We start from the raw sequence: 288358 nt of genomic DNA on the forward strand, positions 1-288358 counted from the left end.
AGCAAAGAGTCAAACAAATCCAAAGAGTGCTTGGACAAAATTTTGAATTACTTTTGATTTTTATTAAATTTGACTCAGTTTTTTTCCCATCACCTCTTCTGAACATTTTTTCTTTATTTCATTTGTATTTCCCAACTAAGGTGTATTTTGCATGTGTACATACCTTTTATTCAAACTATTTCTTCAACTTGAGGGCCTTTTTGTCATTTCTGTTGTTACACAGTGACTGTTTTTTCCTTTCATACCTGTTTTCCTCTCACAATCACTTTTGTGTCATTAGGGGCATATAAAATCTTAGTAATATGCCTATTGTAGCACATATTTGGGGGGGGGATATTACATTATATATGCATGTGTTTGCCTTTCTTAGCTTTAGTTTATGATCCCCAAACTCAAACAAGTGTCCAGTTGTCAAGTTGTGAATAAAAAAATAAATAAATGTTCTCTAGTTCTTAATCCACAAGAATAATATGTCCAGTTACAAGAAATAACTTTATATTGAGAAAGTAATATTTACTTTTGAATGTTCAATAAAGTTTGACTCATTTCCCATCTGTAAATCCATCTTGGATCTTTTCTATAGAAGACAAGACACTTATTCAGCAACACTTTATGGGGTACACATTGGAAAAAAGAGAGAGAGAAAGACTTCTCAAAGAAGTTTAATGTTAAAAAAAAAAATGGTGCCAGTATGTTGTCTACATGCATGAGTATCTCAAGATTTTAATTTCTTTTCACTTCAAGGAAACTTGTGATGTATAAACATTTTACAAATCTGGTCTCAAAAAACAATGATTTGAATAATCTGTGTTTTAATGCAAAAATGAATCATCAATTTGCTTAGTTTCTCATATAACATGTTTATTAAACATCTCAGTGTCGAGTTTCTTAAGATTTTAACATTTAACCTTGAGATAGAGCTAATACTCTTTTTGGTCTTGGGAATATATTTTGGACTTTCTCATCAACTTTGAGTAAAATGGATGACACTGTCCGTAAATTGTGCTTGGAGCAAAGACAAAGAAGCATCAGCTCATTTTTTCCAACTAATAAAAAATTTAATGGTGCAGTGTTTATTATAACATCATTTTAATGCTATCATCATAATGTTAAATATTCTTACTTTGTCTCTGTATGGTACTGAAGCTCAATATTATCATTCTTAAACTTCTGCAATTTTCACTTGCTGTGAATATAGATACTGAATTTTTAACTTGGATTTTGGAAAAAAATTCTATTAAAGATCAATATTTATCATCCTTTCCCTGTCCCTCAAGCATAAATTTTCAATCTATAAAATTTTCATAAATTTTCAAGTAAGACAACTTGTCCTGGGATATACTGGGAAGTATGATATTGGGAAGTCTCATATTATTAAGTATAGCTTTTCAAGATCACTTTTTAGAAATAAAAAAACTACCTCTGCATCAAAGAGAGAATTAAAAATCATTGAAGTTCTGAAGGAGTATGTGCTTTGATTATTGTTCCCACCTCTTTCTTGTTTAAAATATAAAGTGGCAATTTGTACTATTATTAGAAATATACATTTATATATAAAGTTTTGCATTCAAATCTCTTTATTTTTGATTAACTATGACTAAAGACCACAAATCAAATAAAAACTTTATATAATATATCCTCATTTCAGCATTTGTATATATACACATATCTATTTGTCAAACAATCCACTGTTTTAAAGGTGATTCTGACTTAAAAAATGCTATTTACAATTTTATGACAGAGAAATAACCTCAGCCTTAATGGTATTAAAATGAGCAGGGAATTTTTATATTTGACTGGGTCTCATCTTTGCAGATGAAACTAAGCAACATCATGAAAAACTTTCTCAAGAGCAAGGCCTTGTAGAGTAAGCCAACAGGGTGGAAGAATAGATATGCTATTTCTGGGTCTATGTTTAAAAAAAAAAAGATTGATGATGTCGCCAGTCTTCTTCACCAAGAAACCAGTAGTCCCAAACTATAATCTCCAAACTTTTCAATGAATAACAATCAATTCATTCTTTATCCTTTACTCTTGTCTTAATACTCTCATCTCCCCATAATGGCACCCCAAGATCGCCAATTTAGAAACAATACCTAGTTATTGAGTTGTCATTTTCTTAAAAAGAAGAGTTCTTCTAAAGAAGTTTTATAGATTGATATGAAGCCTATAAATAATCACATTACAGAGGCTGGGGTTGTGGCTCAGTGGTAGAGCGTTCACCTAGCATGTGTGAGGCACTGGGTTCGATCCTCAGCACCATATAAATAAGTAAATAAAGGTATTGTGTCCATCTACAACTAAAAATATATATTTTAAAAAATGAATCACATTACATTACATTGATGTCTCTTTATTGTGCCAATCCATAATGGCTTAAAAATGTTCTATGACTTTCATATGTATAATCAAAACCAAAATTATTACTATGATGAAGAATAGGATGGCTTGGGGGTCTTCCAGTTTTCTGGAGCACAAAAATCTTAAAACTACCAAATGGAACTTCAGAATGACTTATTTCTATACTTTGAACTTAATTTTAAAATCAAGTTACATATATTAATCAGAAAGATGTTTTGCAGGACTCTCAAAAGTTTTGTTTTCATTCTCAAGTCTATTGATTTTGAAACATATTACAGTAAGAATTTACAGTAACCATGTCTTAATTTATATCTTACATACACAATTTCAAAGCTTTACTAAAAGCCATACTTTTCCTGGGAATCTCCCAGGGCATTTTTCTAAAAACTTTTTCCACTTGAAGGAGAAGATAGATGAGTTAAAGACCCCAAAATTAGAACAATGAAAAGTCAAAGTAATTAATAATTATTATTTGGAATAAAACGGAAAAACAAAGTATTAAAACGGACTCATTTTTGAAAGAAAAAGACAATTATAGTTTTATATTTCATAATAATTTCAAAACTTAGTGAATAATGACTGCAATAGGTTTTAATGTATTGTCAAAAAAGCAGCAGTCAAGTAAACCTTTACCCTGAGCTCTGAACCACCATTTTTCTCAGGTTTATTCTGTAAAAGAAATGAGTTGAAAATAAGAAAAACTAATTTCTAGAGCATTTCATTGCAGTGAACATGTGCTTAATATGATATGGAGGAAATACAATACTCAGATTGGGTGGTTGGAACTCTGCTTCTTAACTGGTCTCAGGAAAGAGACAGATGTGGGTCTGCATGACAAATAATGGGTAGTCACTGTAAGCAGAGAAAGGAATGTTGTTGGAGATTCCTATTTCTGTCATAATTTTCATAATTAACTGGATTAAATATATTGTCATGAAATCACCAGTGTAAGTAATTGTGAATTCTGTCCTTTGTTTTACTTGTGAAACCATTGCATGTGTTACTGATGAGACCATGTGCGTTACTACAGAAGCTCCGGCCGTTTCATGCTAAAAGAGCTTGTGAACCATTTCATTGAAGCCTCTTTTTTATTTTTTCAAAGAAAATAAAGCTTTGTGCTTGGGATTTGTTTGGTCCTGGAAGTGACAGGGGTCTTGTATTGAACCAAGAGTGACAAAGAAGATATACCAGGATTTGCATTTTTTTTTAAACAGGGTATTCTTTTCCTAGAAGAGTGACATATCATTTTTTTCTAAAAAATTAAATGCACTTATTTGTTACTTTCCAGATATTTTGATTAAACAAATATCCTTTGAAAATGTGTATTCAAAATCCTTGCCTAGTTGCATAATGTTTATTCTTTCCAATTGATTAGGCAAATTCCTCCTTTTTTTTTTTTTCTGGTAACTTCCTGATAACATAAATAGGATACTTGGTGAAGGACAAGAACCACTATTGAAGAATAATGATCATGTGGAGTGAGGGAAACTACATTGACCTTGAAAGAATACAGCAATCAATGGCAAGGTTGGAAGTGAGGACCTAGAGCTGCAAAGTGTATATATTTTAGGGAGTCATATTTGGAACAAGACATGCTGGACAGTAGAGATATAGGAGAAGTTACATGCTAAGTCTTCTCATTAATAATATCCATAAATCTGCATACATTTTTAAACATTCTGTTTTGTTTTATTTTGTTGAAATTTGGATGTCTCTACATCATTTCTGATTTGTAGGGCTAAGTAGAACTATTTATTCCAATGCAATTGTACAACTTTCATTTCTTGGCTAATATTTTTGTCTAATACTTTAATTTTCCTATTGTGTGTTTGCTTGCTCTTACACTGAGTTCTTTTTCATTCCTTTAAGCCACTCCCAGTTCAGTCCCTTGGAGCCATAGCTGATAATTCCATAACTGTTTCTCCATGTCACCTGAAAATTCAGTGTACAAATAGTACCCACTGTCTTCTAAGCTACAGATTTATTGTCAACTGGACTTATAAATGAGGATATATATCAACAAACAGTCCACCAGGTTCATAAGACGGTAAGCTAGGAATTCACAGCCTTGCCTCCCATTTTCTCATACAGTTTGGAAAATGCTATATACATAAAACTTCAACAAGGTACAAAGGGGAAATACATTGACCCATTTCTTGAACTTATTTCTTTATGTGAAACCCATCTCTCTTTCCTGCTGCAAGATATGGTACAAAACTCTCTAAGACAACTAGACATGTACCTCTACTCTCCAAGGTGTCCAAAATGCAAAAAAAAAAATAAAAAATAAAAAATAAGAACAAATGTAAGAGTATTAGGACAAGAATGTTTTCTAAATGACTAAAAAATAAAATAATATCTTGTATTAATACCTTTAATAAAAATATATTCTCTTAGGAGAATTTGAAACTCTTATTTATAAAGGAATTTATAAGTCAACTAATACCATTAGATTCAATACAAGACTAATCTTTTGCCAAAAAAAAAAACCAATATTAATAGGTTTAAGAGTAATTTTTTGAAGTTTTCCTTGATGTTGAGTGTTCCTGGCTATACACCTTACAGGCATTAGAAAAGTATAATTCACATGTTCAATTTCATGGCTAAAAAAAAAAAAATAGTAGAGAAAGTATGTAATTGTGTGTCAATTCTAGATGTCTAAAACAAGCAAACAAACAAAAAACCCCAACATTAAACAAAACACATATCACAGCATTATCAAAAGTTTAAGCCATTTAGAATCTAACATCAGTTCGTGAGTTCAAGTCTCAAAAACCCTTTCCTTCTAGGTAACTTCTTTTCATCTTTATTGTAGTTATTTATGAAGTAGCCCTCTATTAATAACAACACAGTTTGATGTTTGTGGAGTCCTGATTTATTTTTCCTTTGCTTTTATGTAGGCTAATCTTTGTGCATGTGAATTTTCTACCACATTGCAACAGGCAAGCTTTGGTTCACTTTTCTCGTTTTACACAAAGGAAGATTTTGAGTGCAGAATCTTAGCTACTAGGTCCTGCATTGCCATTTTATTTTTTCTCTCCTTGGGTGGATTATTGGAAGGACATGGGGAAAGGGAAGGAAAGAGTTAGGGAAGGGATAAGAGAGGGAAGAAGGGAAGAGTTCTCAGCTATGTTGAATCTTGATTCACGACTTTGCCTCCATTCATGGTTGGTGTTCCAGAACTTTTCCTCGAACGTCCTTGTTTTTCTCCAATTTCGTGTAGTGATGGTTCCCTGTACATACACACTGGAAAGCAAAATGACAATAATTACTTATGATAATGAACATCAATTTTGCTTCAATAATCACTGACGTTCCTCCCCATTGTGAAAGGGTTTTAGTTTGAGGTGTAGTGGCTATCCCTGGTTCTCTTCCAGTTCTATCAGTCATAACCTTTTAAACCTTCTTCTATTGTAGTATGTAGGTTCTTTCAGTTTTCTGATGGATAAGGTTGGAGTCTTTACAGCCTCCTAACCTATATAATAGGATTTCTATCCAGAGTTAGGGGAGAAATTGGAGGTAGAGCATTTGAAGTTAGAAGTAGCATTTTGCTTTTTTGGTCCATTTTCTGCAATTTAGTTTGGGAAGGGAAAAATATTTACTGACATGCTCCTAACCTTGACCTAACCACTGTAAGAATCATGACATTGTTGTGTGAAACTGAACTTTTAGTTCCAAATTTAAGGACATCCTATAAGAAATGATAATGGAGAGGAGAGAGAAGAGGAAAGAACATGAATCAATTACTCTGATTACCCCAGATTTTCTTTGCCTAAATTAAGGGACACAGCCCATGATTTTTTAGTTATTCATCAATAGGGAATGTGATTATGCAACCATGAGATTTCATTTTGCATCTATTTAATGGTCCTTTTCTCCTCTCTGCTTTGTCTAACTCTAAAGCCCAGTCTGCAAACTAGCATGGCTGTTGTGAGATTATTGCAACAGAACAATGTTTTCCAATTTATAGTTATTCTCCTAAGATAGGATCAATCAGCATATTGAATCCATTTTTGCTTCATTAGACTGTTGCGAGTTAGACAAAACTGACTGTATAAGATATATTTCACTGACATATCAGGAATTATTATTTCATCCTTCATTTTGGAAAAACAGCTAAGCATCTACATTTATTCAAGCATCATTCGATGACTTAATAATTGGATGCTATTTCCCACATAACATAGTTTCCTCCCTTAGGCTTGAAAGGTTAAGAGTACAAGTTTGGAAGTCATACTACCTGGATCCCCATCTTTTATTAAGCCACCTTCTTGCTCCCTGCTCAATAAATCAAATAGGTATTTGAATTGCTTTATTCTTCCTTAGGAAAAAAATTGGATGCTTAGATAAAGCAAACTAAGGTCATTCTAGGAATTGTATGCAAATACAAAAAAAAAAAAAAAAAAAGAAAAGGACAAAAGGACAGAAAGAGAACAAGATCTTTATCAAACTTACAGATTAAATTTAATTTTTTATGCTTCAACTTTCATTCTTATTTACAGCTCTGGAATTCAATAATATATGTAAGTTAAGAAGGGGTGTAAACCTCAATAAAATTTTAGAACTAAAACATAATCAAAATAGCATAATTCATTTAGAATGCAAAAAAGAAAGGAAAAAGCATTTTTTTGTGTAATACAACTGCCTTTGATAGCTGTATAAATTCTGAATTGCACAAAATAAATGCCAAACAACATACAAGAGAAAAACGATGCATAAGTGTTCGATAAAGTTCACTGTAAGTCCAAACTGTCAACCAAAACCTCTGTAATGAAAATAACAACCACGATGATGATCCCTTGAAAGATCCATCATTTTGAAGTATTCAAAGACATTTAAAATTGATTAAGTCATTTGATAATAGACCTATAAATACTGTAGGTAAGAAATTATCATCTTTATTTTTTCAAACATAAAAGAGCCTAAATGTCTTCCCTAAGGCTAGATTGGGAACAGGCAGAGACAGGATAAGAATGCAGGGTTTCAAAGATCAGTAAGCCAGTGAAGCTGTAATTCATCAAATAAAGTACAAATGACTGCCTTATATTAGTTTAAAAGTTTTCAACCTCATATTAATCAGTATGTGAGCTGGCCTTACCTTTACTAAATATTTTAATGTCATCAAGCAATGATAACAATAAAAACTAGTACAGCATGGCTTTTATCAAAGAAAGAAAGAAAGAGTGAGCAAGTATGTGGAGAAATTAAAATCCATGTGGATTGCCTATGTGGCATCTTTACTTGGACTTCTTAATACGTTCTTTTGTCACACTATTACAGACAGTGAAATCTACTTTTCTACTCTTCCCCATTTTAATATATAGCACCCGGTTGTTCTTGCCCAAAACTTAAGTGTCATCACTGTCTTCTCTCTTTACCTAACAACCTACACTCTATCCATTAGTATGCTCCCTCTGCTCTGACTTCTAAATAAATCCAAAGTCATTCTTTCTACCTGCGGCTATAAAGCCCTAAGGAGAAGCTACCATCATCTTGTCTAAGATCCTGGCCAATTTCCTTACAATCTTGCTCCAAATCTGTAATGACTTCCAAACACATTAGCCACAATATCCAAAGTCCTCAAGGAGGCTACCAGGTCTTATTTTATCTGGTTCCTGCCTCTACATATTCTGCCCTTCCCCATTTAATCAATCCATTCCAGTCACATGACCCTTCTTGCTCACAAGTGACAAGTTTGGATTACATCAGGGTCTTTGGAAACAATTTTGCCTGGAAACTTCTCTCACATCTTTTCATGGTTTACTTATTAAATTTCATTGAGATTCCATTCAAATGTAATTAATCCGTGTCATATTTCCTGAGAGGTTTACCTTGACCTCCCTATGTAAAACTGCCACACTTTTCCCCTTTAAATCTAATATCTAATGGTGTGTTTAAATATTTGCTCCTCTATTTATTGTTCATTTATGTGTTTATCGATTTATGCCTTTCTAGATATAAATGCCATGAAATAAACCCACAAATAAAAAACCTTTCTCTTAAGTACCACAGCATCCCTGTTAGTTAGAACTGTGAAGGATGCTCAGTGAGTGTTCTGTGATTATTTTGCAAAGGAATACCCTTATCTACTATCTTCGGTGGCTCACTACAGAAGATGATAGCTGGAGTAAAGCTTAACTTTCTTTCACTTTTAATGTCAGTGAATCTTTACTTTCTCTAAAGTTCTAAACTTGGGCTGACTGCCCTAAACTGTACCAGTACACAGGTAGAACAGATGATTTTGAAAGAATACAGCAATGAACATCATGTGATAATTTACATTTATCTAGCTTCTCTAGTTTATTGATATCTGGATAAACAAGTAATATGTCTCATCTTCATAGAAATAAAAAAAATCAATGGCAAATAAAATAAAACAGGAAAATTAACAACATCCCTTTCTTTCCCCCATATGACCTATGGTAAATTGTAGCCTAGAAAACAAAGGAGAGTCTGAGAAGCATAGCATCTAATGATTCCATAACTCAGTGTTTCTCAAAGTGTGTCCACTGACCTGCCAGCAGCAAGAGCAGTACCTACAACTTTAAGAACTTTAAATTACTGGACCAGCCCGGATATATAGAATTAAAAACTCAGAGGATGAAGTCCAGAAATTTATGCTTAAACAAGCCCTGCATGTGATTCTGGTTCACATTCAACTTGTAGAGCTGCTCTCTTTAATGCTTATATGAAAATCACTTATTGCTCTCTAAAAAACTACATATTTGTCCATATGTCTTGCCTCTGCAGATCCTAATTTACAACAAAAACACACACAACAACTGATAAAGAAGCACAATGAATAACTCTATATAATGACAAAGCCTATTCTCTTACACACACACACACACACACACACACACACACACACCCTTACATTCTTGTTAGAAAAAAGCAGGAGGTCTAAAGTTAAAAGGCAACAGTTCTGGCCATAGCTTTTGCCTCCTTCTAGCCCTAAGGACTTCAGTGAGTTATTTAACCTCTCTTAAGTTTAGATTCCTTATGTTTAAAATAGGAACAATAGGGCTGGGGATGTGGCACAGAGTGTGTGCCTCACGTGCACAAGGTCCTGGGTTCAATCTCTAGCACCATAAAAAATAAGTAAAATAAAAATAGGAACAATAAATATTAATCTGCATATTTTAATGGTTTTGGCGACTCTCAAGTGACAATCCGATTAGGGGAACAGGTTGAAAATAACAATGTGCTATGTGAATGGAATTTAAAGTAGTAGAGCTGCTACTAATTATTACTTCTATGTGGCTGCTGAATTCTTGACAGAGTATTTTAAAGCAAAGTCCCAGGTAGAACTAGGTATAAATCTTTGTAAGTCCATGTTTCTCTGTAGAGAGAGTTGGACCACCTGTGGGCTGGGCCATTGCCATTGTTGCTGTCAGGTTCTGTTTTCTAATGGAATCAATATAATTTCTGTCTTGAATGAAACTTAGAAATTATGCACTCGAAGAACCCTCATCCTCTATCAGTGTCCATGAAAAAAATGAAATATGATTAATTTTTTATTACTACCAATTTAATCAAATTTTCCTTGGCCCTCTGTAATTTCTCAGAAATGGAAAGGTTAGATTGCTCTGTTAGTTAATGCACCATTAAAGATATTTAATTGTCTTAATAGCAGATCATAGAAGGAATTAACATGAAGCAATTTCACGCCTTAATTAATGTCACAAGGAATCCCTTTGGAACTGTAGGAGAATTTTAGTGCTGCTTTGGAAGCAATACACCATAAGAATGTACCCAGTATGGCATAAATATTTATTACAAAGAGTTAACAGACATTGTAAACAAAAAGATCCCTATCTTCATTTAGAAAGAGAGCAGAAACAATATTTGGTGTAGAAGAGGGAGAGGAAGAAGAGTTTTATTAAAGACTAAATTTAGAAATCAGCAAAAGTTGCTTTGAACGAGTTGAAATGATGTGCAGGAAGAAGGTATCATAGGCCAGCAGAGATCCAGAATTAAAAGATGGAGAGAGCTAAAGCTAATGTTTTCTCTGTCACTAAAGGGATCAGCATTATTTGAGGTCCTGCTTTGTAATTTCTGTTTTTCTTTTTTAGAATAGCTGGTTCCAAAAGAAAATTTGGAGACAATCTACTGAGTTCTCATCCTAGATAATTAAAATAAAAATATCAAAATAAAATTGCCATTATTGTCTTCCCAATTGGGGCTTTACAACATAATGACTCCTGATTTGTTCTGTTCTTTTTACCTTATTACATAGTTGTTGAAGGGATTATTGTTTTCCCTCCAGATCCAATTTTCTTTCCCTTTAATACTTCAATGACAAGCCTCACAGCATTTCTAAAATACATAAGACAGGAAGACAAAGACCATTTTTTTCCCGGGAAAAAAATGGAAATAGACAACTTGCATTTGATCTGACAAAATTTTTCTGAGAAATTGAGCTGTCTTTCAATGTTTAATTTTCATTTTATTTCTATGAAATGGATGGAATTTATAATTGACTTCACCTTCAGAGATGAATGAGGATGGAAAGATAAATCATTTCCTCAAAATGACTTAGTAAATCATTTCCAAAAGTTTGATCAGAAAAATCAGAATTTCTTTATTCTTGGTTATTTGATGTCTATTAGGTTACTCTTTCTCAGTGATCAATTTAGGAAATAATTGGAATTATCTCTACTAAACTTCATATAGTAATTTAATCCAGAACTTAAAACATACCTATCTTAATAATTACTAGAAACTTTAAACTGTAATATTTTAATATATTTAATTCCATGGTATCAGAGAGAGATTTTATGAAGTTTAATCCAATACGTTGATTACAATTATTTGAATAAATTTAAATTGCCTATGACTAGATTTGATCAAAAGAAGCCCCAAAGTGCCAAATTCAGTTCAGAACACATTCTCAAATATGGTTGGCATCAGAATCTCTCAGACAATTTTTTTCAACCTGTAGACTTCTAGGTCATACCTAAACTCGATAAATTAGCTCACAAAAGTTTGATCCTTCTGTAGAGATGACTCTCAGTTAATAGATACTGATCTTAATTTGGAAATATCTTTCTTTCTCCAGGACTCAGTCCTGTAAGCTTAAGTCTTTGGAAAGTGCACAAATTCTTTTCAGGGAGAAGGAACTTGATTCTGAATACTCAACCACCTGCAGAAGCTGTGTAATGAGCGTCTGGAAGGAAGAGGGAGGAGAAAAGGAGGAGATGGTACTGTGTTCTTTTTAAAAGTGTATTTGGCTGCTGTATCTGATGATAGAGAGGAGGTCACCAGCAAGACAACTTAAATCTGGGGGAGTTATTTCTTTCTGGTGTGAACAATGCTCTGAAAGGGCAGAACTGAGAATCACCAAGCCTGAGCTGTTGTCTTGAATTCCTAGGGAGGGAATCTGTGTAAGTAGCGGTTGATGTGCAGTGTTCATGGTAATGGGCTTAAATATCAAGTCTATCCATCCTTTGAACAGATGCCCCTGCAACCCCTAATTAACACCTCCTGTGTTCTAAACACCAGATGAGGAATGAAAGAGTGAAATGGGCTGGTGGATAATTATCACTTTATCTCTAGGACTTAAAGAGCCTCAAACTGGTAAAGGTTAATTTTGGGAATTTGACATTCAAAATGAAACACCAGTAGAACTGGGATAAAATCAGAGATGTTTGGGGGGGAAGACATAAGTGAAAAAACAAAAACAAAATAACACCTTTAACTTTTTCTCTACCAAGGGACTATTTCCCTTCAGAAAGGAGTAGCTCACTTACTATGAAGTATTGGACTCTACTAGGGTGTTGACAGTTTAGTAGTGGGATTAGGGGTTTACACCAATTCCTTTAAAAAAAAATGAAAATAAAATAATCAACAACGTTTTGGTTAAATAACAATATAAATAAGCTTTTATGGAGCTATTATTTTATATTTCTTGTATAAAGCATCTTCAAGTTATGTGTTTTATAATTTGCTTGAGGAAAGAAAATTATCTAAAACCTTCTTTAAAGACATGAGTTATGGGGAGAATGCCTTTCATCCTGATTTTTATCAGAAAGAAAGAAAATAAGAAAGAAAGAAAACAAAAAGAAAGAGTGAGTCAAATCACACTTTTTTTGGAATATCTCATCAAATTGTACTTTTTTGTTCAATAATTTAATAAAGGAAATTTTTTGACTATTTTTTTGTGTAAATTCATGATTTCACACTAAAGACTGACACACAATGTCACTAAATTTTAGAAATAATCTAGTCTAAATTCTGGAAAAGGAAAACTGATAGAATTCATCAGGAATAAAAGCAAAGTCTTCCTAGTTCTTTTTTAAAATTGATTCATTTATTTATTTTAATTAGGTGTATGTGACAGCAGAATGCATTTTGATTTATTGTATGCAATTGCAGAACAACTTTGCATTTCTCTGGTTGTACATGATGTACTGTTTCAGCATATGTGCAGTCATACATGTACCTAGGGTAATAATGTCCATCTCATTCCACCATATTTCCTGAACCCTCTTTTCTTATTCTTTCTTGTCCACATGGCTTTCCATGAACTTTCCTATCTGATCATCCACCAATATACATTTTCCTAATCACGTTGGATGTACCTGTCTCAATTCTGAGTGGTTTAGATCTAGCTTATATCAAGGTACAGCATTTCTGCTTTGCTTTCTGACTTTCCTGAGTATCTGCATATTCATAGGCTTATTTCAGATGCAAGGAGAGTATAGTGTTGGGGTTAGGTGCATATGCCTAGGTATTGGACTTTCAGATTGACAAACTCAATTTTGTACTTTTCTAGCCCTGTGATCTTGGACAAGTTACTTAATTACTTTAAATATTAGTCTCCTCACCTGTAAAATAAGAATAATGACAAAGGGCTGTTGTCAAGTTGTACAGAGATAGAGTACACAGCCTTCCTAGAAAAAATGTTAGATTGATAAATTATAAATAGAAGGGTTAAGACTAAGAGGAATGGTAATAATAGCAGTGGTGAGAATAGTTTTAGTATCCCTTCAGGGAGATACTAAACAGCATATTGCCTAACAGAAATTCAAACATATTTCATAATATTGGAAATTCAATTATATCAAATAAAACTGCATAGAATATCATTAGGTCATTGTTCATATTTTTTGTATGATGATGATGATATCAAAGCACATATAAGGTATAAAAGAACTAACCAATTTTATGTATATCAAGTAAATTATAAGAGCATGAGGTCTCCATTAATCTCTGGGGACTCTTACTTCTAAGGGGAAGGTATATTTCAGATCAAAATAAAGAGAAGCAATTAGTAGACATTTATATTTCCTAGGTCCCATGATACTAAATTTAAGTTAATCCCAGAACCTTTCTCAGGCTGCAGCCCTTCTCCTTGGTCTTCATGGAGGTAAAGCACTTCATTCTAAGGTCCGAATGCTTTGGCTTGAATTCTGGCTCTACCTAGCTGCATGATTTAGGAAAAATTGCTTAATGTCTCTGTGCTTTATTTTCAACTTTTGTAAGTGGACACAATAGTTGAAGCTAATTTGTGGAAATGGAATGAAAATTGAGACAATAATTGAAGCATATTTAGAGGAGTACTTCTGAAAATTAAGCATTTACATAACTGGTAACTAATATTGTTCACAAAATTGAACCTTGTTCTCCAAGATAAATGGCAGAGATATTTATAGAGAATTAAAAGATCTTTGGTCTTACAGAGACCCTGCATACAATAGAGGAAAAAGTAGGCCCAAATCTTCATCATGTCAGATTAGGCCCTGACTTCCTTAACAAGACTCCTACAGAGAAAGAAATAAAATCAAGAATCAATAAATGGGATGGATTCAAACTTAAAACCTTCTTCTAAGCAAAATAAACAATCAATAAGGTGAAGAGAGCCTAGATTTTGAGAGCAATTTTTGCCAATTGTGTATCAGATAGAGCACTAATCTCTAGGATATATAAAGAACTCAAAAAACTTAACACCCCCCAAAATAAACAATCCAATCAATAAATGGGGTAAGGAGCTGAACAGACACTTCTTAGAAGATTTAAAATTGATCAACAAATATATGAAAAAATGTTCAATATCTCTAGTAATTAGAGAAATGCAAATCAAAACTACTCTTAAGATTTCATCTCACACCAGTCAGAATGGCAGTTATCGAAAATACAAACAACATTAAGTGTCAGCAAGGATGTGGAGGGAAAGGCACACTCATACATTGCTGATGGGACTACGAATCAGTGCAACCAGTCTGGAATGCAGTATGGAGAATACTTAGAAAACTTGGGATAGAACCACCATTTGACCCAGCTATACCACTCCTCAGTCTATACCCAAAGGACTTAAAAGTAGCATACTATAATGATGCAGCCATATCAATGTTTATAGCAGCTCAATTCACAATAGCTAAATGGTGGAATCAATCTAGATAGTCCTTCAATAAATGAATGGATAAAGAAACTGTGGTATATTTACACAATGAAATATTACTCAACATTAAAACAGAATAAACATTATGGCATTTTCAAGTAAATGGATGGAGTTGGAGAATATCATGCTAAGTGTAGTAAACCAATCCCATACAACCAAAGGCCGAATGTTCTGATAATTGAATGCTGATCCATAATGAGAAGCGGGGCATGAGAAGAAGGGACTTTGATTGGACAAAGGGAAGGGAAGGGAGGGAGAGGCCATGGGGGCAGGAAAGATGGTGGAATGAGATAGATATCATTACCCTAGGTATATGTATGACTGCACATATGGTGCAACACTACATCAAGTACAACCAGAAAAATGACAGGTTGTGCTGTAATTGCATACAATGAATTAAAATGCATTCTGCTGTTGTATATATCTAATTAGAATTAATCAGTAAATTAATTAATTTTTAAAAAAGATATTTGGTCTAAATCAATTGAGCTTTTTATCTTCAAAAGTGATTCTTCTCATCACATTCTTTATACTTCACACCTAAGTTTTCATTGCCACAAATGAAAAAAAAAAAAAAGGACCTTGGAAGTAAATCCAGGTATTAGTGAATCTAATTTAGAATGAACTTAATTTTTTCCCAGAACAAGATGAAAATCATTATAAAGCATTGGTAAATAAGAAAAAATTAAAACAATCAACTAAAAGATGTAAATAAGCACATTAGGAAATCAGAGATATTCTGATGCTTCATCAAATGATGCAAGACTAAAAGCAGAAGTTGTTACCCAATTCCACCATTGTTCTAAAATAACTGAATACATATTTGGTATGTAGCCATCAAGAACCGAGGCTACATGCTTAGCTTCCCTCTGCTTGAATCTGACTGCCTGTCTAGGTTGTGGACTGTGTGTATATCATATGGCAGATACTGGAGATCATTTTTTAAAAGAAAACAGGCACAGACTTTTGATTCTGTCTTCTTTCATTCTTCCTCCACTTTCTGATTATGATAAAGATGGGGACAAGGGCACGCCCAGGACCAGTGTGCCTGCTTGTGGCAATAGTGCAGCACACAGTTCTACACAACATATTAGGAAGACAGGCACTAAAACCTGGATGCAGCCATGCTTCCTAACAATTGGGAAGCCTCATACCATCCCTGGACAGCTGGTCTTTAGATTTGGCTTATAAGAGAAATTGTATGATTATTGATGTAAGCTGTGTGTTGTGCAAAGCACTTAATTCTCATGGTTAGGAATATCGGGTTGTCTCTTTCCACATCTGTATCAAAATGTAGTCATAAACAGAATTAAAGCAGTTCTGGAACTAGAAACATAATCATCATAATTTTTTTTGCATATGTACACATGGTCACCCAGGACCAAATTGTTATAATCATGAGCATTGGTTACAGGTTTTTTTCCTTTGGCTGGGGTTGGTGGGAGGGGTTCAGTATAAAATGTATTATCCATATAAGGAATAAATAAAACATGAATCTTTGTCGTCACGCTTCCTTGAATTTTCCAAAGATTGTTAATGACCATGTACTACTTTCATAAGTACAAAAATATCAGCTTAAATGCAAAAAAAAAAAAGATGCAAGAGTTGAAAGCATAATTTGTCAAAAATGATTCTTAAGAATCAGTACATTTTCCCATGGGAACATGATCAACTCCTTAAGTACCTTCTGCCTGACCTTACAAGGCAGGCACTTCCTGCCTCTTCTCACTGCTCCTGGAGTGTTTCTCTCTGAGTGTTCCTCTCCTCTCATCTCAAATTCTGTGAACCTGGCCTAGTGCTAAAGATATCCTTGAATATCATTTTCTCATTAATATCTTCCTTTTAGTGGAAGCCATAGTTCTTTCTCTAAATCCCAGTATCAATTCCCACAGCATGAAATAAATTTTTTTCCACTCTACCATTGTGAACATATTTCATATCTCCATGAATATTATAACATTCTCTGGAGCATGTAGTTCTTTCTACTTTGTCTTTATATTTATCTACTTGTTCATTTGTTCATTCACATGTTCACTTATCCAGTTCTCAACTCCTGACTGAATATCTCTTTATGACACGACAGATATTTTATAAGACACAGGGGTATAAGAAAAAAATAAAATAGGTTTTGTTCATTCAGAGAATGAGCTAACCATGAACAAGAGGCAACAGAGGGGCAATGAGTAAATTTTATACAAAAGAATCATTTCTAAGGGAGAGAAATATATACAATGATTGGAAGGCAGAAGGCTTAATTCTTGAAGAAAGCCAGGGAGACTGCCACAGAAGTAGAGATTCTTGAATTAATTTGTACAAGGGTTGATTGACATTTTTCTGGCAGATGAGATGAGTGGGTTGACACTGGAACAGGGCATGGACAGTATGAATTCCATAATAGTGATGATCCATTGCAAGAAAAAGGAAAGTTTAGTTTTGTAGGCCTAAAGATACAAGATGCAAGGAGAGATCTGAGAGGGACTAGGAGCTATAATGTCACATTCCACCCAGTACTTTGAACAGAATATTGACTTAACAGATATTTGTTGACTGTTGCAGTCATATCTACTATATATTCTGCAGCAAGCCTTGTGGATTCTGCTCCACTGACTGAGCCTTATGAGATATTTTATGGTTTAGCAAATCAGACTGAGAGTTGCAACACACCTAATTATGGAACTTTTAAGGAAAATCATAGTTGACCAAATTGGGTTTATTACACTCCTCACTTTGAAAAGTGGATACTATATCAAAGGATCAAGGAAAGAAGTGATAGGCTCCACTGGGAAAGATACAATTTAATGGTGATCACAGAAAATATTGCACTGTTTTCTTTCCTTAAAAACCAAAGAAAAATTAAGACCCTATGTTATTATATTTGCTTATAGAAATGTAGAAATTAGTACATAAATGTATCTCTAAAAACCTTTTGCAAATTTTAAAGCACTGTAATAATATTATTGATTTTTTTCAAGGGTATAGTCCGAAAAATTAAAATACTATGTTCAACATATTTTTTTTCCTAAGTACCAAAGGAGTGTGGTAGGTTTCTTTTTTCCTTCTTCTTCTTCTTTTTGGTTCTAAAGATTGAACCCAGGTATGCTTAACCATGGAGCAATATCCTTAGCCCTTTTTAAATTTTTAATATTTTATTTAAGACATGGTCTCAAATAGTTGCTTAGGGCCTCACTAAACTGCTGAGACTGACCTAGCGTTGAACTTTCAATCCTCCTGCCTCAGCTTCCTGAGTCACTAGGATCATAGGCGCACACTACTATGCCCAGATTGATAGGATTCTTTATTCTTTTTTTCTTTCTTTCTTTATTGATGGGAAAAGGTACTCATGTGTACTCTGATATTTTGTTCTCATCTGTTGCTTTATAGACAGACAGACAGACCCTAGAGAATTAGCAAAGAGTGGAATTGTTTTCAACACACATATCAGGGTCCAAAAAATTAAAGTAGTTAGTTTCATACCTTCAATAGGTTTTGGTACAAAATGTGAAGAGGGCTTGGTTTTCTTCACTCTGTTTCCCTTCATAATTTGACCTTCTTTATTGAGTCCCAGAAACCATGCTCGGCCTGATTCTTGCTGGCGATACAGTGTGGAAGAATAAATCACATAGTAGTTTTCAAACACAGATTCCTTAAATTTGCATTCTGGGGTAAAAACATCCTGCAGGGAAGGAAAAAAAAGAAATGTAAAAAAGAGAAAGGTTGAAAAATGAATCAGCAAATGCGAAATAAACTCCACTCCACTTGGAATACAGGTTCTCTGTAAAGAACTGGAGAGAGGTGACTGCACATAATTTCAGGAGCATTAGTATAAATCTTTATTGTACAAAACCAAGAAACAAGATTTCCTTTCTAACCAATTTTCACTTCAGAGAAAACAACTGCTGAGCTGTGAGTCCCACATTGGGCCAGAATCACTAAAGACTGCAGCCAAGTCCAAATTCTGATAATAATGTTTTTTGCAAATTGAAGCACTTAGCCATTTCTAATTTTAGTGACCCTTAGCATGTGGATAAAGTAGACTTTATCCCTGGAAGTCAAAATCAAATGCAACCACAGCAAACACAGGTACATGAAATGTTTTGAAGGGGACCACTATGCCTGTACAAGAATCTGGTATACAGCCAAAGATTGTTCCATGAACTTAACAAGATGCTACCACTTTGCCCAATACAAATAATTTTCCCTGTAGCTTATTAATCAAAACCTCAGATACAAAAACCTCGGGAATAAGCAGTAGAAAAAAGTACTACTATGTAATCGTATATTTAACCCTGTGAAGAACTTTCCACAGCTGTATGATTTTATGTTTTCACTAGCAAGATGTATCAAGAGTTTCTCTACATTCTCACCAGAACTTTTTAGTAGTCATTTTTGTAAAGATGCAGTTAATGCATGATTTGATAATCCTACTTTTAGGTATAAGCCTAAGAGAAATAAAACATGTCCACACAAAAAAATAAATATATTTTCATAGCATCATTATTCATACTGTGCAAACGACCCAATTAGCTCTTAACTGATGAATAGATAAAGAACACACGGTCTGGTCATACAATTTAATTTTATCCATCCACAAAAAGGAATGAATTATTGACTCATGACAATATGGAGAAACCTAGGAACATATGCTAAGTGGAAGAAGACAGACACAAGGGCCACACATTGTTTGACTGCATTTAATATGAAATGTTCAGAATACAAAATCCAGAGATGAAAAGAAATGGATGTCAAGGGCAAGGGGTGGCTGTGCAGATAAATGGGTAGTGACTGTTTTCTGGAGAGATGAAATTTTTCTGGGATTAGACAGTGGTGATGTTTTCAAAAATTTGTGAATATACTAAAAAACACTGAAGTATATACTTTTATATGTGGATTTTCATGATATATGAATCATGTCTCAGTAAAAAAGAAGAATTGGAGAAACAAGAGACTAGAGAAGGTGAGGGAAAACAATGACAACATTGCACAGTTCTTATCTGGTAGCAGCACAGGACTTAACAATGAACCTGGGTGTTGGAAAATAGGCTCTTCTATGGCCTTGTCTGCATTGCTAGAACAGAGTTTAATCACTGCCAAATATAGGGATTGAAGTGATAAAGATTCAATTTACAAAATGTCCTACATTGTTTTGCATTACTGTAATGAAATACCTGAGATATGCTCATTTTAAAAGAAAAGTTTTGGAGACTAGAAGTTTAAATAGTGTAGCTATTGGATCTACTGACAGCCCCATGGCAGATAGAGGGAATGAGAACAGCAGTGTGAGAAAGATTTCACCCCTCAAAACTCACAACCAGGGACAGACAGGGGTTCCAGCCCATTCCGGGGGCATGCTCCCAGTTGACCTCAGGAGCTCCCCCTATGCTGCACCTCTTAAAGGTCCCAGTTTTTCCCAACATTGCTGCCCTGGGGATCAGATCTTCAACACATGAACTTTTGGGGGATACGCTTAGAACAACCCAAAGATAAGATATAAGGTATCCTATAAGTCTCAATTTTTCTTCTAAGACTAGGTTAAAAGATACAAAAAAAAAAAAATTAAAATTTGGTGCAGATTTTACTAGTTTTCTTTAAAAAACAAATTGATCAAAATAATCCCAAACCTTTTATTTCTAAGTCTAGCCTTATACTAATAAACACTATATTATCCTTAGATGCTAAGAGACCTGGAACATTCAAAGAATAAGTTCTATGTATAAGATTTCAAACCTCACAATAGGAGGTGGGAAAATATATGAGGCAAAGAATTTTGTATAAATGTATATATTGTCATATAGGTAGGAGTGATATGACCTACTTCTAACATACATCACAGAAATACGAAATTTGTAAATTTAGAGACAGATGTTAAAGCTGCTTAGAGATGATTCAATGTGCTGCTTTTATTTAACAAGGTAACTGAAGCCTGTGATAATGAAATAATTGTCCTAAGGATCACACAAAGTTAGAAGTAGATCAGGACACTTAGCCAGAACAATGGTCTCCTGGCTGCTGGCTCAGTAAACTTCCCACAGAACTATGCATTGTTTCCTAATGCAAAGCCAAGCCTGTCCTTGATGTGGGACTGTTAATGGGGCAAACCTTACTCATTATCATAGGAAACTTTGTCAGCCATGTATAATTACTCTGTTGTCATTTACATATGAGAAAAATAACACTTTCATTTAATAAATAATGAACTCCTAGTTTTCTATTCCACTTTGTAATTGTTTAACACTCCCTCCAGAAAACAGCAAAAGTCCAGGATATTGTAAAAGAACTGAAGTCCTGGGGTCTGAGCCAGGAAAAGAATTATAGAAAATGGGAAATCATATACAAAATATTCAGAGCCTATGAACAGACACTTCTCAGAAGACGATAAATAATCAATCAACAAATATATGAAAAAATGCTCATCATCTCTAGCAATTAGAGAAATGCAAATCAAAACCACTCTAAGATTTCATCTTACTCCAGGCAGAATGGCAGCTATTATGAATACAAGCAACAATATGTGTTGGCGAGGATGCAGGGGAAAAAGGTATACTCATACACTGCTGGTGGGACTGCAAATTGGTGCAGCCAATATGGAAAGCAGTTTGGAGATTCCTTGAAAAACTTGGAATAGAACCACCATTTGACCCAACTATCCCTCTCCTCAGTCTATACCTAAAGGACTTAAAAACAGCACATTACAAGGGCACAGCCACATCAATGTTAATAGCAGCACAATTCACAATAGCTAAACTGTGGAACCAACCTAGATGCCCTTCAATATATTAAAGGATTAAAAAATGTTGCATATATACACAATGGAGTATTAATTCAGCAGTAAAAGAGAAAAAAATCATGGCATTTGCAGGTAAATGGATGGAGTTAGAGAAGATAATGCTAAGTGAATCAAATGCCAAATGTTTTCTCTGGTATAAGGAGACTGATTCATAGTGGGATAGGGAGGGGGAGTGTGGGGAGGAATAAATGAACTCTAGATAGGACAGAGTGGTGGAAAGGCAAGGGAGGGGGAATAGGGTTAGAAATGATGGTGGAATGAGATGGACATCATTATCCAAAGTACATGTATAATGATTCGAATTGGTGTGAATATATTTTGTATACAACCAGAGATATGAACAATTGTGCTCTATATGTATAATAAGAATGGTAATGCATTCTGCTGTCATATGTAAATAAAAATAAATAAATAAAATCAACAAAGGAAAAAAATTCAGATCCTAATTAGAAATGAAAATTTAAGTGGAATATTCCAATTAATGTTATTCCAAAGGAGGTATATGAAGAATTAGGATTTAGGAATAAGGCAAATATTAACACCTGACCAGGGCAGGACATGCAGGAAAATATGGCAGGAGATTAGTGCAAGCACTTCTGTGGGCACAGGCAGCATCCTTGAAAACGAGCAGGCAAATCTTAAGGGTACAGAGCTACCTGTGAGAGTGATTCTTAGTGCAACCATTACCATTTATTTGCAATTTCAATTTCAGTATGAAGCTGGACATCAAAGAATTTACACTGTTTGTTATTATCACATTTTTGTATAATGAGTTCTGAGCCCTAGAGTTGGAGCAAGAAAATCAGTCAAGGTTTGCTTCTGACACCATACACATCAGTTGTGGGGTTTAAGTAAGTGACTGAAACTCTAATTTTCACATTTTTCAACTGTAAAATGAGTGATTTTAAAGAAAAAAGAGTTGATCCGTATAGAAGCAGTTCATAAATTTTTAGGTTTTACAAAATTCCTAAATTATTATTGCTGTTCAGTTTTCTTCTTAGAGTAAAAAACACAATCATGTAAAAAGACTATTATTTCTATGCCTTTGTTACACTTGCTACTATCTGCTCCAGAACCAGAAACTTCCCCCTTAACTGTCGTTAAAACAAGTGCACATATAAGCATGTTTTTTAATGAGTTATCTAAAGCTTTAGGCAAAGACATGGGTCGTCACATACATTCAGAAGGTGTTCCATGGGTTGAGTGTTTAGAATGGCAACAAATCTAATGCATAATGGAGATAGGCAGGAGTGGAGTCACAGGTGGTTAAATCCTAGGCCACCTTTACCGGGTGCATACGATAAAAACAGAGTAAAGAGAACAGTATACTAAGGAGGAATTTTTTCCTTTTGAAAAGTCACCCTGAAACTCACGAGTTTTGTTTATCTTTATCACCCTGGACTCCCAATTCAATGCAGGCATCATACCAAGGTTTATAGAAATACTTGATGAAACAGAATCAAGCCCACATGTATATTATTTAAGTACACGTGGTGAAAGCTAGGCTTATTTTTCCCAAAAATTAATTTTGATCTTCCCATTGTTCAAACTTAAGCAGACCTTAAATCCAGGGAAATATGAATGTTTTAGAAGTGTTCTGAATTTTTGAATACTTATACTTTTCTTTGTGCAATCTTTACACAACTGGGGTTTTGGTGCAGCATTTTACAAACCATTATATGAATGGTCCTTTTCACATTCTGAACACCTTTCCACTCCAGCCATGCACTCTAAAGTAAAGAACTTCTGCCTAACTCAATCCAGATGATGAAGAAATGCTGTAGCACTAAGCCCCAAGTGGTCACTCTGGACACCTTCCATTGTATCCCCATCTGTCGTTTCCAAAGCACTATTAAAGTCTCCTTGACCCACAACGTTGATCCACACTCCACTTTGACCCTCGCCCACACTGAATCTTTTCCTGACTCTCCTCTCTACAGAAGGACAACAGAGATCCTACATAGCTTCTGATTTCTCAAAGTCTCTAGTAGCCTAGTCCCTTACTACTAGGACAGACCAACTGTGCTGGTACTGCCCTTCCAGCACCCATTTATATGGAGTACTCATTAATATATAAACACCATGAAGAACAAAGAGACAGAAATTTAGAGATATTAATGAATATGGATTAAATGTTGTGTTTTTCAGGATTAACTACACTGCCAAGATTATTTACATCACATGACAACTACCTGCTAAGGCTCTAGTTCCTAACCAACCCCCAATTCAACTGCACTCTCAATGTTCTCCTTACATCTCTACCAAATAGGAATGAGACAAATGTTCTTCCCAGTCACTTCAGAATTTAGTGAGCCCTCCTTCCTTCAATTTCTCCTAATATTTGGTATTTCTGTCTTGTATCTTGATGGGAATTTTTTTCTCCCACCATAGACAAAGTGAATTTTGGTTCACAGGAAAATATTCTTCATCCACACTTTTTATGAAGCTTGGCACCTTCAGCACTCATTTTATACTTGTTGAAACAAACAATGAGAATGTTAGAAGTCACAGAAACAGCAAAGATTATGTGATAAGACAGAAGTGATTGACAGGACTGACTTAGTTTCTTTGGCTGTATAATCTTGAACATGTCATTTAATAGTGATAAAAATCTTTGATTTCTTATCTAGAAAGTAGGGACAATAATTCTAATATTAAAAATGTGGTAAAGATTAAGTAAAATGCCAAGTCTTACTTCCCAAAATGTTTGTCCTTCTTTCAAAATCAAGTTTTTCCTACATAATTCACTAAGAGATTTGAAGTATGAGAATTTTAATACCAATAACCATAATCACTTCATAGGTTCTAAGTGGGTTAAGTTTTTTAAGATGAAAATATAACACTTGTAAATGATATCATTTATTCATGAAAGATATGTTTTCCATTCCCTCACCAACTTATACATTCTATTTATCTTTTTATATTCTAGAGCATTATTCAAGGTCCAAGAGTAATTGTTTTATTTACTAATAGTGCATGCAAAACTAACCATTTTCGTGCTTCTATAATAATATTTATATCAAGACTTTATTTATATCTGGAAAAACCATTCAGACACTCTAAATTTCTGGCTTGGTATTCACAGACAATTTTCTGAATCTTGGCAAATCAGTTAACTTTTTGAATCTTCAATTCCTTAGATGTACTCTGAAAGTATGATTACTACAGACTCAGGGTAAAGATCAAATTACATAACACCTGTGAAAGCTCTTTAATGGCTACAAAGAATATGCAATCGTTGGAGATTTATTTATTTTACATGGAATACTTAAACATTATGACTTTAACAGATGACATTTGCATGGAGTAAAATATTTGAAAGGTAAAGAATGCCTTGTGGTTCAGTTACAACTACTTTTGCTCCCCTAGTTTCACTTGTAAAACGTACACTTTCCAACTTGGGTAGGGCTACAGGATTTGAATAGCCCTGGAGAGTGAGTAGAGTTAAAACCTAGCTGCATCCTGGTCTTTGCAGATCCCCATTTTCTCCTCCCTGCTCTGGCTGTGATGATCCCTGGGATGAATGTGCAATGAAAGAATGAGCACACCAACAAGCACTGATCCCTTTGTTGTAGTTCAAACATAACAAACACATTTCATTTCAAACCCTTTAGAATTGATATCCCTTGTTCTTGGAAACCTCTGTCATTTATTTCATCCAGTCACTGCCTAAGTGTGAACTACCTCAGAGAGGCCTCCCGTCTTGTCCACCTTTCATAAGCAAGCATTTTTTTGCTTTGTTTTGTTTTGCTGGGGATTGAACCCAGGACCTTGTGCATGCTAGGCTGACACCCTACTAACTGAGCTACATCCCCAACCAATCAGCAGGCATTTTCTCCAGTCACTTTCTAAACTTTTACCTTTATCCCCCCCCTTCATAATTCAATATTTCCTGACATTTTAGGACAGAGAAACATGTTTAAGCTTCATAAAGGCAGAATCCATGATCATAATATTTCATTCTTATTCTCAGATCTTGGAATAAAAAAATTGTGAAGAGAACATCTTGAGGCCTGGAAGCCTGGAATCATACTCTGTGCATCTCTTAAGTTGTGTTCAAATCTGGAAAGACACTTTTCTTCTTAGGTTTTCGGTTTCTCCAAAATGTAAGATAGCCTTCTGTGGAATTAAGCAATCTCCAATATACCTTTTGTCTTAAATCTCCTCTAGATCTGCCATTCATGTTAAATAATTAAAGAAGTTGTTGAGATTAAGGATTCCATATTAAATATTGTTATTTCAAAAACTATTGTACAATCGAAATGGAAGTAATATATTATTGAAAAAGCAAAAAAAGAAAAATGTAATCAGAAAAAAACAGACATTACTATCAACTGAGTAATTATGGCTAATGATTCTATGGTAAAAATTGCTGATGTTTTCGGGTACAAATAGATCTCTGATTTTGATTTATTTTCTTTTTCTGATTAAAACCCCAAATATACACTCATCTGTTGTTTTCTGTTTTGTTATTGTTTTTGTTTGTTGAGACCTGGTCTTTCTATTTATCAGGCCAATGTTGAATTCATAGGCTTATGTGATTCTCCCTACTCCGCCTACCAATAGCTGGGACTAAGGACATGATTGCCACCATGCCCAGCTATTCACTGTTTTTATTGCATAACCATCTTCCCTGTTTTCTGTGCAATCTTGTTTACTGACTGGGTTATGTTAAGGAAGAAAAAATAAATAAACACTTGCTGATTCTTGCAAAACCACTTACATTCAGTAACTCCAAAGTAGAGATTTCCTTTGGTTTTATTTAACCTTTGAATATTTGGCTGTGAAGTTTCTGGTTTACTAACTTCATTAATGGCCTTTAGATGCACAGAACTTGAAAATCCTAGGTATATTAACAGCAGCTTTGATAACTGTGTTGTCAGACATGATGATACTAAATCAAGTGAGAGAACTATTGTTTTCCGTCCTGACAAGAGGCAAAGAAAATGCTAAATTACATTATCTCAAATGAATGATTTTTTAAAAAACTGTGGTTGTTTGGCTAGAACAAGTCTAATTTTGTAACTCAAAAAAAAAATCTCTGCAGATATGGAAACCTTTGTCTAAACACTTTAGAGATAATTTTTACTGGAAAATTACTGAGAGCTAATTCCTCTAAAAATAAAGGTTCTTTGTTAACACATTCTTTGCAGTATCTGACAAGGCAGCAAGGTAAATTTATATTATCAAAAAATAATGCAACCTGTGGTTCCTGGAAATTAATTTCGGAGGCTTTTTGACCTTGGGCAAGTTACTCAGCTTCTATAAAACTCAGCTTAATCCTCTGTAGGTTAAAGCTACTCATGCCTTCACTGTAAGGTTGTGATTATTAAACGAGACAAGGATGGTATATTAGGTATATTATTTAATTTATTCTTGGTTACAATCTTTAGGCAATAACTGATATAACAAATGAGAATGGGTTAGCCTCAGTAGGAGGCTGAGAAACAGCACTTTACTTGTGTCCTGAGCAAGTCTTACTTGTTGAAAAGCTAATCAGGGTCACCTTGCTTCCGTCTCAATTTGGCCATCTATTTATATACCACACAGAGAAATCTGATCATTCCTCTTTTTCTGGAATCATGTTGTTGCCATCAAACAGAGATGAAGGATGTGATTGTCAGGTTCTTATCACATGTTAAAAAAGCATTATATGGATGCTTGATTTAGCCTCTAGCAAGAAGCCTGCCAGTATGTAAGGTGGGGTGGGAAATAGGAGAATGCATATGGATAAAGGGAGATGTCCTTACCACTCACTGTTATCATCAAAATTATTTCCATGAGGCTGCAGTCACAGCTCAGTGGTGGAGTGCTTGCCTAGCACGGGTGAGGCACTGGATTAGATCCAGAGCATGACATAAAAATAAATAAATAAAATAAAGGTACTGTGTCCATCTACAACTAAAAAATATTTTTAAAAATTATTTCCAGAATTTTCCATGTTTTAGAAGCAATGTATCCACAGCAGAGATTGGCGGAACCATGAAATTCTCCATGGAAAATACCATTAGTTCTTATGAAAGGAGCATGTTCACAACACGTAACCAGGGTGCCACTAATTAAATATGAATACCAGGGCAAGTAGGTTGAATGTTCCCAACACATTCATGAAAGCAGGTGAGTGCTCTGGGGCCTCAGCCTGTGATTTTTTTCTTTTTTTCCTAGAAGAAGGACGAAGTAAGAACATTGTCTAATTCCCACACTTCAGTTTAAACATTACTCTGTACTTTGGAAAGTTATTTTGATACCCTAAAGAATCCCCAAAGTATCAACTAAGACAAAAACAGTTTTTACATGAAATATCCCAATTTTTAAAACTCTAATGGTGAATCTTCATGAAATCAGGAAATCTGATACCTAACATACCTAACATGATTTCCTGACCTAAAAATATAAAACCGGGCAAAATAAGTAAGGCAGTAGTTTTCAGGCACATGTTGACTGAAATTGTAGGTATTGATGTTTGAGAGAGAAAAAAAAAATACATGAACATAATACTATTTTAACCCTAGGTCTGTACAAGGGACACTTTCCAACTCTGCAACATATGAAAAGATGAAATGGAAATATAACATTGTGGTTTTGTTAGATATGGGAATTTGGAATCAGAGTTTGGGATTTTAATTTGCCAAGTAAGGTGTGAGAGATATGGTAGATTGGGGGGCAAGAGACTGGGAATTTCCTGAAGATTATGGGCTTTGGATGGATGGCCTATCCTCAGGATTAGATTCCTCAAGGCCTACCAGAAACCAGTTGCATTCTGCTGGACTGAGAGTTGGAGGGAAATAGATATCTGAAGTTATGCAGGACTGGAAGAAAGAAGAAAACCTGGGAAACACTTTGTACATGCTTCAGAAAGGCCACAGTTTAGGACTGATGACCACCTACCAAGTGAGCCTGCCCTCATCCAGAAAAGACAGAACCCAAATAGTTAAGTCCTAAACACACACATACACATGCACACAGACACAGACACAACACACAGTGTGACAAGATCTTGAGAATTTGTTTGTTATTTATCAAAATTCAAGAACGAACCAGACACCCTTTATCAGCAAATAATGCAATGTGCTATACAATATACAAAGCAAATGTATTCCTAATGTACAATAAAAAATCATAAAACAAGGTGCAAGCAGGATGATGGGATCCATAATCAGTCAATTTTTCTGGTGTGGTAGTGCTTGCCTGTATTACCAGATACTCTGAAGGCTGAGATGGGAAGATCAGATGAGCCCAGGACTTTGAGACCAAGTTGGTTAGGGTGTAGATATGAGGTGTCCCCAAAACTCAGGTGTGGGACAATGCAAGAGGGATGAAAAGTGAAATGATTGGGTTATGACAATATTAAACTAATCAGTGCATTAATCCACTGATAGCAATTAACTGGGTAGTAACTGTAGGCAGGTAGGGTGTGGCTAGAGGAGGTGGATCACTCAGGCTGAGCCTGTGGGGTATAAATATTGTCCCCCATGAGCTGAGCGTACTATCTTCCACTGCTTCTTGGTGACCATGTTCTGAGTTGCTTTCCTCCTTCATGCCCTTCTGCCATGATGTCCTGGCTCACCTACACCCTGAATAACAGAGTTGGCTGTCTATGGACTAGGATCTCTGAAATTGTTGGCACTAAAAAATCTTTATTCCTCTATGTTGTTCTCAGTAGGTCTTTTGGTCACAGCAGTGAAAAATCTGACTACAATACCCCATCCTAAAACAAAACAAACAAAACACATAATAAGTCATTTAGGCAGTCAATAGAAAAGACTATAAGATGGCCCAGATGAAAAAAAATTAGCAGGCAAGAAATTTCAAATAGCTACTATGAATATGTCCTTAGAGGTACTTAATGGCAGACTGTAGACTCTCAAATGACAGCAAGCACTGATGAACTTGAAGACAAAATAAGAGAAATTACCTCGGCTGGTTTTTTAAAAAAGATCAAAACCAAATAAAGATTAGTAGTCAACAATATTAAATATTCTACATAAATAACAAAGAACAAAAGTAGGAAAACATGTTAATAAATAAAAGTTAAAACTTACCAATATGTTGACAAAAATTTCTACAGATTCAGACCAAAGAAACCTAGCCAACTCCAAGCAGGATGAGTATCCCCAAATTACACAAAGCCATACTATAACCATAGATAAAGGGGAAAAAATGCAAAAACATAGATAAGAAAAAATGATAATAAAACAGAGAAGGAGAAAAAATTATTTAGCAAACACAGGTAATCATGGGGACTAGAAGATAAAGGAATGAGTCATTAAAATCCAAAAGAAAAAGCAAAACAATTCACAGTTCTATAGTCAGTGAATACATCCTTCAAATTGGTATAATAAAGTGAAAATATTTTCAGATACACAAAATGAGTGAATTATCTTCTAGCAGTCTTACACTATATGAAGGATTTCATTAATGCCGAAGGAAAATTATACTAGGTGGAAAGGAATGAATAGCATTGGAAATTATAAATATGTTAATAAATATATGAGATTTTTCCTTTAGTTTTAAAGCCAAAATAATAACATTGCGTTGAGAGGGTTATAATGCAAAAACATATAATATGTATGACATTGCAGGAACAAAAATTAGAACAAAAATTATTAATATGATACAAAATAGTCAATGTAGGAATTAAAATGGAAGACTCAAAAGTATTTGCTAAACAAAAAGAAGTAAGAAGGGAAATGGAAGAATAAAGATCAATAAGAAAAATGGAAAACAAATAGCAAGATGGTACATACAAACCATATGAGGCATGACATTCAGTACAAATACTGTGAATATTCTAATTAAAAAGCAGAGCCTGTCAGAGTGAGTAAAAATGCCGAACTCAGTAATTTCCTGTTGTTAAGTAATATTCTTAAGTCTCATATAGGTCGAAATAAAAGTCTGAATAATATATACTCATATAAACAGTAAGTATTAGAGTGGAGAGATGACTATGACTATACTCATGTCAGACAAAACATACTTTAAGACAGAGTATTACCAGAGATACAAGGGAACAATGGTCATGTGCTAACCCATCAGGACCTAGATATCCCAATCCCACATACAAATGTGCCAAATGATAGTACTTCAAAGTACATGAAGCAAAAAGTGACAGAACTAAGATAAGAAACATGGCTAATGATTTTAATATTCCTTTCTCAGTTGTTCCTTGAACACATAGCAAAAATCAGTAAGGATAGAGAAAATCTAAACACTATGAAAAACTTGACTTAATTAATGCCACAGAGCACTGTACCAAACACATGCAGAATAAACGTCCTTTTTCAGTGTATATGGAACATTCACCAAGATATATTCTGGCCCATATAAAAACCCAGAAGACTGAATTCTTTACACAGTATGTTTTCTCACAACAAAAATCTTTGGCTATTTGAAAATTAAACAATAGATTTAGAGCCCGTTGGTCAAGAAATAAATCATGAGAAATGTTTAAAATAGAACTTAATAATAACAAAAAACAGAATACTAAAATTTCTGGGGTGTCACTAAAGTACTGCTAGTAGAAAGCAGGAGTAAATTCTCACATTACCAGTTCATACACTTTGACTCACTGCTAGGAATTTGACCTATAGCTATAGTAGCACATGTACAGAATAGAGTATGTTCAAGATTATATTTGTGGTATTGATGCTTACAAAACCAAAATACTGAAAACAATCCGAGTATTCTTCAATATGGGACTGATTAAAGAAATCCCAGTGTTTCCACATATAGAATATTACATAGCTCTGAAAGACAATAAAACAACTTTTTCTGTATTGCTCTTGAAAGACCCCAAGACATATTATAGAAAGCTCTCCAATGCAAAAATTTGGAAATATTTCTACATTCCGTTGTTTTATTGAATGCACACATGCATACAATGCCATACAATGCAAGCATGTATATATTGTACATACTACCATTTTTGTTAAATATAACATGTATACACAAATGCATAAAACGTGTTTGTATTATATCTGGAAAAATCTCTTGAAGGATACAAAAGAAACAGGTAATAGTATTTGCCTCCTAGGAAGCAATCTGGCTGATTGAAGAAAAGAGTTATAAGAAATAGACTCCTTTTCTTCTATGCATCTATATTACCACTTCAAACAACAAACTAAGGGGGGAAAACTGTGGATCCAGCATGATTTATGCTTTAGCTAAATATGGCCTTCAGACCTCTAGTATGGAGTATGATTACTAAAATAGGTTTAGTAAATACAAAATGTAGACTCTGAAGGTGAAATTTGCTTGCCCAGGCTCACACAACAAGCAGAGAAACCACATATGACTACAAGGATATTCCATAAGGTCACCTGATTCCATGTAAAGAAATGGCACATTCTTGTGAAAAATTACTGAAGGCAGATCAATGAAGATCTTAAGTAAGCAACCCCTCAAAAGATGAATGAAGGAAGGAATGAGGCTAAACCTGTTTTCTCTCCCTGTCCTTTATATCCTGATGGTTAGATTGGGAATAAATTTACACCACAGTATGATAAACATATATTAAAAATCCTAGCCAGGCACAGTGGCACATGCCTATAATCCCAGTGGCTCAAGAAGCTGAGGCAGGAGGATTGTGAGTTCAAAGCCAGTCTCAGCAAAAGCGGGGCGCTAAGCAACTCAGTGAGACACTGTCTCTAAATAAAATACAAAATTGTGCTGGGGATTTGGCTCAGTAGTTGAATGCCTCTGAGTTCAATCTCTAGTACCAAAAAAAAGAAAGAAAGAAAGAACCAACCAAATCAAAACATCATGAGTTTTATGCGCTTCATTGTTTAAATTTTCCATGACTTGGATCAATCTCAGTACCCAGTGAACCCCAAAATTTCTCCTCTAGTGCTACCTGAATTTATAACAAAAGTTGGAGTGAACATTGTAAGCTTCCCAAGACAGTGACAATTCACTTATGCAAATCTAATGAAGTTTATTTTTGGGGGGGGGTGATATGGCATTTTGGGCTTGGCATGTAACTATGTCCACTAAATAGGAAAGACTCCAGAATTTGGTTGTGTTACTTGCTTTGCTCGTTAGGTTTAAATTACACTTCCATTTAAACATAGTCTTCCTGGAAGTGACTGCAATGCTCAGTGACTGAAACAGCTCTCAGTGAGGGACTGCTATAATGGTCAATGGATGAGAAATGTGGGCTGGGATGCACTAGGACTGCAGAGCACCTGTGATGCAGGATGGCTGTGATGTTGCCATGAGGCGTAGTAGACACCACAAATCCTTTTTATTAATCTGGAGGGAAGGTAAGATATTTTTTAAAAATAGCAAAGCAAAGGAATCCGGGAAAAGTGCAGGAAACCAGCAGGTGAGAAGAGACCAAGTTCTGACATTATATCCCTAGGAGTGCAATAAACCCACATCTCACAGGTGTGTCCTACTCAGGCTCAATCAAGCCTGCGTGCACTGTCACACCAGCCACTTCATTTCAACAGCCTAAAGAGTAATCTGCCAGACAAACAGTTCTGATGGAACTGAAAAGCTAGAGCTGTTTTATTTTGTTTTTGTTTTATCTTTGCTGCAATGCTTCTTGCTGAGATGATGAGTCCTCTATCAGGAATTCAAAATAAACATGTTCACCATGAAAGAGGAATGGAAGAGAGAGGGGCTTGATTTGCTTTATGCTTTTTCTCTGGAGTCCTGGATTATGGAATATCATTTACCTCTGTTGTGTTTGGACATGCTGTTGTTCAGAGACAGCAATCACAAGCACACTTGTTTAATTTCATAAAATGTACTAAAACGTCTAGAGGTGCTTAAGTTCTGTCCTTCAAGTGACTATCGTATCCATAAAATTTAGGTCTGCAAGTAATGTCTGAGCCTCCATTTCACAGATGATGAAAGCAAGGCTAAGCAGTGGGGATACAGGACCCAGTCATGATCGGGGAGCTAGGTAATAGCACAGTCAGGATTCAAATGCAGTCCCAAGTCCAGGGAATTTTTTTCCGTATTATTCCATCATGGAAGCTTTGGTTATGATTTAGACCCTTTCACAGATTAAGAAAAACTGTCCAAAATAGGCTTGTACTTACAATTCTGCATATTTTCCATTAATTGAATAACTGACCATATACTTCAATTAATATAATTGCTGTTGTCAGTTTTTTTATTAGTGAACACACTTTAAGTCATTTTGGTTATAGGAAGTGAGTAATTTGCTCTTATGATTCCATAAATTAATCATTAGTAATGTAACTAGAAACACAAGGAAAAAAGGGATAATTCTTTTTTTTACATAAACAAGGTAAAAACAGAGTAAGCTTGATGGATGGTCTTAATTGCAGATGATGAATGGAGAAGACACTGAATTCTTCAAAATGGAACTGGCATTTGTGAACAGAGGAAATACTGAATGAAAGAACAGGGCCAGACCCATCCAACTGTGAAATTTAGTCATACTACAACCCAATGTCTATTAATACACATGATGAATTTGATTTACTTGTGACTCAGGACTTGTGACTTGATCCTAGAGTAACTTTCTCTAGAAAATTTTAAGTTGGCAAGTCTCTTACTTAAAGCCTGTACAGGGTCCTTCTCAGACCCTATAAAAATGGTATATGGATGAAATGATTCTCCAACAATGAACATTTTATCTACCTATTTTCGCTTTCATATAGATTTTGGTTACAAATATATAAAACATTCAGACCTGTATGGATAATTCACATTCTGTTTCTCTTCTTCAGGTTGCAAAATCACCTCCTATATATGCATCCATATTAAAAGGTTATCTGATATGCACCTTCAGCCTCTCACAGGTGATTATAAGTTAGATATGTGTTTTGTTCATTGTTGCTGCTGCTGGGCTTTTAAAGGTGCACAGACCTGTACTGCAAATACAAATCTCACTTATTCTGAAACACCTACTTCAAATTCCACTCCCTCTATTCAGTCTTCTCTGATCCTGTCATGTGAAGATCATCTCTTCTTCTTCTGATCTCCACAACAACCCTACTGAAAAAAGATCACTTTATATTATATACTGTGTGTGTGTATACATATATATATATATATATTTGTAATTGTGACCTTATTAAGTAAAACTTATGTGAGGTCAGGGTCTTTCTGTTATTTCTCCTTGAATCCTGCATAGCAAGACTGAGTAAATGGGCGAATTGGGCCTGCTGCAATGGCTGTCATAGCCTTGGTAACAGCTCATCAGCTGATACGAATAACTCTCAGAGTTACGCTTCTTTTGAATCAATGCAGCAAACAAAGTTTAGAATTTAGCCTATCTGCATTTTCTTTATTCTTCAAGTTTTTTAAAATTGAAACTTAAAAGTTATAGCTTTTAGGTATAAATAGTTTATAGTCTAAAAAGAAATAATCTTTTTTTTTGTTTAAAAAACATTTACTCATTGGTGAAAGAGAAATTAAAAAAAATAGAAACAGAAGTGTATTTTTTCTACAGCCTTACAGTATCAGAAAAACAAGTGTGAGTCAACATCCTCTTCACATTCCATGTCAGCTTACAGAAGATAATAACTTCATATTGGGTGTCTAGAAGAGATACTATTTCTTCTTGAATTGAGGACAATTATGTAGAAATTCAAATATATTTTAAGTTGATAAAGTCATTAACATGTGATATATTAGCATAAAAATGGTATTCTGGGCCTTAAAGAATACAGGGAGAATACTAATGCTTCCTTTCTGATATGAACACTTGGAGAATTAACATGTGAATCATTTAATGCTAACACCATTGTTTTGATATGCCAAAATGTCAGGTTTGTGTCTGCATATCCCATCTCATTGCATAAAGAGGTATCTAAGTGCTATTTGATAAATATTCACTGAAATGAACTTGACTTGTTAATGTTTATGATTCTGAACATAGTAAGAAAGCTAATTATTTCATTCTTAAAAAATTCATTCCAATAAAGCCTTTTTTTGAGAAACAAAAAATGAAGAAACAATTCCTCTTAAGATCATTGACTACAAAAACTATCAATTCAGTTTACTTTAAATTTCGTTTTGTTTAATTCTATTTTATGAAAGGGAAATTATCTGGGTTTATTTCCTGTTTTAATTTTCATTCCCTCTATTAAAAATATGAAATATAATAAAATATTGTATTAGCAGTTTCAAAAACAATATGAATGGTGTCTCCTCTTCTGTTAATCTTAAGTTCTTTTATCTGCCTATGACTCCATTTTCAGAGTTTGGTGTTCATTCATTGGTAAACAACTAGGATTTAATTTTGATACCCCTGAAATGTGACAACCTACACAAAGATAGGCTTTGTTCTTTTCAGATGTTTTGTAGCTTGGGATTTTAAAACGTATTTTTTCCTTAGTATTTTCTGGATCAGTAGCAATGGTACCAAAAAGAATCATGGAATTTTTCTAAACTGGACTCCATCATGTTATAGAAGGGAAAACTAACCACCATACTGATTCTGTTCTCTTAATTTGAAACCAAGTGGCAAAGTGTCACCGTATCTTACCAATTTAGCTTGTGTTCAGTATGAATAGACTCTGACCATTTTCCCTAATAGAATCAGCATGCAAATTTCTAGCATTCAACTTTTGAAAAGCTGTATTTAAAACTACTGTGTGGGAGAGAAGAACAATATGTGAAGGAGATATTATGCTAGACTCTGCAAGTTTTAGTTTCTGACACATATACTCAGATATTTTGAGCAAATCAAAAGCTTATATAGTATGTCTTGTAATTTCTCATAAATAGATCAATGAAGCTGCAAACAAGCATATGTACATATGCCTGTATTCTACATTTCCATATATTTTTATATGGAAGTTGGCAATAGATAGGCCAGCCACTCTAAGAATAGAAAGTTCACAAAATAGTATATTTGGCATTTAATTGGTAGTCACTGAAATAATTATATAATTCAGGTAGATGTCTGACATGTAAATTCTTCCCATGTTCTATTTGTTTAATGGTATAGAAATTCATAAACAGTCTTTGAGTTTGAGGAATTTACACAATTATGAGACATAAGATGGAGTGGTAAAGTTTCCTTCTTGATTTGGAACCAGGATCAAAAAGGGGCTATATTCGATCCTTAAAGAATGTGTAAAATCTTAGCAGGTAGAAAGGAGAGAGAAAAAAAGAGGGAAAGAACAGAGAAAAGGAAAAAGGAAGATTGGCTAGTATCATCAGCATTAAGGATGTCTCTGTGGTTATGTCGTCAAGGAAATGAAGAGCATCAGAGGCCTGAAAAGGGGGTTGGAAATGGGAAGGCCAGTGGGGCTTGGAAAGCATAGAGACATTTCTATTCGAGTTTGGGAGGCATTCCTACGAGGCTGAGAGCCAGGGAAGTTTCCTGAGGGCATTGATTTATCCATATAATAGATTATTATCCAGTAATAAACATTTTAATAAGTGAATAACCATGTGATTCTAAAGTTCAGAGTCACTAGTGAGGTAGCCTGGCCTACAAGGTGGTCCAATGACAGGAATTCTGAGCACAGGGCTTTCATGCTCTGGGATCCATGTTACCCAGAACATTTAAGAGAACATTATTCTGAACTTTCTAAAGGTTGGTGTGAGACTATTGTCGGAAATATGCACATGTTCCTGTCTTTCAAATTTAAGTTGTTTTTCCAAGGTGACACTTAACCTCCCAAGAGAGATGCTGCCACTAGATGGAGTGGTAGTGACTTGGTTTCTAAGGGCTTCAGTTGATATCACCAAGAAAGGGAGAGTTATGGGCCCATAATTTCTGTTTCTATTTCATTTTTGTTTTTTCTTTCTGCAATGTAGTGCCCATTTAGGAATTGAGCTTCAAAAATAAGCCCTTGGAAATAATTGCATGATATGTGATACTTGGATTAAAATACATTTTCTGGGGAGTAGAAAAAAAACAGGAAAACTCAAGGCTTTGATATCAAGTACTGGGTTTTACTTTTACCTTTGCTATTTGTTAGTTAGGTGAAAACCGGTTAAGTTTCTTCATTCCTCTGTTCCATCACATTTAAAACACGAATCATCATGCTTACTTCACATATTGCCAGACAATAAATACATCCATGTGGTATAATGCGCTTTGAAAAGAACATTGCTAACCATCCATCTAGAACCCACTAATATGATTAATTTAACCCCAACAGTTTCTTCAAGTTCATAACATTTCACAAAGAAATATCACCTACAAATTCTCATTAAAAATTTGAAGTTCGGATAATATTGTATATTCATTCCACCTCAATCAGCAGGAACTTTATTACCTACGCTTCCCTACCAGCACTTGGACTTACAACCAGGATTTAGGAGAGATTCACCTAGGACTTTGCTGCATTAATATCCAAGAAGCCCCTGGAAGATTTTTTACTCAAACTAACAGCCTGCAGGTTTTCTGAGTCTTGATGTCATGAAATCTCCTGCCCTGTTACAGCTGTCTAAAAACTGCTTTTTGATTCTCCTTGATTTCTCTGTTTGACTTTCTACTTCACTTCCCACACTTTGAGGGATCAATAGAGAAAGAAAACATGTATTAGATAATCTCTATAGGAGCTAACCTTCTCTTCTATCACAATAGGCATATTTTTCAGTTCCAGAGTGAGAGAGAAATTTGACCTATCAAAAGAGGAATGATCAAACCATTGAATTCATTCATTTGTCTATGAGTTGGATTTAAAAGTGTAAATTTAACCAGCCTCTCTCCTCTCTCTGCCCTCTGAATTATGGGCTGAATTGTGTCCCCACTCCCAATCAAAAAAAAATTATGTTTGAAACCTAACCCTTAACACCTGAGAATGTGACTATATTTGGAAATAGGGCCTATGAGTAAATTAAAATGAGGCTGTTAGAGTAATCCAATCTGACTGATGTCCTTAGAAGAAAAGGAAATGTGGACATGCTGAAGCATGGGGGTGCTCATGTATGGAGGCAGGACCCTCTGAAGAGGCAGCCAGAGGGTGGCCTTCTGCAAGCCAAGGGGAGAGAACTCGGAGAAAGCCAGCCCTGCTAGTACCTTAATTTGGACTTCCAGGATCTCCAGAACTGTTGGAAAGTAAATTCCTGCTGTTTAAACCAGTTGGTCTGTAGTCCTTTGTGAAGGCAGCAAGTAGGGTTATGTGGAGGTCTTTTGTGTTTGAAAGTCATGAGTAAGTGGGGAGCAGGGGAAGACTACAAAATACAGGTCAAGGACAACCTTCCCTCTTTTCTTTTGAATATGAACAAGGACAAGTTGAATAAAAGCATGGAAATACTTGGGGTATGTACATCCTTTATGAGAGTTAAGGAAAAGGGTTACTTTATTTATATATATTTTGTATTTATATTTATGTATAATATACACATTGTATACATATATACTTTAGTTGTATGCAGAAGGATATATCTTTTTTTTTTAATTTTTATGTAGTGCTGAGGATAGAACCCAGTGCCTCACATGTGCAAGGCAAATGTTCTACTGCTGAGCCACAACCCCAGCCCTTGAAGTACCTACATTTTAGAAGAAAATTTAACTATTTAACAGAACTATAATACTCTTTTCACACAAATCAACTTTATACTGATGACTAGAACCTGACAAACTCTAACCCCAACTCTCAATTTAAAATAATCTTCATAAATTCTAGGAGCTCTAGTATCTCCATATGAAAATCATTAGAATACAAATACAATAATGTTAGCAAAAGTGCAAAATTGTAAAGTACCATTCTTTCTGCAAAGGATTATCATTTATATGCCTTTGAATAAAAAAAAATGATGACCTCTTCTAAGGAAAATTAATTTCTGCACATCTCTTTAGGCTATTATAAGAGGGAACCCAAAGAGAAAGTGATAATATGCCTTATGTAACTAGACAGGATGTAGTAATGACACTCAGGTAATTTTTTTTTTCCTGGAGGAACATCTTTTCCATCAATAGTTGCAGTACTGATGACATAATGTAGACAAATATTTTCATAAGTAAAACAAAGACATTCTATGGAAACAGTACAAAATCAGTGGTGGCCTGGAGCTAGGGGGAGGGTCGGATGAACAGGCAGAGAACAGGGTGTTTAGGGCAGTGGAAATATTGTGTATGATTCTATAATGGTGGAAGAATGTCATGATATATTTACCCATACCCAAAATATGTACAATAGCAGGAGTGAATCCTAAAGTAAGCTGTGGATTTGGGGTAATAAATATGTGTTAGATATGTAGAGACATCAATTATAGCTGATGTACCATGGGAGGGTGAATGCAATGAGGGAGGCTATGATTTTCTGGGCAGGGAATGGTTGGAGAATTCTCTGTACCTTTCTGTCAATTTCTCTGTGAACCTAAAACTGTAATAAAATAAATTACTTTAAAATTAATAAATAAATTAATGAATAGCAGTGATACAGAAAAATATACCAACAGGGTGGGTAAAGTTTCTATAGAAAATAAGACAATTATATTAAATAATGTTTAAGGTTCACTTTATTCTGTGCTTGTCACACAGGGACAGAGTCACACTAGATACCTATTTAACATATAAAGTATACAAAAGTGATGTGATATGAAGCTCTGGCATAAACTTTCAGGACAATCTGGTGACGTGATGCTTCAACCTCTTTTGATACAAAAACCTCTTACATACCAATGAGGATCAAGCATGGTTAGAGCTGGAAGTCTGGGTTTCCAAAGCTTTTCTTGGAATGAAAAAAAAAATCAGATGAGTACTGGTTTCATGGTTTTCTTACAAGGTGACCAAAGTGGAACTACTGAAAATATTTATTGATAATTATCTTTTTAGTAGAAAGGAAAATTTTCTGTTTCTTACTCTCATTGTCTTTTTATACACACACACACACACACACACACACACACACCCTTCTTCCCTGAACAAAAGTAGTAAATACATGTTTTTAAAAGTCAAGATATAAGAAAGCTCTCACTTATAAGGTTTTTATTGTAACTAGCAATGATTTTTCTCCCTCTCCACACTTAAATTATGCATTTATGTTCTGGGATGATAAAATCATAGTATTTTAAAACTTAAAGGGCAGAACATTTAATTTTTCAAAGAAATAGGTTCTGAGGGAGAAAATTATTTCCTTGAGGATCATCTTTCAAAATGAAAAAAGCATCTTTAGTTTTATATTATTGTATTAAGTGAAGCTCAACAAGTATTTAAGAATACCTGTAGTTATTTTTTATTCACATCAGTGTATTCATAGTATGTCACTGTATTAAAAAAAAGAATTGAAATACTTGTCACTTTAAATTGGAAGCATTTGTATCATAGAATGTCAACAAAAATGGAATTAATGACAATATAGCTATCATTTAAATAGCAATGACAGGATCACTTTTAGCACCCATAATGAATGGGGTTATGTTAGATTTTGTTGTTGGAATTGTGCTTTTGAGAGTACATAGGGCAGGATGAGATTTGATCTAGATAAATCACATTTAGTCTTGACAATCTCAGTTCCCAAGATTCACATCATGTAGGGATCACAGGTTTTACAAGTGTCACATGTATTCTTAAATATCCTAAATATTTCTGTCGTTCCCCCTGATATGGTTTGGCTTGTCTCATGGTCTCACTTGCCTTGCACTACATATGTTCTGGGTTGGCAACGTCCCCGTTAAAATGTGATTCCAAGAAATGAATGTCTATTTTTAGCTACAGTATGAGCTGAGCTGTGAAGAGAACAACTTCAGCCCTTATGCCTTGGATTGGATATTGCCACCACCACTGTCCTGAGCTCTGATATGACCACATAGCACACTCACAAAGGGAGTGGGTTTGCTTCTGGAGGTAAAAAGGGACCCACTCCCCAACCTTGATTCAAATTTCATTTCCTTCTAAGAAGGTTCCCATAATCAACTTTATCAGTAGTCCTAGCATTATTATTCTTTCATTTGACACTCTGTTACCAAATATGCCTCTTTTGCTGAAAACAGACGATAAGGATTATCTTGATTAAAGTCCAGTAACACTTCAATAACAAACTTCATCCCTATGTCACCTTCCATTTCAACCAACTGGGTTGATATTATCACTGCACTTACATTGGGAGGACTCTCTGATCCATATTGGAACATATGTAAATATTGAGAAAGATCATTGTTTTCTTTCCTCCTTTCCTACTAAACATTTTTATTCCAAATATTATAATTTGTATATGCAGCATCACCATGATTCCCTGAGTACTACTGGCCTATTACATAAAATAATTGCCTTTGGCTTACTCTTATGAGCCTGAGTTTGTCTGTGACTGAATGGCATTGGTCTGTCTCAAGTTCTCTTTCAGCTCAGTGGTACTTGCGGTTGTGTGTAGCACGTGGAACAAAAGGAAAACTGCACCTTCCAGCCAGAGTATTCCCTATGCCTCTTACCTCACCCGGCACTGTATTTGTACCTCTGTCAAAAATAAATCTGAGAAATTAAAATGTAGACATATTTTTTTATAAAATGCATGGCTTTCTATTAATTCAAGAAGCTGACTTATATGAAGTAGAAATCCATTCAAATAATCAGAATTTTATAAAATGAATAACAATAGATTTAGCTCATTATGATCACTTGCAGCTTGACCAAATTGCCTAAGTTTGTTCTTCAGAAATGCTCTGAGCCTTTTCTGTTGTTTCTTTGCTGCCCACGGGTCATTTTGAGACTCATCAGTAGGGCAACATGCTCATGGCGTTCACAGAAGGAGAGGGAAATCATGAACTTTACAAAGTCTTTGTGGGCCCTGAATTGCTACCTCTGAAGCTACTTTTTAATCTCTAATTTCACCTCTCATAATATCAAAATGGTTGCTGTGATAGATGTCATAATTTCATAGCTTTGGTACAAATTTTGAATAGAAGACTGGCATGGTGGCACACACCTATGATCCCAGTGGTTCTGGTGGTTGAGGCAGGAGACTGCGAGTTCAAAGGTAGCCTCAACAACTTAGTGAGGCCCTAAGAAACTTAGCCAGACCCTGTCTCTAAATAAAAAGCAAAAGGGGCTGGGAATGTGGCTTAGTGGTAAAGTGCTCCTGAGTTCAATCCCTGGTACCAAAACAAACAAATAAACAGACAAACAAGAAACCAAAAAAACAGAAAACAGATTTTGAATAGAAAACTCCAAATGTAATTCAGAGCAATGCATCCATTGCAAAGACCAAGTGCTGAGCAGCTTTTATTTTTTTTTTTTTTGCATTATAATAAAAGGATATGCTAAATAAGTTAATCACATAAATAAGAATAGGAAAGAATGTTCAACACTTTGAAGACCAAAATGTTTTTAAGCCCTTAATTAGAAGTGAAATGATCACTGATGGTCATTAGGTAATTAATAGACTTTAAAAGTGAGAATCTATTTTTCATCACTTTATTTTCTTCTTATTTATTCTCTAACTTTTCATCTGAGCAAAAACAACATTGCAGTGAGAATAAAAACCACTCAGCAAATGGGAAATAAGAAAAAGAACTAAAATCAGTAATAATTCTCACTAAATTTAGTAAACATTGAGATGTTACTTTACCTGTCATGACCTCAGTGCATCATCTGTCAAATGGGGAAGAGAAAAGAGGGGAGGGACAAGGTAATCTCTAGTACCTTCTGTAAGCATAAGAGCCTCTGAATCTAAATGGACTGACTGCTAAGGATATTGGAAAGGAAGACAGTGGAAATTAAAATATGGAAGATAAAACAGAAGTTCAAAAAGATAAGCTGTTTAAAATCTGATGATCCCCAAATTCTGAAGGTTTCTAGTGACCTATATCATCACCCAATTGGTTAGACATATAAATAAATGAGGAACATTTGGGGAAATCCTAATTATTATAATGAAGAGGTAAATATGATCAACATGCTATTGTCTACTGTCAAAGAGAAATTCCATGTTTTACTCAGTCACTCTCTGGGCATATCCAGTGACACAAGTCATTGCCTTTTAAAGTAATTTCCTCATTATTGAGCTTATATAACTTTTTCATTCTGGAAAATTTTACAGGTATGCTTTTTAAAAATAAATTATAATCAACTTCAGTAATAAACTGATTTTGGTTGTCTCAACACAGTTTCAATTAAAGTATGTCCAAGATAGGCCAAAAAATGAGAAAGATTTGAACTCCTTTTGGATGATAACTAAAATTGCAAATGTTGAAATGCTTCTTCACATTTCCTGGGCTCAATGATTTTACCTGCAAAATGGGGCAACAAAAGCAAAGGAATAAAATAGTTTCTGAGATCTGGTCTAGATGGAAGAGATTGCAAGTTTTCAATGGAATGCTAACATGATTAGAAAGGAAAAAGGCAGAGTGAGTGTACTAATTGTGCTCCTACAAAATTTTGTTCTAGTCATTCATCTTAACATTTCATTCAAGGATAACAATTCATATGATAAATGTAACAAATTAGATAGTCTCATATTTGAGAGTTCTTACCTTTTTGAGGGGGAAGGAGGTAGTCAGGACAAAGAAATAGTACTTTCTACAAATACCAAGTATAGGCTGCCTTCCCTTTAGAAGCATGCCAATAAATTTAGAAAACCATCTAATGAGTGATTATTTGAAAGTGAAAGAATGAGGTTTAGGAATAAAGGAGAGCTATTTGGCCATCTGAGAAAACCTAAATCTTGTAAATGGCTATTAAAAGAAGCAATAAACAATATTTCTTGTCAATCTGGAAAGACAACGATAAAAGATGGTCCAGCTGTTTATGAGGTCTAACTGCTCTCTGAAAACAGTGGAGCTGAAAGCAATTACATCATGTACTCTTATGTCAGAAAAGCTCAAAAAAAAAAAAATCACCACAATTTCTATGGAATAAAGGGTATTTTCTTGCTTGGTGACCAGAGTGATTCATGTGTCAAGGCCAATCATATATATGTACTTGCTGAGGGATTATCGAGTCAATTTCTTAGGGATGAAAGGTTTGTTCCCTGGCTCTAGTCAACAGAGCAGTGCTAAAGAGATCAATCAAAAAGCAATGGAAATTACTCATGTTTGAGAACATAAAGATATTAAAGTCATCATGAAAATGAATCAAACAGGAATGAAAAATGTCTCTGTGTAGTAGTTTTTCTTCTCCAGTTTGATCCAGAAAACACCAGATCCATAAGACAATATGATAGATACTAATTAAAAAAGAAATTTCAACACAGAAGGTCAGATATATTCCCACATTATCTTCCTTTTATGTATGCATTAATTCCTGGAGCATGATCATATGCCAGCAATTACAAAAGCCTCAAAAATGTAGATTTCAGTGTCAGTGAGTGTTTGGGGAAGTCGACCTAACCTATCAGTAGAAACATGGTAGGTGATTCCAGACAAGAAATGGAGGCAGAACGATTATACTCAGACTCTTTACATCACCATGCCTCTTTTAATGTCTGTGTTGCTTAAGTTTCCTGATTCCAAAAAGTGGCTTCATATGAACATAATTATTCAAAAGAAAAGTAGCAGTCTCCTACCAGAACTAAAAGAACAAGGCTTTTGTATGGATAAAACAAGTAAGCAGACTACCTCAGTATACTTAAGGATTGGTTGAAATATATTGTTTTTTGACAGCCAGATGAAGAAGCTAATAAAAGCCTCTAAAAATTTCATAACAAGGACTATAGCCTCCAAAGACCCTCAGACAAATCACCTGTTAATTTTGAAAGGTCATTTAGAGAAGGCCATTGGTGAATATTTATTTATCAATTTATGGAGCTAAAATTTGGATTGAGATAAAAAGTACATAGTATTCAAGTTACTGAGCTCTGGTTCATACTTTTAAACACAAACGAATTCCATTGTTGTCTTAATTGATCTTGTTATCACTATTCTGTTGCATAGAGTCAGGTTTTGACACATAGTAGATGAAAAATAAATTTCACTGTATGAATGTGTGGATGGAAATGAAAAACAACAACTAAAATGAAAATATGGTGGAGTCTGGTAGGGAACAAAGCTGTAAAGAAAAGTGCAAGTACACACCGACTCTACAGATTTTTTAAAAATTTATTTTTATACATTTAAATAACACTTGCCTTAAAAAAAACACACACACAAAGTCTATGTCTGCTATTTCACTTGATGGTCACCATAATTTTATGAAGTAAGTCCAGGGACTGAGGTTTAGAGAGTTGATACAGCTAAGCTCAAGCCACACATCTAGTCATTAGCAAGGCTGAATCCGGAACATAATCCTACATTCATTCCTCTATGTATACCACCAACATCAACCCATAACCAGGGAAACTCTATTAGCAAAGGAACTCATTAAAATCATGTTTACACTTTTATTAACTTAAAATCATATTTATTTAACTAGATGTCTCATTAGCTTATTGGAGTCATTACTGCCTGTCAGTCAGAGAGAGCAAATGAATGAGTATCCTTCACAACAGAAGAACAAGCGGGATGGTAATTAATGACTTTGCTAATAACAGCTCCGTGTTTATGCACACTGATTTTTCAGATATGGAATGTACACTTAGGATCTCTGGAGAAAGTATTCCTCTGTTCGATTTACCAAGAACACATCTACTACCAGTTATTAACAATATTCTTTAAAAGGTTGTAATCCTAATACTCTCTTACATATAGAAGTCACTCCAGTGTTAGTAACCTAAATGGCTTTGAATGATTTATACTGACAACATTTTGCATTCATCTCATTTGGATGATAAAAGTAGATACACTAAAGTTACTTTCTACATGTGTTTCGGATGGAGGAGACATTTGAGCTGAGCTCTTGAAAGAAAAGTTCAATATCTGATAGAAAGCTCAGAAAGAGAAAGGATACAAGATGAAGGAAGCAGGAAAAGAAAACAGAGATTATGAAGGTGGCACCGTGAACAAGGAAAGAGATTGGCCTGTGGCTTTAGACTCTATTGGAAATGTGAGAAGAAAGACTGAATTAGAGTTTTGATGTCACACTTTGAAATTCATGAGGGCTTTGTCTATGTGGTAGCAAATATCCATATATCTAAAACTATATATAACTGGTAAAGAATGTAGTTTCCTACCATCTCATTCCAGTAAGATTGGCAGCCATTATGAAGGCAAACAACAACAAGTGCTGGAGAGGATGTGGGAAAAAGGGTACTCTTGTACATTGCTGGTGGGACTGCAAATTGGTACGGCCAGTTTGGAAAGCAGTATGGAGATTCCTGGGAAAGCTGGGATTTGACCCAGCTATTGCCCTTCTCGGACTATTCCCTGAAGACCTTAAAAGAACGCACTACAGGGATACTGCCACATCGATGTTCATAGCAGCACAATTCACAATAGCTAGACTGTGGAACCAACCCAGATGCCCTTCAATAGATGAATGGATAAAAAAAAAATGTGGCATTTATACACAATGGAGTATTATGCAGCACTAAAAAATGACAAAATCATGAAATTTGCAGGGAAATGGATGGCATTAGAGCAGATTATGCTAAGTGAAGCTAGCCAATCCCTAAAAAACAAATGCCAAATGTCTTCTTTGATACAATGAGAGCAACTAAGAACAGAGCAGGGAGGAAGAGCAGGAGGAAAAGATCAACTTTAAACAGAGACATGAGGTGGGAGGGAAAGGAGACCCTCATTGTTATACAAAATTACATATAAGAGGTTGGGAGGGGGAAGGGAAAAAAAACAAGGGAAAGAATTAAATTACAACAGATGGTGTAGAGAGAGAAGATGGGCGGGTAGGGGAGGGGGGATAGTAGAGGATAGGAAAGGTAGCAGAATACAACAGTTACTAATATGGCATTATGTAATAATGTGGATGTGTAACCGATGTGATTCTGCAATCTGTATTTGGGGTAAAAATGGGAGTTCATAACCCACTTGAATCGAATGTATGAAATATAATATGTCAAGAGTTTTGTAATGTTTTGAATAACCAATAAAAAAAAGAAAAGAATGTGGTTTCCATGTGTGTTTGATGTTAGACACTATGTGCCTGTTCTAATTAATGTGGGCAGAGACACTGCATTTGTTGAAATAAGCACTTTTCGTCTTTATAAAACTCTGAGAAAATTGCTAATTTCTTCTTCCCCTGCTCCTTCTTTTTTTTCCCCTTATGGTAGTAGGGTTTGAATCCACGGCCTCACACATGCCAGGATGGTGCTCTACCAGTGAGATACAATTTGCCTGGAAAAATTTAATTTTCTTATTGTCAATAGATTTCTTTGGTTGGAAGAAAAAAATCAAGTCAATATTTTATTTTGTCTCATATCTGGGAAGTAGCTGAAAGACTACTTTTTGGAATATGGTGATGGGAACTACATGATTCTGCCTGTGTGAGTTTGGGACACAAGGTTCTTCATGCTGCAGGCCCTATCCTAAACAGGTTGGGGAGACTAACAATGACAAACTCACTTGCTTGGAAGAATACAAGGGATGATGTATATGACAAGGTTTTAGAAGTTAAAAAGTGCTATATATAATTAGCAGCAATATATGAGAAGGTAATAAACAAAGACTGAAAAAATAAGGCTAAGCACTTATGATTATATTTACCTTCTATATTTCCAATGTTTTCTTTGTCAATGGAGAAAAATGGAAATGAAAACTTGCTAAATAGTGCTTGCTGATAAAAATGTGATCCTAAAACATTTTATGGATTCAGCTAATGTAAGAAATGCAGTCCATGTTTTGGGAGAAAAAAAGATTAGTCGAGACAATTGTTTTCTTTTAGAAAACCAATTTGTTTAAAAACACTACACATTTATGTGAGTCTCTGTGTATATGTATACATGTGCACTACATAACATTAATGTTTTTCCATAATCTAGATGATTGATATGATAAATTGGGGATTTTTTCCCTTAATAAGCTGATACTTTCATATGCATTTGTCCTGTAACCTGTTTTTCATTTTGACCTAGATTAATTATCTTTCAAATAAGACCTTCTCTAGTTAAAAGTAATTAGAATTATGTGAAATTGACTAATGAGGTACAACTTCATTTTCTTTCATTTGCACACAGCTTTATTGAAAAGCACCAACAAAATTAAGATTTGGAAGGCCATGTGAAACACTTATATAAATGTCAGATGTTTATATGTCTAAGGAAACATGAGGCCTTTGAAATAGCTAAAGGAATTCTAATAAGCAAGTCTTCTTACATGCTTAAATGTGATTTCAATCCTAGACGTTTCTTGGGCCTCCTTGAACATAATTGATTGTATTTCTAAGAAATAAGACCAGAGTTTCATATAGCCAGAAAGAAAAAACAAAATTAGACATATTAGTCAATCAATACATTAAACCATTAAAAATTTATTATTTATGATTATTTGATCCAAATGATCAACCAAACACAGATGAAAATTTTTACTTTCCTATTTCTTGAGTCAAAGTTTACCCAATAGAAAAATTGTGGGAAAAAAGAAAAAAAAAACATGGAAAGATATCCACTAGTCTGTGTCAAGCCCTGGTTCATCTTTTAACTCCACTCTGGGTATATTTGACTACAAATGGAAGAGAATTCCATTGTCCTTATCACTAAGCAAGTAAGAGTCTTAGCACACAACATTCCAAGAGAACTTCCTGAATGATGGAAATGTGTTCCTGTACCATCTAGTAGTGTAGCCACAAACCACACGTGACTACTAAGCATTATAACCAAGAAGCTAAATTTTAATTTGAAGTAGCTATGTGTGTTGTGTGTCTAAGTCTGGGGTATACCATGTTGGGCAATGCTGCTTTGTGGTGTAGTCACACTTTCCTGGACCTGGAATTGTAAAGCACCATGCCCCAGATATAAACTACCCTTGAGCCACCTGTGAAGCCAAACTACATTGCTGGTTACCTAGGCCCTGTCATTCTTTGTCTTCTGGTCCATTTTTAATAGCACTCCAGTCTGGATCTATATAAGTAAATAAATGTTTCCAAATCATATCATCACAAGTGTTGAAATAGAACCCACTCATCTTTTTTGTAAACTTTTCCAAAAAAAGAAAAAAGAAAAATACTTCCAATAAGGCAGAGAAGATGAAGAGGATTCATTCCTAAGTTTTATGTCTTTGTTAAAACTTGCCTTTTTGCTGTTGAAACAAAAAAGTATGTGTGGAAGGAAAATGAAGTAACAGTTTAATATTTTATTGAACGGATGGCCACATCTAACTTTCAAGCACTTTGCTGGCTGTACACACTCCTGGGAGACCTCTTGAGACTGCCTCTGGCCCTTCCTTTACACTGCCTCAATGGCAAAAATCACAAGTTCCAGTGGTGAACATGATTTTTAGTGATAGCCAAATCTAAATTTCATGTGTTTCATGTGTTACATATAAATCACAGTGCTAAGTCCTGAAGAGAAAGCATGCTAGGAAAAATACATCTAGGCTTTGGCATTAGACATGGGTTCAAATCCAGATGCTTGGCTTTACTGGCAGGTTAGTCTTGAGAAAGCTCCTTAGCCATCTTTGAACACTGATTCATTCATCAATGAAAAGAAAATCATGTTCATAATTTTATTGAGTAGAGTTGATGATAGGTTATTTGTAAAGCACATAGTTTCTGGAATTTAGTAAATATCCAAATGTTACCCACTCCCAAAACCTGAAGTCTAATCATACAGACAAACAAAGTTGATTATAATAAAATGTGATGAGCACTTTGAGACGTGAGCAGGTTGCTATGGGGACAAATAGCAGATGACTGCCTTTACTTGGGAGCTGATATTTGAGCTAAAGCTTGCAGGGGGTGTTCTTCAGGTACAAAAGGTATTGGACACAGAGCAATCCAGGCATAGCTGAAAGAAAATACACAAAAGTATGAAATGTTTGCTATATTTGGAGAGTGGAGGGAAGTGAAGTGTGGTTGGAGCATATGGCATGGAGTGGGGACTATCAGGAAATGTTTCTGGAAAAGCAATTGGGGCCAAAGCGTGAAGGGCCATCAATGCTCTGCTAAAGGGCTTGGCCTTGATCCAGCAGAGGATGAGAATCTGCAGTAGGGATCCAGCAGAGGTTTTTAGCAGGGAGTGAAATGAGTGGATGTGTTTTTCAGGAAATATTTTCCTGGCATCCGAATGGCTAATGAATTAGAGTGGAGAGAATCTGTCAAGACCTACAGCAACAGCCTCCTAACTGGGCTCCCTGCCACCATTTTAGACACTCTGAGGTTGAGGTGCCTGCAGGACATCGAGTGCAAACCACACTCACAAAGCTAACCAGAGGAAAATCCCACTTAAAGCCAGATAAATTACAGGGTGATTATTTCCACTGCAAACAATTCTTGGCTTTACAAAGGGATTCATTTCAGGATTCCAGAGTTCCTTTAAATAGCAAATTCCTTAGGGCATTTAGGCATTCCTTTACAGCTCATTAGCTACTTTGATAGAGGTGGGAAGAGAAAAGCTTAAAGATTCCCTTTCAAGAGTTCTTCTTAAAAGTCCTCATGGAATGAAAATAAAATATTTTTGAAGTTATCATTTATCAGTGAGAATAGGAATTTGGTTTATAAAGGGGCTGAGATGTAATTTACAGAAACTAGGATGAGGAGGATGTGTTTTGATATTCCACGCAGTGTATCCCACAGGTCTCAATCACAGTATCTCAGAACACTGTTGAGAATAAGTGGGACAACATGAATAGTCAGGTGAATAGAAATAGCCAGAAATATCAACGTAGAGCCTGTGAACAAGAATCTTCATTATCTTCATCCTCTTTAAGAGTGCCATGCACAGCTTTATGTTAATTGTTTTTCTCTGTCCATAATTGGTCATCAAATTCTGTCCACTGCTACGTAGATTTGAAAAAAAATGTCTGAACTTGGGCATTATATATACCGAATTATGAAATAAAAACTTGGAGTATGGCAAGACTTCATTGACATGAATTTGTGTGTGTGTGTATGTGTGTGTGTGTGTGTGTGTGTACAGATTCTTTTCCCAAAGATCAATTATTTCTATAAACAGGGTAATTTCTCAAATACAAATATATGTTGAAGACTCTGAAGAAACAACTAAAACACAACACTGTTGGGAAGCCCCTTTAAGGAATGCTTCAAAGCTGTTTTTGAACTATCCTCACTGGGGAGTTAATCCTTTGTGGTAAATTTACTTTTTTGGAAATAGAAAAAAATTCAACTTGAGTCAAATGCTTATTGGTTGTCCTGTGATAGCTATCTAGCTTAGCTATTGTCCGTGGATGTCTGGGTGCATACACATAAGGTGTAAGTATGCAGTAGAGCTCCTAAAGTACTATACCTTGAATGGTCCAGAAAATTCCTTGTTAATAAAGAAAAGATATATGACAGAAACTGAAAGTTGACTTTTGGCATTCAGTCTTATTTTCTTATATGTTTGATCATAAAACACTTACTTCTATGAAAGTAAATTACTTAACAAATAAAAGACAACATTTCTCAGACCTCTGTGTAGCTTTAAGTAGTCATTTGACTAAGTCAGAATTAATATGATTTAAGCGAATGTTTACTAGGCAGCCTTCAGAAAAGTGAATTAAAATGAGCTGATTTGGCTGGAAGGAAACCTTTGTTCTCCTGCTTCTTCCAACTGCTTCCATCATTGTCATCATGGACTGTGTGGATGTGATATCTAGAGGTCCAGCAGCCACGTTGAACCAAGAGGTGATGAAAGTCATCAGTGACAACAGAAAAGCAAAAAACAAACAAACAAAAGAAATCCAGGTCCTCAATATCTTCTGAAAATTTTATATGAGATATATATCTTTATACTTCTTTGTACCTTAGATATAAGCTTCTATATCTTGCTTAAACAACTTTCATTACAAATTTCTGTTATTATATTAAAGTGAAAATTAATCTGAGTGACACAGGTTATATCAAAAGGAAATGTAGGGGTTGGGGTTGTGGCTCAGTAGTAGAGCGCCTGCCTTGCATGTATGAGGCATTGGATTGGATTCTCAGCACCATATATAAATAAGTGAACAAAATAAAGGCCTATCAACAACTAATAAAAATATTTAAAAAAGGAAATGTATTCTTGTTTACAAAAATTATCAAGATACACATACACAAGACCAATTCATTCTGAATTTCCTAGCTAAACAGATAGCAATGACAGAAGTAAGAATACAGGAGTGCATGAGTTTAGAGATAATGATTTCCATATCCATGACAACATTTAATCCTTAATGTAATTCTGAGATAAAGAAGCAGCATTTCTATTTCCTATGAAAACAGAGGACAAAATTAAAGCTCAGAGTGACCTGCTCAAGGTCAAACAACATCCTTGGTGGAGCCAGAAATCAAACCCTTTAGACTTAAATGCATTGCTTTCCTGTTAATAACTTGCAGTTTCTACACATGAAAATTAGTCATATTGTTATATGCCATTCATTCTCTGACTTCTTCATATGCTCCTTTGTTAAAAGAAAGATTTGGCTTCAGTAGTTTTACTTTCAGCATTTTTTTTTCTTTTTTTGGCAATGTTGGAAAAAGTGACAGATTTACCTTCCCACCTTAAACAACAAAAACCAAAGCATACATATAATACAAGACTTCTAAAGAGAAATTTCTAAATGTTTTGTATATATACATATTTTTCATGTATATATTTGCAAAGTATAACATATTTTATATATTCTGATATATATATATATATTTTTTTCATGTATATGAAGGGAAATATCAATGTAGAACTTATGAACAAGAATCTTCATTATCTTTAAGAGTGCCATGCACAGTTTTATATTAATTGTTTCTCTCTGTTCATAATTGGTCATCAAATTCTGTCCATTTCTAGATAGACTTGAAACAATGTTTGAATGTGGATATTATATATACGGGAAACACAGGAGGCATGTGGCTCCACAAGGAAACTTCAAGGAAACAGCATAGAAATGAAGAAGCCAAACAGCCCATGAGACTTACTGAGTTCTGGAAACAAAAATTAGAGTTTAGGGAGCTAAGGAGGCTAGGATTTGTTGGAAAGAGTATCAGGGAGGAGGAAGAAAACTAAATTTCTGCAGAACTCCATGAAGTTTTGGGATGAATATTGACCTTCACTTGTGTGAGAAGAAACTACCCAAGGATGAGTAAAACAAAACAAAACAACTAGAAAATAGAAAAAGCCAAACAATTCTTGCAGTGCACACATAACTAGGACTAGTTCATGCGTCCCCATAAGTGGAAAAACTTGGTGACTTAGGAGGCTTTAGGTACAGCTCCAAGAAGGATGTTACCATATAAAATTCCATGCTAATAAAATATGGAAAATAAACACTATAGTTAAAAGATAAAAGAGTTGGACAATTGCATAGCTACCTAGGACTTTATGAAGCTCAACATAAATATCAGTTGTACTTCTGCTTGACTTCAGTAATTATAATAGAATTAACCAAATTATTACTAGTCATTATCTCTGAACCAGGTCCTTTGTCACATACAGGTATATAGCAAGAGAAAAAGAGAAAAATCTCTATTTTCATGGAGTTTATATTTTGGCAAAGAGTGGATGGGACATAATAAGTATAATAAATACGATATTGGAGGAAATAAGTGCTATTTAAACATATAAATGGGAGTAACGTGTTTGGGATATGTGGGCAGAGGGGAGATGTGGCAGGTTTAACAAGTTCATAAGTTCATCAAGGTAGATGAGACCAAAGACCAGTGGTAAGTCCAGTTGTCTGGGAAAAAAGTGAGCAAAGAGAAGAGCAATAAAGAGCTGGGGTTAGGAATGTAGTGAGGGATTAGTTCCTGCAAGGCTTTGCTTTTTGAGTAAAAAAACAGAGAGATGGCAGGGTAGAAAGCAGGAGTATGAGGTCACAGGGGCTTCAAAAGGAAACTTCAGCTGCTGTTTGGATTATGCCCTAAGGGGACAATGGTGAAATATGGAAGAAGGTAGGAATTTCTTCCAAAGTTTCAGGGTTGGAAGTGAGAAGTGGTGGGAGTGTGCATTTATTTGAAAAAAAAAAAAAAGAAAAAGAAAAAGAACTATGAGAATTTCCTAACAGACTCTATAGGGTGGGGGTGAAGAGGGGAGTCAAGGATGATTGCAGTTGGGGTTTGTTCCTTTTAAGCAACTATAAGAGTAGAACCATTAACTGAAAAGAAAAAAAAGCATTGAATTGAACATGTTTGGGACAAAAGATAAACTCCAGACATAGAAAAATCAATGATAGTTGAGTTAGTGATAGCACAAAATCTTCTTTAAAACGAAATTCTAAAGAAAGTATAAGATCTGCTGCATGGTAATTTCTAAATGCTTTAAGAAAAGTAACAACACAAAGCCATTTTTTTTTTTTTTACCTTCCAAAGAACATAATAAACTCTATGTAATTGTGTATTTTAGAAGAACTAGGAAATCACAAAAGTTTCAACTCTTGTGACAAAGTGAAGCCTCTCCCACATTAAACACAGGAACATTAAACAGCCTACAGTGTTCCTCCAAATAGCCCATTGTGCAATTTGAGCAACATGTATTTGCAATTTAACTTCTGTTTTGCCTAACTTATTTTGTAAATGCATTCTCTCTGGGATGCAACACTGTCATTTATATAGACTTGCACAGCAGGACCTGCCTTTAAATACTGAGATCTCCTATAAGTTGATGCTCTGCGCATCACTGATTTGGCTGCAAGCCTCCATGGTATTGTCATGAATAACAGCTATTCTTTCACAGACAATAAAAACAAGAAGATTATACAGTCAAGATTTAGAGCTGGAGACATATACATTGATCATATAGTGACTATGTCATTTTGCAGATGTGAAACTGAAGTCTGGAGGAGAGAAGTGGTTTGCCATGAAATGCCAAGATCTGATTTTGTCCAACTGGGTACTTTCAGGGAAAAAAATTCTATCTAACCCTGTTATGCAAATATAGTATGGGAAGAATTGTTAAATCCAAACAACTTATTATTTCAAAGATGGTAGGTGATAAAAAAAATAGGTTTTTTTGTTTTTTGGGTTTTTGTGGGTTTTTTTTTTTTTTTTTTTTTTTTGGCTGCTGTCTGCCTGCCCCCTCTACCAAGCTGCTTGAAAATGCAGTAAACTGGGCCAAAAATTTACAGAACAATTTGCACAGCCAAAATGAAGGTTTCTGCTCAAGGCCATTAGACTCAAAGGTCATATTTAATATCAACCTTTTATCCTGCTTGGACTCAAAGTGGTTTCAGGATTTGTCATTTGAAAGTCATAAATAATGTGCCTCCTTTTCTGGCATCCTGGTGACAAAAATCTCTTTTTTCACAGTCTCTTCTCAACATAAAATATACACAGAAATAGCAAGTTAAAAAAAAAAAAGAAATCCTACTAATTTCTGTTAATGATTTTAATAGCGAGTACTTCAGTTTTTGTGTGGATAAGGTGGTTAGCATTAATGACAAGCAATATAAAAAAATATATACACAGATATATACATCCTGTCTGCAGCAGCACCTCATCTTGTTAGAACTCTCTGTCTTGTGCCGGTTCCAGAAGTGTATTTTACCAACGGTCTTAGTCTGTGCTGATCCTCTAGCATAACTTGTCAGGATATGATGTGCCAATCCTTAATCAATGTCGAAAGTTCTGCTCAAGAGGGTTCCACAAAACATTCTTGCCTTTCTAGGTAAGGAAATGCTGAAAGCTATCACTCTCCCTTCTTCCTTGTAAGCAAACCATCCCAGTGAGCCAAAGCTAGAGGAGCTGAAGGTGAGGACGACATCTGCCTATTTTTAATTCTTGGTTATCTGAAAGTATGCCTCCTACTCTTTTTTTTTTTTTTTTTTGGCAAGCTGTCTTTGTATTCAGTGGAGAGCTCTGGATAAATCAGTATAGAAATCACCCTTTGAAAAGGGAATGCTTTCTCAGGCTTCACTCTCCTCATCCAATGAGAATGTCCCCTGACATGAATTAAGCTCTCATATTTTACAAATTCTCATCTCATTTTATTTCCTCAATTATAAATTTACATATCTCATTTGCTCAGTCATTTCCAAGTAAGTGTTATTCTGCCACATTAGTAATCCAGGAGCATTTTCTTTTTTTAATATTTATTATTTTTTTTGTAGTTGTTGTTGGACAGAATAACTTTATTTTATTTATTTATTTATTTTTATGTGGTGCTGAGGATCGAACCCAGGGCCTCGCATGTGCAAGGTGAACGCTCTACCGCTGAGCCATAACCCTAGCCCCCCCCCAGGAGCATTTTCAAGTGACTTACCCAAGATCCCCTGGCTTGAAAGGGGTAGGACTACCTCATAGGTCCAGTCTCGCCCTCATTTTACCACATTTTAACTCTTTCATCTAAGAAGTTATAGAACATATGAGTAAAGAATTGTATGATCTAAAGTCTTCACTAACAAAATACAACAATCACAAAAACTTGTTTCTCTGAAGAATTGTAGTTTTACTTTTTTATTTCTTTTTGCATTCTGCTGTCATGTATACCTAATTATAATAAATAAATGTTTTTTTTTTAAATGTGGAAGAAAAAAAAACGTTTCTCTCTGTGGCACATAAATAGACAAATACAACTCATATGGCTGGGAGACCACATGAGATGCAATTAAACTGTCCCCTATTTAATGTGACTGTGATGCCTCTCAATCTGCATGGTCCATTTATTCCAAAATAACAACCAGTTTCATGGAATGTTATGGAAGTGGTGGTCCTGTGACTGTGAGTGAGCTTGGCCCAGTCTTCACGAACTTAATTCAGACTGGAGTCACCAGGGCAAGGCAATCCCAAGTCAAGGAAAAGAATTGGCATATGTCCTTCAATAGTTACTTTTCTCTCTATGTGTCAATGTAATTGACTAATTGATGCTTGTTACTGAACTGCCAAACTTTTAATCCGGCCATTTCTCAATTCACAGAATACCTTTCTTCAATGGAGATGGGCACTATAACATTTATCAAACATCTGCATGAGTGTGCACCATGCTTCACACATGTTTACCAATTCACTTTCATTTTTCCTTACAAATAACCATGAGAGGTCAATCTTCTACTCATTTTACTTCTGAGGAAATTAAGAAGTCAGAAAAGGCAAGAGAGTCTCCCAAGACTTCATATATAATCAAAGAGAAAACCCAGAAGTAAAGCTAAAAATGACAAAAATAACAGTGATTCTGTGTAAACACAATAACTTTTCTTCCACATATCTTGGTGTGTTTGCACTCTTTTACCTGCAAATGTTCTTTTGTGGGAGAGGTAATTGTGCTGTCAAATTTTCGCCAAAGAAGATCTGGAATGAGGGGAAGTGACAACACAGGTCAACCTCAGCAGTCATTCCATGTGTGTCTGAAATAACAGCAGAAAATGGAGCTCTAACTACAGACTGGCTTTTGCTTTATTCATGTTTTCCTGTTTCCAAATAGTTTTGGTTAGACTGAGTAATTTGCATGAGAATAAAAAACCAATGTAAGAAAAAAAGGAGTTTATAATTGACTTGCTAAAACTCATTAGAAATGTCAAGCCATAAGCATGATGAGATTATCCTGCTTGCAGCTGGGTCAATGGCCAACAGCTGTATTAAATATCAACATGAGAACAAAGTTAAATATCATGAAGAGTTGTGACCATGTAAGAAGGGCTGGGAAAGAATGATATTTCAAAGTTTCCTTCTGTGAAGAATAACGCCTGCCAATTTGAATGTAGTTACATTAAAAGACTCGATTTGGACCCTGTCATACATGACCCAGATCCCTCCTTGGAAATAGAGAACTTACTCCCCAGGGCTGGAGCCACTGTGGGCTCATGCTTCCAGTTCCCCAGAGGTCTGCTTAGGATAGCTGCCTTGCCCAAGGTCACGGCCTCTATGGAGAACAATGTCTAAGCAGTTTAGGGGTACATAGGCTCATTCTGCTCACCCCAATTCTGAAGGTCTCTAAATTGCCATTTGATCTTCAAAATTCCCTGTGGGTTTGAATAGCTGAGGTTTCCCATCTAAAGGTCCTCTGAATTCACCAGCTCTGGCTCAACCCTGCTTTCTTTGCTTACTCTTCTTGGTTTTTCCTTGAAGGCTTTCCCACTTCCATTCTCTAATAAAACCCCCTGCATACTAATCTCCATCTCTGAATCTGGGTTTCTGAGCCAATGATGATACTCACCCTTCAGCAATTTAAAGAACTTCCCACCCATTACTACAGGTTGTAAACCCTTAGCATTATAATAGATGGACCTTGATTAAAGTAATCATGCCACTTCAATGAAGATTTTACTCACTTCTCATTACCCTTAGCATAGCACACTAAACAAGAATGCCTGGCTCATAGTTACATGGGCCTTAAAAGCCAAAAATAGAAAGATAAATGCAAGACTCTCCAATGCTGGCACCTAGTCCCAACTCTCCAGTTAACTTTCTATCCTTTCTATCTTAGTAAGTATGTCTCCAATTACAGGTCTTCAATTCAAACTCTTTTCATCCCTTCAAATAGCCCAGAGTCATCTCTGGACAGCTTGGACTGCTCTCCTGTATTTCCTCCAAATTCTTCCCCCCCCCCCCCGCCCCTAAAGAGAGTCTGCCAATTGTTTGTTGGAGTAGTCATTTAAAACAAACCCATTCCTTTGATACAGTATAATTATTTAGCAACACACAAACAGCCTTCTAGGTTTCTTGAAAATGCCATCTAATACTTGGATTTTTTTTTTTAACCACAGGACTTAATTTTATGACTGCTTCCCAATTTTGCTGCCCTTCTTTATATGCATTCCACATTCTTATCAGTATCAAAGTGTTGAGGATAGTGAGATCAATTCATTGTATAAGCATTTGAGCTTCTATATACAAGGCACCTTGCTAGAACTTGAGAATAGAGTCTACAAAAACTCACAATACACAGTAAGTTTAGGAAACTATTTTCTTCTCTGAAACCAATTTCCTGACCATTGTTATAAAGACAGTACAATGTATTGTTATATTCTATGACAGATAACCCTAATTCTTTTCTACATAAATTCTCTAATTTATTTCCTACCATTTGCATTCCTCCAAGTGACTATTTCTTTTCTTTCCAGACACATAGAACTATTCCCAAATTACCCTTAACCTGAATATCTTATAAATTGAACAGTGTCACATTAAGCCATTTGTTATCTACCCACCCAGATAATGGAGGTTATTTTTTGCTAACCCCAATTCTCCCTGTTTTACTATCCATTGTCTTTAACAATAAGATGGAAATTGTTTTCCCAGCTCATACACTGAAATGCAAAACAGGATCCTTTTTGCATGGAAAGTAAATGAATTTGTATACTGTTCTATAAAATGCAATATATTTTGTTAAAAACCTTGCCTTCCCTTTAAATAAAAATGTTTTCAAATCTTATAATAAAAAAAAATTTTTAAATGCCAGATAATCAGAAACTTCTCCCATGAAAAGTTACACATAAAGAAAATAATCAACTTTTTCTAGGCAATAGAAGTCCAAATAATTCTCTAGTCCCTTTCTCATTGAATCTTAGAAATCAAGTTTAATTCATAAGATTGTTGAGCTTAAAAGAATCTTCAAATCCATCATGTTGAGGTGAGCAAACTACAGCCCAGAGAAATGCAGTATTTGTTAATCTACTACAGAGCCTGTGGAGCGATGCAGACTCACAATCTGGTTTCCAACCCTATCATTTTATTTCACACTATTTTTTTCTTTGATTGCATTGGGTGATAAATGTCTTAATAATTGAATATAAAGGGAGCGAGAAGACAACTCGCTGAAGCAGATAATTTGATATTTCCATTGTGTTTGTTTTGCTTTCTACTTTGTGAGGCAAGGAAAGCATAATTACTGAGTGGCCCTTGCTGTACATTCAGGACCATGGTTAAGGACATTTGCTGTGAGTCAGATAACCTTGGCTTCAAACTCCTACCTGCCTCCTATTTTCTTCATGACAGGGAGCAAGACATTTAAGCAATGTAGGACTTCGTGCCCTCATCCCTACAGGAGAGAGAGAATCAAATCACCTCCCTGGTAGGCTTGGTTTGAGGATCAGTTGATGTGTGAAATGCATATAAACCTGGCCAAGACAACTGGCACTGCTGCTGTCATTATTTCTAAACTCAAGTGTTACTTTTTCCATGCTCTTCTCAAGTTCAGTTTTAATTATCACTCTTGTTGCCTAGAACCAGCCAGTCATCAACATTAATCCAAAGCATAGGAAGAAGTGGGCAAGGGAATTTAACTCTATTAAGCTGCGGGCAATTTGATCCTATTATTGTGGGAAACTTAGTGAAAAACATAAACTTAGAAATAACACAAAGCATTTCAATCTGTTCGATCTCTCTGGGCGTGGCCCAGTTACTACCAAATCTCTTGACGATCATGGTAGTTTTATGAAGAACTGATAATGTGGAGTAGTTTAAGAAAACTATGAAATGTCAAATTTAAAGACTCTTTAAAAATTGCTTTTCTTTAAACAGTTTTTAAATCACATACAATGCATCTAGTTCTTTTAAAAACTGATTTTCAAAGGATCAAGGGTTAATTACTTCCCAGAAGTTATCCAGGACTTATAGCAAATTAATACATTCTTGCCAATATTGTCAGGAAATCAAATTGTATTGACTGAAACAGATAGATTTTTATAGGTAAATTGAATACAATAAATTTGCATTCATCTCATGGGAGAGTCTTTGTGGCATATGGGGAATATATGATAAGAAATATTGCTATTTTTCATGCCAGTTAATCTGGATGATATAATTTATAGATGCTTTATAACATGGCACTTTGATTCAAAGTGGGAAGCGATAGAAAAAAAGGACAGCTTTTAAAATTAACCACCATATTTGGGCAATGCAAATTTTGTGGTCTTCTTTTTGTTGATGAAATTGCTCCAAATTTAGAAAGTTACAAATACACATTGAGATCTATGGCCACAATCCAAAATTATTTTCCAGGTCCTATCCATGTAGCTAAACTGGTTAACTTTGGAGTTGTTTATTTGGACAATGAAATGTCCAAACCTAGATTTTTAACTTCTTAAATATCAGAAGCTCTGTCTACTGGCTTTCATTCTGGCTGCTCATGAGATCACCTGAGGACAGTTTTGTTTTTTTTTTTTTTAAAGTCACCCACCCCCTGAAATCTTTTAATACATGTAGCTTGGCCCACCTGTTCGTATGCTATTAAGGCTCCTCAGGCCTCATGCTATACTTAGAGCCGGAGCAGAGGAGTAGTGGTTGACTAGCAACACCAACATCACCTTGGAATATATTAGATATGCAAACCAGGAGGGAACGCCATGCCCCACAGGATCTGAAAATCTAGGGATGGGGTTCAGAATACTGTTCATTTTTAAAATTTTTTTGATTGACTAAATATAATTGTATATATTTACAAGGTACAATGTAATGTTTTGATATGTAATATCAAAAATATAATTGAAACAAACTAATTAACATATTCATCACCTATCTTTTTTTTTAAAGTGAAATGTTTGATATTTCCAGAGAGTTATTTTGAAATATATCAGATGTTATTATTGATTATAGTCAAACAAAACAAGCAAGGCACAGAAAGACAAGTCCACATGCGGGACCCCACATATGGAATTGAGTACAGTTGAACTCACGGAAATAGAAAGTAGGTTATCAGTGTTGGGGTACAAGTGGAGAGGAAGAAAATGAGGAATTGTTAATCCAAGGGCACAAAGCTTGAGACAGACAGGAGGATCAGATTTTGAGGAATCTGTTTTAACTAGCTTTCCAAGATATTCTAATTCACACTGCACCACAGCACAGACCCCAATTATTTACTGTTGCCTGCTTTTACTTGAGTAAGTCCTACCTAGATTCCCTACTTGAGCTCATTTACATTGTTCCAGATTCAAAATTTTCTTCTGAATTTCCTGTTTCTAATAACACAAGGACACCAACCACACTTCAGGCACTATTTACCTTTCCAGTCCAGGTTCAGCATTTAAGATTACAATCCTCTTCTGTCTCCTTCTCTTTTACCATCCTACTCTCACTCTCCCACCCATGCTCTCCTTACTTTTTCCTAACTGGCTTCCCTGCCTCTAGTATCTAGTCCTTTCAATCTATCAAATATCCTGCTGAAAGACTAATCTTCCTCAATGCAAGCTGGGACATAAACTACCTTAGATCAGAATTCTTCAGTGATTCTCCACCAAATAAGTACAGTCTATGCCACCCAACATCAAAGACTGCCCCCCACCCATGGCCTGGATCCTACTGATCTTTCTACATTTCAGACCATTGCACTCTTCTTCTGTTCTTCAACTCTGAATGATCCACTATGCCCCCAAATTTCCTCCTCCATATTTATTTTACTATGTTTTGTCTCATTTGCATTCACCAAATTTTGTCTTTTGTTACCATCTACTCCAAATTTTTCTCCTATTATACCTGCATCAAACAATATTTTTCCCTGAAGTCATCAAATCTAAAGTTTTATATAAAATTTTTATATATATAAAGTTTTCTATGTGTACACACACACACACACACACACATAATATGTAGTATTTTTACCTACTATGTAGTATATTTTTACTTAATATGTAGTAGTTTTGACTACTACATATAATTTCTTTTTTCTTTTTTTTTTTTTTACCTCTCAAGCATCACTTGACATACTGGGAAATACACACACCATACTGATTATCAGTTAGGAGCTATCATTTATTTAGCCAATTAACAATAATTGCCTTCTGTACTAAGCTCTAGATGATTGGTAAACACTTGTTCATGTCTTAAAATTTTATGGATAGGAATATGTTTTAAAAAATTCTTTTAAAAGAATTAAAAAACAATGGGCAACATGATACTTACTATTCCAGTGACTTACTGAAGAGAATAACATGGAAAACCTTTCCTTTCCAACTTCAAGTTGGTTCTTCTATTATCACTGTCTTTATTAGATGAAAGAAGACTAAACTAAGTTCTCTGAATAATGTGTTGACCACAAGTACCTTAGCAGATCTTTCCCCAAACATGGGAAAGACAAAAAACAAAATAAAGTAATTGGATTTCTATGAGAAGTTGGTTTAAAAGGAAAGATACCTGTAGTGGGGTAAGACCAGGTGTCTTAGCCAAACTAGGGCAGTGTTATATAATCACTTTGGGAGTTACTTGGGGTCTACTCAGAGAAGAGAATTTTCTGGTTTCCTCTTTTTTTGGGGGGAAGGGGTAAGTGGAGATTAAATCTAAGAGGGGCATTACCATTAAGCCACATCCTTAGCCATTTTTTTTTTTCTAAGATAGGGTCTCAGTAAGGTTCTCACTAATATGCTGAGCCTGGCCTCAAATTTGTGATCCTCTACCTCAGCCTCACTAGCCACTGGGACTATGGGTGTGTGCCACCATGCCTGGCTCTGGTTTCCTCTTTGAGTAGGGATCTTTTCCCTTTAACAGAGCCCTACAATCGTTCAGACATGATTAGTGTAGCTTTTTCTTCTGAACATCTTCCATGTTCAAGAGCCTTCCCACCTTACACCCACCAATTCCTCATATTTCTCTAGCATCTTTTTATGCAAGTCATTATTCTAACGGATCAGTCAAAAGAAAAATGATAACCAGCCTAAACTGCTATGCCTACATGGGAAAGAGGATTTGTTTTCTGCAACACAGCCCTTATTTAAATTAGAGATACTACTGTGTCTGTAAGCACCATGAGAACAGATGGAGGTAGCTGGAATCTTGAAACTAAGGCATATCCAGTGTCGTTGGAGGTTGGGAGAGGACTCAACCAACTGCCTAGGCCTTTAGAGCATCATAAGCAGTCCTTTAAATAACTGAATTTTTGGACAAAATTCCTTAAAACTTAAAGATGAAGCAATTGGGAATAACATATATACTATAAAGAAATGCTAAAAGTAAAATACAATTAAAGCCAATGAACAATTACTGATCCATTAAATATAGAAAGGATATCTCTTTCTCTAGTAATGACCAGCAATATAAAGGTAAGACACATCAAGTACAAAATAACAATTGTGATTTAAATACCATACAGACTAACTGGTTTCGGAATTTAAAGACACAAAACAAAAATAAACAAGAAAAAATATTTTTGTAAAAGAGAGAGAGAAAGGAGCCGGAGTTGTGGCTCAGTGTTAGAGCACTTGCCTGGCATGTGTGAGGCCCTGAGTTCGATCCTCAGCACCTCATACAAATAAATAATTTAAATAATAAATAAATGTCCATTGACAACTAAAAAAATATTAAAAACAAAAGAGAGATGGATAGGCATTTGCCTTATAGTGTAAATCCAATTTTGACCAGAAAGGGGTAGTGAGAAGAGGAAACAACAGGAACAGAGAGAAAGAATATGCTAGGTATGATGTGTATTCAGACACAAGCCATAAATCCAGAGAGGATACAAATAAATAAAGAAAGGAGGTGGGAATTTGGACTGAAAACCTTGATGGCGCCATACTGATAAGGATATGTATGTGAGATTGAGAACTTGGTATCAACTGGGTGACAGAAAACCAGTGCAAGTCAGGTTTCTTGTTCTTTTATGTTCAAGAAAGAACCTTAAAATGTGACATTAATAACAGTCGACTCCACTGGAGAGAATGACATGGGTTCTATGGTTGAGAACACTTGATTACAATGTCCAAAGGATAATCAGTTTCTATTTCAGACACCTCTGCATCTATTCTGAGGAATTTGAAAGACTCCTTAGACATGAATATTAAACTCCAGATTCATTTATTTCAGTACTAAAGTGACAGCCTACAAAAACCCAAAGGGAAACAATAATAATTAGCATTCGTTCTTGCACATCAGACCTCACTGGCTTTATGTGATGCTCCCTAAGAGGCTGAAGTAGTAGATAACATCTGAATTGTGAAAATATATCTTTTTTTCCACACTCAAAGATAGTAACATATTCTTGCAAAAAGGCTATACCATACATGATACTTTCACTGTGTATGAAATAGGGAAAAGTTCTGACATATTTTGATGAATACATTGACTGATATTTATCAAGTTATCCCAATACAACAGACTGGAAAATAGAAATTTTTTTCCATCAGCCAGTTTGAACACCATTTTCAGTGAACGGACTACTCATTTTTGCTCTTTGTAAACACACTTTCATTACCTTTTTTTCCCCCCCAAAAAAGAACCAGTCATTCGAATTCGAATTCAGGCAGTTGAATTTACTTTAATGAACTAAAACTCATTATCTCCATTATGATGTTATTGGGAATCCTCTCCATTTTTCACTTCCTTCTTCTCCCTATCTATTCTGCACTGCACCCATTCATCATCCTAGAGGTAGCTTAGTAGAGTGAATTTAAGGTTAGTAATATTTTCATATAAAATAATTAACATTAAATGGATCTTGAAATCATCTAAGATAAAATCAGTTTCTTTTAGCTATGTACCTTCACTCTGCTTATCAAAGGCGCCTGAGCACTGAATATTACAGGTTACCTTGGAAACTTACAGCGACTATACTTAAAAACAACACAAAGCTCTCTAACTGAAGCAGAATGCCATTTAAAAAAAATCTATTTTGGAGATAGTAAAAGAAATGGTTAACAAGTAAAGATCAGTATATAGCTACTGCTTTATCTGAGCTTTTTTTCCTCAATTATTCTCCCCATTTCTTGTATATCTGCCACTGAGTTGCTCTTAAAAGAAAGAAATAAGAAATACAATAATTTATCAAGAGCAATAATTTCTATTATCAACCATGATCCAGTTCATGAGATCTAATTCTGTGGCTTCTCAGATAATGTGAGAATTAATTTTTACATCTTTTTAGCATTCACTAATGACATACATTAAGTTTTCCTGTGATAATCCCAGTTTATACACATAGCCCTGGAAAAAAATTATTTATGGTGTCCCATTTTACTTGAAAATTATGCAGGACTGGATGATAAATTATACAGTTGTCTTGATTAAGTGTCCATTATATGCAAAAAATATATTCAGGAATATAAAACTGCACTAAGATAATAGTTCCCTTAACAGGCTAAAATATATATATACTCTAATTGAAAAATATAAATAGTAGCATGCTATATTAATTCTTTACAGTATTTACTACTAAAGTAATATAATATTGTTATATTATTCACTATTATCATAGTGACGATTTTTTTTCCAAATCCTCCTGTTCAGCTTAATAAATCACAACAGGAAATCACTTCCTCATGGCCCATAAAATGAAGAAAGATAAAAGTGTATACAGAGGGAGTTGATATAATTCCGCAAGCCCACAACAGCTTGTTAGCAACAGAATCAAGGTCACCTTGGCTACTGCCCAATCCTAAAACTACCACTGAGAAAATGCCTCAGGGTTGGAATTGTAAAAAGTACCCTGAGAGTTGTTGCAGTGTTTTTGTTTTCTAAAATCCAATTACCAAGTCCACTATTACTACCAGGCAAACTGATAGAGCTTTTCTATATTTGCAAGGTGCCCTGCACTCAAAGCTCAGCAAAAAAAGAAGCTTGAGAACTGCTTCAGATAATGATGGTGTTTATGATGATGATAATGATGTAGAATCCCATTTCTTTTAAATCTACTTTTCTACTCAGTTAAAAATAAATGTGAAGCATTCCTTACACATCACTGGAAGAAGTCTTTTTTTATTTCCTTCTTTCTCACCAACATGTGTTTTATGCAGTAAATAAAAATTAAGCCGATATGGTTTAGTAAAGTAAAAAAATAAAATTAAGTTTCAAATTTCAATTGTTCCATCGAATAGTTTTGTGTTCTTAACCCTCCAAGACTTGATTTTTTCATTTTTATAATGAGAATTATAACAGTCCTATCCCCCAAATTTTGTTAGATTGAAATGAAAGAAAAACTGAGCAGTACCTGGCATGATGTGAGTCAAACTTAAAGGTGAACTTGAGTTCTCAATTGTATTTATTTCCTCAGAGTAGTCAGAGTTAGGATTACCAGTAAGGTTTTTGCAATGACCCATTTTGGGGCCAGTAGGTTAAAGTAGTGTCTTAAACTGTTGTTGTGTAAATGAATCAGCTATTAAAATACAAATTCCTGATCTTGCACCAGAATGCTTAAAAATATGCCTGGGAAAGTTGGGAGGACTTTGCATGTCTTACCAGTACCTGTCCAGACCTGCTACAGTCACAGTGCACTCTTGTAAAATACAACTCAGATACAATGAAGACTTGTCACAATCTGAAATTTCACATTAAAAATCATAATTAACCATTTAGCATCTTCCTCAGGATATTCTGCCAACAAATCTGTATGTCTCAAACTGAATTTAACTTAAACCTTAACACTATTGTTCCTTCTATAAATGACTCATCTGCCTCAAAAACTGAATCTCCTCATCCTCTTCTTCACCAGCCAGAATGACTCCACAGTCTCAGTATCTCCCATGTTCCTCCTTCATTCCATCTTCACTCTCTGCCCCACCATTTCCTGCTTAAGTTTATATAATTGTCTCATCTTTGATCTCTCTGTCTGTATTCTCTCTCTCCTGGTAATCAATCCTACTCCTGCTCCCATGTATACTTTCCTAAAGTACAGATATGATCTTATAACACCATACATATTTCCAATGAAGATATGGAAGACCTGAAACACTCACACATTGCTGATGGGAATGTAAAATGGTGCTGCCACTTTGGAAACTAGTGTGGTAATTATGAAAGTTAACTCGACTAACTCTACTACTTCTACTAATTAGGTATATATGAGAACTAACTCACTCTACTTCTAGGTATATATGAAAACATGTACACACAAAAATTTGAACACAAATATTCACAGCAATATTAACCGAAATAGCTAAAAGTACTAATAACTAAAAGGTGCAACAATCGATTAATGGATAAATGAAAGGTGTTATATTCATACAAGGGAATTTTATTCAGCCATAAAAGAAATGACTGACACATACTGCAACCGAAGTAAACTTTGGAAACATCATGCTAAGTGAAGAAGACAGATACATGGCCACCTATTGTACAATTCCATTTATATGAAATTTCAAATCTATAGATACAGACAGTAAATTAATGGGTGCCAGGAGCTAGGGAGAGGACACAATGGGGAATGACTGGTTTTGGATATGGGATTTCCTTTGAAAATAATGAAAACATTTTAGAATAATATGGTGAGAGTGGATTGACAACCTATCCATTGAATAGTACATTTTAAAAGAATGAGTTTTATGTTAAATGAATGATTTCTTAGTAGTTTTTATAAGTCTTGAATAGATCCTCAATGTCTACAAAGAATCTCAGTAGGTTTTATAAATCTTGAATACATCTTCAATGTCTACAAAGAAAATTCTAAGCTTCATATCTTCCCATGTAAGATTCATTCTTCTAGTCTCTTTTCGAGCATCCTATACATACCTCAGCCTAATGAATCTGGCTCTTTCTAAGTCTTGGCATGCCTTTCCTCTTGGGAAACATATCTTTGTTTCATAAGTGATCACTATAATGTATATAGAAGTCAGTATTCTATACCTGAATGCTGAATAAAATAACAAACCATTTAAAATATACATTATATTTAGAAATCTCCACTTCAAACATTAATGTGCTGAGATCCTTAATATAAGGAAGGATTATGTCTTTTGCAAAAACAATGTAAAATGCTAATATTGTAGTCACAAATAAATAAGTACATATCTATGCATACTGATCACACAAACTCACACACATTCATTCACACACACTACTATGATGTGAATATTTGTGTCACCTCTCCAATTTCTTATGTTTAATCATTCCGCTCTCCCCACCTCCCATGGTGTTGGGACATGGAGCCTTTGAGAGGGTAGAGCTGTTAAGAATGGGATTAGTATCCTTGTAAGAAGTTGGAGAAATCTGTTGTACAACATGATGACTATGGTTACTAATGATATATTGTATTCTTGAAAATGCTAAGACAGCAGGTATTGTTTTACCACAAAATGATAATCATATGAGGTAATGTATACATTAATTAGCTGTATGTAATCATTGTACATACATGCCTGAAAACATCATGTTGTAAACAACAAATACATACGATTTTATCTGTCAATTAAAAATCACAATAATAATAGTAAAAAAGAGGCTGTTGGCAGATTGTTTACCAATGTGAAGATGCAACAAACGTATTTGACCATGAACCAGCATGAGGGCCCTCAGTAGACAGAGAATCTGCCCATGAGTTGGGTTTCCAGCCTCAAAAACCATGATAAATAGATTTTTTTTAAATTTAAAACTATGATAAATTATTTTTAAGTCATTCAACTTATGATATTCTGCTATAGCAATACAAACAGGCTAATACATACATATACAATAAAGAAATGGGTGAGCAGATCTCAGACTCTCTTAAAACTGTTTTCTTTTGCTGTAATCCGCATGTTAAGTATTCTAAAAGCAATATTTTGAAAAAGGAGTAAGCCCAGAAAGCATAAGTTTTGTATTAATGCAGAGACATTTAGACCTTAATCCCACATCCCGTGCCTCCATCTCAGCTTGTGAGATTTCCTTCCCTCTGTTTTATGAGGATGTCAGTTCAATTATCTGTCTCTAGATGCACACTATCAGGCAGTCAATAGTAGTTGCTTCCTCATATTCCCCTTTACCTGATTACTGGCATATGTTTAACTGGGGGAAAGGTTTCCTTCTCTTTAGTGAAGCCAAAATTCCATTTACTTTCTGTGAAAAATCTGTCATATCACAGTAAGTATACAGGAGGAAACCAGTAAACATGAAGAATTGACTCCAAGTCAAATTCTAGCATAGAAATAAAAACTCATTCTCAACTAACCATCATTGACAAATACAGGTCAATTACTGCTTATTGAAGCCCATGATAGATAGTCATTATTTTCAATCTGTGCTAAAAATGAATTCAATTTCAGCAAAAATTACAATTGAGAAGCACTGAAACAGAATTGAAATAACTAAAGCTAGTAGAAAGCAGTTGCTTTAGAAATCTTGTTTCTTCATGCATACATTTTCTACAGCATAGCCTATTACTTAAAATGTGTTTTTTATAAGATACAAAAATAAATGATGGGGGTAGAAGAAGATACATTGGGAAAGTACAAAATTTCACTTAGATAAGAGGAAAACAATTTAATGATATATTATACAGAATGGTGAGTATAGGTGATGATATATATTTCAAAACTGCTGTTAATTTTAATTGTTATCACTGCAAAAATAATGTAAATGAACTTAATTTAATCATTACATATATATGCATATGACAAAGCATCATATTGTGTCAATAAGCATATCCAAATATTATTTGTCAAATAAAGATCAAATGTAAAAAGTACATGATTAGAGATGATGAGGAGAACCCACTATAGAGGTAAAACTGCACTCTCTCTAAGTCCTGACACCTGATTCTGCTAGGCATTCTACACTTAGTTATGCCAAGTGCACTGCAGACATTAAGGACATGCAGCAATTGAACTCAGCTAGATGTAACCAACTCTGTTCTCATCACAACTGTATTCCATCCATTCAGCCAGGTTTCCAAGTCAACCTGTCAAGGCTCATCACCTTCGTACAGTGTACACAGACAAGATACTTTATCACAATCACCATGCCTGCAGGCATTTTTCACTCAGAATAAGAAATGATACACTCTTGTAGTATTAAAGATAAAAACGGAATCATCATCACTATTCTAGGGAAGAGACTCCACGATGAAGTGAATGTCATATTCTAAGGGAATTCACAATCTATGTCTGCTTAGGGCATTGTAACTATAGATTTAGATATAAAGAATATCACTTGCTCCATTGATTTACCTTCCAGCTTTGGTTATATGGTTTAAGCAATTATTTCATACAACTGTCTAATACTGTATCTCAGAGAAAAGAAAAGGGGAAAGCAAAGGATTAGGGGAGTCTGTATATGTCCAGTCATATTTCTTAAATTATTCAATCCTCACAGTGAGTTACATAGGAAGCATGACACTCACTTTATAGATGATCAAGTAATCTCAGGCTATATAGAAAGCGTGTTAGATTGAGAGAACCCCCCACCTGACACCTGTTGGCCCTTGGTCTTAGAGATGTCCTTCACCAATCATCAGCTATTTAGGACCTGACACATGACTGATGTGCAATAAAATTTATGAATCAATGAATAAAATTAGAGAAAACGGAGACCTTAGATGTTCAAGTACACAGAACTAATAGATGGAAGAATTGGGATTTAAACTCTAAAATGCCTTTCCATTTCTGCAAGTCATACTGAGGTAACATTTACTTTTATAATGGCATAATATAAAGGTTAGTGATAAAAAATTATTATTTTCTTTACATTGTGGGTACAGAATCACATTTGCTTTTTAATTGGTTGCCCTCATTCATACAGGGAGTAAAAGAACTAAAATATGTTACACAGATGTTTTAGCTCCAGATTCCTAGCACCTCATAACTGCTTATTAGATAAACCTGCATGTCCTGGTAATTATAGACTTTGATTTCTTAGAAACTCTAGAACTGTTTTGAGAATAGTCTTACCAGGTTAGAAGTCAAACATCACTCACTACTAAATAGTACAAATGCAACTTTTTGAAAATTTAGTACAAATTCCAGAAGCTAGGAAAATAAGTTTTAAAGATAATAAAATTAGGTACATACAAATTCCTATGAAAATGGCTATTATAAGCAATTTGAATAGTCATATGATACAAGCTAACTAAAGCCTACAATTCTCATAGAGCTTTGAAACATTATATAAATGAAACAGATCTACTCATGAAGTCTGAGAAACAAAGCCTTTGCACTATATTTAGTAATTATAAGTTCGTACTTCTGAAAAGCTTAAAAAAGCCACATTCATTTTTTTTTTCTGTAAAATAAATAAGTCTTCCTTTCCATGCTTTACATACTTGTAAATCATAGATAATATGTTGTGTGAGAGAGAATGATGTAAAATTTTAAGTGCATTGCACATGGTAGATCTTATCACATAGTACCTTGCTACATAAACTGTAGCACTAACATCTTGGGAACCAAAATGAATTGAAGCATTCTAGCCACTCTTCCAGACTACTGAATTAGAACACATTTTAACACTATTGCTGAGTAGTCTTATGCAACCTGAAATTGGAAAGCAGTGATTTAAAATAAGAACCAATCTAATCCAATTTTAGGAACATGTGGATATCTGTTATGTGATATGGAATTTCAGTGAATCCATGAACACCTATTTACAGCAATTCACATTTGGTGTTACTATTTCTACTCTAATGAAGCATTCCTCTGTACATCTCTTCTGTCATGTGAATACTCTTGAGTTATATTGGTTGAGCCACTGTGGTGTACTTTAGACTGCACAGCTATGGAGAGCAAGGATTGCCTTCACATACCTAGTCCAATGTCCAACAAACACATACACGTAACACTGACCTTCAAAAATGGTAATGGTAATATTAGTATTTGGCAAGAATTAGAGGAAAAAATCCTTTTGGTGCAAAGATAAGAATAGCTAATAGTAAGTAACTTCCAATGACAATAATTGCAACTCACCTAGAAATAAAATAGGCTTGAATAGAAAAACAAAAGGTTGTTATTTAATATTCTTGATGAGATCCTATTTGAGATTGATCTGGAATTTCAGGTAGAAAAAAAGTCATTCTTCTCTTTTATCTCTTTGTTTTTTATTGTTATAATGTGAAAGCCTCCATGTATAATTTTAATAGGATAAGAGGAAGCTTTGACATACAAGAATGACAACTCAAATTAATTCAATAAATCAGTTAAGATAACCACTTGGGTTGTGAATAGTACTGAAGATATAGATAGCAGACATGGTCTTAGAACATTCAAAACAAGAATAAAAGCTTTAATAAATCTAAACCCTTTAAGCTAAGACTGACCTACTTAAGAAAATCATTTACCTTTCTAATCTTTAAGCACCTGAATAAAATAGTTCAGATTTAAATCCTCTAGACATTACTAAATTTGATTAATTGTGAAAAACTGAAAGTTCACCTGAAGTAATATCCTTGATTAATTTTATCTGTGAAGGGAAATCCTAAACCATTCTGTTTGGCCTTTGCAATTATCTCTGACAGAATTCTGAATTTTCCCCTTTATTTTAAATGCTGTCCATACATTATTGATACAGCTTTCAGTCATGCTGAAAAAACCTTAAAAGGCATGGAAAATCTGAAAATGCCTATTTGGACAGGTGAGAGGACCCTTTTCTGCGAGGCTAAAATTTAAAACTCAAGAATCACAGAGCATCAATAGCAAGATGAGCACCTGAGTTACAGGGGTTCTATAGAACTCCAAATAGACATTTTCAGTTTGAATTTTCATGTATTTTAATTTGAGAGGTTATAAAGATAAGAGGTGGCTGTGAAGTAGAAAACAACTACACAGCAAGAGCAGATTAATCAGCTCATACCATATGAATTATTGACAAGAGGAAACAGATACCAAATGAATACTGCCTTTCCTTGTGACATGCAGAGATAATTCTTCCAATGGAACTCTAGGTTCATTTCATTGCTCAAGGCCTAAGACATCATTAATAATCAACAAAGTCTTATTTGAATTAATTATGACAAATGCTCCATAATTACTCCATTTAGTAGTAAATCATATAAACATTTGGGACTTGCAATTGACAAGGTCATATCTTTGAAACTCAGATTTTAAGATGCACAGTTATTCTTTCCTACTACAATGGAAGGCAATGGATTGGGAATGAGTTTGTTTATTAATTCTTTAGCCTTCCTCTTCTAATTCCTCAGAATGGGCTTGCTTGGTGAAGAGCAAGTCTTCATACTTAACAAAATGACATAACATCCAAGTTCCCATCTAGAAACAAGAATGGGTAAATATATCAATTGAACCCAATAATATCTGTGAGACATATGAAACGTTAGCTCCTTTCCATGCTCTGTTTGTCTTACATATAGCACTGATGCATTATGACACTATTCAGGGTCGATGATAAAAAAATGCAAATGGGTTTGCATTGTTTGCATTGATTATGTCAGAAATACTGAATTTAATAGATCTGTTATCCCACTTAAGTACATAAGGACAAATCCCTGTTATCCTACTCTGAATTTCAGTGAAGAGAATGATAATGGGAAAAGCTACTGTAGCTCACCCTGCTCTTTTAATACCAATTTGGGACCTGGCCATTAATTATGTGAAGCTTATTCTAGTAACAGTTCTCCAAGTGTGTGATAGACAGTTAATCCTGCTGAGGGTGTAACTCAAATCACAAGTAAATTGGAGGCTGGAAAACCCTAGTGACTATCTCCAGGCTTGGTAGAAGAAGGGCTAAAATGAAAGGTGAGGAGCTGTATTAGACAGTGTGCAGGGGTGAAGATCTCAGAAATAAAAGGCATTTTAATGAACATACAAAATTGGACAAAACTCAACATGGAACTTGAAATACAATTTCTCATAGACTGTGGGCAAGTTAAATCCCTACTCTTGTGGAAATCTATCAGTGTGCTGCAGGCTCAGAGGAAATAGGGAAAAATAGGTGCACTCATGTTTGATTTTCCATGTGTTTGTTACTCAACAGAAACACAATCAGTGATGAATCCTATACCTAATTAATATATAGTGAAGACTTTTTGTTTTTTTTCTATCCCAGCAATGAAAATAATTGCCATTTTGAAAAGATAAAGACAAATTAATATCAGAATAAGGTGACAATGACTTATCTGATTTCCCTTTGTTATCCTATATCCTGAATTTTTGGTGAAATTAAGATGATTTTCCAGTGATAAATTTATATGTATTTACCTGCTACCAATAAGGATGACAACATGCATTAATAAATCTTAATTCAGCTCTTACTATATGCAGAGGATTATGCTGAATTACAGGGGATACAAAGACATATAATAAGTACTCGTTGAAGTCAAGCTGCTCAGATTTTAGTAAAATAGTTGATTTGTTGCCCAGAGATTACATCACACAATTTTTCAAATTCCATCCACCTGAATTCTGTCCTTTCCCAGTCTCCAATTTCCTAATCCTTCAAGGCCCAGCTTAAATCCTATGAAAACCTTAATCTGATATTTGGTCAGAAAATAAATTCTCCCTTCAATCTCTCAGAGTCCCTTATCTCTACTTTCTTTATTATTTATAAATTCTCATTTTATGATGTTATCATTATTTTCTTGGTCATCAAAAGAAAATTTTATGTTTTAAAGATAGATCCTTTTAAATCATCTAACCTTATGGATAAAGAAAGGATTCCTCTGAGCTGTCAGGAAATAAGAACAAGTCAATTACAAAGAGAAAAATAATGCTGACCTTAGATATCTCTCCAGAAACATTCAATTCTAGAAGGCAGTGAAGCGATACCCACAAAATCCTCATGGAAAGTGAAGAATAAGCCAAGTCTTTAGTATCTAGCCAGAGTATTCAAGTACAAAAACAAACAAGAACAATTTTTAATATGCAAAAATTCAGGGAATATTATTTTAATAAGCACTTCTAAGGGAAGAATTTCATCCAACAAAGAGATAGTTTTTCAAAGATTGGTACTAAAATTTGTATCCATTTGTTTTTTGAACAATCATTTAAATATATGCAAGGATTAAAGTGGCTGAAGAGAATGTAAATGCTACATGCCTTGGTCATGACTAGGAGAGTGAATAAGTGTTATAATTTTCTCACTTCTAATAGTAGAGGGTAAAGGATATTTTTAATACTTCAGAATAAGTAATGGTGATCTAAGTATACTGAATGGCTCAAAGCAAACACCAAGATTATCAAGGAGGAAGGAATAAAGAGGAAATATACTAATTCCATTACTGGTTATACTGGAAAATCAAATACCGTTTAGAGAAATAGAGGACTGAAAGTACTTAGCCTGTTAAAAGCTACACTAAATCAAAAATGCCAACTTCTTGATTATTACAAACAACACACACACAATCACTCACTAATATTGAAAACACACTATCAGAACCTGTGGGATATGGCTGAACCAGTGTTCAAAGACAAAATCACTGTGATATATACTTATATAAGGAAACAATGAAAATTAATGAAATAAGCATCCATCTTCAGAAATTAAAAGATGAACTAAGCCTAAGGAGAGCAGAATGAAGAATACTGGGTTAATGAAAACAAAAATCAATGAATTAAAAACCAAATGGTAAGTCTTGTAAATAATAGAAAAACAGGTTATTTGAAAGAAAAATAATAGGAATATCTTTTTAGCTTCCAGGATGTGTCTATCTTGACACTCAGGAAAGATAGCTTTTTGTTGGGGGGGGTGCTACACTGTGTAATATTGGATTATTAAGCAATATCTCTGTTCTCTTCCTACTAGAAGCCAATAGCTTGCTTTTAACAACAAAAATATCTGTGGACATTGCCAAATATCTCCTCAAGTGGATCACAGCTGCCCCAGTTAAGAATCACTGAACTAGCCCAAACAATGAAAGGAAGACGCAGAAATACCCAATATGAGACACAATGAGGAAGTAATGATCATTCAGGGAACATAAAAAAAAAATCAAAGGCTATTTTAATATCCTCTTCAAATTAATATGAAACATAGATAAAATTTATAATATTATGATAAAATGATATTAAAGAAATAGGAAATCTAACACATGAATTACCAAGGAAGAAACAGTAGAAGCCATCGAAATCTAATCATCTTTAAAAAGAATCAACCCTACTATTTAAACACAAAACCTAATCTGTATTTCCATGTTTACCAGATAATTATCTACAACAGCCATGAAATGGAAACAACCTGCATCCATCAACTGATGAATGTATAAAGAAAATGTGATACATATGCACCTTGGAATATCATTCAGCCACTAAATGGATGAAGTCTACTCATTTACAACAATAGGATAGAACTGGTGATCATTATGTGAAGTATAATAATCCAGGCACCAAAAGACAAATACCACATGAATCACTCATAAGTGAAATTTAAAAAATCTGAGAGTGGAAGAGTGATTTCCAGAAACTTGGGAGAGTAGGAGGAAGGGAGAGGAAGACTGATCAATGAGCACTAAGTTACAGTTAGATGGGAGAAAGAGATTCTAGTGTTCCATTGCACAGTAGGGTGACTTTAGTTACAAAAAATATACTTCATTTAAAAAAAATTAGAAGAAAGGGTTTTGAACAATTACAGTATAAATAAAGATGTTTGAGGAAATGTTTACACTGATTTGAATATTTTAAAATACATACATTCATTGAAACATTACATGGTATCCTGTAAGTATGTACAATTTTTGTGTCAGTTTAAAAAATACATGAGAAAACAGTAAGTAAAAAAAAAAAAACAAAAAAAAACAAAGAAAATTATAGTGAATAGCATTTTTCCATCCTCAAATTTTAAAAATTACAGAGCATACTGTGTTACTCAAGGTGTGGGAAAATTGGCACTGTCATATATTGCTTAAGGACTATAAATCTATTTATCAAAATCTGTCAGCTTTTCAATGTCTAGCAATCTTACAAATATTCTATTGTCCATCCTGCTTTTGATAACTGATAGATACACTTTAAAATATGCAAAAATATTCAATAGTAATGATATTATTATTTACAATAGCAAAACAATCTAAGGCAAATTGTCACCAGTGTGGGAGTGATAAGATTATGCATAGCACAGTTTATGATATGTTACTATGTGACTTTAAAATACAAATATTCTGATACGGAATGATCTCCAAAAAAAAAAAAAAAAAATAGAGTTAGGTGGAAAGAGAAAAATGGAGTGATAGTGTGAACATAAGATGCTTTTTGAAAGAAAATAGATAGATGCATCTCCTAATATATGCAAAAAAATAATAACACATCAGAATATTATAACCCTTGTAGCCTACATTAGAAAGTGGCTAATGGACAGGCAGAATGGAGATTTTTCATTAAATATTATCTTATAATGTATGGGGTTTTTTTTAGTTAGATGAACATATTGTCCATTAGAAGGGAAATAAATTGTTTAAAAATAGTCATGTTTGTTAAACATGAAAAAAGACATGCACTATAAAATCAGATGAAACCAAAACAAATACTGATTTATAAATCCAGAATAGGATCCCCCAGATTTATATACTTTTGATTCAAAGGCCATGTTGACAGATTAAATTCCACAGAGAAACTATCTGTATAGCTTTACTTTATTGATCCAGAGCACTCCAAGTCTGAGTTTCCTTTGGACCAAATGATTATTTTTCTGCACATACTCTGAGAATTCTATTTCCCAAACAACCAACACTTTCCCTGCTTGAAGATGCCAATCCCTAGATTCTTGTTATAACTCTGGTATTCTTTTCCCCTAAATGAGAGTGCTATCATTTGGATCTGGAATGTACCTAAAGGCCCATGGGCTTGGTCCCCAATTTCGAGTGGTTGAGTCTTTAAGAGGTGGGACCAATTGGGAGGTTGTAGGTCATTGGGGTTTGCCCTAGAAGGAGATAATAGGACCCCAGAATCTTCCTCTCTCTCTGTGTCCTTCCCATTCCAGCCACGAGTGGCTCTTAGCTCCACTACACAGGCTCTGCCATCATGTGTTGCTGCATCACAAACCTGAAAACAATGGGGCCAATTGGCTATGGACTGAACCTTCCAAAACTATGAATCAAAATAAACTTTTCCTCTTCATAAATTGATCTTATGTATTTTTACAGTGTTGAGGGCCACAACCAAGTCAAGATGGTGCCTGGCACTTTGCCAGGAGGAGTGGTTTGTGAAGCAACAGCCAGCGAGCCATTAAGATGATGAGGATTCCTTAATGACTGACTGCTGTATCTAGATGATGTTAATTAAGTTAAGCTGTGTGTAATTAGTTAGGTATGTATACCTCTGCTGTCCCATAATAAAGGGCTCCCGCTGTTTCAATCTTCACAAGTTGCTTGTCACACCCTGCCCCCCCACTGGGTTATTTTGCCCAGCCAGACTGCAGCATTACAGTACAGTAACACAGTGAGACTCATAAATATTTAAATAGGCAGTAATTATGCACTGGCCTGAGCATCTCTTACTATTTACTGAGAAAATATTTATTGAGCATCAATTTCATGTCAGATGGCCTGAAAGGTGACAAAAGAAAAATGCAAAAACATGGTATCTGCTCTTGAGGAATCTGCATCCCAATCCTACAGGGACACAAGAATACGGTTGAATTTAATATGATATTGTCTGTTTTAGACTAGTATTCATTAACAATAAGTGTAGTGAGAGGGTAGGAGAAGGAAGTAGTAACAATGTCTGCAGACTCAGAGAGTTTCACAAACCAATGACATGACCTAGGTGGCCTTCAACTAGGTCCGCCTCCCAGTTGTCTACCCAGCTGTCAATGGATAAATCCATCAGAGCCCTAATGACTCAAACACTACCCAAATGCCCCACCTCTGAACCTTCCTGCATAGGAATCATATATTAACAATGAACTTCTAGGGGACATTCTAGATCCAAACCATAACAACAACATAGTTTTAAAAGCAGTTACCAGAAATACTAGTTTTATCTTTAAAATATTTTCTCAAAAGGCATACTCCAATCTAAGGCTCATGAATTAAAATATGAGTTTCAAAATTTATTTTCTTAAAATAATAAATATGTACTAGAATGAGTTTATAAAAGTATAAAAAGAAAGCAAAAGAAATTCTGGGACTATAGGCTATGTCAATGAACACATAAAGAAATAAAACAATATAAAAGGAGTAAACATAAGTGAGACAAACTACTTCTACTACTTTTTATAGTAGATTTTAAGGAACTCACCATCCAGTAGAATTACTGCAAATTAATGCAAATTACTGCATTCTTTCATGCTGCTGTGGAGTTTTGGAAGTCTTAAAATTTTGCAGGTGAGACATACTCTCCTTGACTCAAGATTTATTTACTTATTTTGTTTTTAATCTATTATGGAAGGCTTTTCCATGTAGGACCTGAAACTACTTGATATAAATGTTAAAGTATTAAGAAAATATAAAGCAATTCTCAAGAAACAAAACAGAACACTAAGGATAGGAAATTGGAGTTGTAAGAGGGTGCTGAGACATGCGGACAGGAGCGGTATGACCAGCACTAATCTAACCCTGTAAGTGTGTTTCTAAGACTAAAGAATCAATAAGCAGATGTGCCAATATGGCCTCCTAAAAAAGACCTCAGCACCAAAAAGTTGTTTCTTCATTGTAAAGTATTACATTGGTACGCAATTTTGTCTTTCTACTTGGCTACAAAAACATTCACTCAGTCTATTAGCTTAAAGGTCATTGTATTTTGCAGTTACCCATGCATGCAACCAAATATGGCTCAATAGACCCTGCTCACCTCACAAGCATACATTCAATACTAGTTAAAGGTCAGCCAACTTTCACTCTGTCAAAACAGCATAAAGGAGAGAATTTCAGGGATGTGGGTCTCTATGATGGCACACATTTTATTGATAGCTTTCTAAAATCTGCCCTTAGAGATCACTGGCAGAGTATGAAAGTTTCAGATCAAGAATTTAATTACCTTGTTATATAGTTATTATTCGACTATACTTAGTGAGAAGACCTTAAATCTGGAAAGGACTTGAAGAAGAGACAGTCAACTTCTTTTGGCCTAGAGGAAAGACTAACCCCAAATATATGTGGTAGATAAGAACTTATTAATAATGAGGGATCTTCAAAATGAAACAACAAAAACAGTGAAATATCTAGCTTCTGAAAGTAGAGCTCCTGACGTATGGTTAAAAGAGGTGGTGAACTAACACTCTCTAGGAACCCAAACTCTGCTTAATAAATTGAATTATCTGAGCTTTCAAGATTCTCTCCATTTGTATTCCATGATCAGTCATGAGAGTTCTAGGCAAGGAATAAGTGGAAATATATATGTATTCTTTTCTTTTGCATATGACTATCTATCTATCTATATACTAATAATGCCAAACTATCAATACTTGCTTCCTTAAGGACATATTTCACTCCACCATTAAGTATGATATACTGGTTCAAAGGGGGTTGACTTAAAAACCAAAATAGGAAAATAATAAAACAACCACTAAGTAACTTGGGAATGTTTGAAGTTTACGCTGAACTTGAAAAATTACTATGGAGGACAGCCTTGACAATTCAATGTGTTCTTTAAAGCTAGTTTCCAATGTGTTTCCCAATATGGCAATTTTCATGTTCTCCATGTAACTGTTCCCACCTGTCCTGAAATCTTCAAGTTATCTGAATATAGGAAGTATCACTATTCATGTTGCATAAGTACTAACACTGAATATATTTATCACATTCTCCAGAATGAGGCTTTAAGCTATCCTGTATATTATAGAAAGTTAAGGTTCTTGGGGGATCCCAAAATTCCCTTTACTTAACATATTTCTGGACTAAATATTAAAAAACATTCAGGAATAATTCTTTAGAGAGTACTATATTTTTATTTAACATAATTTATTCTATCAAATGCTTCCTACTTGGTGAATCATATTTATGATTGCCACTTTTTTCTACCATTAAAATCAGTGATTATTCACTAGTTAACAGTTTTAAATACTTTGGTTTTAACAACTGTTTTTGTACTCAATATTAAATGTGGTTTTTCAGATGTACATGTGTCCTCATAAATCCATCAATCATGACTAAAACAAAAATGTTGCAATTATCACAAAATGAATGTGGTAGCAATTGTTTTATTGTAAAGTCTAGAAAAATGCAAAATTCTGTAAAAGTAAGAGGTAAGGCATTCAATATAACCCCCCATGACTCTTTAGAAAGTGTCATTCACAAATCAGGTATTCAATAAATGCAAGTTGAATAAAATGCTATCATAGAAAACTCACATATGAATCCAGTATTTAGTTTTAAAAACTTGCCTTTAATTACACACAACATTGCATGCATCAGGTATTCAACAAACCTATTTGTGCAAAAGATTAAGTTTGTTCACACAATTTCTCTGAGTCAAATTTGTGGTAAAATTTCCTGAGTCAGCCCTTCACAAACATTTAAAATATAATAATGCCCTAAAAAATTATCTCTACCACTTCAGGAAGAGTAGCTAGGGTTGTCATATTCTCTTCAGATGTATAATATCTGATATATAGGAACAGAGGAGCTTCATTTTTCAACATGTAGAATCTGGGTCTTATGACTGAAAACCCCAGCTTTTGTTGCTAGGGAACATAGATTGCTTTGTGTGGTGCTTGAAAACACATTTATTTGCTCTGATTCTTTTGATGAGTCCAGACTGTTCACATAGTATCTTCAGATTGGGAAAGAACAAACACCTCTCTTTCTCTGGTGGCACTTTACCTACTGTCAGACTACCAAAGTGGGAGAAGCATGGGAGGTGACCTCAATGCTCTCTGAATAATGCCTGCAATCATTATAACTCAAATTCTATCAATTTGAACGTGACACTGACCAAAGGCTCCTTTCAAGCAGTTTGCATCAAAAGATTTAAAATGGCATTGTTGCCAGTGCTACAAAAATAAAGATGCAGCCATTGACAGGAGCTGGAGTTTCACCAGAACACTGTATGTGTTTATGGCTCAGATGCCATTGCTCTGATATTTTAAAATCTTAAAAAAAAAAAAAAAACAACGTAATTATTGACTCACATATGTAATCACTTCTCCATTCTCCTTAGTTTTTGAAGTTTGCTCTGATATGAATAATCTAAAATTCTAAGAACTCAAATAACATTTATATTCTATATGGGCTTATATTAATCCTGACACATAGCCTAACATTTTAGGGGACGCCAAAATTTGCCTACCTATTTCTGTTTATTCTGATAATCTTTTAAATTTGTTGTTCTGGCCCTGAGACATGCTATATTTGACCAAAACAAAATTCACAGAAACAAGCTTTTGATTTTGACATGTATATTCTAGCATTAAACATTAGGTAGTTAAGGGACACTAAAATAATTAAAATAACACTAAAATAATCTAATTATAAATAATAAGAGTCATGTTGATGAGTTGGATGTGTTACAACCAGGACAAAACCAGGGTACTTGTTTATCTTACACTGATAAATTTATATACATCAAGAGAAAATTATGGCACAATTACTAGCATAAGTGAGTTTTGATAAATAATATTAAAGCAATCACATTTAATGTTTGTTTCAGATTAAAATTTTGATCATATTATATATACCTAATTAAAGAGAATAATGTTCATTCCTGGCTAACAATAATTCAATGGTAATTTTAATATACTTAGAAGACTGCTTTTTAATAATTTGTTGAGCAAATATTAGGGGAACAATATGCATAGACTTATTTTTTCTGCAGAATCTAAACATAATGTAAAATGGAAGCTTTTTTCCTGCCATAACAAATTCAATAACATACAGAGCAAATAAGACTATTTTGAAGGTTTTTATTTGTGGTAGATTATAATGAAAGGAAATAATTTGAATAATTGAATATTTACAATTAGATACAGAAGATTTAACTCATATAAGCCAAAGATCATTGGACCTTCCAGAAAGTGGAAGTGTCCTAAAGGCTGATATCCAGGGGACCACACTGAATAGCTGATGCCTAGATACTAGTATCTAAAAAGAATTTTTAAAAAAGTAGGACATACTCTTTTTTTCTGAGACAAATATGATAGTTATTATTGTCTATGATAGTTAACTCTGGAAAAGACAATTAAAAGTCTTAAATTGGTTGTGAATCAAGAATGGAAAGTTATTGGGACACAAGTTTACACATTTTGTCCCTTAGAAAACTCACTACAAGTCACTTTTTGTTGCAGATCAAATATCTCACTCAGGTCCTTCTGATTTGTATAACATAGCATAACATTCCCCAGAAAGAGCTACTCGCCTTTCTATCCCGGATCATAGAATGCTCTGTGATAGGGTTTCTGATGAGAACCCTTCTTGATACTGCTAGAGAAGGCACTGTGCTCTTATTGCCATAGTCATGCTGTGGATTTTTCATAAGTCTAGTGTACTAGTACAGTCCTGAATTTGACTGTAACATAAGAATATTGATCAATTTAACAACTTTAGAAATATGTTGGACCCCATATTCTAAAGTTAAACATATACCTAGTCTATGACCTGGCAATTCTATTCTTAAGCAAAGACCCAAGATGCATGAGTGCAAAAATGTCCACTAGAAGAAAATGACTACAATGTGCTCAACAGTATTATTTATGGGAGCCCCAAACTGGGAATAAGTCTCATGAGTATCCTGGAGAATGGATAAGCATACTGTGGTATAGCCAGAGGGAAAGAAACACTACACAGAAATAAAAATGAATGAACTAAAGATACACAAAACAACATAATACATCTCAGAAATGTTGAGTTATAAAAACCAGATACAAATGAGTCCATATGTATTGATCTCATTTATATGACAGAACTGTTTGTGTTTTTTTTTAAATTTCAGGAATATAATAAAGTGATTTGTGTGTAAAAATCTGAATGGTAGTTATTCTCCATGGTGTGATTTGTCTGTAAATGAACATAAGAACATTTCTGTGGTGCTTATAAGGGTTCCTAATATCTGTGGGATGGTTATGCAGGCTTACACACAATATTTAATTATATAGAACTTAATCTGTTCTAAGTATTCACATAATCACATAATACACTAGCACATAAGATAATAATAACGTTATTTTGGTGTGTGTGTGTGTGTGTGTGTGTGTGAGAGAGAGAGAGAGAGAGAGAGAGAGAGGGAGAGAGAGAGAGGATGGGAGAAAAGGAGCCTTTTAAACATAGTTTGGGAGCTATGTAAAGTCAGGGACAAGTCTGATTCATTTTTGTATTCTCTACATCTGGCACAATAATAGACATCCATTCAGCAGTTACTAAAGTTTAGATTAATGTGTTTGTCAGTTTAAAAAAAAAATAGAAGTATTTCCAGCTATATCCAGAAAATACAGCTTAGACTAAACTCTTCATGATGGATTTTCTTATGCACAATTATCTGGTTTTAGCACCACCACAACTAATAATCCTCCACACTTACGTTGTTCTAATGGGAAAAACAAAGAGAATTTTATGAACACCATCAATTTGCCCCTATGAGCAGCAACATATTGCCCTGTTTATACTTTGAAGGAATTAAGATGAATTCTATAGAAGAAACAGCTAAAAAGGTAAGTTCATCTTCAATATAAAAAAATGGTTTTATAATGGGGTTTCTGCCAAGATCTTCCCCCTGTCCAAAAATAAGGAAACCAGAGGAAGAACCAAGGAAGACATTCTTCATTGATAGGATGATAAAACATTCAGGCTTAAGAATGACATGGAATCTCCAACCATTTAGGGACAGAGAAAATTAAAAAAATATATATGCATCTAAGTTATTTACTTCTCACTAGAATTAATGCTCTATCAAGGTGCTTTCTACTACCAAATATTTCAGAAATAATCACCTGTCTTCAAGTAATACAACAATCAGGCTTATTTTGACCAATGTAAGTCATGTAAAAATCATAACTGGATAGTCACCAAAAAATATTCTAGAATGTTTACTTGATTTACACAAGAAATATTTATTAATGAAATTTAGAACACAAAAAGAGCTCCAAAAATTAATGCTAATAAAAAGCATTATAATGAGTATAGTTTTCATGTTATTGACTTTCTAAACACTCCTGTCATTACATCCTGGGGGAACTGATTTGGTCTTAACCAAATGACAATCAAGTCATTTAATAAATATTTTAGTAACATGAAATGATTCTTTCAAAAAAGTGTTGAACTGAGAAGTGGACTCAAAGATTTGTAATTAATGGCATTAAAAAAAATCAAGAAATCATATTATCTCTACTCTTGCACTGAAGGAAACTTTTGCCCTGACCCTGAATGAAGAGAAATGGTTTGCTATCCCGGGCCTTACTTGGGATCTGAAATCTCCCCCTCAACTGGATACTTGATGAAAATGCTCAGTCACTTTCTTTCAAAGTCCAGATGACAGCATATTTGGAAGCAGAGAGACCATTTTATTGATCTTGGACTTTTGCTCTTAGACATGGAACTAATCTTATTAAAGAGGGAAAGTAAAGAGAAAAGTTTATGATGTTGAGACATCATGAATCCTGGCAAGAGCAATGCATGCTCCCTAAGTACTTAAAGGGACAGCAACCAGGAGGAGGGGAGAAGGGCAGGACAGAAAGAAGAGAGGAGGATGAAGGCCAGGAGGAAAGCGATAAATATATCTAGATTCAGCTAATGACAAGAAGTCACATATTAGCATAATCACTTGATTTTCTGTAAAATATATACAGAAATGCAACTTAAACACGATAAAGGAATTATTTTAAAAAATTGGGGGGAAAAAAAAAGCTGGGTGTGCCTCAAGCCTGTTTTATAGGAGGGAAGATGGTGTTATTTAAATTTAGTTTTATGTCCTGCAATCTCTCATGTTAATCCAGAGAAAGGTTAACATTTTCCTAAAACTCTCTGCATAAACAATTCAGGAAATACTTTCCCAAGAATGACTTACTGTACAAAATTATTTAATTTAGAAAAGGAATGAATCATGTATTATTGTTGACATAATATTTGTTACTTATATGATAAATAGTTTAAATAGCTATATGTAATATTACCTTAGAATTTTTAATTCATTCATTCACTTTAAATTGGACAAATAAGAATTGTATACACTTATCATGTACAACGTGATATTTTAAAATAAATATGTGTTAATGAATGGCTAAATAGAACTAACTAAAAATCATTTTATTGTGGTACAAACAGTTATTTACTCTCTTAAGACTGAATAGTATTTCATTGTGCATATACCCCAGAATTTCTTTATCTGTTAATCTGTTGATAGTCATAAGATGCATTTTATAAGTGAAATAATTCCCTCTAAAATCTGGAACTAGACAGGGATGCCCTCTCTCACCACTTCTATTCAATTTAATTCTTGAAATGCTAGCCAGAGCAATCAGACAGACAAAAGAAATTAAAGGCATAAAAATAGGAAAAGAAGAACTTAAATTATCGCTATTTGCGGATGACATGATAATATACTTAACAGACCCAAAAGGGTCTACAAAGAAACTGCTAGAGTTAATAAATGAATTCAGCAAAGTGGCAGGATATAAAATCAACACGCATAAATCAAAGGCATTCCTGTATATCAGCAACAAAACTTCTGAAATGGAAATGAGGAAAACCATTCCATTCACAATAGCCTCAAAAAAAATAAAATACTTGGGAATCAACCTAACAAAAGAGGTGAAAGATTTATACAATGAAAACTATAGAACCCTAAAGAGAGAGATAGAAGAAGATCTTAGAAGATGGAAAAATGTACCCTGTTCATGAATAGGCAGAACTAACATTATCAAAATGGCGATATTACCCAAAGTTCTCTACAGGTTTAACGCGATGCCAATCAAAATCCCAAAGGCATTTCTTGTAGAAATAGATAAAGCAATCATGAAATTCATATGGAATAACAAAAGACCCAGAATAGCAAAAACAATTCTAAGCAGGAAGTGTGAATCTGGAGGTATAGCGATACCAGAGTTCAAACTGTACTACAGAGCAATAGTAACAAAAACAGCGTGGTACTGGTACCAAAACAGGCAGGTGGATCAATGGTACAGAATAGAGGACACAGAAACCAATCCACAAAATTACAACTTTCTTATATTTGATAAAGGGGCTAAAAACATGCAATGGAGGAAGGATAGCATCTTCAACAAATGGTGCTGGGAAAATTGGAAATCCATATGCAACAAAATGAAACTGAATCCCTTTCTCTCGCCATGCACAAAAATTAACTCAAAATGGATCAAGGAGCTTGATATCAAATCAGAGACCCCGCACCTGATAGAAGAAAAAGTTGGCTCCGTTCTACATATTGTGGGGTCAGGCTCCAAATTCCTTAATAGGACGCCCATAGCCCAAGAGTTAATAACAAGAATAAACAAATGGGACTTACTTAAACTAAAAAGTTTTTTCTCAGCAAGAGAAACAATAAGAGAAGTAAATAGGGAGCCTACATCCTGGGAACAAATCTTTACTCCCCACACTTCAGATAGAGCCCTAATTTCCAGAATATACAAAGAACTCAAAAAATTAAACAATAAGATAACAAATAACCCAATCAACAAATGGGCCAAGGACCTGAACAGACACTTCTCAGAAGAGGACCTACAATCAATCAATAAGTACATGAAACGAAAAAATGCTCACCATCTCTAGCAGTCAGAGAAATGCAAATCAAAACCACCCTAAGATACCATCTCACTCCAGTAAGACTGGCAGCCATTAGGAAGTCAAATAACAATAAGTGCTGGCGAGGATGTGGGGAAAAGGGTACTCTTGTACATTGCTGGTGGGACTGCAAATTGGTGCGGCCAGTATGGAAAGCAGTATGGAGACTCCTGGGAAAGCTGGGAATGGAACCACCATTCGACCCAGCTATGGCCCTCCTCGGACTATTCCCTGAGGACCTTAAAAGAGCATACTATAGGAATACTGCCACATCAATGATCATAGCAGCACAATTCACAATAGCTAGATTGTGGAACCAACCTAGATGCCCTTCAATAGATGAATGGATAAAAAAAATGTGGCATCTATACACAATGGAGTATTATGCAGCACTAAAAAATGACAAAATCATGGAATTTGCAGGGAAATGGATGGCATTAGAGCAGATTATGCTAAGTGAAGCTAGCCAATCCTTAAAAAACAAATGCCAAATGTCTTCTTTGATTTAAGGAGAGCAACTAAGAACTGAACAGGGGGAAAGAGCATGAGAAAAAGATTAACATTAAACTGAGACAAATGAAGGGAGGGAAAGGGAGAGGGAAGGGAAATTGCATGGAAACGGAAGGAAAACCACATCATTATACGAAATCACATATATGAGGTTGTGAGGGGAAAGTGGGGGGAGGGAGAGAATGGAACAACAACAGATGAGGTAGAGAGGGAAGATGGGAGGGGAGAGGAGGGGGGATAGTAGGGGATAGGAAAGACAGCAGAATACAACAGTCACTAGTATGGCATTATGTAAACATTGTGAATGTATAACTGATGTGATTCTGTAATTTGTATTTGGGGTAAAAATGGAAAAGCATAACTCACATGAATCAAATGTATGAAAGATGAAAAAAATAAAAAAATAAAAATAAAAATTAAAAATTAAAAAGCTGCAAAAAAAAAAAAAAAAAAAAAAAGAAGACAAACTAAAAATCCCTGGTAAAAGAAGTCAGAAAAATTACCTTTAGAAATTAACACCTTTGAGAAGTCATTTAGGAAGTTTTTTTAGGTGTTATTGATGCTCTATATCTTGATTTGGTTAGTGAAACGCTGTCTAAAATTCACACAACTCTATCTTATGATATTTGCCTCTTTCTGTGTCTATTATATTCCAAATAAAATGTTTACTTGAAAAAAAAATAAGTGAAATAATATGTATGCAGTTTTATGTGTGTTGCAGCTATTTTCAACACAACACATACAGGATATTTGATAAATTTATCACTGAAGATAATCACAGAGGCTACTGTGGAAACATATACAGAGGACAACTGCACTGGATGTGATATTGGACTGATAACAACATGTAATTTACCTTTAAATTCAAAATATCTGACTCAGCAAGTAAAAAAGAGTTTCAATTCTCAAGTTAATATACAAGCATTAAAAGATCAAACTGGAAGATATTAAGTGCTTCCGTTAAAATGATTAACTATATTTCTCTCACAGCTTAAGTTTAACAATTCAATCAAAAAATTGCAACACAGTAAAAAAGTATGTTTCTATAACAGGTTAATGCTTTCTTATGATTTTCATAGTGAACCCATACAAAACTCCTCCAAATTACTCAGAACATCAAGCAACGTTGCACATTAATGTTGCTAAAATTCAAAATATTCATTTTGCTGAATGCATAGTATGGCATTAGATTATACAGATAGACACTGAAGGGAAGTGGGAAAAAGTTTGAAAACTGGAGGCAAACTGATCAGGTCAGGAATTGTGATTCCATTGTTTATCACATATGAGACCTGGGGAAAAACAGTTTATCTGCTAATGCCTCTGTTTCCTTCTCTGTTAAGGGAAACTTAATGCAGTAAGGATTATTAGAAATATTTCTGAGCACTTATCAAAGAACTAAGTACATTTCAGGACGTTGGTAAAGGGTAGATGTTACTAAAGTAATAAGAAGTGTTATTAATAATTAAGATATTGTTACAATAAATATTGTATGTGTTCCCTGCTATAATACTTCCAGAAAAAGCTAATAAATTTGTCTAGGGGTGAGGTACGCATATGAAAATTATAATCTATCAGGAAAGAGAAAACATTTTAGAGTTTTAATGAGTTAGGTATTTGCCATTTGGGGCAGGATGATTTGTAGGGGAAAAGCGCCATGGTACCTAGGAAATTGTGAATTATCATTGCACTATAGGCAGCATGTTGATGTACAGAACACAGCCTAAAACTTTGCAGGGAATTACAGTTCATATATGGTATGATAACAAATTTAGATTCAAACTGAATTTTACTTTACACATCAAACATAAGCACAACTTGATTCTCTACTATTGTTTCCATTTTTTTTTTTACTTGCAAGCTATGATAAGTCATCATAGGGAAAACAACTTTATTTTTTAAAAGCAACCTTTTATTTTTTTGCAGTGCTTTTTCCAATGATTACACATATGTATTTTCTATACCTAACACCAAATTTTTAATGAAAAAGAGAAATTTGTTAACTTTAAACATAGCATGCACACACATTTTCCTAAAGATGTGTGTATTATTAAGTCTATGGACTATTTCCAGAGGTCATAAATGTTCTTTCTGGAGTTATACAGAATCCAATGAGTGCACTCACCAGGTAAGACTTGGTTGGTATCCCACAATAACAAGGAAAACCAGCCCATTAAATGAGATTTATATAGCTTTGGGACACCATTCCTGGTGGGGGCAGGGGCTGCAAATCACTTCTGTTACAGTTTCCCGTGTGCTTCTCCAGATGATGAGTTCAATGTCATAAATGTTAGGTTCGTGCTGGAGAAGTATACACCCAGCTAGTTGGACTTGAACTGTCCTTAACTTCTGTCATTGTATTCAACTAGCTACAAAGAGGCAGAGACTGCCTTCTTGGGTCACTGGGGGTTGAATTCCAGCCTTTAATTTGTAAATTTGCATAAATGTATAGCACTTAAATAAGTAAAATTTTCAATAATAAGAGCAAATATACATTTTTTTTATGTAAATAGAGAGTATCTACAGAGAGGAGAAATATTTATATTATTGCAATAACTTTTTCTCTTATTGATTTGCAACTTATTTAAATTTACTGATGATGCATTACTCATGCACACACACAAATCTAATATATACTTCCTAATATATAGGTATTTCTACATCATCTATTTCCTTACAACTTATAACATTTATAAATATTTTACACATTTAAGTATTTTTTAATTAAGTAGGATATGTATACATAGCTATTCTTTGTTACTTTAAAATTTATAATATATTTTGCACACCATTTTTGGTGGTGTATGTCATACATTTAATATCAAAATATTTTTTAAATCTCTTAATTTATTTTGTTCCCTTAAAAATGCTTTATTTCTGAGCCAATTAAAAGACCAAAAATAAAATAGATTCCTGTGTAACAGCATAAAAATAGTAAAGTGGGTTCTAGAAAACTTATTGAAGAATAATTTCATATATAGTTTTATTTCATGGAATTTTTTATGCATAGATGCACTTATAGATAATGGAATATATTCATAATGAGCATTCTTGAACTCAGGCAAATTGAATGGAGATAGTTTAAGCTTTTGGACTTTCATTTAATTAGCTTGGATCTGTTTAGTGGCTATATGGAAGTTAATTTTAGTCTTACCAACTCCAATTTCCAAGTTTGGATTTCAAGCATCATGCCTCTCAGAAAAACCTCACATTTCAATAAACATTTTCCACAAGCACATAAATTGTAATTATGCTCGGAGACTAAAATAAAAGATCCTCCTCGAGCTTGGTTCTTGTTAAATTCTCAGGCAGTAGGCAAAGATAATACAACGTAACTCAGTTGCTCTTCAAAATATTAAAACAGTGTCATGATCACCACATGCCTTTTCTAATTTTTATATATTTATTGGATTAAGTAAATAATATCTCATATCCTTTTGAAGTGATCTTATTGGTATTAAAAGTCCTGTCACAGTCTCAGCATTGGTATTTGGTGATAGAACCAAGATCTTCAATGTATGCCCCAGTTTGCAAGAGTGTTATTTAGACCTAGCTTCCTATTCAACAGACATCAAATAGAATCTGTCCATGGCCTAAATGATCTTTATATCAATATCAGAGTGTATGTAGTAGAGAGAGATAAAAAGTGGGGGTGGGGGTGACCTAATCCCTCTATCACTTGCATATATATCCTGTCATCATGTGCATCCCTGACTTTTGAATAATTTTTCTTAAATCTTTAAAAACCATTATCCTGAGCTTTTGGCTATTAAAGTTTTCTTTCTCAAAGAATTGCTTTCTTCATATCTTCTATATCAGAATCATTTTGACTGCCACTTTGGGTGCAATAATGATTAAGTGCAGTTCATCTATATCATGAAGGAATTTCTGATGCTGATTTTGCTGATTGGTTGGGGTAACCAAATGAGCTAGATATTTAGCAGAGGATGTTTTCTTTTAAACCAGAAAGTACTACCTTGCCAACAGTCTCCCTTAGAACACTGTTCCAGAGATCAATGACTTTCTCCGTATTTCATAAAAACTACAACCTGTTACAATGTTGAGGTTTGTTCCTACTATCCTTTTTTTTTTTTCTAGTGTTTTGAACATGAATGGGTTCCTATGTTTTGTCAAATGCTATTTCTGTGTTTATTGAGATGATCATATTATTCTTGATTTACTTCTACAGATATGATGAATTACGTTTATTGATTTCCGTATGTTGAACCAACCTTGCATGTTTGGAATGAACCCCACTTAATCATGGTGCACTCTCCTTTTAATATGTTTTTGTATGCAATTTTCCAGAATTTTAATGAAAATATTTGCAACTATGTTCAACAAGGATATGAGTCAAAGTTTTCTTTCCTTGATATGTCTTTGTTTGGTTTTGGTTTCAGGGAAAAACAGAGTTATTTGGATTAGGTAGAGGAGAGTGAAGGGAGGGGAGCGGGTATGGGAGTAGGAAGAATAGTAGAATGAATTAGACAGTATTACCCTATGTACAGATATGACTACACGACTGGTGTGTTTCTACATCATGTACAACCAGAAAAATGAGAAATTATACTCCATTTATTGTGCATTCCACCGTCATGTATAACTAATTAGAACAACAACAAAGAACTACAAACTGACACTTTATACAAATTAAGGTGAGCTAATTAAAAAAAATTAAATACTTTATTTTTAAACTTGGGGTTCATTTTTGTAGTCAATGCTACAAGTGCTTGAAACTTGACCACCGTAGGAAATTTTTGAGAATCCAATTCCTAAGTTCTAATCATTACCCATCCTATGTGATTCAGGACTACTGAGTTTTCTGTACTAGTGACAGAGGTAAAATAACCACAAGATAGATAGAAATATAACAAATTAGCTGTGTGAAAAGGGTTTATTTGGTGGAAGAAGATCCAGAAAAGTTTTACATGAGGGAAAATGTACAGCATGATTATAGATACAATTAAAAAATAAATAATGGAAGGATCATTGAGTTAATCAATAGTTTGCTTATAGTAAAAACTGATTTAAACCATAAGGAATACAGATTTTAAATGTTTAAAAAAATGGGGGCTGGGGTTGTAGCTCAGTGGCAGAGTGCTTACCTAGCACGTGCAAGGCCCTGGATTAGACCCCAGACTTGCAAATGTTTTTCTTTTTATGTTCAGAAAATGTAATGTTGGCCACCTTAGTCTTTTTCTCTGTCATAAACCATTCAAAGAGTCAAGTGATTTTGAAATAATTTAGCTTTATGTTATTAAGGAAAATATAAATGCATTTGTGTGCGTCAAAAGCAGATTAGTAAAGATTGGCAGATTGTTGGCTGAAGGTTTCTATAGTTCCTTCTAGATCCTTCAGATATTCTTGTTCTACATAAAAAGAAAGGAAACAAGAAACAAGAACACCTAAGGGAAAAATCTTATTTCTCTAAATTATTTGAATATTGGATGTTGTCATCCATGCTTAGCAATTTAAGAAATGTGTGTATTACTGATGAATCAAATTAATCACATGTATGTGCAATGTGTGTCTGTGTGTCTGTGTGTATATTTATCACCATCATCTGTACTACTTTCAGCATTACTTATGTAACTGCAGTTTTTTAGCTATGTACATTCTAATAGAGGATAAAAAAATAATTCTTTTGAGAATTTAAGGAAATTACTTGGCTGCACATAATCCGAACGGAGTGTTTTTTCTTGTGTCAATTTATTCTGCTAAAGGGCAATGCCTCTATTTAGACCCTCTTTCAAGGTCATGGAGTAGAGTTTGATTAATATGGCTACAAAATAGAATCATAAGTAGAAAATGTTTGTGTGGTATCAAACAAAGTATTGCTGAGAAATTGAGTAAGGAAAATTGCTGTAATGAAAATACTACAAGGCCAGTTCATGATGGAGCTACCTGGCAATCCCTGATACTCTGGAGTCTGAGGTAAGAGGATCTCAAGTTCAAAGAGAGTCTCCACAACTCAGAGAGAGACACTTCCTCAAAATGAAAAAAATAAGTGTTGGGAGGTAGTGTAGTGACAAAATGCCCCTGGGTTCAATCCTTGAACTAACCTACATACGTATTATATTTATACATACATAAATAAACATAAATGGAGCTGTCATTTATTTTATATCCATAAAATAGAAAAAAAATTGAGCTGAACATAATCATCACAAAACTTCAAATGCATCAAACTACAACAGGGAAATTCTGCATGCATGGATGAATTCAGTAAGTTCCAGACATGCAATGTGTGAATGGGTGTGCAAATAATCTTCTCATGAGAAAAAATATATTTTAGTAAATATATATAAGTGGAGGAGAGGGAGGACTTATGCTTTATTTATTTTATTTTTTTAGGAAGTCTGTAGATTGAGAGTAGTTTGAAATATTTCCTCAAAGGAAAAATGGTCAAATATTTCTTCTTTCTATATAAAATAGAAGATGATTTTTTCTTCGCCACAAAATAGTAACCAATGGTTAACTTTAGGTAATGGCTAGAGAAAACATTTGCTGAAGCACAGTATATAATGAAAAGAAGCCAGTGTGGTGTTTTGTTTTCAAGAATTCAACCCTAGCATTTTGGATCTAATGCTAGAATTCTTCAATATTAATCTATCATAAAGGAAGTACTTTATGTAATATTCTCATAAATGTCTCTGATGTTTGACTGTTCTCATTATAGATACTTTTCACAGGCAGAAATTATTGAGTAAAATATGTAGATGGACCATAAGTTTATTATACAACCAGTTACCTATTCTGCTGGAAGCCGTGTATGAACTATGGGTTTGTTTGAGCCATCAAAAGGCAGGGATGTTGCTTTTCTGGGAACTCCTGGGTGAAATTCCAGGTTCCAGAAAGCCCAGATCATGCTGGGGCCCTGCTTTAGTTCACAGCCCTTGGTTCAAACATTCTGCCTGGAAATGGGCTTAACCTGCAAAGCCCCAAACAACTTGTTTTTATCCTGTTTTCCTGAATCCCTTTGATGTGTTTCACTATAAAGCATACACAGAGCTTTTCCCTTTGTTAGGATTGAACCCATCAGGTCTCTTCCACCAGTTAAAAGCCCTGGCTTTGAAAATATACTTCTTGTCTTTTGTGTTTATTTCTCAATATTACTTTTTCAGCTGTCCCACACCTCCAGTTGGTACCTACTTGCTCCCCACTCAGGCAGTGGCAGAGACTATTGCAGGTTCATCTGCTGCTATTTTTCCAGAAAAAGCTATCATTGAGCTGAAGGTCTCTCTTCCCCTCCTACTGGTCACCAGAGGTTGATGGGCATTACCTCCCCACAATGGAAAGACACAGAAGACTAGATGGAGCCTGACAGATCTAAGGAAGTTAAATTTCACTAGTATGAAATGCATGCCAAAGAAATACAGAGTGAGAGGGAAAGGCTCATTAACTGCTTTGACAGCAGATAGGAAAATGCCAAAGTATTGAGAGAGTATGCAACCCCCAGAAGTTGATAGAGCAAGGGATATATAGGGTTCCTTCTGGATCAGATAAGGTCAACAGGGAGTAGGGGAAGAGTTGTCCTATTGTGGATAAAATATGCTAAACTGGGGTGCAGGGGTCCCTGTAGGGACCTTACCACAAGTATACTGGCTGTATACTGCAGGTTATGCAGGGGCTAGGAAAGAGCTACAAAGGTACTACAATAGTAACATCCGTTAAGGGAACTGAATACAAGAGAAGTCAACAAGGAATCTTTAAAGATTCCATGAAAGAAAAAGGCAACTTTCATAATGGCCTAGTCTGCCTATCAACCCCACTGGGGAATGAAGCTATCTAGGTAAACGAGATCTTGCTATTTTCACAGCTTTTCTTCCTCCAGGGAACACCTTGGTGCTGATGGGGCTAAGGTAGCGTCTAGATAGGAAGCGGAGGGACTATGAAACTCTAAGAAGAAGGAGCCAGAACTGGACTTCCATTTTCAACTTGGGACTTCCACACCACAGCTAAGCTTAGCTGGGAAAGGATTGAACTATTGGCAAATCAGATTGCTGAAGTGAGGATTATTCACTTGGACTCAACTCCACTTACTGAATTGACACCCTGTTTGTGTCCCTAGGGCTGTCACAATCATGCCTGAGACTATATTCAAAAACAGAAGAAAATTTTACCCCCTAAATAAAGTGTAAGGGGGCAGTGGGAGAAAAAGACCGTTTTTGTTTGTTTATATCCTAAGGCATGTTTTTGACACATTGGTTATGAATGCATTAGTAACATGAATTCTCCCTACCCATAGTCATTTTAGGTAGGATCAATCTTTAGAAAATACAATGTCATTTCTCTAGCAACCTGTGGAATAATCTGAATTTCTGCCCTCTTTAAGAAAAAAAAAAATGTGTGAAGAAAACAGTAGCATTGGTCTATGGAAAAAAAAAAAAAGGCTGCCTGCTTAGGGCCTGTTTTCCTGTAAAGGTTGTCTTGTTGATTGTATTAGGGAGGTGGTCAGGTGCCAGAGACAAAAGAGGCTGCCTCCTTAGTTCTTACAGAATTAGAAAATATATTCAGAAAATGCCCAGAGGAAGGGAGACAGCAGGCTCCCAAAGAGGGCCTGAGAAACAGTACTGTTAAAATTCACACTCATTTGTTTAACATTAAAACCTAGCAGTTAGCAAACAAACCTCAGACTATTAGTTTTGTGCTGACTCCATACATGTAAATTAAGCCATCATGTGCTACTTCTGACATTTGTTTTGTACAAGTAAGCTGGCAATAGGGAGGCATAAACTTTACTCTTAATTCCCTTGGCAACTGAGCTGCTGATTACCTGGTTAATTTCTTGAAATATAAGCAATAAATCCTTTTGAAGACAAAAAAGTGATTAACACAATGCTATCGACTGCACATGTTAAGAACAAAATGTATACTATTATAAAGTTTTCACAATCATAAGATTTGGCTGGAGACACTTAAATCGATAATATTAAATAATTATAGTATCTTGTTATTTAAGATATAAAATATTATATATATATATATAAATATAATATTTTCTATAAAGTAATCAAATTCTTATGTATTATAATGTATTGCCTTAGCTAAGTCCTAAAAGCACATTAGGGAGTATTACTATTTGGTTTTGGTCACTTAAGAAAAAAAGAGAGAAATAGCTGTCTTACTGAAAAAAAATTAGGTAATAAGCTGGAAAAAAAAGGAGCGTCTAATATTTAAAAAATTTTCTTATCAACGGTGAACTGAACATTTTAAGTTATTGACAAAATTCCCATGATCTTCTATTCATCTGTTGACGGGTAATTTCCAATAAGAATACTAAAAGTTGCAATCACACACCACAGAATCACTTAAATAAATAGTCTTTTAAAACATAATTTCTAATGGATTGTGAAGACTTGGTTCCCTGATGAAAAAAAAAAAATAAAGGCAAAAAGATACCTCTTCCTCCCTGGGTGTTGAACACATCAACTACAGCAGGTGCTCAGCACAAGTCCTCTCCTTCCTCTTCTTGTCTGTTTTTCTCAAAATGAAACTGCCCTCAGTATGACATGATTCTTAGAGGTCTCTTTACTATTGGCATCCAGTTACTTGCCTGTATTCCCCCAAGCATGTGTGACAGGTATCTGTTATTGATAGTTCATTCCACATATATATTTCAATTTTTTAAAAATAGGTCAAGCACTGTTCTAGTGACTTTGGACATACATATCAGCAAAATAGATGAAATTTTTAAAAAAAATCACTCTTTCATACATACAAAACCGCATCACAGAAATAGAAAAGAAAAAGATTACAGACATCAAGAATTTCTAAAAGCCTAAAAATGTCTGTGCCAAAAAAGCACATCTACAAATTAAGTGTAAAATCAAAAATGTACTTCTTCATTAGTTTTTCACTGTGGATCAAGGTCATTAGCACTAACCCTCTACTCTTTCTTAGACAACTTAAACATAGGTTTGCCTTTTTCTACTCTGAGCAATTCACTACAATCTAGAAAAATAGACATGAGCAAATGAAGGATTGAATTAAGCAATGTGACAATAAAAGTGGTCCAGTTTTAGAGATTGAAGATGAGGTAATTTTGAGTAACAAATAAAGCATGAGTTAATTATTTTATAGATAATTGTTTAGTCAAGTCATTCCTGAACAAAAAGTTTTCCAATTAAATTGGACTTTAATTTAGACCTTTCCTTGTGGAAATGTAGTCCTTGGATCAGTAATGTTGGCTATATCAACATCCTTATGAGACCGCCAGAAGAATTAGAATCTATATTACAACAAAAACATCAGGTGGATTATTATGCATTAAAAATTGATAAGTACTAATTTGTACCACTAGTTTTTAATCAAAACTATATGTTAAAATTGTCTGAGCTAGATGTTATGGCCTATCTCTATAGTCCTCAATTCTTGGGAGTGTGAGTTAGGAGAATCACTTGAACCTATGAATTTGAGACAGCCCAAGCAACATACTAAGACCTCATCTCAAAAAAATAAAAACACAAAATGAAAAAAGAAAAGAAAAAAATTCATCTAGTGTTTTTTTTAAAAAAATGAAGAAGAAAAAAAGCAAAAATCTATGCCTAAGCCACATTTTAAGCCAAAAAATTTGTGTATGAGTACAGGGAAGGGTTTTATTTTGATTAGTACTCTACATAGTTCTCAGTACAACCAAGTTGAGAAACACTGATTTGAATAAAACAATGAGATAAAATGCTGACAACACTGAAATTTTCTGAACTGAAATAAAATAAATTAAGCTTTTAAAATTTAAAATAGAAGGCAATAAAATACTAATGTAAAAATAGTCCAGTAACGTCTTAATACCCTTCTGATTTTAGGGTCAGATAAGGAAACATGTTAGTCTAAAGATGCCCTCTAATGATCAATAAATGCAGTCTAACAAAGTATCCTATTCCTATTCCTTGATAAAAAGTTCTTTTTAACAGTGAGCATCAGTATTCAGAGCAGGAATGAACCTATGGAATTAAAGTAAATTCTCCGACTTAAACTAAAGAGGAGTTAATGTTGTGCTGTATTTCATCTTTAAAGCCTGAAACACTGTTTTCCCATGAGGAAAATCAAATGAATCAATCCCTCCCTTCATGTAAACTAATATCTCACTGTAAGTTACATTCTTGCTAATAACATGGCATAGTATATTGAAATTTGTGTTTATTAATCACCATGTCTATTATCATATCCAGAGAGTCACAAAATAGAGAAATATTTTCCTTACACACAATAACTAAACTCATCTAATGTTTTGTGTTAATTTGCTCATCAACAAAATAACTTTCTGAAAGGAAGTCTTAAAATCTAAAGAAAACAATTGATTTAGTGCATCATACTTACTTGACTAGTGTCAGCAAAACAAATATGTGAGAAAAATGACTTGGGTTCATAATAAACACAGAAGGAATCTAGAAAATTTGAATTCTATTTTTTCTTTTGCGGATGAAAAGGAAAATAAAATTTCTAAAAACGAGTCATTAAAGTAATTGAATTGATGCATGACTTCATTTAATCCTTGTATCAACACAAGGAAATAGCTATTATGACCCCATTTTACAGAATAGGAAACTGATGCACAGAGTGAAGAGGTCAGTTGCCAAGATGACTTTACACTCTATTAAGTGGAATTTTCATAATGATTAGACTTGTAGAGCCTTTAAAGTCAGAATTCCATGAAAATCTATTCTTTGTTGTTCAGACTGTACTTCTACACTAACAAGAATGGACTCCAGAAGTCTAACCAGAGGAACTAAAAGCAAAATGTCTAGTGAACCCTAAAATGTCCTTGGAATCCACTGTCTGATTCAAGTCTTTTGTCTCAGTCTCTGTAGGAGCCTTGGCCAGCATCAAGGATGGTCAAGTGTACTAGATCTCACTAGGTAGACTCAAGTATATTGGATATCAGCAGTACTTCCTAAGCATATCATCAGATATGCATCACATCCATGTTGTAAATAGTCAAACTTAAGAACTTTTTTCATGTTTGAATCAAAACGCAGACAAATGATCATACAGGAGAAAATACAAAAGGCTTTTGCTTATTAAAATTGACAATAAGGTAATTCAGTATGACTTACCTTTGATCTTTTCAGTGCAGTCCTGGAAATATTTTGTAGTTTAACAACAGAGTCAACTTTCTTTTAGCTAATTTTCTAACTAATTCCTTTCTAGCAGATGCATGCATATCCAATGTTACATGCCCTAGTGTCGGAGTGCAGGGTGCAGAATCCATGACTGCAAGTTGCTACTCACACAGGTTAGCAGTCAAAGGGAAGAATCAAGAGCTGTGTGATATTCTGGTTCTGGGCTGGGTGGGGGTGTTTCCATTTCTCCCTTAATTATTTGTTGTGATAAATATTGATAAAGTACCTCTTACACACCATTAGGGGATAGCAACTATGCCACCCAGGATAAATCCAGCCCACAGTCTTGACTTTGCAAAGCCATGAGCGAAAAGGTTTCAACATTTTTAAATGTTGAAAACAACAACAACAAAAACAACAAAAAACAACAAAAGAATATTACATGAAATATGAAAATCATGTAAAATTAAATTTTCTGTATCCCACACAGCCATGCCCACTCAATTACTTATTGTCTAGGGTTGGTTTTAAGTTACAATAGCAGAAGTGAGTCATCGTGACTGAGATTGTGTAGTGGTGTACAAAGCCTAAAATATGTACTATCTGGCCCTTTAAGAAAAAATTTGCCAACCCCTGTGAGCTTAGCAAAAACTGCAGTGGCTTTGGGGCTTGTGCTCCCTTTTGGCATGAAAACAAACTCTGAAGAGCTTCCACTTCTTTTCTCAACATTGTAGGGATAGGACTAGAAGTTGGCTCATTGAAAAGGATTCATAATAAATAGTGAATAGGTTAATGTTTTCCTCAAATTGGAAGCCCTAGCACCCACCCATTCCCTCTCTCTACCTATCATGCTGTCTTTGCATAAAACCCTCAAAGACCTTTCCATTTAAATGAATTGTTCTGTTTCCACAGAATTCTGTTTACCAGACTGTTACACTATGATCCTTAACCTGAACTTCAGTTATATATTTCCTTAAAAGCAAGAATCATTTATTATTTTTATTAAAATGTGATACTTATCCATTTTTATGGTGTAATATCTCAACACATGTACGTAGCATATACTGATCAAATCAGGGTAATTAGCATTTCCATTTGGTCTTCATTTCTTGATGTCTGGAGTTTTCAAGCTGCTCTCTTCTCGTTCTTTTAAAAAAATATGTGACATGATATTGTAAACTAGACTCAATCCAAAGAATCACTTCTTATTGATTTTTTAACATGATATCATGCATTGATAGGGCATTATACATAGGTGACAGGCAGCATTTGGAAAAAAAATTAAAAATGAATAAATGCATAAATGGACAGCCAAGCAGGAGTATTTAAATAGATTTTCTACCCTTCCACATAATAGGCAACAAATGAACTAGAAGTCTCCATCTCAGGAACCTCAGGGGAAGGTTGTCTCCAAGCAACATCAATACTAAACTGCTTCATCTTTACCTTCATATATTTTCCTTGTAAAGACATGTATTCCACCCTAAGTTTTAGTGTCTAAATTTTAAATGTCAGGGTAATATAAATTTTCAGAGTTAGTGGAAATATTAAAGGGAAAAAAAATGTAGCCTTAAGAAAGAATGAATATGTTAATTGGAAATTTTTAATACATTCTGGTTTTTTATGCTTCAATTAATTTACTCCATCCTTTTCACTAACCCAAACATTTCTCTTAACAACATTCTTCTCAAAAGTCAATTTGTCCTACGTTGAAATAACACAAACACACACACACACACACACACACACACACACACACACACCCTACATCATGCATGCAAAAACATAGTATTTTAAAGCTAGTAAAAGGCAAAATAAAATCAGGGGTAAAAGTAATAAATGAGAATTAAATCTCAATAAAACTCATTGAGCAAAAAGCAATAAAACCTGAGTTATAAAAGGGAAATGGATCTTTTCTCATTGTTGACTTGCTTTAAGAGTCTAATTCCTTGAGGAATCAGAAGTTGTCTCATATTTAAATTTCTGGTTCCTGTAAATTTGAATTACATGAAATCTAAAGGATTAGATTTTAAACAGTAATGACAAATTTGCTTACAATGTAAAGAAAAGGTGCACCAAGGCAAGCAAGGGAGCCTTTCCTTAGTGTTAGTCCTCAGGGGATTTAATCTGCGAGGGAGTCTCAGTTATACTGAGAAGGGTGCACCTCAGATAACTATATGTGACTAGAGGGCAGCATGGTATTCACCAGAAGAATCAATCCCAGGTACATCTTCCCAAAGACCTGATCCCATCTTTATCCCCAAACTTAAGATCCAAGTTGTAAAGTTCATGCATTATACTCTTAGATAGCCACAGACTAATGAAGCCTTGTAAATGTGTTTTCTATTTTCATTTTCAATGCAAGTTTTCAATAATATATTTAGATTCACAACAAAAGAAGGCATCAACAAAACTCTATGTAAGAAACCATACCTATACATGTCTAAATTACCATTACCCTTTCCTGTAACAAATCAATGGAGATGCTATAGGAAGAAATTCAAAATCACTGACATTAAAAAAACCATAGAAACCATAGCATTTTTCTTCCCTTAAAAATGTTCATATGCTTATATGTAAATTTGTTATCTATATTACCTATTCATGAGCTCCCAATTAAAAAATTAAATAAAAAACACCAAGCGACTATTTCTAATTATAACATCTAATTTTATATTATTCAAAATCATAAAAGTCCACCACAGATAACTTAGCTTGCAAAGTCACAAGTTCCTAATAATCTTTCATGTTTACACAAGTCAAGTTTCTCTTTCTGATTCAAATATTTTATATCACACAAGGTGGCTTTACCTTCCACCTTCATTTGCAAATATCCTTTCCTTGTCTGTATGAGAATTTCTGCTCTAGGTGGAAGTGGATATCTCCATTTTTTACAGATAAAACTTTTATTCTAAGGCAAGAATACATAATCCAACATAATACTATTAAATTCCAGAAGTCCTCTTCAATGTTTAACCTGAAGTTTTCCTAGGCCAGATATACTTACCATCCTGGCACTTAGGCATGATAGGCTAGGAGATTATGAGGAGATAACTCAGGCTGTGTTCTCTGACTTCCATATCAGCAGTCCTTGCTTCTATGTCTCCAGAGTTCATTCTTTGAGCCTCTACTCTCCCACCATTTGGTGATGATGACATTTATCTAACACTAGACCTAACATTAGAGTTCTAAGAGTAGATTTTGAAGTGGAATAAGTGGCTATTTGGGACAGAGAACTCCTCTCTTCTGTAATATAGGTGCACAGCTTACTTTTTCAAACTTTGTATTCACATGTTCCACATAACTGCAATATTTTAAATAGTAAAAACCACACAGAGGAAGTAAAAATCAGTTGGGCACAGTGGTGTGTGCCTGGAATTCCAGTGGCTTGGGAGGCTGAGGCAGGAGGATTGAGAGTTCAAAGCCAGCCTCAGCAACTTAGTGAGGTGCTAAGCAACTCAGTGAGACCCTGTCTCTAAATAAAATACAAACTAGGGCTGGGGATGTGGCTCAGTGGCCAAGTGCCCATGAGTTCAATTCCCGGGAAACCCCCCTCCCCGCCAATAAAATAAAGAAGAATCATCTATTCCAAATTTCAATGGTCTTAATAATTTCATTTCTGTATATTCTCCTAGAAATTTTTACATGCACTTGGAGTGTTACCAGGCATAATCCATGTAAATATAGCCATTTGTTTGTGGATCATATATGGAGTGATGATTAAGGGTGAACTCTGGAGACAGACTTTCTGGATTTGAATCCCAGATCTATGAGCTGCCAGCTGTGCATCCTTGGTTGGTGCCCCATGCCTCAGTTGGGAATAATAATAGTAGCTACCACACAGAAGTATTGTGAAGATGAATGAAGGTACAGTACTCAAAAAGTGCTTGGCATGTTAAGAGAGGCTGATAAATTCTGGCTATTATTACTATGCCTCTTTACAAATTTCTGCTATATAACATTAGTTTGGGACCGATTTTCTACAGTTGCATAGTCTACTCAGTAACTTTTAATCACTGTGAAATATTTCTGTACCTCTATCTATCTGAATTTATTTTATAGTTTCAGTACCATTGGGTTTTTAAATTGTTTCCATCTTTTACTAGTACAGTTGATCCTACAAAGAATATCACCAGCCATATATTTTTCTCCACTTGCATGAAATTATTAAAGCAAATTTCCTTGAGTTGAATAAATACATGAAGGAAACTGAGTATTGTTACTAAGTCCTCTATTATAAAAAGAAATTCAGGTTGATGACTAGTTACTTCATTCAAGAGCACAGGAGATTTATAATCCTAAAGTGTTCCTGAAAAAGAATAATTTCTACTGAGTTACAATTTCAATTCTGTAAGCCATACCTTCTCAGCTCTCAAGGTCAATGGGGTTAAAGACCTGGTTGTTTGTCCAGTACAAACCTTTCACAATGTAAAACTCAAGTCCCTTTTGCTCTGATGACCACAGAACTATTTTTCACAGAAATAAAACTTTTCTTGATGGTCTTAGAACAATTTCCCACTGCTCATTGAAAAGCATTTTTCTTCCCTTCAAGGAACCTCAGGCTACAGGCAAAATGGCACTTAATTTCCTGAACCTTAGTTAGCAACTGTTAAATCAATTCGTGAGCAAAAACCTGGACTTACTTCAGATTCTCTGCTCATGTTGTCCAATTATAACAATATTTCATAAAATTCTCTTTTGCCCTTTCATCATTTAGCAAAGTGAACTAAGAAAATGAAATGAATTCAGTTACTGGCAACCACAGCCAGACACATGAAGGGTACCGAAAGAGAAATAAAGACAGGAATTCACTGCAGGAACCAAAAAAAATAATTTTGGATAAACCAAAAAGAAAAAAAAATTGAAAAAATGAGTGCATTATATATTTTATATCTCCCTCCCACTATCAGCAAAAATAAACTAAAATGAAAAATATGTTTATATACTGATATAAGTTATATATCTTTTCATATTATAGAAAAGAATGCTAGGTTGAATTTTAAAATAAAAAAAGAAAAAAAAATGGAAAAATACCAGCTAATTCAATGAGCTATCAAGGAGATAATGGTGTTGATAGGATGTCAGAATTCCACTAAACATGCCTCAGATTCAATTCAAATTAAATTGTTGAATAGGTTCTTCTTTCTATTCTGGGATTCTCAGCTGAAATATTGGCTAGCTACCTCATTCCATGCTGTGGGTAGAGTTCTTTATAAAACTGAACCATGAACAATCAATTAGACATTGCTATAAATCTCTCTCCAAGTGTCATCTAAAAGTCATTAACTTTGGGCACCAAACATGATGGACATTTTATAAGTAAAAGAGCCATGCATCATTCTGAGCTACTAAAGAATGCACCTTGTTTTAGAAACTACGGGGCCTTCTTTGTGTCAATGCATTTGCTGGCATCTGATAGATATTATGGCTTGTATGAATTCCCTTCAAATTTTCCCCTGTGATTCCTAGCAGTCTCTCACTAAACTCTTCTTAAGCCTATGTCCATACCTACATCATTGAATACTATAGTACTAATACTAGAGCTTGAACTATTGTGAATCTGTTCCTTATTCCATTTGCTAGAAGTTACAATAGCAAGGCTAAAATGTCACAGTGGCAAGGCATATCCTAGTTTGGACCCCATGTCCCACCTATCTTAGCGCATTTTGTGTTGCTATAAAAGGTAACTGAGGATAGGTACTTAAAAAAAGAAAAGAAGTTTCTTTAGCTCGGAGTTTTGGAGATTGGAAGTCCAAGATCCAAGATTGGGTCACCCTTCTGTTTGTTCTCTGCAGAGGGTCCATCTGGTTTCATCACAACCTGGAGATTAGCACAAAATAGCAAAAGCGTGTACAAGAGCACTTTCACGGTGAGAGAAGAAGCAAGAGACTAGAGAGGGATCAACCTTACTCTTTTTTGGGAGGAGGGCACTGGGGATTGAACCCAGGGGTACTTAACCACTGAGGAACACTGCCAGCCCTTGTTTTATTCTTTACATTGAAATAAGGTCTCATCAAATGGTATAATTAGAATCTAAGGTGTCCCCCAAAAGCTCATGTATGAGACAATGCAGGATTATTCAGAGTGGAATGATTAGAACATGAGAGCTGTAACAGAATCTGTGGATTAATCCATTTGATGAATTAATAATCTCAATGAATTAATGAATGGTAACTATAGGTAGATAAGGTGTGGCTAGAGGAAGTAGGTTACTGAAGACGTGCATTTGGGGTTGATATTTTGTTCCTGGCACCTTGTTGTCTTTCCCTGCTTGCCAGTTGTCATGAACTGGGAGGATTTCCTCTACCACACCCTCCTACTATGATATTCTGACATACCTGGGGTCCAAAGCAACAGAGGTGACTGACTATGAACTGAACCTCTGAAACTGTGAGTCAAAATAAACTTTTCCTTCTCTAAGTTGTTCTTCTCAGGTCTTTTGATCACAGCAAAGAAAAAGGTGAATAACACAGAAATTGGTACCAGAGATGGGGTCATTGCTGTGACTAACCTAATAATGATTTCCGGAGGTATTTGAAACTGGTTTCTGGGAGGAGTCTGCAAAAGGTTGGAGATTCACACTAGAGAATCCTTAACACAATCTGTGGATTAATCCATTTGATGAATTAATAAATCATTAATTCAAAATGAATTGAAAAAAAAAACTATAAGCAAAGTTTAACAGGTGATTCTGGTGGGGGCTCAGAAGATGAGAATGCTGATAGGATTGTGGAGAATAAAGAATGAACTCATGAGGTTTCAGAGGGGAAGGAGGATTTCATTGCAAACTAGACTAGAGGCCATTTGTGCTATACATTCTGGCAAAGAAATCGTCTACATTTTTCCCATGCCCTGAGGCTTTCTTTGTGACTAAATTCAAAGGTGATAGACAAATTAATCTGGCAGAGGAAATTTTAAGGCAGCACAGCATTTAGGTAGTGGCATGGATGTTGCTGGAGGCTTTTAGTCAAAGTTTTACTGTGATTATCAGAAGCAGAAAGTACAATGAAAGACCTAAAAATCTTGTGATTTGGCCAGAAAAAAAATGCATGAAAAACTGGGGCCAAGGAAGGTGCAATTGTTGAAGAGATTACAATTTTTAATTGAAATGCTAGATTGTTTAAACAGATACAATAGGAAAGGTGGCAAAAGAGCATCTCAGGAATTGATTGGGAATTGGCTAGACCAAAACCAGAACAAGCTAAAGGGTGTAAAAGTAAAAATTCCTTTGAGAAAAGACCACAGGGGTACTTGAAGTTGTTTCACAGCGCTTAGTCATCCAGGCACTCAGTGGCCCCTGCACCCAGGATCCGAGGAGCCTGGTGATCCCAGGCTCAAGATGGTGGTAGATCTTGGTGTTGGACATGCAGAGTTGGTTCTGCAGGAATGCAGGATGCTGGAGTGAAAGGGTCACAAATGCTTCACTGAGATTTCAGAGGAAGGCCTGGAAGGCAAGGCAAAGTTAGCAGGAATGGAATCCTTGCAGACAGATCCTGAGAAGGTGATGCCTAAAGATGTAAGAAGGAAGTCAAAGCTGCATTAGAGACTCATGAGATGCAAAAAAAAAAAAAAAAAAAAAAAAAAAAAAAAAAAAAATGACAGTAAAATGTGGAACAACTCCCAAGGAAAGCTGCAGAAATAAGCCAAGAGAGAGGCCATGTGTGCAACCAGCAAGACTGTAGGGATGGATCTCTATGCGAGTTCTTTGGAGAAAAATATCATAATTCCATGTGCCTCAAATGCTGGGAGTGGAACTACAGGACTTGTAAGTCCAACTGGGTTTCGGTCTTGGTTTGGTTTTATCCCTCCTATTTTCCCTTTGGGAACGAAAATATTCACTCTGCACCTTTATATATTGTATATATGTAACTTGATTTTGATTTTAGAGTGGCTCAAACTGAGAATTTTGCCTGGAGAGACTTTGGACTTAGACTTTTTGGACAATGCTGGAACTCTTAGTGAGTATGGGGACATTTGGAAATGGACTAAATACATTTCACAATGTAAGATGAACATGAGCTTTTAGGGGTCAGTAGTAGAATGTTATGCTTTGGATATGAGGTGTCAGTCAAAAGCTCATGTGTGAGATCATGCAGTTATGTCCATAAGTGATAAAAATTAATATGAGAGCTATAACCCCTGCAGTAGATTAATCCATTTGGTGGGCAAATATGAAAGGATTACTGTATTGGGTGGTGACTATAGAGAGAATGTGACTGGAGGAAGTAGGTCACTGAGGACATGACTTTGGGGTTTGCATTTTGTCCCTAGTTCCTTGCTTTCTTTCTTTGCTTCCTGGCTGTCATGAACTAAGAAGCTTTCCACGACCACACCCTTTCACCATGATGTTCTGCGTAAATTGGGTCCAGAACAATGAACTTAGCTGACCATGGGCTGAAACTCTCAAATCATGACACAAAGTAAACTTTTCCTCCTTTAAGATGCTCTTGCTGGGTATGGTGGTGCATCCTGCAATACCAGTAATTCAGGAGACCAAGAAAGGAGGATTGCAAGTTTGAGGCTAGCCATAGTAACTTAGTGAGGCCCTAAGAAACTTAGTGAGACACCATCTCAAGATTAAAAAATGAAAAGAGCTGGGATGTAGCTCAGTGGTAAAGAACTCCAGGGTTCAATCCCCAATACCTCCTCCCCCAAAAAAGTTATCCACTCAACAAATATTTAATGAGTACACAATATGTGCGAATCACTTTTTTAGGGACACATAAGTAAAAAATATGCTTACTTAGGAGTTTACAACAACATTAACCTTTAAAGAGTTTTCAGAATACCTTATAACAAGTGACCTTCTAACCAGACTTCTCCAAGTTACCCTAAGGAATCAGAGTTTCCCAGACTAAGATTCCTTAACATGGCTTTTAAAAATTGGTCATCTGATTATGGCCTGCAATCTGACCTGGTCTAGAGTTTTCTGGATATATAGAAGATGGAAGAATACTGACTTTCCTCCAAATGTTGTTAAGAATGACTAATAAAAAATGATGATGAGTCTTGGAAAATTTAGAGTCTGCCTAAAAATATTAATGACCCAAGTTCCTTACAGTCTTCTAAAAATGAAGTAATTACTGAGGGACAAATCCAAAATATTAATAAAAAATTCATACAAACACAATTTACTCGATGAGTTCTCAGTAACTGTTATTGCTTTTTTGTGGCAACTATGTTCCACAGAGGGCTCATTTCATCTGAAACCTTTCTTTGTAGGTTCACAGTAGAGAAGGGTGAGGAGAGAGACGTTATATGTGTACATTATCTGATTCTATGAAATTGCTATGTCAAAATTTAATCCATGAAATATAGCTGCACGATTACAGAAACTTGAACCTAATTACCAGAAAGTTACAAACCACTCCAATAAATTGATATAAATTCTCTACAATGGGAAAGACGATGCTTGCACATTTGATAGGCCTCCTGCACTTCCAGATGAGCTTTCCCTACTTGAGTAAAATAAAGAATAAATGATATCTAGATGAGACAATAAATTTATGGCTTATTTGTCCTAAAGTTCCAAGGTGCTCAATTTTCCTCTGTGTGTCAATGAATACACACTCTGAAAGACAGAGAGAGCTCTCCCCCCCTGGAAGAACCCAGGAATAGCCTCACTGATCACAGCCATTTAAACTATAGCCATTTGAAACAAATGCCTAGGTGAGGATGGGAGATCCATTCCCTGTCCCTTGACTTTTGATTTGCTAAATTGGGCAAGTTACCACTCACACCTTGTTTCAGGAGAAAAACATTATCTCAATCTCTATCTCTTTTTCACAACCTTCATAGATGAGAAGGCATTGAATGGATTTTTATGAACCAATTTTGCAAAACCGGATGAAGAGCAGGGAGAGAATAGGTGAAGGGTAGAGTACAGAGCCCCACTCCCCACAGATTTACCAGTAAGTCTACCACTTTTGTGCCAATCAAAGAAGAGTTATCCCTGAAAGGATTTCCTCCTTTCATAAGTGTCCATCTCCCAACAAAGACTACAGAACTATTCACACCATTACATAAATGTGTTAATGGGGAAACCATTCAAACATTTGCAGTGGATACTCTGAATTTAAGCATATGAACAAAACTGAGAGCCACAGCCATTCAGGCCCTTAAAGATATTCCATTATAGTTTTAAAAAAAGGAAAGTAAATATAAAATATTACTATTTAAGGAGAAAGGAGAAAATTTTGCAAATTATCAGTTGGAAAAGAAGAAGAGGAAGAAGGAGAAGAAAGGGGTAGGAGGTAAGTTCTCAACACAGAATAACTTGGAGCCTCAGACAGTCTGGTTTACTGAGTAACATTTCAAGTTATACCTCGTCAATAGTTTATGCTGCATTCAGGTTTAAGCTAAAGAGTCAACTAGCACCTCCTGATATTACTGGTTGTTTGCATGTCCTTGTCTGTGGGTGGGCTGTACGCCATTCTCAAATACTCTTTTTCCAGAGCTTTGCACATGGTACACCATCTGTAAATGTTAAGTGAATGAATGTATTTCTGACACTGAGAATGTCAAGACTTTGGAAATTTTTCTTCTACTCCAATAAAACCTGTTTTTTTTTTTTAAGTGCTTGCAAAAATAATAGATTAAGGGATTCAGTCTCAGAGTACAACCTTGAGATAGCAAGTTAGAAGATTGGTTTGTCTGCTTGCTGCCTGTGCCCTTCCTGCTCAATAGATTGATTCAAGGATTTGAGTCTTTGGGATGTCAAAGAAATGATTTTAAAAACTAGACCTGAAAACAATGAAAAATGTCTGTCATCACAATGATTGATCACCATCAGCAGATAATTATACAGGTTGAAGAAGACTGTTGCAAACATAAAACCTAAAATAGCTGCCTCAAGGTTAACACATACTAATTATCTTTTGTGACATTGTAGAAGCAACTTTATGTTACTTTTCTAAAGGTAAATCTGGAAAACTAGGAGGAAACAAAGTTACCAAGGATTAATTCCTATATCCCAAAGATACTGAAATTATAGGAGAAATCTTTCCTTTGCACTCTTACCTTATTAGTGAGACACTATCTCAAAATAAAAAAATGAAAAGAGTTGGGATGTAGCTCAGTGATAGAAAACCCCAGGGTAAAAGTTCTCCAATATGACAACCTCTCTAAAATAGTATATTTAGTGTTTCGCTGAATACCCTGACATAATTATAGTGGATATTCAGTGATAAGTATATATTACATAAAGTATACACAATAAGGTGCATCAAAAATAAATAACAGAGCAAAACACATAGAAAACGTCATGTCTTCCAACAGTTTATACATCTCATGATATTTATACCTATTGAGTCACTTGAGAGAAGCTATTTAGTGATAAAAATATACAGTGGCTACCTTAATGGCAAACCACAAAAACCATTTGGTGTTAGCTATGATAGCCAGTATTTAAGGATTTGAAGAGTGGAGGGAGGTGGAGAAAGGGGGAGGGGCTGGTTTCCATTTATAGCTGCTACTTAATTGGCTTTTCTGAAGTCAACACCAATAATATATGAATACTTTAAACATTTGTAAGCCTTTGCTCAAAAGGGTGTGACTGGTGTCCAGTTAAGGACTTAATGGCCAGAGTGTGAACCTGAAGAAATAATGCTTCCTAAAACCCATTTCACATATCCTTTGTGCCTTCATATTAGTCATCAAAGAAGGCTTTACATTGTTTTTCTTTGCAATGATATCATCTGTACTAAGTCCACAGTTTTGGCTATTTCTTAAAAGATGCCTTAAAAGTCTAGTGCACATTTCTTTGATCATTTTTAACAGGAAAAGACAGCTTTAAAAAGTGAAAACACATCTGTTGAATAACATGATGCTGAAGCTGAGCATTAGCATTTTAAAGATGATTACTGATCATTAATTTCTTTGTTCAGTACCTACCATCAGAGCTGTCAGAGGACTGACTTTATTTTCTAGTTATAACTAAGAGAAAGTTCAACGACATTTATCTGTGGGAACTGAAAAAAAGTGTACTTAAAGTGGTAATTTCTGACTAGGCTCTTGAAAGATTGGTAAAAACGATACAGGAAAATAGAATGAAAAAATAGTGGGCAGCTTTTGCTCAATGAATGTCAATACATTTTTTTAAGTTAAGCAAAATGTAGGTAAAGTTTAGGGTGGGAAAAACACATCAAAATGTCTTGAAAGTATTTTCAGGACAATATATGGAAATATATGAATGTCAAAGCAAGGAATTTAGATTTTAGATTTTCTTTCTTTCTTTTCTTTTTTTTTTTTTTTGGTACTGGGGATTGAATTCAGGGACACTCAACCACTGAGCCACCTCCCCATCCCTATTTTGAATTTTATTTAGAGACAGGGTCTCAATGAATTGCTTAGTGCCTTGCTTTTGCTGAGGCTGGCTTTGAACTTGCAATTCTCCTGCCTCAGCGTCCCAAGCCACTGGGATGACAAGTGTGCACCACCATGCCCTACCTGGATTTTATTTCTTTTTCTTCAGAAAAATCTCTGCAGGTTAGAGATCACAAAACTGGTTTGACTATATTCTCCATCTAATTCTGCATTACATCCTTCTATTTAATGATCTCTGCTTACTGTCATTCCACTGGGCTGGAATCCCTGTTTCTCTTGAATCTGAAATGAATAGAAATTTTATTACCAAGAACATCTTGTAACACAACATTCTACATAAAACCAGCACCTATTGATGAGAGTTACAAAAGTTGTTACTTATTTTTCTAGATGATAAGTGTTAAAAGTCTGCAATTCATTAAGAAGTATTAAAGGTTGAAGCTAAAAGAAGCTCTTATATGCAGTGTCCACAACAGCAAAAATGTGGAAAAGAACACCCCTGACCTGAGAACTGACTCACCAGACGTGGCTCCACTCACTCCAGGGAACACAGTCTGCACCCAAGCCCTGAAGTCACCTCTCCTCACAATAGCACACTTTTCATAGAAAATGTGTGTGCAACACATGTGGGACCCAGGCATTTACAACACAGATGTATTTTAGAAATTTAGGGTTGAGTAAAATGAACAAACATTTAAACTGTCATCCATCCGGAGTATGTGTGTGTGTGTGTGTGTGTGTGTGTGTGTATAATTTTATAGCTAAACAAACTGAGATTGAGAGACTATGATTATTAATAGCTCACTTTAACTGAATAGCCACATACTAGACTTCTAGGTATTTTATATATTGACCTTATTTAGTTTTCACAATATAACAATGAGATAGTCACGGTTATACTCTCCACTTTTTGTATGAGGAAACTGAGGCAGGGAAATATGAAAATCCACAGCCAGCAAATATATGTTCAGTAACCACACCCAGTCTGGCTCCAGACTAGTCCTAATGGCTAGATGTGTAGAACAGAGAAAAAACAGGAAAGTCATAACCTGAGCTAGCAATCCTGAAGGGGAGCTCCCCTTCAGTTCCCCTTCAATTTCAACCCTGAAGGGGATTTCAATTAGAGAGGACTCACCTGTGTCATAAAGAATAACACAAGAGATAAAAGAGGAACTGGGGAGTACACCAGGGCTGTCACCAGTTTGTGGTATGGGGTAAATAACTCTCCTTCTCTGGGCTTGAGTTTCCACATCTATTAATCAGAGGAATGGATTGAAGAGTCCCCAGAGTCCTTTATAGATCTGGATTTGATTTCTAGCTCTGAAAGAATATATGTGTGGTGGACAGGTAATACATACTAAATTATGCAAATGACTTAGCTTAGCATTTGACTATATGGCTGATGAAACACTTATAAATTTGCATAAGAGATACTTTTTGAAAAATGCTATCTTAACATGCAATCAAAAATGTTTTCTTATAACATGTCAACTGGATGAAAATATAAGACAATTTCAATGATCTAAGAAGCCTAAATGTAATTTTTTAAGGGAATGTGATGGGGTTATACTTAGATTCATTATTATTATTTTTAGAATGGCACAGCTGTTTTGGCAGCTTGTTTTGTGAATCCTACTTTGCAAATGTAATGAGATTTTTTTTCAAACAAATTTTAGTTAATGGAGCAGAAAACACATTTATTTCCTTGTCACATCTTAGCATTAAATAAGAAATGAATCAGAGTTTAAAATTTGAAAGATGGTGTTTGGCTTCTTGCTAGTTATAAGTTTAGAAAATAACTTGATATTTTACTGTCTTTCCATGTATTTTAATATTATCCATGACAAGAAAATATTGTTTAGAGTTTCATTTCCTGTCATGAAAGTATTTCACTATTTTAAAATCAATAGTTATGATACTACTGCCTCTCCAAAACAAAATCTCTGGTAGCTTAGTAGAAACATGAATCTAATGTGATTCAGGAATACACCATGTACCAAATATTGCTCTGAATGCTTTATCGATTTTTAAAAAATTCCCACAACACATGGAGACTCTATTATCCCTATTTGACAAATAAGGAAACTGAGGCAGAAAGTGTCACTTACCCAGAGTAAGTCAGTTGGTAACTGGAGAGTGTGGATGTGACCCAGATTGTTCATCAGTGTAAAATAAAATCAACAATAAAAGAACACAGTAATAATAGTAATACTCCATGCTAAAATATTATAATTTTAAGTCAAAATGCTTTATGCTTACAAGTGATATCAGATGAATTTCATTGAAGATCTGTTTTAAAAGTGTAAAATGTATGCCTTTTGTGAAATTGTATTTATTTTTGGACTTTTGTTTCATTACAACAATTTGGGAAGACCTTGCCTGTAAAAGAAATTTTGGTTTTAACTTATTTACTGAGCTGAACGGTGCAGCCTCTGAATTGGATTGCATGTTTCCTTCTATTTTTGACAGTTTTTCACAGTCAGCATGTGAGGGTGTATTCATTTCCTCAGGCTGCTGTAACAAATTACAGTACCACAAACTGGGTGACTTAAAACAACAGAAATTTATTCAGTCACAGTTCTGGAGGCTAAGAGCATGAGATCAAAATATCAATAGTGCCATCTTCCCTCTGAATTCTCTAGGAAATCTGAGGTTCTATGCTAGCACATCATCCCTGCAAAAGGACTTCACAGATGTTCCCATGGCTGCTGCAGGCAGCACTGTGACCTTAGCTTGGGAACTTAGCAGCACAGGAGGAAAATGGGTTTCAGAGATCCCTCAGGTCTAGGGTGAAGGATTTACAAGCAGTCCTATGAGGGCAATATGCTCAGAATTCACATAAAATACAACAAATACCTGTCTTCAGCCCTCTGAATCCATTCCTTTTGTTCTTATGCAATTCTAGGGGTTAGGGATTCAATATTTCAAATTATTACACTTCTTGTTAAAGCTTCCTAATTACACTAAAGATTGTGGTATAGGACTGACTGTCTTCTTGGAAACTACAAGGAGATGCTGGCTCCAAGAATCTCCAATAATAGTCTAGATTGCAAACAAGAACTAACCTAAAGACAAACTTCTGCTTATTTACTCGAGATCTGTAACCTCTTCGTCTACTCTAAAACAGTAATAAGTGCCATGTGATATTTTTTAATTAATAAGGGACAAATAAAATATATAATTAAAATTATCATAAAGGTTATATTTTCAACACTTATCCTTGAACATATCACTGCTAAATATTTCTTAAAATTGTCTTATTAATTCCATAGAGAGTAAGATCCATTTGTTCACAGATTTATCCACAGTATTTTGATAAATGCCTGATACAGGCTAGTTGTGCAACACTTATTTTTTAATAATTGAATTAATAAAATTAAATCTAGAGGAAAAATTAAAGAGTACAAAATTATTAGCTGAATATAAAATGGGCCCCGCATTGATATAGTCAATGATTTGTACTAATAGAGGAGTCATTTTGTTTTAGAGTCTCTCCTGCTGTGTTCCATCTCTCAACACTTCCCCTGGGAGATGCTGTTTCAAAACTGTCTCTAAGGAGTAGTAAAGTTTGCTTTGCCTCAAAATTAAACAATAAGAGCTATGTAAATTACTATATTGTTGGTTTTTATTTTGGCTTCCAAGTAGCTCTTGATCAATTCATTGTGTCAAATGTAAAATCTCCATAGTCATTTATGCTTATGGGCTCTGCATATTTAATTTTTATGTACATGCATTAATCTCTTGTTTTAACTTTTATTTTCTATAGCTTGAAATTTTCATTTATGATGGATATGTGACTTTTGTATTGTAGATTCCCATAAGCCACCTCAAAATTATGGTGGACTAAAACAAAGCAATTTAAAAAGGATCAAACACCCCAATTTTTCACTCTTTTCCCCACATTAACAATTGATTCTTTAGCATAGTTTTAGGTTTATAGAAAACTGCACAGAAAGAAAAGAGAACTTCCAAATACACATACTCAGACAGTTTTCCTGTTGTTAAAATCTTGCATTAATGTGGTACACTTGTTACAATTAATAAACAAATATTGATAGATCATTATTAATAAAGTTCCTAAATATATTAAGGCCCACTTTTGTGTTGTACAGTCCTACAAATTTTGAAAACTATATGTTGTCATGTGTTCACCATTGCAGTCTCAAACATAATAGTTCTCTGTCCTACAAATCCTATGTGTGCAAATTCCATCCCTTCCTTCTGTTAGTCCCCTTGAATTCATGGCAAGCACTGCTCTTTTCCATGATTCTAGAATTTTTCCTTTACTAAAATGACATATTGTTAGAGTCACACAGGATATCATCTTTTCAGATTGGCTTCTTCCCTCAGTAATGTGCCTTTAAAGTGTCTTATATTTCTTTCCATTGCTTATTTCTTCTTATTGATGAATAATGTTCCATTGTGTATCCATACCATACCACATTTTATGTATCCATACCAGTTTATTTATCCATTCATCCATGGAAGGACATCTTTATTCCTTCCAAGTTTTGGCAAGTTTTGCACAAAGCTTATGTAAACATTCATGTGCAGGCTTTTGGTGGACATAAGGTTTCAGCTCATTTGAGTAAACACCTATGAGCACAATTGCTGTATCATATGTTAAGCCTCAATTTAGCCTTGTAATGAATTACCAAATTGTCTTCAAAAATGGTTCCACCATTTTGCATTTTCAGGAGCAATGAATGAGAATACAGGGGCTCCATATTTTAGCAAGCATTTGGTAATATCAATGTTTAGGACTGTAGGCATTCTAACAAATATGTAATGATATCTTATGCTTTACTTTTGTAATATCTTATGGTCATATGATACTTAACATCTTCAGATAAGCATATGTGAGATACACACATACACATATACACACACACACACACACATTCACTGGTGAAGTGGATATTCAGAATTTTTACTCATCTTTAATTGGATTTCTTGTCTTATTATTGAGTTTTAAGATTGCTTTGTAAATATAGGATACAAATCTTTTCTCAGATACATATGATTTGAAAATATTTCTCTATGTTTGTAGATTGTCTTTTCTTTTTCTTAATAGTTGTCTTTTATAGAGCAAAAGTTTCAATTTTATTAATGACCAACTTATTGAAAGTGTCAGATCTGTGACCTTGTGGGTTTTTTTTGCATGTAAATGTCCAGATGATAAAACACTGTTTGTTGAAAAGATTATCTTTGCTCTGTCTTTGCTCTATTAAATTGCCTCTGCTCCTCTATCAGAGATCAATTAGTTGATTGGCTATATTGGTATGAGTATATTTCTGAGCTTTCTATTCTACTCCATTGATGAGTTTGTCAACTCTTTCATTAATACTGTACTTTCTTGATTACTATAGTTTTAAAGTAAGTCATAAAATTGTGTAGTGTCAGACATCTGATTTTGTTCCTCTTCAGTATTATATTGGCTACTCTGCATCTTTTGCATTTCCATATGAAATTTTCAAATTCATTTGTTGATATCCAGAAATAATTTTCTGGGCTCGTGATTAGGACAGCATTGAATCTAAATAGAAAGAAAAATTAAGGGAAAATGGCATCTTAACAATATTGAATCTTTCATTCATAAACGTGGAATATCTCTCCATATATTTAGAATTTTGATTTCCTTCATTAGAATAGTTGCAGTTTTCTTTATATAGATCTTATTGTATATGTTTTCCTAGATTTACACATAAGCATTTTCTTGGAGCTAATATAAATAGTGTCATGATTTCTAACATCAAATTCCAACTATTCATTGTGGTATAAAGGAAAGCAACTGAATTTATATGTTAACCTTGTAATCTACAAATTTGCTGTCATTTTTTCTTTGCTCTGGAAGTTTTTGGTGATTCTTACAATTTTCTACATAGTTAGCCATGTCACTGGCTAACAAAGAGAGTAACTATTTCTTTCTCCTAATCTATATGCCTTTTATGTTCTGTTCTTATTAAATCATCAAGAACTTCCAGTATGATGTTGAATAGGAATAATGAGAGGGGACATCCTTGTCATAGACTCCATCTTAGGGGGAAAGGATCAAATTTCCCACTTCTAAGTATGATGTTCACTGTGGTTCTTGTACCGATTCTTTGTCAAGTCAAGGAAGCTCTTTCTACTCTGTCAGATTGCTGAGACTTTTATGGTGAATAGGTGTTGGATTTTGCCAAATTTTTTCAGCACTTATCATTCTATGTTTATTTTCTTTCTTTATCCTGTTGATCTGATGGATTACATTAACTGATTTTCAAATGTTGAACCAGAATTGCAAATTTGGAATAAATCCCAATCTGTCAGGACATATAATTCATTTTTATAAAATAATTGTTGGACTCGATGTGCTAATATTTTGTTAAGGATTTTTACATCTATATTGATAGCTACTGGTCTGTAATTTTTACTTCTTATAATATTTTTATCTGATTTAGGAATTATGGTAACTCGGACCTCATAGAATAAATTATCTTCCTTTATTTTCTCTAAGAAATTAGAGGGAATTGGTAAAATTTCCTCCTTAAGTATTTGGTAGAATGTACAGTCAAAACTATCAAAGTCAGGTGTTTTCTGTTTTGAAGGTTAGACATTTAATTTCTTGAATATAGACCTATTCAAATATGTTGTACATCTGATATATACACTAATTCATTCGACGTACCTGCTACTTTATAACTTCTGACAAACATCTTCCCATTTTCTCCTACCACCCAATCTCTATCCCTGGGCCTGATCTTTTCTTCTGTATCTCTATATATTTCCTTTTGTTTTTAGATTCTGCTTGTAAGTTATATAATGCAATATTTTTGTTTCATTTAGTTTAAATTATTTTTAAATTCTCTGAGAATTGTTTCCTTACCCATGTATTGGTTAAACTCCAAGTGCACTGGGATTTTTCCAGTTATATTTCTGTAATTTATTTCTAGCTCAATTTCATTTTAGTGTGAGAGCATATTTCATATAATTTATACTTTTAATTTATTAAGATGTGTTTTATGGTTGTAAATATGTTCTGTCTTGGTAAATGTCCTGTGGGTGCTTGAGAAGAATGTGTATTCTTTTGTTAGATAAAATATTCTGTAGATGTCAATTAGATACAGTTGATTGACAGTGATATTCAGTTTGGCTATATCCTAACTGATTTTCTTCCTACTGATTCTGTTCATTACTGAGTTAGGGGTGATGAAGTCTAACTATAATGGTGGATTTATCTATTTCTCCTTGTGATTCTATCAGTTTTGCCTCACCGATTTTGATGTGCTATGGTTAGGCATATACATATTAGAGACTGTCATGTCTTCTTGGAAAATTAATCCCTCTATTATTGTATTTCTGGTCATTATCCCTGAATAATTTTCTTTGCTCTGGAATCTTTGTCTTACTTGAAAATAACTATTCCAGCTTTCTTTTGATTATTGTTAAGACACTGCATCTGTCTCTCTTTACTTTAAGACTATATATGTATTTATAGTTAAAGTGTGTTTGTTGTAGATGTCATATAATTGGGTCTTGGTCTTTTTCTATCTATTCAACAATTTATCTCTGCTATGTGTAGACCACACTGGGATATATATCAACTGTATCTGTATCTGTTTCCTACTGGTTAATGTTCTACCTCTCCCTTCTGCCTTCCACTTGTTCACTACTTTTACTGGTTTTAATTGAGTATTTTATATGACTCTATTTTATCTCTTTTCTTGTCATATCAAATATACATTTATGACTAATCCAAGACCACTTTGAAACAATACTGCTTCACTAGAAGTACACGTTCTTTACAACAGAATATTCCCAATTCCTTCCTTTCATCCCCTATAACATCACTGTCACTCATTCATTTCACTTACCCATAAGCTCAAATGCCCAAATATGTTGTTGCTATTATAATTTTAAATAAACTATTATCTATTGGATAAATAAAAACTAAGACAATTAAAAGATTTATTTTACTTTCATTTACTCCTTCTTCAGCAGGCTTGCTTTATTTATTTAGATCCAAATGTCTGACCTGTATTATCTTCCTTCTCTCTAAGGAACATATTTAACTTTTTGTGAGACAGAAAGAAGACTCACAACAAATTCTCTCAATTTTTATTACACTACTGATATTCCTCAGTTTAGAATTAAGTCTATAGAAAAGTTTATGATGTGTTGGACAGTATCAAGAATGGGAAGTCTAAAAGTTCTAACTTGTCAGGAGAGTTATTTTGCTATGCATAAAAATTAAATCTATTTTGCTTTATATGATTCATTATATAAAGTTGAACAAATAAAAATTCACATTCTAAGAATCAAGTCCTAATTTCTAACTTCTAACTCATAGAAGGCTTACACAATTCTCAATAGCCAACTTATAGAATAAACCCAAGTGCCCATCTAAATATTAAAGGATGAAGAAAATGTGGTATATATACACAATGTAGTTTTACTCATCCATAAAGAAAAATAAAATCATGTCATTTGCAGGAAAATGAATGGAACTGGAGATCTTTATATTAAGCAAAATAAAACATACTCAGAAAGATGACTATTGAATATTTTCTCCTATATGTGGAATATAATGGGGGAAATGATGACACAAATGAAGAAGGGAGATTATTCATGAAGACAAAAGGAATCAGGGAGAGCAGAGAAGACAGGGTAAAGGTAGGCAATGGTAGGGTAGACATAATCAGAATACATCGTTTGCATATGCAAATATGACAAAATGAAACCCATAATTCTGTATAATTAATATGCACTAATAAAAATACAAAATTAAAATTTCTTCAAAAACAAATGTAAACAAAAATAAATTAATAAAAGTCAATGAAATTTCAGCACTTGTGGTAGGAAAGGTATCAAGGGAGATGGGATTGTTGGAGGGGAGAGAGATATAGAGCTTGACTTCCAGCCATGAGACTAGTGGAACACAAGACATACCCGCTGAACAGATAAAAAGAATGCCTCTGATATTGGATAAGTGCTATCCATGTCTTGCAGGGAGTACTATAGGATTTCCTAGAACTAAAAAATAACATATGTGAGAGAAAACTGTGGGAGATTTCCCAGATGTGCCTCTTGGACTGGCCCTTGAACAATAAAGGCACAACAAAACTATGAAAGAGGTTTTCACAATAAGAATGGCATGTATCTGAAAAATTGGCTAAATACATGAACCAAGAACCACCTAGTACAAGACCTGGCAAGTGAGGGACTTCAGTACATATCAAATACCATTAATGATACATATTATTTGTAATATTAGCACACCAATGGAATGTTCTCTTTCAGTTGTGATTCTCTCTCGGTAGAACCTTATGCTTCGCCAGTCTTCTTCACAAACAAAATAAATACTATTATTATTCCTATTATTATCATTATTGTTATTTATGTGTCTTTGACATCAGAGAGGCAACTGAATTCTTCATTCAAAGATGAATAAAAATATTCAATTTTTTATGTTCATTTGCAAAAGGACTGGAGATAATTTCTACTCTAAAACATAATTCAATAGTTATGGGATTTACATTCTGAGGGAAGTTTGTTTTTTCTATTGTATTTAGCAGTTATTTGTGTGCACATATAATCACTCCTTTTTAAGAGAGAAACTGGTGCTTGAAAAGAGTACATTATCACCGTCCCCCTCCTTTACCACAAGAACAGATTCTCAGCTGCTGTGTCTCTCTATTCCACATGAGAAGGAGGTGATCGTATTAGTCAAAGCTTGATGTTCACTTGGCCATATGAAAAAAATGAGTAAGGCTGTTCAAATTCAACCATGTGGAGGAAAGCACTATTCAATCAATTTCCCCACCTACTCTGTGGAGAGCAAGGTTCTTCATGCTCCTCTCCACATGTGGTCAGCACTCTGAATCAGAGTCCAGGTCCTCCCATCAAGGGCACAAGTCAAGTCTGCCTGTTCTTCATTCCAGCTCTGTCAGGGAACTGCTAAGTGTCCAAACACACAGAGCGCCTGGGGTCTTTCACTGACATATCTTAATCCACAGGTGGGCTCCAGAATGCTTTTGTGTTTGTTTAAATTAACTAATTTAATTAACAAAATTAATGAAAGATAAGTTGATTTCATTCCTATGAACAATTATATAACTTATTTCCAATAATAGTTTAACATTCTAGACATCCATACTGAATATGCTTTTGTCTCAGGTCAGTGCTGAATTCTGCCTGTAACACTACTAGACTTTAATAAAACTGATACTTTAATACCCTTTTTTACTCTTTTCCTTACTTTCTACTAATTAGAACCTAGAAAAGAGGATTTAGCAATCAATATTCCAAATTTCAGCATCCTTTCTAAAGTGGAAAGTTCATGATGACATGAAGCATGCCTTTTATCCTTAGTGACACCTGGATGATCATGGGGCACCTTGTCCATCAAGGACATTTGATTAATATTAGGAGGTAGACATCTGGCTAATAAAACACCTTGAGAAAACTGCTAAAATATGCCACAATTATAACTGTCCCCTACCCTGCCCTTCAAATAATCTTTATCCTAGCACTTCCAATATAATAGTGAAAAAGATTATTAGATTTGCAACTTGCCTTTCCAACAAACTGAGTCTAGATAGCTGGGGTTTAGAAAGAGATAAGAAGGGAATGGGAAGAAAAAAAAGTAAGTGGCAAATATATTAATCTATTTAGATTTTTGAGAACCAAGTCTCACTGCAAAACTGCCTTTTATTTGCCATTCCACAGGGAGAGAATAATGTTTGTCCTGATTTTCAAGGTAAATCAATATGGTTAGGCAGTAAAAAGAACAAAACTCCAAACCTCAAGTCCCTAATAACTCAGAAAACAATGAATTCTAGACAGACTTTACTGTGATATATTGGCTTTCATAGAGTCACAGAATTATTGGACCGAAAAATCTTAAAATGAGCTCTTGAAGCCGTTTAAAAACTATCGGGGATATTGGACTTCCAACTAATTGTTGTACAGTAGGAATAGGGCTCTTACCAGATTTTTGATGACACTGAAGTTATGTGTGTTACTGGTTTTCACTCGACAAGCTGAATGGACCCCTTGGGAGATACCCCAATTAGTGTTCCACCAGTGTGTGAGTAGAGAAATTAACATTTATTCAAAGATATACCACAGGGATAAACATCAAGTAAATGTAGTATATTACTTATTATTTTGGATTTAATGTGTCCTGACAAATGAAGATGTTCAAGCTTTGAGATATACATTGGTGCCTTAAGATACCAAGTATAAGTCACCTTATTTAATGCCCAAAGCCCATGGTGGGTGATAATTAACCCATGAGACTTGAGTCATTATCTCCACTTTACAGATGAGGTATTTGAGTCTCAAACAACCAGAGACTTGGACATAACCACATAATTTGTAATGCACTAAGCTATTTTTGAAAATTTCATGCTCTTTCCACTACAAACTCAAAAAAGTCTCTTTATGTCAAGAACATATTTTCTAGATCAATGAGTTATAAAGAATATCAACATATTCTGCAAAGCACAGAAAAAACAGATGAAGAGACAACCTACAGATGGGAAAACAAATTTGCAAACTATACATTGGACAAAGAGTTAATATCCAGAATATATAAGGAACTCAAAAAGCTCAGTCACAAAAAACTAAATAATCCAACAGGCAATAGACCTAAATAGACATTTCTCATACATAATGGCCAACAGGTATATGAAAAAACTATTCAAGATCACTTTTTTCATCACTGTGCCAGGAACAAAATATACCCCCCCCCCAAATTAGGCTCCCAGTGACCTCCTTCTTCCAGCTATACCTGCCTATAGTTACCACCCAGTTAGAATATTCAGAGGATTAATCCACTGGTTAGGTTAGTGCTCTCCTAATCTAATTATTTCAATTCTGAACATTTTTGTATTGTCACACAAATGAATTGGGGTGAGGGGATATCTCATATTCCAACCATAACAAATGGCTTTTATTCAGAATATAAAAGATAAAACTGCTAGAAAGGATGTTTAAAAAAGGGAATCCTTGTATACCTTTAGTGGGAATGTGAATTAATATCCATTATGGAAAACAGTACAGAGGTTCCTCAAAAAATAAAAACAGTACTATTATACTATCCAGCAATCTCACTAGTAGTTATATATGTAAAAAACTGAAAATGTTAAAAAGAGTATCAACCTACAGGGAATAAGTAATTTGTTCTGTTTTCCTTAAAAGAAAAAAGTCCTATCTAAATGAATAAACAATTTTATAAAAATCTATCATGTGACCACAGTTTTTGTAAGTCATTTTCTCAATATCACTTAGAAATTCTTTCAAATTCTGCAGCTCTTCTTTCATTTTCTATCCCCTCCTAAAAATACTGAAATGTGTAAGAACTTAGTTATACTTTTATTTTTGGTCCTCATGCATGACCTTTTAGGTCAGAATAACAATTTTTTTTTCCTTGGATGCTTTTTGTAATTAAAATAGCTTGCATGAAGTAAATGAAATACCACCTCTTTGTAAATATATCTTGATATCTGAATATCTGAGTAAGATTCCAGACTCTTTCAAGGTGGTTTTTGGTAGAAATAACTAGAGATAATCAAACCAACTAAAAGTGTGTTCATTGACTGTGACAGCAAATGTTTGTCCCCTGTGTACTGAAGACAACAATAAACACAATCTGGTGCCCATTCTTGGTGCCGAGGAGATCACAGTTCAGGAGAGGTGTACCTATGTTCAATTAAGCAAACATGTATCCTATTTAGCAATTTAGTCTCAATGGCAGGCTGAGAGAGGGAAAACTATTAACTCTACTGAAGCAAGTAAAGATTTCAAAAAGGTGGTGATGAGTGAACCAAATCTTGAAGTTATAGATGCTTCTGCTATGAGATGAGGCAAGAAGGAAGAGGAGTGATCCCAGTGCTCTGGATGATATGTCATCAGATCTCTGGCTGGATTCTCTGTCACACACAGTGCTGGCACCCATCGAGAGAGGAGAATTTTTTGCTGTAGTTATTAGAATTCAGTTTTTCTTTTCTTCTTCAACATGCAAGCCTCCCTAAAGTCCTTGCCAAATCACAAAACCCTCCAAGTCAAATATGCATCAATGTTAGACTCTGGTTGGAAGCATTTCCATTCACAGTTACTCATGCTAAGCCCTGTGGTGTTACTGAGTTACAGAGAATTTAAAGCACCATCCCCAAAATATGTTCTTTTTTCTGTTACTGAGAGCATTCTACAGCCTGACTGAACTGATTGATTTCTGGAATCACGACCAGAGTTTTGGGTTTCTTTGGGTATGCAAATTAATGGCTGATACAGAAGTTTTCAACCAAGAATTTTTAAATGGTCACCAAAAAGGCACATAAGACAAGATGGCATGAACTAATTCATGAAACTGAGTGAAAAAAGAACTGTTTTATTAATTATACTAATGAACACTTATGAAACATTTAGGATGATATTTTCTTGTTTTGAGTATGCTCTTGAGATTGGTTTTTCAATTAAATTATCATCATTTGCTCAAGAAGAATAACTTAAATCCTGTCAGTCACTCTATCTGTTTCTCTTTGCTTAACTTTCAAGGTTTCAATCTAATTTTATAGCCCACCATGACAATTTAGGCCTTCTTGATTTCTGAATTCCCCTAGCCTTACTCCCTTTACCATTGTCTGCTCTGCACAATTCACTAATGCATATATATTATCTTGTTCTCCATTTCTGTTCTCTTTTTATATATAAATTAAGAAGGAACTCTGTCTTAGACTTTCTTTATACCACTATGATGCCTAACACAATGCTAAGCATACAGCTTTGTTCAGAAGTTGTTTGGAAGTTAACAGTCTGTAAAATTTAGCTTGTTTTCATGCACTTAGTTATCTGGTCTATTGTATCAAAGCAGATTAGAAGCAGCCACAAGAGAAAAGCTCTGAGTTAATAGAGTAAGACTAGATTAAATGGGATCAGCTAGCCAAAGCGGTACAACTGCTAACCCCAAAATAGACTGGGGTCCTTCAATGAGACACATTAATTGATAAACATTAAATGTCTCTGATGATGTAATGAAAATATCGAAGTATTCATCTACATTTCAAGTTTTTAACAACTATCTAATATAATTACTATATACCAAGGATTATGTAGAACATGAGTTTACAAAGGTTGTCATGGCAATTAGCAGAGAAGGATTCATTACATAGTCTTCAAAGCAAAGTATTAAAAGCTATGTCAGATATAAACACATTATCAAAGAACAGATAGTAGATACTCCCTTAATAAGATTAGATCAAAAAGGGATTCCTGTATTGTCTTTCCTTGATGACTTCAAAAATCAAGAAAACATAGTAGTTGTCAGTCACTGTTTAATAAGGCATTATCATCCTTAAAAGTAAATTTAAAAGAGGGCTTAGAAGGAAAAAGACCCAAAACTGCTTCAGGAGTTGGGATGTTCATTAGTGGCATGACTTTGGGTAGAAGTAAAACGTTCCTAAACACAATATGGACACTGAAGAATACATTTTTGAAGTGTAATACTACGTTGTATGACAAAGATCCATCACTCACAAAATATAAACAATTACCTAACAGAACAAAAATATTTCACAGCAAGAAACTGAGCAATTTATAGCAATTAATGCAGATTACACCTAGTTACCAAGAAATATTACCCAAGCTGAAGCACAATTACACAAACCATCTGGGTGTCATTTAAGAGGAGCACAAAACAGAGAATCTATTCTCTCAAGGGATTCATGAATCTTCCTTCAAGAATAAGATTTATACCTATGATTAAATTTTTAAAAAACAATCTCCACTAAATTATGGTGTGATCTTTAGTTATAGCTGATATCCAAATGAATTAATGATTTAAACTCAAATGATACTTCAATCTAATGACTCCATATTTCAACTGAAACCTGAAAGTTCATCTATGGTCATTGTATTTCTTGAATCATCAACTATAAAATGTTCATAAACAGGTTGCTGCTTATGATACATGTACTCAAGCAAACAGAGCTCAAACTAGCTCTTAATGAACTTTCAATAACCAAGCAGATAAAATTTTAGTCAGTCTATCGCAAAACTAGCTTGTGCTAGTTACCAAGGGACATGGACTGCTTTTATAAATTCACTTTTCTACTGGAATCACATTTTAAATCACATTTGGCTGCAAACTCTGCACCTGAGATGTAAGTACTATCTGCATTTTAAATATGTTTAAAACATCACAGGTTTTCACATATAGCATGTTGTATATGCTTAACTTCATGTCATGGCTAAGAACCACCAATTATGATGCCAAAAGAGACCTTGTTGATACAAATGCCCTGTTGTTCCAGTATAGATGCAAATAAATCCCTAATACTCAAGCCCATTAGCACCAAGAAATCTTTGCAGAAAATTGGATGACATTCAGGGAATACATTGATAATCATTCAGAAAACTGAAGGTTACATTTAGAATGGTTTGATCAGCCTCGGTCTATATAGAAAATAGATTTTGAGAGACAGCTGAAAATCATCCCCTCATCCATTGAACAGTTATTGATTGTGCATCTGCTGTGCCAGTCCCCACTCTAAGTGCTGGGATGCAGGAGCAAAGGTAGATAAGGACCTGGACCCATGGACTTCGAATTCTACCAAAGGAGTCAATCAACATTTAGAATGATAAATCGGTACTTTCAGACAATTGAATGACAAAGGCTATAAAGAAAACAAAACAGATAATATGACTAATGATAAGGAAAAGAGAATCTAAGAGATGGTGTGTACCAAAACAGAAGTAAAAAGAGTAGCCAAATAGAGAATTCCAACAGGAAAATACAAAGACCATTCCACACTAACATGCATGAGGCACAGACTGGAATCTTGCTGGGTGCTGGCTCCAGTCTGCATAAGGAAACAAGGGGAGTCTAGGGTGGGAATGTTGACTTCACTTCTTATTATCTGCATTATGTGAGAGAGTCAAGCCAATTTAACATACTCATTTACACAACACAAAATTGTGATAATAACATCTAATTTCTAAGTTTATAGTCAATGTTGATTAATGTAAAAAAAAAAGTGTATATTAAATGTTCAATCAATATCACTTCTCTCCTCACTGGGGAAATAAATAAAATTACACAAAAGGAATTAAAAAGAATTATCAGGTCCAATTATAAGAACTCAATCTAGAACGTAACTGACAGTGGCTTGTGCAATATTTCTGTAATCTCTCAGAAAAATGAGATTTATCATCTTCCATTTATGATAAAGAAAGCTGAAGCTCAAAGAAAGCCAGTGACATTGCCAAAATGACTCTGCCTTATGTGGAAGCTTGGAGTTGGACTGAGATCTGATCTCATTGGAAGACTTCTGGCTGCACTGTACTGTTTGCTAATCATAGCTCTGTGTTAAATAAATACATCAATAATGGCATTGGATAAAAGAAACAGCTTTTCATGAAGTAGTAAGGCAAAGGGAGGCTGTGGGAATTCCAGATGCGTTGTGTAGAGTGCAGTGTCTAGGTACAGTGGTCAAGGACAAGCCTAATAAAGCCAGATAAGCCCAGCACTGTGGTATACTATGTGTTAGCCTGCAAACCTGGATTAATTTCTTCTAACAATTCAGCTTCTCATCTATTAATACTTATCCAGAGTTAGTAACATTGACAGCAAAGCAAAATATGCCAATGTTTAAATAACATAAAACATGTAAAATACCTAGCACACTACCTGACATATGTTAGGTGCTCAATAATTGGCTAACCATAATTATTAGAATGCCATTTCTGATTTGCTTGAAAATTTTGTCAATTTATTTAAATATTAATTTGAAAAGAATATCTTTTCAGAATATCACAAATCAGTTTATCATTTTTGCACAGAAATATTATTCTCACCAAGCTATACATATTCAAGGCAAATAAAGTCCCCTGATTCCTTTTAAAAAATTACATTGAGATGTCCTAGTTTACATGACATAAAATATATTTGTAGTTGATGGATTATACATAGGAGAGAAGTCCATGAGTTAGTATATAGATGACTGTCATGTAAAACTCATATCTGCTAAGGATGCCTAGCATTAACGTCATAAGGTTAATATGACAGAGTGGAGTGGAGTGGACACAATTGAGCATGGATTTTATGGAATAGTTAAAAACATTCTTTTAACAAGCCTTTTATTAATAATGTGCAGGACCTCTTTACAGAATGGGCATTTTATGGCTTCTGACCACAAAAATTCTTAGTAGCCTGAAAAAATTGTAAGAATGATCTGTTTTCAAACTCAATCTGTAAGTAATTGACCACATGCCAGTCAATAAGCATATCACCACTTACTGCTGCATAGCATTTTATCTTATTTGTACTTCATAACAACTGAATGAGATGGCACAACAAGGATTAAAATTCCTACCATATAGATGAGGAAGGAGAGACTCGAAGAGAATTGATTTGCCAAAGTTACACTGCTAGGTAACAGCAGGAGCAGGATTTGACCTCTCTATTCTCCATCACATCATGATTCACTTTTCTTCATATGACAATCTGGAAAATGTCTTTTGCTATTCAGAAGAGACTGGCTCTTTATATACTATATTTTATTAAAGTGACTATTTGTTAAAAAATAAAAATATCCTACTTAGTTATCTATAGGTGTGTCCTTGTTAACTTTGGAGTCTTAGAATCAGTTCTAGTTTGGTAAACCATAAAGTTATTTACTTAAAAAATGTACATTTATACAAAACTGTACATACACATAATAAATATCCACATATATATCCACATAGATACACACATATGTACAGAATTACATGTGTACCCATGTGTGTATATATGTGTATGTACCATATGCACTTTCATTAGCTCATGTTTAATAATATTAAATGATCGTGTCTTTAGTTCATGAACTGTGTATTATTTGAGTTTTTTATGCTGTTATAGATAATTTAATACCATTGACTAGGACATCTTCTTGGATATTAAGAATATCTCATATACATGGAGAGATATTTTATGAATCACTTTTAATGTATTAATTATTGTGTAGACATAAGAGCTTAGGAATCTCATGGGTGTTACTTTATTAGTAGTTTTTAAATTATCACTACAGCCAGAGGAGTGTTCCGGGATATTTCTTCACAAACTCAACTTTTTCCTCAAATAAACTCTGGAAAATACTAACTTATAAAGGCATATATTTACACATTTAAATATGAGAAACCTACAGAAATGATATAGAAAAATAAATATGTGGGAATAAATTAGCTGTAAAAATACATTGTTACCAAATTTTAAGCAGGATACCAGAATTATGTAACCTTTGACAATAAACTCCTGGAGTAACAGATTGTGAATCTTAATTAAAAGGGGAAAAAAAAAAGACAGTATTTTCCCAAAGTCCTTATAAAAGCAGAGTATGCTACAGTTGACAATATTTATATCAAATTAGCATTGGAACCATGTGTCTAACCCAATCCAGAATGCCACTTAAGGGGAAAGAGGAAGGCAACAGATAACGATTTCATAGTCAACATCAAAATATGCGTAACAAGCCAATGGAAATGTGCAATAGCTAAAATCCACACAAAATTGTAGTTATATCCACACAAAGTGCAAAATCACATTTCATTATCATTGCAGAGAATCAGAAGTGTGTTCAGCATGATACAAGTGATAGTCTATGGGCTTCTGTGTTCACATATCCACCCTCCTAACTATTGCCAAATAATGGGGCCTGTTTCTAAATATGTAGCTTTGTGTTAGGCATAGTATCTAGAACACTAACCATATTAGTCTTTTTTTTTTCCTTCAGTATTTACACAGCCTTTTGGCATTATATAGTCACAGAAATAAAACAGTATGTTCCATTGACTCAGCATCTTCCTTTTCCTATTTTCATAAAGGGAATTAATGATGATTTACTTTGAACAGAAGGACTATATAGAAGTGGCTTTGCTTGTTTTTACAATTCCTCTAGTCACTGCTAATATGATGTCTGTCTTAACAAATAAAAATGGAAACATCTAGCTTTCTCCTGTTTCTTCACTGTTTTCATTTATAAAATGAAATAAGAGGAAAGGGGAGATAAATCTTTCACTTATTTATTTATCTATACCATAGTTTTAATGTCTAACATGCCGAGATAAATAAGGGGAAGATATTTTAAAGGTCTCTACAATTTTCTCTTTGCAAAGTCAGTCTCCCTTTCTGTGACTACTACACTACCTAATTAAAAACACACCCAATTTTAATACACATGTACACATATCTTTTAAAATACACACATACACATGAATATACCAGTGAACAAATGACTTCTTTTTATTTTAACTTATATATAATAATTGTGAATATTTATGGAGTATAGTGTAAATAATTTGATATATGTATACAATGTGTGATGATCACATTAGAGAAATTAACATTTTCATCTCCTTAGACATTTATCATTTCTTTTTTTTTTTTTTTTTGGTACTGGGGATTAAACTCAACCACTGAACCACATCCCCAGCCCTATTTTGTATTTTATTTAGACACAGGGTCTCACTGAGTTGCTTAGTGCCTCATTTTTGCTGAGGCTGGCTTTGAACTCACAATCCTCCTGCTTCAGCCTTCCCAAGCCGCAGGGATTACAAGCATTCACCAATGCACCCGGCTTTTCATTTCTTCTTGATGAGAAACTTGGACCTCTTCTTAACTGACTTCTTGAGAGGTGATTTTGATCAAATGTTCTCTCAGAATTTAATTTAAATTAATTTCCCAGACAGATGAGATGAAAAGACGAAAGTGGGGGAGAAAAATTTGATTTAAATCAATCAAGGTTTTATCTGGCTGATCTAATCCTTGTCCTTCTGATGTATTCTAAGGAAAGAAAAGAAGGCAGAGTATGAAAGAAGAGAAGCACTTTCTCTTGAGAAATAGAAGAAATATTATAATTTTAAATAGAAGAGAAAAATGAAATGTAAATATCAGGGAGGGTTCTATTATTAAATTTGAATTTAATTTTAAAAGTGTTTTCTAAAATAAAATGTACCATATCTTTTCATCATCACATTCCCATATCCTTAGGTCATGTGATTTAGGGATTAGTCTATTCTTTCAATTTATTAGTTTTAGATCTTCCATATCAAAAAGAAACTCCAAATTTTGTGAGATTTTTGAAGAGAACCATTTAGGTAAGTTAAACCTCAGTAAACGGGGCTTCTTGGGAATGCTAATTATGACCAAAGATTTTGCATCTTTCAAATTCTTTTTTGAGTGTAACTTTTTTTAATATCTACTTAACATTCCCTTGCCTTTACTTTTGATTCAGAGTTACTTCTTTTTCTGAGTTGTCTCTTATCTTCATCTGTTAGGGCTTCTGTAACATATGTTAAAATGGATGACTTATAAACAGCAGAAAAGAACTTCTTACAGTTGTGGATGCTGAGAAGTCCCAGGTCAGGTAATGACAGACTTGGTGTTTCCTAAAGACTCACTTTTGGTTCATAGATGGCACCTACTTACCAAGCCCTCACCTAATGAATAGCTCTCCAGAGTCTCTCTAGTAAGGGCACTGATCCAATTCAGGAGAGCCCTCAGGACATTCACTTTCCAGTGGCCTCATTTTCTGACACCATCATCTTGTTGGTTTTGGGTTTCAATGTATGACTCTTGGGGACACAGCCATTCCAACTGCAGCATTGCTCCTTGTCACTGCTGCCACTCTTCCTTCTCTCTCCCTTTTATGAGTAGTTTCTTGTCTTAGGTGAAGAACCAAAACCAACTGATAGAAGTACAGATATCAGATCATATGAAAGCAGAATAATTTTTCCACTGAAAATCCAACAGATTCCATGCAAAGATACTGTCATTGTTCTTTTCAATGTTTAGAATGCTTTTGTTTATTAATTTGTTTATTTATTTTGCTTTCTTTCTGGTCTTCCAACATATTTTAATTTGGAAGGAATAATAACTACATAGGAAAAGGTTTTGAAACTATTAAATAAAAATTAGATTAGCAACAGTAATCTTCCAAATGGATCAAGGCAAAGAAATGAACGAGACTGGATAACTACTGACCGATAAAACATGTCTTTATAAAGATGTACTGTTCACCACAAAGAGGGCTTCCTTGGACACAGAATAAGAAAGTCATCCAGAGGAGGCTTGATGTCTTGAGATATGGACCCTCAAAATGTTGCCTATAGGATCCTATCTTCAAATATTACCAATAGACTCAAGCAGCTTAAATGTAATACCAAGCAAGAGGCAGATCTATGTGATGGAGGTATATTGTTTGTCCTGACATGAAATGGTGGGGCTTTAAGGCTCAAGGTAATCCAGGAGAAAGGTGACATAAACCCTGTTTCATTTCCTCACTCTCTTGCTAACTTTTCACCTGTCCCCTCACTGTCTGGCTAATAGAGCAGCCTAAACCATTCCTGGGGCCTTCTGACAGCTCACTGCACACTCTGCCCTGGATCCACTCTGGCTGGAGCAAGAAATTAGGTTTTCTCATTCCTAGTTCACTTATGTACCCACTGCAAAAACAACGTTGTAGGCTGGGGTTGTGGCTCAGAGGTAGAGCGCTTGCCTACCATGCGTGAGGCACCGGGTTTGATCCTCAGCACCACATAAAAATAAAATATTGTGTCCACCTATAATATTTAAAAAAAAATGTCGTAATTCTGGCAACATTTAAACTAGTGGGTCATCATGACTCTGTGGATAACTACTAGAACCAACTGTATGCCACAGATGTCCTCAGGCCTCTCCCAGCTGCAGAGGCTTCCTCTACTGCAGTATAAACTCTAACTACCATCCCTCCTGGAAAACAAGCAGATCAACAGACATTAAAAAAAAAAAAAAAAAGAAAAGAAAGAAAGAAAAGAAAATGTGTTCATTTTAAGAACATTTCAAAGACAGAATATCCAAATGTTGAGATATCTGATTACTATCTACATTGCTCTCCTAATTTTCTGACCTGTCAAGACAAGCTGAATATAAAAACAGCAGGACATCTTTGAGTAAATACTAATGAAGAGTTAAAAAGAAAACCACAACAAATTATGAATATGCTAACCTAGAATGGTGGTGTTGATGTCATATTTTGATGGGTAAATCGACATTTGTTCTCTAAGAAATAATTTCATATATCTCTCTAAGAAACAAATAATTTGATTCTTGAAATATTTGTCAAAGTCAAGTTTGTGCAGAGACTATTTTTTATCACAATACTCTGTTATTTGACAGCTATTTCAATGCAATTCTGATTTTAAAACACTGTGATAGAGATATTTCATTTTACTTTTAAACCAAATCTTCAAAAAGTGTCTGATTTAATAAGAAACAGGAAATCTCGAAACATGAGATTAGTATTTACCTTCTAAATAAAATTTCATAGATCCCTTAGTTTTGTGAAGAACATTACTCCATCTAACAAATGAAATAAATTACAAATTTAGTACATATAAGTAATATATAATTTTGTATCAGGCTTTTATAATAACTAAAAAAATTTAATACAAATTTGACACTGTCAAATTTAAAAACAAAAGATCTTTAAGTTCAACCGTGACATTTCAGAAGAAAACAAGATGGAATATTGAGGTTATGTCATCTTCTTATCTCATTTGCACTAATATTAATATTCCCGAACATCCTTGAGCCTAAACCCAGAAACTCTAGCTAATATACAGGATTACAAATAGAATAAAATCCAGGTAGCCAGCAGAATACCCCCAGATGAAATAGCCTAACTTTTTTCAAAGGTCTTTGTGCAAGTTTCACTATCTAGATTTCTTTTGGGGATGGCAAAGATATTGCTAACCCATTGCTACCTTCATCCTTCACATTTTATCAAGAACAAGTACCAGACTCAAAGTGTAGATGCCTACTTTTAAAAAACCTAAAAATGAAAGAAAGAAGCCTATTTGGTTAGACTTCTCCCACAATGTGAGTCCATGAACAGGACTAATTCATTCAATTCTCCATAATTAAGTTATAAAGCAAAAATTTTAAAAAGGAAGAAAAAGTTGTCTTCTGGATTGCTAGACTGGCTCATGTGCAATACTATGAAGAGGGAAAAGCTCACTCTTTTTGGTAATTGGAACTCAAAGACCACATCCCATGTTGTTCAATGTAGATTTCTTGATTGGCATCTCAAACAATATTGCAATATAATTATTTTTAATTGCCAATTCACATATCTTAAGCAAAGAATACATAAGGCTCCCCAGAGGTACTGTTCTACAGCAGGAGTTTAATGCATCAATGCAGGCTTTAGTGAATGGGGGGTTTTGTCAATATTTCACTTGCACATCACCCACAACATAACAACACCACTTAAAATTTATAAAGGTCTTTTATTTGCAAAGTTCTTTATAATAATTAATCCTCAGAATATTCATTTGTAGGGGATATGAGTAATACATTATAAAACCGAGAATTTCAAGCAAGAAATGATTTGGATAAGACCAAAAAGGAATCACTGTTTTGAGACTGAAATAGAATCTGTAGCATCCCCAAAATTAGCAGTGCTGTTTTGCCGTGGTTCACATGTCTTTTAGGCATTGATAGCAGCATCGCACTGTTCTCTTTGTGCTCATTGTATTTCTCAAAGGCTCACTTCTGTTCTTCCATGAGTGTTGTTAAAGTTTTAAAGCCATGGATGTTTTTGCATACATTCTCAATACTTAGAATCCTAACCTTTCTGGACACATTCTATAACAGTGAGAGAAAATTTGTAACTGTTACTAAAACCTTGCACCATTGATGCTTTTGTGCTGGCAGTCCAAGGCACACAGTGGCTATCATCATACCAAAGATCACTAATGAATAAAGAACTAATGTTCTCTTAGCTTCATTCATTCCTTCATTCATGAAGTTCATCATTATTTGCTGAGCTCTGCTATTTGTAAGGCATTGACCGATTCAGGAAGAAGAAAAGAAAAAATATATCTGTCCCTTGATCTCATAGAGTTTGTAAAGAATGAGAGACACAGGTAAATAAAAAAAATGAAGATGATTAAATACAATAATGGGGGCAGGAGCACAAAGAAAGCAACAAATATTTCTAATGGATGAGGATTCAAGACAACGCTTTACAAAGATGTAGTTTTGAGTTTTGGATAAGCTTGGTTCTGATACACAGAAAAAGTTGGGGAAGGATATTGTAGGAAAGTACAAGATATAGGAACAGCTTCCCTGCTCCACCAATTTGGGAAAATTTGTAGCTGAAATTATATCACTTTTGACTACACTCTGCTAATTCAAACTCCATTCAGTTTCTGAGAAATTCTGGGTGAGAATGGCTTGTGATTACCATACAAATTGGTTGTATGTAAATGTGTGCTTCTACAGTGCTTGAGGATACAGCTTATTCATTTGTTTCTTTTAAATATTCCTAGGATTGTTTGCCTTCCTAATGTATATTTTTTAAAAATGGGAGAATGTAAGTCTTTCTTGAATAAAGGCTGAAAAACCAGGCACATAGCACGCCATAATTGCTTATTGAGAAACATACAATAAATCTACAGGAAATCCTCAAATATCTGTTGTATGCATATTTTGCTCTGTGGGACATGGTGCATTCCTAACGAGATGTCTTAGCAGTACCAACACACTGCCAATGCTCAATAAATTCTGCTCAAATTCATCATTGTCTGATGAGTTCACAATTTCAGGAGACTGGGGGTGATTCCAGACTAAAAGAAGAACAAATGGCACACCCAGGAAGTCTTAAATAGAAACCCTTGTGCAATGTGCAAGACACAGAGCACTGAGCCAGAGTGTGAACACATGTCTTCCAGCTGCAAGATCAAGATTCTTTCCACGGAGACACTGATTCAACTGGATACTTCTTCATGAGAAGGACTTAACATCAGTGGGAATCACAAAGCTGTTTATTTTTCTTCCAAGTGCTCATTGTTCTACCTGTCCCACTGGGGCCCATTTTTCTCTATGGTTTGTGTTTTCATCGTCCAAAAAGCCCAAGAGAAACTTCAGCAAAGCCCAGGGGAGCACATGCAATCAGCTCTGCCATCCCAGGGCTCACTAGGGAAGACACTAGTAGCTAAGAGCACTGGTAGACAGGGCACGCTCACTGGAAAATCTGACCTATTCTATCACATGGCAGTTGTCCTCCTGGTGCTTGCCACCACTAGTACTTTCTAAATTATAATGATCTACTTTAATCTCAATAAGCACAGGTGTAACTGACTTTAAAACCAATCTGTTTGTTTGCTGGAACATCTCTCTCATTGTGAGCTGATCATCAAAGGTTAAAGAGTAACAATAGAGTGGTTGGTAAGAGATCTTACACATTACGTTAATTCTAAGTTCAAACACACATGTTGGGCCAATATCAAAATCCTGAGCTATCAATCTCCTACCTTCCAACTGTCCAGCAGTTGGACTCCCTAGAGTTGTAGGGAGGCTGGAAGAAGACAATTATGATCAAATTAGATCTGTCATAAAGAAATTCATGAGAGGGCCTGGGGTTGTGGCTCAGTGCCACTCACATGAGTGGCACTGGGTTCTATCTTCAGCACCACATAAAAATAAATAAACAAAATAAAGGTATTGTGTCCATCTACAACTAAAAAAAAATATTTCAATAAAATAAAATCATGAGAAGCAAGAGTGCAGAGCTATAGGTAATTGTATATCAGTCTAATCCTCTTTCTTTGTCCTTTGATATATTTTCTATTTTACATTAAAAAATATTATTCTGGAAAGGGAATCCATAGTCTTCACAAGACTGCTAAGGTGACCCATGGTATTAAAAAGGTTGTTTGGAGATCAGTTAATGTGAGAGGAAGCCAAATGTATGAGGCCAAAAAGAAGAGTGACGTCATTATTCATGAAAGAAACAAGGGAAGGTGTTGAAAGTTAAAAAAAAAAAAGAGGATATAAAAAAACTAAATGTTTACCGTGAAAAGCTGTACAACAGAAAGTAGTCTATGATGTTAGGAAGGAGTTAGATTAAGATTGATAATCACTGGGCATGGAGTCAAATATTTCCAAGACAAGATTCATAGACCTGAATGCTCTTTTTATCTTGCAAGTAGGGTCTTAAAGAAATAAATAGTCACTAGACAAAGATTGAGAAGAGCTGCTAATCATTGCTTCAATAATTAATTAATCAGTAACCTATTAAGTGAAAATATTGATCACCTATTATGGTCAGGTATTATATGCATGGGGACAGATGTCCACTAATACAAAACCCCAGAAATGGTCTCTGAGGTTGTGAAACTGAGAGTCTACTTCAAGAAACAGAGATTAAATGAATAAGAACTCGAAACAAAAAAATAACAAATAAACAGTGATGATAAGCACTATGGAAGAAAAGAGTAAGGTGATAAAGAAGGCATATATAGCCTAGCAGCATGAAAACCAAAGCTGTGACCTGTCAGGTGAGCAGACAGTGCAGGGAGAGTGCTGCACAGAGGAACAGCATGTGGGGAATTAATAAGCACATGTTGGGATGTATCATTCTCCCCATCCCCAAACACCCAATTCGGGTTCAGAAGTCTCAGAAAGGGGTTATTGATGCTTAGTATTTTAAATTGTTATATTTTTCAATCCAATGGAGAAATCATGTAGACACTTCAACTTAAGAAGAAGAAGAGGGAGTAAGAACAAGTAAGCAAAGAAACAAGGCTAAAGAGGCTTCCTAATTCTTTGACAGGAGGCTGAGCAACCCTTCTTTCATGGAGTCTCCAAACTAGGGGCACTTGTTCTCTTTTATACCCTTTGCAGTAAGGAGAATGTGAGAATGTGATAAAGAAAATAAGAGAAACCCTATTTCATTTCAATATTTGCTGAGGATCCAAATTACACAACTATGAAAGTCTTATGGAGAATACAAAAGTAAGCACGGTGCTTCCTTTGCAGAATAACCCAGTGAGAGAGAGAAGAAAGGAAGGAAGGAAGGAAGGAAGGAAGGAAGAAAGAAAGAAAGAAAGAAAGAAAGAAAGAAAGAAAGAAAGAAAGAAAGAAAGAAAGAAAGAAAGAAAGAAACTCTAAGAGAAGCCCACTAGGGTTGAAGGAAAAGTTCAGTCACTAGCCCTCCAGGTGGCCTTGGGCAGATCCCAACCCCTCTGGGAGCTTTCTTTTCACATCTGTCAAAGAACTTGTGCACCCTCTTACTTTCTGAAGTTCTTTTCAGGTTAAACAGACTGTGCTCCATTTTCTAGGCTCCATAATTAGGAAATGCTCAAATACCTCCAAGTGTGGGTATGACTGGAGGCAGTTAATATATTTCAGGGACCTGAGGTATAATCATGACTTTGTTGGTGGTGGTTTATTTATTTTTCCTGTTAAGGTTGGCTTTTGAAACTCCTGAACCTGAATTGAGGTGCCCAAATTAAGAAGAATGCATCATACATAATACATATTTACTAAGTCACTAACCTGCTTGGGACTGGTGTGAAGGGCATAAGAAGTGCTGCTGTTCCCTAGGGTCAAACATCTGCTACCCAATGATAGGAATTCAAAACTGTGTAAAATATTTTCCTCGAACCTCAGACATTCCAAGCATTGTAAAGCAAATGGGCATGCAGAAAACAGTGACTATAAAGATGGTTTACCATCATAAGGCCCAAAATAGGAACATAAATGACGTATTTTGAGGACACTATAAAGGAAGTAAATATGCACTGGTGATAGACATGCATGTGGAAAATTTTGCCACAGTCCTGCATTTGAGTCTTATCTTAAAGAGTGAAGAGGAGTTAGCCAAACAGGGTGGAAAACATTCCAGGCAGACAGATCATGATATGTAAAGGCAAGAAGAGAAAGAATGAACATAATGCTTTTCCTTCCCCAGCATCTATTTCAGTCACACTGCAGATAAACAGGATTTTAAACATGGGAAGCCATCCAAATCGAACAATTCTCATTCTTTCATCAAAATCCTAAAGGGGACATTTTTAAATCTCTTTTGTAATTGCCAGGAAAATGATGTGTGCCCAGTGTCCTTATTTAGAAGAATTTACCCTCCCCTTTATTTATTTATTTATTTTTTTAATGGAACAATGTGTAACTTTCCCACTATAGCTGGAACCGAAATCCACATTTCAGATGTTAATTGGAATTTACTTATTCTTTTTTAAGGTGCATGAATATGTCCTGTCAGCAATTAAACAAATTTAAGTAAGCATGCAGAGGAAAGATGATAATAATGGGCATCACAAAAAGCAATGAAATGCATCAAAATCAGGAATTCTGTCAGCCTAGTTGACAAAAACATCGACTTGAAGGATGTCCTTGCCAGGTTAGGACACATTCCTTTTCTAGCTACTGTCAACCTGGGCTCAGCTCCACTCAGAAGCGCCTGCTTGGCTGGCAGCTGCTGAGAGTAGGCAACTCCTCCTAGCAACAGATGGAGCCAATCAAAAGCCAGCAGCAGTGATCCTTGCTGTTAAGTGCAATGACATCTCATTTATCTGGCAACTCCAGTGAAGACTATATAATGTATAAGATAATTACTAAGAGACTGTAATTTACATTCCTATGCCCCAGAAACTATTAGGTTTTAGCCAATTTGATTGGAAATTTGCCTAAAATTAGACATGTCTATGCATGCTTAAAATATGAATTGGTATCAGAATGCCTTAGACTGAATTAAAGTGAGTAAACAGACCAGAAGCTGTTTAGTTTTATAATTACTACTATGTGTTCTTAGGCATATAGTTTCCCTGAGCCTTAATTTTTTCATCCTTCAAAGAGATAAATACATGTGCCTAACATAACATGTCTCATAGGGGGTACAGTGTTAATCATAAAAAAGTAACAGATATAAAAGCCCTTTGCAACTGCCTGGCACCACATATATAAATAATAATCGACATTTTCTTATTATTAGACAAACAGTATTTGATGTAGTCAATAGCTTCAGGTTCCACAGGGCAATCTTGGGTGAGTCACTTCATCTTTATTTCTTCACCTATCCAAGGTAGATACCACTAGGGCATAATTTACAGAATAGCCATGAAGATTGGATAAATAAAATTACAAAGTCCAAATACATAGTAAGCACTCAAATATGTTAAGTCATTGTTATTATTATCACTCCATCACTTAATACTGTGAGAGCCTCTGGTGTTCAGTTGGACAGAGCTACTATTTCTATTAAGTGGCCCCAGTGCAGTGGGATGTGGAACTCTAAGCCTCCAAGCACACGTGTTTTAGGAATCCTGCATAAACCTCTCTCAACCCTCCTCAGCTTTTTTTTTTTCTTTTCTTTTTTGGTACTGGGAATTGAACCCAGGGGCACTTAACCACTCAGCCACATCCCAGCCCCTTTATAATATTTTATTTAAAGTCAGGGTCTGAGTTACTTATGCCTCCCTAAGTTGCTGAGGCTGGCAACAACTGCCTCAGCCCTGCCTCAGCCCCCCAAGCCAATGGGATCATAGGCATGTGCCAGTTCACTGGAACCCCCTCCCCACAAGCTCCCTAAAATATTCATGCATGCTAGAGGCTAGCCTCACACTTTCTACTTCTCCTGTTGGACATTAAAAACCAATTTTGCTTTCACTTGCCTCCTATCCATGTAACTCCTCCATTATTCCATGAAATTACCTGTTACTGTTCCACACACAAAAATATATTTGAAATTGTTCATAATGTGCTTGATTAAGCAGTCTTGCCAAGAACACAGTTCCTCACAGGTCTGTATGAACAGAGTATCTCCTTTTTGTCTTACTACCAATTGGCTCTCCTGCATAGGAGGAAGGGAACAGATTTCTGTTACAGCAACTAGAGTAGACAGCTTCTCCTTTTTCATTCAACTCCATTTGTTTGTGGTGAAGTTTAATATTAAAAAGTAGAATACATATTATTGCATAGTCCATAATGTAACACGGCATGAAAATAGATTCTGTAACAGAGCTCACAGCAGTTTACAAAGGCTAATATTTTTTTTTTTTTGAGAGAGAGAGAGAGAGAGAGAGAGAGAGAGAGAGAGAATTATATTTATTTTTTTAGTTTTCAGCGGACACAACATCTTTATTTTTATGTGGTGCTGAGGATCGAACCCAGTGCCACGCGCATGCCAGGCGAGCGTGCTACCACTTGAGCCACATCCCCAGCCCCACAAAGGCCAATATTTTTACTGGACCCAAACCAGAGGACTTACTGACATGAACTATACTTCTGGGATAGTTCATGTCACTCCATAATTCTTATTCCACACTCAGAACTTGGGCAGATTCCACTCTGAATGTCTCCTTGTGTACTACTATCCGATCACTTTGCTGGACTCTAATTTCCTGTGAGAGCAGACGTTTGCCTTATACACATCCAAACCATCCAGTCAGCTTTGCACATAGTAAATCCATAATGAGTGTCTATTAAATAAACGTAAGTAAAAACAAAAAAAGGAAGGGATGGAGGAGTTGGAAGGATAGAAGGATGGAAGAAAAACATGACAGATAAACAGAGGAGAGGGAGGAAAAAGAGGAAGAAGGATGGAAAGTCAGTAATGATATAATGTATATGGGCAGGGTCTCAACTAACAATTTAACGAAAATCCTTAGGTGATTTTGCAGACAGAGTAGAACCTTGTAGTAAGCACTCAAAAATGTCTCCAATTGCCATGTTTGTAAACTTCTCTTAATCCTTAGAGTGTTAGGCACTACCAAAAGGTACAGAAGAAAAATGAAAGTTGAATAGGCTCAATTTTCATGCAAATTTAAAAGGTTAAAAAAATGATTTTTAAGCAGAGATATAATTCCTTTGTCTGGATATTTAATTCCTTTCCAGAAATGCAGGTTCCTTAGGCCTTTCCTTGCTATTCAACAGACCAACTCTGCCTCTCAGCCGGATTTCATGCCAGCCAGCTATCATCTGCAGTCCTCTGGCTTCAGAATACTGACACCATTTTTTCCACACACCTTTGAGTAACTTGTCTTTTTCTAATATGGCAATGATTACACTGGGTCTGATAAACTCTGGGATTTTTATGTGGATCAAACATACTTAAAGACTACTTGAACATAAATAAAAACAAAGCACATAAAAGCATAAAAACACTTTTTGGATGCATAATTTTTGTTTATATGATTTCAATCATGTGTTAACAAAAAAAAAAAAAAACAAGCTGGAAATTTCTGCACATCATCCACTACAGAAGGCCCAATCCACTGATCCCTGCCATTTCCATCAGGTACACAGGCAAACAGGCATCAATACCCAGTTCAGAGGTGGCATTTCCCAACAATGGAATACTGACACAAGAGAAAAAAAAAGGGCATCATTTTTCTGAGGGGAATTGTTATCACCACCAAGAAACTGGACAAGGAAATCTCCTTAATAAAAGTTGAGAATGAGATATTTAAGAAAAAGGTCTTTGGTACTGATGTGGAGGAAGAGTGAAGTAGGGAAGATGGAGAGAAGAAGAAACAGGAAAGCAGAGAAGTTGCTTCTGATGCAATTGTCAGGAATTATTGATTCAGACTTTCTTTCAAAATGTAAAAATAAATTCAGGGTTTGGGGAACTAACACAGAGAGGCCCACTGTGCAAGTGGACAGTTATGTTTTTGCTGGATTGTGTTAGTCCCAGAAAATGTTGAACAAGTGAATGCAGAATGCAATAAAAAGCCAATGCAAAAAGACAAATGTCATCCAGTAAAGATGTGTAGCATTACAAGAGCTCTTCTGAGAGAAAGAAGGAAGGAGAAGAAGACATAGTAGAGCTACCAATAGAGAAGAATAATTTTTATCTTCTATAGACCCCAAATGATCAGTAGCTTTCTATGTGAAAATAGAGATGAAGTTGTTGAAGGTCCCACCCTGGAAAAACTTTTGGAGTTGGAGAGATACAAATGAAAGACAATTCAAATTTGAGCTATGAAAAAGAGAAACCACTTCAATTGGAAATAGAGGATTTGGGTCCTCTTATTAATATACATTCTTCTGAGATAAAAGGTTTTCTTTTTTCTCTTTCTTTTTTGAAACTCAAAAATTATCCCTAGATGAAAATTTTCTTATTAAAAATATTAAAGTTATTGGAAGGCTTTAGTGACAAGTGGAGCAAGTGAGAAAATAAAGCAGGATTTGTTTGGAATGTGATGATCAGTGACCATAGGGGACACAATTCTATAAGAAGAAGGTAGGCACTAATGCAGTGAACAGAATTAGTAGAGGCAAAACACACAAAAAATAGCACAAAAAGTCGTTATCAATTACAGAAAACCTTATATAACAGCATAAAGACCACTTCAGACTTGCAGAAATTAAAAGTGAAGGCATGATAAGAAGAACTCTGACAGAAAACACCATTTTAGGAACCCTACATTGTGGTTCTGCCTTGTAGGGATTTAGTTTAAGATGAATTCAGTTTAAGTGACCCATTGAAACAGAATAGAGATCAGGGTCATTAAGGGTAACTATAATATCAATGAAGATATACATTTTATGGGTTTATTATGTGTCCAAAAAATTAGGTATGTTAACATTGGAGCCAATAAGAATGTCATAGAACTGTTTCCTTCATGGAAAAAATCAACGTTTTCAACTATAGTGATATCAGAGAATTTTTTAAACACTATTTCTAATGGGCTAATGAATGAATTCTAATTCTCCAACTATCTATTATTGACCAGCTATGAATGGTTTTCTGGTAGCTTAGAAAGTCAACAAAAGATTCTGAGAAAGGGCTAACCCAAGGCATAAACTAATAAAATATCACTGCACAGATTATCTGACATTTTAGAAGAGGTATATATAAATAAAGTAAGCTCTGGATGATAAAAGGATTTTGAAAGTCCATTTTAATTTTCTAACATGAAAAAGTGCTCCTTAAAACCAAATAATTTGTGTTTTCCTCCATGTCCAAATGTTAGCAATTATATTGCTTACTTTTCCATTTATTTAAAATTTCTAGTAACTTAAAATTAGAAAGGTACTTTGAACGAGCTATATATGGTTAATACATGTGACATTACATAATATTTAACTATCAATAAATAGTTAAAAATGTGTGTGAAAATGTGATAAATACTTTTTTCAAACATGTTTGAAGCCTTTACTATATGTTAATTATTGTTTTATGGGACAAAAGATTGATTTATACAGACAGATGTGGATATTGATAATGATTGCATAGAGAATGTAAATAAAGATAGTAAAATTTATTTATTCTTCAAAACAGCCAAAAAATTTTGAACACTATCCACATACCATATTTTAGAATTCCCAATTTTAGAACTACAATCAAAAAAGATAAAATGATGCTAAAAATTTTATCCAGTATACACTTTAAGTAATAAATCCCTCAATATTTGAGATGTTTCAGTAAAGAATGAATTCTAATTTTGGAGAATACAGGATGGGTATCTTTTATCTGAATGCTTGGGAACAGATGTGTTCTGGATTCTGGAATGTCTCCATATATTAATGAGATTTCTCAGAGATAAGATCCAAGCCTAAACATGAAATTTATTTATATTTTTATGCATCTCATACTCATATCCTGATGGTAACTGTATGCTTGTTCAACGTGTATTAGAAAAAGAATCAATGATTTAAACTAGTTGAACCCTTTGATCACTTTATTAACTGATAGTATATAAAAGTCAAGCTACAGTAGGCACGATACTAGATAGCACAGCCCAAAATGGTAGATTTGGAAGACCTGTCAAAAACATGATCAGAATAAAATGAACATGCAAACAACAGATTTTTAAGAGAAGCATTTGAATTGGGCTTAAGCAGCGTGCTGAGAATCTGATTTGCAAAGATAGGCGTACTGAATCCAGTGAAGTGGTCAAATACATAACAGTGCTCACAGAGTTATATTTACTGCCACACAAGATGAATCATGTTTCTTTGGGGAATGTTTTTTTCTGAAACTTCATTTTCCATTTTGGACTACTGGATCAGTCTCCCACAAGAGTCTGGATTGGGACCAATTACTTCCCTCTGCAATTTTTCATCTGTGACTTTAGCTGTACAACTCCATTTTAAATTTTCATATGATACATATTAGATAGTGGGGATTCTGACTATGTATCTTTATTTTGTAAAGAATATGACACCAAAATATAGTCCACCTTTAAATATGGATTTGAGATTAAGGACCAACGAATACACATAGAAAGTCCTAGGAAGTGTATCTTATAATTTAGTGCGCTGTACTCCACACTTATAGATTACAGTAATATGCTAAATCACTACTGAATAATTAATTAGCAAAGATCACTTAAAGTTTCAAGAAAAAAAAATCATACCCCAACAGTATCCCACTGGCATAAAAATCATGCATTAAAAGAATAGACAAGTACATTTTGAGATAAAATCTGGAAACCAATTTACAACAATCCCTACCACACATTTCCTGAGATATTACTGGAGCACTCAAAACTGATATGATTGGGCAGGTAAGTGACTCTGGCAAATTTAATGGCAAAACAAACAACTTAAAATGTTAAAACAAGTTCAAACCAAATAAGGTCTTTTAAACTGTTAAACCTACATCAATTTATTTCATTTGAAAGTACATTGGGGTAAAACTGCAGATACATCATTTTAAGGAATTAAATTATGTGAATTTAAAATATTCTAGCTTTATACAACAGAAACCATCTTAGAGTGGTCATTGGAAAATCAGTTCAAGATCTGGCACCTACCTTACTCTGTCTACTTCACAGGAGTAGGAATTAAATTAAATAATTGGATACAAAAATGCTTTGTAAACCAAAAAGTACAACAAAAATGTTATTGTTTCTTTTATAAAAATATTGCTTGCTTTTTGTAAATTAAAGACAGCCTCAGTTTTTCATGCAGGCACCAATTCCCTTTATGAAAATCATATCATTTTATGCAAAGGTATAATCATAAATAAATCCAATAGATTATGAAAAATGATTACATGGAGAGCAAAGCAAGAGAAAAAAAGAAAGAGCAGACTATGAGCAAACTAATGGAAAAGAAGGCTGGATTATGATTTAGATTGCACAGGGTAAAATCAAGCGAGACACACCAGCTTGTGTCGCTTTTAGTAAGATGGAAGTCCCTAGTACTCAACGTGCTGTGGTTTTACTTGATGTGGCTAGTGTCAGGGCACAAAGCTTTCCCACATGTTGGAAGAGTGATGAAAGCTAGAAACTGATACAAAGCCATCTCTAGTGTTAGATATTGCTAGTGGGTAAAGGTGTGGGGGAATTTGCGGGCAGCGGGTAGGTGGGAGTAAAAGGACAAATTCAACAATATCTTTGCTATTTAGGTGGTGAAATTCAGAATAGCAGGGGCCACAATATAAAGTCCCCTTCCACAGTTTGCCAGCATAGAGATTTGGAAGGAAAGAGAGAACAGAGTTTGAAAGAAGTATGAAGAAAAGTAAGAGGGAGGGTGATCAGAAGTGAACACATCATTACACTTCCACTTAACCAAAAGAGATAATGAAGACATTTTTCACATGTAGAATATACATACTGACATATTTTGTATCTTGTCGAGTGTCCTGACTTTTACAGAAAGGAAGAAGAAAGACCTATATTTATGGGTATTAATTACTGATCTGAGCATATTACCTACTATTTTATCTAAATCCCTCTAACAAAATTATAAAGAGAATATAGTATAGTCTAATTTTTAAAAATGAAGAGAAATTCAAAGACATTAAGTATATCATCCAAACCCAAGCAGCAGCATAATTGAAATTAGAACCAAAGTATGACTACTTCCAGAACTGTCCTTGACAGCACACCAACTGCTTGAGCACAGTATGAAAGGCCTTAGGGCTAATGCACCCCTACAGACCTCCTGCTGTCAGGCAGAGACCCACTGGCTCTATCGGGAAGGAACCATCACAGTCACTTCAGGCGAACTGCAGTCAATCTTTTAACTTTCTTACAACTCCATACTCCTCAGTATATGCTTTAGGTTATTTCTTTTATTCTTCTCTTTTTTTTTTTTTTTTAAAAAGTGACCTGAATTAACTACACAAGGTTAATGATATACAGAATATTTTAAATGGTAAAAATTTTGAGGATGAAATGTCATCCAGTTCACCAAGTGAAAGTAATGTTGATTGACCTTGCCACTTGGCCTTGAGTAACAGACATAATGAAGTCTTTAATGAACACAGAAGAGCGATGGTAAAATAATTGTCACAATGCCATGAGATAAAAGCTGAATTAATAGCCACACATCGTGAAATAGAATTCTATTATGACTTTAGATGTGCTTATTATGTCAAATGATAAAGATGAAATGAACTAAACAGAAAGCATGTTGCCCTCAACTGTAAATTACTTCAGTTTAGAAATAATCTCAAGTGATTCTGTCATAATATGCATAAACTAAAAATAAATGTTTAATTATAGGAAGTGTGCCTTCATGTAAATTTCTATAAATATTCTGATTTTGGACTTCAAACTTTAGCTAAAGTCTGATTTAAATGTTTATATTTAAAACTACACCAAAATTTGAAATTTTCAAATATATGTTAAGAAGTAATAAGCATGACTGCAAGGCACTAAAATGTACATTGCTAAGTACATCCATGTATCCTATATGTTTTTTCATTAAATAGCCCTTAGGTGCAATTTTAAGGCCCAGGATATTATAAAATACTTCATAATATATCTAAAAATTGAACTAATGAGAGAAAACAAAGATATATTTTGTGATTTAAACATATATTCATCCAAATGCACCATCTTATTAACAGATACATATACATTTTTATAATACTGAAAATAATAATTTAGAAGGCCAAGCTTTGTAGGCAAAGTTAAATACCAGTCAAAGGACTAACTTTATTAGAAAAACTTATCTCACATAATTAGTGTTGTGTGGTCAAAATCATTAGTGTTTATGATTGTAAGATAGAGCTTCACCATGACAATATGGATTACTATTTCTACTCCTTTTCCACTTTTTGCTTCAACACCAGAGTGTTAAAATTTTGTCTCACTTCTCCAATTGTGAGGAAATTCACACTTTGGCATTACTTTAAATAAACAAAAAAAAAATGCAATTCCATTAATGTGTATTGAATGCATGAAGAAATTTTTTATTTATTTTTAATTTCTATTATATCATGATCAAATTGATATTTTAAATAAAATTGTTTTATAAATAACAGCACTATTGAGATACAATTGACATACCATACAATTCACCTATTCAAAATATAAAATACAGTGGCATTTAATATATGTAGCAAATTGTGGAACCATCATTCAATCAACTTTAGAACACTTTCATCACCCTAAAAAGTAATGCCATACCTTTGATCAGTAAACCCTTCTCACTCCTCCCACCCCCACTAGGCACCATACAACCATTAATCTATTTTCATGCTTCATAGAGTTGCCTATTCTGGACGTTCACAAGTGCTAAAATATCTTTTTCATTTTAAAAAGCAAAAGACTAGTTTCTTTTCACGTAGCATAATGCTTTCACAGGTCATCTATATTATAGTATGCATCAGTACTTCAATCATTTTTACAGTCAAATAATATCCCCTTGTACAAATATACCATACTTTATGTATCTATTTTTCAGATGATGGACATTTGAATTGCTTCTGCTTTGCAGGTGTTACAAATTTGGTGTTATGAATATTCATGTTTGAGAGTTTTTGCGTGGATATGTTTTCATTTCTCTGGATATACTCCTCAGAGTGAAATTGCTGGGTCATATGATAACTCTGTGTTTCATCTTTTGAGAAACTACCAGACTGTTTTCCGAAATGCCTACACCATTTTACATTTCTACTACAAAAGTATGAATGTTTCACTCTCTTGCTTATATGCATGACTACCTTTAAATATATACACATTAAAGTGCATGTGAGGCGGTATCTCTGTGTGATTTTAATTTGCATTTCCTTGATGGCTAATGGTGTTGAGCATATTTGCATGTGGCTATCAATTATTTATATATGTTTTATAAATATGTCTAATTAGATCCTAGTCACATTTATTTGGGTTGTCTTTTTATTATTGAGTTGTAATAGATATTTACGTATTTTGGATACAAGTTCCTTATCAAATGTGTGATTTTCAAATATTTCTCCAACTCTATGGATTGATATTTCTCTTCTTCTTTGAGTTCTTGGAAGTTCCAACTTCAACTTATGATGAAATCCAACTTATCTATTTTGTTTTCTTTCATAGATTGTTCTTTTGATACCATATCTTTGGAAACCACTGCTCACTCTAAGGTCACAAACACTTACCTCTATGCATTCTTCAAAGAGTTTTATAGAAATAGCATTATTTTAGGTCTATGATCCACTTAGAGTTGAATTTTTATATACAGTGTAAAAATTAGCCTTTAAAATAAGAATCTTTGGGAGGGGTGGACAATGTGCTACCAGTCAGACTTTGTGAGGTTTTAAGATAATATCAAGGAAGATCTTTCAATTGAAATAACCAAGTTCCTGGAAATACCTTTAACACATTTATAAAGGAAAGCATTTCATTACCTAACATACAAATTTTTAAAATATACACATCTTATCCCTGGATTCTATATAAAAAAATCAAAACACAAAGATACGACAAATGACAGAAATTCATGATGAAAGTTCATGAAATTTTGAAATTTTATGCCAAAACACAAAACAAGTCGTGTTTCTATAACCTTGCTTCACTCTTTTATGATATGTAACAATTTAATTTTTTTATAGCATGAAAGCATAATGTTTGCCTTTCTCTTATCTCATTATTAGAGCATCTATAAGAGTATTATGCTTAAAGAAATATTCTTGGAAATCCTGTTTGAATTCATTTCTTCTGTCATTCTCTATTACCAAAATATATTGATCTCTTTCATAGTACAAATTCCAAATTGTAATGCTTATCTTTTACATGTTGTCTTACTGTCCAGCTAAAGTGAGGGTGTTTCATTTGTTTCCAACATCTGAGACAACCTGTATTGTGTTACTAATTCTAAATAAATAGGTAGCAAGTGATTGGATGAACAGGAGCAAAGAAACCATGTGGATTCCAGGCCTTCAGGAACAGCATATTATTGTGAGCACAGGTAAATGTGCCTGTGCAAAGTCATTGTGAAACTGGTGGCTTCCAGTTTCCTCATGACCTCTCAGTTCCCTGCAGAGAGAACCTTTTCTCATCTAGCAAATCAGAAGAATGAAAGTTGAAGTAGTAATGCTTATTCATCCTTGCCATATCAATAGAAAGAAAATTCAGAGAAAATACTGAGCAATCTGCTATGAAAATTCAACAAGCAGAAAGCTTCTGTCCAAGTCCCAGGTGAAGTCTAATCTATATGGATTTGAATAAAATTAGAGGTAATCTTTCTTTCCTATACTATCTGGAGTTCAATATTGAGCTTCTAGTAGAAGCTCATAAACTTGCCAACTAATATTTACAGTGATTGAAAAGATCTTATGCAACCTAATAAAGAGACTACATATGCATATCTATGATTCAATCTGTTCACTTGTTTTCTGTCTCCGTCTTTCTTGTTTTAAATTCTTATACCATGTATAGTTGTGGTCTGGGGAGGTGTGGTAGTTAAGAGGTATCTACCCACATCCACTCTTCTCTTCTTTTAAACAAACCTTTGCTATGAACTAAATGTTTTATTCCCCCAAAATTCATATGTTGAAGCCTGACCTCCAGTGTGATGGTATTTGGAGGTGGGACATTTGGGGATGTGGCCTTTGAGGACATAAGGGTGAAGCCCTTATGAACTGGATTAGTGCCCTTATAAGAGCAGAGAATTTGCTTCCCTTCTCTCTCCTATTTACTATGTGAGGCACATCAAAAAGATGGCCAGATGCAAACCAAAAGGACAGCCCTTGCTGAAACCCAACCATGCTAGGCTTACCAGCCCTCAGAAATGTGGGAAATAAAAGTCCATTATTTGCAATCCTCCTGCACTTGCTATCTATGTGAATTAATCAAACAAGCCCAACTTACTGAGACAACTCTGGTTTTGATGGATATTACAAAACGGATAGCTTAAAACTAAAAACAAATATAGACAAGCAAAAACAAAAATAGGATTTACCATGCTCTCTTTCCACCTACGGGTGGCCATGTGACGCAGTTCTATCCAATATCTATAAGTGGACACCAGCTGGAACTTCTGGGACAGTGTTACCTCTCCTGATGAGAGGCACCATCTCTTCCTCTGTGCCCACTTCTATTGCCTAAAATGCTCACATGTTAGCTGGGGATGCAGAAGACACCTTGTGCATGAAGAAAAAGCCAAATAGATAAATCCAAATGAGTCTACTGAGTCAATCAATGAACCATCATAAAGTGATGTCTACCTCTGAACTTCTCACTATATGAGAAAACTTAAACACTTGAACCCCTTTTAAACCATTATTATGGCATCTGTATTACTCACAAGCAAACTAAATTTCTACTTAATTCAGTAAAATGGACTTAAGAAATCTGTAATTAGAACATGGTCTTTGGAAGAAAAATCAGAAAAATTTCAAATTAGTCTGTGAAGTTTTGTGCATACATTGACAGCTCAAATTATGCACAAAGTTATACCTGGGAATCACATGTAAGGCATGTTTGAAGTGACTGCATGATTATTATCTAAATCCTAATCCAGGACCCCCCTTTCTTTCAATGACCCTTTCAAGGGTTAAATAAGTACTATCAATAATTATATCAAGACCTCAGGCATAAACTGGAACTATTCTGGATGAAGCAGGACGTAGAGTTACCCAATGGGACACTGATGTTCTCAATGGCCTCAAAATAAAGTTATTTCTTTCTAGTTGGAGCTGACTGAAATATGTCAGATATATTTTTACACATCTAATCCATTTTCCCAACTTAACAAATAGGTTTAAAATTTTTGAGGGGTGTGTGTATGTATAAAGGTACACGTGAGATACACTATAAATACAAGAGGCCATGGGCTTAAAAAATATACTACTTTTTGATCTGTCTCTGTCTACCACTATTCTTATTTGACCATCTATCACAGGTTTTGTTGTTTGTTTTTAATGTTCTCTTTTTCTTGGTGCTATCTGTTCAAAGAGCCAACTTCTCTGCAGATTTGGTTACAAGAATGACTCTCTTCTGTCTCTATGCTTCACCACATCCCTGTTCTAATCAAATTTAAAGGGCTGAGGGTATAGCATATCAAAGCACTAGACTAGCAGGCATGAGACCCTGGGGTTTGAGTCCCAAATACACACACACACACACACACACACACACACACTTCAGTTAAAAATTTAAAAATAAATTGAAAAATCCACTAATTTTCCCCTCTGCATTTAGCACTCAAAATTCCCTTTTCTTTTCCTCTCCCTGAGGTCTATGAATGTCACAGATGATAGATTTATTTTATGTAGTACTCTTCCCTCCAAGTTAGTTACGTAAGGAGATATTTCCAAGAAGGAAAGTTCCCTGAAATTGAAAACCTGGTTGATGTCAGGGGAGGAAAGGAAAAAATACTGACTCGTGATTTTTTATGATTTTTTTGTTATAAACCTAAGCAATATTTAAGTATGAAAATTACTTATATTTACATTGAATTTGGAGGGAAGACAAGGGAAGGCAGAACTAATAAGGCCAGACAATGTCTTTTGGAAATTAGGCTGGACCAGAAAGCCAGAATAAAGTCATTTAACTCCCCAGAAAGAGGCCATTAAATCCACCTGCAGGAACAAGGGGCATGTAGAGTAAATAAAATCTTAGCTTTCTAGAAAAGTCTCGGGACTTTGAAAATTGATCATCTTCTTATCAATTTATCGGGTAAAAATAATGTAACCTAAACTGGGTTATACAAGAAGGGCCATTATCCATTATTGGCTCATGTAACTGGAAAGTTCAGGGTTGGCTTCTAGTGTGGTATGTGTCTATACACTAACTTAAAGGAAGTAAATAAGACTTAGCTGCTCCATCCTTTGATCTAGACCCCCATCCTCTGAATATAGGAATCATTCTCAGGCCCTCATGGTGTTAAGATGGTGATAGTCTATACCTTGTCTCAGCTCCAAATACAGTAGGGAAGAAGTATGCATGGTTACTCTTTCAGAAAAAGTCAAGACTTGAACTCAAGCTAGTTGCCCTTAAAGGAAGGATAAATACTCTGCAACCAATCACCCATGGCAATGGTGGCTAAAAATATTGGATTAGGTGAACTAGGAATCACCACCACAACTAAGAATGGGATTAATCCCATAAACACCTCAGAGACTGATAGCCAGGAACTGGAGAAAAGTACACTAAGTATCTTCTTTGATGGGTCTACTGCTACTACTATTACTGCTTATGGTGAACACTTACTGGCTGAACCATGCACTGCTTTTGGGCTTTTTCAAGTATCTTTCCTTTTAATCCTTACTAAAATTCTACAAAGCAAGTATTGCCATTGTTATTTCCACTTTACATATGAACATACTGAGTATAGAAAGCTAAGACATTTTTCCAATTTAATGATGAAAAATAAGTAACAAAGCTGATTCAATTTGACATTATTCCTAAAGCTCACATTTTAAAATAACACCTACTACTGTGTATAATTCACCAACAAACATCATTTTAAAAATTAAGAAATAAAATGTAAAAAAACTCAAAATGCCATACTATAAATAAACAAGTAAAAATATAAAAATAAATTAATACACACACTAATATAGCCTGATTTGCTGATGACTAAAGGAACAATATAAATACTTTGAAAATAAAACTACCTATTGCCCTATTGTGCATGATGGCAAGATGGAAAGGAGAAATGTAATATTTGATATCATTTTCAAATGATTCTACCCAAGGTCCTCATTAGTGCTGCTCCGACAAACTGATTATTGCTTATATTCTTCAATGAAAAATGTTTCTAGAAACACATATGCTAATTTTAACAATTAAGGCTAGTCCTGGAGCTAAAGCATTAAAATTTTCCAGAAGTTATAAAATCTTCAAATAGAAACTAAACTACCTTCTACTCAACAAAAGAAAAGTTACATCTAATTCAAGGGTAAACTGACAACCATTGGAAAGTGCACAGAGTCACAATCAGGAAAACTACTACAAAGACTTTTAATACCAGATAGCCAATGAATTACTTACTGCCAGAATCAAACTGCATCCACTTACTCAGCAAGATTTTAACAGACCTTTTTAAGGTCTGTTAAAACCTGCATATGGGAAATTCAATTTTCAGTGCTACCAGAGACACTAACTATATCACATATAGTGTTTAGCTGCAAAATGTTTGCATGTGATGGGATAGATAAAACATAAAAATAATTCTAACAAAAAGAAGAAATGAGACAAATGACTTATCAAAGTGCAAAATAATCATATGCAATAACAGTGGATGCTAACTATTACTTAATACCTATTAAAGAACAACTGATAATGTGTAGATTCTTTCTGGCAGAAAGGCAATCTAATCCCCCACACACACCAAAAAAATCCATATGACATGTTTCCAAGTAATAACTGCCAGATTCTTAGGCTTGTGGGCTTTCATATTTCCTTTCTCTTAGTTCAAAGAATACTCTGATTTTGTTCCTTACTATGTTAACTTATTTACGTCAATGATCATTTTACCCCCCATTTTCCCCCAATATCTAATAGTTCACTCCTATCCTTCCTCCCAGAGTTGTTGTGAAATTTAAATACAAATCTAAAAGCACTTTTAAAATAATAAAAACTAAACAAATTATATTATTTATACAAGTACAGCCATTCATATTGCTGTGATAACCGCCGTTGCTACAGCTACTCTCATAACAATTTACATTACTTACTCATTAAAGGGTACATTAACTTAAAGGGGTGAATTTATCACTTATATGGATTTGAACAATTGCTATTGGTTCATGCAGTGTTAGGAATCCGAGTTTATATAATTTGTCTTTGTTTATCTAAAAAAAATAAAAACTCTCATTAATTCATAAACTACCTAATTCCTACTTGGGAGACAACTGTATAAAGTTTATAAAGTAAACAATGGCTATAATTAAAAAAAAGACCTTTGCAAACATGTTAATCATAATAAGTCACTGAAATGACAGGGATAGTGTGCTAAGTGCATCAAACTACTCATTAAAAATGCAAATTATTAAAATTACATTATTTTTAAGTGTCATTTCCCCTAGATACAAATGTCAAAGCTCCCCATTGTCCAAACCTTTAAGTTACATTTTGGTTTCCCAAATATTGATGCACCAGATATGCCAGACATTACTCTCCTAAATTTCTTTTATCATTTCCTTCTTCAAACCTTGGGTAAGGAAAGGGATGGCAGGCAGAATTGTGTGAGAGTGGGACTGGAGGCAGAGTCAGAGAAATATATTAAGACTATAACATTCACTTCAACTGGATGAAATAAAATAAAGAATTTAATCTTGTCCCCAAAGGAGTTTAGCCTTTGACCTTGGCTTCCTAGAGGTGGTCTTTGTTTACTGAGGGTCTTTGGACAGTGAAAGAATAACAAGGTGGTATAAGGTGGAGGCTTTGGGTCATTCAGTATCCATTAACTAGGAGCCTGAGTTCAGCTATATGGGAAACCTATCAATCATGTCTACTTTTTTGGAGCCCCAAATAAATCTCTAAACACAGAGGCCCAGGAGGTCTTTCTTTTCAGCAATGCTTCTTGTGTATCTTAACTCGATAATACCAAAAGAGTAATGTATCCTGACTCTAGAAGAGGAAAAGGAAGTTCTGCATTTGATACTTCTGCTGGACTCTGCCAAACATACTTCTTGTTTTATACTATATTATTTTCCTATAATAAAATAAAACTATGAGTAAAATAACAATAACTTTCAGTTAGTTATATGATTCTTTCTAGCAAATTGTCAAATAAAAGGGTGGTTTTGTGAACAGCTGCCCCTCAAAATTTGCAGTTGCTGTCAAAAGTGAGGCTAGTATTGGGGACGATGCCCTCCAACATTGTCTTTGGCCAAATGCCTTACAATAGGTAATGATGACAGTACGACAGTATGTATAAACTTCAAGATAAATATACTCTATTTTACCCATTTTTGTATTTTCAGTGTATAGTATAGTACCTGGCATTCGGTAGAGCCAATCAATATATGTTGAATGTTGGTTTCCTGAGATCAACTTTTAGGACAAACCAGCATTGGTACAGTGGTTTGTAAGACTACCATAAATCTCTGGTCTATGTGATTATAGTTGATTGTCCAACTATTATATGAAATTTTTTCTATTTATATCTGGAATAGACAATGCTTTAAAATTCAACAAGTTTTTTATTGACAAACTCCCTTTATCAGCAAATATGAGCAACACCAAAGTTGGGGAAATCATTTGTCCCTTGTAGCAAAGACAAATATATAATCCTTGCCCATCAGCAACATATAAGCCAAGAGCTAAGATGTTAATGCAGAAGGAACATCTGGTTCTCAGTGAAAATGTGTGATGGAGTGAAATGTCATATTATGTGATGTTTGAGCTGAGCTACAAGAATGATTAGAAATTACACAGATATAGAACAGAAAAAGGCAAACTTAACAATATCAGCAATGACATGATAGAAACATTATTTTTATTGTGTATATATTTTATTACAATTATCTTTTTATATGTAAAATATATCACAAATATTCTAAACACAATTTGAAAATAACCTAGCTTTATAATTTTATACAAAAGGATATCTATCATTTAATTTATGTATACAAGATTCAGTTCAAACTACTTATATACTAGAAGATATTGATGTGAGTAAGTTTATAGAGAAAGAGAAGAGTTTGGGCTTTACCTTCTCTGTATATGATGAAAATGTGCCTCCCCTCCTTCAATCCCCACCTAAGTGAAATTATTTAAGAAAACTTAAGTAAACTTACAAGCTTTTACAAACATGTATAAAATTCAAAGAGAATAAAAGATTTGAAAATGTGAAATTTCAGGTCAGAACTGATTAAATTAAATAGCAAAAGTTTAAAAATTAAAGGCATTGCCTGTATAAAGTAAAATTTGTAGAAGGTCTGTTTCAACAGAATGTGAGGTGCAGCAGTATTTCCTAAAGAAGATGTTTCAAAAACAGAAGCTTCTAAAATTCTTAAGCTTCTTTTCCTAGGGGTGAGAAGTAAGGTCTTAGAAAAAATTTATGTGCTGTGCTTTAAAAATTGTATTACTTATATGTCATTAAACACTGTTTTGGACTTCCTTTCAAAATAGTGCAGTGAGTTTAAATTTAACTAAGAGTTGAAGATCTTATACATTGAAAATATTTTTCCTGAAAGAAATGGCAGAAGACACAAATAAATGGAAATACATCCCACATTCATGAATTAGACTACTTAATATTGTTAAAATGTCTATATGACCCAAAACAATCCACACATTCAATGCAATTCCTAGCAAAATCTCAGAGGCCATTTTTTCTAGAAATACAAAGCCCATATGAGATCAAAGAGAACCTCAAATAGCCAGAATGATCTTGATTTAAAAAAAGGAAAAATAAATAAAGAGGCCTCATACATATTAAAAAGCCAGAATAAATGTATAAAGACAGATATACAGACATATGCACCAATGGAAAGAAAGAGAACCCAGAAATAAACTTCCACATTTATTATTGAATCATCTTTAGGAATGGTGCTGAGACTACACAATAGAGAAAGGGGAGCTTCTCAACCAGTGGTACTCGGAAAACTAGATATCCCACATGCAAAAAAAAATGAAAGTGAACCTTTACATTATAGCACCTGCAAAAATAACTCAAAGATTAAAGACCTAAACATAGACGTGAAACTATAAAACTTATAGAAGAAAACATAGGAGAAAATCTTCATGACACTGGATTTGGTAATGATAATTTCCTGGATATGACACCAAAAGCAAAGGCTTCTAAAGTCAAAAACAATAAACAAACAAAAAACAAATGGACTTCATCAAACTTTAAAAATTATGGATAGCAAAGGAAATAACCAAGGAAATGAAAAGGTAATGGAAATATTTTCAAACCATTTACCTGACAAGGTGTTAATATCAGAATATATAAACAACTTCCATAACTCAACAACACTTAAACCTCATTTTTAAAAATAGGCAAAAGAATTGAATAGTTACATTTCAAAGAAGAAATACAAACAACCTTCTAACATGTATATGAAAAGATGTTCAACATCAGTATTAAGGAAATGTGAATCAAAATCCTAATGAAATATCATCTCACACTTGGTAATAGGGTCAAGATAAAAAATAAAAATTAAAATAAAAACAAAATATGGTAAGAATAGAAAAATATGAACCTTTGTGCACTGTTGATGATAATATAAAATGGCATTTCCATTATGGGAGACAAAATGGAGTTTTCTCAAAAAATTAAGAATAGAATTATCATATGATCCAGGAACCCCACATGTGAGTACATATCCAAAGGAATGGAAAGGGAGATTTTGAAGGGACATTTGTATATCTATTTTCATATACACTAATCACATAAGCAAGAGGGGACAGTAACATATTCATCAACAAATGAACAAATAAAATATGGTACAGATATACCAATGAATTTTATTAAGTCTTAAAAAAGAAGAAATCTTGTCCTATGCTACATGGATGGATGCTGAGAACATTATACTAAGTAGAATAAGCTGGAAGGAAGGAAGGAAGGGAGGGAGAGAGGGAGGAAGTGTAGGGAGAAGAAAAAAAGAGGTGGGGGAAGGAAGAAAGAAAAGGGAAGAGAAGATAAAAAAAAAAGAAAAGAAAATTTCTGCATAATTCCACTCACATGAAGTATCTGAAGTGGTTAAACTCTTAAAAACAGAAAGTAGGATAGAGGCTGCTAGGAGTGGAGGAGGAGAGGAAAGGGGATTTGCTGTCAATAGACATTCAATTTTGTAAGATGAAAGAGGTTCTAGAGACTTGTGAAACAACATGCATACAGTTAACAATACTTCAGTGTACACTAAAAAATGTTAAGATGTTAAATTTTAGTTTTTGTATATCATGCCACAATTAAAGAGGGAGAAACAGAGAAAAGCACTGGAGTTAAAACTGTCATGAAGGTCCTCTGTCCAGATAGCATGGATGAAGATAATACATTAGTGTAAGGACTAAACTTATTGCCAGGATCCAAGCAAGGTAAGCATCCCTATGAAACAGAAGGAGAACACACCAGTAGGTTGCAGCTGCAGGCTTACTGCGCTTCTGGTCCTGAAGGAGATGGTGTAGCCAAGTTCCTTCAGTCAACAGAAATAAAAATCCGCTGTGCAAGATGGGGAACCAGAGCCAGGATAGCTGCTAAAATCAAGAACTGGATAGAGTTGTAGAGCTCCTACTCTAAAAAGGTTGAAATAAAAACATTTTTTAAAAATACTGCTATCTCCTTAAAGCAAGACAGAGTCATAAACAAAGCATCACAAAAAATGTAACTGAGCCAAGCCACAACCCTAGCCTGGGATCCTGTCCTTTCCCCAATGTCACCCTAATGTAGGAGCCTTGAAATGTCTCTTTTAAAATCTTATTCAAAGGTCTACCAGAGGTTGTACAGAAACAACCAAAAAGTGCTAACAAAGTAAGAGCAGTCCTCAGAGGAAAAGAAAAAAGGGGAGAGGAGGAGAAATGTGAGTAGAGACCAAAATCCCCAAAACACAAAGAACAAATTCTAAACTCTAATTTAATCTAAGTCTAAAATGGCAATCAACAAAAATCAATGATTGGGATATGAATTCATTACAAGAGAAATTAACTTTATGGAAAAGTCTGATAAAGTATGTTAGGAAAGCTCAGAGAGATAGATGAATTAATGGATTTCTGTGAAAAGAAAAAAGTGAAGCCAGAGAACAAAAACAGGAAGAAATAAATCAAGTACAGGAAGATATTAAACAGAAAACATTCAGCATCCAAAAATGAAAAACGCTGTGATTGAAATCACAAAACAGATGGCAGAAATCCTAGTCTAGATGAATTTGAAAGCTTCTAACTTAAATCACTTAAGTATTATCAGCACAAGAGACTGGAAAGCATGAGAGAGAAATAAGATGTGTATATAAGAGTTAAAATATTGTAGAATTCGAAAGGTATGATTCTTTGGATCATTATTCTGTTCCAATTCCTAATAGGAAAAGATAGATTCACAACTACACATTAGAGTGAATTTGCAGAGCAGGAGGTATAAAGACAAAACATTTTTTTTAAAGTTTCTATTAAGGTCACCGACAAAGAGTATTAAACTTACAGCAAACTTTCCATCATCAACAATTGATGCCAGAAGCCAATGGGATTTTATCTTATTACTGTTTGAATTGCAATTCAAGTGTAAAAGTGAAAGGAAGACATTTGCGTGGATATCAAGATAAAGTGAATTAACTACCCACAGAGCCTCACAAAAAACAATAGAGACAATGGCTTAAAGGGAAGGTAAATTCAGAAGACCAAAATAGATACACATACAAGCAAAAACTACACACATTATTATAAAAATTGGTACGATTTAATGACTAACTATAAAATAACAATTATTTTAGAGAACAATTCATCAAATTAGCTAAAAGAGTGGTAGTGTTTAATAGTCAATAAAATATCCTAGTGCCCATGAGCTATTTGGAAGACAGAAACACAAAAGTTATTTAGAAATCTATGTAATTATGAATGTATGTTTAAAAAAATAAAGGCAATCACTAAAGAAATAGAAATAAAGCCTAAGTTTATAACCTAGCCAGATAATTTTTAAAAAAGGAAAGAAACTTTAATAATTCAACAGAAAATAGGAAAAAAGAAGAGAAGCACAAGTAGATGAAAAAATACAAGCTACAATGGTAAAAACAAATCCCGGACACATCAGCAACCTATTAAAATACAAATTTTCAAATGAATCTTAAAACTCTAGTACTGTGCTACCAATCAGTTCATTTTTACCTCTCTTCTATTCTTCTATAGTTTGGTGAAAAAGGGTGTCATGGTTTTGATCTGAAATATCCCCCTCAAAGCTCTTGCAATGATTTGGCCTCTTACCTCATTATGGATTAATTCATTTGCTGGATTAATCCATTGATAGCTAATGGATTCTGGCTAGTGATTTCAGGGGGTATGTGGCTGGAGGAGGCAGACTGCTGGGGATATGATCTTGGACTATATTTGTACCTGGCGCATGTGTACCTTTCTCCCTATGTATATCTCTCTTTCTCTCTCTGCTTTCTGCTCCCATAAACTCATGGGCATTTCTCTGCCATGCCTATCCACCATGATGTTCTGTCTCACCTCTGGCCCAAAAGCAATGGAATTGTCTGACTATGGACTTACCCTCTGAAATTGTGTGTCTAAAATAAAATTTTCTTCCTCTAAGTTGGTCTTGTCAAGTATTTTGGTAAGAGCAATGAAAAGCTAACGAACAGTGAGAAAACCAAAAGTAACAAGGAAATTAATTTCTATGAACCAGACAAATGACACTAGGTAAACAGTACCATTTGTGAATTCCTCTTGAACTCTCAACTTCTTTCGGACTTCTTCAGTTTGCCCAGTTACTGCCCCTCCTTCCACATACCCAGTTTATGTTCCATATTGGTGTATGCAGCTATGCCTTTCACAGGACATAGGAAATTGATTTTCAAGTGACCTTGAGCCTTAAGGCATACCAAACACATCTCAGGAAAGATGAGATTAAGAGATTTTTAACTCTACACAAGGCCCTGGCCCTACCCTCCTGCTGAGGCACACCAGCCAGAGGAGCAGCAGCAGTATAAGGTGTGGTAAGGCCTGATCCTCCAATATTGACCCTCTTACATCCTATTACAGAATCTTCAGAGCTTCATCCCTTGTTTAAAGTTAAAAAACAGCATTTACTCATATTAGTCCTAGCCATAAAGACAATCATTTTTTAAAGCAGAGACCCTGATGATCAATGTCAGTGATGTTATACTTAAAAATTATTCCTAGTATCATCACAGATCCATAACACAGGGGGAAGCATCATGATTCTTGGTTATGAAGCTAGTTTAAGTAGAGAGGAAACCCCCAAAAATCTAGGTACCCAAAGCTTGTAACTCAATAAGTGATTATTGATTTTACAAAGGCGTTTGCCACATTACAAAGACACTCCTACAGTCTAATTCTCAAAAGGTTTTTTTTGTTTTGTTTTGTTTTGTTTTGTATCTCTCCCTCTATGGGCTTCAGATCCCTATGTCTTAACTGCAGTTCTATAGGTGAGGGATGAAAAAAAAAATGCATCTCTTTAAAAAGCTGAAGAGGATAAAACCACTCCCCTCACTGTCCCACCATTCTGCACATGTGTGTGCAAACACACACACACATACACACACAGAAGGACACAGTCTCCTGCCTACAATACTATGTCAGACTTCCTGAATTTTTCTTCTTCCTGGATTTGGAAATTAACTCTAGTACAAATGTTTGAACTCTACAGTTTTTGTGTAATTATTTTCTGAATTATGACTTTTTCAATATAACATGTGTAATAGTAAATAAAATATAGACAAATATATATGTAATCTTTATGTATAAAGGTTACATTATTATATTACAATATATACCACATTCAGCTGTTTTTAATGACTGATTGAGTCCTTAAATTAATACTATACTAATTAATTAATGCTATTTAATTAAATTAATACTATATTAATACTATCTCTGTGTTTTAGCTTTAATTGCTTTTGAAATTTTACCTTAAATAGCTTAACTCTGTAATTATTCAAAACAATCTGTTATCTTTTTTTTCTGATTTTGATTTTAGGTTTTAAAATGAATTCACAATAACTAGACACAAAGGATTGTTCAAACCATGACACACTAAAATTGAGTGCTTGTTATTTTACTGAAAATGTTTTTATCTTTAGATATTATTCTGAGCAGTAACTGCTGAAAAATGTGTAAGTGCTCCTTTAGTATATAAATGTGTACTTAGATCTGAGTATTCTCAGGAGTAAAATTGTAATTTTAATTCTTGTTTTAAATACAGTTTTATTTTTAATTGACATATTTGACATATTTATGGAGTACAGTGTGACATTTTAATTCACAATCACAATGTGTAATGATCAATTCAGGGTAGTTGGCACATCATCATCACAGATATTTGTCATTTCTTTTTTGGGGGGAACATTTAAACTATAATGACTTTAATTCTAATATGAATGGCTGATATATTACTAATAAGCAAGTAAATTTATCAGAGATGCATTTAACTGAATAGTGAAAGAGCCTAATAAAACTGTTTGATAACTAATTTAGAGTCAAGTAGAATTATGTGAACTTCGTATATAACCTTATGTAATTTATTGATCATAGAAAGTAAGGGTAGAAATATTCAACCACGATTTTTTGTTATTGCTGTACTTGCCAATTCCATTTATATACAGTACTCAACCATCCAAAAGTAAACAATGTGCTGCTTCCATATACAAACATATTTGGTAATTATTTTTAAAAAACATATTCAGTAACAAAGGAATGATACCAAAAAATATGATAATGGTTTCTTGGGATGGTGATGAGGGCCAGGAAACGGGATGAGATGGGAGAATGGTGTTTACAAATAAAATGATAGGAATATTGTATTTCTTAAACTGGGTTGCAAATAAACATTTGCTTTTTGAAGTGTTGTTTTATCATTTTTGGTATTTTATCCACATTTTACATGAATTTTTTATTTATATATAACAGCAGAATGCATTACAATTCTTATGACACATAGAGAGCACAATTTTTCATATCTCTGGTTATACGCAAAGTATATTCACACCAATTCATGTCTTCATACATGTACTTTGGATAATAATGATCCTCACATTCCACCATCATTAATTACCCCATGCCCCCTCCCCTCCCCTCCATCTCCTCTGCTCTATCTAGAGTTCGTCTATTCCTCTCATGCTCCTTCTTCCTATCCCACTATGAATCAGCCTTCTTATATCAAATAAAACATTTGGCATTTGGTTATTTGGGATTGGCTAACTTCACTTAGCATTATCTTCTCTAACTCCATCCATTTACCTGCAAATGCCATGATTTTATTCTCTTCTATTGCTAAGTAATATTCCATTGTGTATGTCTGCCACATTTTTTTAATCCATTCAGGCATCTAGGTTGGTTCCACAGTTTAGCTATTGTGAATTGTGCTGCTATAAACATTGATGTGGCTGTGTCCCTGTAACATGACTTTTAAGGAATTATTTTTCATTTTTCATGAGCTGGCAACTCCCGTATAAGAAACCAGAAATTGTGTGGTACAACATTAGGTACAGATATATCCTCTCAATGTATAACTGATAATTTTGAGAGTGAGACAAGCATCAGAATAGCATTAAGAACTTTAAGATATGTCAATGTTCATAATGCGGTCCTTGCTGCTATGTAATTTTGTCAGTTTTAGATTTCAAAAGTGGCATTAGCCACGATGGTGACCAGCACCCTTGTTTGAAAAGTCCAGAAAGAAATCCAAAAAGGGGAAGTGATTTGTCCAAAGGGCTATCTAGATACTACCTAAAATGTAAACACTACCAAAACATCCCTGCCTCTAATCCAGAGCTCATTCCATAAAGTCACACGGCTTTTTAATTAAGAAGTTGTTCTGAAAATATGACTTTTTAGGTGCCAACCAGATTTAAACACAAACAAAAACATAACCTATTCTTAAAATTTTCCACAACAGGACAAATACTACATCCAGGAAGACTGAAGCGTATTCTTTCCTAAACCATCTTTTGTGCTGGAGATAGGGGTGACTGAAAAGGAAAAACATCTTCTCCTTGAATTAAACAGGTAAAATTCTAAAGACTAGGGTACCCTCTAGAAGTGGAAGACAGAAACAGAGGACTTACAACACACAGAGTACCTGGCTCTTTTTTATGCCATAGAACATGATCTTTAGCAGTCTGAATTATAAAATCTTAATAATAGCGCTGAAAACTGGATTCAAAAACACAAAATAACTTAAACTTTCAAGTTGCTTCTTTAAAATAATGGCTTGTCTATTACCTCTCAATGCCAGTTCTCTCTCTCTCTCTCTCTCACACACACACACACACACACACACACACACACACACTACAAGGTACTTACTGAGCTGTAGAGATAGCCTTCGCCATTCATGGCCACATAGAGGCTGGCTTTCACCCCTTGGATGGCCACCACGCGCAGGCCCACAGGAATTAGATTGAAGAGGGCTAGAGGGACAAAAAGAAGACAGACAAGAAAGGGTCAGTGACCTTTTAAACAAACTGCCTTGCTACTCTCAATGATTCTTTTGAAAACTGAAGATTTAATAAAGAAATTTGGTAGGAAAATAAAGAAAATGAGAGAGACAGGGACAGAGACACAGGTGAGACAGAAATTCTAAGAACAAGAAGAACTGGTTTATTCTCCTCTCATCTCTGACCACCAATAACTGCCCATATAACTTCAGGTACATTTTATAACTCATCTAAAATAAAGGGGTCAGATCAGAAGATCTCTAAGGACCTCACTTGGATCTAAACTACTAGGATCCCGGCTCCTCAAAATGAACACATCCTAAAAGGAAACGGAAATAGGCTTGTGCTCTCTAAATATTTGAGTTGCCCATTGCTCAAAGAAAAAAAAAAAAAACAGTCAGCACTCCATATGTCCACCCAGAGAAAAAATTCACACACCAGAAAAATATAAAGCAGATAATCTATGTTTCTTTTAACAAGGTATTGCTATGAATTACATATTGCTGGCACTATTTCAGTTACTTTTGAGATTACAAAATGAGCATAAGCAGAAAGCACTACCCCTACTCTGAAAAGATTTGCATTACATATAGGGAAAAAGCCATCATATAGTTAAGCTCTGTAGGTGGTATTACAGATATGAATTAAATATCTCATGACTGCATGCATAAGTGAATATCTCTGCAGTTCACTTTAATATCCTGACTCAGTTAGAAGTCCTTATCTGCCTTTTCTATTGATAAAATCCCCATCAGTTTTGGTCTTCTCAGTTTTGAATATAAGATGCACATAAATTAACATAAAAGCTACCATTAACCAGGAGTGCTTCTTTTTTTTTTTTTTTCTGGGTTCTCTCAACTTGGGATAATAAAGCACATACACACAAACACACATGTATAGATGCACACATACTCACACACACACAACACAACACAACACCGTATTTGTATTTCAGTCAAATGTTCATTTGAAAGTTTTAGAGGATCAAGCTTTAGACCACACATTCAGTGTATCAGGATTTCATTGCTAGCTGTCCTTTTTGAATTAGGATCTTTGGCTCTTTGGACTTGTTTCTTCATTTGCAATAAAAGTGCAGAATACGTCTTAGAAGTTGCTTAAGGATTAATTGTTGGCTCAATTTAGATTTGAACTAGTTATTTTCATGTTCTTTCCATTGTCCTTGTGCTACTGAAATTGCTTAAGAAATATAAGACCTTCAAATCTACTTGTGGAGGAAAAGCTAAGACATATGGAATAACCTGATACAGTGTATAATTTACTTCTATAATTAAATGTAATATATGCATTCTATATATATTTCTATTTTCCAGAAGTTCAGGGAAATGGAAGATCTGCATGGCCTCAAGTACTCAGGAAATGCTTCACACAGACTAGGGACCTGAGTTGACACTTGGGGCAGAAGTTGCGGGAGCAAAGAACAGAAAGACAGTTTAGTGGGGCAGGAGTTTTGCAGAGTTGTGGATTTGTGCAGGAAATGATGGGCAGGTTGGAAGCTTCATATTAGGGAGAAATGAAAAGGAATGCCATATAGATAAAGTAAGGGTAAACAACTAAGAGCCTATTCCTCTAAATGTAAAGATTTAGACTTTGTCAAATGGGCAAGAAGATGTGTGACCTATAAACACTAGAGCAGCAACACAGATTTTAAAATTGTGAAAGATTTGTAGATAACATAGTTGCTAAACAAACCACTCAGAGTGATGGGACTTTGAGCTATTCATTTAATCTCACTAACTTAGTTTTCCTATCAGTAAAATGGGCAGAGTTTGCTTACATTTACTGTATAGAGTTTATAGAAGAACCAAATGCATTATCGTGCTTCCAAAAATGTTTTATAACAGATTTGCCCTCTATAAAAAGAGTTGACATTAATGATTGCTACTTCTGATTGGTAAATAAGGTTATCATGAGACTAATGTAAAACCTGATATATTTCATCAGTAGTATTTTTGAGTATATATTCAGCAACTCACTTAATGCTATAAAAGAGAATAGCTTATATTTGTGCATCATTTAATTTTCAAAGTGCTGATCTCATCAATTGTATTTAATCCTCAAACATAAATGTTAGGGAGAGTTTAGGACAGAACAATGACTAGTTTAACTTTAGAAGAACAAACAGATTCAGGGAGGTAAGTCAGATAAAACTACATCTGAACAAAGATATTTTTAGCTCTCTAATATGCTTGTGTTAAGATACTATATTTTTTCCTCCACTCCTCTTAATTTCTCCAAATACCTATTCTTACTTTCTCAAAAATAGATGATTTAGCTAGTTCCCCTACATATTCTATAGCTAAAGGTAGCTCCTATGGACTCAATACTGACCAGTGGAATGGGTCTTTAGAACTTTGAAGAATCCTTCCTTAAATACAGTTTATAAGCCAGACATGGTGGCACATGCCTATAATCCCAGTGGGAAGTTGAAGCAGGAGTATCACAAGTTCAAAGTCAGTCTCAGCAACTTAGCCAAGCCCTAAACAACTTAGTGAGATCCTGTCTTAAAATAAATAAATAAATAGGGCTGGGATGTGGCTCAGTGGTTAAGTTTCCCTGGGCTCAATTCTTCACAAGGTTATACTGTGTAAATAAAAGCAGACACTGGAAAATATCAAGTTCAATGATAATTTTGTGAGAATGGATAAGGAAATCTGAAATTGTGTATAATGTCTTTCTAAAGGAAATACTTCCCTGGACAAACCATGGAGCTGAAAGAGAAAGAAAAAGCAACTCTAATGATTTTTCTATGTGAAGAGTTTAAGGAAACTACTAAGGTTAGTCAGGGATAAAAACAAGAATCTGTGTGAAAGTTTTATATAAAACACAAGGTGATAATGGCTTTCGGACTCTGTGCTTTGGGGAGACTCACCAAATTCTCTTTAAAAAAAAATCAAGCAAATAATTTGAAATGAGACTTTTTAGTAGAAAAAGATGAAAGCACTTCTCTTCAAGGGAGTCCTTATCTGCTTCTTAAAATCCCCCAAAGTGGCCATGGACTTAGTCTAATCTATTCTTTGTCTCCAGTGTAGCATACTCTGTCTCTAGCTCACAGAAGCTAGAGACCATTTTATTACTCAAGGAGAACTCCTCCCGAGTCAGGTCCCCCTCTTCATCCTGAATGCCACTGTCTCAGCAGCACACAGTGACTGGACTACTTGACCGCACACCTCCCATCTACTCTCACCAGTTCCCTGCCAACAAGCTCTAGAGATTCCTCCTTGTCCACATACCCCTTGCAACCTGGCACCAACCCACATTTGCAGCTTATCACCTGTCACCTTTTTCATCCATCCTAACTAGCATCAGAGAGCATTTGCTGTTTCCCAAGTTCCCACTGATTTTTAACTAGGCTTGATTTTTGTCCCCCTTTACCCCCTATCTCTTTCTGGAAAGTCTATCTTCCCACTTGAAAAGGAGTCAACTCTTTTCATCATTTAAGACCCCAATCCCCTCCGAGGCAGCAGTTCCTTTTCCAGAATTGTCTGTTTTATGTACATATTTCTACAGTGACATTTGAAAAAGGGTATTAGAGTTATGAGTTATTCTTTTTCACATCTGTCTTCATCTCTACAATGCAAGACTCATCTAGACCTGTTATAAATAATTGCTTTTATATATATTATATTTAATGAATGTTATTGATCATATTGTCATAAAAGGACACATTATTTCCAGGAAATTAGGCTTCCTTATTGGAATAAAAGAGATTTTCTAAATAAAAATGAAATTTAAAACTTAAAAGTTAGCCTGACATTTAAGTTTCTGTATAGTCACAGCACACCCTTCTGCCACACGGCTGTCTTCACTCTAATAGACTTATTTCCTCCTTCTAGTAATTTGATCTTCTTCCTCCCCTCTGAACTCCATGCTTCCTCACACTTGGTTACCTCTGGTTCATGCTATTCTCCTCATATGGAGATAAGGAGAAACCCATTGAAACCCCTGCAGTGTTTGAAATGACACACCAAACACCAGGTTGCTTATCAGCTGCCTTGCTCCTGAATCTAGACTGTATTTATCACCATTTGGAATTGTTTTCCTTTAAAATAAAAGGAATTATTTTGTTTATTCTCCCAACTACAATTAGATTGTAAGCTCCCCCCAAACAAGGACCACATCTAAATCACACTTGCATAATATGGGTTGATGGGGAAAAGAGAAAGAAAGATTAAAAATATGCAGAGAGTAAGTATTCTATTTATATTCAGGACCACAGTCAAATGAAGACTACACTTACATGCACACTAGAATCCAAGTATCTAAACTGACATTTGAGGATCTTCTCCGTTTCAACCTTTCCAAAACGAGCATCTCATTCTAAACTTCTTCGTAATGTTGACACTTAACATTTTGAAAAAATGAAATAATAGAGCGGGAGCTGTCTATATTCATAAGCAAACTCAAACATGACACTACATGCAGAAAGGGTACGGAAAAAGACAGTGAAGGGGAATGACAGTCTTTTCAAATGGTGTGCAGGAACAGTAGATACCCATAAGCAAAAGAATGAAATTAGCCTGTATCTTACACCACACACAAAAATCAAGTCAAAATGAATTACAGACTTAAAAGTGAGATTTGAAACTATAAAGCTCCTAGAAGAACACATAGAAGAAAAACTTCTTAACATTGGTCTTGGCAATGATCTCTTGTTTATAACATGAAAGCATATGCAATGAAAGCAAAGCTAAAAAAAAATGGTACTTCATCTAACTTTGAAAATTATGAGTAGTAATGAAAACAATCAACCGAGGCAACATGGAGAGCAGAAGAAAACATTTACAAATCATATATGTGATAAAGGATTAATGTAAAAAATATATAATGTCACAACTCAATTGTAAAATAAATAAATAGCCCAAGGCAAATGTGGGCAAAGTGCTTAAGCAGACATTTCCCTAAAGATTAGATAGATAGATAGATAGATAGATAGATAGATAGACAGACAGATAGATAATAGATAGATAGGTAGATAGATAGATATTGGAAAAAGTATACTTTGAGAGGGAGATATATATACAAAAAGTATATGAAAAGATACTCAATGTCACTAATCATCAGAGAATTATGAGCTGTGATGCTAAAATAAGTACATACCTATGTTTTTAAAAGATTAATTTTCTTTTTGTTACCAGGGATTGAACCCAGAGGGCACTTAACCACTGAGCCACATCCCCAGTCATTTTTATTTTTATTTTTTTTATTTTGAGACAAGGTCATGCTAGGTTGCTTAGGGCCTTGCTAAGCTGCTGAGGATGGTCTCCAACTTATGATCTTCCTGAATCAGCTTCACAAGCCCCTGGAATCACAAACAGGCTTTACCTTGCCTGGCAAAAGATTCATTTTGATTAATCATGCTACAGGAAAAAATTAAATTATCCTTCCATATTTCCTACAGAAAATGCAGTATACAATTGTCACTATATGAAAAACATTCAAATACTATATACAAAACAATGGAAAACAAATTTGTAGTCATCAAGTAATCAGTAAAAACATTTTTCTGGATTTTTATAATCTTTGTGGTAGTTTACAATTTTTTTAAATATAATTTTTTCTTACTCTAAATACTAATATTTGTACCAAATTTTAATTTATTATTTTTCTCAAGGGGATCTCCAAACTATATAAGCTTTAGGACCTACAAAACCTAAGTCAGGCTAAGATTGAAATTTAAATGGAAGTACAAAAAGAAAAGTAACAAGTGAGAAAGTAAAAACTAAAGATAGTATACATATTGAATGCCTACCTTTTTTTTCTAGATATTTTGACATGCAAAAATGTCATTTTATTACAAATTCAGTAATTTAACTGTTGAGCTTTGTCTCGGGGTATATAAAAGACCTAACTTCTTTTGGGACTACAAAGAGAATAAATGAGGAAATGAAAGGTGACCTTGTAAACTCTGTAGGAACACTCTTGGCCTTAGTCCACTGAACTCTCAGAGAGAACTTTGTAAAGATCTCTACAACTTCCCTGGTTCAGAAGTCATCTGTTCTTTCCATAAATACTTACTGAGTCCTTACTGTAAACCAAATGACATATTTATGCTATGGAAGGAGTAGTGAATTTGACAGACAAGATCCCTTGTGAACACACCTTCATCTGTAAATCTTTCTGTTGGTACGTTCAAGGCAACAAAAATTTTATTATATTATTCACATTTCCTAGCTTGGTGTCTCTGTCTGAGAAGCCTTATTCAATATTTGCTGAATAAATAAATGAGTCAGCTTTCTCTTTAAGCTTGCTTATTTGTAGTTTTTCTAGGTCATATTTCCATAATTGAGCATGTTAGAAAAACTGAAGAGAATGTTTACCACACACAGAATGTATTCAAATATAGACTCTTATAAAACAGCCAGAAAATGTACAGGGTCTGAGATGGCAGAAACATAGTATAGCTGACACAAAGCTGCTGAGAGAGTGTGAGACAGAGAGAGACAGAAAAGATGGGGCGGGGGGAGATGGATGCAGAGTGATGCAGGACTGGAGGAAAAAAAGAAAAAGAGAAAAGTTGGAGATACCAATCCAACCAAGATACCAAACATCATGTAAAATGATATTATATTTGTTGAGAGCCACAGCTGAAGGGGCCCCAGCAAACTTCCAGTTGCCAGCAAACTTCCAGCTGCCAGCAAACTTCCAGCTGCCAGCTAATGATTGGCTCAGAGCAGCCCCAGCAACTTCTAACTGCCAACTGATTGGTTCCTCTGTGGTGATGCTCATTGGGCTGTTTCCCCGCCCTTTCAGACCATGGAGCTGCTCATTGGGGGACTTTTTTTGGCTCCGCCCACGTGACCCAGCCAATAGGCCTCAAGAGCAGGAGGAGTGGGGGAGGTTGAGAGGCTTGTGGGAAGCCCATGGTGGCAGTTGGGCTCTGAAGGTTCTTCCTGAGGAGCTGTGTGGTTTGGTGTGTGGTTCTAAAAATAAAGTTCGTTTCTTTTGACAAGTGGCTCCTAAATTGTGCCCAGCCAGACTGCGGCAATATTGGACTGGAAAAAAAGTACTTTGGATAAATGTTATGCTCTATTCAACTTAATTTCCACCCATTTGTTATCCACATCAAATGTGACAAAAAGGTGACTCTCAATCCAAAACTTAAGAAACAACATGACAAGTCTTTAAAGGGACAAAGAAGAGAGGGAAAGAAGGAAAGTTCATTTTGACATGCCTCTGGATGATGTAAACTCAAAGCATCCCCAAATAATTTCTTAAGAACAGATCCTTTATTGCTTATAGTAATGAAGATGTATTTATAAAGTAAGTTAGATTTTAAATTTCTGGGGTTGAATTTTTTTGAATGGGCAATGAAATTTTTCATCTTATGACCCATTAAAACCCCAAGTGGAAAATGTTGAGAGAGAATGATATTTGGGTTTGTATTCTGTGTACTTTCAATGTCAGATTCCCTTGAAAATTCAGTATCATCTCCCACATTTCAACATGTTCTCTATAGAGATATGATGTTAAAATGTGAATAACAAATCATGTGACACAAAATCTTAACCTAAAAAGAAATGGATACAGGGCTATTTTTCCCTGTCATCCAATGATCTCTTATAATATCTTTGACTGTAGTATTTACAAAAATAATTTGCAGACCACTGAATTGATTTTACCTTAGCATTGAAATTAATATTTCTGATACTTATCTATCACTTACTAAAGTCAATTCTGAACCCTTTCCATGCTTAATAAGAAAATGTTATTATTAAGTATTCAGCAAACTAGAAGATGGTCTCAACTCTTAAATCCTCCAAGGTAAAAGTGATTATATAATTATGGTAAAATGCAGTGTTCACCCAGGCAAGTTGATTATACATTCCTTTATCCTAATCCCACAACATTCCACATGCAGCACTTATCACATTGCTTTTTTATATTTGCCTGAATCTCCCTTCAAACTAGGGGGATCTTCAAGATTATTAATTGCATTTTAGCTTTTTGCATCCAGAGAGCATTACACTGTAGAAGCCTAATAACTGTTGTCATCGGGTTGAGCTCTCTAAAACATCATTTTTTTTATAGAATTGAGGGAAAGATATGTCACTCTCCCTTCCCTGTTGCTTCCAAGTTAAGGAAACAACAGTGCGATGAGGGCACTGAGGACACAGTTTCATGTCCTAAGCACCAGTTCTAAAATTTAACAGCTTTGGCCTTGATGATCTCCAATTTCAAACTTCTCGGATCCAAATGCTTCACTGAGTTGTTATGAAGATCAATTAAGAAAACAAAATAAAAACAAACCCGGTCTTAAGCTATAAAACATACAAAGCACCCTTGTTGGTGGTGGGGGTTGGTTTGGTTGTTATTATTATATCTCCAGATCTAGAGATTTCATAATGGGAGCCAGGGCAGGCAGAGGTGATCATCATCCCATAATTCAAATTAAAATTTTTTAAATATCATAGGAGGGGACAAAATAATATATTTAGTCTCTTTTTGTTGACATTTTAAACTATGCATTTAAAATAAACAATATATAAGAACGTAAAATCAACATGGTTAGCTGTGTTGACTAGGTTCTTTCAGTCTGATACTCTACTTTATAAACAATTGGACAAATAACCCAACTGACTGATTTAGTCCCCAGTCCCTGAATTTGCTGACTTACAGAACTGATTAGCAAAGGGATTTAGAGACTAAATTTTTTTCTTCTGAGCATTGTGGGTTTTCAGCATGGTGAAAATGAGCAGCACAGTGATCCCTTTCTTTGACAAAAGCCCCTGGATCTATTTTCCCTAGCTCTGGTAGAAGTCTTGCCACTGGCTTTTAATCCTAATAGTACCATATAACCTTCACTGTATTACTTCAGAGGTGTTCAAAAGCTTGCATAATTAACAAGTTAATTCAATGTGATTCTTTTTTTTTCTTTAGGATGAAAAATGAAGCACATCACTATCGATAATGAAAGCAAATGCCTGTCATCACTCATCCTCTGCAGCCAATTTGTCTTACAGAGAACTTGTCTCACAGCCCACTTGAAGAATTCAGTGAGCAGCACAGGTGTCAGTCCATAAGATCAATGGGCTAAAGAAAAGCATCCCACATGAAACTTTTGCCTGTTTTGAAGCTTTTAGATTTGTATCTTCCACAAATCTTCCAACAAACACTATGTTGCCTGTATTTATACAACAGCTTATTGGGTTTATTCATTAGTTGACTGCATATATTCCAGACACTATGATAGATACCTATAATGTGGTGGTGAATAGGACATGGCCCCTGTCTTTATAGTGGCTGAAGTCTAAAATAGAAAACAATAATTCCATGTGTGCTTTATGTGTTCACATTTACAAAACAGAGAACTTTTCCAGGGTCATAAAGTCAGCCAGTAGAAAAGCTGAGAAGTGAACTGAGGTTCTAGTGGCAAAAGATATAAGACATTATTACTCATAAGAAATAAAAGAGAAATTCTAGTAAACACAATGCAAGTAGTTAAGTTGTGAAAATTAAAAAATAGACTATAACAAAGAAATGTGGAATCATGAAAATGAATTTTCAGTCATGCACAAACTTCTTACAAAGAAAATATAAACCCATTAATTGTTCTTAGTTATAATGACACACAAATAATACAGGTAAACTTATTTGAGTTAGTTTAGATATGCTTAATTAGAACTTGGTTCTTCATTGTCATTGATTACAAAAACAAGAATGTATACCTGCCTCATTCTAAAAATACTAAGTGGATCCTAAAGGAATGACTATTATGTGGTGAGATTTGTTTTTGCAATTGCTCAATAAGTTATATTAATTCTTTCTTTCCCTAGTTCAAACTCTCCCAAATGTCAGTTAAGGCTCTTTGAACTGTGGCCCTATAACACTTGCCCACAATCTATATCCAAACTAGTCAGCTCATTTTCCCCTAATATGGCAGAAGCCTTCTCCAGTATGTGATTTTGTGCCTTCTTATCTGAAATTCACTTCTCAAAATCTTATTTATCTTGATGCTATTCTTCAAGATTCAATTTAAAATCCAAACTTCGCTGAGCACCATGTTTTGGAGGGATCTCTGATGTCTGAAATCTGGTGACATTTCTGATCACAGTGACATTAAGTTTCATTTTAAGTAAAAGTCCAACCTTCTCCTCTGCCCTAGGGACAGATAGGAGGCAGGAGTAACATCAAATTCATTTTTGCAATCTGGAACTAGAATGAGTTGGCCTTCAGTCTGTTGGTGTGGATGAAAATGAAGCATGCATATGGTAGGCATATGTGAAAGCCCAAGCATTTTGTTGTAGGTGCCAGAAACAAAGCCTTCAAAAGGCAATGAGTCCTAGGAGAATTTAGTGATGTCTGCTGTAGGCACAAGAGAACCCCCTTGTGTCACTGACTTATCACCTCTAGCTTGAGGTCCTTCTTTCACAATAAAATGCCACAAAACATTGAATGAAAGAATGGAATGCTCTGAACTGTACTTCAAAATAAATTTCTTACTGTATAACTTTATCTCAAAACTTTAAAAAGGAAAATCTGAAATGCAAACATTAAAAACTGAAATGAAAACATCAAAGGTAATTTAGCTCAGTGGTTCACAAACTTCACTGTATATCATATTCTGGGGCGTTTTTCAAAAATTCTAATGCTCAGGTCACACCCATATCAATTAAGTAAAAATCTCTGGGATTAAAGATCAATATTTTTAACTCCTCAAATGATTCCAGGGTGCAACATCATTGAAAGGCAATTTCATACTCAAAAGAGTCGAGGGTAGTTCGAACAAGCTCCCAGGTGATGCTGAAGCTTTTCAAACCTTACCAATCAGTGGACCAACCCTTGCTACTCAAAGAGAACAGCATCAGCATCACCAGGAGTGATTTGGAGAGGCAGAATCTCAGAGCCCATCCAAGAATTACTGAATCAAAATTTACATTTTAACCAGGTCTCTGGGAGATAACTATGCATTTGACGTTTGAGCAGCACAGTTCTAGATTAGTGGTTCTCAAAGTGGAAACTGATTACAGGTACGAAATATCCAATACCTCACCCTCCAACCTTCTAAGTTAGAAACTCTGTTGGTAAAGCCCAATAAGCAGTAGTTTCACCAGCCCTCAAGGTGATTCTGATGCAAGCTAAGTATGAGAAGCAACACAGAATAAGTCATGGTTCTTACATTTGACTGCTCTTTGAAATCATCTGGGTCATTTGTAAAGAATATTGATGCCAGGGTTCTGTCCTTACAGATTCTGATTTTATTGTTTTGGAGTGAGACTTGGGTATCAGGAGTTTTTAAAGTTACCTGGTGCTTTTAATGTGATAAAACATTTGGAGCCATTGCTCTGGAAACTTTGGCCATCTTCCTTTGCACAGGAAATGTAGGACTTTCCCTGCTCAGATCATCAGCAGTATAGAGGATGGAGAAGAGACAATATGATTCCATCCTTCAGAGGGAAACCCCAAGGGCAACAAGGTTGAGTTTTGTCTAAATTAAGCTTTGGTCAATTCTCTCAAAGATGATAAAACTCAGCATAGTGCTAAAGGAGCACTGAAACTTCAAACAACTTCTTACGCAATACATAAGAGCTCTGCTGATGATGTCCATATTCCCTGAAATGACTCTTGCTCACACTCCAGCCAGCATACATTGCTTCTGTTTACAGACTTCCAAAGCACTTCCTTCCCTGAGGGTAAGTTTGACATTATCAAATTCAAGTTCTTCAATATAATACCCATTTTACAGAAACTACAGTTTCAAAGTGCCAGCCTAATTTCCCATGTTTTGTACAGCCCAAGTGTGCACGTGAAGAAATGCATACAAATATCCATGGCTGGATATTGTCTCTGAAATCCCATGGGCTGTTCATAACACTACACTGCTTCCTCAAGTGTAGGAAATTGTGCATGCTAAAGAAACAACAAATACAATATTCCACCGATACCTAAGTTGGAGGGAGCAAGGAGAAGCTCTCTGGGATTTTTTTTTTTTAATTCAACTATGATACTATGAAGTATGTTTAACAATGATGTACAGACATTTTGACATGGATATGTGTTCTGCATTCTGTCTCAATGTCAGGGAAAGCAGATGTACTAAGTTCAGGCTCACTAGAGTTTGGCTGGATGCCTGCTCAGTACCACTCTAGCTAGGCTGCTGAATAATATGTTAAAAATATATATATATATATACACACATACAAACATACACATCCTACAACACACCTCAAGCCTCCAAGTATCCCACGTAAGATATATGAAATAGGCAACCAGACTATTTAGGGCCTTTAAAGTGATTGTATAATGGTTTACTATCTTCAAAAATGTTTTTGTTAGTAAATCAAATACATTGAAGAAAATTTCTCTCAAGTTCAATGTTTAGCTGAATATTAATAATATCCTATAAATAATTCCACAGTTCCTTCTTAATACTTTTTAAAAGTGTTGTCAGAAGAATGCATAGGTATGATTTAAGGAAATGTTCAACATGCACTGGGAAATATGAACCAAAAAATAAAAAGAGAAATTGGGATGCAGTGCAGACTGGACCAAGGAACTCTGGTATTGAACCTTCTGAGTTCAAATCCTGGGTCTATCACTTAATATCTGTGTGCCCATGGGATAATTGTTTAATTTTCATGAATCTCAGTTTACTCATATTCTAAGTGAGATTGATTATAGTATCTGTTTTAGAATGCTATTAGACTTAAATGACTAAAATTTATAAAATTTTTATAACCTATACTAAATATTTAGAAAGTACTCAGTAAACATTAGCTGTTGTTTTCTATATGCTCCAAACTCATAGGTTAAAAAACAATTCTTGGCTCATAGGTAAGCTTTTTATTTTCTCTCACTGAAAATATATAATCCTTTCTTTTATATGTCATGGTAGTGTTCCATGAAAATTATCCCACATGAACACACATTTATGATGTATCCCTTATTTATTTGGTGGTTACATACTTAATACCTGATCAAACCACTAACATAAAACAAACTTCACTGCCATTAATTAAGCATATGGGTAAATCCATACAAACTGGCAAGTTGTAACTTGTCCAGAGAAAAGGACTCAAGATCTAGATTGCCTAGAACTGAGTTACACTTACTCTGCTTGAATAAATCAACTCCAATCTTAGAGCCTCAAAATAAGGTAATATATTTCAATGGACTTTTAATAGTCTCCAATTCATTAAAATTCTAATGCTCTTTTCCACTACCTCAAGAGACATCTTCTCCTTTATTTTATTCGTAAAACACCTGAGTATTTATTTTCCTTTTCCAGCAGCATTTTAGCTTAAATTTAGATTCCAGGTCTTAGATGATAATAATACATTGGTTCCTTTTTTATGGATAAATGTACCATTAACACACTTTCAGAAAATGATGTTTCTATAATTATCACCATGAATATATATTCACATATCACTTTGAAGATATATGCAACACTGTTTAACAGTGTCTTATTTTACTCTCTCCAAAATTTAAAATGCTTTCATGAATTACAATATATATAAGCCAACTTCTAAGAAAATATTAGCCCCTGCTCTGACTTTAAGGGGGGAAAAAAGGAGTGTCTTGTTTTACAATTACTACTATACAGTTCACTTTTACAGATGAAGCACACTCAATTTTCTTCCTGTTTTTAAAGTAGAAAGTTGCTTCCTTATTTCTTCTTTGAATGCTCTTAAATTTCACTCTTGTGACAAAATATAAGCATGATCCAATTTGCATTAATCCTTCAAGCCAGGTGTAACCCCACACAACCATATTCACTGATGGGATTGTTCTCCAAATTTTTCACTTTCATTTGTTTATCCAACAAATAATGAATATCTAACAGGTGTCAAGTACTATTTAGGCACTGGAAGACACAACAGTGCAAAATGCAAAGCTTCTTGCTCCGGTGAAGCTTGTGTTCTAATTAAGCCTTTCCATTTAAATGGTAGGCTGATCATACTACAGTGACTATTAATTTACATTCCATACCCATTAAAGCCTCACACATTATTAAGTCCTTATTATAGGCCAGTGCAGCAATAAATCTAGCAGAGTCAGTGTCTTCAAGGAGCTCAAAACCTAAAGGAAGTAAGTCATATACACATGTAGATCGAACTACATAAATGTGTTAAGAGATATACGACTTGTTCAGAGAAGAAAGCTTTTCTTCCAGTTAAAGAAATCAGAAGGAAAGGTGGGGCAAGGATCTTAAGACAATAGGCAATTCATATTGCTTTTAGAGAATGTCATAATTATTGAAATAAATAGCATGTAAATATAGAATGAGATAAACAGTGGTATCTGGAAATACCTTAGTTGTGGTGAGAAATACTAAAATAATTGTGTATATCAGATAGCGGTAAGAGTTCTAGAGAAAAAAATGTCCATGTAGCCAAGGCAGACTGTTGATCATAGGGGTTAAGATTTATATAGATTAACCAGAGAAGATCTCACTTTCTAGTACAGTGTTAAGATGAGGGACTGGGCTATTGGATATTTGAAAGAGCATTCCAGAAGACGAGAATAGGTTTTTACAGTGCCGTGAGGGAGGAATGTGTTTGGTGTGCTTGAGGAAAACAGCAAGGAACCAGCAGAAGGAAGAGAGAGAATAAGAACACTCTATGGGGTTATATAAAATTTTATTGCTCATGGGATAAAATCTGGATTTTCCCCTTAATGGTGTGTGATGAAAGCGACTGAGCAGAGAGAACCCATCTCACTTTAGGCCTTAACTGGGTCACTCTGGCCACTGTGTGGAGAACAGACTGAATGGGGGAAGCCTTCAGTGGAAAGCTCAGTGAGAAAATTGCCGCTCAAATCCAAACAGGGAAGAACTTGGACTAGGTAGTGGAACGGGTATTGAGAAGTAGTTCAAATCAGTATATATATTGAAACAAGAAGTAAATTCACTGCTGTTTTCTACTTGATGCAAAAGATTAATCTGATCTTATAATTTTATCCTTTTTTTTGTAAAGTATTTCAAAGGTACAAACAAAAATCATTGTCACTTTGTAGGCTTGCAAAATTTTAGATCTTTTAGGGACTTTGGAGATCATCTTTTCCGAATACCTCATTTTACAGAGTAGAAAACCGATGCACCCAAAGATTGTATGACTTAAAAAGATCAGACAGCTAATTAGAGAAAGACCTGGAGTGGAAATCAGGCTCTCTGACTCACAGCCCCAGTCACTGTGTCTTACAATTGGTGATATTTAAGAGAGGCACTCTGCTCCTGTGATGTGTTCATTTATTTTTCGCAAATATTCAATGAGACTCACAGGTACCCCAAACTCAGTCTTCAGAACCTATGCAGGTAGGAGGGAAACAGGAACAAGCAGGTGCATCCACTGCCTAAATCCACTGGATATTTCTCCTTAAAGGGTGCCAGATAAGTGAAACACATCTGTGGTACTACAGTTTGGGATCTTGGAAAACATCCACTGTTGTACTAGAAAAAGAAGAGTGAATAAAGAAGTAACAGAAAAACACAAATGTGAATAAGGAACTTTAGAAGAATGCAACTTGTGAAGCTGTAAATGAATGCCTAGGGTTCAAGTACAGTGGCGGAAAGTGCGTTATTTATGTGGGGTTTTGTGTGGGGACAGCAGTGGAGGGATGGCTAGAGATGGCCTTTCATGAAGGGGATAAGGGTTGAGGGGGGTTCTGAAGGATAAAGGCACTTACCAGGTGCCTAAGATTGGTGAAGACATTCCAACTAAAAGGAATTGCCATGTGTAAAAACTCCAAGACCTAAAAATATATGGTATTCTTCAATACCCTCCAATGTCAATACTTCCAAATGCTTTCATATAATGATGGCCACCATGAAGAATTCTACTTCTGTTAGAGTGGCGCTGTGAGCTTCTTGCAAATAAGGGCTCTCTCACTCTACGGAAAAGGCTGACAACTACCAAGGGCATTTATAACTGTGTTCAAGGCACTGTTTTAAGCACTTTTCACCAATCAATGCATTTAATCTACACAGTCTTGTGATCTAAATACTCTTATAATTTTCATTTAACAAATGAGGGAATTAAGAAATGAAGAAGTTAAGGCACAGAATCTCAAGTCTGATATTCTGGATTCAAATATTGGTCTCTCAGGTATGTCTATGACTCCTTGGGTCTTCACACACAAACTTAACAGTACGTACAGGACTTGAAACTGAAGATACCCAATCTAACAATGAAATACCTTTCAGAACAAATGGTATTTAAAGAAATGGAAGTGGTCAATACATTTTCCTGGGCATACATTTTATTTTTGTATGTAAAGGGGGAAAAAACGGCTATCATACTCTTGGAGATTCTCTATTCCTCCAACTTTGTACATATCTAAGCTTGGTTAAACTGGAGAAAGTTTATGTTATTTGTCCAAGATCAAAGTGCCAGTCACTACATAGAGTCAGAAAGGGTCTAAAGACTACATAGCACCTTCTAGGAATATAATTGGTTATGTAGCTCTTGCAACATTCTTAACCCACTGTGTATTCTGCTTATAAACATACCTATAAATAGTTATAGAGCAAATTGGAAATAATTTCAAATGGCTCACATCTTGCTTTACTGACCAGAAGTCTAAGGAGGGTGGTGGGGCAGAAGTCTTAAGAACAAAATGAAATTTGAAACTAAGAAGAAAGTGATAAACCAAGATTTAAAAATTATGAGCAATTTATTCCGTTATGATTTGTAACAGGGGGTAAACTATTGAAGGAAATGATTGGTTCTTGTTTAAGCTTTGCACAAATATTACTTGGAGGCACTATCTTTAGAAGTAAAAATCAACAAAAACATAGATTTCTGACAACTACCTGAGACACCTTCTGAATTTTGACATAAAAGTACATTTTACCTTTATTTATAAAAATCAAATGAAATAGATTAATTCATAAGTGAAAGCTGAAGATCAACTGTGCTCTTCAGAAGACATGCGACTCTGTGAGTATCAACACCTGTATCAAACTGTTGCTCAAGATTATAACCTTGCTTAAAGAAAATCAGCAGGATAACATATGTGTTTCTTTTTTTCTATCCAAATAGAGTATGAGTTCACACGTACAAATTCATGATATATTATTAAAATACAGATGACACAAGAAAAAAAATAATATCCTATCATTAGGTATGGAACAGCATACCTAATGATAGGATATCATTTCCCTCACTTTCCCAAGCATACTATAACACATATGCTTGAGTACGTGAAAGAAATGAATTTCTTGGCCAGAGAGACACCCTGTTAAGGACAAAGAACTTCTTTATAATTTTGGGCAGTATCTGTATTCTGCTGTAGTAAGAAATACAAAATTTCCTTGATAATTTTTCCAACTAATTATTTGGATGGTGTTTCTGTTCAAAGTTTAGCAATACTAGATTCTGCTAGCTTTGACTATGTCTATATACTTGTGACTGCTGTATCAAAACATCATATGTTTGGTATTGTATAGAAAACATAACTAGATGACTAGATTTTTACATTTACAATTGAATTTCTGAAAATTAGAGACTATTTTTAAGTATGTTCCTTTATACTGACTTCATAGAAATTTAATATATTTATACTTGTATTCGTATTTGCAATTTATAGGAACATAAACCATTAGAGGTCTAGAATCAAATCAAAAGATCCCAAGAAATAAATTCCAGATCAATTCAGTATTAAGTATAAAAATGAGAGAATATATTAGCAAAGCAAAACTGGAGAATTCATCTTGGAACTAGCAGTCTTTTTAAATAGGAAAGAAAAATTAAGAAGATAGAAGCATATTTACAATAGAATGCAATGAAACATGGCACACTCACAAAAAAAAAAAAATCCATCAAAGACAACAAAATGAACCAAAATATACATCTCATAGCATAGAGCAAATTTTTTACATACAGATTTACTACAAATGATAAAACAAACATTTTATAGAATCAAATATAAACAGCCATATCATAGAAAAAGAAGTGCAGATGGCTCGTATGTAAACAAGCGTTCAAACTAACAATGAGAAAAATTCAAAATTTTTGTCTTAAGGTATCATCAAACTCCAAATTTTGTAGCACCATGTTGACTAGAAGATAAGGAAACAGACATTCTCAGTGTACATTCATGTAATGAAAAGCAATTAGATGGTATCTTTCAAAGTAACAAAGGCATATATTCTTGACCTAGCAGTTCTGCTAAGCATCCATTCTGTAAATACATTTGCACATATGAAAAATTACTTCCGTGCAAAGACATGGTTTACAGCACTGTTTGCATTTTTAAACTATTAGGAAGAATTTTAATCTGCATCAATAGCAAATTAGGTTCTTAAATGATTCCATTATATATGTATCAATATGGAAAACCTTGCAGATCCATTATAGTTAAAAAGATAACAAACAAGAGAAAGAGTGACAGAGAGATGGGGGGAGGGGAGAGAGAGAGAAACAATTTTTATAAAGTGACAAATGCACAGAATATGTTCAAAAACATACCAAAAATGTGGCCAGGTGGTAGAAGGGGTTCAAGAAAGAAAAGTATTTTTGACTGTGTCAAACCTTCTAGCCAAAAACAAAACTGTGATTGACCAAATTGGGTTTATCTACTCTGTAACAAGATTATCTACTCTGCACCATACATCATGGCAAAAGCAGGAGCATCTCAGCAAGAGGATGAAAGAAGACTCAGAGGCTTTGGGTGTGTTTGGTGATTGAGGGAGAGCTCGGAGAACTGTGCTTTCGCTCCAGTCTGGTGTTCTGAAAAGGTAAATGTGATTCTGTGGTTGGGTATTTTGATAATCTTATCTAGAAGGCAAGAAAAACAGCAAGGGGAAAGCCAGGTAAAGCACCAGTGGCCACTCACATAGCCCACGAAAGAGAAAGACTTGGGTCATGTTGTAGTTCTGACCACGTGATTCCTGAGTGGTTTTGCTTTTTTTTCTTGATCCACATTTCACAGTGGCCTTGTCTGATTTTGTGAGATTGCCAAGCCAGCACCTGGCTGTCACATACACTTATCTTACCTATTCAATATGTGTTTCAAAAGAAATTCCTCATAACTGGAGGGGACTTTAAATGTCTCTCAACGCTGACGGTGGGGTTGTGGCTCAGAGGTAAAGCATTTGCCTGGCACATGGGAGGTACTGGGTTTGATCTTCAGCACCACATAAAAATAAACAAAAAAATAAAAATAAAAAATAAAAAAAAGGTGTACTATCCATCTACAGCCACAAAAAAATGAATTAAAAAATTAAAAAGTCACTGAACTCTGAGACTCTTCCAGCCACCACGGGCGTCTCCCTCCATGCCCCAGGGGCTTTCTTGAAAACCTCTCCCCAGTTTAACCACAGCATTAACTCATCAGGCAGCCCCTCCACAGTCAAAGGGCTCTTAGCAATCTTTGTTCAGATGAGGAGAACAATACATTTGGTTAAAATATCTTCATTGTTGTCTTCCTAGCATTTTTAACCTCTTCAAATGTCTCTTCTTTGGTAGCTTGTGGAGCAGAATAATTAGCTTTTCAATTTTATGTAAAATATTCCTATTAATACCCTCCAAACTGCAAATGTCTTTTTTGTACCAGGGTTTCGACACAGTTCTGCAATTTTTTTTTTTGTTATCATTACATTTGTAGAGATTTTTATCTGTTACTGCTGACAAACCCATTTGTGTTTGTACTCAATTACATGCAATTAGTCTTTTCTTCATGAACAAAAGAGCAGGTGCCTTTATCAATTCTGTGCAAGATACCATGGTAAAGTTAGTTGGACCTAATGATATCTGGTGAACCAAACAACACATTTCTGACAGATGCTCATAGTAACAAGATTTTTTTTTTCAAACAATCAACTGCTTTTACTCTCCACCCACACAAAGTAGAGAAAGAAAAGGCATTTTAACAACTTAGAGGCTTATAATTTTTCTATTAAAAAAACATGAGTAGGATTTAAATATCACTCTGATATTTTTTACCCCTGATCTTCACTCAGGAAAAGTATATATAAAAGTTATTTTCATCTGAAGTTTTTTATCAAATCTGTGGGAGAGGGGTCAGAATACAGTACACTTGAAAAGGTGAAATCTGAATGAAGGTTATAGCTCAAGAAATGGCTATAGCATTTAACAGTGTTCATTTCCTGGTTTTGATAACTGTCTTGTTATACGACGTGTTGACATTACAGGAAGCTGGGTGGAGAGTATGTAAAGGAACTTGCTATATTACTTTGTCATTTTTCTAAAATCTAAAATGATTTTGAAAGAAACAGCTGCAAAGCATGTGGGTGGGGAAAAGTATTTAGCCAATAACCTAGAAAAAATTTTTTCACATATTCATGGGAAGACAGTCATTCATTAATTCATCCATTTCACTCCTACTGAGTAGAAGCGGTCATTCTAAATACACATGAAAGATCAAATCGAAATCTCTCCTCTTGTGGAACTTGCATGTTCTTGGGACAAAAATAAACAAATAAATAACAATAACATATATGTCTAGTGCTCTCAGCAGTGATGCAAAGAAGTAACATGAGTGCCATAGTTTGGATCTGGAATGTCCCCCAAGGGCCAACATGTTAAAGGCTTGAGGCCTAGTTGGGAGGGTCTTTCAGTCATTTGGGAGCATGTGCTGGAAGGGGATTGTGGGAACCTGGCCCTTCCTTGCTCTCTTACACATCCCAACCATGTGGTAAGGAGATCTCCTCCGCAACATGCTCCCACCAAAGTGTATTGTACCACCACAGACCCAAAGGAATAGAGTAAACAGTCATAGTCTGACATCTTCAAAACTGTGAACCAAAATAAATCTTTCTTCTTTTTAAGTGGATTTTTACAGGTATTTATTACAGTAATGGAAAGATGACTAACACTGTTGAGGGGAATATCAGAACACATAGTGCCAAGGTGAGATGTGTGTCATTTTTGAAAGAGAGATGAAAGAAAGATCTTGGTGGCCTGTTTTTAATTGTCTTAAAATAGAAATTTAAAATATTGGTCAAAGAAGAATGGATACCTATATTTAGATATATGCATATGGTGAAATAGTTTACAAAAATAAAGTAGATAAAGTATATTACCTATACAGACCTCACACTATAATATTAAGGCTGAAGTACATAAAAGATATATATGACAATGTTCTCACTTATAAAAAGTTTAAAAGTATATATAACAATATTATAAAAGATGTAAGTACACATTGTACCAATATATATACATGGAGTTCAAATGTATTGAAATTTTTAATTAATTTTAAATTGGTGATGTGTATCCAAATTAAATATACATTATTCCTTTTATTTTTTACATGTAAACTGTTTTTAAGAACAATTTATCAAAAAGTGTATGCAAAAGTTCATCACAATAAAAAATTGGTTTAAATTTTTGAGTTCAGACACTTTCTAAAAGCAGTGACGAAAGGCATCATCCATCATCTTCAGTATGGTATGTGGAGGGTACATACGTGTCAGTCATTAATTTAATATATATACACACACACAAATATATACATACATATACATATATACAAAAGCATATGTATATAAATGTATGTATGTATAAGTAGGCATATTGGCATGGATTTTACAATGGTGGTTGACACAGCATTAGTACAGCAAACACCTTCAATTGTTTTTCTAGAAACAGTGAAGGAATAACTTGAATGCATTTGATCCCTTACCTGTGCCCCAACCCTTCTGCACCTGCCACCTGGTAAGTACCAGGCACCTGTAGGACGGCTGGTGGGGTAAGGTAGCATCCTATGGAACTGAGTATGGCAATTAGTCTACTTCTGGATTAAATCTATCTTCACCAATTTATAATCTTTCAATTTTTTAAGATCTGGGAGGATGATGCAGACAGAGAATATTGACATAATTATCATTTCCTGTCACCTCATTTGTTTAGAAGGAAACTGTGAAGTAGGGATATCTCAGAATTAACATGGGTGACACAACTAAGCTGTGGGTTGATTCCTTTATACTTGAATCCTCCCTACATCCTCCCTAAACATTCAAGTACAGATGCAGTAGATGCCAATCTTACATGGAGAGAAGAATACCCTTATTTTTCTATACTGAATTCAAAACTTGAAACATTTAAAGAATTCATTCACATAAACACAAACTAACAATGCAAAACACAATAAGCTAATCAACTACTTTGCTGAAAACTGAGAGCAAGAAAACTGCATTGAAATTCTTCATAATAAGATCTTTTCTTTATTGTAATTCATATTTTGTAATGTGCAATATTAAGCAAACAAAGAAAATTCAGAAGGGGTGAATGAGAGTATCCTGACACTTTAAGGACTTTGAATCATTCCTCAAATCTTTATGATTAATTTAGAGGCTATATCATTGTGAAACATCAGTTTTCCTACATTGGCTGAGAAGGTTTTTTATATTTTCAGTTTGACCTCAAAATCACATCCCTCAGAGTCCAACTCTACTGCACAGATATTAATGAATACTTACTATGTGTCCAACACTAAAGATCTAAAAGTTAATATAAATAAACTTAAGAAAAATACAGCATCCATAATAAGTTTAGAGTAATATGAATTTACCCAGAGGTATCTGTATATGATTATGAAGAAGTTGAAATATATGAGAAATATTATCCTTGACTCAAGCCTGTATTTGAATTTTTTTCTAAAATGCAAACACACTGTCATACTTTGATTTCTCAACTGTAAAGTTAAACTACTTAAAAACTATTTCTAGGGGTTTTATTATCAGTATATTAATACTTGGCACTTTTATTTCAATTTTTTTCTTTGGGAGTATACCAGGGATTGAACTTAGGCGCTTATCCACTGAGCCACATTCCCAGCCCTTCTTTGTATTTTATATAGAGACAGGGTCTCCCTGAGTTGCTTAGGGCCTTGCTAAGTTGGTGAAGCTGGCTTTGAACTTGTGATCCTTCTGCCTCATTTGTTTATTGTGAAGTAGGGATATCTCAGAATTAACATGAGTGACACAGGGATTAGAGGCACTGGGATTAGAAGCATGCACCACCACACCAGGCTCAAAAATTATTTTTAAAATTCCATGTCAGATATACCAATCTTTATCATCTTATTACTATTGTATATACTGTTGAAAAAACAATAATATATAAATACATATTATTTATTTAAATTATATTCTAAAAATTATAACTTATATTCACTATTTGATTCCAGGACCTAAACACCATCTTGTGCTAGAATATCTGAACTGTTCCTATGAGTACTTATCATTACGCTGATGAAAATCTCTGCAATTGGAAGAAATTTTCATCTATTGATCAGATGGAACACCTTCAAGCCTTCTATCTCCTCAATGAGTACATAACTTCTCTCCCACACTTTCTCTTTGGTGTAGAGAATCCATGGCTAGAAGGATAAATGGAAAGACACTAGCTCACTAATAGTTAAATAGTTCAAAAGGGAGACTGGCCATGTTTTAAATATAAGATACTCTGGGTTATGCATTTGATTTGCAATCATATTTCGAGAAGCTAATGTTCCTTACTGTAGTCACTGTTTTCGTCCTTGGTCCCGTCAATGGTACCATCTGGGTGCATCTGCAGGAAATATCCCTGCTGGCTGAATAACCTTGTCACAATTCCTTTCAGCTGGGGTTCTGCAAAACAAAAATGAAATAATTATTCAAATTTTTATTTTGGTTATAAAATGCACAATTGCAAATTTGTAAAACACATTATGTAAGTAAATGCATGAATGCCAATGGTATAAACTGAAATTAGTATTTGTAAGGGGGGCATTTCAGTAACATATCTATACTTCTAGAAGCAGAACCAAAATACTTTGCATCAGTATTGAATGTAAATAAATAAATGTTAATTATGATTAGAAAAATACAGAGACACACTAATAAGTGAATTATTTCCCCTCTCTTCTGCAGCTGGTGTATGCTTACAAGATACTACCAAGTTTATGGTCCTGTTCTAGAATCATTTTTTAAGCCAAAATGCTACTGTAATTCCTCAGAAGCTTCCAGCAGCCATGATCAGGCAGTGTAAGACTTCTATTTCTGTTGTCTGTCAAATATCCATCAGAAATTCCTGGGTTTTGATATTCTGATCTAATTAAGCCAGAAAAAATAATATCTTAAACGAGAATTATTGGTACCAGCAAACCCCCCATGACCATGAGAGGTCATTGGAAAGCATGAGGGGACACAGATTTCACCTTAACTAAACACTTCACCAAGGAAGAGCCCCAGTTCTGCAAAAGTCGTTTTCCAGTACCCAAACTAAATAAATAAAATCCTGCATATTTCTTTAAAAATTTCAAACCAAATATCTTCACTTTTAAAACTCCCTACACATAACTATCATCAAACTGGCTTTTGTATACCACATTTGGATATTTGTTCATCAGCTAAATATAAGTATTTAAAGCTTTCTCATTGTGATGTTGGCTGCCAGCAACAATCTAGTTTCCACAGAGTCACCATCTTTTGGTTTCTGGTGTTGGGTGAAAATTATTCTAGTGCATTTATAGCTCTAATTATTTCATAAAATGAGGAGAAAAAGAAAAATGCTGCTTCTGGTGATAAAAAACTGAGGCAAGATGGAGATCATGTGAAAGCTGACATAGCGATATAATAACCTCAGAAGGACAATCACTGAATTCATGCCTGTCAACTTCATCTTTGCCATTTATTCAAACCATATTTACCATGAATGTCTTTTTTGTTTCCCCCTTTCAGGCAAAATGCTGGGCAGTGTGTATTAAACAGAATACATTTATTCACATTTAGGTCTAAAAGGGATTGTAGTTAAGGACTGGATATGTTTAGCTCTGTGGATATAATATGTCTATGAGAGGAGTTTTGAACCACCATTTCATTGGCCCAAATTGAGCATGCCAATATCATCACGTCTTCTTCCAAGCAATTCTATGAAGCAAGAGAAGTGAAAAGAAAATTGTGAATGAGGAAGAAGGTTAATGAAAAAAGAACTGAACTGGAAACTAGGCATTCTAAACAATAGCTATCCATGATCTTTTTGAATTAAGTAAATTCAATTTGTAATTTGTGTACTTCATTTTCCTTATGAATGAAATCCAGAAGTTAAATTAAATGATCTTTAGGTCCCTTTTTGGGTCTCTATTCACTTTGAGTATGTTTGGATCCTCTGCCCTGAGTGGTTACAGACCTTCAGTAATGATTTTTCTTCCACAGGCTCACCTAATCCTACACAACAGGCCATGTCAGAGAAACACACAGGGAGCTAACCTCACAACAAACAACTTGAGGGGAGCCTTTGCATGAAGCTCCCTGGCTGACCAGCAGTTTCAGATGTAAGATACTCAGCCCCAAATTTGGAGTCAGAAGACCCAAATCTGAATTCCAATTGCCTTTGGGGTCATGAGAAAGTCACAGAATACCTGGTCTCAGGGTTTGCATCTATATAATGAAAAAAAAAATTGTACCCTAATTTTAATCTTTGAGAACTTCAAATGAATAACAATGTGATAGTATGAGACCATATAAAAATATGAATTCTAATTAAGGTCTGACATTTCAACTATAAAAAACACAGAAGCAATGCAGGTAAAATGAAGAGATCACACAGAGAAGACCTCATGTCTCCTGGTTTCTGTTTTAGTAAAATGCTGATTGAGCTTGTAAAGCCTCTCCAGTAACAGTGGACTGAGAATAGAGGATAGAAAGTGGCAGAAAGAAGGAAAAGGGCAACCACCTCTTAAGTCATGAAGAAGTCATGTTTTTGTTGGTAATGAATGGCATGGCAGCTTAGTCATTAAAGCCTGCAAATGAATGTTTGTTTTCTTCAGGCTCCTCTTTCTTTACCTGTAATTAAACACTTCTTTTGTCATGGTGAAGCTATCCCCCTATTGGGACTCTGGGAATTCAGGTTGGTAACTCCTATTCAGGATAATGAGCACCAGACTTTTATACCAACCCCCAGTGCTGAGATCAACGCCAGAACAAGCCCAGTAACTTGAGTTGTAACTATGTGATGATCTGCAAAAATGAACTTCTTGAAGTTTCACAGGGAGACCTGGCCATCTTTTGAACAAACACCTAGAACCTCAGACAGGTCACTCAAAGTTACACTGCCCACTTGATGGGCCAGTAAGTACCTCATTCCCATCTGTCAGGCTCTACTACTCTTCCCAGATTAAGCCCAAGATCCCCTCCTCCACAAAAGCCGACAACATAACTTAAAACCTCTTCTAAAATAGATGGGAAAATGACATGTTTGGCTATTTTTTTCAAAAAGGAATTAAAACCATGAAATGACTTTTTAGCATGTCTAGCATCCTGCACCCTTGGTACTTTCAACAAACACACATATTATTTGTCCGATTCTGCCCAGGGACCTGTAAAAACCTATGGAATCCCCAGGGAGCACTCAGTCAAAAGAACAAAACATAGCTAACACTAGTAGTACTAGCATGGGGACTGATGCTAGATGAGAGAGGGAAGCAGAGTGTCCTGATAGTCCTTAGGAGCAGGGACTTAAGCTAAGATACCTCACCTGTCACTTGAGGAATTAAGGAATGAGTTGGCTTTTCCTGGGTGTGGGCGGGGTGGGGGGGCGGGGGGGAGCATTCAAGACAGAAAGACAGAGCAGACTCTGAGAACAATGCAGAGTCTAGAACAGGTAGAATATAGAGCAGAAGTATTCAAAGGCTGACATGAAAGTATCTGTTCTTAACCAGTGTTCACAGAGCAACAGTGAAATTCATTAAATACAGTCAATGGAATAAGTTTTTGATTGTGCTTGTTTTTTTTTTTTTCAATTTAAATGACTTTCCTTGATTCAAACATTATGTTCTTCCATTGCATATTTTTTTAAAAGCCATATATTGATGGCTGTATTACTAGAGACTGGTTTGTTACCTTTTCTTCTGTAAAGTGGGATGGCAAATACTGCTAGCATTTCACTCAAATCCATTTCCTCTTTTTTCCTGGGCACCCAGCTAGACCATATGTCCTAGCCTCCCTTGCAATTAGGTTTGGCAGATGAATAAGTGTCATATGGAATGTAAGTGGAAGTGATGTGTGCCATTTTCAGGCCAAGACTTTTAAAAGCAAACATTCTCCTCCACATTCTCTTTTCCTTAACTCTGGCTGGATTAAGATGACAAAGCCGTCAGGGATGTCAGAGCAAAAGAATGGAAGAATGCTGGGTCCCTGAATAACTGGTGTGGAGAAAAGACAATAGCTATCAGAAACACCTTGGACTGTGACATGAATAAGAAACCTCCACAGGCTCCCCGTGATGGCTTCCTTCCAAAGAATACAGTATGGAATGGGATTGGGGAGGGGGAGTAACTTTACAGTGGGGAAACCTGACAGAAAAACACTACTTCAACCGGTAATCACGGTTAACTTTAGTACTCATAAACCATGCTGAATGCATGTACCCTTGATGTGACAGAATGAGAGTGGCATTTTACCTCTGTGATCATCCTCCAAAACTCCACAACCTCTGTCTAATTTTGATAAAAACACCAGACAAATACCAATTAAATTCTTGACTCATACTCCTCAAAATTCTCAAGGTTGTTGAAGAAAAGGAAAAATTAAAAAAAAAAAAAAAAAAAAAAAAAACACCAGACAAGAGAAATCTAAGGAGACATGATAACTAAATATAATGTGGTATCCTGGATAGGATCCTAAAACAGAAAAAGAAATTTAGGTAAAAACAAAGGAAATCTGAATAAAGCATGAGCTCAGTTAATCATAATGTATCAATATTGCTTCTTCACTCTGACACATATGCCATTCTAACATGTTGATAAGGGAAACAATTATCTTCTCTATAAACTAAACATCATTATAAAATAAAAGATTATTAAAATAGCAATTATAGCCAGAAGAAGGAGGAGGAGGAGGAAGAGGAAGAGGAAGAAGAGGAATAATTTCACCCTCAGCAAGGTTGAGTAAGAATGAAAGTAGAGGATAAATAAGAGCTCTTGTTCAACACTGCATCCCTTCAGGATGATATGGTAATTCCAACAGAAAGTTTGAATTCACAGCCACTCAGAGAAACTGACACCTGTGGGAGCTCTCTAGGCCTCCCCACTGGCTTGACTTGTTATGCCTGGAGCAGTTACCTAGGCTCACAGTAGAAACCCAAGGCACTGGCTCACATCTCAGGAGGAGTACTAGGTTAGAGAACACAGAACAGGGTTTAGAAATGGAAAGAACCTTGGAGTCCAACACCTTCTCTTATCAATGTCAAAGATAAAAACAAACCAATCAACCAGCTGAGGCTCAGAGCAAGTGTCTTGTCCAATGTCATCCAGGTGACACAAGAACTCATTCTCTAATACTGACTGATTAGGCATTGTCCCTTCCTTCCCAAGAACAGGCAGAACATAACCCTTATCTTGCACAAGATGGAGGGATGGGGACAACAAGGTAAAAAAGAAGGAGGAGGAGGAGGAACACCTGGCCCTGCATCTGTCACTGGAATCTGAGGGTTATAAAGAAAAAAGATAATAGGAAATTTGACACTAAAATTGAATTATATTTAGCTAGGGCCAGCATAATTCAACATTTATACCCAAACTGAGCAAAAGTGTCTCCATGTAAACTCCAAATTAAAATGGAAAATAGTATAACAATGATGCACACTTTGTTATGGAATCTGTAGCTCAAGAATTAACCATTCTTATTTTCCTAACAATGATCACATTTTAAAACCATCTTCTTTGTACCAAGCACACTCCTAATGATTTTACTGAACTTTTATTTACTACTCATAATAACTGAATGTGTGGGGGACTCTTTTCTCATTTTACAGATGAGATTACTAATATTCAGAAAAGCTATATTACTTACCCAAGGAAGGTTCCAGAGCTATAAATGCAGAACCAGGTCTAACTGAAGAGTCTATAGTCTTCACCAATCTCTAGCATTGTTCAGTCACTTTAAAAAGGACACTGGCAAAACTGGAACATGCCCAGAGGAAAGAGAGCCAAAAAAGAGGGTACAAAGGACTGTCATATGAAGAATGGCTAAATGAACAGTTGATTTGCAGCCTGGAGAAGGGAGGACTCAGGGGGATGCAAGAGCTGTCTCCACATTCTGGAGAGCCGACACAAGCAGGAAGCCAATTTGCTGAGTGACTCTACAGGGATACAACCAGGGCCAGTGGGTGAAAGTTACAAGGAAGCAGATAAAAAAGAACTTTCTGTAAATTGTCTTCAAAGAGAGAACAGATTGCCTAAAGAAAAGAGTATTTTCTACCAATGGCCATAGATAGCTATGGGGGAGAAGTAAAAAATCAGAGCAACTGTGAAGGACACGCACATCTCCAAAGGCTGAGACACTTTGAGTGACAATGCAAGGTCCTCTCTAAGGTCCTGGATCCTGATGTCCCCAAAAGTTCTGGGATCAACCAGATGGCAGTTTGCTCTTCCTTTAGTTTGTACTTTGGACAGGAAATTAAAAAGATGTTTTACCAGGCAGCCTGAAAATGCAAAGTTCTTTGTAAATGTTAAACATGAATTGTAGAGTCCTTTGATGTTTTTTTTTTTATTGTTTTTCTCCTTAATAAGTCCCTGTGGATTTACAAATGGGCCCTTCTCTATTAAGGTTTTATATTGTCCACTTAAAGGAGCTGAGATTGAAGAGGCTATTAAATATGATTCTTATCAAGGGCTTCTGGGCCTTTTAGTACTACAGATTTCAAAATTTGACTACCCTATTTGAATCAAATGTATGATATGTCAAGATCATTGTATTGTCTCGAGCAACTAATAAAAAATAAAAATAAAGAAAAAAGAAAATATATTTCTGAATAATCACAGCTAAAAGATATAGATGAGAACACATTTATGAACCACAAATTGAAGTCCCAGATGAATCAAAAATAGGATGAAGTAAGAACTTTCAAAAAGAATAGAAATCATCTGGACTTTTGCACACAAAATTACAACCATACTGAGTTATGGGTATTTGATAAAAATATATGTTCTTTAGTAGAAGAGAAACAGGCCTGAGGCCCCTCATTCACACAGGAGACAGTAGTGAACAGACCAAAAGAGATACCCTGTAGAACAGAGTGTGTAAAGCTGGAGAGGTATCATTGTGGCCTTGCAGGATCTGCTGTATGGTTTAAAGAGAGCCATATTCTGTCAACAGTCTTCAGTTCCCCCATCAGTCAAATAAAACTGGTGTATTCCAGCAGCATTTACCTATCCAAGGGCAACGGACCTCCCTACAACACACTAATAATTACAAGACAGCCAGAATCTGTAAGTGCATATCTATTTTCTCAATCAACCCATACAAATGGCATACTTTATTCAAAAAATCTGACATGTATCAGGTATTAAACTTTATTTTGGTTATTCTTCTAGGTACAGTAGACAATCAATTGTGTGCTAGTCAGCTCCCCACTCAAACAGAAGAAACCTGATGTCCATGGGGCTGACTTCCCATGTAAATATTCTCATCATGGCCAATTTAAAGCTGCCATTTGACATCACTGAGCATGGATTTGGAGCTGAGAACACAAGACCACAATCAGCTCCATCTCACCACTGAATCTAACAGAGAAAGAAACACAAAACTTATAGTCTCTTAGGAAAGACAGAAAGACAAGTGATAAAGAATTAAATATTAATAGCATTTTAGTATAAGTACTGAACATTAAAACAATAGAAAAAAAGCTAAGAGATGAATGTGCTATTGTGAAGAATGTTGAGAAAATGAATCACAGAGACCTGAATAAAGAACAGGAAGCTATTGGAGATATATCAAAGAAGAGCATTCCAGGCACAGGGACAGCAGATGCAAAGTACTCCTAATACTTGAAAGGGTTAACAACAATCAGATCAGAGGCTCACCAAAGATTCTTCCTTCCTTGCTACAAAAATTCCATCTCTATTGGCATTTTACATCTTAGCTGTTTTCCTGCCTTGCTTCTTCTATCTTCCCTGGCTCTCTGGGATAAGATTCCTTTTTAGGATTCTCTGGAAAAGATTCCTTTTCCAGATGCCTTTTCCAAGGTCAGGAGTCCATGAATTACAGCTGTGGCTGATAATTTTTTAATAAAGTTTTATTAGAACACAGCCATGCCCATTCATTCATATACTACCTACAGCTGCTTTCGTGCCACAACAGAGGTGAGTACTTCCAACAAAGCCTGAAAAGCCTAAAATATTTACTAACAAGCCCTCACAGAGAGTTTGCTACCCCATACTTTAGAATCCTGGCTTCTGATATTCCTTCTGCTTGAAACACACCACCTCTGCCTTCCTCCACTGCCCAGGACTCCCTCTCAAGTCTTCCCTACAATAAAATTAATCACTCCTTCTTCAGACTCCCTTTCCACAGGTTAGGCAAAAACTCAGCATACTTCATTACAACTGCTTGCTTTTACATCTGTCTCTACAGATGAACTATGAACGCCTCAAGGGTAGAAACTTTGAATCTTCCTCACTATCTCAGCACCTAACACAGTGCCAGTCACAGGGTAGATGGAGAGCATTCGCTTGTTAAAGGAAAGGAAGAAATATGTTATATCTAGCACTTTCCACTGTTACCTGTGACTTTCACAGAAGCTTCTCATTTATAAGAAAAAGCTGTTTGCAGCCTTTAATACAATGCCTCCAGCCTTAGTGCATTTCTTCCATCCCCCCCCCACCCCGAACACAGTCTGACAAGCACAGCAGCGTCCTGCATAAACTGCACAGTCTCCAAAACACCGAGTTGCCTCACCCTTCAACAGGAATCAAGTGACCTTGAGACAGGCAATCCTTAACCTTCATGCTGCCTCAAAGCTAAATGGAAAGAAAAGGCATCTTTTCCAGAGAATCCTCTTTGACTGAGCTGGGGAAGACAGAAGATGCAAGGCAGGAAAACAGCTAAGATGGAAAATGCCAATAGAGATGGGATTTCTGTAGCAGGCCAATTTTATTCTTTATAACATGAACCCCTTTCCTCCCAGATTCTTCTCTGTAATATACTCATGAAAATTTAAAATAACTCAAACATCACTTACTGACTTCCGACATGTACTAGGTGCTGGGTACAAAGATGAGTAAGATGCAATTCCTGCCTTGAAGGCACCCACGGCCCCATCAGGGAGACACACACAGAACTAATCATTACAGCAGTGAACATGAAAAGTGCTGTCACAGAGGAACAAACAAAATTCCACAGAATCACAAAGTGGAGATGCTAATTTTACCTGGGATCGTGGGTTCTTAGACAAGAAACAGTTAAGAAAGGCTCTGAAGATGAAGCACCATTTTAAACAGCCTAAAATAGGCAGGCAGGTTTTGCTTTGAGCAGCATCAGCTGGAGCAATGGCACAGAAGGATGCATGTGTTTAGCATGTTCAGGGACTGTACAGAAAATGGCTGGACAGAAGAATGTGGGGAAATAAGGGGATCACACAGGGGTTGGAGGATGACAAGGTACAGAACACTTTCCTTTGCATAAGCTAATACCATATGCAAAGGAAATAAGTTGTATCCTTTAAATTAATATCTGCAAACTTTTTTGATTATACGTTCCTCTCTGTAAAAATTTTCTAACATACAGCCTGCACACACACACATACAGACACACACACACATATATTACTTATGTCATGTGTATATAATGCTCTGCAAATTATGTGTATATTATGAATCAAAGTAGGAACTTTTAAATGAGATCAATACTAAACACAAGAAAAACTATAATCACTTCTTTCTACATGCCAAAGATGACCTTGCCCTCCAATATTTACATACCATGTAATTAGGCCTCGGAGATACTTTGGAAGATTTTTAAGTTAGGGATGAAATGATGATGGCAGTATTTCAGAAAGCCAAGTTGAAAAACAATAGCAGAGGATGGATTTTAACAGGCAATACTGTGGTCATGGGCGCCACACATAGAGAACTATTCCATATGATAAGGCCCTTGGGTAGGCAGTGGCAATGAGGATGCAGGCTGAGCTGTCAGTCAGAGAACTAACCTTGCATGGCCAGGGATGCTGATGCTTCAGGCACTTAAAGGATAATAGGATGTATGGTTTTCTTTCAGTTATAGAAAGATACACACACTCTCCCTCCCCAAGTTCAAGCCTGTCATTACGTTCCTAATGGAACTAGTTAAGTGTAATATGCCCTGAAAGGTGTGCGTGAAGGAAGCTTCTGGCAGGCGTTTCCAGGAAGCCAAATGATTGCTTGCCTTACTGCAGATCTGACTCTGGTCAACCTCATGGATCACCACTCTTTGACCTTTCTCAGATGATCACCCAGAGATATAAACCTGAAATGAAGACTGATCTTAAGATCAGGCAACACAAGACTGATCTTAAGTTTCTGGATAATGCAGACCACAAGATAATTCAAACGTGAAGATAATCCTAGAATCTTAAGATTTTTGATCAGGAAAAGCCATTCAGGAGGATATAATTCAAAGCTCAGTTAAGACGAAGAAGCAAAGCACAAGGCAAAGGGGACATACTATTATAGCAGCATGTATGTTAATCCTCAGAGTCAGAGCACATTAATATACACCATGGCCTTTCTATTAGTGCCCTGTAAAATGAAAATCATGTCTCATACCTCCCCAAGGTATCCTGGCCTTGTCCCAAACTGGCCTCATGACATCCAGAAGTTATTTCATTTCTTCATACATATGCATATTTACTTCTTATGAGAATGTCTGAATGACTAGGACATGTTTCTGAAGGCTGTTCTAAGGAATGAAGAGTGCACATTACAGGGTGCTATGTGGCTAGAAAGTAGCCACATTTATTTTCCTTATGAATTAATGTCATAAGAAAGACCCATGATTAGGAGCAGTGGCAAGGGGCAAATTCTCCAACATTTCATTCAAAAATAGCAAATGCCAAGCACCTACCACACAGCCAATACTGAGTGGATTATCTCTCCACATTCTCAAGGAAATAATTTAAGACAGGTATATCACTCGGATTTTAAAAAATATATTAGGAAAATGAGGCCTACAGATATTAAGGAATTGGGACTAAATCATAGAGTTAATAAGTACCAGAGCCAGGGTTGACTCTTATTCTTTTCTCTGTTTACCTTCTCACTTCTAATTATCAATTGTCTTCTGAAGAAATCTAACATACTGATACATTTCTCTTCATCATCTGCAATCAGTCCACAAAAAAAAGTAGAAATCTGTGAAGCAAAGTATCAGGAATAATTGGCAAACAGTAAGCTGGAATTTGAAACATGACTTTTGGATTTCTGATACCAAAAAAAAAAAAAAAAAGAGAGACATGGAATGAGTGAGTGCAGACAACTTTTTGTACACAAAGTGTCTTCTATAACAAAAGCATCATCACCCAGCATAGAAAACTCTTCTCAGTTACTCTTAAGCCTCTTTTTCACAGATACATCTTTGGCACCAGAAATAAGTGAACAGGACACATTGTTTGGGAGAACCTAGGCATGAAAGTTCCCCTGACATTAGAACTGCTGCACAGATGTTGGACCTGTCCTGAAACTGTCCTGTGTCTCAGAAGAGATCCGTTCTAGGTGGCAAACCTGGGGAATTCCCCCATTCACCACAAATCCAAATCACCTGCAAGTAAAATGCTATTACTGTAAAATGTCTTTTTTATGACATCCATCAATAAAAGAAAAATTTTCAGAGTCAACCAGAGCGAGTCCAAATAATAATACTTTTGGCAAAAACCTGTTTGGAACTCCAAGACTATACCATCCATCAGCCACGGCCCTGGAAAGTTCAGGACAAGCAGTGGAGTAACAGTGAGACACATGGGTCATGGGCACACAGACATCTGGGGTCCGATCAACTACTGTCTCCCTTCCATCCCCACTACCACCAAACTTGTCCAGGCCATCAAGAGCTCTAGGCTCAGTTCTGCCAACAGCCTCCTCACTAACATTCTTCCCTTCCAAACACGCTTCCCTTCCAAACCACACCACAACTAAGGTAATATTTTATAATACAAATTGGCTCATGCTACTCTCCTACTAAAGCCCTTTAATAGCTTCCCATTTCATTTACAATGAAACATCAAATCCTGAGCATGGCCTGGAGAGCTTAGCACCATCTGGCTGCTGCCTACCAGCCCATCATCATCTCAATTTACTCTCTCCCTGGCTCACTAAGCTCTGGGCACATGTGCCTTCTTCTTGTCCAGACCTTAGAACCTTTGCATGTGTGTTTCCCTCTTCCTGGGTTGATTTATTCCTGAAACAAATTCAAGTCACAACTTAAATATCACTTCATAGAGGCCTTGCCCATGCCCCAGGCTAATTTGCCTCCATATTCATATTCACATTGTCTGTCAACACACACTGTTTTTTTTCCCTCCATAGCACGTATTCCACATTTATAATTAGATATGTATTTCTATTTATTGTTAAAAAATCTATTTGCCCCTTCAGACTGTTGCATCCACCAGGTTGTTTATATTCTTCAGAATATACTCCATACAGCTGGTTGCAGTGGTGCACAACTATAATCCCAGCTACTTGGGAAGCTGAGGCGGCGGGATCACAAGTTTGAGGCCAGCTTCAGCAACTTAGCAAGACCCTGCCTCAAAACAAAATGTTTTAAAAGGGCTTGGAATGTAGCTCAGTGGTAAAATTCTTACCTAGCATTCACATGTACAAGGCCCTGAGTTCGATCCCCAGTACCACCAAATAAATAAACAAACAAACAAACCCAGTATTTAACAGAATGCTTCTCAACACAATGTAGGAAGAAAACATTATTCATCTAAAGAACTAGTTTCTTCTCTCCAGAATTCACATTTCATTTATAAAATAAAGGCATTGGAATTGTGCAATGGCTGCAAGTCTAGAATCCCAGAAACCCAGAGGACTCAAAAGTACACATAGGCACACACCATTTTCAGTTAGTTCAAACTGAAAACGGAGAAAGTATTTAATAGATTGTATCTTTCATTGCTGCAAATCAATAAAGATTTCTTAAAATTTCAACAAAATTATTTCTACACATAACTACATTAATACAATTAATTTATTTCTTGAGATTACACAACGCATACGAGAATTGAAAACATTATCAAATGTACATAATACATTGGGATGTGAGTACAGATTGTTTGCTAAAACTCAAATGCACTTTATAAGGTTCTCAGGAAAAGGTGAAACCTAAGTGTGAGGGATTGCCTATCATGAACCTGTGTACTGATCATGAAGACTGTGACATGAACTCTAGCTCCAAGAACAAAGAAATAAGTCAATTTCAGCCAAAAGAGCCAAGATAACACTCTCAAGGGAAGCTTCTCTGATTGCAGGTACCCATGTACCAAAAGCCCATTTCGCCCAGCCCAATTCCAAGAAGGGTTCTTCAGTGTCCAATACAGTAGTGGTTAATCTACCCACAGCTAATGAGTCTCCCAAACCTTGAGGAGGACTTCCAGTCTTTAATACACATAACCTATTTTAAAAATTAAGAATTTTCCGGGCTGGGGTTGTGGCTCCGCGGTAGAGCGTTCACCTCACACACGCGAGACCCTGGGTTCGATCCTCAGCACCACATAAAAATAAATAAGGGAAATAAAGGTATTGTGTCCAACTATAGCTAAAATTTTTTTAAAAATTAAAAAAAGAAGAATTTTCCATTAATATGTGACTCTGGGCTGAGGATGTGGCTCAAGTGGTACCGCGCTCAACTGGCATGTGTGGGGCGCTGGGTTCAATCCTCAGCACCACATAAAAATGAAATAAAGATGTTGTGTCCACTGAAACTGAAAAACAAATATTAAAAAATTCTCTCTTTCTCTCTCTCCTCTCTCTTTAAGAAAAAAAAAAAAAAAACTATGTGACCCTATTAAGAAAAGGCATGCTTTCGTTAAAAAATAATTTCAAAAGGAATACATTTGAGAGACACATAAACATTGAAATTTGCTTGAATTTTATCTGAGTGCAACAGAATAAAAAATAGAAAAAAAGTTTTTTATTTGATGTTTCAAAATCTCATACTTTGTTCTATAAAAAAAAAATGCTGTCTTAAATTTAGAGTTTCTTCTTTTTTCCCCTCTAGACAACAAAAAACTCTTTGTATAATATATATATATATATATATATATATATATATATATATATATATATATATATATATATATATATACACATGGCCCATTCGGAATGTGGATCATCTTTATTGTCATCAATGGGAAGCCAAATTAGGTAGAATGTTTATAGATGCTTTTCTCTTAATTATGATATTGAGGCCCTAAAATCTTAATGTGCTACATAAAAACTAAAACAGTGTTTTCATTTATGTTTTGGTGAAGATTTTCTTGATTATAATTTGCAGATTTATTATTAGTTTATCTATTCATCAACTGTTTCATTTCTTTAAATTCTCTTTTTAGCATGATATATTTGCAATAGGCATAGAGATAACAATAACTGCCCATAGTGCTTCCCTTGAACATGGGACTTCACTGATTTCTACGCTAGCATTTACTCATTGAATCTTTGCAATAACTCTATGAGGTTAATATTCTTAACTCTATCTCATTTTACAGATGATAAGACTTAGGCACAAAAAAACAAAGCAACTCCTGAAGGTCCCTCATGAGCTCAGGTGGTCTGGCCCCACAATCCACAGGGCACACATCAGTCTCATTGCCTCTCGAATATCCTTAAGCTCAACATCTAAGTTAACAAATATTAGAAATTGCCATAATTTCTTTAAACCATTTTACAGAATTAAAACATAGTCATCTACTTAGCTTTCCTAACCAGACCAAACTAAATTTATTTCTGAATTTGGAATGCTGCCTTCCTGCTCAATCTTTTGTTCCTTTATATCCTCTCTATATATCCACCAAAAATACATAGTACATTTTTGTACATTATACATTTTTACATAAAAAGCATCATGCCACACATAGCATGATGATTTATTTTATTCAACATTATATTAATATTATATATTCAGGTTTTTGACTTTTCCTCTGATCTGAAAGTCCCGAAATACATGACTATACCCATTGTTTTTGTCGGCTTTTTTGCTGCTGTGACTGAGAGACCCCAAAAGAAAAATTGTTGAGGAGAAAAGGTTTAGTCAGGGGCACATGGTTGTAGAGGTCTCTGTCTATAGACAGCTGGGTCCATTCCTTGGAGCTCAAGATGAGGCTGAAAATTATGGCTGAAGAGTATAGTAGAGGGAAGTGGCTCACATGATGATCAGAAGGAGAGAGAGAGAGAGACAGACAGACAGACAGACAGACAGAGACAGAGAGAATCCACTTGTCAAATACAAATATATACCTCAAGGCTACTCCCCCAATGAGCAACCTCTTCCAGACATATCCTACCTACCTTCAATTACCACAATTAGTCCCATCAGGTGATCAATTAACTGATTAGGTCAAGGTTTTCATAACCCAATCATTTCTCCTCTAAACCTTCTTACATTGCCTCACACATGAGCTTTTGAGGGACACCTCATATCCAAACCACAACATTCCACCCCTAGCCCCCAAAAGATCGAAATCATCTAACAATGCAAAATGCATTTAGTCTATTCCCAAGAGTCCCCATAGTCTCAACATTTCCAAGATTGCTCAAAATTCAAGTCCAACGTCTCCTCTGAGACTCAGGGCAAACTTGCATTGTGAGTTCTTATAAAACTCAAAAGCAATTTACAAGTATCCACTATATAGCAGTACCAAGTAAACATTTCCATTCAGAAAAATAGGGGCATAAAAAGAATGGATAGGAACAAAATGAGACTGAAATCCAGCTGGGCAAACAAGTCCTGTGGCTTCACATTTGGCATCTGGGATATATGGTATGGTGATGTTCTGTCCAAAGGGCTTGTGTAGCTCTGCCCTAGTCGCCTTGTTGGTTGCAGCCCAAGTGGCATTTCTGTTGCTTGTCTGAGCTGGATTCCTGCAGCCTTCTTCAGGGGATGGTCCATAGTACTGTCATTTCTTAATTTGGGGAATCTCCACAGCAGCTTTGGCTTCTTCCTCACATCTTCATGCATCACCCTTTCAGGGGGTTCCCACAAAGACTTCAACCATGCTGCACTTTGCCTAGCTTCCCAGGCCTTCCTTTGAAATCTTGGTGGAAGTCGCCATGACCCCCCTAACTCTAGCATCCTGCATTTCAGCAGAACCAATACCATGTGATTGACACCGAGGTCTAACACCATCTCGAGCAGTAGTAAAGCCTCCAGGGTCCCTGGCAGCAGCAGCCTTTGTGTGCCTTGTGGCTGAACGCGTTGAAAAATCTTACTAGCTCCCCTTGTGCAATAGGATCCCCCCACCCCCATCTCTTCTCAAGAGACTTTCCACTTTTACTCTCTTGAGCCTGAGGTGGGTAGGGTCTTCCCATTTCCTGAGATGCCCTCAAGCCATTTTTCTTATTGTCTCTAGGCAAAGTCTTTTGCATTTCTTTAGTGACAGTAATGTCTTTAACAACTCCAACTTCCTTAGCTCCAGTTTTACTCTCACCTTTCAAGTCTAAGTTTTCCAAATCTTTCTGCTCATGAATATAAAGATAAACTTGGCTAAAAGCCACAAGCAATCCATGCCACTTCCTGAATGCTGTGCTATCTAGAAATTTCTTCTGCCAAATTAAAAGTCAAATTACCAATATTATCCTCTAAACCCTCTTGAATCCTCTCTTCACTGTCCATGGTCCTATTGTCATTCTGGTCTTTTGAGCACCCAGGAGAATCAGCCACTAAACTCTGCTTATGATAAGCTAAAGCATTTCCATCTTATACTGCTAAACATCTCAGAACTCCTCCAACCAATTCCAAAATGCTCCAAAAACTTATGAACCATATGCTCAGGTTAGTCACAGCAACAACAGCACTTCTTGGTATCAATTTCTGTTTTAGTCAGTTTTTTTGCTGCTGTGACTAAAAGACCCAAAAAGAAAAATTGTAGAGGAAAAAGGTTTATTTAGGGGTTCATGGTTGCAGAAGCATTCCTCGGGGCTCAAGGTGAGGCTGAAAATTATGGTTGAAGAGTGTAGTAGAAGAAAGTGGTTCACATGATGATAGGAAAGCAGCAGGACAGTGAGAGAGATTGCCAAATTGCCAGATGTAAATACCTCCCTCAAAGCCACTCCCACAATGACCCGCCTCCTCCAGCCACACCCCACCTGCCTTCAATTACCACTCAATTTATCCCATTAGGTGATTAATTCACTGATTGGGTTAAGGTTTTCATAACTCAATCATTTCTTCTCTAAACCTTCTATAGTGTCTCACGTGTGAGCTTTTAGGAGACACCTCACAACCAAATCATAACAACCATTTTGCATTTGTCATAATTTCTGAATTAGTTATTTCTATTTTTTATTAACTTGTGTTTTGTATTTGTTATGCATGCTTGATTTCTTTATCTTATGTTCCTTCAAGATTGATTCAATTTCCCTTATTCTCACTCTAATTTTTCCCCTATCTTGCTTTGGAAATTAGTGGTTACCCTTACATATCTGACATAAATTTTTAATTTAGCCAAGTCCAAGTGTAACAACTATCACTAAGCTCCTAATAAATAATACAAACACCTAAAAACTCTGAAACTCACTCCTAGTACTGTCTAGTATTTTATTTCCATATTCTTTTAAACCCATGAGAGACTCATTGTAAGAATGTTTTTGGTCATTTCAAGACTTTTATCAACATTTTTCCCATCTTCTTCAATCACCATTGCATTTTTTTAAGAGAGAGAGAGTTTTTTAATATTTATTTTTTAGCGGACACAACATCTTTGTATGTGGTGCTGAGGATTGAACCCAGGCCCCATGCATGCCAGGCGAGCACGCTTACTGCTTGAGCCACATCCCCAGCCCCAATCACCATTGCATCTTTCAGTAAATTTTCTCCTCACCTCCACCTGGTGAGCCAATACAGAGGGTCTATAAAATTTCTTAGCATTTGCCATTACACTTTCTCTCTTCCTCCCTCCCCCCACCCTCTCTCTCTCTCTTGTTAACAGTTGCCAATTGGAAATGCAACTACAAAATGATGCTTATTTTATCTCCACATTCTGAAAATATTACTGAAAACACCAATACTGTAATAAGTCTACCTGCCTTTCTCCCTTATTGCTTTTACAATATTTTTTCTTTAATACAGTGGGACTTTACTACAGTATTTTCAGGTGTGGATTTTTTTTAAAAAGACACATGATGGAAAAGGTATTATGATTTTTTGACTTCTGCAAATTCTTTCTTAATCTCTGGTTGTAGTTGGTTTGGCATTGTCTCTCTCCTCCTTTTTCAGATCTCTTTGTGTAAGTTGGAGTATCTCTTTATACACTCTCTCATCCAGTGTTTTCCATCTACATATTAATCTCTTAGAGGCACTCTGAGTGATCCAACTAAATTTCTAATCCAATCATTTTCTCTTATATTATACATAGGTTTTTTTCTCTCCTAATATTATAATTACTACATAATTATTCTTAGATTTTTTTAAAAAAATCTACCTTTTTCTCATATTGTCCTGTTTCTGTCTTGTGATTTCTGCTTCTTTTTATTAATGAATATTTTAAATGTTTATTAAGATTTACCTAGGATCTAGAACTCAGGGCTATAATTCTGTGATTTCTTATGTTTCACTCTCCTTCGTATCTATATCTTTGTTTGGTTTCAATTATTGGTCTCTGAGATTTTCTTCAGAGGGAGTGGTTTGGGGTTTTCCCAGACTATAACCCCAAATCACAGTATTGCATTGGCCTTGAGTGATACTTCATGGATTTTCCCAGTTGTAGAGAAGTAACATCTCAAACACTAATTCCAGGTCAACAACGAAAGGTTGATATTGGACCTAATTTAGGATGTAGTCCAGATTTTGGTTTCCAAGTCCTCACAGGCAACACTTTCCACACACTGCCCAAGGTAAGCATCAAGCTCCACTCCATTTTCTTTGGCAGGTGGGAGAGATTTCTTGACCACCCTCTTTCAGGAGGAGCAATCTCTCTGACATAGGTCTCAGCCTGACTATTACTGACCTGAGACTTCAAATCCTGTGCTCAGATGAGGGACAGGCCTAGAATCCAAATGGTGATGCCTACATGTGGATCTGACAATTCCCCCTTGAAGCACACGAGATCATTTCCTGATCATCTCTGTGAATATAAATTCCCTCTTCATTTCTGGCACCTGGAGATGTCTCCTCTTTGGTTTTCAGCTCAACTCTGCATTTTAATTGTTTTCGTTATATTCCTTCCAATAGATCCACCTATTTTAAGTGAGAGGCAGAATTCTTTTATAACAGCTCAGATTACAATAGTCAAAGTCTTCTCATTTTCAGCATCTGTGATTCTTATGCCTCCTGTCCTTTATGGTACACTGTGAGAGTAACACTAAAACTGGGTAATGTTCATATAAAACCATCATCGTGGCTAGAATTATGCAAATAGGACATAAGCAAAAACACCTTGAAAAACTGAATCACCGAGAGTCCCATCTAATCCCCTCCAATTATCGAGCATTCATTGAGAACCCAATGAAACGCCTAGGGCCAGGCACTATGCAAGCAAGGAGCATGGGGTGGAACTGGGAGTTCCTTAGTCATATATTCCCAAACTTCAAATCTTACAGGAAAAATAATTCTCAAATAATCAACTTTATTGTTTAAAGGTGAACACTACCTTTAAAAAATATTTGCCCCAGAGGACTATAAACTACCAATTGGGAAAACTGCTGACTCCCCATCCTGATTTTATAAGTGAGTGACTGGCACTCCAGGATAGGAAATATGGCTTTTCTGATATGTATTACATATCAACCAAAATTCAAACAAACTCTTTTCTCTTAACTATTATAGTACTTCTAAGATGGCAAAAATATACACATACCATTTTCACAGTTGGAAACTTGAACCCCAAATTACTGTAAATACAATTTTAGTAGATTTAAATTAAGGATTTCTAAAAGCAATAGAGCAAAGATTCATTCTTTTCTTTTCAGTAAATAATTCTTTAAGAATATTCTATGGCATAAGTTTACATTGTGACTTAAGAAAAGTTCATTTATTTGTTCTGTCAATTTTATTTTCAATCTTACTGCCCCTAACTATGAAGAATCCCAAGTACTTCTTATCTGTATACAATAATTCATAATTCACTTCCCATATGACTAGTTAATAAACACATGTATGTGTGACTACTTTATAAATACATTAATAAATACAAATGAAGATGTATTTCTGAGATTAACCCATAAAAATATCCAAATGCCCTTGAGGAGCAGGAGATACATGGGAAATCACTATATTTTCACTCAATTTTACTATGAACCTAAAACTGCTCTAAACCATAAATTCTATTTTTAAATATCCTCTTTTGCTCAAATATCTGTAATAATAAAAGGAAGTAATATAAGATACATGAGGATACTAAAAGTAAGTCCCAATTTCTCTTGGAAATCTTCAAGAAAGCAATGAAATTTATTAAGCACCTACTTCTCAGAATGCCATGGAAATTTCTCACACACATGCTTATACACACACATGTGTATACACACACACGTACATACATACAATAAATGCATAACTGTGAGTTTTTACTAAGTTTCTCATACTTAGGGATGTGCCTTCCTTCCAGTTGAATGATATTAGTTTGTAAGCATGACACCTTGGCATGGATAATGCTCTCAGGAGAGGTTGGTAGAAAAAACACTGTAGTAGGTGTCAGAGGCTTAGGTTCTAGTCTCAGCTCTACCACTTTGTAGCTCAGTTTTCTCACGTAAGGTTAAAAGAGTTGCAACATCAAGATCTTTTTTAGATTTTTCATTCTATGGTTCTTAAACAGTAGTGGCATTAATGATGGGGCTTTGACTTACAATTTTATTATGTTTTAGTTATTGGGTACCATAAAATGCCCAGATTTGAACAGACTCAAACTCCAGAGTAGTATATAACACAGACATTTTACAGCACAGTGCCTGAGGTTGGGGGAAACAACTGGAAATTAATAACAAGATTTAAATTAAAGCCTGTGCCAGAAGTCTCTAGAAGAACACTAAATCAGTTCCGGCTTTAAGCAATAATAATTAATATCCACTAATCATTAAGTGGGTGATATGTGGTTTCAGTTCCAGGTGCCCAAGCTCCTCTATCTTGTCTCATTATTAAGAATTACAATTGAATGTGCTGCAGATAAAGATTTAGGCAGAGCTTATTTTCATCTGTTTGCTTAATGTACTGGCATCTTCCAGAATTCAGGGTTCTGGAACTTGATATTGGTGGTGAAATAATTTATGATTGATTTTAACATTCTCTTTCACATCAAGAAAATTGTTAGGATATTTCAAAGCTTGAAACCTTATCAACCACTTAATTTGCTTAAGTGAAAAAACATCAAACCACATTCTAGAATCTAGCAAAGAAAATGCAGATAATGGCTGTCAATAAGAAAGTCACAAGAGAAAATAAATAATATAAACTAAAAATAAAGCATTATGAAACAGTAACAATGATGTTATTTCAAAATAGCATTCATGTGCAATAATTCCACTTATGATTGCTTTTAAAAAGAAAAAAAAAAAAACCTCCAGGAAATCGCCCCCAGTGTGTCCAACATGAAGTAGAAATAAGGAGTAGAGTGCTTAGTACATCTTCGACTTTTTATCACAATACTATTCAAGGCAGTTGCCTCATTTCACCAGAATGGCTTTCTTCTCCCAGGGGTCTAGTAACAAGAGAAAGAATCCTACATCCTTCACCTGGGTCAGTGCTGCCCAATATCCATGTAGGTCATTTTCACTCATAGTCACAGTCAGAAAAGGAAAATACATAGGTGAAACCACTTTAACAACATAGTTTATTTAACATAATGTATCTCGAATATTCAGTTAAGATAAAAATGACTGAGATAGTTCACATTCATGTTCTTTGTGCTACGTTATTCAAATTACCTGTTTATTTCACAATCAATATACATCTCAATTCAAACTAACCACTTTCAAGTGATCAAAAGCCACATGTAGCTAGTGACTATCACATGAGGAAGTACAGCCCTAAACAGTTCTTCATCTTGGCAGACATATTTCTCCAAACAGCACCTAGCTGCTTGCTTTACAAAGCAGTCATTGTTTCAGAGACTCAGATGTGCACACTGAGAACAACAAGGTACAGGTAATCAAAATTCACAGATGTTCTGAGAAATGCATATCAGAAGAAGGTGGGAGACAAAAATTACATCCTAAGCCTGCTGGCTACTGTCTTCACTCCTTCTATCCTTACATTTGCCTTTCTTCCACCAATACCCTGTCCTTGGTATTGTGCCAAGGTTTATACCTTAGAATAAGACAGTTCTGGCCAGTGTCATAAAATTAACCCTCTGGTAGAAAGGAAAGAACTTACAAAACCAAATCTACAATTAATTAATTATAAAAATGAGAAGTATCTTGCTAAAGTCTTGTTTGCCATGAAGGATGGACCTCACTTAGTCTCTAAGGGGACAAAAAAATGTCTTCCCTTAGGATAGACATTGAAGATGTGTCTGAAAAAGCAAGGAGGAATTAGTTGGATGGAGCATGTCAGTGAGAGGGAATGTGGGAAATGGAAAACAACAGCCTTCCATGCAAGGGCAGCAATAAAAAGTTCAAGGGCAAAAAGGACTTTCGTGAGTCTGAACAATGGAAAGTGTGGGCTGGAATTTAGAGACTAATAGTTTGGAAGGTGGCCCAAGATGAGTACAGATCATTCAGAATGTTACGCACCATGGAACAAGAAGCAATGCAAGGCTGTCTGGGAAAGTGGTTGAAAAGAGCAGAAAACACAATGGTACATAGAAAGGACAGTCTCAGATAATACTTTTAACCCCACGTGCCCATCAAACACACACTGACACAGTGTTTTATCTACACCAGGGCTGACCACCTCTGCTCCCAGCTTTACTGCTGGTGTAGAACTTCAAATACATAGCTGTGAAAGACCTAAATATCACTGCACAAATCTAGTCTCTGATTTTATCTACCTTTTGCCCCAAACTAATGGCCTTCTTTTCTTACCCTTTATTAATGTAGTCTTTGTCCCTATTGCCTGTAGCAATCATAAAATACATTGATAATAAAACACAGAACTATGGGTATATAGCTCAGTGGCAGAGCACTTGCATAGAACTTAGAAGGCCCAGAGTTCACTCCCTGGCACTGCACCAAAAAAAAAAAAAAAAAAAAAAAAGGAACAAAGCCATATAAACTAAACAGTTGGCCAAAAACCATAGTTTTTTCCTCCTTGCTATTTCTAACCTAGAGCAAGTAAACAGCCAAAAGAGGTTCATTCCAAATAAATGCAGCATTCATAATTCATGAATAAATAATGCACCTTAATCATGTCCCTTAGATAATAAATTATATTAATCCAAAATATATAATTTTAAATTTGCATTATAAAAATTACTCTGTAAAAGGAATGCCTATATTTCATACTTTTTGCTTCTGTGAGGAGTAATAAATGAAGTCAGAGAAAAGTTTTAAGCATAAAAATGATATAATCAGTATTTTAAAGTCCAGTAGAGAATTCTAAAGAGAGAATAGATGGAAGAATGGGCAGGGAGAAAAGCTGGAGAGTAATAACACTAATAATGGTAGACCGATCAAGAGATGACAGTGGCTTGGATTAAGGAGTGTTCATGGAGACAGAAAATAATTTAGGAGGTAGAACTGTCTTGACTTAGTTATTAACTGCAGGTGGGCAGAGAGGGAAATGTGTGGGAGGGCAGCAAAAATAGAAAGTGGAAGTATGTAACCATGGCACAGCCAGAATATTCTTAATAGAGTAGATCCTTAATTGGTCTATTTCCTCTCAAATAACATACTTTCCTCCCAGTATGGCACGAAAAGAAAAAAAAAAAAGCAGAATTCACACTACTGAGCTAATGAACATCCCTCTGCCATGAGCTACACTCACCCCAGAGAGTCTTAACTGAGGAAGAAGTCATCACTTTTGAGGAGTAAGCCAGGAGAGTACATTGTGAATCTTTAGGACCCTGGACAGAGCCTAGAAGATCTACAAAGATGAAAAGGTGATAAACCAGTTAAGAAAACTGAAGAGAAATTAGAAAGATGGGAGTAAAAAGTCAGGTACAGTGGCTCATGCCTATAATCCCACCCATTCAGGAGGTTAAGGTAAGAGGATAGCAAGTCTGGGGTCAATCCTAAACAATTTTGTGAGACTGTCTCAAAATTAAAAAAAAAAAAAAAATACAATAAAATGGCTGGAGATGAAACTCCAGGTAGAGAACCCCAATCTCTAGTACTGAAAAAGAAGTGCTTTTCAAAAGGAGGAACCAGCTAGTAGTGTTGAGTGCTACCAAGAGGTCATGAAATGAGCACTGACAGTATCCACCAGACTTAGCAAATTGGAAATCATTAAAAACACTGACAAGAGCAGAGGTGTTGGTGTTGGGTATAATGCTAGATGAGAAACAGATGAAGTATAAGTGCATGTTGAAGAAAAGTTGACAGTAAGTACAGAAGATTTATGAATATGTCAAACATCAACCAGAAGAGAGGTAGGCACTTTCAATCCTGAAAAGGGACTATGGGAAGGCTGCCTGATGTTTTATAAAGACTTAAGCATGCTGAATTGAAAACAGCAAGAATCTAGGCAAAATGGTTAAAGGTAAAACACCTTCCCCCTGAACTGGGAAGAATGGGATTTAGAACACAGCAGAATGGTATCTCATAGAAGAAAACAGCATCTTCATTGAAACAAGAGGAAAGGAGGATAGAACAGATGTCAACTTGCTTACTCAGACGGTAGAGTTGAGGAGCTCCCAAATGGGGTGACGCCTCTTTATAGCAAGTATTCTCACTTAAGAGTTCCAATACACATGTGAAGATTCTTAGAGGAAAAATTAATAATAACCTCTCAGATTACATTTCCCATCTGCTGAGAATCACCCTTTTCACTGAAGTTTCCCTCCCCAAATGCCAGGATTGCTTCAGGCAGGTGACTCTGTGTAATCACCCTTAGAACTGGACACAGCACCTCTGGCACAGATAACCTGGAAGGTAACTGACCTCCCAGGTGTTCCTAAGGCAGACAAAAGGGTGAAAGGGTCTGTCTTAAGTGTCACTAGAACTTGTCATTCCTTTGGGATGAGTCACTTTGCTTTCTCTGTTTTACTGTGTCCACAGCTTTCTCTTTCTCTCCTCAGAGCTAATTACATATATGAGTTTTCCACAGGTTTTGAATACCCTTCTTAAAAGCTCATTAACTCATTTGTGTTTATGTTAGTGTGTAAATATCCGTGTGCACGAGCACACACATGATAACTCTAGATGATGTGTATCCTGGGAATATATCTTAAATATGGTTTACAGAAATTACTATTTAAGTATCATTTCACTGCTTAATATTCCCTATACAAACTTCATCTGCCCTATGTTCTGAATGATCAATGGCTCAGGGATGCAATGCTTATAAACCTTACCCTCCAAAACAACTTTCAAGTCTCATGAAAAATTACTTTTCTCTTTTTCCTTAATGTAGTGTAGTGTAAATACAAAGTCCCACCACCAACTGGATACCAATTGAAATCCAGGAGAATAAAAATGAATGTCAAAATTAAAGGAAGACTCTGATATAATCATTATTGAAATGATTTGTTTTATTTTTTTCCTATTATTTCCTCTATGTACATAGCAATGTATGAAGAGAAACAAAAAAGTGTCTAAGGAACACAAATTGGAAACAACCCATTGAGTAGATCATTAAAAAAATAAAGTAGGTCACAATAAAGTGATTTCTGTTCTTACTTTCCCAGTAAAGATGAAACTAGGAGAGAGACAACCTTGAATAATGGAACAACATTGACATTAGAGTCAAAAGCTAGAAGAACAAAAAAAGGAATTGAGGTTTACTGAGCACTTAAAATATTCCAGCTCCAGGGCTGGTGCCTTCATATTCTTTAATATTAAAGATGTCGGGGCTGAGAATGTGGCTCAAGCAGTAGCACGCTCGCCTGGCATGCACGCGGCCCGGGTTCGATCCTCAGCACCACATACAAAGATGTTGTGTCCACCGAAAACTAAAAATAAATAAATAAATATTTAAAAAAATATATTAAAGATGTCAAACTTTCCACAAAGTTGACACTAACCTGTGTGGTGTCCCCCTTAATCCTAATATGCATATCTCAATAAGTAACAATACAAATAATAATATACAAATAATAATATGAATATTAAAGTGGGCAATGGCTGGCAGGATCTGCACTATATTAGAAAAAGAATACCGGGAAATGTTCATGGTGTCCTCGTCTCATATGTGGTATGACTACATTGCAAATCCTAGGATCACAATCAGATCCCACTATTAGCCAGTGAATCATAACATGCTCAGGCATGCTTGCCTATGGGAATACCCTACAGAGGAGCTGGTTAATATTTTATAATGATTTCTCAGAGGAAGAACTTGAACGACACCTCCTAGTTGGCCTGTTAGTGATTTCACAGAATAGATGTGACAAGTCTAAGAACAGTTGGAAGCTACGCCAAAGCTCAGAATTTTAAGGTTCAAATAAACCCAAAGTGTACCTAACTATCTAGTTAGATGGGTAGACATCCAGTGATGTCCTTTTTTTCTTAGGTCCAGAGAAGGAAAATTACTTATTAGTAAATAAGTTCTAAAGCTATGTCTGTTTAAATGATCTTAAAATTTTTAAAACTGATTTTATGTCTCACTTCATTCTTTTAATAAATCAAAATAGTTTCTTTTATAAATAGAGTGGTAAAAAATATAATGGCTCAATTGTTTTCTCCAATTGAAAATACATAAAATATGGGTTCATAAAAACAAGCAAAGAAAAAGACAATCCAAATCAGTGTAATGAAAGGAATCTCAACTATAGAAAATGATTCATTGTAATACTTCAGGTATTAGAATTTATATTGCATTTCATTTTTTAAAAGCTGTGAATTAATAGAGATCAACATATAATAAGTGGTCTTTTTTTTTGTCTAGGAAAATATAATGACACATCAGATATGTTACCAGATGTTGTAAAGGTTACAATTAGAAATCAAATGTGGATGATGCACTAAAACAGTTAAGTCTGTGAAGTCTTTCAATCACATAATTTTAATATAGTGATAAATGGAATAAGCAATGGAGATCAAGTATAGAAAATAAAATAAAACTTAAAAATTAATGCTATTTGTAAATTAAAGCCAGTATAAGTTGATGTTTCAAACCAACATTTCACATTTTCAAAAACAACTTGCTATGTAATACCAGACTAAGGAATGCTATAAATAACCATTCAATTTGAAAATACATCTTAAAAGACACTTGTTTTTAAAAATGAAACCTATACTAAAAATAAAAACAAAATGAATCACAATTTCCCATTATATCTTAGAAAATAAAAAGTAGTATCAAAATTTTATTACTTACTTTGTGATATTGATATCCATAATATCAAATTATTGGAAAAAGACACCCCCAAAATAAGAAGAAAATAAAAGTAACCAAGAAAAAAAAAAAAAGATAATCTCATGATGAAACAGAACTAAATAGCTAACAACTGTCCTTGTTTTTTTTTAAAGGCTCAATTTAATAATAATATACTCTACAAATTTCTCCAGAGGTCTGTAACAATCTAGATTGAGCACATGCTCATGGAGTAGGCTAGGAACTACTTGCATGCATTTTAATGCTATCTTTTCAACATGAGTATGACCTTTTTTAATACTAAATATTAAAAATAAAACTAAGCATTCCTGGCCTTTAGTGTTTAATTGATTCAGTAAAACAAAACAAAAATCTGATCCATTCCACTTTATTTTTAATTCTACCTAAGATCAGTTTTAAATTTTTGATACAAATGGGTATTTTCTTATGCAGTGTTAAGACTCACTTTACAAAATGCATAATTTCTGTGGGAAGTTATCAACCAGAGAAGTCAGGTACAAGATCCAATTAGACTAGATGGCACAAAACTGAATGCAAGGAAGAAATGGTGAAATAAATATTATGTCTGATTAAGCTCATCACCCATCATACCTGAGCAGCAAAAAGAACTTCCTTTACTTGCATAAAACATGCTAAGGGTCTCATTTCAATTTTAAAATATTTAATCTCAACCAAGAAAGATTCCATGGTAACCCAGGTGTAATAAGAAAGAGCTTTCCTGCAGGTTGGCTCATAATAACTGCCTATTGTTTACGAGAAACCTACCAGTGCCCATGAGTTTTGTTTCCTTAGATTAGAACAGATTCAAAATGGCTACTTAGATTGCGAACCATGTGAGAAACATCAGAGTAGAGGGGAGGAGGATTTGTGTGTGTGTGTGTGTGTGTGTGTGTGTGTGTGCATGTGTGTGTTGTATTTCTGAGCTTCAGCAAATGCTGGGACCTGCAGCCATACAGTTTCCCATCTCTATTCATTTGTTTGTGTGCTTACTGCCCACGTTTACTGCCTATTGAAGTTCTCATCTTCCCCAGCCTGTCTCAAATGCCACAACAGACTGTGCGGGCTGTGGGTAAGTACACTAAGACAGGATAAAGATCAGATGAGACAGGATCCCAGGGAATCATCTTAGTCACTTTAGGGCCATTTAAGGGTGCTTTTGTAAGCAATTGGAAACCTTTGCGAGGGTTTTTATAGAAAAGTTGCATGATGTCCATTTGTAAAAATCCCATATAAAAAATTATCAGACAGTCAAGAAAAGGGAGGTTGAGACATCAGGTAGAAAACGTCACAACATTTCAGGCTGAGAAAAGCAGTCCCTAATGATGGCAGAAAAGATGAAAAAAGAAAATATGGTATAAAATCTGTCAGCTATGTGATGTCGATGACTGCCTGAATCATCTTGCTCTCCATTATAGGTCACAAAAAGTCCTTAGTTAGTGCTTGATAAATAAACCAAGGAATAAAACATTAGAGATAAAAAAGCCACGAGATCTGTGACTGGATATGAGGCTAATGAGGAGATGAATCAAATGTAAGTACCATTCCCAGCTTGACAGACAAGATGTTTGTGATCAGAAAACAACCAATATTTTCTAAGTATTTATTAGGTACAATTAGTAGTCCATTCACTGAAATAGTAAACTCAAAATACAAGGCAGATTGGGATCTGGATAAAGATGACAATAATTTCAAAGTGAGGCAAGTTTATTTAAGTTGCTGGTAGAGCAACTACATGGTGTTATCTTAGCATGTTATTAGATTTGTATGAAGAACTCAGATGTCAAGCATGGATGGTGGAAGGAGACCCTGATCGTTATACAAAATACATGTATGAAGATGTGAATTTGGTGTCAACATATCTTGTATACAGAGATTCGATAAATTATGGTATAAAGGTATATTAAGAATTGTAATGCAAATAATAAAATAATAATAATAATAATAATAATAATAATAATAATAGAGCTCATGTAAAAAATAAATAAAATTTTAAAAAAAGAAATACAGAAGAAACAGGTGAAATTAATAAAGGTGAACTTATTCCAGGAGAAATCACAGCACAGAAAGGAGAAGAATAAAATAGGAATGCCTCTATTAAGGCTATTTTTCTGCAAATGTTCATGTTCAGAAAGATAACCCAGCTATCACAGACCCAGCTGACAACAAGTTCAAGTACTAGAAAAACAAAAACTGTAAGAAACAATTTCATTAGGATGGTACAAATACTATAATAAAAGTACCCACAGAGTTAAGTAGGTGCCCAAAGCAGAAGGGGAGACTCTTACCTGGAAAGTGGGTCTGAATGATGAATAAGGGCTTGTATGAACACAAAGGGGACACACTCAACTAGGATTTAGGGATTAGCAAGATGTGTCTCTCTTCATTATGTTAGTTCACTCACTGCAACAGTGAAACTGTGAACAACAATATGCTCAGAACTCTTAAAACTAAACACAGCAAGGCCTTCGAGCAGATAGCTCACATGCTGTGACATCTACCTGTGAAAGTGCCTGAAACAATTCAGATGAGGTCTAGACCAACCGGTGACTTCATTTAGAATGCAGGCAAAATCCTCTTTTGAAAATCCCAAGAGTTTGGAGAACATTAAAAAATAATAAAAACCCTACTGTGAAATTATAAAGTTCTTTTCTCAAAGCACATTATAAACAGCAGTTGCAAGGTCAGCTAACCAAATATTACTGTGCAAAGGGATAAAGTGATCTCCTAAGGGCCTCTTAGAAATTTTAATCTACACATTTCGCTCTGGATTCATCAGAGCAAATCTGGATGATGACATTTGATTCTAAGCATTACTCTCTACAATCATATCGTGGGATGGTCAACACACCTCCTACATGCAAAGCAATTTTAGGTGCTATAAATCTTTTATCTCAAATATTTTCTTTCTAAATTTAAGCTAGGTAAACTATTGACATCCTGATTTTCAGACCAGAAAATCAAAGCTCAGAAAGTTTAAATAAATTGGCTACATCTCTCTTAGCTTCTGAGTTTGTTAACATTTCCATATATCATGTTACCTATATGGAAAGGTTTGGAGCCACACTGCATTTGAAAGAACTGAAGAACTAGGGAAGACTTAAGACTGGTGGTGATAAGATACAGAATGAAGAGGTAGAGTGAAGGCATGTGTCATAATCCTAGTTTTCAGTTGTCTAAATCCTTGCCACTTGGCCTGCGATCACTTGACCAACACTGGCATTACTTGGGGAAGAATGATGAGGCCATTCCAGACCTGCTGAATCAGAATTTGCATTTTAACAAGATCCCAGATGACTTATAGGCACATGAATGTTTGACAAACAGGGGTCTAAAGAACTACTATAAAGGAAAGGATTAGAGTGGTGTTTTTCTGTTTTTGTTTTTCCCCAAAGACTTGAACTTCCAGGAGACCAATTCTGGATTAACATGGGGGAAAATAATCATTTAATAATCAGAGTTGACAATACATGTGATGGTTGACCATTGGAGACAATAAGGTTCCAGACACTTTAACTGTTCAGGTTGAAAGCCAGACTACATATGAAATTGTTGGTGTTATATGTTGTCACTACCTCTAACCACCTTACAAGAAGGTTTGTATCTTTTTCTCTGTGGATCCACTCTTCAGTACTAGTTAAATTTTAAGTAAACAATGGATATTTGTCAAATAATCCAAAATGTCGACAAACGAACAGTGATGATGGGTCAGAGGAATTTGAATATTAAGTAAATTAAGTGATCTTGAAAGTTCTATGGGACCCTGAGATGCTATGATTGCAACATTAACGGTGTGTAGCTATGCTTTTAATTGTACCTGTGTGTGATAGAGCTGAATCAAAAAAAAAAAAAAAAAAAAAAAAACCTCAAAGTTTCCCAAAGAATCACAGTGTATGTAAAGATGACTCTACTTAAAGGTATGTATAAAGCATACTTCAGTGTACTCTCCACCAGGAGCAATAATCTGTGTTTACCTGGTTTTGCCAGGCTGATGTCTTTGGTAAGATTATTCATTCACCAAATTGATTTTATGTAACATCTATGTGTTAAACCATAGACTTGGCCTTGTTTTGTTAACATAAAACAGATTAATATCCATTTCCATGTTATGACTAACCTTGACACAAGACTGCATTAGCACCATGTTCTAATAAAATAATCAACTAGTCAATGATTCAGCATTCACCCTCAACACCTATCAAGATAGGGAGAAGTAATCCCATAATAGGAGACCTCTAAATTGTTTCTTTAATGATTCCTCGTGATGGTACACACTCTGAGGTGGCTTATGCTTCACAACCTGATGACTTTCTCTTCATAAACAAAGAGTCCTTCTCATGGAAGGTTAAAATTGACTTGAATTATACTTCAAGCTCAGGGAGAAGGCAAAGCTTATTTTGGGTGAGGTAACGTAATCAATGGGTCAAAAGATAAAACTGAATCTTCCTATGTCTATTGTAATCATACTGCACAAATAAAGAAATGCGAAAAAATAAAACAAAAAGTTCAAATATCAATAACACCTAAAGAAACAGATAACAGAGGCACATATGAAACTCACAAACTCTAAAATATCACTTAGGCAATATTTTAATTATTTTAATTTTAATTATAACCTTCCTTTCTAAATCTTCTAGTGTTACCACTAATGAGTACAACTAAATGTGACTAACCATCCATAATATTAAATGTGATTATCCTAAGAGAATGTCAAGCTTGATATCCAGTAAATGTAGGTTTCTTCCTTCCTTAATCGATGGAAGTTCTGATGAAAAACATACCTACAAGGTGCATCCTAAGGTCTGGGAAATTTAGAAACTTGATAATTAATGTTAGTTTGCTTTTCTACTAACACTGCAATTTATATGGCATCCTGTACTTTACTGCTTAATTGCCCATTGCTTAATTAAAACTGTCCTGGAAAAATGACATTCCACATTAGCTTATTCAGAAGTAAATCTCCAACTTTCACTTGATATTCATAACTTCCTTTCCTGTTTTTTTGTTGTTATCTTCTGAGACTACACTTGTCAATAAATAAATATACTTTCCATTAAAACAAAAACTGGTTCTACAGTTCTATTAAATCCTTCCAGTGACTAAGTCCAAGCATAGGTAACAAGCCTATCTTGAATGTTCAATGAAATGCTAGAAACTAAAATAATACAAGGAAAATTTTAAATTTTTAAAATTATCAATTAATATTCACTTACATTAATGAATTCAAGAACAAATAATGTAGAACAGTTAAATATATGTGTTGATCTTTTGCTGTTCCATTTTCTGTTCATGCCAAATCTTCTAAAACTTCATATTAAACATATCATTAAGCTATTATATCTGACAAACAGATATCTTAAAATCTACCTGGAATATTAATACCAGAAATACACCTCAAGAATGATAAAGATGAAAGGAAACTCAGAAACTATCTCTAACAGTAAGCCCTTTATTCTGAAAATGAGGAAACTAAGCCAAAGAGAAGCAAAAAGATTTCCCCCAAGGTCATAAAGACTCCAACTCCTGGTCCAGTATTATTTCTATGACATCATATTACCTTGGACTGAATCAAAAACCTTTTACTCATCTATTTTAAAGGCTAAGGTTTTTAAACCAAGCAAAAAATAAATACAGAGGACTGTAGCATGCACAGAAGGCTTATTTAATGCTGCTATCAACAGCTTTAAAAGTAAGAGGTGAGAAAAGAAGAAAGCCAATGAGGTAATAAAGAGTTGACAGAAAGAAGCTTTTTCATTAGACCCAATCAATATTGTATTCCCCCACCACTTAGAGCTTCACCAAGGAAAGTGAAACTAGAATGAATATGTTCTCCCAAAGGTATTTAACACTAAAATGACTTGTTGATCTCAACTGTAAACGTAGGGACCAGGCATAACTAAATTTGAAATCAATGACAAATATTATTCCCCATTAACCTAGTGTTAAGAAACTAAAGCTAGTCAAGATAGAGATGGGCCCTGTTCCAAATTGGCTCTGCCATCCAATTCCCTTCAACTTCTGGAGCAAAGATATCAATAAGATGTTCCTTCTTTAGCATTGCCCCTTGATACATGGTTATTGTGTTGATAAAAGAGGAAGGGCATGATGCTGTTAGGAAAAGCTCACACTGAGTTAAACAGGGCAATTAGGAGTTGGGTTGGGGAGGAAGAGAAGGCATGGGGTTCAAGCATTCAGCAAATAGGTACATATCAAATAAAAATTTTTGTATTTTAAAATCAACAGGAAAGAAATTACTATTGTCCTAAAATACAAGTTAATTTTTTTGCATAGAAATTTTCATATTCGTGTAGAAATTCCCTTAAAGCCGGACTAGTATTGATGCCATGAGCATATGAGTCAACAGTAAAATTACTTTTATTTGGATGAGATGTTTCTGACCACCTACTGTGTAGCAAGCATTGAAATGGCTGAGCTGTGGTCCTCAGAAATTCACACTCCAGTGGCAGAGAGATAGGTACTTATACAGTATTTATAGGACAAGACAGAACTGAACTGCAGACAATACAGGTACAAAGAGTGAGAGAGGAAGCAATTCTTTCCTTCTGGGAGGGTCTGAGAAAATCGAGCAGAAGAGCTGGGAGTTGTGCTGGATTTTGAATACTGGAAAGATTACAGCTCAGTGGATAAATGAGGAATTATTTCTGGAGAAGATGGGCGTGGAGGTTAATGGTTTCCCTCATAGAAGGAAAAAAAAAAAAACAGCTATAAACCAAAGGAAATGGGGAGATAAAGATCCATGTTCTGAGAGTGTTAAGATGGCTGGGGTGTGTGGGGAGGGGTGGAGAAAGGACCTTGATTTTGTGGCAGACTCATGCCCATGATCTAATAACAAAACTCTATGCTCCCGTCAGGCCTTGAACCCACGCTTGCATTTTAAAAAGATACATTGTGGCTTTTTTTAAAATTAAGTAAATATGATTTTCCCTAATATGTAGACATTTAAAGAGAAACTGTCCAATAGGGCACAGCAAAACCACAGCTTAGAACACAGAGTTAACAAATCTCAATTACACATGGCCCTACAGGAAAACAATGGGGACTTTCTCATTATTTCTATACATCATTCCCATTTGCATGACATACAGATACTCATTAGATATCTGGCAATATTACTTGACTAATCCTGTTTAAAAGCAGCTACCTACATTCATATTACTCAAACGGAACAGGTAGATAGGTCTTGCTGCTAGCACTGGATGCTATCCCATAAGGAGGCAGCTGTGATGTAGCAGTAAAATTCACCATGTAGATTTACAGTGAATGCATGTGTGGGTTCAAAGCCTGACTGGCAGATAGGGTGAACTGATTACAAAGAGCTCTGATATTCCCCAATGCAAACACATCCAACACTGAAATCATAAATCTTACTAGGTGGACCTCCCAAGGTCAGATATTCATCCTTAAAGGCAGGATATATAATGACCTGAAGCAGAACTCCATACCAAAGCGTCAGTTCCAATAAGAGTTTTTAATCAGAATTTCACACACTTGCCTAGATTAGAATAATGAAACAAGGTAGAATAAGCTTGCTGCTCTCCAGACCTTAGAGGTGTATCCATCAGCTCCAGAGTCAAGGTGATTGCTTAGCATAAAAAAGACAGCAGGCAGGACAGAAGATCAGGTGAAAGTAAAAAGAGTCAGGACCAAGGAACCTTCATTTCACCAGGCCAGAAATTACCCTGAAAGGAGAGACTCCCAACCAAGATGGTAGTCCCATTAGCAGAATCCTAAAGAATGGGACTAATTATGGTATGAGTGTGTCCCTCAAAGGTTCCTGTGTTGGAGACTTAATCTCAACTGTGGCAATGTGAGTGGTGGTAGGACTAGTAAGAGGGGGAGCTTAGGGGGAGGACACTGGAGAAGCATCCCAGGAGAGGGATTACAATAGTTCTCCTAGGACCTCAGTTAGTTCCCTGAAGAAGTACTGTTCTAAAAGAGCAAGAATGGCCCATCCTAGCTCTCTGGCTCACAGCTCACCATGGGATCCCTCTCATACATGCTCCTACCATGATGTTATTCTCCATGTGACACAGCCTAGGAGGCCCTCATCAGAGATGAGCACATGTTGGTGCCAAACTCCTAAGTGTCCAAAACTGTGAGCTAAGTAAACTTATTTTATTGACTTATTACACTGAATTAAGTATGTCATTATAGCAAGAGAAAATAGAAGAATACAAACTCTCAAGAAAACAAAGTCACCCGGCTCATAAGCACTTCAAAAAGGGAATTTTTGAGGAAATACCAGGAAAAGCATGATTTCAAGACAAATTTCCTTCTAGGCCCTGAATCACCTCATGACCTGTAGGTAATCAGGGAGTAAACAGACTTCTTGGGAAACCAGACCTGCAAAATGTGGAGGCAGCCCATCCACAATGCTGCCAACTCCTTCCCTGAACAAAAGTTGCAGAGGATAATGGCCCAGGACCTGCCAGAAAAAAATAGGTGAGACCAGGAGGCAATCAGAAACTCTCTTTATCTTTCGTTAGGGAAAGAAAATCTCCAAGCTTTCAGAGGGATAGCCCACAAGAGGACTGCAGAGGGTGCCTGGGTTTCTCTCAACACAATTCTTTTCCTAGGAATCAGAGCTTCTAGACCATCTCCTCATACACCATCTATCTTCTCCTCACGGCCATGCACCCATCACAAAATTCCACCACCATCCTCCTTTGAAGTATTAAAGCATGACAGTCATACAGGCTTAAGGCACGCTACAGTGGAAACATGGAATTCCTTAGAATTTGAGATTCCCTTTATTTTTCAGCATTTTTGGTTAATTGCTCACTCATGGATAACTCTTCTCCAACCCATCCCTCTTTAGGTGATTCTGGGCTGCTGTCCTTTCTTGAACACAGCATCACATGTGGAATGGCTATTCTGTGGGCACCCCAGCTAGAGCTCATTGTCTGAGAACGGAACCAATACCTATCGCACCCGGGCAATTTGAATATGAGCTTCTACGTTTGGTACTTATTTCAGTTGTTCTCCCAGTTCTTAATTATTGGGCATAATTAAGAACTGATTTGAGGGCACAGTTAAGGGGATATGGTTCATCTTTTGAAGTCCCCAAATTAAAGTTCAACATTTGAGTCACATAAAAAAAAAAAAAAATTCTCTTCTGGAAATTTTCACTTATTTTTCTCTTTACGGTAACTTCTGTAAACTTATAGCTTTTCTCTCACAAACCTCTTTCACACTTCATTTCAATCCCCTTTTTGACCTTAGTTTTTTAAAAGTCTAAAACACAGTAACAGACCAGATTAAATTCCTAATCCCTGAAGGGAGAAAACAGGCAAAAAAAAGGGGGGGCAGAGACTGATATTTTAGACAAATTTAACCAAGGCATGCGTTTTGGGGGAATATCCAAAGCAGCACACAGGAACGTGGGCTGTATCCTAGGAAGCTGGGAGCAGATTCATGTTTACGTCCCAGTCATGGGTATCTTTCTCCTGAGGGAGGAGCACTATCATGAATGGCTTTCCAAGCTAAAAAGGCCCTCAGACAGCCAACTTATTTTCGAAGAAAGAAACTGAGACTTATTTCCAGCACTGGCACAATGGAAAGAAAACTTGATTAGGAAAAACAAACCTTAATCCAAATCTAGAATCTAATTCTAATTAGTCCTATGAAACTGAAGGCCCCCAGCTTGTAGGATCTTAGTGGAGATATTGACTTCAGAATTCCTCTTTCTCTATGACCTGCTCAATGATTTGCTGTGCCATCTGCTCATAGCAACTGAAGAACTGCAGTGACACAGGCAAGATGTGAGGCACTGAGAATCTTGTGCTGGCCAGAGTACAGGTCCTGTTCTTGGGAACTCACACTTTGATCAGGAAGATGAGGCACACAAACATATATACATGATGAATCTCAATTTGGGGACACCATAAAGCATCCACCAATGAGCAAAAGGAACATACTTATGTTGCCCTGCATATGTTGAAGTCGTAAAGCCCCAAGGTGATGGTACTAGGTCAATGGGGCATTTCGGAGGCCATCTGCCGATGATAGCAGAGCCCTCATGAATGGGGAGACCCTAGAGAGCTGTGTTGTCCTTCTGCCAAGTGAAAAAAGCAGCAAGAAGACTGCCATCTATGAACTAGGAAAACAGACTCTCACCAGATACTAAATCTAGAACCTGGATTTTGTTTCCCAAACTCTAGATCTGTGAGATATAAATTGCTGTTGTTTGGATCATCATTCTATGGTTTTGTTATAGCAGCCTGAATGTACTAAGCAGAGGATCATCCATATAATTGAAATTAGTATACACAATTTCTAGGCATCCAAAATAAGTTCCTAAAGTCATTAAACACTAAATTAACTTTAGTTTAAGTGCCACAAGGTATGAAAGGAAGGTATTTGAACAGGCTAGTGATTCTCAGTCCTAACCACATATTAGAACACTAGGAGGTTAAAAACAAACAAAATGAATAAATGATGCCTGGGCCCAGAATATATACATTAAATCGCTTTCTGGGCGTGTGGCATTAGAACACTTTTAAAACCCCCAGTTGATTTCATCTTGCACTTATTGCTAAGAATCACTAGCTAGCTGATATAAGCTCATAGCTCCAACTTAGAGCTTGTGATTTCATCCTGGCCCATGTCATCTTTCTCTTCTAGGAAACCATGTTTGGTCTTAGGCCTTGCAACTGTTTGTTGTAACCCCTGGAATACCATTTAGAAAGAACCTTCTATACATAAACTCCAACAAGGAAGCATTCATGTAAGTATGGTTAAAAGCAGGGAGCCTGGGGGATATAAATACTACAAACTAATCAAATGACTAACAGCCGGCAAACAAATAAGGAGAACTTTACAAAACTCTATCTTTCTACAAAATCATCTGACCATCCAAAGACCAATGAACTTCTAAACTTACCTACAAAATTCATCAAGTACCATACTTAGGAAAGCCATTGCAAAATGTGGGTATTTAGGACTGAGGCCTGTTAGGCACCATATATTTTATTTCAATTTTAAAAGACTAGGAAAGCTTAGCATTTTCTACTGTCTGTAATATTTGTCCCTGCCTGGCATATATTTGCTTATAGAATTGTTCTTGCTAGGTAATAGCTCCTGAATGATGGAGGAGAGTGATTACTGTAAAGGGTTCCTTCAGAGCTCATATAAGGCTAACCTTATACAGATGGGTATCAAAGACTCTCAGCATATTGTGAAACTATTACACAATGAACAATATGCAGTTCTCGCCTTAGCATCCCATAGTGCTTTGTAGTTCAGCAGTTATGTTGTTTGAGCCACATGGACTGTGCCTTCTCCTCAGTGTTGCTCCATCTCAACAAAGAAGCGATGCACTCTTGAATTGTTCAGCCAGGGATCACCCAGGCACCTTCTTCTCCTGACCCAGTCTGCCTCTCATCTGTTTGCTGTTCCATCTCTCCCCAGTCTCTTTCATGTCCACGGGCAGTCTCTTATCTGTGTCAACATCACCTATAGCCTAGACCAGCAGTTTTCAAACTGTTCAGTTTCAGAATCTGTTTACACTTATAGAAATTGTTGAATATTCCCAAAGAGCTTCTGCATAGGTGGCTTAGAGCTCTAAATATTTGCTTTATTTACAAATTACAATAATTTTTTCAAATATTTACTCATTAAAATTAACAATAATTGGAGCTGGGGATGTGGCTCAAGCGGTAGCGGGCTCACCTGGCATGCGTGGGGCGCTGGGTTCCATCCTCAGCACGACAAAAAAATAAAATAAAGATGTTGTGTCCACCGAAAACTAAAAGTAAAATATTTAAAAATTCTCTCTTAAAAAATAATAATAACAATAATAAACCCATGTAAGCACCCTGTTCTAATAAAACATATCTATATTTTCCCAATAAAAATTAAGGAAAAGACTCATTTATAAAGATGTTTGTAAATCACTCTAAATTATCTGGCTTAGAGAAGTCAGCTGAATTCTCAAACCACATATTCAATCTCTTGTCCTGTTTTTGTTTTTGAAGGTACATAAAGAAAACTCCAGGGGACACTCATGACACAATCAGTAAAAAAGAAAAAGGCAAATAACTAGTATTATCATGAAATATTTTAATGAAAATAGTTTTGACATTGTAAGCCCACTGATATACTTTCAAGATGCTCCCAGAGCCTTTGCATCACACATTGACAACTGCTGGCCCAGACTCAGATCTTAAGCCTCCTCTCTGTTCCTTTGCTTCCACATGGGCTCCCTTGCAATCCATCCTCTTCTCCAAAACCAGAGTGCCCACTTAAAAATACAAATCACATTCTATCACCTCCCACTCCTGCCCTGCTTTGGATCCTGGATTAAAACACAAAATCCCTCCTCAGTCTTTCCAGGCTGGGCACAACTTGGTCCTCGCCATGCTTGCCATCAGCACCTGTGCCCTTTCCCACATCTCACTGCTCCAGCTCCCTCAGTTTCTCCTAAAACACTCATGTCAACATCACACAAGCTGCTCTCCCCCGCCTTGTAGGCTCCTCCATCCCTCTTTGGCTCATTCTTTGGAGCTCTACTCAGTCTTCCTCAGAGAGGCATTTCTTGACCAAATACGAGACTGAGTATCTTCATTTTACAATTCAGAAAACTGAGGCTAAAAGAGATTCAGAAACTTGCCTAATGTTTGTACAAATACTATATCCAGAATTCAAATTGGAATTCCACTCCAAATTCCACATATTTAACTGTTGTTTTACATTTTCACTTAGATGGTAACTTAGAACAAAAAAAAGAAAGGACTAAAATAATCCCACAGGACTCTCTTGAACATGACATTAACCTCTTTACTTTCAAAAACAGTTGAAGCAATTGTTTATTTACATATTTATTTTTGGTGGTCCTGGGAATTGAACCCAAGGGTGTTCTACCACTGAGCTAAATCCCCAGCCCTTATTATTTTTTTCTTTGACACAAAGTGCTGACCTGAACCTCATGATCCTCTTGTCCCAGACTCCCAAATTGATAGGATTACAGGTGTGCTCCTCCATGCCTTACTCAGTTGTTTGCTTACAGGCAGAAAGTCTGCCTCATTGGGTCCAAGTATCCTGATAGGACCTTATGTGCCCCAAATGACATTCCTAGATGTCTCTGAGGCTCCTGACTTGCAAAAGGTATATCCCAGCCATGGGCCAGGACCAGCACATAGCACAACCATAGGGTACATTATTTGTACTGGTCTGAAGCTCCCTACCAGCCTTTCCACCTTATTCTTCCTCCCTGGGGGCTCTAGATCACATACAGAGCAAAGAAATCAAGAAATCAAGTTTAACATTTCTCAAACTCTTCATGAATTTCCTCCCAACAATAATATTCCAGCCTCGAATCAAATAAAATTATTTACATTCAGGACTTCTTAGATCAAAGTGATGGAAGACAAGGACAGATAATCTACAGAGGGAATTGGGAACCACATGACTTCTTAGTCACTTTCTGATTCCATGAACCTGAACAAGTCTTTCTGGCACTTGGAGGATTGGTTTACTCAGTTTTAAGATGAGGCTAACTGCCTTAGTGGGTTGCTAAAAAAAATAAAAGACACAAAATATTATGAAGAAACTGCAACTCCTGAAGGCATGCCATTAGAGAAAATCCCAAAAGTACTATGTTAAGTGTGACCCTATATCTAACAAGACTGTCTTTGAGAGCCTGCATAAAATGCATAATAATTCTAAAAGAAAAAGTCAATAGCAAATATACATCAAGATGAAGCACTTAAAGAATAGGTAAGAGTTCATAGACAAACTCTAGATAGGGCAGAGTTGTTGGAGAGGAAGGGAGGGGCATGGGGTTAGAAATGATAGTGGAATGTGATGGTCATTATTATCCAAAGTACATGTATGAAGACACGAATTGGTGTGAATATACTTTGTATACAACCAGAGATATGAAAAATTGTGCTCTATATGTGTAATAAGAATTGTAATGCATTCCACTGTCATATATAAATAATAATAAAAGAATAAATAAGAAAAAGTGCTTCACTACCAACAAATTTCCCAAACCAAATCCACACTGTAATATCCATGCAAAAATAGTTTTCACCAAGAATAAGAGCAATGTAATGGCACAAGAGTAAGCCCTGGACTTTTTTGAAATACAGTTGTAGGGGACAACCCTTTAGTTTGTAAAGATCTTCCAAAAATGTTCCCTGCCTTCTCAAATACAGAGACAACCTCATTTCCTGCAAATTGTTTTTTTCTAATTCTGTTCAAGGATATCAACTTCATTAAAACTTTAAAGACTTAATCCTGAGTTATGGCTTGATGAGATCTCTGTGGGATGAAAGAAATCAAGAGATCACAGTACCTGCTATTTTAAAATTTTCTTACAATGGAAATATAATTTGTTGATGAGAATGCATTGCTGCAGAGAAAAATCGAATTTGAAGAAAAAAACTTGAAATATTAGCTTAAACCCTAGGGTGAGCTTCTAAAAAGAAAATCTGTTTTTTTAAAAAAACAAACATCAAGGCAAATATCACTTAATTAGGCTGATTTTATATTTCAGACATGAGTCATATTTTTGAAAGAGAAAATTCAAAGTACTTACAATATATGTAAAATATCACTTTTCATAAAAGTAAGTTTTTATTTAGCTATTGACCAAAATTATTCAATTTATAAAAATCTAATTTATATTCAAGGGTCACAGGATTAAGCATTCTTTTACTTCTCGTTATCTTTCTTCTTGAAGATGCTATATTCTATGATGATTTATTCTTCTATATGAAAGGAAAGCTTTGATAGTAAAATGTTGAATAGGAATACTGTTAAATTCCATACATCTACCAAAATAAGTTGGAAGAACATCAGAACATTATAAACTACAATTTTCATAAGAGGAATAAAAACCACTCAGAAAAATAAGACAAATAAAAATCAACAAAATTTGGTAAAATTTCAATCACTTATTTGATTTATTTTATCACAGATAAATTTGTATTACATTATTTTTTAAAGGTAAGGACATATAAAACAAAATACTTATATTATGAAAAATATCTGATTTTTCTTAGGTGAGGGATTTTTCCTAAGGATGATTTTTGTTTAATGTTCTGGTTTAAGGGAAAAACTAAATCATACAGAAAAACAATAAAACCATCAGGATCCCTTAAAATATTCCAATTTTTGATTCATTTAGTTACTCTGTACTTTCTAGAGAGTCTCATTTAAAAGCGAAAGAGTGACACTGGATGACCTCCAAGATCACAGCCACTCAGACATTGAAAGATTCTATAAACACTTTCCCTTGTTGATGGTGAATGCTACCCACTAGCTGCAGTAACTCTAAGTTAAAACATATCATTTTGGAATCAGTCATTTGTACATGTGCTACTCTGCAAAATAAAACAAATGTTAAAATGAATAACCCATGTAATTCATATGGATCTACTAAAAGCCTAGACACAGCAAATCAAGTAGCATCCACATTTAGCAAATATTCTAGCAAACACGTAAAGAATGACTCAAATAATAACTATAAGAATTCACTTCTCTTTATTAGAAAGTGCACAATAAACCAACAAGTTCTGAAGACCTAATGAGCCAGAACTGGATCCAATGACCTCAGTCAAACTGCCAATACAGGGTCTCCAACAATTCACTTCCAAACAGCTAAAGCCCACCCCAGTGCTCAATGGGTCACAATTTCTAGGTTGCCTATAGATTTATTTAGATAATGCGTGTGTACCTATAGCTGGTTGTTTTAGAACTCCAACAGTCTTTTTTAGCCTTTGCCTCTGTCATCTGGGAGGTATATTCCCTTCTCTAAACCATTTTTTTCTAATTATAAAAGAATAATGATAATAGTAGTACCAAGCCCTAATGGTTAAAAAAAATAAGTAAATAAAATTATTTCCATCCTTTAACAGAGTACATTCTCCTCTTCTTCAAACTACCTTTTCTGTGTTATGTTGCAAAGAAGATAGGGGGAAAACATCTAGCGAATGTAGTTCTAGCCCTAATTTTGCCACAATCTTACATGTGTAACTTTAGAGAGAATATAATCTTGCTGTGGCATTAGGATGTCTCATCTATACGGGTCAGGATTTTGTTTCACAACCCCAGGGTGCAACATCACATTCTACTCCAGAGAGGTATTCATGAAGCATCTGATACCCACTATGGCCCTGGAATTATGTGATGTGAGGTCCTGCCCTGCCAATTTCCACATTTTCATATTGTTTCTCAGATTGATTTTAACATCTGGTCCCTGAATCATACTTTCAGAATCTTCACTGGGTTTATAAAGTTTCAACATTACACTCTCAGAAATTGGTGAGCTAAGAAAAGAGATTGAGAAATACTCATTGTATCAGCCCTGGGATCAGAAATACAAGCATGGCCTTTCCCATTAAATAGTTGTCTTAGCCTTACTGCCTCAGCCGCACTCTCCTAGAAAGTCTGTGGAATGTGTGTCTCAGTGTTAGAAATCCACAGTGGAAATTCAGAGCAAATTATTTCATGTCACCACTTCACCATTTGTGACTCAGATTGTAGTTTGCAAAGGTATGGCTTAGAAAGGCTAGTGATTTCAAGAATAACTCAAATAATAAGTGACTATAAGGCCAAAGTGCTTATAAAACAGATTCCTTCAAATAGAACTTTTCGGTGTTTAACAACTTCCTCCCAATCCACTAAAGAATACATTGTGGAATTGAGATGTGGAAGGTGCTATCTCTCTATAAATAGGCTCAGCCTATATACTACGTGAATCATGGTTTCTGACAGCAGATCAACAAATCAGTTGTTTGGCTTCATTAGTAAGGATAATAGCACACTGTCACATTCCCCAAAAGCTTTACCACACGCCACACTCCAGTTCCTCTAAGCTAAGCTTCAGAACAAACCCCAGTCCATGGTATACAAATGGATTTCTGTTGCCTTGCACCCAACAGTTCCTGCCATCTCTGTGCCAGACTGTTACCATGACACTTTAGGTAAAGAAGTCACCAGTCAAGAGCCTTCCTGGCAAGATGAACGCCAACTAGATGAAAAAGAGAAACAGATTAAATAAACACTGAAAAAAAAAAAAAACCAATAAACTCAGAAATTCCTTATTTTCAAATGAGATACTAGGGAAATGTCCACAGGGAGCAAAGCACACAGTCCTTCCTTCCCATGCAAAATTAAGCATTGCAAATTGTTCATTTGCAAATCAGCTTCAACAAAGATCAAATGAGTTTTTCTTATCCATTCACAAATACAATCCACCTGCCATTCTTGTTACCTTGTTTTTAGCTGAGGAGGCTTAGTAGGATTCCAACTAGAGTGCAACAATGTACTAGAGACAGAGATGTAAGAGTCACATTGAGTTCAGAGCCTTGAAGTTTCTTGTACACCATATAATCCCTAAGAGAAGGCTTCCAAACTAACCCTGTGCAACAAAACAGAGGATTTTATTTTCCCCCAATACGAATTGTTGGATGTACAGTGTAACTCCAGCCTTTGTATAAATCTTCACTTTATAAAATATACATGTCATATCAATTAGATGTAAAATAACAAGAGACTTTAGTAGCTCCTGCCTTGGGTTCATTATATTTTTGTTTACTCCTGAAATTTATTACTCTAATGCCATCACAGAATTAAAAAAAAAAAAAAAAAAAATGACCTCACTGATGAAGTGACTAATGTCAGGAAGACCCAATGGAAAACAAAACAAGGTGACTAACTAGCAAGACTTACTCCCAAATTTTTAAGCTAATCCTAAACCCCATTTGAATGTAACTTATGTGTTTCATTCTTACAACCCAAGAGAACACCTGTGTCAGAGTTGCTAAGGGGCTAATCTAGTCAACTGATCATAAAACTGGTTCTCTTTCCACCCAGTTTTCCCTTTCAGTTCTTCACACCAGAGGTAGAACATCTGCATGTTGCAATTGACTCTGCAGCCACACCCAGGATCAATGTGTCTGATGGAAGCACAGATCTTGACAATCTGCTTTCATTCTCAAACTGGGATACTGGTGTGGCTTGGGCTGGGAACTGTCACACTAAAACAAGAGATATCCAATTTCCCTTTGCAGCGATATATCAAAGAATAATCATTTGAGTTTAGGGATGTAGAAGAAAATCCTCATCAGAAAGGTAATGGCATGAAAATCTCTAATAAAGTCTGAGGTTTTCTTCACATTCTCTAAGGCCAAACTGTGGGTGTTATCTTGTTCCAATAATGTCTCAAAAGTGTACGTGTGTAGAGGATAGTAATAGGACAGAAAAGTTTATAAGCAGAGCCTTTGGAAACCATCGAAGTGGCTGGAAAAGAGGAAGAGGAAGAGAACTGTGAAAGGAAAATGAAGGAATAGTTAGAAAAATGAGATTAAATTTAAGTTCATCTGGTGTCCACTAAATGTCTATCATGTGGTGTTATTAGGGATGTTGGGAAGAGCTTGATTTATCTTTAGGTGCTCAAGGTGGAGTATATATATTCCACAGATGGATGGATGGTTGGATGGATGGAAGATAAGAGTGACAAAATGATTGAATGGATGGATGGATGGGATGATCACTGCCCTCAAAGACTTTACAAACTATTTGGGATTAGTGTATCTATATATCTGACTCTCATTCTAGTCAAACTGTGTATTGATCAAAGCATAAAGTGTTTTCCTGTATATAGGACAAGAAGCTATTAACTGACAAGACAGTGGTTGAAAGAGAGATGTCTAGAAATTAGCGGAGAGGAAAGGCCACAATGAAAGGGATCCTGGTTTCTTTCCATGAGCTGGAGATCTTGGTGCTTTAAGGAAGGGGGGAAAAGGGTGTCGGCCTTTGGGGAGCCCAGTGTCCGGGCTTCTACTGACCTGGTCTCCGCCTCACGGGCCTCTTGCGGCCGCTGCAGAAGCGCACTTTGCTGAACACCCCGAGGACGTGCCTCTCGCACAGGGAGCGCCCGTCTTTGCTGGGGCTGGAACGGCGCTTGGAGGCCGACACCCGGTCGCTGTTCGACTCCCTCGCCTGCCGCTTCTGCCGGATCAAGGAACTGGCTATTGCTGCAGCCATAGCAGCTCAGCGCGGGCCCCGGGCCCTAGGCTCCACGGCGCCCTCCGAATCGCACTCCGCCGGGTCGAGGGCAGGACCTCGGCGGCAAGGAGGGATAGGGCAGGAGCGGGGAGGCAGTGCTAATATTTGAGGAGGCTGCAGTACTGAAAACCCTGCGCCCACAAGGTTAGTCAGAGTCTGGGCAGTGGCAACAAAATGTGTGAAGATCCAGATGTAAACTTCCCCAACCGCTGGCGGCGGGGGCGGGGCGGTCCCAGGCCCTCCTGCGAAGTAGGTGTGCACCCCAAACTTGCACCCCAAGGCGATCCACTTCCAAGGGGTAGTAGTGAGTTTGGTCACACTGCGTTTAGGGTGCCAAACGGAAGGGGCTAAAGGATGTCCGAAATCACAAGCCGTGCCCCTGTTGGAGAGGCGCAAGCGTCGTAAGGTGTCCAAAGTATATCTACACATACATACATAGAAAACGCGTTTACAAAGCAGCGTCTGGACCGAGGAGGGTACGGTGCCCCCGGTAGAAAATACTAAAAAGTGGATAAAACGTTCCTTTAGAAAACAAGCCACCAACCGCAAGAGAGAAGGAGAGGAAGGCAGCAATTTAACTCCCTGCGGCCCGCAGTTCTGGAGATTAGGAGGTCCGTCCCGGCTTGGTGAGGTCTACGGAATGCATTGCACCGGCTGCGGTTCTCCAGGGGCCGGCCGCCCGAGTTCTGGAATTCTGAGAGGCGCGAAGTGGGAGCGGTTTGCCGGAGTCTGGATAGGGGCGCGGGGCGGGGGCAGCTGTTTCCAGCTGCGGTGAGCGCGACTCTCCTCCAGCAGCACTGCAAAGAGAGCGGGAGGCGAAGGGGCGGGGGGAGGAAGGGAGATCCTCGAGGGCCAAGCACCCTTGGGGAGCAACCCGCGAGAGGCGATCCGCGGGGTCCCAAGAGCGGGCGCTCCTTCTCTTTCCGCTTGCTTTCCGGCACGAGACGGGCACAGTTGGTGATTATTTAGGGAATCTTAAATCTGGAATGACTCAGTAGTTTAAATAAGCCCCCTCAAAAGGCAGCGAAGCCGAAGGTGTCCTCTCCAGCTCGGCGCCCACACGCCTTTAACTGGAGCTCCCCGCCATGGTCCGCCTGGGGCCGCCGCACCGAGCAGGTCTCCGCACAGGCTCAGAGGGAGCGAGGGAGGGAGGGAAGGAGGGGGCGCCCTGTCGGGCTGGAGATCAGGTCATTGCCGCGCTGCCCGGACCCCCTAGGCTTGCGCGCCCCGGCAGTCGGCAGCTCTCAGGCAGCAGATCAGATGGGGATTACCCGCCGGACGCGAGGCCGATCACTCAGTCCCGCGCCGCCCATCCCGGCCGAGGAAGGAAGTGACCAACGCGCTGCGAACACCCGCGAGTCTGCTCGGGTGGGGCGGGGGTTGGCTGAGGGCGACGTAGGCTCGTGGCGGCTGCGGCTCCGGATCGGAGCTGCCCACCATGGTCTGGCGCCGAGGGCGCAGGCGGGGTCCCTAGGCCGCCCCAGGCGACAGCGGGAGGCGACCTGGCGCGGTACCCGGGCCCTTGGGGCCAGACGCGGACTCAGGGGCCAAGACCAGCAGGCAGGTGCCTGGCGGACGCCAACTCGCCCAACTTGCTGCGCGGGTGGCCGCGCAGAGCAGTGGATTTGCTGGGCGCCCCCCACCGCCGCCTCCTCAAGCCCGGAAGGGGGCGCTCAGGGCGGAGTCCCATTCATGGAACTGAGGCTCTGAGCGCGCCTAGCCGCACTGGCTCCAGAGCGCCGCTGCTGGCTCTCTAGGTTGGAGCGCTAGCCCCGCAGGAAACTCCTGGCAGAGGCGACAGCCACGGAAACGGCGGGTGGGACGGGGACCCGCAGGTAGTCGGAGTCCCTCTTGCACCAGGAGATCAAGAGAGGTTCCAGGCGGGCCCGAGCTGGAGTGTCGGGCTCCAGGATCGCAGAGAAGCGCAGCGCTCTGAGATCCTGCACCCTCTCCTCGAGTCCTGGGCTCCCAGACTCCCTTCTTCCTCCCTCCCTTCAACCCTCTCCCTCCTCTGTGTCTTCTGTCTCTCCCCTTTTCTCCTCTCTACGCAATCCTACGTGATTGAGGTTTGGATGAGAAATTCTCAGAGGCAGAGCGAGGGAACTGCAGCTCGGGTCTGCTCTGTCGGGTCCCTCCCCCACGAGAACACATCCACGGAGGTGTTGAAGGACCCAGCTCAAAGAAGGGGTTAAGAGTGGGGGAGTTCAGTAAACTGGAGCACATTGCATTCTCTGTTTAGGATGCAAGGAAATGGGCACTGAGGAAAGTAGCAAATGGCCTCTTGGGCTCTCAATGTTGGGCCCCACCTCCATTCAGCACATTTTGGAACAACAAAGAGTGCTTCTGCCTCCTTAGTTCCTGCCTTCTTAGTTCCCTCTGGAAACCTACAAAGCAGGCTCAGTCCCTAAAAAGAAAGGCCAAAGGAGCAAACTGCACTGGCAGTGAATGGAGGTGGGGTGGAAAAGTGACCTGGGCAAAGGCAGGCAACAGCCAGCTTTGGAGCACAACCAGATCTCCAGAAGTGCTGTGATTACAGCTGACATTAGGGAAGCAGAGGAGTCATCCAAGTTAAAATGGAGCAGGATAGATTTTGGAAATGCAAAATGAATAGTAACCTTTCATTCATGCTAAGTTCTGAGAATGACTATTAGTTATATTTACAATTTCTCTTCAACTTGTCTTCAAATACCACTAATCTCTCCTTTTCACAAACTCTTCTCTAAACATTAAGGGGAATGCTAAAGGATTAAATGGGTATTGCAGGCACTCCAAGCTACTGAAAATGGAGCCCCAGGAGCTCTCTAGTTGTGGACACAAACCTGTGGGCCTAGCAGATTCACTTGAGCAAAGAGAAGGACTGAGGTCTATAAGATTAATCAGACCAAACACTGAGCCTGACAACCCAACAGTGTCTTGGGTCTGGGGGCCTGGACCTTCCAAACTGCCAGGTCTGCAAAGCACAGGCTGACAGATAGTGGTTAACAGATCATATGGCTGGGTGGAAAATTAAACAGGCAAGACACCCTGATGAAGGGGAGCCTCAACTGTCAATCAGAAGCACGTATTCCCTGCAGCAGTTCAGTATGGTTGAATAAGGACGACAGATTCATTCTTGGAATCTTAACAATACAGAACAAGATAGGTGAAAAAGAAAAACAAACACACACACACACACACACCCACACACACACACACACACACAGTGAAGTTGAATGCATTTTCAAAAGTGTTCCTGGTTGGGACAAGAGGAATTACTTAAAATCAGTTGGTAATACTGTCAATTAGAGAATTGTTCACATTCCAGAAATAAAATTATATTTTTCCCTTGGCTATCAGAAGATTTCTCTCATCCCTGAGCAAGGCAGGCACAAATAGTACTGTTTGGCTTTGGGGGCTCCCTGCCTTTTGCAAGTCAACACCAGAATAGGAAAAGGTCATCTAAGGAGAGTATCCAGAGAACTGAGCAAAAGGAGGTTTGTAATGAGGGTTTGAGGAAATCATTGCTAAACTCGGAGTCTCTTTTTTCTCCTCAAATGGGGATAATCATTCCCATCTACCTCACAGAACTGAATATGCACATGTAAGCATTTTGAAAACTGGAAAATGCCAGATGAGTAAAAGAGATGATGACAGTGTTTATTATTTTTTTTAAGGAAATGCATGAGATTCACCTGAGGTGCTTGTTTAAAATGCAGATTCCTGATAGTCTCTCAAAATATGAAACAGAAATCTCCAAGGTTGGAGCCTAAATCTAAGTTCTTAAATTCTTCAGGTATCAAAGTTTGAGAGTCTAATATATTAATATATTGTTTGATTATATAACATACACACACATACACACACACACACACACACACACACACACACCTGGCATATTTCCCAAATATCGCCAACCTGTACCCTAAAATCTTTAAAGCCCTGGAAAGAGGATGTGCATTCTCAAATCTTTGTGTGTTGCTATTTTCTATAGGCTTGTGAAAAATGAGAATGTTTTGATACAGAAGAGAGGCATGAGAGAGAAGGAGTTGATGAGGGAAGACATGAAAAAACAGATAACAGTTGTTGTTTGAAGTTTTCTCTGTCTTGACATGACAATATCAAGTTAAGCATTTACAGAACAAAACAAAAACATTCTATGTCAGTTTTCTGAAACTGGTATTATTTATGTCTTTAGATCTCTTTTAAAAGAATGTGGTGAATGTAGTTCTTTGGATCCAATGAGACAACAAGGACTTGACTCTTTCCCTTGCACTCCTGTAGCTATTGTCAGAGTGCTTTTTAGCTGCTTGGTCCTTTAAGCCATTATCAGCATCATTTACTCCATCTCCTCAGTGAGATGAAAGGTAAGCATAGGAAAATCTGGAAATTATCTAGGACCTAAGTACATGGCTATTGAACTTAGAAGCAATGCTTGATTTTTTTTAACTGATTAATTCATAGCTTTGCTACCCCTGCCACTAAATCTCATAAGCCTTATTCCATGTTACTAGGACATTTCCATTATCTTTGCATTTGGGGATAAGGGAAGGAATTAAATCAACCTACTGGTGATTTTCATTAAACAAGCAGGTTGTTTAAAGGGTGATATCTCAGGGATAGATATCTTGCTTTTTATTGCTCTCTTTCTTTGAACAACTGAAGAATTTCCCTTTCCAATTTTGAAAACACCATGAGTAGAAAAAATTAATTACTCTGGAGAATGTTGCCAGATATTCACCAAAAGGATTCTTATAGTTTTATTTATATTTCTTTCTTCCAGTCAAACAATTAAAACATGGGCAGTCTTAACCATCTCCATATATTAAAAGGAAATCACAAAGAACATTTCATTGTCTTTTGCTTACTCATAAACCAAGTCTTCCAACTCCTAAATCTAACTATTGGTATTACTTCACACATCCACTTTACACACTGTATTGAGCACGCATTGCACCCAGGATCCTGCGTCAGTTGGCAAGGGGAACTCTACACACCCCTACATTCTCCTTGCCTTCAACAAGCTTAGAGTTCATACCATCATGATCATTTTGACTTCTGTATTAATCTCCTACTATCTGTATACTATTGGACAAATCAGTCAGATTTTAAAACCACAACTTAAAATAAATAAATTATAATGATACTAGCAATATACATCTAACTGGGATCTTGTAATACTCAAGAATATGTGACAAGAATGTCAAGTATGAGAATGAGCATGTTGTCATTATGATATCCATTTTAGTCAATTCCCTGCTATGAAATATAGACTTCTTAAAACTGGAAAACATACTTTGTGAATCATACACATCATCATTCACTCCTGGACTTAATGTATTTAATGAATGCAGGAAATCTACCTGAAATGAATGATTAACCTTGACATTATAATGGCAAACAGAATTTTCATTAGTGGAATCTTGTCAATGTCCTTGTCTGTTGGAAACACAAAGAGGCTTAGCTCTGCTCATACATCATCCTGCTCTGAGATCAGGTCCCTGACTCAAAGTTTGGTGAATATGAGCTCAGTGGAATCAGCCACAGCTTGAGGAGTAGAGGGCCTTGCTTCCATGAATACTCTCCTGTATAATAGCTGTACTTCCACTTGCTTTTCTCTAACAGACTGTCAGTTAAAATCAGCAGGCAAAAGCAACATAAACAATTACTTTCTAGTAATTTGTGAATTCCTTTCTACATCGAATTCATGTACTACTCAGCTACTCAACAATTCAATTACTATATATGCATCTCCGGTTTTGGTCATCCCTCAAAACAGGAAAGAGGACAGATTTAATTACTCTTTATGAAAAGACAAATATACATATTGCCTAAAAGAAGAGGTTCTCAATGTTTTGGAAGAGGTTTGCTTTGATAAGAAATACATATAACTAATGCTAAGTGTCCTACATATTTTTAAGTGCATTGTAATTATTGACACATTGAATCCCTACAGCAAACTCTATAAAGTGAATTCTGTCATATCCCTGGTTTTTAAATAAGAAAACTGGGGTGTGGAGAGGGTAAGTTCTTAAACGTAGAGCACAGAGCTAAGAATCCATAGAGTAGATTCAAACTCATGTGATTTGTTTCAGAGATTCCCTTTTATTATCTCTGTTATATTATAGGTCAACAAAATATAATGCCATGATAATTATAATAATGTAATAAAATTCATAAGAATATGATTGCTATCTATATTTATATTAACCTCTATTGTTTAAAAACAATCTTTTCCTGTATTATCTCACTAAGATTCAACAAAACTTGTCATAAAGATAAAGAGATAATAATAAGCCAATTATACAAGCTAAGACTTAGTGATGTCCAATGTCACACATTCAGTGAATACAAATCTATAAATTGATTCAGGCCTTGTGACCTCAGTGTTTCTACTACCACAAATAAGGCCACAGAGGGGGAAAAATGGGAATACCAAATGTCCTTCCATTCACTAGCCTTGGGGGGTGGGGGGGCTCCACACAAATGACCTTGAAGGATCATTCTGTAATGGAGGGGAGGGGAATACAAGTCTCCCAGATCTTTTCTGTTGCAACTTTTAACTCTTTCTGGGTCAAGAGCTAAGATGATAGTTTTACAACTCTTGGTCAGTAACTTAGGTTCCCCTTCAGAACAAAACTACAGGGAAACTAAATCAAAACAGAAATTAAAGAAACTTAAGAGGAGATGAATTTACATTTTCTACATTCCAATTCCTAAAAACCATGCACCAGTTTTACATATATCACTTCAGGAATGGTTGGCACTTGACTATTTTCCTTCCCAGCTGGATTGAACACCTACCAGAACAGACCGCCTATCATTTTTAGCCCTTCTCTAATTTCTATTTTCATAATCTAGTGACAGTCCTTTCCTCTAGAAATATGGTTAGAAGACCCCTATTAGAATTTAAAGCTCATAAGGACAGCGACCTTGTTTGTTTGGCTTACTTTCTTTATTCCAGTACCTAAAATAGTGTTAAGTACATAGAAGATACTCATTGCATACTTGAATAACAGAATTCATCTATCCGATGGCTTGGGATGTGGCTCAGTAGTAGAGTGCATGCTTAGCCTCATCAATACCCATCTTCAATCCCTACCACCAAAAATGCCTAAAATTTACACATACATGTACCCATCTTTTTAAATCAAATAAATGCAGAAGTCATCCCCAAGAGAAGAATGGAACATTTGCTCCTTGTATCAGGAAACAAGCCGAGCTAATTCAAGGATATTCTCCACATTCCCAAGAAGAATTTTTACTGTATCAAGACACCCTAAAATTCTCTTCCTAAATTTAGACTATCTCTTAAAATCTGGTATCCTAAAAGGGTATATGTACCAAGATTTCTGTTCTGGCTAATCCTCATCCCCAATATCTAGGCCTAAATTTTCAGTTCTAACTCCTCTCTGCTCCCCTCTCTCTTTCTCACACACAAACACACATACACACAATCTCACACACATGCAATTCACAGAAGAAAGCAAGGTACTAAACAAGGCAGACACACAGACATCAGACAAAATGAGTGACCAATTTTCAAAGTCTCAGAATATGACTAAAATGACCTTAAAATGGTTTGAAATAATAACACTCATACTGTCACCCATCTTTAGTGAGCTGCTTTTTCCACAGGCCATTCCTAGTTGCTCTCATTTCTAATTTTAGATTCCAAATTTTCAGGGAATGGATCTTGTTGAAATAGTAGTCTCTTATGGCACTTGACTGACACTCACAATATACTATTAAAATCATAATAAATTCTTTTTTTTTTTTTTTTGCTTTCTGCATGCACACATCACTGGATGCTGTGAAAATAACAGACAATTAGTGAGAAATCCTATTGATCCTGTGCTCAATCACTAGTATTTGATACTGAATAAGATTTTATTGTAAGTCACTGAAATACACAAACTGGTTAGGAAAAACTATCAAGGGGGCAAATGATAGTTTATACAAGGTAAAGAGTAAGGTCATTTCTTGTCCTAAGTTTTTAGAACCCTCTAAAAATAAAATGTACAGTAGAAATAACATGAGATTTAAAGAAAATAATTTATTATTTCATAAAATTACTTAGTCTACATAAGCTTAAGTTTATTCATGTGCAAAATGACTATGGTGTAGGACCCAAATATTTAAAATAATATATTAAAATATATTCAAAATGGCTTTTGAATTGAGAAAAAGTATTAATAAAGGCCTGAGAGAATGAATGAATGCATGCATTAACAGGAGTAGATTGAAAGTTAGGTGAATGGAATACAGCATCTTCTAAAAAAAAAACTCTAAAGGAGCCTTGTTAGGCAAAGCAAAATAGTTCACAATAAAAATCAATCATAATTGGTGATCTTCCTTTCAGAGAACTGCAGAGGAAAAGAAAACTTTCAATAAGTCTAGATGGTAAATGAAAGTATCTACTAAAATATCTAGAAATCCACTTAATTGTCTCTTTAATATAAAACCACAATCCCCCCCTGCCTATTTTTGCCCATTAATCTGGCATATGCAACATGACATCAATGGGACAGTGATTTGGAAAATTCAAATGCTAACACCAGGATAGATGGACAGATGGATGGATAGAAAGAAAGAAAGGAAGAAAGATAGGTAGCAGATGCATTTAAGTGCTTGAATATTCAGAAAGGGAGAGATAAGATTTATATATGGATATTTCTTTAAGCAGTATTAAAGAGAGAAATACAGTGTGTAAAGTGGATGTGTTAAGTAACATTTTCAATAAGAAACTAGTATTCCAACTTGTAGTATTAACTAAACGGGATCTCATGAGGTCATCAGACTATTCCAGATGATTCATAAATATTGTAGTCAGCAAGAGAAGATAAGAGACATTGTACAAGTAAGCTAGAAGATTATTTCCTGTTAGCTGAGTATACTAAGATCACAGCAATGGAGAAGCACTATTCATTCTCTTCATTTTGGGGGGAGCTCTTCCTCTCTTCCATAAAAAGGGCCAAGTCCAGGAAATAGCTATAGTTGGCCTTTAAAAGATAAGTGACCAGAAGCATTTATTACTTGCTAAGGAATATAGAAAAGAAACTTGACTTCAAGATAAGTGGAATTCATTACAAAAACAAAAACAAACCCCTTCTAAATCTGTGTGTAAGACTAGACATAAAATTTGGAGGTAAGAATCTTAACAATTTTTTTCCTGTAAAGAATTTTGTATACTATAGTACACAAATATTATATAATATAATATTTTGAATATAGTGGAAACTCTGTAAAAGTGATAATTTAACTTTGCCATAAAAATAATAGATGTTCAGGATTTGTAAGGATAACCTCAAGTTTCAATTTAAAGAAAACTTTAGGCATACTTCTATTCTAATAGAATCATTTAAGTAATGGCTATAATAGGGGAAAAAAGCAGTAGCAAATGTTTGATAAACATGGTCTTAATCTAGGAGGAGTTTTCCTTTATCACTTCTGTATATCCAATTTGGATGTGCAACTCATGTTTTCTTACAATACCATCCTGATAGACCCCCAGTGTAAACTTACACTCCTCTATGGAAGTAAAATGTATAAAGTCACAGTTTCAGCAATCTCCTTACAGAGGGGCCTGAGCCTGGAAATGCGTATTGAAAACTCAAGGAAGAGAGATTCATCCATTGCTTATGATTGTTCTGACTGTCAAGAGAAGAATCAGGCCAGAAACTGCAAGAAAACAATCTCAGAGCCATTCCTGAGGTGCAGGTTTGGAGTTATGGAAACCAGAGAATGAACTATGTCAAGTTATTCAGCTGTTAGTTACAACTGTCACTGCTACAATCCCTTTGTTGCAAAATAGCCTTCAGTAAAGTCTTATATTAGTGTTCCTGCACCCTCTCTCTTGTGCTACCTATAATTAATGGAAAAGTTTCATGCCAATGTTTAAGCCTACAACCACATATCTGTGGCACCATGGAAATAACATACATAACTAGTGGGGAGCTTCCCAGGTGTAACTCTGGGGTGAGTTAATCTTCACTGTGAGATAGTTTACTGCATTACCACCAGGGAGGATTAACAGTTTGATTTCAGGCAAGGAGTCATTGGGTTTTCCTCATGATCCCTAATATAATTTCAGGCAAATCTTATGCTTCTTAATTTGAAAAAAGCATAGGTTAAAAGTGTTAGAGGGCAAGGAAGGGAAAGCTAGGAAATAAGTAGGGAAACAAAGGTTGATTAGGCTCCTGCATGCACCAGGCACCATATTGAGCTCTAAACCAGTTATTTTACCTAATCACCACAAGAACTTCATAAGCCTAACTAACATTGTTACCCACATTTGTTAGAGAAAAGTGAAAGTCAGAGGGTTAAATTGAAATACTACTCTGGTTCAGATTTCAAGTGTGGTTTGGTTTACTTGGAACCCAAAGCTCACATCATGACACTTTGTAGAAAAGGAATGCATAAAAAGAAGTCATACTGACACTATTTATTATTACTGAAGTGTTTAAAAATGTTAAGATAACACACAAGTTAAGGCCACTCAAAATCAAAGTCAGAGATATCCCTGATATTTTTCCTCAGAGATCACAGCCCCGACTGAAAAAAAAATATATATATTTTTTTTTAATGGAGTTAGGAGAAAGAAATTGAGGAGAGTGATATCTGTTTTCAGGGGTCTGAAGAGTTCTTATTGAAACTATCCTATGTGGCCAGAGGCAAACTTGCATTCGGTGAAGTATTTCTCTATAAGGAGGTGCAGCCCACTCATGAAATAGACTGCTTTGCAAAGCGGGGCTGAGGTGCCCATCATTAGAGGCTTACATACAAGTCAAAGTCAGGAGCAGGAGGAGGATCCCATGGCTGAGACGGCTCTTCTATAAACTGAATGCAGTTGGTGTTGCTGGGGATGGACAAAGCATTGAAGTCATCATAGGCTGCTCCCATGGCAATTTTTAGGAAAACATTTCTTTTTAAAGAAAGTAACATATAAGACCAGGTAAGGGTGAATGAATGGTGAAACTTATTTCTCCCCCAGAGAAATGAGAGTAGAAAAGAAAGGAGATAGTAAAGCATGTTGAGAGTAACCCTGTGGAAAAAAAAAAAATCACAGGGCTAAATATTTCTTTTATGTGGCATCTAAAATATGTTGCCAAGGCCAGCATAGCGGATTACAGAAGATACTTGGGGTTTTTTTGTTTGTTTGTTTGTTTTTGTTTTGGGGTTTTTTTTCCTCCTCTCAGACCAACACTGCTACAACCCTTCATGGAGAATTTTGACTCCTCATTCTCACCCCAGAAAAATCTCTCCCTTGAGCAAATTTTATTTAGAAAGGTTTTGTGGGACTACACATTCTACTTCTTTTTCTCCAGTGAAAATTACTGAACTTAATGACCAGTTTAAAGGATCAAGATAGTGTTCCTTTGAGTTGTGGCACTGAAGAGTAAGGGAAAGAAAACATGTATACCTTTAAACCATAAGGAAGAAAATCTTTGCAGGAAAGGCCATATAGAAGCCCAAGGGTGTTTGTCCAAACCACAGTGAATTTTGTGGAAGAGGTTCATTGATTCTTCTGGATCCCTATGTAGGAAAGATCCTACATTAAGATGAGAGACCTCAAAGTAACCAAAAGGTGAAGAATTTGAAGGTGACTGCAGAGTCAAAGGACAATGGTCAGGAGGGCAAAGAGTGATTTCATGAGCTCTGTTATGGTTTTCTGCCCATCAGGTCTTGCATAGGCACAGTGCCAGGCTTCTAACATCTCACAAAGTAAATTCTCTGGCCTGAAGTTGTAGTTGTTTGCTGCAAGATCTAAGATCTACCATTTCTACTATCAGTAATCACAGGGAAATCTGGAGACCCAATTCATGGTGGAAAGAAGGAAATATTTAAATCTATATAAACATTCATGGCTTTTAATGTAGTGTCTTTGATTTCATTTTAATAAACAAAAGGAGAATCACCACTCTGAAAAAAAAATCAACCAATTTGAAAAAAAAAAAAAACTTACTACAACCTCCAAAAATAAATAAATCACAAAATGATTTTTCATCTAAATGAAAACACATGAGGAAATGGAGAGATGCTGGACAATGAATCAATGGCTGTCACACTCATGAAGTTAAGAATTTGACAGGCAACCATTCCATTTCCTACTTGACACATTTTAACTTACTACATACACTCCATCATCTTCAGATCTAGAAAGTAAACATGTGTACCCCTGGTAGGCAAGAAAGTCTTGTGACCATAGGGAAGTCCATAAATCAGTCTTTACATTTTTAAATCCCCTAAGGAAAGGTCACTTTTGGAAAGGTCCTGAAACCAGGAGTCACATTCAGTGTTCGGGGTTCTAAACAAGAAAAAGTGTGTGTACTCTAAAAGATCTTTTCAGTGTGACTGCTTACTTGAAAAAGAAAGGGCATTAGTGGCTATAGCAAAGACTGTCAAGAGAATAAATGACTCCAATCTCAACGAAACTCTCTGAAGCTGCTAAATTCTCCCAATATTAGTTCAAACTGGGTCCCTCCATCTCTGAGTAAGTGGTGGTTGTGACAGAGGATTAATAAGAAATAATGCAGTGGTCTGTACCTTGTAGATATGACACAACACAGAATAAAGCTGTTTCCATCCTAGGTGGATGTCAAAGATTTTTGTGTTGGGTTTGGTAGTGTTGGTGGTTGTTTGTTTTTTTCCTGAGTGTAATCTATATAGGTCAGAAAATCTTAGGTGACTGTTATGAACAGTTTTCTAATAGTGATGATAAAATAAGGAGAAAATTCTACAGTGAGGAGAGTCAAAAAAGGAAGTACATCCTAATAAACTCATTATTATTTGAGCTGAATTTTCATTCTGATGCTACTTTCTCAATACGGAACCTTAGAGAAATTTTTCCTGAATTCTAGCAGTCAATTTCCTATTATTAAAATGAGATTAGCCAGTTGATTGCTGGGAAATGCTCTTCCCACTCTAAAATCCTGACTTTACCTATAATATTCACAGTGTCACATTCCTTATACAAAACAAACTAGCAAGTAACTTCCTCTGATCTTCCCAAATAATGTTAGGTTACTTGAAGTGAAAAGAGAATTATCCTCAAAACCTAGGCCAATGACCCTCATCCCCATAAGAACTTTACCTAACTGGTTAGCCTTTACCACAAAGCACTTCTCTGTAACTCTGTATAAAGGGATTCATTTAAAAAGCAAATTTTTGAGTGCTTATTATTTGCCAGGAACTAGTCTATAGGCTTCACATACATATATAAATATATAAATTTATTTAATTCACATAATAATTGTATGACATGGACAATGATGAGTAAGTAGAAAAACATAAAGCAACTTGGGTGAGGTCACACAAGTAGGAAACATAACGACTTGAACACACAGGTTTGGCTCCAGTATCTTACTAACAGATCAGGCCCCTCCTGCGTACTTGGTGCTGGTAGTAGTGACAGTGACAACTATTGTAGCTCTTTGTTTTTGTTCTATATGAAAAGAGAGGATGTAGCTGGGTAGGATCAGAAAACTGGATGTAAAGAATTCCCTCAACTGAGAAAGATTGGGAGCAAGAAAATATGTTTTCCCCTTCTCGGTACCTAACAATCTTAAGTACACCTCAGTGCTAACATTCCTAAATGTTTTTAATCTTAATTGAGCCGTATAATAGCATAATATCTCTCTTTTACTTCCTTGTGGACAAGAGTTATCCTGCTTCTGAAGTAGAATAGTGTCTCAGTGTGTCTTAACAATTTTTGTCTTACCAGAGAGCCCCCTATTGCATAATCAGTATAAGTTAAGTGAATATGGTATTCTTAACCAATTCTCCTAAAATCAGTAAAATATGTGGAAATTAAAAATATATATATATATCAGTAATAGCCATAAAATGCCAACTGTGATTTTTCTCTCCAGAGTATTCAAGCTCCGGAAGCCACTGTATAAGATGTATCTAGAAGAGTAACTTAACACAGCATTAAGTCACTCAGTATGGGGGTTTTGCCTTTTAATGCACAGCTGCTGTTAGCTTATTGAGAGCCTAAGCAGTTTAAATTTTGTTCCTTATGATCATTTGAAAAATAAATGTAATAGATTTTCATGACAAAGATTTAGATATAAAACCACTAAACACAAAACTAGAATGAAAGAATCCTATAAATCATCAGGCCAATGCCTTTATTTTAAAGATTATGAAACTGAAGTCTGAGAAAGGCCTGGCATGCTTCAGATTCCATAGCTCTTGGCAGCTTAAACAAAAATATAGCTTAGGCTTCCTGTTTTTAAGACCAGTGATCTCTCCAGTATAAGGTTTAATTTTTCAATGAAAAAGCATATTTCAGGCTTCATTTCAAAAACATGATTAGGAAAAAAAAACTAAGATGTATAGCATGCCACCATTTATAAGAAAGATGCTTCCTATTCAATCCTTACAATCACCCAGTAAGAGAATTGCTTATTAATATTAGTACATGCCCAATTTTCAGATGCAGAAAGAGAAGCTCAGATAGTTGAAGGCGTGAGCAAGCTGCATACTTGCTAAATGGTGGCACTATAGCTCTGATCTTCCAAATAGGAAGATCAGATTAAAATTTTCTTCTTTGGACTTTTCCTCATTCTCGTCTCTTTAAATCTAGCTATTTCAGGTAAGACTAAATGAATTATAAGATCTTCAAAATAGACTATTAAAGCTTCCCCTCTCCTCAATGTCTCAAATTAGCATATAAAGTAGACATTTCTTTACTGTCCACTTTTCCTCATCCTGTTCCTCGACATCAGTTTTCAAATAAAACAGGATGGTTTAGAACAATAGGAATTTCTCTCACTAGCTTATTACATCAGATAAAAGAGTCATAATTCTCTTTGAAACCAACAAAGTTATCACCAACCTACAGAATTCTTTGTGATGCTAATGAAAATTTTCATTCAGTACCAGGTAGTACTGCTTGCAAAACATTTGGTGTAGCATGCCAAGAATGCCTGGACTGAAAGGCAGGACCATGACCTTGCCTCAGGATCTTCTCCACCAGGTAATTTCAAGACAGGCACTGCCTTTAATATATGTATTAGATGCTGCAGCATCTGATAGTCACATAAATAATTTCCTTAATTAGTTCACCCCTTGTACTTCTCTGGCTTCAAAGATTCAATTAACAGAAAACTTGCAACTCATTGCAGGAGTATTCATTAGCCTGCAAGTAACTTTAAAAACAACTATAACCTAGAGAAAATTCAGGGAAGAAATGAATTTGCCTTTGTCTGGTGCATAGGCACTTTGAATCACATGCCTGGAAGAGTCCATGAACAGCCATGTTTGTTCTTGACCGTGGATCACTATCTGATTATAACTTGCTGATTTATTCTTTCCAGTTAAAATTATTGTCAATAAAACTTGGCAATAGATCACATTCCTTTCATCTCTCCTTTCCTTAGCATTTAAAAATTTTATACATAAACATACACACATACATATTCAATATACATACAAAATATATGTATTTATGTACTTAAAATATAGATATATGAATTTTATACATACATATTTGTCATACATGCATTAACATATTTGTATATGTATACATTTATATATATATATATATATATATATATATATATATGTGTGTGTGTGTGTGTGTGTGTGTGTGTGTGTGTGTATGTATTTCTATACCAAAGCATTTGTTTTCCTTTCATTTTATATCCATCCCCCCACCATTCCTCAGTCACTGGGTACTTACCATATGCCAAACTGCTTAGCATGTGGGAGACATAAAGAAATAGAACATAATTTCTCTCCTCAAAGAACTTATTGTCTATGGATGAACCTGACCTTTTCTATGAGGATGGTCAGAATGAAACACATGATCATATGAAGTGGGCTCTGTGCTGGGATGTTCAGGGCAAAAGGTCATTCTTCTCAGTTGAAAGGACCTGGCCAGGTTTCATCAGGGAGTGACCGACATGAGAACTGCCCACTCAAAGGGGAGAGGCAGCCTCCAGAAACAGGGATAAGAAAGGCCTTCTCAAAACAGAGAAGAAAACCACAGATGTTAAACAGCAGGGTTATGTCAGGCTGTAAAGTTCTCCCTCTGGAGAAGGGACCTTTGTGTCTTTTTCCTTACTATACTGCATGTGCCAAGGTCAGGATTAGCAAAATTGACTTGATTAAATATAACAGTGAATGAATGCTCAGGAAGAATGGTGTAAGGCCTGGAGTTGGACCTGCTGTTCATGGTGATTTGCTTTCCTCTGCTTTCTGGGTCCCAGTACCCTCATCTTCAAAAGGTGAGAGTGAGCGACAGCCTCTCTTGCCTGGGCTAGCTCGGAAGGCCTATGATTCCAGTGAGGTCTCTGGAATGGGAATCTCAGCCCACAGCCTCTGGTGGTCTCCACTCTTACTCCAGCAGAGGTCCAGGGTATACTTTACAGAGAGGTAAGCCCCTAGTGCCTCCTTTTCTTTGCTCATTTAAGAATGAACAAATAAAGGAATAAAGCTTTTAAAGTGAGTCAGGAAGCTACACAGGAATACCGCATTATGTTTAACACTACTTTTAAAAATGTATTAGGCTACAAAAATTTAGAAATCTGTGCAGCTATTCAAACAGATGTTTCATTTTACCCCAGAGACTACCCAACTTCAGAAGATGGTAATCCAGTCTGTATAGTAAAATTCTTTGTTAACTTCCTAAATTACATTTAAAGGAGATAAAAAGGGCAGTACAAAAGAACAATGGTGACAACACAGTAACTAAATTAGGAGCTAGAGAAACAGTACACACATTTGCTTTTATCCTTCACTGTGTTTGTTTGAAAGAAAGACACTTATGCAAGAAGTATCAAGAATGAAGAGAAGTAAATGTCTTAAGAGTAGAGTGTTTGACTTGTAATCAGAATCCCAATTTTGAATTTTAATGTTTTAATTAAATAGTGATAGAACCTTAGGTTACTTACTAACTTATTGTCCCTTAACTGTCATTGAAATGGAAATAAAAATACTTACTAATATAATTAGTTTGAGAAATAACTGAGAGAAAACATTAAAATAATTACTTAGCATAGTGCATGTCACATAGTATGTGCCAAATAAATGACAGCAGTTTTTATTGTGATGCTTACCTGGGACTTTTCGACATTTGTAGAGAACTATAAGAAGTGGCAAGAGTTAGTGTAACGTGGGTGCATGATTCATGTCTGTAATAGTGCCTAGCAGTTGAGATTCTCAGTAAACATAAATACATGTTTTAAATCAGCGTGGGAATTTCAATTATCTGGATGGAAAAAGAAACACAAAGTATAGGAAAATCTGAAGTTAATTATAATCAGTATGGTTCCCTTCATTTGGGAAATAAATATGAGCATGGTACATTCTTCTCACATGCCCAGTGGTATATGCCCAGAGGAGGTGTAAGGAAAAACTTTTTAAAGACAATACACTGAACAGTTCTTCAAGTGCATGCCCTGGTACAGTTCTAACAAAGCATCAATGTAACTAACACTCGGCAGCAGAGAGCAGAGAGCAGAACCCTTCTATGTTATTTCCAAGAAGCAGAGAGACAGCCCACTTACTGCAGCCACCTGCAGAGAAGCAGATATGGGGACACAGCCTCTTCTGATGCCTGCTGGCATCTGAAAAAAAATATCCCTCTTGATTTTGTTTTGCTTAGATCAGAGTGGAGACAACACACTCAATCCAAAATGCCTCAAAACCTCGATTGTGGTTTTTCCATCTCAAACAAAAAGGATGTTCATATTGTAGAAAGTTGGGTCAGAGGAACAAAGCTTTCCTTATTGGAGCCCCTCAGGATCCTTCTGGAATGCAACTTCTCTTGTGAGCTCTGCAAGACTCCCTCCCTCTTCTGAATGTCTAAGGCACTTTCTGTCTTTGTCACAGCAAAGACAGCTTCCTACCATGTGTTAAATTGATTTCTGTCTCAGTCACATCTTATCTTCTCTACTAGACTGGGATTCTTAGGAAGCAGGGACTCTAACTTCCTCATTCCAGAAGCTTCTTTCTAGAAGCATTCATTCTAATTAAATGTTGGAAGGAAGAAGCAGGGGAGCAAGGAGGGAGTGAAAAAAAATTCATATGCATGAAAATAACAGGAATATATGAACATGACTGAAAACAAACACTCTCTGATGACAACACATTTTATAGTTCTGGGTTGCCAAAATAATCCAGAGAGGCTTCCCTTTAAAAGTTACAAAAATAATCAGAGTAATATATTTGTCTTTTGGATAAAAGAAGGAAATCATGTCACAAACTATCATTTTTTAACAAAGTATTATCAAAGGGACAATGCTAAAAGGATCTTAATGAGAACAGGCAAAGAAAGACAAGATTCCCATTAATATAGAATCTGTACCAGATCCAGCATACTGTGGGGAGGGGAGATATATTATCTGAATCTCTAAAAGCTAAATTTTCAAACAATTGGGTTTTTATGCCCAGTGTCACCAACTTTTAAATTCCACTGAACACTTCTCATTCCAGAGATAAGTAAATCACAATAGAGTGAAACCACTCTCCTCAAGCATCAGATATTATTTTGAAGCAATCTTACAAGCCAGAGGAATGAAGGAGAGGATGATGACAAGAATTATGTTAGGAACTCTAGCACAAAAGGACTCTGAGCCAAGAAATCACCTTTATCAGTCTAACAAAGACAAAAACTGCCTTTGCACCCACAATGAATCTCAGAGATAGGCTTGCTCTACTCAAAGGAGCTGGGATCTGAACACGAGAAACTTCAGTGACTCCTAGAAGCAGTAGTAGGTGAAACCTCACATTTTCAAGTGTGTATCAGGCTGAATTTCTTGGAAGCCAGACTAGGAAGGAGCTGATTAGATCTTAGCCAAAGGGGAAAAAACCAAATAGCATGAAACCCTGATAGTAAAGGTGTATTAAAGAGAAAAGGAGTTGAAGAATAATTTTAAACATATGTCACATCACTCCAGTGATGGCCAGTTACATTCTCCTGAGCCTCTCTTTCAGGTGTCATCAGCTGTGACTATAAAAATGTACTTCCACCATTAAGAGAACATGTACCCTTTCTGATCCCAGTTCTACTCCTTGGGTATGCGCAGAATTATTCTAGCACCTTTTATTCAGGAAAACCTTTCAGAATTTACAAAGAGCATTTTTATCGTTTGCATCTTTTTCTTCTCTCTTTAATAAAGCCTTCTTAGTCCCTCCAGAATTCTGCTTGGCCTCCTTCACCTGAAGGGGTTTTGGGTTTTCTTACCTTTCTGAATTGTTACTTATATGTCACCTCTAAATAGGTAAGTCCTAAGATCTAGCCAGTTTTAACTCTACTCAAAAAATGGCTTTACAATTTTTGACTTAGTAAAGGCTACAAATCACTTACATATGTATATTTTGGTATGTTACTATTATAAAGTATAACAGACTAATCTTCATATTAGTGATGGAATATTGAACTCAATATGTCACAGCAGCTGAACTTGTCCCATTGCTTATCAGATAACAACATCACCCTCTACCTAGTCATCAGACAGAAAACACTGAGCACCCTCTTTGACTATAACCTGTCCTTCACACACCCCAACGATAGCATGCACAAACACACACACACACACACACACACACACACACACACACACACACTTTGCTCAATGTTTCCACAATGCCATTTTGTTATCTCCTTTCTGTTTCCACTGCTATCCTTTGATCCAGGCTTCCTATCAATGTTTGCCTGTACAGCATCACATAAAGCCTGCTTGCCTGTGATCTCTCATCTGTAACTCCCATTCCTCAAAGGACTTTTTTTGACAATCAGGTTTCAATGTTTCTTGATACCAATTATGTTAAAGGCACTGTCTTATGTGCTAACACAGATACAAATATGAAAGCTGGTCTTTGCCTTCAAGTAGTTAAGAGTCTAATGGAGGTAACAGGGTCAAATAAGCAAGTATAGCACAGGGTGGAATGAACCAAGCATGATCTCCATTCAAGATGCTGTCAGAGTCTTGATTCTGATGCAGGAAAGGGTGGCAGAAAAGCCAGTTCTTGCTGAGTAAGAGAAATTCTAATAATTCAATTTTTAATAAGTTTTCTGTAGCCATGTTCTCAAAACTCAAAACCATCACTGGTGAGACACAGTGAGGAATGCATGGTGAGTGAAAACTTTGAGGGCACAGTTTGGAAAATGGAATAGAAATTGTGAAACACTTTTTACAAAAACTATTAGAGGTACAAAATATGCTATTTTCATAAAGAAACATTTAGCTACCTTTAAAAATCATATTATCAAATCAAATAAGGTAGGCAAGTGTCACATAGTATTAAGGTAAAACAATATAATGCCAAACTATATGATGTCAGTTTATTTAAAACTGCTTACTGCACACAGGTATGGATGAAAATGTTTGTGAGTACCGTTAGGAAATATGTGTCTTTTATGCAGATGTGACAAAATAATATATAAACACTTAATAGCATAAAGAAGAGATGTGTGAATGGCAAATGTACACAATGTTTATCTCTGTTTGATGCAATTATGATAGATTTATTAGACTTTTTCTCTATATTTTTGTGTATTTTCTACATTTCCTCTAATGTAGGTTTTACTATTGTAAAACATGATTTACAATAATAACCAGAACTACTTTCTTCAATGTATGTTATTTTGAAAGAGGAAATAACACTTAGACAAACAGGTATCTATGGAAGCGAAAAAAGGGATTCTGTGTGAAGAGAATCTTCTGGCCAAATGAGACCTTAGGTTGTGACAAGTGAAAGGGACACTGTGGGACCCATGGCAGTGTAGAACACTGACATCACTCTTATCAGTTTTCTCCGTGGGACTTAAAGATACACATTCTAATCAAAAGATGGCAATTGTCAGTAGTAATGAGAAGGGGGCCAAGATTCCCAGCACAGAGTGAAACATGTTGTTAGAAGTGGAAAATTGCCAGGAGGCAATTTCAATCTTTAGAAATGTACAATAAGATCCTTCAAAGATCAACCATGTCAAAAATCTCCCAGATCAACTGGGTCAAGGTTAATCTTTGCTTCCTTCATGCTTCTGTAGCACCTTGCATAGTCCTGTGTGAATCTACACTGCTTGAGTTGTCAAAAAAGTACATAATACAGTGTGTCTTGATCATTTCAGTTGATTCTTTTAAATGTCCTTCTAAGACAAATTTTGCAGATGAGAAAAACTGAAGGTCAGAAAGTTGGAATGAGTGGTAAAATCAGGCACTTGTATCCAGGTCTCCTGATTGTTAGTTCTTTCTTTATTCTATCATGAGGATTTTTATTAAAACTTATTTATAATACATCCCTGGTTAATTTTTTCATTTCCCCACTGATTTCCATATGGAAAGCTCTATAAATTTTTGCTAAAATAAATTAAAAATTTAAATTTAAATTTTAATGAAAATTTAAAGTCAGACCACTTGAAACTTGATGAGTAAGAAGCCTAAAATTTAAACTGTGCCATATAAACTGCATTAATAAATCAGCAGAACCCACATTGTATTTACCAAGCCCTAGCCCCTGGAAGTGATAGGACATACCACAAGGTGATTTTATATCTTGTGACAAATGTGGACAGAGGCCAATAAATTGCCTTCTGTGCAGAAGGGCAATCAATGAAGCTATGTTATATGTTGCACTTTCAAGTCAGACAGACCTAGAATCAAGTCTGGGTGCAGCTGTGACTACTCTCAGCTCCTACAGGCTACAAATTGCTTGATTTTTCTGAAGTCTTAAGTTTTTTTTTTTATTATTATTATTATTATTATTATTATTATTATTATTATTATTATTGGTACCAGGGATTAAACCCAAGGGCACTTAGCCATTGAGCCACATCCCCAGTCTTTTTTAGTTTACTTTTTTATTTTGAGACAGGGTCTCCCTAAGTTGCTGAGGGTTTTGCTGTTTTTGAGGCTGGATTTGAATTCGCCATCTGCCTATCTCAGCCTTTGGAGCCTAAAGTCTTAAGTTTCTTGATCGTGAAAAATGGGATAATCACAGCTATCTCAAAACATTATTCTAAGAATTAAATAATGGGTATAAATGAAGTGCATATGGTCGGTACTTAAAATATATTGCCCCTCCCTTCTGCAGTAAGCAGCATTCTAAGAGGGCTCCAGGATTTCTGTCCATTGGCACACATGTCCTGAATAATCTGCTGCCCTAGAGCATAAGTGAGACTGCCAATGGGATGGGATATCACTTCCCAAATTAGGTTAGGTTGTATAAGACTCCTCCTTAGCAGCCTGGAAAGAGAGACCCTCCTGCTGGTCTTGAAGAAGCAAATGGCCATGCTGTGAACTGCCTATGGAGACGGCCACATGGCAAGCTCCTAAGAGCAGCCTGTAGGATCTGAGAGTGGTCACTGCTGACAGCTGGCAAGAAAACCAGGGCCTCGGTTCCACAACCCAAGGGACTGAATTCCGCCACCAGCCTGAATGAACTTGGAAGAGGATCTTGAGCTTTCACCCAAGAATCACAACATAACACCTTGAATAAAGTCTGGTGAGACCTTGAACCGAGCACCCAGCTAAGCTGCCCCCACATTCCCAACCTACAGAAACTGTGAGAGAGTCAGCATATGTTTGAAGCCACTGAATTTGTGATAATTTGCTGTCAACATGAGAAAACTAATACACGCTCCAAATGAAATGACGATCCACCAGGGTGGTCTATAGATGTTCTGATCATCCACAAAATTCCCAAGAATGATGCCCTTCAGATTACCAAACATGATCCATCTCGGATTCCAGCTGCCATCAATCTACCTCATCCTCTCTAATCCCCCACATGTTCCACCAGGGAATTCCTACAAAGTGAATTGAGTACCAATTTTGGATTAGTTATATTCTTTTTTTAATGTTTCTTTCTTACATTTTTACTGGTGCATTATAATTGAACATAATTATCAGATCTATTGTTGGATATTCAAGCATGCACACAATATAACAATATAATTTGGTCAATATCACTCCCTAGCACTTCCCTGCTCCCTCTGGTCTCCCATCTCTTGGTTCTTTTCCTCTATTAATATCCCTTTGATTTTCATGGGATCACACCTCCCCCTTTCTTTTCCTTTTTCTTCTCTAGCTTCTACATATGAGAGAAAACATAGGACCCTTGACCTTCTAAGTTTGACTTAGATCACTTAACATAATCATCTCTAGTTCCAACCATTTTCCTACAAATAATACAATTTCATTTTTCTTTATGACTGAATAAACATCCATTGTGTATATATTGGGACCCTTGCACACCACACCAGTCATTGTGGTGAAAAGAGAGAATCACAGATCCTTTTAGTACTAAAAGGATTCTTAGAGGTACTTATGTGAAAACCGGTCTTATATCCTCATTTATGGACAGAAGCAATGAGGCACAGACAGTATCTTCTTTAGCCTCTCACAAGTAGTCATTTGCAGGCCTCACACAAATTTTATGTGACCTGAAGCTTATGTAATTTGGGGATCCCTCTTAAAATAAAATAATGCAAAATTGCAAATATGAAATTACTTACCACACAACTAAATATAAGAAAAGATATTGAACAAATTTCACATTAAAAAAAAAACTAAAAAACCACAAACATCACAAAATTCAGACATGGCTTTAATAATTTTTCCTCACAATTTTTGTTCGTATTTGTTTTTATTTTTCCTTCATATAACAACAATGTTGCAATTTTATTCAATTTTTCCTTTAACTTGATTGACATTTTTAATAATTAAAAGTTAAAGAGTGCCCAATTCAGCTTTCCCACTCATTATCACTAACATAATGTAACTATTTAGGATTAGTGACAAATTTTATTTAAAAACAAACTTGATTCCTATTATATGTGAACTTTAAAATTTGGAAGAATTTCCCAGAGACTTATTTCTGTACTTCTCTCCTCCACGTGGGAATGTTCATACCACAATATAATCTCTAGCCCTGGACTTTGTGCCATACCCCCGACTGAGCCAGCACATGGGCAATTGGACTATTTCTGGCCATTTTGACATCAGGAGGGCTGGCAGTCACTAGGTAGTGACTGTAAACATAAAGGATAATCCTAATAAACCCAAATTAAAGTTATTCACAAACACTTTCTTAACCAAATCTCCAAAATGGCAGGGACCACTCTACCACCCTTCAACGGGGAAAATGGAACAGGGGATGGATGAGTCAAAAATGATAGCAACCCTAACTAGTTGCAGTCAAAATACCCTACTTTTGCAAATTTACAAAAAACATATGAACATGTGAAGACATTGCTAAGGCCTCTGCCTGGACCTTGGAAGGGCCAGTGCTAGTGAGGGAGCCGTGGAGACACTGCTAGATTACCCTCTGTTCATTGGAGGAGAAGGACACTAGTTTTGCCTTGAAAAGCTAGGGGACAAATTAATCTCTCTTGGAATAAGTAAAATAAGGTAAGGAAAAGAAAAATAATTTCCAAGTCACAGATCTAGTAACGGGAATAAGTGGAATTAGGCCCAGGCAGCCTGAGCACAGCCTTTGATATATTTTACCAGTGAGCTACACATACTGCTCTAGGAACTAGCTCATGACTGTGCATGTATGTGTGCGCACATGTGCATGTGTGTATGTTTGACATAAAGGAAAGAAAATAAGCATTTCCTCATTTAATCTTAATGTGGAGCTGACTGTTTTATTTCTCGTTTGTTCTACTTGCTAACAGTTATAGCCCATAGGAATAGAGAATGAATTCTGAAGTTGATTTTTAGGTACTAAAACCAGTCACTGCTACCTGAAATTTAGTTTAATTTGCAGTGATTAGAAAGTCTGTCTCAAGGCTTTCTCCCCTAGAGCACTGTATGCCAGTTAAAACCCACAAAATCAAGGTATCACAAGAAAGATGAATTAAGCCATAATGGCCTCCCCCTCCATCTAGTAGGGGCAGCAGCCCTTTTATCAAATTCCATTTTAGATCAATGAACAGCTTTTCCCACGGGGATGTCTTAGCCACTAGAGAAGAAATGAGGAGATGGCTTGAGCCTCAGTCTCTCAGTTCCTCTGTCTGTGACACTGTGGACAACTCCCATCCTCCCTCTTGGCCTTAGTGTCCTCAAAGGGAAAGTGACTGTATAGCTACCCCAATGTTCTATCATACATGAAATGAAAAGTCTGTTTCCCTCTTTACACCATAAATCAAAAGATACAACCTTCAAGGATGTGAAGTGGGATGAATATTCTGGATTTATCTCAAATCTCTTTTTCATTTAGAGCAACACTCATTTTAAGAAAGACTCAACTTGATTTCTTTGAATGCTAAATGAAGCATGAGTCTTTAATTATTGTTACAGGAAATACAGTGAGGATTTCAATTTTGAAATTGAAAGCCACTTATAAGAGATGGGAGTTCTTAGCAAAGATCTCTAAAAGAGCCCTTGCATTATTACTCATTTCTTATTCAATACCAACATTTTTCCAGTGAGGAGAAAATCCTGACATCAAAGTAGAAAACCGTTCAGGCAGATTTCATGTCAGAAAAGCCAAACCATAAGAAAATTCTAAAATGCCATTAAGCATATGACTCACTCCAAAATTCAGAACTTTGGCCAAAATCCTGATATTGAAAACATAAAGAATAAGTTACACAATTCTATTGTGATCTGGTAGAGTTGAAAGCAGAAATGTACAAGAAGTAATAAAAAAAAATAAGATTGCACTTGATTAATACTGTCAAAATCACAAGTTGTACAGTGTTGTTGCTGAATAAAATGCTGGCCGAGTTCTGGGTTTTTATGCATTTTTAAACATAGATTTGGTCAATTAGAAAATGTCATTGAATGGAACTTGTACATGTAGACCACAAAATTCTATGTACTAAGTATAATAAAAATGGTATATGTATAACGGGATGGGGGGAGGGGAAGGGCCCTAGCTTTCTGGCTTCCTACTCCCAGGGCTTCTCACTGTGATAATCCCAGGCCCAGTGATCCCCTTGCAACTTCTAGGAACTTGGAGATTCATTTTGGCCATGTGGCATGACAGATGAAGTACTGGGAACCCAAGTTCTGGTCCCAGATCAGCACTACTAGGTATGGACAAGCCTCCTGGGCTCAATTCTTAGCTGTGAGGGAAGGAAGCTCACCAGGTGACTTGCTTCCTTAGGTCTTTTCATCTCAATAGTCAGTGTTTTCTAAAAGGCAAGTTATTCTGAAGAATGAAATAAGCCATTCCTTTTGCTAATGAAGTATGCCCAGCCTTAATCACTCCTTCTCCTTGTTCTTCTGTTTGGGCTCTAAGGATGCAGTCTGCTCTGTAGTTTTTCCTGTGCAGAGTAATTTTCAATATGTTACCATGTTAAGCCTCCTAATCACATTTTCAGAAGCACAAATGATAAATAACAGTTGTTTAACCAGATTTTACAATACCCTGGCATTTGAAAAAGAATATTTATTTTAAGGAATATTTTTAAAACAACAAAATTTAAGGAAAACACCACACTGTAACTAATTCATCTACTTCTTTGAGTTAGCCCAAGTGGTCTTCAAAGCTTTCTTCTTGCCTTTACTGAACATTTGCTTCACTCTAGACCCTGCGCTAGATTTGGGGCTCTGAATGGAAGAGAAGAATGCACCCCAGGATGGTGTGGTCATACTCCCCACCTTCAAGAGGCTCCCTCCCATTCTAGATGGCAATCCACTTGGACTAATAAGTAGTAGAAGCCTCCCATGCTTTCAAAATTAATGTACTTTGTTGTAGGAAGGTGCTAGAGAGAAAGATCTTTTTTGTTGTTGTTCCTAGATTTGCCCTTTTGTGATACAGAAGTACTAAGAGTCAGAGTTGAATGCTATAAATCGATGACTCTCTGATATTATACACATCAGAATAAACTGGAGGGATGTTTTAACTCACATGCTAGAGTGGGAGGGAATAAAAAAAGGGGGGGAATTTCACAAACCCTAGAGGGAAGACCAATGGAGTAAAGAAAGGAGATTGAGAGGGAAGGAGGAGAGGAAGTGATGAGAAGGTATGGGGGAATGTAATCTACCAAATCATGCTATGTCCATGCTCAAATATAACACAATGAATCCTACAATAATGGATCATGCTGTAATTAAATAATTACTACTAATAATAATAATAATAATGCTAGAAGGGAGATCAGAGTAGAACAAGTAAATTGGGGGAGGGAAAAAGGGAGAAGAAGAGAAGATACCAGGGAAGGAGATGGGCCAAAATATGTGATGGACATACACAATATGGCATAATGAATCCCACTATTATGTATAATTATAATGTACCAATAAAAATAAATTACATAAAATTAAATAGAAACAGGTTTCTGGGCCTCACTTCCAGATCTCCAATTCAGAAGGTCTGGGGTGTGGTTGAGAGTTTTAAGGGTTTTTTTGTTTTGTTTTGTTTTGTTTTGTTTTGAGAGTTTTAAGGTTAATAAATTCCCAGGTGATACTGATGGTGCCCATGGAACCCATCATGAGAGAACGTGTGTTGTAAAGGAATACATCATGAACTGAGTCAATTAGTCTAGAATTGGACCCAACTTTGATGGTTTTAAAATGCTCCCTAGGTATTTCTAGGGTACAGCCATGCAGGAGAGCCACAGGTTTAGATTATATGATTATATAATATTTCTTTCTTAAAATAATGGCACTTACAAGATACTTTTAAGATGTGGACTCACTTCAAATCAGATAAATGCTAAAGGATGCAAGATTCATTTATTAGCCTATTCATTCAGAAACAAAATCCTTGAAAGTCCAGTCTGTGCAGTTCCAAGTAGTTCAGGCTTTTCTCTTTAAAAATTAAAGACTATGGAGGTTTTTAAGGATGAGAGCAATAGAATCTGAATTGCATCTTAGTGTAGCGCATGATTCATCAGAAGGTCTTAGAGCAAGAGCAGGTCTAGAGAAATGTTTATAATTAGGTGAGCAGAATGGAGAAGGGAGAACTCTCTGGGAAAAGAAAAGGGAAATAGAAGTTGAAACAGAAGTTATTAAAAGCGCAGTGACTAGAGGAGCCACAAAGATTATAATAAAACACTGGCGCTCCTAGTCTCAAGATCACCAGGAAAATAGAAAATACTAACATCATGTTTTAAAAGAGTCTATGAAATACAACTTGATAACAAAAGAGAAATATGTGATTTGTATACAGAACAAGTCAAGGAGCAATATTGCTGTTTATCCGTAAGTTTTAAGGAAAAGTTCATGGACATGTAATAAGTGCTAAGTGATTATTTACTAGCATCCTCCAATTTCCAGTTGCATGTCTATTTATTTCTTCAGCCTTTCTATGATCTAGAAACACTATTGAATAACCCCTCCTACTTCAAACCGCAGCTTTCCTTAATTTGGGGGTCTTGCCTCCTACTTTTTGCCCACTCCCTTGTATAGCTCCACTTTCTGCCTCTTTCTTCTTTTATTTCTGAATAAACATATTTTGAGTTCTACTGTTCTTTAACAGTCATAGCTCCTCAACTGACTAAAAAATAAAAATAAAATTCCTTTCTGTAGTGATGGATCCAATTTTTTTTCTCAGCTACAAAATCCCAAGCTTGAGTATCTCATTTCCAATTGCTAATTGCCTTCTGGATATATTTTCCAAATTATTCCATTAGTACCTCAAACTGGAGGGTATTATTTTACTCACTTTAATCTAATGATGAGATCCTGTCATTTTTTTTTTTTTTAAATTTCAACTGTGCTATGAAGGTACCTATAAAATCTAACTAACTTTGATTCCCAACTATAAACATTGATTATTTCTCAAACATTACAATGATGGTTTATGACCTTCAAATTTCACCTCTTTTCCAGATGTAAAAATCATTGAAGAGGAGGAGTCTGCCTTGCTTGTCTTCATATGGGTAACCCACTGCTTGCACAGTTTTCAAATTGATTGAGGAAGGTAAGTGCTACAAAGATCGAATTTTAAGCCTTCCTGGAAAGTTACAGAGAACCTAGAAGAAACTGTCTTCAGGAAAATAGAAAAATGGATTTGGCTTTTCTTATCAGTCAAGAGGCACAACCAGGGATTTCAGGACTTTTTATTTCCTGATGCTAGTACAGTCAGATCAGTAAGTAATGAGGATCCTTTGGCTTTAGCCTCAGAAGGGTAAAATTCAAAGCAGTGTCCCCAGAGCAGAAACCGGTTATGCTGCTATACCCAGAGAGATAGCCCTAAGGAGGGATATATTCATGTAAAGTAACAATTTAGCAGAATTCCAACAAAACAAACAAACATGTCATGTTGAGCCAATACATCATCAGGGTGGCAACTGCAGTGTAACCAAAGAATTGAGTCTGCATGTGCCAGGACATTTCAAAGTCCCTTAGAGCCCATCAGCCTCAAAACCTAAAAATCCCTTGGTTTCAGAGGAACCAAGTCCAACTGAGAAAAGCACCTTCACAGGGCTTTAGTTTGTCTGGGAGTGGTGAAGTGTGGGAGCCTCCCATGGCATCCTCCACTGCAGTCCTAAATGACCAGCTCTAGTCACAAGTGTGGCAGTTCTTTGCAATTGGTCTTCCAGAACCATCTGAGGCACAGTATCACTTCCATGGAATTGCATTTCCTTATTACAGTTTTAGGGAAGATTGAACAGGGCAATCAGATTCAGAGTTTAGGTCTAAGACTCAGCAGGAATTTTAAATTGCTGCAGGTATTTGTTGAAATAGAAACTTTGTTGACTACGTTAGCCCCCTCCAGGGTCTGCTGATCCTGACTTCATTCTCTCTGGTCAACCTACTTTCTGCCACTATCAATATTCTTTATACAGATTTCACAACCTCCACTGGAAATTCCTCCCAATGTCCAACCCTATGTATAGCTTTTTTATCCATCCTAGGAAAGCTGAAAAGAATTTCAAACTCTCCTTAGGGTAATGTACTTCCTATGAGACCCCTTGTAAACCACACCGTGATCTTTTCACCTAGAATCAGAATATTTCCCATTTTCTTGGATCACTCATGCAACAAATATTTAATCTCCTTCTATGTGCTGGGCATTGAGCTGCGCACGACAATTGATAGAGCTGAAAACCAGCCTGCTTCTACCACAACTGAGCTTACATTCTCATGATGGGAGAGACAGATGGCAATCAAAAATTCACCCAGGTTTCATTGTGAAAGTGCATCCTGAGTTCACATACCTAAGTGAATACCTTTTCAGGTGGGGAACAGCATAGAAAGATTCTGTAGTGTGAAAAAATCTAGAGGAAGAACAAACTATTTAAAAATACTAGGGGGAAAAATTTCTTTGTAGGTCATTGGAAAATTCTTTGTTATAAGAACAACAAGTAATTTATTTCATAGTTTTAAAGAGTTAATGGAATGAAATGAAAAAATCCGCATTTTGAAAACATCATTCTGATCGCAGTATGGGAAATGATCAAGTGGAGGGGGCATTTATCAGAGGAGGATAAACAAATGACTTAGGGGTGTTTTGAAATAGTCCAGGTTTAAAAAAAAAAAAAATTGGTAGCTGGGCTTATGGCTCAGTGGCAGAGCGCTCGCGTAGCACATGCAAGGCCCTGGGTTCAATCCTCAGCAGCACATAAAAATAAATAAATAAAATAAAGGTGAAAAAACAAGTGGTAGCAAAAAGCAACTGGTGATCAGTCAGATGAATTTGAGGGCAGAAGCCACAAAATGTGTTAAAGGTGATCTCCAGTTTACTGAAACCATGCAACAGTCTGAGTACCATCCTCTGAATGTTTCAACACTGCCAACAGATGCATTATGAGAGGTAAGAGTGTAAACTGGATGGAGTTTTGATGTGTTGCGTTTTAATATTCCCCTTCACTAAGTTTCTTTTCTCTACCTTTTAAGTAACTTTTAATTTTTTTCTTATAGAATCTGTATAAATCAAAAAGAAAGAGGGTGCAAAGATATGGGGCAGCATCTCTTCACATTTTCTGTTTTGCAGATGGTAAGAGGTTTTCAAACATCTGCCACGTTTGAAAATTCAACTCTATTTACTCTTCTAATACATATTAATCACTCAACAAATTGCAAGTAAAACAAGCAGTGTCTCACTCACCCACCACATGATTTAAATCATCAGTCCCTAGGAGCACAAGGAGGCCGACAGCACTTCCCCACCCCGTAATATGTTACATTCTGATCTGTTGATGACAGTTCTACTTAAAATTTTATGTTTATAGTTTTTCTCTCCAAATTTACTACAAGCTGGCTGATGGTAGGAGTCACATTTAATTTCTAAGACATTGTAGGAAATGCTCTAGGGTAAGGACTACAATGAAGATACAATAAGTGTAAGCAGGTCCCAACCTCTAACATGGTTTGGAACATTGGTTAAGATACCAAGGTATGTGGAATAAGAAAGGAAACCTGTGTTTGAGGACTTGAGTTCTAATGCCACTCTTGCCACTTAACTAGCTAGGTAAAGTGGGAGGGTCATTTCACTTACAGAACTTCAGCAGCCTCATTTATAAGTTTCAAAAATTCAAATAAATGAGACAGTATATTCAAAGCCCAAGTATTTATCACAGAACCTGTGACAGCTTTGCTTATCCTTCTTGAGTAAATGCTGAACGAGTGAAGGTGTGAATGAATTAATATCCGCCTGGGAGAAGCTGAGGGAGGAAGCAGCCAGTGAAAGGTTGAGTTTGGAGAAAGGCAGGCAGGGCTTCGGCCCCAGTTCAGCCACATGCACTGTCTGATCCCTGGTCAGTTTCTTCCCCTTGTGTACCTCATCTTCCTCCCCTGTGTCTTCTCCTAGTGAGGTTGCACATTGTTTTTGGACACCCTATTGTCACTGTCTAGAGCCAGGGAGTCAAAGAGAGAAGTTCAATTATATCCCCTTGAGAATAAAGAAAGCACCAATAAACTGAAAGCTTTGTTCCTTTCCAGGATGAAAAGACCTTTTCAAATGAGAAATGACAGCTCTTAGATTCACCTCTAAGATGCTGTCCATATTATTTGCTTCTCCTTGTTCAAGATATGGCAGGAGAAATTCTACTTAAGGAGACACAACTGCTTAACAAGTGAGTCCTTAGCAATTCGAAAGACAGAATCTTGTGGGCCAGGGATGGGCAGGTACCAATCACCTCACAAAAATTGGCCTGGCTTCCAGGTGAACAACTTCAAGGATTATAGAATTCCCCTATTCACAGTTCACAGGCCCATCATTATACTGGAATTTCATTCTCTGGGTTAAATGATCTCAGTGCAACTTAAGTTTCCCCCAAGAAAAACTTTGCTGTGCCATAGAAGTCTAATTTTGATCTACAGTATGCCATACAGGTCAAAATTGAGTGATGTCTTCATTAGCCTACAGAATCAACAGAGAGGACCCATAGTGAAAAATGAACAGTGAAAGGTGGATGATTCAGAGAAGTCTATAATATTGTCTCTACATTCAAGAACAAGAGGTAGAGAACACAGACACATGACTCTTGTTCACCCTGTGTTCCAAGCATGCATTTGGCTTAATGTTTACCTAGTGCTTACCCTGCTGTACTAAGTGCTGATTCTATAGAGAAAAAAAAATGAATACAAAAGCTGGACAAAAGCTCCTTCCACTTTAGCGTGGTACGTGGCACAGTATAGGTGCATGGTAATTATCCATTGAATAAATGCATGAGGCAATTGACATCAGCTCTATTATAAAAGAAAAAATAGGTTCAGGGTAGACAGATGCAGGTGAGTTAAGTTGGGTGCAATCAGTTTGAGTTACTGAAGATAAAAGCATTGAAGATGCCCAACTAGTAGTTACAGATGAACTGCATATCTGTTAATAGAGGGAAAAGTTTGGGATTATACATATGATGTTCTTCTTTGGACAGAAAATAATAAAGAAGCATTGGTAGTATACTGGCATGATGTAATCTCAGTGTTTAATTCATTTATTCAGATGGCACCAAAATAATGCTGCCAGGTAGTTGAGATGAGCCTTAACTGAAGAACCCTATATCATTATCAGATGGAGAAATACAAGCCACGTGCTTTCCATCTTTACTAATGTGGTCTTTCATTAAGGTGAAAGAATGAGTTTTACTTGGGAAGATTGGATTTTAGGTAGAATTATGACAGAGAAATGAAGACAATCCCTCACAGACCTGCCCTCAAATTTAGGGACCATAGATCCCCAACGATTCCAGAAGCCCCAGTAATGTCTTATAAAAATAATAAGGCTTTACTGGATCCCAGACATTTGCATGAACTTTGATGAGTAGATAGTGAGGGGGAAAAAGTGAGAATAGCCATAATGTGTCTGCCTTACTGAGTTCTGCAGTCATGTACAAAAATGAGCATGCCATGGCTTGTAATCTGTTTTCTCCAGGGCTCTCCAGTATGACCTTGAGAGCTGACCTTGGAACAAGGAGAAAGATTTGAGCATAACAGAAAGTGCTGGAAACTGAATTCATCCTCTGCCACAATTCCCTGATCTCCTCTCATCTCCAAATGTTTCCCATCCACTAGGTTTATTAGCAGGATTGCATACATTTGATTCTCAGACCGCCTTTTCTCCTTTTGGTCTCTTTTTCCACTTGCCCTTTGTGTGAGGCTCGTTTTATTTCCTCTGTTGAGCCAATTGATCCTAACATTGTTTCTGGAACAGGATAATGTGACCTTCAGCATTTAGACAAGACTAGAACAAGTTGGAAAAGAGCAGAGTATATTGTCATTCTGTGTTCTAAGAATAATTCAAACAAGGCTGTTCCATAATGCTGACAGGCTCTCCCCAGATTCTCTGCCTTCAGACACCAAGCACAGCCTTCCAGCTCAGCTGGTGCTCAGAGGCCAGGAGTGGTAGGACAGTGCCACCCCGTGGACTCAATGGAAAAGGCTTCACCGTGAACTAGACTGAGCTGCTTTTTAGTTCTCAGAACACGTTTAAGAGAATTGTGTTTTAAAATGGCTTGAACACCGTCCAGTCACTGAAGCGAAGACTGAATTTATGAATTCTCCATCCTAGGTATTCTCTGAGTACCAGCAGAAATATCTGTATGATGAATCTGTCCTCAGGTAAAATTTAAGGTGAAGGGCAACCCTAGCTTCCCTTCTCTAAATAAAGATTTTCCAACAGCCAGAAATTCAAAAGAAAAAAGAAAAACTGACCAATTATGCAGATTAAACATTCAAATTAAAATTTACATAGTATATGAGTAATAAATTCCATTCATGCTTTAAAGTAGAGCACTAATTACTACTTTTCCATTCAATCTTTCCTAGACGAAATATCTTCTTTCCTCAGAACTATCATACATTTTGCAAAATAAATATGAAAATTAAATATTGTCATATTTAAAACCAACCATTGTCAGAGGAGTGATTTATAGGTTGTTTGCATTGAAAGCACCTATAATATTTTCTTAAAGTGCAGCTTTTTGGGCCCCACACAAGATGGAGAATTCCTGGTCTGAGAAAGAATTTCTGGTCTAGAAGACAGGAACAGGCATTTGAAGTTACCATCCTAGTTGATTCTCTTACATACTGTGCACTCCAGTTAATGAACCACTGCTTTCTGCATGGGATCCAGAAATTAAGCATTTTAGGAAGAGAACTGCTTTTGTTCCTGCATATGAAATTATTAGTTCATAGCTCATCTTCCTACAGTATCTTATCCAGGAAGTTTTTCCAATTTATTTCAAAAAATTCAGAAACCTCCTCTGAATTCTTCATACAAGTCATAAGCTTACACAATAATTCTATCATTCATTCCTACTTTAGTTCATCAGCAGTCTGTGTCTTCACTGAGAAATCTGAGGATGAGGGGGCTCTCACTCATCTCTTTATGACCCCCTACAATACAATATGTGGCAACCTCTTACACATGACAAGGTTTAAAGAGTTCACCCAAACTCTTAGAAATTTGCACATGCAACCTTCTGTCTTTGAATAATTAGCCAAGCAAAAAAAAAAATTGTAGTGCAGTCATTAGAAAACAAACTTCCCACCCACTCTAAAAGCAGCAGAGCAACTCCTCCACCACTCAAGCGTGGGGACTGCAGTTATTCAGACACACCAATCATGCTGCAACTGCTTGACTTTCTGCAGTGCCCCAGGAATTCTGAGCAACAAAGGAGACAGTCATCTGTTCCACAGCCTAGCAATTGTGTCATTAAACAAATTGCTCCATAACGTCAAAAGAGGCACTCTTTGTGACAGCCAAGTGATATAATTTGTCTTGATTCCAGACATCGGAGGCATCTGTCTGGAATTTGTGCATGTCATTTGATGTTGCAAGTTTATCTACAGACATTGAACAGAAGACCAGAGCCAGACATCGAACAGAAGAACAAACATTAAGTGACTACTTAAAAAGCCATAGTTTTATCTTTTTAGTACCAATGAATGCAAACTTTTTTCTAAACTACATTGCTGTACACAAAATGTAAAACACAGATTATTATTCTCTAGACAAACTGCTTTCAGAATAGACAAATCAATTTAACTTAACTGCTGGAATATAACAATAGTTCCAGGTTAAACATATAGTTCATTCAGCTCAATGTGTCTGTTTCTAATGGTGATGTTGCAAGGAAGAATTAAATTAAGCAAATATTCATGGAGCACCAATTCATGTAATGAGCCATTAGATACCATGGGATTAAAGAAATAAGAGCATGTATTAAGGTGGGTAATTCAGGGATGGTCTCATAGAATATTTTATGCTTTATGGGGCCTTAAAAGATGCATAGTATAGGTAGGTGAGGCAGAAGAAATACCATGAACAGCATCAGCAAAGGAAACATCCTTTCCCTTCTATCCTCCAATATCACATTCCTCCAGTGAGGACAGCACCCAGCCACCCAGCATGAACTCTCACATCACAGGCATCCTCACCTTGAATGATCTCTTCCTCCATTCTACCTAGTAACCTATACCCATGTTGCAAGTGGACTTGTGCCACATATAAGTCTTTATTTGAACTGTGCTACTCTGATGTACCCTCATATCCCTCTGGCACTTCCCTCCACCACTCCCCAACAGTTCCTCAATCTTGCTGACATCTCTAATCCCCTGTTCTCACCACTGTCCAGCATCACATCTCCTGTTCTTTCACAACTGGCGGCTGCTCCTCATCTGTGTGAACTTTGATAAATCAAACAAAATGATTTTACCAACAATACTCTTTTCCTTTTAGATTAGATATGGTCCCCCTGTTACATTTGCCTTTCTAGCATCCTGGATTTTTTCCATGTTCACCCTAATTAACCTTCTCCAACAGAGAGAACAGAAATCACTGTCATTCTTACTGTTGCTGTGTACCCAGAATTCCTAGAAAATACCTGCTGCTTGAAAATCATTTGCTGAATTAATAAAGAAAATGATAAACTCCAATTCGATTAAGGCATGGGGAATACTTGGAGAAGTAGGAAGAATTTCAGCTGCAGAGTGATATTGGAGCCATTTTCTAGAGTACTTGAGCATTCAGAAAAGGAAGGATTTGTTCATTGTCTGGGTAATGGTAATCCTGGGGTCTTTTCAGACGAAAGAAAAATCACTCACTTCTGTAGCACTGTTAGCATTTAATATATTTTTTCTAGTAATTTTCTAGACATTAGCTTTATATATTGGGGATAATATAGTGCATTGAAAGTTGGACTTTAATTTGTTTTCTCTCAACATTGTAACCCAAGCATTTTTTTCTTACCATTTAAAAACCTTTAGTAAATTTCCCACAATGACTACCTCACAATAAATCATATTACTATACTGTATTTTTCTTTGGTTTTTTCCATGTTTTAAAAACCTGAATTTTCTCAAATTTTTAAACATATTTATTAAAAATATTACATAGATCCACTGCTCTGAATCTTATCTTTTCTACTCCATAGAATCCCCAAATGTCTATTCCCATATATCTGCTACTCAGATCAAGGACTTGATGTCAATTGCATCTCAAACCTCCTACGTGTTCATTCCCAGGCAATACCATCAAGGGTATATTATTCTGAATTAAAGCATTATATAATAGTTTTGCCTGTTTTTGAACTTCATAGCTTTTTATGCCTGTCTTCTTTGCTCAATATTATGACTGTGAGATTCACCCATGCTTTCAAGTGTAGCGGTTTATTCATTTTCATTTCTTTAAAATAGTTTCTTATGTAAATATATCATACTTTATCCATCCCACTGTTTATAGATCCTTGGGTTATTTCTAGGATGGGGCTATAATTAACCATGTCTTAATCTAGTCATATTGTTTGTATATACTAGATTAAGACATGGTTTGAAATGGGTTGCCAAAATCTATCAATGATGTATAATACATTATTTTTTTCTGAACATGACTCATTCAGTTGTTATAAACTCTGTCAATAAATCATTTTCTGATGTTAGAGCTAGATAGCCAAGTCGAAATCAATTTCTGCTTAACTGTGTTTTACTTCTAGCACCAAATTTCTAAACGATTGAGAAATAAATAAATGTAAAAGAAAACCTACACTTATAAAAGTGGGAGGGTACAACATATCAAGAGGGTAAGCAGCACAGAGACATGAAAGGTCCAAAGTAAACATGAATTTCACCAAAATTACAGCACTTTGATACTATCCTGAGCTTGGGAGAGACTCTGGTTTATTTCAAAGTTAAGAGCACAGACAGTAGAATCAGAAAATATGGATTTGAACCCTGGTTCAACTCCTTTTGCGTTCTATAAGTATCATTTTGATAATGAAAAATGGCCACCACATGCAATGTATTTTACCTTAGGAAGGTCAAATAAGTTCAGATACAACATTGCCCAAATATGATCTTGAAACAACTTCTCTAAAAACAAAAACAGCAGATTAGCTGCAATACATTCTATCCAATCCAACTGGGGCATTAGAGATTTTATCAGTACCATGTTTAATTATATAAATTATAAATATTGCAACAGTGAACTTTTAAATTGTTTCAGAATTCAGAGTGCTTTTAAATTCCATCTAACTCTATCATCTGGGTACCTTCAGGGATATGGCTTTATCTGTGCAAGTTATCAATTTGTTATATCTCAGCTCAAATCCCCATCCTTCATTACCTACTCTGTAGTAATAGACTAGAACACTTTAAGTCCCTCTTCTTTGCACCAACCATGATATTAAGCTTTGTCAGTAGAGGATGCTGGAGGAAGTGGTACTCCCTTCTGTTTCCAGAGTACTACTGTATTGATTTTCTTGTTTTTCCTACTGTTTGGCAGCCAACAGCTAGTTTATAAGGGGAATCCAGTGGCACTCTGCCCCATTTGCATATACAGAACAGGCAGTTCCTTCATGAGTTTGTGGCCCCAGTCCCAGCCCAACATTGATCTCCTCATGTGGATATAACGCATCCTACGCCTCACATCATCCTGAGCCGAGCAAGCTCCTGCCATGCCAACTCTGTGCACCCAGTAGTGTTCAGCTCCTGCAAGGCCTGTGCTTTCTTCAGCATTAGACTCCTGCAGAGTACAGTTTCCCCAATGCCCCATTCTTACAGAAGGTGGCTTCTCTAGTATCTGGTTCCTGCAGTATCTAATGGCCAACAGTGCCCAGCAGCAAAAAGCTTCCCCCAGCACTCCTCAAGCATCCCTGTAGTAAGTCTTGTGGTTCAACGCCTGCCTGTGGATTGCTCTCCTAGCACCTCAGAAAGTAGATGTCTAGCAAGTCCCAGTAGTATGGCAGTTCCATCATTATAAGCCAAGGTCATTACTTCTTTAAGGGACCCTGGTGATCAGCCTGGGTTTGGGTTGGAGGGCTCTACCTTGGCTATCTAAGCCCTCTAATAGTAGCTGCAACTTATGTATGATATTGCTGCATTCTAGAGAATTCTCTTTACTTCTTACTAGATGATTATGTTACTTCAATGTGCATTATAGCTTGTCAATCTTATATTAAACTCTCCCTTCTCAAATTGCTGTGTGGTTTCTGTCTCCTGATTTGACATACTGATCCATCATCTTTCAAGGCGATGAAATTCCAGTGAAGCCCAGACAAAGTCAAGACACAATTCCAGATTTTCTAAACCCCAAATATTGTGATTTTTCCATGAAAATAAATTCATCTTTCCATAAATAAAGGCATATTGGGGAAGAAAGGAAAAAGCACTTAATTAAATAAAATAATTAACATCAGTTTCATTCTATTGCAGCACCCTTCCAACTCATTCTCTTAGACAAGCAGAGACAAAAGCACCATACCACATTATATGCTTCATAGGGACTATCCACTACAGGATTGGAGTCCCCTACTGAAGAGCAAAATGTGAAAGTCAATACTATTCATACACAATTTTCATCGCAAAGCAAATTCTGGAAGCCACAGTGGGTACTTGACCCAGCTAAAATCATAGGTAAAACAGGATATGGATAGATTAACAATCTAACTTTTAATAAAATAACTATACAATTATAACAAACATGGTATAATCAGACATTCATTTTATTTTACTCAAATATTAGCCAAGGGGCACTTACTTAGGATATAAAGAAAAGTTGCGGGGCTGGGGTTGTGGCTCAGTGGTAGAGCACTTGCTTGGCATATGTAAGGTGCTGGGTTTAATCCTCAGCACCACATAAAATAAATAAATAAAGAAAGAAAGAAAGAAAGAAAGAAAGAAAGAAAGAAAGAAAGGTATTGTGTCCAACCACAACTAAAAAAATATATATAAAAAAAGAAAAGTTGTATTCTCAAATTAGGATCTAAACAAAGCTTAGTGCAATGTCATTGCGTGGATGAAGCCTCAGAGTTACCCAGGTGGCTCTGGTCCCATCTTCTGATGGTGAACAGAACATTTAACCTAGGTAACTAATGGTAATGTCAAATACAGTAAAAATGCCAAACTCTATATCAATTCTATACCTATTCATTCAAAGCATTTCCCTTGGTTATACATGCCATATATATTCAACACACCTCTATACCTTTGTACTATTTCTGGTTAAGATTTATTTCTATCATGAAGTTTTGTCCACCAACAAAATAAAATATGATCACTCATCATTGGAAGACCTATAGAATGATCTGTGTTTCTCTTGAGATGATCACTGCCCTCTAACCTGCATGGCCTTCTGTGGAATTGTAATTTACTCAAAGATAGACAATATTTTATTGATATGAGATATTATCAAAATTACAAACACAATAGTTTATGCATTGACAATGCTCAATGGTTAATATTTAGGTAATTTTACAATTTCACATAATAGATGTGGAGAATGACCAGGAATAAAATCTGAGACTCTTGACCTTCTAAGAATCTCTTTAAACTAAGCCATTGTAAGCATCAAAAGACAAGATTTAAAGATATTAACACCATAAAAGGAAATGAAAGGAAGAGATGGGGGATGGGACTAGGACAGATAGTAGAATAAGTTGGTCATAACTCTCCCATGTTTAATATGAATACATGACCAGTGTAACTCCACATCATGTTCAACCACAAAAATGGGATCCTAATTAGAATAATTCAAACTCCATGTATGTATAATATGTCAAAATGCATTCTACTGTCATTTATATCTGAAAATAACAAAAAAGAAAGATAGTAACACCAGGTTTCTGTCAAAGACAGTCAGGAGAATTACCAATTTGATAGCAGAGTATGTATTATCCTTGGCAAGAGGAAAATTTAAAAGATTGGTATGGCCAAACCGTAAGAATTGAAACCAGCCTACAGTACGTGGAATTTTCTTATGTCATTATGACTATTAAGCAGGGAAGTACTATTAAAATATATATTTATAATGATTATTAAGCACAGGGTATTTAATGAAAGATCAATTGTATTGTATTGAGGGCTTAGGACACTATTAAATTTAAGAGATTACTAAAAGTCCAGACACAACTAGTGTGGTATGACATTATATATAATCAGCATATTTTATTTAATCTTTTGCAATTTTCTGTTTCATTCAAGAATCTATTCCTTACATTCACCCATGTAACATCTCCCATGTAGCTACAGTTATTTATTTCATAACTGTACAATATTCCCTTGTGTGAATTTACTAAAATTTGTTTAACCATTCCACTGTTGAAAAAACCTGGGTTGCTTGCAGCTAGTCTAAATAATTTTGCAACAAATATCCTTGCATGTGATATATAAAAGTTTTACCTAGAGAATTTGCCTAATAATAGAAAATATAATTATAGGGCGGGAATTGTGGCTCAGGGTAGAGCATTTACCTAGCATGTGTGAGGCACTGGTTCAATCCTCAGCACCACATAAAAATAAATTAATGAATAAAGGTATTGAGTTCACCTACAACTAAAAAATATATATTTAAAAAAGAATTAATGAATTTCTTTTTCCTCCCTTGCTTTTTTTATTCCAGCAAATATCTCTAGTACAGTATTGAATAGAAGTAGTAAAAATGAACACCTTTGCTTTATTCCTAATTATAGTAGAAAAACATTAAATAATTAATCATTAATTTTGAGATAAGTAAGCTACAGTTTTTCTTGTTTTGGTTTAGATGTCTATTAGCAAATTGAGAAAGTTCCTTATATTTCTATTTTTCTGAGAGAGAATTGTTTGTATGTGTGCCATGAATGGGTGTTCAGTTTGTTAAATGGGTTCTTTCTGTTGAGATAATCATGTTTAAAGAATAAAGTTTAAGAATGTTTATTTTATTAATATAGCAAATTACATCAATAGATGAGTTTCAAATGATAAACCAACCCTTAACCATGATTTATTATTCTTTTTTACATATTGCTAGACTTGATTTGCCAATGTTTGATTAAGGACTTTGTGGCTCTGTGTTATATATTACAGCCTGCACTAATTTTAATATTTTTGTCAGGTTTAAGTAACAGAGTTATATTGGCCTCATTTCTGGAGGTTGAAGTTACTTCTTAGTTAACCAAATCTTCTTTGGGTCATTCTTTTACTGTTCCTTTTTTTTTTTTTTTTTTTTTTTTTTTGTTCTTTGTTCATTATTTGTGCTGGGGATTCACTGGTAGAGTTAAAGGCATGCTCTACCCCTGAGCTTCACCCCCAGCCTATTGGGACATTTTTGAATGATAGTGCTTTGAGATCTAAAGTGTACCTCATGCTGTGCTGGCCAAGTCCAGGAAACATAAACACCATACACACTACATCTTATGTGAGTTGCATTCTTGTGGAGCTGCTCCCAGTACAGCCCATGTGGATATGGGCAGTCAGTTGCCTTGTCAGTAATTCACAGAATGCTGACAGTATGGGTCTATTGGCTTCCAGTTTCTATTTCTTAGGAAATTATTTATTTACCTAATTTACCTAATCATTAATTTTTTTGCAGCTAATCAAGTATTTTCTCTCTGGCTGCTCGGAAGGTCTCTTTTTCTTTTTTGTTCTGTAACTGTACTATATAGTCTCTTCAGGGTCCAATTATTTTATTACACATATATGTATGGTTCTTTTTATTAACCGTAAAGTACATGTTCCTTTGAGGATCTATGATATGTCTTTATACAATTCAGACAATTTTCAGTTAATTGTTTTCTCAATTAACTTTAACTTTTCCTTCTGGTACTCCAATTGGATGTATTTTAGATATTTACTGTATCTTCCCTATTGTTCAACCTTTCTTCCATATTTCATAGCTTCTTATCTTTGCATTATGATCTTGGTAACCCTTCATCTCTTCCATTTCGCTTATTCTCTTTTTAGCTGTGTCTGATATGCTTCTAAATCATCATTTTATAGTAATTATAGCTTTCATTTTTCAAAGTTGTACTTGATTCTTTTTAGAAACTAATTTTGTCACTTTTGAAAATCTGTTTATTCTTCATGTGAACTTTTAAAAATCTTAATTTAAAAATATGATAAATATAGCTCTCTACTATTCTGAAACCAGCCATTTTAATATATAAAGCTTTTGGTCCTTAGAGGGTTTAAGTTTGTTACTTTTTGTTCCTACTGACTCTCATTAACAAAAGCCATTTAAAAAGGGAATTTGGTAAGACTTTAAGCTCATATTTAATGAACTGTAATTTCTTTACATTCCAAGGACCTATTTGTCTCCAGGGAATTGCATTCCAAAATGAAAATAAAAGCATTCTAAATCTTCAAGGCATTATTCAGAAATGATTAACTGAGGTTATTTTCCTATAAAGAAGATTTGCAGTTTTTGTCAGAGTGGAGGATGCTATTGGGGCAGGACCTCCTGTGAGTGTTTGGGTGTAGGTGGGTCCTCCTCTGCTGCTTGGGCTCAGTTCTCCTTCCACAGTGGCCAATCTCACACTCACATTTGTATATTTTTTTTCTTTAACAAAATCCATTTATATAGACAAAATTTAACAAATTCAAGTTTAAATTCCATGTCTTTATTGGCTTAAGGTATTTCAAAAGTATAATATCTATGTAAATAATGGAAATTTAGGAGAGAGGAGATTTTTCTTTTTTCTCTCCAGTGCAATATCTGTAGTCTATTATTTTCTTTATAAACAGGGTTTGTCAAAAAGCTACCCACATTTCTCTTCGTAATAAAGGCCTTCATGTTCTAATTCCACAGTTCTTACATGAAAACACTGAGACTTTGAAGTTCCATAAGCAGAATAAAATGCACATGGGAAGTATTTGGTACAAATGTTGTCTTATGTACTCAAAAATTAGAGACATTTATAAAAGAATGGAAAATAATTGAATGGTAGAAGGAAAGAAAAAGCAAAAGTTCAGGAATAGAAGACCTACTCTGTAAGCTTAAGAGGAAGCGAGTCAAAGGTTTTAAGACAAGAGAAATGCAACACAAAGAAGTGGGAGAGTCCCCTTGAGCGTCAGTAAGGCCAGAAACAGCAAAGTGTCCACACACATCTGCCAGATTACACCGTGCAAACCCTTTCCATGTGGGAAAAAGAAGTTTCCAGAAAATAATAAAGGATATCAAGTCATTTCCCAGGTTTTCACCAAAGTTAAAATGATACTGGTGATTAATTATCGCAGATTCAAGGAGGGAAAGGTGACAGAGTAGGGAAAGGGTCAGGAGGTACTCTGAAGTCTAATACATGACCCACAATCAACTGTAAACACAATGTTAGAAGAGATACCACAGGCTCATAATTATTTTTAAAGTACAGCTATTTTGCAAGTCTTTGCTCCCAGACACTGCTGTTCCTAAAACTATTTCTAGTACCAATTTTTCTGGAATTTATACTGATATTTATTTTCACCTAATTTTTATTCATTTTAAATGGAGAGAACATTTCTTTAAAAAAACAAAACAAAACAAAAACTCCCCTAATGTAATTTTTCTTTCTGGTGAGAAATTTACTTTGACTAAACTTCTAACATCAAGGATAAGCCGTAAGATTATTTGCTTGAGAAGAAGTGGACAATTCATTTCTAAGAGTAAAACAATGGGTATGACGTACAGAAAATTTCTACTAGGAAAGGGAATATAAAAGTATCTTGGATGGCACACACCTGGAATACCAGTGGTTCTGGAGCCTGAGACAGGAGGATTGCAAGTTTAAGGCCAGCCTCAGCAATTCAGTGAAGCTCTAAACAACTTAGTGAGACTCTGTCTCAAAATAAAAAATAAAAAAGGCTGGGAAGGTGGCTCAGTGGTTAAGTGACCTAGAGTTTAATCCCTAGTACAAAAAAGAAAAAAAAGAAGAAGAAGAAATGGAGGGCAACTGCTGAGATTCTTGGTGAGGACACAAAGAGGGTCAAAAAAAGGTACTGAGAAAACTGGAAACCATATGTAATAGAATGAAATTAAACCCCTATTTCTCAACCTGTACAAAACTCAACTCTAAGTAGGTCAAGGAATTAGGCATTAGAATAGAGACCCTGAGCTACTAGAAAAAAAAGCAAGTCCAACTCTCATGGATATGGGCTTAGGAATCGACTTCCTCAATAAGACTTCCAAAGCACAAAAGTAAAATCAAGACTCAATAAATGAGATGGTGTTGGACTAAAAAGAAAACAATAAAGAATATGAACAGAGTGCCTACAGAATGGAAGAAAATCTTTGCCACCTGCACCTCAGATACAGCATTAATCTCTAAGTTATACAAAGAACTCAAAAAACGTAACACCAAAAAAACAAATAACCTAATCAATAAATAGACAAAACAACTGAATAAGCACTTCACAGAAGAAATGTGAATGGTCAAAAAATATATGAAAAAATGTTCAACTTCTCTATCAATTAAAGAAATGCAAATTAAAACTATATTGAGATTTCATTTCACTCCAGTTAGAATGTCAGTTATAAAGAATACAAGTAACAATAACTGTTGGTGAGGATGGGGGAAGAAAGGTACTCTTATGCATTGTTGATGGGATTACAAATTGATGCAAGCACTATGGGATGCAATATGAAGATTCCTTAGAAAACTTGGAATGGAACCACCATTTGACTCAGTTATCCCACACTTAGTTTATACCCAAAGGTCTTAAAATGAGCATAGTACAATGATGCAGCCACATCAACATTTATAGTGGCTCAACTCACAATAGTCAAGCTATGGAACCAACCTAGGTGTCCTTCATGGATGAATAGATAAAGAAAACATGGTAAATATACACAATGGAATATTACTCAGTCATAAATGATAGTAAAATTACAGCATTTTCTGGTAAGAGAATGGAACTGGAGAATATCATGCTAAGTGAAATAATCCAATCCCAAAAAACCAAAGGCCAAATGTTCTCTCTGATATGTGGATGCTAACCCAAAACAAGGGAGGGTGGGGAGGAGAAGACAAGAAGTCCGTTGAATTAGACAATGGAGAATGAAGGGAAGGGAGAGGGAGGGGAATAGGAAGGACAGTAGAATTAAGTGGACATCACTTTCCCAGCCTTGTATTTGAATACATGGCCAAGGTAACTCTGTATCATGTACAACCACAAGAATATGATCATAATTAGAATAAGTTATACTCTATGTATGTATAATCTGCCAAAATATATTCTACTGTCACGAATAACTAAATAGAACAAAAAAAAGTGTGGGGGGGTGGGAATGTCAAAAACTCTCTGATACTCCTAAGCTCCTGATATCTCCACATGGTTCATTGTATTTATAGCAATAGATACAATAATAACAGTTCATAACTATCACTTCACATTAAATAATACACAGGTTTTGTTGTTCTGATCTTTTTATAACTGTCAATAACTGAATATTCCAATGACTTTTTCTAATGTAGTCTTTATGCTGTTATTGCTTATTTAGATTATTTGCATTTCCACTAACATAATTTTGATATTTTCTCTTGTGAATAAATACATTTAGTCGAGAGAATACACCTGGATTGCCTACATGCCTCTGTGATACCATCAACAGTTCCTTTGGTTCCTCACATGTAATTTAATATGGATGCATTAAAAAACACAAAGATGAAAACGCACTTCAACCAGCTCATGGGTGCTCAACCTAGAAGCCAAGTGGCTACCCAGGTGCAACTTGCACAGGTGGTCACCAAAAACCAATAACTGCCTCGTCTTTTGGGTCTATATCATTAATTCATCTGGTCCACATTGTCTAATGCTGAACAGATGGATTGATACATTAGACAGCAATATCTTCCTGTTCAGAGAGACAAAATATGGCACATATGGTCTGACCAAAGCCCTTTTCAGTTAATTCTGGGTAGGTAGCAAAATCTGGGAGATGTCAAAAACATGGTAACCTCTATGAAGTTTTCATAACTTATGAGGCATCTAATATAGTATTTTTGAAATTTAATTGTGCTTTAAATGAGCAGTGTATCATTATCATGATATAGACCTATTCAGATATCAAAAATTAATTTCTGCTTCTCGGAACTATGAGTAAAAGAAACTGAAAAAACACTTTTTTTGTGTGTCACTGAGCAAACATGAAGTTAGGAGGCAGAAGAAGGCTGGTTGAGATTTAGGGATATCTGAATCCCATTGCAATTAGAGAGTTCCGCTTGATTAAATATATTTTCAGAAGATAAATCTGTCTTATTATAAATGTGCTCCACGCTTATTGTATAAAATATATGAATATAATTTAAAGATAAATGAAATCACTAAAACCCTATAACCTAGAGATAACCAGAGTTAACACTGAACATTTTATATATATATATATATATATATATATATATATATATATATATATATATACATACACACACACACACACACACACATATTTATATATATATATTATATATGTCGGCCTGCTTTTCCCTCTCCCTCTCCCTCTCTCTCTCCCTCTCCCTCTCCCTCTCCCTCTCCCTCTCTCATCACTAGGTATTTTAATCAACATCATTCTCTTTTTAAAAAACAATTGGCTTATTTTAATGAGGCATTGTGAAATACAAGTGCCTGGTAAGTTGTTCTTACTTCTGGTAAGAACACTGATGCTGCAAGATGAACTACAATGATACCTCACTTTTATATTTTATTTTTATATTTATTTGATAGATAAAAAATACACATTAAATCGATACTCAGCTCTTATTCTTCACCAGGAACTTATCTATTCATTGCAGTGAGACAAAGTCCCTTGCTCCTTGTAGCCTCATTGCCCACTCGTCCCACACCCATGTTGGCATGTTAGTAGACTCTGGGTTGTGTTAAAAGTCAGGTCATATTTCTATCTCTCAAACTAGTCTGTGAACTCTTTGCAAATAAGAACTACAATGCAGGAATCACACCGGCAGTGTTGAGCTCTGAGTCTTACCCACAGTAGAGTTTTTATAAATATCTTGAAGACTCAGTTAAACCATTTTCCTGTGAATAGAAATCTCTCTATGATCCCTGTACCTTCAAACCCAAGACACTGTCCTACAGATTATGAGATGCAAAGTCATGCATGTAGAGATTTCATCTAGGTTCCTTTTGTAGCATAATTGCTGGCATCCCATAGAAATTCAAAATTAAATTCTCAAATACTCTGGCTGTTTGGTTTCACTAACTCAGTTACATTAGTGAACTTCCCATCTGATAGAAAAGTTTAGCCTCAGTTTTTGCCACAAATGCTAAGTGATCAGGCTACAAAAGTTGGTATTTTCTATATCTGATTTTCTTCCATTTCAAAGGAATTGCCTGGCACATAGGAACCATAATTTGGTCAACTTAAGTTGTTTCACTCCTGCTGATTATGAATGCTGTATTTGAAATAAAAGAATCTGGAAAATTCTATGCATTAGTAACAATCACCAAACCATGACCCTTATTTCATTTCTTTTATTTCTGTGGTTTGATTCCCATGGGAACCAAGCAATTTAAACTTGCTTGTTTAAAAAAGAAAAGGAAAAAGCACCCTTCTGCATGAGCCTTGCTTTTGGGCACACCATGTACATTGATCCAAGTGATGAAATGGAGTAAGAATAAAACCACTTTAGAATGTTTGCATGGTTTCCAAAAGGAAACAAATAATTTTGAAGATGTATGTGCTTAATTTTAGTGGTTAAAATACAGCAATGCATACATATGTGCTTTAAAAAAATTCTTAGTACTTCAAAAGGATTAGTATTATTATTTTTTTTTGTGTGTGTGTGTGTGTGTGTGTGTGTGTGAGAGAGAGAGAGAGAGAGAGAGAGAGAGAGAGATTGATTCAACATCATTTAAAAAAAAAAATATATTGAAAATGGGTGTAATGGTGCATACCTACAACCCCAGCAACTCATGAGGCTATCCTGGGCAATTTAGGGAGGTCCTGTCTCCAAAAATAAATTAAAAAGAACTAGGGGCCAGGTGCAGTGGCACACTCCTGTAATCCCAGCAGCTGGGAAGGCTGAGGCAGGAGGATCATGAGGATTTCAAGTTCAAAGCCAGCCTCAGCAAAAGTAAGGTACTAAGCAACTCAGTGAGACCCTGTCTTTAAATAAAATACAAAATAGGGCTGGGATGTGGCTCAGTGGTTGAGTGGCCCCTGAGTTCAATCCCCAGTACCCATCTATTCTGCCCCCAACAACAACAACAACAACAACAAAAACCTTTAGGGATATAGCTCAGTGGTAGAATGGCCCTGAGTTCAAATCCCTAGAACTGGGGTAAACAAAAGTCCTTTATTAAGCACTTGAGACCTAGCTGTACTAGCCAGTTGGATCACAAAGATATCACACCTAATCATGTTCAGATTAAGCAGGAAAAGGGAGTTCTTTCTAAATTCAGAAACCTGCCTTGGTTCTCTGTCTGAGCTTTGCTGACAACAAGTCAGACGAATGACAGGGAAGCACAGAACTTCCACTGAGAATAAGGCAGGCCTGCTTGGCCCCTGGCTACCACATAACACCACGCCTTCACCAGAGCTGAGAAGGTTTTCATCTATAGACCCAGACACAAAATAAATGGTATGCAAAAATGAGACCTAGAGAAAGCCAGAGCTGACCTCAGCCATATGTGAGGCTGTGTTAGGTAATGTTTACTTATATCAAAGCTAAAACTCCAGTTACTTGTCAGAACTAACCCTATGCTTGACTAACAGAAGATGGTTTAAGGAGTCTTCAAATTCCTACCTGAATTTAACCTTTGTTCTTTCCAATTACCCTGGTAATTATAGGGACAGTAATACTAATTTACCTAACCCAGAGATAGCTCCCCCTTGGCTTCAATCTACAGATGCAATTCATTAAATTTCCTGAAAAAGCAGAATCCAGTGATGGTTGGTTTTGATAGTGCAGTGCACTGGGAGAAAAACTAGTTTGAGAATAGATGTGTGAGCAGTGGAGCTGTATCTGTAGTAAACTGCATTTTCTACTGCACTAGCCACCCTTGCCTCTCCTCGGGTTCGACATGTCCTGTCTCCTGCAGACCTTGCATCACTCTCAGGATTCCCTTTCCCAAGTGGCAAGTTCTGCATGGTAACCACAAAAGCCCTGTTGACTGAAACCGCACTCAAGGGAAAGCTCACATCCCCTTTCCTTTCAACCTGTAGACTGTAGTCTGTTTACAATGTTTTCTGTTTCCCACCCTGGGAAATGAGGAGGAGGTTTCCTGTAAAGTGGACTGAGAAAACAAGCTTCAGCAGGAAATTGCAGATTCCCCAATGAACACATGACACATCCCTACAGTACAGGTTTCTACCGTTTTGTTTTGGAGCCAGCAAGAAACGTAGGAAGAAAGAATTTTGAACCTGTAAGAATTAGCCAAGGATGTAAGTGTCCAATGCATTGAAGTAGCATCCATGAATACCAGGTTAAGCATGCTTTACAAGTAGATAATACAATTATCAACTGGAAGAAAAGGAAACTTCTAAATTAAAGCTGTTTTAGTGCTTTTGCTCAAAAACAAAGAACATAGATGTAGCATAGCCTGTGTGCTGATTTGACATTGAATGTAGGGAAGACAGGGCAACGTGAGGCTTGGGCAGATTGTGTCTTTGGGGATCCACTTTCAAGGTTTGTGTAATTTTTCTCCCCATCAGTGACTAGAACAACCTTCAGTATATGTTTACTAAAGCTAACATTAAAAGGTAGAGAATTTCTTTTTATTTTCCCGGAACATCTGAAAAGTACAATTCTTTCTTTACCTTTAAAAAATATCCACATAAATAAAAAATATTTATCATTGAAACATCTTCCCACCTATTCTTTAACTTGATTCTTCCAAAAGTACTCTGAGTTCTTTGGGGCAAGGATTATGGGGGTCAGAGAGATGAAATGACTCTCTAGTCTTCAAATGACTCTTGTCAGAAGAAAAAGCCAAGCATTTTTAACTCTTATTTTGCATCCTACATTGGTGCTGCTAACCCTTCCTTCTCAACCAAAGCACATATATTTACGAAGTACTTGGTATGTTCCAGAGTTCGTGCTAAGTGGCACTGAGAGAAATCTGCAAATCAATAAACCACAATCTCTGCTTTAAGGGACTTAACATTCACTCGGGATCAAAAAATAAGTACCATAAAGAATACATTTTTTCCTTGGTAAAATTTCCTGGAAATTGCAAACATACAAACAAGAGGGCTTTTGTGAACGAACAATGTAAAAGTATTCTTGAATAACAAATGCAGCTTGGCGGGAACATGAACACATGGGAAAGGCAGGACCCATGTATGTCTTTACAACTCAAAAACTTCAGACTTGACATTGAGGGAAAAGAAAGATTAAACAGAATTTGTCAAATTTATAAAAACAACTGAAGCACCCTTCAATTTATGAAAGTAACTGAAAATATTAGCATCATGATATAAAAAATGGTTAGCACTTGCTTTGCCATTGCAACTCATTTTTAAAATGTTTCTTTCCCTTCCTCTCTCCCTGCTCCTCCCTAATCTTGCCCCTTTTCTAATCTCAGGAGAAACAAGGTTACCCTTCTTCCCCATTTTAGACAGATTTATCTGTCCCTGAGTATACACCCACCATAGGAACAAAGTAATCCAGACTTTGGGAATGGCACCACAAGATCTCAGAAATGACTATCTCCCGAACTAACAAGTGAATTACAACTCCAACAGAGGACACATGGAATGTAGCCTTTAAATCACCTCTTTAAAAGCCCCCTATTTCTGCTGATGGGCAGAATCACAGCTTCTGGGATAGGAGTCTGTTGTGTTTCTCCTTTGTTCACGAAGTAATAAACCTTCTTTTTCCTTTTTCTCAAAACATAAAAATAAAATGGTCAGCACTGCCAATATATCCAAACTCTGTAACATACTCTATGGTAAAGAAAAAGCAAAAAGTTCCTGTGAAGAATTAATAGTCATTGGAACTGCATTTTGTTTATGAAGGAAATTACAGAACTTGGTTCTACCAACTTCTGTTGGTATTTTTATACCATGTGATGTTTCTTTCCTTGATTTAAAGAAATTTTATTTTTATTCTTGCAAACAATACAGCTGAGATTATAACTGAATTCACTTCCTAACTATCTGACTCTAAATAGAATTGTGTATGTGTATG

General features: G+C 35.7%; 1 protein-coding gene across 1 annotated transcript; it reads right to left on the bottom strand.

Moving 5' to 3' along the window:
• Positions 1 to 5488: 5488 nt before the first annotated feature.
• On the bottom strand, positions 5489 to 236694 carry Fgf12 (fibroblast growth factor 12). Its single transcript, XM_076868197.2, has 5 exons — positions 236496 to 236694; positions 190825 to 190935; positions 167251 to 167354; positions 18239 to 18437; positions 5489 to 5607 (listed from the first exon to the last, which is right to left on the bottom strand). The coding sequence occupies exons 1-5, from the start codon at positions 236692 to 236694 to the stop codon at positions 5489 to 5491; spliced, it is 732 nt and encodes a 243-aa protein (XP_076724312.1).
• Positions 236695 to 288358: the final 51664 nt, after the last annotated feature.

The sequence above is a fragment of the Callospermophilus lateralis genome, chromosome 10 (genome assembly GCF_048772815.1).
Source record: "Callospermophilus lateralis isolate mCalLat2 chromosome 10, mCalLat2.hap1, whole genome shotgun sequence".
Taxonomy (NCBI): domain Eukaryota; kingdom Metazoa; phylum Chordata; class Mammalia; order Rodentia; family Sciuridae; genus Callospermophilus; species Callospermophilus lateralis.

Bases quoted from the DNA above. Each gene is read 5' to 3' on its own strand.
- Fgf12 (XM_076868197.2), bottom strand. From the start codon at position 236,694: ATGGCTGCAGCAATAGCCAGTTCCTTGATCCGGCAGAAGCGGCAGGCG. The intron at 167,355-190,824 runs GTAAGGAACATT...TTGTCCCTCTAG, and splicing joins GGACGAAAACAGTGACTACA to CCCTCTTCAATCTAATTCCT. The intron at 5,608-18,238 runs GTATGAAACTAA...TTTGCTTTCCAG, and splicing joins TGTACCAAAACCTATTGAAG to TGTGTATGTACAGGGAACCA.